The 220,452-nt window shown below is 39.2% G+C and overlaps 3 protein-coding genes and 1 pseudogene across 3 annotated transcripts; 3 read left to right on the top strand and 1 right to left on the bottom strand.

Annotated features, from left to right (window-relative positions):
• Positions 1–21,089: 21,089 nt before the first annotated feature.
• NPTN (neuroplastin) lies at positions 21,090–85,199 on the top strand. The gene is made up of 8 exons (XM_065941980.1): positions 21,090–21,399; positions 57,615–57,786; positions 61,052–61,146; positions 72,209–72,342; positions 75,522–75,795; positions 82,738–82,759; positions 83,582–83,656; positions 84,175–85,199. Exons 1-7 carry the CDS (start codon positions 21,090–21,092, stop codon positions 83,640–83,642), a joined length of 1,068 nt encoding a protein of 355 aa, XP_065798052.1. The 3' UTR covers positions 83,643–83,656; positions 84,175–85,199.
• LOC136172044 (neuroplastin-like) lies at positions 24,894–52,743 on the top strand. The gene is made up of 2 exons (XM_065941165.1): positions 24,894–24,969; positions 52,373–52,743. The coding sequence occupies exon 2, from the start codon at positions 52,393–52,395 to the stop codon at positions 52,741–52,743; it is 351 nt and encodes a 116-aa protein (XP_065797237.1). The 5' UTR covers positions 24,894–24,969; positions 52,373–52,392.
• Positions 85,200–85,272: 73 nt separating the features above from the next.
• On the bottom strand, positions 85,273–200,573 carry REC114 (REC114 meiotic recombination protein). The gene is made up of 6 exons (XM_065941702.1): positions 200,415–200,573; positions 171,048–171,137; positions 102,814–102,897; positions 95,565–95,756; positions 88,006–88,083; positions 85,273–85,437 (listed from the first exon to the last, which is right to left on the bottom strand). Exons 1-6 carry the CDS (start codon positions 200,571–200,573, stop codon positions 85,273–85,275), a joined length of 768 nt encoding a protein of 255 aa, XP_065797774.1.
• LOC136172263 (small ubiquitin-related modifier 1-like) lies at positions 179,376–179,680 on the top strand (annotated as a pseudogene).
• Positions 200,574–220,452: the final 19,879 nt, after the last annotated feature.

Genomic DNA, 220,452 nt, shown 5'->3' with positions numbered 1-220,452 from the left:
GTCCCTTGTTTTGATGTGGGTCTCTTGTAGATAACATATATAGGGGTCTTGTTTTTGTATCCATTCAGCCAGTCTTTGTTTTTTGGCTGGAATAATAACAAAATTTTAAAGTCAGTACCATTCCTCTATATCATTTGTTAACAATCTGACTATGTAATACAAACTTAGATAACATTCACAGTAGCAATAAAAACTATATAATATTTATAGAAATTAATCTATCAAAGAATGTACAAGAAAAGCTTTAAATCTCTAATGAAAGACATAAATAAAGACCAGGATGTTTGGAAAGATATACCATGTTAAAGAGGGGGATATTTTAACACCACAAAGATGTAAATTATCCTTCAAATTAGTCAATACTTTGAGTAGAATTTCTATCAGAAATAATCTAGAAACTTAACAAATTGACTCTGAAATGTATAGGAAAGACTAGAAGATCATAACTAAAAAAACTTTGAGGAAAAGCACGGATTCTCCCTAATGTATATTTATGTATTATACAAAACTGTAGTACCATTGTAGAACTGGAGTGGAGGCAAATAAATAGGTCAATGGAACAGAAACAGATGTCAATAAATTTTAAGTATGACAAAGATGGAATCAGAAATCAGTGAAAAAGTAATGAATTTTGAGAATATTGACTCATTTTGAGGATTATGATAAAAGATCTCTATACCTCTAAAGATGAATTATTTAGATATATATAAAATCTAAGTGTGGAAAGTATAATATATATATCACATGTTGTGACCTTGGACGGGAAACTTAAACAAGATCCCCAATGTAGAAAATTTAATCTGGAAAAAATTGATGACTTATCTACATCAGCATAAAGGATTTCTGCTCAGTGAAGGATACCATCAACAAAGTTAACAGCTGAGTCGTGGAGAGAAGATCATTTCAACATTTAAAACTGATGAGGCAGCAATATCTTCTAGACCCTACCAGGACCTCCAACAAGTAAGAAGAAAATAATAGGAACCAGAATAAAAATGGACAAAGTATGTGATATTTGTAGTCATTAGTTCCATTCACCAAATATTTTTCTTTTTTTGTTGTTTATTTTTTATTAATTTTTATTGGAGTATAGTTGATTTACATTGTTGTGTTAGTTTCTGCTATACAGCAAAGTGAATCAGTTATACATATATCCACTCTATCTAGACACCTTTCCCATGTAGGTCATTACAGAGTATTGAGTTCCCTGTGCTATACAGTAGGCTCTTATTCAGTTCAGTCAGTCCAGTCACTCAGTCGTGTCTGACTCTTTGAGACCCCATGGACTGCAGCACTCCAGGCTTCCCTGTCCATCGTAACTCCCAGAGCTTGCTCAAACTCATGTCCATCGAGTTGGTGATGCCATCCAACCATCTCATCCTCTGCTGTCCCCTTCTCCTGCCTTCAATCTTTCCCAGCATCCGGGTCTTTTCCAATGTTAGTTCTTTGCATCAGGTGGCCAAGGTATTTTTATTAATTATCTATTTTATATACAGTAGTGTGTGTATGTAAGTGCCAATACATTTCTGTCAACTTTTACAAAAAGTTTCATTTCTACCTGAACCAATGGGCCCTTAAAAAAAAAAGTTCTAATTATTGAAGCAATAGTTTTGTGAGAAAAATTGGAGGGTGAAGAACAGATGCAAAGGAGGAAATGACTTGTTAGAGATAAGTCTGGTGAACAGTTTTTCACCAAATGTTTCTCATTTTCCTCCTGGGTTTGTGGTATGATTACACTTTCCTGTCTCCATGAAGTTAGGTGTGACATGTAACTTGCTTAGTTTCGGTAAAATTTCTTTGAAAGTGACTAGTGTCACTTAGCAGAAACTTAAAGTCCTTAAATGGTTCTGCAGAAGCAGAGCTGTTGTGCAGTTTACCACATTTTTTCCCCCTTTGGTGTCATGACAGGCAATATTAGTGATGGTGGTGATTCTACTAGCCTGGGTTTCTGAGTGGCTCTGATAAGTGGAGACTCCTGCTGACTCGCAGTGACCCAGAAATACTGCTTTGTAGCTTGGAACTGTTAAGATTTCATGATTGTCTGTCATATCAGTGTAATTTAGTTTATCCTGACTGATACAGAAGTGGGGTCCTACCAAACAATATTAGCTAAAATTTGTGCAAAAACTTAGAAACTGGTCAACAGATGGTGAGGACACTGTGAGACATGTTTGAAGATAGCAGTTCGTGTTGTTTTGTGGCAAACTATTGGGTAAAATTGCCACCTGCAATAACTTGGAAGGTAGGTCCTTACACCTAATATACTTTTAACCTGAGGGGAAAAGAAGATAGTAGCAAGCATTAGTTTCTGTTGACTGCGTTTGAAATAATCTCAGAAAATAATTGACATATTTCTAAGCAGGAATGGAAGGAAATTGAGGGGCATCAGAAAATTGGGCTCTTGTGCAGCTGGAAGGCTTCTCAATCCTAACAAGTAAAAGGAAAATGAGAAGGACTTGAAAGGTCAAAAGCCAATTAACAACCCACTATTGGGACTTTCCTGGTGGTCCAGTGGCTAAAAGTCTGAGCTTCCAATGCAGGGGGCCCAGGTTTGATCCCTGGTCAGGAAACTAGATCCTAAATACTGCACAACCAGATAAACAATTAAAAAAAAAAAAAAGCTCATCTTTTGGTCAAGGATCAAGTCAAGTTTATAGCCATTTCATCCAGTGATAAAAACTTTTGAATGGATGAAGATGTATCAATTTGAGGGTCTAACTAAAGGTGAGGTATCCAGTAATTCCTTCTGATTGGACAAAAGAGCTCTCAGGAAAGAGTCTAAATGTGCAGCTCTTCCACAAAAGCTGAATACCTTATTTGCAATTAAGTGAAAGGGAAGGGATGGGGAACTGGATGAGAAAGAAATAATGTAGCAAAACCAAGTTCATTTAGAAAATAACTATGGATGAGCTCTGTCATATGGAACTGACTGGAATCAAATAAATATTAAGGCTACTAAGTTTTACAGAGCATTGTATTGCGAAAAAAATTTAAGTGTAAACTTTAAAAGTCTGTGACCCTTTGAACCTTAAAATGACTCTAGGGCCTGCAACCATCAATGGAAATGTGTTGATGCCTACATCAGATAAGGCCAAAGAAGATGATGGAGAGGGAAGAATCTTCCAGAAGGTAGAACCAGGGGTTGCAAAGAATAAAGGACAAGGTAGCTACCCCCATGGAAGGAAACCAGGGTCAAAGCAAGGAACATATGCATCCCCGCAATAGAAGGTGGGTATGACTGTATGGAATATACAGAAAACCAAAATATGTTACCCCAAAACATGCCACTTTGGCAAAAGGACTGAATTGAGCTGAAGTCAGTGGAGAAGAATCAAATACAAAAATAGTTCCCTGCCCTCTTCCTACTTGCCTTAAAGCAGGATATAAATTTTCAACGGTGTCCCCTCTCCTTCTTTATGAATAAGAACAAAAATTAATCACCAGAGGAATCTACATAATAAATTTACTAACTGGCTTCTGCCTACCATTAATTCCCTGTATATTTACCTTCCTGCAGTTTTCCCTGGGAAGCCTAAGAAATTATTTCCTTTGTTCTGTCATTTTTCTATGAATTTATTGTTCTTTGCTGAAGATGCTATATAAGCTGAAGTTCTAAGCCCCCTCCCTGAGCTACTCTGAGTTTCTCCCATGTATATGTATGAAATATTCATGGGAATAACCTTCTGTTTGTTTTTCTTTTGTTAATCCGTCTTTTGTTACAGGGGCCCCAGCGAGAACCTAAAAGAGTAGAAGGAAAAAATTTTCCTACTTAACAATATTTAGACAATTCCCTTAGGTTGAGAGCGGTGTATCTTATGAAGAGAAAAACAAACAAACAAACAAACAAAAAAAAACCCACTGAATATTTGTTGACTAGAAGGACAGATGATGCTTGGTTACAAAATATTTTCAGTTCTCCTTCTGGACAGTAGGATTGTACTTTCCCATATTCTTGAAGTTAAATGTGGTCATGTAACTAGTTATGACCAAGAAATGTGAGTGGAAATGATTTGTATCATTTCTGGGTGGACGCTCCAAAGCCAATGCATGATTCATCATGTTCTCTTTTCCTCTGGGATAATGACTGGCAGTGTCCAAGATTATGACTGCTTCAACACCCCTGGTCCCCGAGTGGCTAAGGACTAGAGCTCCTCTGACAACCACTATGGACAGGTAGCAAAGACAGAAAATAAACATTTCTTTTTTTAAGCCAACAAAACTTTTTGAGTATCATAATCTAGGATATCCTGACGAACAGGCGATTTGCAGATGGGAAAATCCAAGTGGTTAACCTGTAGATGGGAAGAGATGCTCAATAAACATAAAACAGCAATGAAATACTACTTCATGTCTCTCAGATGGGCAAAAATTAGAAAAAATAAAAATAGCAAATATTGAAATATATGGGGAAATAAGAATCCCTATGAGGTTATTTGTGGAAGTAGAGAGTTGGAGGGAACCTAGGTATTCAACATCAAAGAATAAATAAACAAATGGAGTGGAGGATTTGCTGGACTACCAGATTGCATTCTAAAGAATTAATTGTATATAGAATAGGGTGGGTATATATTTAGAACAGTGTTGACTGAAAAAAGAAACAAATCTTTTTAGTACCATTTATGTAAGTTAAAAATACATAAGTGCTTAGTCGTTCATTTCTGTCTGACTCTTTGAGACCCTTTGGATTGTAGCCTGCCAGGCTCCCCTGTCTATGGAATTTTTCAGGTAAGAATTCTGGAATGGGTTGCCACTTTCCTCCTCCAGGGGATCTTCCTGACCCAGGGATCAAACTGATGTCTTCTATGTCTCCTGCATTGCAGGTGGTTTCTTTACCCCCTGAGCCATCAGGGAAGCCCTAAAAATACATGAAGTAAAAATACATTCTTCCTGTAAAGAAGAATAGGCGTTGATGGGACTTCCCTGGTGTTCTAGTGGTTAAACTCTATTCTTCCACTGCAGGGGGTATGGGTTTGACCCCTGGTGGAGGAACTAAGGTCCTGCATGCTCCCTGGCATGACCAAAAAATTAAAAAAGAAAAAAAGTTGGAATATTGCATGAAGACCAAAATAAATAATAGTAATAGTAGTACCAATAGATGATGATGATGCAATATTGCAGACTGATGATAACTGGTTACTGTGAACTGAGGATTAATTCAGTCTGATGCACCAAAGGCCCACAAAAGCAAAGCTCAGTTAATGAAGATGGCATACAATTGATGGAGAAAGCACAGCAGAGCAAATCACATGCTAAGCAAACACAGCAGTGATTTAAGACATAAGTTAGAGATGTGTTTTTCTCAAAGAGCTTCAAGGAGTTAACAAGAGCAGAGAGCATGAGTGGACCATGGATAACTAATTAAAGGTCTGCCCTGGAAAACTCAGCCAGTCATCATCTCCTCTATATATAGAGCAGCCGGCTGCAGTGTTTGGCCTCAGGATAAAGCCATGATTACCACTCTCTAATCAAATTGGAAAATCTGCCTGAAGGGGACTCCCAGACCGGTCTTGGGATCAGAGAATCAGATTACATGGAAGACAATTCTTTAAATTCACAACATAAATGGAAGAAAGAAGAAAATTTTAAATCCAGTCCACTCATGATTAAAATAAAGCACTCACCTTGAGTAAAGTGTTTCCTTTTTTAGCCACTTTATGAACTTTTCTGACTGTTTCTTACCTAGAGCCTTTCATCAGTGAAGCAGTGAAGCAGAGACAGCAGTTGTGGAAATATAGCTTCAATTATTAAGAGAATGACTATAAGCTATATATTAACCTAGTCTTGCATTAAAAATATAAATAGATAATTAAGAATCATTAGACATTAGGAAGACCAACAGCATGGAAGAGAAGAACCAAAATGAACAAATAGGACATTCAACCCTAGAAGAAACAAAGTTAATTTAGGAAACAGAACTTAAAAAAATTTTTAAGTAAATTACTGTTTTCGAAGATAGTCAAGCAAACTGCATCTATAAAGTAAGAATATGTGGCTATGAAAAGGTGGCAATAGAAGAACAAAACAGTATTACTGACATGCATTAAAAAACAGAAAAAAAATATCAGGCAGGCATCCAATGTTGTTTTCCATATAAAACATTATTTCATTTCTAAAAAACAGAAATGGGCTTAAGCAATAGGGAAACAGAAAGTCCAGATATAGGGGTTCCAGAATTAGTTGATTTATTAACTCCATGACACCATCTAGAGCCCAGGTTCTTTCCATATCTGTGTTCTTCCGGAAGATCTCTTTGTCTCAAACTGATAGCAAGATGACTGCCACAATTTTAGATGTTTTCCTGTGTTTCTTTCCTCTTAGGAATAAGAAAATCTTTACCAGAAACCTTTCATTAATTTATCCTTATGTCTCATTTCCCAAAACTGAGTCACATTTCTGAGCCAATCACTAGCAAAATGAAAGAGATTATTATTTTTTCACCTGCTAATACTTAACTAACCAACATTTCTTTTTTTAATAGAGGAAAATTGCTTTACAGCGTTGTGTTGGTTTCACCATACAACAATGTGAAACAGTCATAATTATATATATGCCCTCCTTGAAGCCTCTCTCACCACCCCACCATCCCACCCCTCTAGGATGTCACAGAGCACGAAGGTGGGCTCTCTGTGTTACATAGCAGCTTCCTACTAGCTCTCTATTTTACACATGATAGTGTATATATGTCAATGCTACTTTCTCAGTTTGTCCCATCCTCTCCTTCCCCTGCTGTGTACACAAGTCCATTCTCTATATCTGTGTCTCCATTCCATGCCTGCAAATACATTCATCAGTCCTATTTTTCTAGATTCCCTATATATACGTTAATATGCAATATTTGTTTTTCTCTTTCTGACTTACTTCACTCTGTATAACAGGTTCTAAGTTCATCCACCTCACTACAACTGACTCAAATTCGTTCTTTTTTATGGATGAGTAATATTCCATTGTATACATGTACTACAACTTCTTTATCCATTCATCTGTCAGTGGACATCTGGGTTGCTTCCACATTCTGGCTATTGTATATAATGCTGCAATGAACATTTGGGGTACATGTATGTTTTTGAATTGTGGTTTTCTCAGGGTATATGCTCAACAGTGGGATTGCTGGGTCATTGTTATTCACTAGCTAAGTTATGTCTGACTCTTTGTGACCCCATGGACTGCAGCATGCCAGTCTTCCTTGTCCTTTGCTATCTCCAGGAGTTTGCTCAAATTCATGCCCATTGAGTTGGTGATGCTGTCTACTGCCCTCTTCTCCTTTTGCCTTCAATCTTTCCTGGCATCAGGGTCTTTACCAATGAGTCAGCTCTTTGTATCAGGTGGCCAAAGTATTGGAGCTTCAACTTCAGCATCAGTCCTTTCAATGAATATTCAGGTTTGATTTCCTTTAGAATTGACTTGTTTGATCTCCTTGCAGTCCAAGGGACTCTCAAGAGTCTTCTCTGGCACCACAATTTGAAAGCATCAGTTCTTCAGTGCTCAACCTTCTTTATGGTTTGTATCACTGATCTTGTAAAGAAGGAAATATAAGTTGAACACACAGCACAGGACTGAGAGAAGGGAAACAAACATTGTGAGTCCTAAAATTTCCCCAGCTTACTGCCCTGATGAAGTTTTCTGAGTGCAGGAAGGGAGAACTCAACCAGAATTGGTATTGCCCAGTTGAAGAGACAGAGATTTGAATTTAGAAAGGCCGTCATGGTTAGAATTTGTGGGGTACTATGCTGGACAAGGAGGAAGTCATGCAAACAGAAAGCTCTAGAGCAGGGAGCCCTAAACTTCAGTCTGCAGACCAGTACTGGTCTGAGGCCTGTTAGGAACTGGGCTGCATAGCAGAAGGTGAGTGGTAGGTGAGGGGGTGAAGCTTCATATGCTGCTCCCCATTGCTCCCCATCATTCGCATTACCACCTGAACACTGGTCCCCAGCTGTCTTCCATAAAACCTGTCCCTGGTACCAAAAAAGTTGGGGACTGCTGCTCTAGGATCAGAAGAAGGATAGTTGAGACTAGTCTCTGGCTGAGTCTAAGCTGTACATGACTGGGGTGAAATCAGAAGGTTGGTAAAAGAACCACTGGAAAACAATATGCTGAATAGTTCCTGGAGCTCGCAGACAGCTGGGACTAGTTTTTGTTCTCACCAGCCAGAATGAAAAGACTGTAAAATGAGAGGCGTCCTCAGAAGAAGAAGAACACCTTAACAGAGGGTTTTAATAAACCTGGGGAATAAACATCAGCCTGCTCTGATGCTATGACAACTCAGAAAAGCAAGCCTCAGAATGATCAAATTGATCCACAATAATTAAAATAAATTTTTTTTGGATTACAGTTGCTTCACTATGTTGTGAAGTTTCTCCTGTACAGAAAAGTGAGTCAGCTATACATACACAATCCTCTTTTTCAGATTTCTTTCCCATTTAGGTTATTATGGAGCACTGAGTAGGGTTCCTTGTACTATACAGTAGGTTGTCATTAGTTACCAATTTAAACTGAGCCCAGCATGCTTTAAAAAAATACAACAAAATGCAACATAAAACAAGTCATCATGTAGCGCATGTAAGGAAAGTGAACAGGTATGCAAATTAGCAGGAAAACAATGACACAAAGCCAGGAGGAAAAATGTTCGATAGAAACAAACTCAGAAAAGACAGAGATGATGGAATTAGTAGACAAGGACATTAAAATAGCTATTGTAAATCTTATAAATATGTTCAATATGGAAAGTAAAATACAAAAATAACGAGGAGACAAATGAAAAATATATAACGACCCAAGTGGAGCTTCTGCAGATGAAAAACACAATGATCTGAAGTGAAATCTGTCTAGGATTGGATTAAGAGCAAATTTAATACTGAAGGAAAAAAGAGATCAGCAAATGCGAAGACAAAAGAACAAAAGCTATCCAGAATTAAGCACAAAAAGACTGGGAAAAAATGAACAGAGCCTAGTAATCCTATAAGATGCTATTAAGTGATCTAAAGTAGGTATAATCTGAGTTGCAGAGGGAAGGGAGAAAGAAATTTATTAGAAGAAATAATGGCTTATTTTCCAAATTTGAGGAAAGCTATAAACCTACAAAGCTAAGAAGCTCAATGAACTCCAAGTATAAAGAAACAAACCCACAAACAGCAAGGCACAATATAATTGAATTGCTGAAGAAACAGTGATAAAGAGAAAATTTTAAGAGCATCCAGAAACAAAAAGACACATATGTTTAGAGGAACAATAGCAAGAATTACAGATTTCTCAACAGAAACTTTGCAAACTAGAACATATGCAATGACATCTTTCATGGATTGAAAAAAAACCTGTCAATTTGGAATTTTGTACCTGACAAAAATACTTTCCAAAAGAGACAAACAAAAGCCTGGAAAATTCATCACCAGCAAATCACCACTGTAACAAATGTTAAAGTTTATTAGGCAGGAAAAAAAATGATATCATATGGAAATTTGGATTTTTACATAAGAATGGAGAGTTCTAGAAATGGTAAATATGTCAGTATAAATATAATAAATACTTTTTCTTATTTTTAAGCCTTTTAAAAATGTAATAGACCACTCAAACATATTTTAAATTTCCATTATAATTTCTTCCTGTGTTATTTTAGAAGTATATTGTTCAATTTCCAACTATTTGGAGAATTTTCCAGATATCTTTGTCTCATCCACTTGTAATATATTCCTTTATGGCTTGGTGGCTCAGTTTCTAAAGAATCCACCTGCAATGTAGGAGATACAGGTTTGATCCCTGGGTTGGAAAGATCCCCTGGAGAAGGAAATGGCAACCAACTCCAGTATTTTTGCCTGGAAAATCCCATGTACAGAAGAGCCTAGTGGGCTACAGGCCATGGGGTCGCAAAGAGTCGAGCACAAGTTAGTGACTAAACCACCACCACCACCATAGTTTGTGTGATTTCAATACTTTTAAAATTTGTTGAGATGTGTTTTATAGCCTCAAACATAGGCCATCTTAGTGATGTGTACTTGGAAAGAATGCATATTCTGCTCTTTTAGGTAAAGTGTCGTATGAAAACCATTAGGTCCAGTAGATGGATAGTGTTATACAAGTTTTCTATATGCTTATAGATTTTTCTATCTACTTGTTCTATCAATCACTGAAAGAGAAGTGTTGAAATCTCTAACTATAATCTTGGACTTGTCTTTCATCCTTCAGTTTTATCAGATTTTATTTCATGTATTACAAAGCTCTATTTTCATGTACATACCATCTCAGATTATGTGCTCTGGGTGACGACTCCATTATTATTATGCAATGTTTCTATTACTCCTTAGTATCATTTATCCTTCTGAAGTCTATTTTGTCTGATATTAATATAACCATTCTAATTTTCCTTTAATTCTTGTCTGCATAGGATACTTTTTAAATTCTTTTACTTTAAACTTACCTGTGTCTTTACATTTGAAGTGGCTTTCTTATAGGTAGCATATAGTTGAGTCTTGTTTTTTGTTTTATTTAATCTTACAATCTCTGTCTTCTAACTGGAGTATATACCTTTAATATAACTGTTAATTTGAATGGATTTTAATCTATCATATTACTATTTGTTTTTTCTTTGACCCATTTTTTCTTTGTTAATTTTCCTTCTTTCCTGTCTTCTTTTGAATCAATTGAGTATATTTTAAGATTCTATTTTATTCTCACTATTGTTTGTTAACTCTCTCTCTTTTATTTTTTAGTAGTTGCTCCACAAAATTTTTAGGTGATAACAGATTTCCTCCAAACAATATTATATCACTTCATATTTAAAGTGTGAAAACCTTAAATCAGTATACTCCTTTTTCCCCACCCAAGCCCTTTATATTATTGTTGTCATAAATTTCACTTCTACATAAGTAATAAACCCCATAATACATTATTATTTCTGCTTTAAATAGTCAATTATATTTTAAAGAAAATAGATTATATTTATTTAAAAATGAGAAAAAACCTTTTAATATTTACTTATTTATTATTTCCAAAGGATTTTCTCTATCTAATTTTAAGGCTTGGAATAAATTTATAGGAACTGAGACATGGTTTGGTAGAAGGCTACACACACAGATCAGTGTAACACAGTAGAAACCAGAAATAGCCAACACATACATGGACGACTGATTCACAACAAAGATGCCGAGGTAATTCAATGGGGATAGGACAGTATTTTCAACAACTGCCTTAAAAAAAAGAAATCTTGACCTTTACCTCCTACTATATACAAAAATTAATTCTGAATGGATCATAGACATAAATGTAAGAGCTAAAACTTAAGCCTTCCAGAACAAAACACAGGAGAAAATCTTTATGTCTTTGGGTTGGGCAAAGATTTCTTAGATAGGGCATGAAAAAATAAACATTAAAAGAATAAGTTGATAAATGGGTTTGATCAAAATTAAAAACTTTTGCTCTTCAAAAGGCACTATTATGAAAATGAAAAGCAGGGTACAAAAGGGAGGATACAAAATGTAAAATGTACATCTGATTTATGTTTAGAATATATAGAGAATTCTTAGCACTAAATAATAAGAAAACTCAATTAAAAATGGGCAAAAGATGTTAGTAAACATTTCATCAAAGAAGATAAATGAGTTGTCAATAAGTACATTAAAAGATGTTCAATGTCATTAATAATGAGGGAAATGCAAACTAAAGCCATAGGGTTTACCACATACCCATTAGAATGACTAAAATGTAAGAGACTGACCTTGTGAAGTGTTAGTATAAAAGAACCAGAAGTCTCAAATGCCACTGGGAACACAGTGGTATAACCAACTTTGGACAGCAGTTGGGCAGTTTCTTAAAAGTTAATCATACACCTACCATATGATCCAATCATTCCACACCTAGGCATTTACCCAAGAGAAATGAAAGCATATGTCCAAACAGAGCCTTGCATAAATGTTCATGCAGCTTTATTTGTAATAGGCATTACCTGGTAACAACCCAATAGTTCATCAACAGGTGACTGGATAAACCAATTGTGATTTATCTATACAGTGAAATACTACTCACAATAAAGAAGGAAGTATTGGGCTTCCCTGGTGGCTCAGTGCTAAAGAATCCACTTGCCAATGCAGGAGACATAGATCCAATCCTTGGTCAGAGAAGATCCCACATGCTGCAGAGCAACTAAGCCTGTGTGCCACAACTACTGAGCCTGTGCTCTAGAGTTCATGCACCGCGACTACTGAAGCCAGGGCCCTAGAGCCTACGCTCTGCAAAAGGAGAAGCCCCTGGAATGAGAAGCCCGTGCACTGCAACTGGAGAGCAGCCCCCACTCGCTGCAACTAGAGAGGAGTCTGCACATCAACGAAAACCCAGTGCAGACAAAAATAAAAAGAAAGAAAACTACTGACACATAACAATATGGGTGAATCTTTAAATAATTATGCAGCTGTCAAAAAATAATACATATCATATGGTTCCATTTATATAAACTCTAAAAGAAGCCAACTTACAGTGACAGAGAGATCAGTTGTTATCTGGGTAGGTGGGGAGAGATGGGAGGAGGGACTGTAAAGAGGCACATGGAAACTTCTGGGGGTGACAAATGATAATGATTTCACTGGTGTATAAATATGCCAAAACTTATCAAATGGTATACTTTAAATATATGCAATTTGCCTGTTAATTATGCCTTAATAAAACTGTTCATAACATTTAATGACATGATTTTTTGTGCCATTTACTATGCTGGTATACTGGTCGGTTAGTTGTTCAGTCCTGTCTGACTCTTTGTGACCTCGTGGACTGTAGCCCGCCAGGCTACTCTGTTCATAGAATTCTCCAGGCAAGAATACTGGAGTTGGGTAGCCATTGCCTTCTTCTGGGGAACTTCCCAAGCCAGGGATCCAACTTGGGTCTCCTACATTGCAGGCAGATTCTTTACCATCTGAGCCACCAGGGAAGCCTATTTTTACTATTCTAGATACTGGGGAATAAAATAGTAAATAATGCCCCTCCATGAACTCACAGTGAAAAGGGAACATCCTTATTTCTTGTTTGTCAGCTTGATCCTCTTTCTGCAGACTTACACGTGACAGGACTTCTAGCCACTGACACCTCAAGTCTCACATCTCATTGTTCATATCACTGAGGATATAAGTGAGATACTGTCCTTCCTAAATTTTAATCCAAAAATTTCCCAGGACTTCTGAGTCTTCTCACTGGAGTCTGGAGAGCTCCCTTGAACAAAACAGGGGGAAAGGGTCTTGTAAGGAAGAAGTGGTCTGATTAGAGCCACGTGGATCAGAGTATTTCTTCAGAGAAAGGGACAATACCAAGGAGACACACTGTTACCACTATAATTATTAACATGGAGACACTGGACATGTTTCCCAATCCATTCCCAACAGTGGGAAGAACAGGGACCTAGAAGCAACTTGGACATTCTGATACCAGCAACAGTGTTGCAGACTCTATCCCCTTTAAAACCAGAACCTAATAATCCTCCTTTAAAAAAATGTTTAAAAACTTTTTTATGTATTTATTTTTTGGCTGCACTGGGTCTTCCTTGCTGCGCATGGGCTTTCTCTAGTTGTGGCAAGTGGGGGCTACTCTCTAGTTGCGGTGCATGGGCTTGTCATTGTCGTGGCTTCTAGTTGCAGAGCATGGGCTCTCAGTGCTCTGGCTCAATACTTGTGGCCCATGGGCTCTAGCATGGCATGGGCTTAGCTGTTCCATAGGATGTGGGATCTTCCGGGAGCAGGGATCAAATCTGTGTCCCCTGCATTGCAAGGCAAATTCTTAACCACTGGACCACCAAGGAAGTCCACTTTGTCTTGTGGAGGCCAATCTCAACGTGTGGTCTCCAAACCTAGAGCACCATCATCACCTGAGAGTTTGTTAGAAAAGCAAATTGTCAGCACCCCATGCCCCCAGGCCTACTGACTCTGATCCTCTGAGGGTGTGATGAGAAAACAGCTACTGTGAACTGTTATCCAAGTGTTTTACAGTATAACAACTGTTCTCACACTTAGACTCTGAACATTAAGATAAGGACTTGAGTTTAGGATCCCCACCACGAATTCCCACTTTACTTTTCCTGGGGCACCTTTTAAAATAACCACTTAGAGTTGGGCCAAGAAAAGTTAGTGATCTCTGCCCCAACCACCTTGTACGGAGTAAGTGCTTGCTACCCTGCTGTCTCCTGCTCCCTCATGTCCTGAGATGGAGAAGTGTCCTTCCTCCCACTCATCATTTCCCCCATCCCTGTTTCTGGAACTTGTTAAGTACTAAATCTTGTAACTTGACTTCCTTTGTGTGAATATATTGAAACTGTGCTTTCAATCAAAACTATCCAGGATTTTCACTTCCTCAAAGTGGAGCTCAGATACTGAGGGAGCTGCCTGCTGCTCCTGTGTGGGTGATTTTTGCCTCCTCAGTCACAGGTCATAATCTGCATTTCTTAATTTAATAAGCCAGCTATGACCCCCTCAAGACAGTGGGGCCCAGAAATCTGTGTTCTAAGTCTTCTTTGTCATTCTGCTATATACTTTTTTTTTTTTCAGGATTGCATTTGAACACTTGTTCTTAATTTTAGCTGCATATTGGCATCATCTGTGGATTCTTAAAACTGACGCTTGGATCACCCCTCCAGAGATTCTGAATTAATTGGTGCAGTCTAAGCACTGGGATTTTCTTAGAGTTCCCAGGTGACCTAATGCATATCAAAGTTTGCAAAGCAGGCATTATAGCACATTAAAGCCCATTGAGAGGTTACATATGCTGGGCCTCACTCCACATCAATTAAGTTGAAATCTCTGAAGATGGGAACCGGATATTTATCTATTTGCATATATGTATGTATAATATATAATATAGTATTATACAGTCCAGAGATTTTAACTACATATACATAATTATATATACATATATGTGCATGTGTGTGCTCCATCGTGTCTCACTCATTTATATATATAAAATAAAGGGGGACACAGACTCCTACGTCTGCTTTAGTTGTGTCCATACTTGAGCAGGAGCTAAAAGGGGCTTATATATTGACCCCTAAAGCACATCTTTAACACAAGCTGTTAAGTTGCCCTGTCCTGTCTTAGCACTGGTCATCACAGTAGAGGTGGTACCCGAAGTGCCTTCTGAAGAAATGATGAGCAGCCCAGATTCCAGGCCAGGAGATGAGTCAATCTTATGCCAACCTCAGCAGACCTTGCCCAAGGATATTACTTCATCCTCAGACAAGATTCATGAATCTGAAGAGGGTCATCTTAGGAGACTGACTTCTTGATGATAGCCACCCTCAGCATTTTCCCTTTGGAGTCAATCCAAAAGATCTGGGTTCAAATTCCATTTGGTTTTATTACCTGCCAACTGAGGATATTGAATAAGTTGTTCTCCTTTCTGAGCCTAGTCATCTTGCTTATGAAATGGAGTTTTGGTGACCAAGTAAAATTATGGGATATCCAATGTGGAAATGCCTTGTAAGCTGTGAAAAACTTTAGAAGGGTTTTAAATGAGCTCATGTTCTAGATGGGGAGATTGGATATGGAGATATGTTAAATTAACTTATCACACAAGGTTTGGTAACAGTTTTTAACGACACAAAGAAAGGAAGCACTGAGAGCTGGTCATCCTTGGTAATTGCTGGAGTCTCTTTGGAATGGCAGAGTGGAAGGAGCGCTGGACTGAGATAGAAGAGTCTCAGATTCTGGGTCCAGCTATGTGACTCATCTATTCACTCATGAGCTAGTCACTAAATACCCTCTGAATGGCAAATACCATGTTAGGAACTGGAGAGTCAGCGGTGAATAAGTTGGTCATGGTTTGCTCCTCCTGGAAGTGTAGAAACTGAGCCGGGTGTGAGTCTAATGACCACACAAATAAATGTAAAATTCTAACTGTGATAAGTGATATCAAAAAGAGGCAAATGGAGCAATGGGTGTATATTATACCAAGGCTTAATTGAGTTATGGAGCCCAGAAAAGTCTTCCTTAACAATGGACAGTTTTGTTTTACACATTTTTGACTGAGGTATAATTTCAATGAATTTTGACAAATGCACACCCAGTGAAATCATCACCCACTTCAAGACATAGAAAGTTTCCATCAATGGAAAATTCCCATATGATCCTTTCCAGTCAGTCACCCAGGAAAACACTGAAACTGATTCAATTTCTATTAATATACATTAGTTTTGCCTACTGCAGAATTTTATATAAGTAGAATTATACAGTATATACTTTTTTGGGTCTCATTTCTCTCAGTATTACACTTCTGAATTCATCCATATAATTGCATGTATCATTCCTTTTTATTCTTTTGTCGTTTTTATTATTATTCTTTTATTAATCTTTTTTATTATTTCATTTTTAAAATTCTTTTTATTGCATGAGGTTATTCTTTTTTAATTGGTGAATAGTACTCCATTGTATGAATATACCGTAGTTTGTTTATCCAGTCACCCTGTTGATGAATATTTGGATTGTTTCTTGTTTTGGGTACTATGAATGAAGCTGCTATGAACATTCCTGTTTAAATTATTTTGTGAGAATATATTTTCTTTTTTTTTAGGCAGTAGGGATACAAGAATAGAATTCCTGGTCATAGATTAGATATATATACTCCATGGGAAGCTGCCAAATAGTTCTCCAAAGTAGTTCTGCTATTTTTGTATGAATACCAGCAGTATACATATGGGAGTTCCAGTTGCTTTCTATCCCCACCAACATTTGGTACTGTCAGTTTTCAGAAAATTATTAAATTTGAATATGTTTGTGAAGTGGTATCTCATTACGGTTTTAATTTTTCATATTAAAGAGGGATGATTTGAAGCTGACATCTGAAGGATGAGAAGTAGACCAGGTAAACAGGATGGGGGTTGAGCATTCTAGGCAAAGAGAACAGGATGTACAAAGGCTCTAAGGGAGCAGAGCAATCATAAAGAACAGAAAAGGAGTGGGGTGTAGGGTGAGGCTGTTGAGGGGAGTGATGGGATGTATCAAACCATTCACTTTCAAGGGATCATGTGGGTCTGGGCCATGCAGACACCAGCAGTGAGTGACCAGAGTGAACTTTAAAAAAAAAAAGTCACAACAAAAAACTCAGTAATGTCCTGGACTGCATAAATCCTTAGGAATTTCCTATTATTCTGGGAAGTAGAGAGTGAGGCTCATTATGACCAAAATTGAATTTCTTGTCTTTTTGGCAGAAAGGTGCTCAGAATGGATTAAATTTCATTCAAAGGAGTGAAAGAAATGAGCATTTCTTGCATGTGACCATTGAAGTTGCAAATTCATTCTTACTTCAAAACAAAGAGTAGGATTTCTGGGTGGTGCTGAGTATGCATTTGAGGTTTGAGACCATGAATTTAAAATGATGTCATTCTCTATATGATTTTTTTTTTTTCAGGCAACATTCAGCTGCTCAAGCACATGGTGTGAAACCTCATCTCAGAGTGTAGTGCTTAGCCATGTTGTGGTTTTTCTAGGAAAGAATGTTGGAGATTAAGGTGAGTAAGGAAACAATTATAATGATGAATCTTGGGCTCTAAACTGGACCAGAAGGGAAGTGAAGAATGGACAACAAGAATTTGTGGGATTAATGGATTAGTGGTCTCAATGAGATTGAAGAATGACAGCAAATGAGGTCCTAGAACATGGAACTGAAAAGATAGGAGAGTAAATGGAAAGTGAGATCTATTATATTTTCATATTCCAAAGATAGAGCCTTTTATGGATGTTTAAAATGTTGAGGGTGTAACCTTGGAAGTGGTGGCTCAGTTGAGGTGGTTTTTGGAGATAAGAGACCAAGGTATTGACTAGATCATAAACATGAATACTGAACTCACCCGGAGTTCAATGATGATGCTAACAGTTGGAAGGAGCAGGGGAAAAATTACTTCGGTGGGTCAGAAGATGACAGCAATCAAGATGGGCAGGGTGGTATATCTGAATGGAAAGAGCAAATCTTTGCAGAGAAAGGAGTAGGGAAACCATAAAGAAGTTCAATGTCAAACTCTATTAACACTGGCATCCTTCCAAAGACAAAGAACCACACCAAAAACAAATCAACCAACCAACCAACCAACCAACCGAACCAGGAAAGCTTTTCAACTGGGAATGCTCTATATTGCCATTAAGAGGCACTATCAATACTGGAAAACCAGATCTCCAAGCAGTCCGTGGGTTGGGAAGATCCCCTGGAGAAGGGAAAGGCTAGCCACTCCAGTATTTTTGGCGTAGAGAATTCCATGGACTGTGGTCCATGGGGTCATGAAGAGTTGAACACGACTGAGCGACTTTCACTTCACTTCACTTCACTTCAAGCAGTCCCTGGAGGCTAGGAATATGTGTTTTAGCCTGAGCACTGAGGACCTCTAAGTCTCTTATGAGATACTACAAGGAGTTCAGCCATCCTCCCACACACCTGCACATACCTGTAAAGAGAATGCTTACGTGTAATACAAACGTTAAAAAAGAGGAAAAAGTTAAATTCCTTGTTGTTCAGTAGCTCAGCTGTATCCGATTCTTTGTAACCCCACAGACTTCAGCATGCCAGGTTTCCCTGTCCTTCACTATCTCTCGGAATTTGCTCAGACTCATGTCCATCGAATCGATGATGCCATCCAACATCTCATCCTCTCTCGCCCTCTTCTCCTCCTGTCCTCCATCTTTCCCCAAATCAGAGTCTTTTCTAAAGAGTCAGCTCTTTGTATCAGGTACCCAAAGTATTGGAGCTTCAGCTTCAGCATCAGTCCTAGCTTCCTTTAAAAAAGGTACTGAGTTATAAGATTTTTTTTTCCTGTAAAAGGAGGTCTGAAAGTACAGCTACTATCATGGGATTTGATGACATTTTCTTCTAGGTAAAAAGATTCCTCATAACTGCCGGTTTTTAGAGTTGATGGTAACACTGTACTTAAAAATTTTCTTCCTAAATCACTTTTTGTAAGAAGCATGACATAGTAGGAAGAGCACAGGGCTGGAGTTAAAATTGTAGCAGCAGCAGCAATAATATTTATCATTATCACCAACATTTGAGTGTTTACATGAACCAGAAACCGATCTAAACATTGTACATAAATTTAGTCATTTACTGCTCTTAAATCATATGAATTAAGTATGTATCAATACTATTGTTAACATCATTTGACAGAAAAATAGGATCCAGAGGGACAGGTCACTTGTCCAAGCCACAGTTAGTAGATGGTGGTGGTAGTAGGGGGGTGGACTTGTTTTCCCTAACCAGCATAATCCAAGTTATGCAAGAGAAAACACCTCTGAATCTCAGTAGCTTAAGTCAATAGGAACTACCAGTTTGGCAGAAGGTCTGGGTTTTTCATGCTAACTTAGGAACCCAGGCTGACATAAGCTTCATTTTTGACACATGCCAGTGATCATGATCACTGATCTCCATGCAGGGAAGAGAGTATGCTCTGGTGCCTTCAACTGAAAAGAAAACCTTCTGCTTAAAAATGATGCATGTCACTTTCACTGGCATGGTGGAAGCAAGTCACATGCCATTCCCCGCTTCAAGAGGGAAAGGAAAGGCACCCCTGCTGTGTCCCTAGAAGGAGACAAACCAGATTTTTTTGGCAGTAATGATCACCAAAACCATTCCGATCCTGGGTAATTTATGCCTCTCTCAGCCTCAATGTCCCAACCCACTAAAGGAGCACCATTATTTCGTAAGGATTCCTTGTTGTAAGTCTCCCCATCAGATGCAGATTTTGATGATGAAGCAGGATGGTTGCATACCATGAAAACTCCCATCAGTTGAAAATCCTGGTCTCACCAGGAGCCCTGTAGCCCTCCATCCAAAGCTGTCTGCACAATGGCCTTTGTCCAAAGACACATGCCAAGCTATTTATCACTCACTCACCTGAGGTCTTGAAGGATAATGCTTCATTTCAGTCAACAATATGCCGTAGTTGTAGCTTGCTAGAAAGCTCAGGCTGGAACCACCAGGTGTCTGGTTCACACTGAAAGCTTGAAACCACTTTGGCTTGAGTGAAGGTCATGGTGAATGCTCCTTCTTCCAGATTTTTCAAGTTTTCACTTCAAATTGAGTCAGGTCACCAGGACTGCTTACTTGGCCCCTCTTAGTTTCATTCCACAGACATTCCCTCGGATGTCTACTCTGAGTCAGGGATGAGCTAAGACCCAGAAACTCCTTTAGCAACCAAGGACTGATGATGCTCTGGTTGTACCAAAAATACCCTTAAAAAGGGCATTCCCCAAACTTCCATGCAAACAGTAGTGGCACTGCCAGAGCACCCAGCTGGCTCCTTTCCAATGGGTGTGCAATCATTTGTCCTCTTCCTCGCTCTTCTAATAAGCTAGGTTGTGAACTTCGTGATAGTAGGGACCACTTTTTCAGGTAGGTTTCACATCGAATGTGAAAAGCCGGCACACAGTAAGTACTCAACAAATGTTTGCTGCACAAAAATACTTCCGAAGATTTTTCGTATAGTTAATACATGTTGACTTCCTTGTAGAATTTAGTGTCCAAACTGTCTAACGAGCAATTAGTTTAGTTGATTTTCAGGCCTGAGATTCTAGGTAGTTAAAATAAGGCCAAAATGGGGGCGGGGGAATAGAAGGGCGAGGAAAAGGAGGACATTTCATACAGAGGGAGATGTAGAAGCAGTAAAGCACAAAGTAATACCAGGCACGGGGAGTGCGCCATTTAGCCTAGAAGGTTAATACAGGGGGTTAAAGGGGGAGGTTGAAGCCAGATGCCAGGAATGGGTCTAAGGTTAAAGTCCAGAAGGAAGAAATAACAGAAGTTTGATAGGGAACAATAAGAGTAAGGCTTAAAAGAGTCGGTGGTGCATTAAATTTTGCAGCCAAGAGCTCCAACTAATGAAAGGCAGGATGGGCGGAGGAAATATACTCTCAAAGCTTCCTCTTATTTATGGGAGCTCCGACTTCACAGAGGAATCAGCAAAACACAGAACTCTCGGTTCCCCAGGGCCAAGAGAGCCGGAGGAGCCCCGCCTCGAACCGTCACGTGGCCAGAAGCGCCCTTGGCACGTGACCCACCTCGCGCTAGGCCAATCAGCCTCTGCAGGGGCGGGGACGCGGAGTCCGAGGGGCGGGAGGATCGAGTGAACCTGCCTCTTCTCGCGAGCCTTGATGCTGTCGCTCCTCAGCCGCCCACGGCCCGGAGCGAAGGTCTCGCGAGGCTTGGGCGCTGCGGCGGTAGGAGGAGGACGGGGAAGGACGGAGCCCTGCCACGGCTGCCTCCCTCGCTCTCTCCCTCGCGCACTCGCCCGCCCCCTCCCTCCCTCCCCTCCCTTCCCCGGCCCCGGCTCCGGCCCCGGCCCATTCGCTGTTCCGTCTTCTGCAGGGAGGATGTCGGGCTCGTCGCTCCCCAGTGCCCTGGCCCTCTCGCTGTTGCTGGTTTCTGGCTCCCTCCTCCCAGGGCCAGGCGCCGCTCAGAACGGTAAGCGGGGCGCCGGGGGCCGGCCGGGCGGGGGCTGAGGGACGGTGGCGGCCGGAGAGGGCATTTCGGGGCCGGAGGAGGTGGCGGAGTCCGGGGAAGGGGGCTCGTCGGAGTCTGAGGTGCTGCGGGCCCGACAGGACCAAATGCCGGTCGCGAGTTCGAAGAGACGCGCGGGTGTGAGAACCGGAGGCGCCTGTCCGAGAGGTGGGGGCGTCCGATAAGAGCTTGAGGTGTTGCTGATTTAGAGGCTCCATATCTTGGGGCTCGTCGCTCCGAGTCGGGGAGGGGTCCCTGAAGAAGCCGACCTGAGGAGCTGGAGTAGCGGGGGCGGATAAGGAAGGGGTACAGCGTTTATAGGCTACACGAGACAAACATTTGTGTTTAAGGTGACAGAGAGTGGTATTAGGCTCCACAGATGAACGGGGGTCCCGGGCGCTGGGATCGTCCAAGGTTCTTCTGGGGCCCTGTAAGACTGGTGACATCCTTAAAAAAAAATTAAGAGACGTTGGGGGAAGGGAGTCCTGAAGAACACTGAGGAGAGAGTACTAGAGCCCTAAGGAGGGGGTAAGAAATCCGGGAGTCTTGGCTGTGGAGGTGGAGGGAAGGTGGGTGGCAAGCCGAGGTAGTGGGTTGACTGCAGTAGGGGATCTGGAAAGAGGAGCAGCAGAAGCTCTAAACGAAGTGGGGGAAGAGGGCTGGGTTTGCTGAGGAGGGTGGAGTGTTGGGCATTCTAGGGTAGTGGTTGGGAGAGCAAAAAGGAGTTTCTAAATAAGGAGAGGAGAGACGAGCAGAGGATGGGGAGAAAGGGTTGAAACTGGGGTAAGGGGAATTATTTGTTAGAGAAATAAGGGTGCCTGACTATAGAAATGGAAGTGGGGGAAGACAGAAAATAAGGGAAGGGAGTAAAATGCAGGAAGCCGGGGGTGTAATGTTGGTTTGCAGTGTAGAGGATATATTAGGGAAGGGAGGAGCTGAGTTTTGGCAAGTGCTGTATGATATTCGTTGGGCCTTTCACACAGCTGAAACTGCAGTGGTGGGATTGAGGGCCGGCACTGGAGAGAGGGAGATGGAGGGAAATGTGTTTTTAAGATCGAAAAGTTTCAAAAACTGAAGAGACATTATTTCTGAGGAGCATAAAAGTAGTCCCTGGGATGTGTTCAGGGTACGATGGAAAGGAGATAATTGAACTGGGTTTTGAATTGAAATTCTTTAGAGAAGATGGAGACGTGGTGGGGAAGCATGGTGATGAAGGATCTAGACAAAAAAGATTCTGATTGTTAAAGGTATGTGTTAAAATTCAGCTGCTGAATCGATCTTTTAGAGATGAGATTAGAAGTATTGTGAACAGTTTCTGCCCTTGTGGAGAGAGCCTTTAAGAGATTTCAAAAATATTTTTCTAGGAAAAAAAATTATGAGGTTGAACTCACTCATGACTTTACTGGAGAGTGAACTGTAAATTCTTTTTGCTAATTCTTTGGTGTTTCTTTGTTGTTATGCTAGAACAGTTTACTCTTGTTGGAAGAGCTTAAATTAAAATGACTTTCATTAAAAAATAAAATCAATGATAAAGCTAATGGAGTTAACCATTCTAAGGAGAATGAAGGCTTAAAATGCTGAAGGTTACAATAAAATATATTACTAAAGATCAAAAAAGCATCAGTTAAATGTAAGTGTTTGTTGCACCAAATCATACAAATAAAATCTTATGTATGCTTCATGGCTTCCAATGATCACTGCAGGGGTCAGGAAGGAAACATTTTTTCTATTTCTAGCATTGAATATGTGAAGCATATTGGGTATTTTCCCTGTTTTCCTTCAAAGCATGAGGCCACTGTGGAAGGCAAGGTAGAGTTATTCTGATTTGTCTTATCAGTTTTTAGTCTGTGTTAACAATAATTTCAGCTATTCAATTTGTGGGAAAAGCAAGGTTTCATTAGGCACAATAGCTGAGAGATTTTTGATCTTAACATGTTTAATCTCTGTACTGGCACACAGCTTCTTAGAAAATTTATAATACAGTGAAATTGTAGTTTCTTAGCAACTAAAGCAAGGCTTTTGCATAGGCCTACAAAGACTCATCTGGTTATTCTCAGTGATATGTGTTCTAAATACAGCATAGTGCAGCCTTTTCTGTGAAATGAGCTTGAATTCAGTCACGTGACTGGTGAAGTGAAGCTGAGCTTGTAGTTGACCCAAATGAATGTAAATGTAATTCAAGAAAAGAAAGGCTGTATTTTGAGTTTGAGTCCATATAGGTGAGGATGCCATTTTATAGCTTTTTATGACATGTCTGTAAGATTAAAGTTTTCTGTTGGTAATAGCTCTTCAGTAGTCTGACCTCATGTCTTGGGGTTTGTATTTTCTTAGAGTGTTTCAGAAGTGGATACTGTATTCTAGATGATCTTGAAAAGTTGGATTATCCATTCAAAGTGATGACTTTAAAAAAGAACCTCCCCAAACCAAAGTATTTCTGGTTTAAGTATGTGGTAGTTTAGATTGAGTATAGATGTTTTCCAGAAGGTCTGTTTCATTATTCCTAAAGTGAAGACTTTTAATTAGATGACCCTTAAGGTCTCCCCTAGCTGTGATCCATTACCAGAGAGATTCAGGGCTTTTCATTCAGATAGAATTTGTTTCCCATCCAGATATTTAGACTTGTAGGATCATAGTTAGTTTCAAGTAAAATGCTTATTTAAGGTGTCATTTTAAAGGAAGAAACCTGTCCTAAAAAATAAACTTCCTGTTAAGACTTTGAAAGCTTTGGACTGAAATTAAAATTGAGTTTAGTGTAAACCAGGCAGTATTATATGATGGTCAAGAAGAGAACAGACTTTGGATCCTGATAGACCTGCGTTTGAGCCCCATCTCTTGGACTGACTGACCTTGAGTAATATGCTTAATACTTCTAAGTCTCAGTTTTATCATCTGTAAAATGGGATTTATAATAATCCACTCCCCTAGGGATGATATGAGAATTAAATGAAACAGTCTTAAAGCACTTAGATTTCTGCCTGGCATATAATTAGTTTTGGGGAGTAAAGTTTTACTATATGTAACACTTGTTACTATATGTAACATATGTTACTATATGTAACATATGCTACATTACTATATGTAGCATAACAGTACTATATGTACTAAGTGTAGCATAACAGTGCTATATGTACTGTTTGCTTACTATAGTGAGTAAACGTTAGCTATTTACTATTATTATCCTTTAGAAATGCTATTTTTAATTACTTACTTTACTTTGTGTATATATTGAGCTTTGTTAATGCTGCTCACTGTCATCTTGAGTAAAGTTAAATAGGGCATTTGAAGGCCCCAGATTTGTGCTTTTTGCTTATGTAACTTTTTTTAGAAAAGTGACCAGCTGTGTTGCGTCTGCATTTGTAGATTCTGGTGAGGAAGTTCATATTTCCATTTCATTGTCTGGGAGATTTCATGTTTTTGTTTTGTTTCAGTGAACTGAATATCTTGCTGTGAATAAGAGAAATAAGAATGTAGTGCCTGGACCACAGTGAAGTGTTGGATTGTGTTAGCTGATGAGTGCATGTGAAGTGTAAAAATGTAATATATTTATATTGAAAATATAAAAATAGATAATTAACACTGTTTAGTGGGAGAAAATGAATCTAATGAATTTTATTATTAATGATCTAAATTTTAAGAAACGGTTTTGCTTGGATGCTACTACATAGTTGTGAACATTGTGCTTTGTAAAAATGCCAGTATTTGCATGAGATGATTCATGACTCTTTTTCTTTTCTGTCGAGTGCTGTTTGCTTCAGTGGTTTGGCAGTTTTCTCTCCTTGAGTATGTTTTTAGACATTTGCTGTTGATTGTGCATCTCTCCTTTGCGTGAACTAAAATGAGCAATGGAAGACATGGTATCTATGGCAGCTGTGGCACAAATGACATACCAAATATCAAGCAACAAATCTTAATGTAATTAGTCCAAAAAAAGATTTTAAATGACCAGAAGAAATTGTTTGCCTTGAAATTCATTAGCATTTCCTAAGGAGATCATAAGCCTCCAGACTCTCATGCAACTGACAACAGTGTCACTACTGATGTAATGAAGCACCCAGGCACGAGAAACTGGTCAGGGGACCAGGGTGGAAAGGCCATGTTACAACATCAGGATCTGTTTCTGGGCTGTTAGTCTTTGCTTTTCAGGGTTCCTGGATTCAAATTAGAAAAGAGATGCAGGTAGGTTTTTGTGTTGCCTGACATAACAGAGCTTATCCTGTTAGTATACAAAAGACAATAAAAGCCTTTACATGTAAATGCTCCCCACAGTCCAAACATTTGGCATAAATTAAGATTGAAGTTCATTACAGGTCTGATTTTGTGTTAGTCATACAGATCCTCATGAAAAATTAGACTGTTTTGTCTTAAAGTAATTCCTTGATTTTTCTCATTAATACAATTTTGATGGGAAACATTTTCTCCTGTGGAGTATACATTTAGACATTAATAAAAGGCAAAATGTCATTGTGTTGTCTTTATTCATATTTTTAAAATAAATATCTAACGGGGCTGCAAAGATAACCAGATATGAGTAGAAAAGTGCTCTGGCAGTTTGAACATTGTTTTTCATTTATTTAGTTTGAGCTGTTTTTTCAGAGTTAAGATATTTCATACTTAAAATCTGAAATTTTTGCTGGGTCTATGTAAAGGTGTTTTTACAAGACAATTTGGGAAGAAGATAAGGTGTTCATGTTTGTACAAATGAAGCATGTAGAAAAATGATTGTTTGGGGTATCACACAGGATATGTTCAATGAAAGTTTGAATAAAATTTTGCGAAGAAATTTTGGAAAAGAGAATTCTGTGAAAAAGTGTCTGAGGCAGTCTCTTACACTGTTTACAGTGAGTACATTCTGGACAGGATCAGAGGTAGAGAATGAAGTTCTGAGAGAAAAAGAAGAAAGGCTATAGTTCTAGTACAAGGAAGAAGCAGGAAGCAAGAATGAGAAATGAATCTTCCTTTGATGAGCATCTGGATAAATAGAATCTGTCAGAAAAGACCAAGGTCCTCTGGAGTAAATCCGTACATCAAAATTAAAATATGTAATGATGAAAAATCATCTCCTGAGAACAGTTGGCCTTGCTTTCAGTGTGCCTCTTTAAACAAAACACTGTCATTTTACACGAATTTTTATAAATGCCATTGATGATATGGAGCTAAATTTTAAGCACCTTAGATAATGCATTTTTAAATTGTGAGGTTTTGATGGATTTTTTTCCCCCTGAATTCCTAATTTTAGTTGGTAAGGATTAGCTTTGTAAAGGCAGGAAACCTCTCCAGTAAAACTAGTTGAAAATAAACTATTACATTCTATAAGCTTATATATAGAAAAGTAAACTTCTCACTGAATTTAAAGTAAAATATTGTAGTGATCCTATGTAAAAGCATTATTCCAGAGGTATTGATGTGTACATTAAAAAAGTTGAATACACAAGTAAATTTTATGTTTTTCAAGAGTTTATTCAAGAGTCAAGATTTGTACAATTCAGGTTTACTGTGTAATCTAAAATTGAAAGTAGGCCTAAGTTTTTATTGTTTTTGTATATATGCAAAGACATATGTTTATTAGTCAAACCTAATTAACGTGAGGTTATTTTTTTCCTTATCATTGAGAACTTTTAATTGGTCTGTGTGGAAACGGGGTTTACTAAATATTTAAAGAGTTCCCCTAAGTATCTAGCTTATTTGCATACAGTAAGTTAGTAGTAGATTTATTTGATGTCCCTCAGACATCTACTGGTTTTTTGTTTTGTTTTTTGTTTCTGTTGTGTTTCCCAGTCTTACCTTTTCATTAAAGCTGTATTAAGTTCCTTGTACTAAAAAGTACTGAATGATGTTCTTTTGCCTTTCTGAAAACAATTATGGAATGTTTTAACACTAACCTTCTTTCCACATACTGAAACCTTACAGTATGGTAATGGTTTTTTGCAGAAATATGTCAGTTTGGATGTGCTTTGCTTCCTTTTGCTTTGTCTTGATTTGTATCATTGTTACACCCAAGTATTGCTTCAAATTAACTAGACAGCGAAACATAATGAAATGATTTGAAGTCACTCTGAAGGTGTCAGGATTCTATATGTGAGACTATTATTAGAAAGCATTAAGTTCTAATCTGTACCAATAGTTTCAATCAATTTCGAATGTATACTCATATTCTAGAAGTGATTAAATATAAAATACAAGACAGTGTCAAGTCCTTTCTGATAGAATACTAACAAGGCAAAATGTTTCATATGCAGTAGAGAGTGTGCTTGCATATATAAATTATGTCACTGATTGTTCTTTTGCTAATGACAGTATTTGTAAACCACTAGACTAGGTGATGTCTAAATTCCCTTCTGGTTCTAAAATCACACAGTTCTATTAACCTTACAGTTTAGAAGGCCTAGAGAGAGAATGCTTTGTTTTAATGAAGTTTAGAAACTTAACTTTTTTGATATTAAGGAAAACTGACTTTGAGGCATCCACTGTTTTGAAATTCAACTGCCTGTAAACCTATTTCAGATGACACTTGTAGTTCGTGTTTCAGTGAAGGCAGAGTGAGTGGTGTCTGTTATAGAGATCTCATATTAAACTTGCTGGGAAAATTGCCAGTCTGAATGAAACAATTAAGAAATGAAAATCACTCCCTGGTAGGTAGATATTTTGTGTTTTTTCTGTTTGTTGAAAAGTAGTTGACTATTGAAGAGGCAATGAAAAGACAGTGAAGCACACTTAACTAATTGTATTTTTATGTTATCATTTGAGGAGCTTTGCTTTCTGTTTTTGAATTAATTTCTCCTGTCCCTTATGCATTTTTTAAAGGCCTTTAAATCTGTTCATTATAGTTGAATGGGGAAACCCAAACATTACTTGAATTAAGTCTGAGGAAGTTTTTAGATTGATATTCCTTAGAATCAGAGTGTCAAAGTCTCAGATTACAAATTTATTCATTATTTTACTATAAATTGGTTAGGTCCGTTTCCTATTTTTTCTTTTTCACATTTTTGTCAGAATTTCAAACTTCAAAAAGTAGGATGAATAATGTAGTAAACTTCCATATAATCATCATCTAGTGTCAGTAGTTATCAGCCACATCCTTGCTGCTTAATAATTTAGAAATAACCTGAAAAATTAACATTACAAATTAAAATTTCCTAGGTGTTGAATTGTAGTTAGGGATTAGCTTATATTAATAACATAGAAATAATTTGGTTCATATACAATCATGTTGTAATGACTTTAAAAATATAAAAGCTCATTGGAAGAAGACTTTCCAACTTTTGACCCAGATAAATGGGTCTTATTTGTGACTAAGTATATGCAGAAATATGTGATGTTTTGTGAAACAGTATCTTTCCTTACTCTGTAATGTATTTAAAGGAAATTATTGTTACGTTCTAAATTGATTTCATAATTTATTAACAGGCTCTGAGATTCATGTTTGAAAGACAGAGCATTGTCATGTATGGAGTAGTTTTGTTTTATTTACATATACCATGTACTGTGGAGCAATAGGATTTTTATAAATATAATAAGGATTTTCACAAGGCATTTATTTATTTGTAATATCAACATGTACTGTTACTAGTCATTATTAGTAAAGAGAATACAGCATTGTTTAACAATACATTATCCATTACTTATATAATATTGATTCTTCCATCCCATTTGAATTTCCGAAAAAGGGAAGGCTATAATAATTTAAATATCCTAATCAAAGCACAAATTTTCCAGTATGTTTAGTTGTCCTTTCTTTTAAATTAGAGCTTATAGTCATTATTCCCTAGCCTACCTTTGAGTTATTGGTTGAGTACAAGACTGGAACGCTGCTGTTTATTCCAAGCTGAATGCTTACTCTGATGCTGTTGTTTGAGGCACATTTCTGGTGAGTACAGAATACCTTGAACACTGGCCAAGGGAAGGAAGGGAGAGGGAAAGCAGAACCATCACTGAAGAATTATTTGCCTTTCATGTGTAAGATACTAGAGGAGCAAGTTTATTTTCTTGTTTTTAGATATCACTGCTGCTTGAAGGAAAAAAAGGCAAGATGTCTTGTCCTTTGTTGGCAACTACTTGTGAAATAATTTTCAATCCATATTGAAAATGTTAAATGAAAATGTTAAATTTAATTTAGGATTTTTCGATTTTATAAGTTTAACAGGTTGGAAGCCATTGTGGACCAAGTGGAAAGAAATAGCTGAGCAGCTCCAGCACTGAAATTATATCATTAATCCTGACTCTCAAATAACTCATCAAGAAAGATGAACTAAGTGGCTTTAATGCAAACCAGAAAGGGCTGCTACCTGGAAAAGAGCAAGTATAAAGAGGTTTCAAGTAACATGCAGTGAAATGTCATTGAATTACTCTTAGACAAATAAGATAGTGATCACATATCAAAATTATGGTTTCTATTTTCTTACTAGGATTGAAGTCCAAATAATTTTCAACCCTTTCCAACCACATTTAGGAAAAGATGCAGATAGTTCTATGCTGATGGTAGCATAAGGCTTAGGAGAAAAACCTGAAGGAGCTAAATTTAGGAAAAGGGAGCACCAAGGGGATGTGATTATCTATTAATACCTTCAAGGTAGCAGTGTAAATGAAGTAAGGGAATTAGGTAGTCTCCAAAGATGGATGGGCTGTATCAAAGAGCAGTGTCCTAGACCATTGGGAAGAAAAAGCACAGGTTTAGTATTAAGGTGATTTAAATGCAACTAGCAGAATAGAGTTATTTGCACTCACTCATAATCAGAGCCATTATAAGTAGGGCAGAGAACGGGTTGATAGGGACCTCATAAAATAGAATATCTCTTTTTGTTATATCTAGTACTTGTTTAGGAGCCCAGTAGGAGAAAAAAAGTCTCTGGGAATGAAAAGGCAATGAGATGGATTTTGCAGAAAGGTTTTTGTTTTTTGGGGTTTTTTTGACCATGCCCTTTGGCTTGGGAATGTCTCCTCCACCTGGAATTGAACCCAGGCCTTCTGTGGTGACAATGCAAAGTCCTAACTCCTGGCATGCCAGGGAATTCCCTTTCCAGAAGTTTTTAAGGATCAGAAATTCGTTTTTAGCTTTAAGTTTCTGTGGTTATGATTCAAGAAAAACAGTAGATTAATTTTGGAACCCATTAAAGTAGCTTTTAAGACCCGCCTGTAATACTTTAAACAGAATTCTGTTTATTATAACCTTCATAAGCAACTTCTTTTTGTTTAGTTATAAAAAATGGACACTAAAATTTTCCCAATGTCTGTTTAACACATAGAAGCATAAGCTTCGTAAGAGTTCATTCATTAGACTGGATGGAGCCTAGTAAAAGTTTAACCTTTGGCTCTTAGAATTTAGGTCCATTTTAGGTGTTAAGAAACGCTTATCAGGAAATGAGCACTTCAGATTAATTCTTAAGGCTTCATCAGTCAAAATACTGCTGTGACAGAAACCCCAGCCTGTTTTATGAGTGGAGATGGTGCTGCAATACTTTGGTGGAGATGGGAGCTCATTTTAATTATCTTGAAGAGTGTAGGGTTGCCAGATCAAAATGCGGGATGCCCAGTTGTATTTGAATTTCAGAAAAATAATGAGGAATTTTTATTTGGCACATCTGGTGATCCTAGAAGAATGTCTTTTTTGCTATTTTTACCTTCTATTTAGAACTTAAACAATAGAAAAAAAGTAAAGTCGCTCAGTCATGTCCGATTCATAGCGACCCCATGGACTGCAGCCTACCAGGCTTCTCCGTCCATGGGATTTTCCAGGCAAGAGTACTGGAATGGGTTGCCATTTCCTTCTCCAGGGGATCTTCCATCTTGTAATTTGATAAGTTTTTGTGTATTAAAGTAGTGTTAGAGTAACTCAATTGTGTCCAACTCTTTGCAGTTCCACAGACCAGAGATCCCCAGGCTCTTCTGTCGATGGAATTTTCCAGGCAAGAATCCTAGAGTAGATTGCTATTCTCTTCTCCAGGGGATCTTCCCGACCCAGAGATTGAAACTGGGTCTCCTGCATTGCAGGCTTTGAGCTACAGGAAAGACCTGTACTGTGTATTCAAAGAAACCTTTAAAAAGTAGATTTAATATGAGCAAAATCATGTTACATTGCAAATTCTGTATGCGTAAATGTAGTTTAGGATAGTATTGTTTTATTCTGTTACATCACATTTCTATATATATATATATTTTCAATTCTGCTATCTTATATTTGACAGTTTTTCATTTATTCTTTTAAAAATTAAAGCTATTTTAAGGTGAAGTTAGGGTCTCAGGCTGTTGTTTTTTTTTTTTTCCTGCAGTTCCCCATTTCTCTCCTTACCTAAGTGAAAAGTGAAAGTCACTCAGTAGTGTCTGTCCCTTGTGACCCCATGGACTATACATGTAGTCCATGAAATTCTCCAGGCAGAGTGGGTAGCCTTTCCCTTCTCCAGGGGAACTTCCCAACCCAGGGATCAAACCCAGGTCTCCCACATTGCAGGTGGATTCTTTACCAGCTGAGCCACCAGAGAAGCCCAAGAATACTGGAGTGGGTAGTCTATCCCTTCTCCCGCAGATCTTCCTGACCCAGGAATGGAACCGGGGTCTCCTGCATTGCAGGCAGATTCTTGACTAGCTGAGCTACCAGGGAAGCCCCTCTTTAGCTAGAGTATTTTATAAAATTTAGGACACTATTGTTTGAGGGTATATGATAAAGATGGGGCTCTTGGTTCAAGGATTGTCCTTTACAGTTTTTCCTTAGGGTCTTGGAACATATTTGCTTTCTTGTCTTGGAAGAAGAAAAGAAATGAATGAAGATATGACTGCCCACACCCTTTTTTTCTTAGTGGGTTCAGAATAATTTTAACTTGCTTAATTATAACCACCTGATTTAGAGAATCAGGGAACGTGTATGTGGGATGTAATTTCTTTATAGTTAAATTTCAGTACTAAGAAAAAATCATGGTTTCATGAGCTTTATTATAAAGTCTTTTGATTGGAGGTGTGTTGCTGTGTATTAGTCATTCAGTATAAGAGATCTACTTCCTGTCCTTTTGGTGTGGACTGGGGTGAGGTGGCTGTAAGAATGATAAGAATTGAACTGTGTACTAGCCTCCAGGGTTAATGATATTAAGTATTAAGTAGTATAAAGATCATCATAACTATTCTTACACATTTATTTGAAATATATTTAAGGCAGTTTAATAAAGTATTAAAAATAATCCATGGTTTTTATGAAACTAGAACATTAGTATATTTTAAATTTGATACCTAAACTGAGTTGGAGACCGTAGTACTGGGTACGTAAATTGATAATCTGTCACTGTTGTAAACATGAAATGTAAATAAAACCTATTAGGTCGTCTTCTGGGACAGTGTAGTTGAATGGAAAAGGGTTCTCATTTTGGCAGTAGCTCTGGATTCTACTTCTGTTTAAGTTCCTGTGGTTTCTCTTTTTAAAATTAGTGTAATACTTAATCTGTAGGGGTTTTATGAGATAAGATAGTAACATATGGAAAATGCTTTATACACTGCTTTACTGTAGAGAGTCATGTAGGGATAGCTTTGAATTATAAGGGTGGTACTTTTATGTTTACTTTTAATATGCTAACTTCAACTCTTGTAGTTCATAGGAAAGTGAAGAGGAAAATAAAGTTCTAGTGAGAAGGGCCAGATTATTTCAGGTTTGGTTATGACTCTATCATATCATAAAATATTTGTTTTTAGATGATTGTTACCAGACTAGCCTTTTCACTGAAGTATCCCCCTCTGCTAGGGAAGGTCAATATTGAATTTCTTATAATCCTTGATAGACTTTCCAGGGGGCGCAGTGGTAAAGAATCCTGCCATTGCAGTAGAGGCAAGAGACACAGGTTCAATCTTTGAGTCAGAAAGATAGCCTGGAGTAGGAAATGGCAACTCACTCTTGTATTCTGGCCTGGAAATTTTCCATGGACAGAGGAGCCTGGCAGCTACAGTCCTTGTGGTTGCAAAGAGTTGGACATGACTGAGTGACTAAGCATAGAGCAGCCATCCTCACTTTACACAGTAACTTCATTCCTGGAAAATTGATGATGAAAACCGTGCAAGAATACTTTGTGGTGTATTTAGAAAAGAGTTAGATTCTAGGCTCAGACTAAGTGTTCATCTTGAATGTCGTTTGAAAGTTGTGTAGAAAAAGGGATAGTTCTTTGTTGTGTAAGACACTTTGTGGGATATTGAAGATCCCTGGTCCTGCTAAGTCACTTCAGTCGTGTCCGACCCTGTGTGACCCCATAGACAGCAGCCCACGAGGCTCCCCCGTCCCTGGTATTCTGAAGGCAAGAACACTGGAGTGGGTTGCCATTTCCATCTCCATCCCTGGTCCTAGCCCAGGCTATTAATGATATCCAAATTATTGTGTTAACCAAAAATACACCTACAACTTTACATGCTTTATAAAAGTCAGAGCAGCTTCAGTTGAGAACATCTCCATTTTGTGCCTGCACTTAAGTATCCTCTGATGATGGGTTATAGTGCTAGTTCCTGAGACAACCTCTGGTCAAAACCACACCTCTTCTAGGAATGGAAAGGCAAGGAGAGCAGCTCTTCACTTGTTTTTATTGTCTTTGTTGACATGTATTAAAGCAGGGATGCAAACTTGTTTACCATAGGAGCTAGGCAAGTACTATTTGCTAAAGTAGAGAATATGATACATGCTTTGACTGAATACTGGATGTTTGAAAGTACTGTGCGGGTCCTATAGTGTAGAACATGGAACTCTGCTCAATGTTATGTGGCAGCCTGGATGGGAAGGGAGTTTGGGAGAGAGTGGATACATATATATGTATGAACATGAACTCTGGTAAAGTCTGGGAGATAGTGAGGAACAGGGACACCTGGCTTGCTCCAGTCCATGGTGTTGCAGACAGTTGGGCATAACTTAGTGACTGAACAACATCATATGTATGGCTTAGTGGCTTTGCAGTTCACCTGAAACTATCACAACATTGTTAATTGGCTATACCCCAATACAAAATAAGTTTCTTTAAAAAAAAAAAATTCCATGGTTTTAAAAAATTTAAAAAAAATACTGTGCTGGTCAAGTAAAACTGTCAGTGGCCCCCTGTTTTGTGTCCTCTTCACCAAAGAATTATGTTAACAGATTTTGGAGCCTAAGAGATTGGATTGGAGTCTTGATTTTTGCTAAGTCTCTTACTCTGTTTCCTCATCTGTTTATTTGGAATAATACACACCTCACAGGTTAGAATGAAAGGCTTGCATAAATCAGCTAGCATGATAGCTGACACAGGAATGTGCTTGATAAGATTTCCTGTCACTAATAGCCTTCAGTTATCTTGGTTTACTTTTAAAATTTTTATTTTTAATTGAAAGATAATTGCTTTACATTGTTGGTTTCTGCCATACAATAGGGTGAATCAGCCATAGTATACGTATGTCCCTTCCCTCTTGAGCCTCCCTCCTACCCCCCACCCCATCTCCCGTCTAGGTTGTCACAGAGTATCAGGTTGAGCTCCCTGTGTTATACAACAGCTTCCCCTTAGCTATCTATTTTATATATGATTGGGCTTCCCTGGTGGCTCAGCTGGTAAAGAATCTACCTGCAATGCAGGAGACCTGGGTTTGATCCCTGGGTTGGGAAGGTCTCCTGGAGAAGGGAAAGGCTCTTCCAGTATTCTGGCATACTGGAATATTCCAGTATTCTGGCCTGGAGAATTCCATGGACTCTATAGTCCATGGGGACACAAAGAGTTGGACACAACTGAGCAGACTTTCACTTTACTTATATATGATAGTGTATATGTTTCAATGGCACACTCTTGATTTGTCCCACCCTTTCCTTCCTCTGCTGTGTCCACTAAGACATCCACTAGATGTCCATTGACAAATGAATGGATAAAGAAGTTGTAGTACATATATACAATGGAATATTACTCAGCCATAAAAAGGAACACATTTGAGTCAGTTCTAGTGAGTTGGATGTTATAGAGCCTGTTACATAGAGTGAACTAAGTCAGAAAGAGAAAAACATATTAATGCATATATATGGAATCTTGCTTTACTTTTTAATCTTTTTGAAAGCTAGCTATACTTATAGTGAAATGGTTAAGAAATTTGAAATCTCTGATAATGTGAGATATTAGACTTCTTACTTTCAACAGAAACAGGGAAGTAATTAAAATGAAATTTTTAGGTTAATAACACAGCTTACCTACCACTTAAGGTATTTGAAGCCTGATTATTTAAAGCTGTTTGGAGCCTGATGCTTATAACACTAAATGTGCAGATTCCAAACTATTTCAGTAGATTAGCGTCCTTAGTGTTTCAAGTTAGCTTTCAGTCTTAGCAGAGCAATGATCTTTATTTAGCATGATATTTATTTTTGAAGTAATACTGGAGCAAGTAATTTTGCTAGTATTGCAGTACCTTATTGTGCCTTCAAAATTAATTATGCCATAGAAGTGACATACTTTTATATTTATTGCTTGAACTAGAAATTTAGCAACATGATTTTTACTAGGAAACTGATTTATGATTTTCTTTCATTTGCCCAGTAAATGTCTTGAAAGCTTTACATTTTCTTGGTTCGTGTAAAAACCTTTAGAGGCATATACATCTTGTTGTATATCTTGTTTTCATACTTTAGCAGCAGAAATTTTTTAAACTTTTATTTTTCTTTTGTAATTAACACAGTAACCTAAATGGTTAAAGCAATACTTGTGCTTTATTTCCTTGTTCCTGTTCTTCATACTTGTATTGTTCATCTTTGTTTTCCTTCACAATATTATTTTGAGCCTTATGTTATAGTGATAAGTATATATTATTTTTTATAAGTCCCCCTCTCCCCTCTGGCAACCCATTGCAGTATTCTGACCTGGAGAATTTCATGGACAGAGGAGCCTGGCAGGCTACAGTCCATGGGGCTGCAAAGAGTCAGATATGACTGAGCGACTGGCACACACGTCTGTCTTTAGTGTTTTTTACCCATCTCTACTTGGTCCTGTCCTTTCTGGTATTTTCAGTTGTTTCTAGATAAACATTTGTCACTTTTAAACTCTTTGTCCTGTCTTATTTGAATCTCTTTTGAGACAGAAGGGTAGCAAATTCTATTATACTTCTAATACACAAAAGTTTGTTTAGTTTACTGATATTTTGAGCTGATATGTTTGCATACTGACTTTGGGGTATTTTTGCTTTTCCTAGTAGATGTTTACTGAGATTTTTCTAACATGCTTTTTTAATCCCCACAGGGTTGTATAAAGTCCATATTTTTCAGAAACAGCTTAGGTAGTCTTTGAGGCCAGTTACAAAGGAAATTAATTCCTGAAGGAACTGGGGACATCAAGGCAGAAGGAACTTCAGGCAGGCAGCTGGTAATGAATATTGATTGTAACCTGTGAGGTACTTGCTGTGGGCTGGTAAATTTTAGTGCTTCCCTGCAAGACTGCCTCTTAACTGTGGAGTACACATGAAACATTCTGAAATGTTTGCCCATGGAGCATATAATTTACTACTCAGTGGCAGGTAGACATTAAAATTCAATTATGGGGGGGTAGTGTTAGGGGTAATCGGATTTTACAGCTGTAGGATGAAAAGGCAAATTTTGATGTGCATTAAAGGAAAAAAAAAATAGAGTATACAGAGTAGTAAGTGAAAACTGCTCAGAAATAGCCAAAAGTATGAGCTTGCTGGCATTTGTATTTCAGTAACAGGTATGTATATTTTACTGGCTGTTTAAAGTCAGAATGGGAAAGAATTTGAGTGGAACATGTTTTTAGTAATGTTTTAAGGGTGTCACTTTACCATTCTGTAACACTATCCATTTGTCACTGGAAAAGCTCAAGAAGTGTATCATCTTAAACTCTCAAAATACACCATTGGAAAAACCTGAAAAAGCCCAGTAGTACCAGGTGAGCCTGCAGTAACCAGATATATAAGCTTGTGAGCTATCCCTGCCTAAAAGGTAATGAAGGTTTCATCAGGTTGAAGTTTCAAAGAATAAATATAGCTAACCATAGGAGGTAGTATTAGAGGCAGAGAGGCTTACTCTTCCTACCTTGAATAGTGATTAAACAACATTTTGACATGAAATTATTTAACTTAAAATTTTGAAAAAGGAAAGTTATTGGAAAATTAGGAAAGGATTTGCTTAACATAATTTCAAATAATACTTAGGTATTACAGGTAAAATATTAAAGTTCTTCCTTTCACCCCTCGATTCCCATTCCTCAGGATAAGCGCTGTTAGTAGTTGTGTTTCTTTTAAAAGCTTGTTCTTTAAAAACATGAGCATTTACAGGCTGTAATGCTTTGTTGTCATTGTTTAGTCACTAAATTGTGTCCATCTCTTTGCGACCCCATGCACTGTAGCCCAGGCTTTTCTGTCCATGGGATTTCTCAGGGAAGAATACCAGAGTGGATTGCCATGCACTCTTCCAGGGGATCTTTCCGACCCAGGGATCCAGCCTGGGTCTCCTACATTGCAGGCGAATTCTTTACCACTGAGCCACCTGGGAAGCCCCTGTATTAATTATGTTATAATTCATTTTGATATTTATAGCCTTCATTTTTTAAGTATAGTAATTGGAGTGACAGATCCTTTCATTCATATTAATGTATGGAGCCTCTAGGTTGCATCTGTTATTGTCACTGAAGGGAATTATGTTGATGATGACTGAATTCTTGATAAGAAATTGGCTCACTGAGCAGACCTTTCTCATTCCAAACAAGAAAAAGCTTCATTAAATGAAAAAAGAACAATATATTGCTGTACTTTTATACTCAGTCATATTTTTTTGGTGAAAATATTAAATGTTTATACATTTACTATTTGGCATGTAAATAATTCCTGGGACCACTCTGCTAATTTTTAATGGAAGTGTACTGTATCCAGTTTTGCTATCCCTTTTCAAGAGAAGCATACTGCCTATGTTTGGGGCAGTAGGTAAGTAATATAACCTGATCCTTCCCCTCATTGTGGAGTTGTAGGTAACTGTGGAGTTATGAGATAATGAAGACCTGAAACAAAATGATTAAGAGTATAATTGAGAAGTAATTATGAAAGAATAGTTTTGGATTGTTGACTAAATATTGGGATTTCCTGAGGAATTGAGGAGGGAGGAGATTTTAGTAGTGAACAGGAATCAGAAATTTTGGATTCTAGTAAGGGTTTTCAGTTACATTCTAAGTCTCTTTGGACTATGATATTTAAGTGTTAGATTGGGGTGAGAATCAGATTTAGGAATTTTCAACCTGTAGCAAGTTTTTTCTTATTTAAAAAAATAAAATCTTAATATTTAATTAGATAAATGTAGAACTATTTGGGGGAGAAGAAATTCGCTAACTTGTTCCAAAGAATCCTTTGGGCCCGAGGAGCTGGGTTTTAAAATTATTGAAATGGATCACCCCTTTTTAGACCTACTTCTGAAGTTTTTGCACGAGGATGTTTCTTACCTTTGGTTTATAGTCTGCTTGGACCGTCTTGGTATCTGTGGATACTTTGCAAAGTAGACGATTGAAATATTTTTACTATTCCATGTGTCCACAGTTGAAATAAGACCAAAAGAAAAGATGATCCTTTTAATACAGTCTTATCAGACAGCACAACGATAATCATCCTATGCAAAGTGTACTTGGTAAAATAATTTTTATTGCAAGGTTTGTAAGCTTCTTATGATAAGAAGCTACCTGTCATTTGTCCTGAAATCCAAATTCAAATAGGAGAATACAGAGGTGTGCTGTTGAGACTCTGCTTGGGAAAGGATGGAAAGTGCTCCTCCTTTTCATCCCTTAGTGGGAAGAAAATCTTAGGCGTAGCAACCACCTTGAAGATCTGCCAGTAAGAACTGGAGATCTACCACTGAGTTCCAGTTTACTATTTAGGAGTGCCAGCCTAAAACAGTCAGTCACAGTAATGTCAAATACTTTTTAAGCTAATAGGCCCACACAGTTTCCCCAGAGATAATAGATAATTGGAGATGGCTGTGTAGTGATAAAAGCCTGAAATGGTAATATCGATGAGAAAGAAGTAGAAAATACTGTGATAGTCATTCTAAGATAAAATGTTTTTTAATTAAATAATGTATGTAGGATGTTAGTTCTAATTGTTCGTAATAAATGAAACATTTTTATTAATTTGTAACTGCCAGAGCATGCATCCTGCCTCTGCACATTTGTAGAATGACAGTACAATCTTAAGGGGTAGTGAATTAAATTATATGATATACTTTGCCCTGTGCCTGACATATATGAACATCAGTAAAGCTTAGCTCCTGTTATAATAATTTGGTTTCAGAGATGTTCAGTTATGTGTTCAGTAATCTTTTTAGAGTGTTCTTAAAACAGAAAAAAGAAGTTAGAAAACGTCCTACTCCCTGACTCTTCCCCACAGATGTTTTTCTTAAAGGTTATCATTTCAAAGAAGGAGCTTTCTAGGCTGTTTTTGATTCTAGAAGAACTTCCTTCTTTTTTAGAATTGATGATAGGCAGCATCATCACCCTAATTTGAAAAAGAATACAAAAGTTGCAGTCTAACTGTAAAGTAAAATCTCAAATCAGAAATCTTTTACACTCAATTTTTATTTCCTTGCCTACTAGGATTAATAGATCTTTGATTGTAACTGACTATATTACCTAACATCTTGGGATGTAACTCAGAGATTGACTCAATGGACATGAGTTTGAGCAAACTCAGGGAGATAGTGAAGGACAGAGAAGCCTGGTGTGCTGTAGTTAATGGGGTCATAAAGAGTCAGACATGACTTAGCAACTGAACAACAACAAAAATTGAGGATTAATGGATGTACAGCAACAAAACAAACTGACATTAGGGATTTTTTTTTCTAATTAACTTCTAGGGACTCTCTGATAAATTCAAATATGCCATAGCCTAATCTCCTAGAATTTATGATTCTGTTGATACTCAGAAAAATGGCTTTGATATGAAAAACTCTGCTAATCAAAGAAAGACGGTTTTATTTATTTTACTGTTGATTAACATAATTACTGGTACATTTTAAGTTGTTAATAGGTTGAAATTTAATGAAAGAATTTTAAGGTTAATTCCTGGTGAGTGAGAATTGTGATTCTCACCATTCATTTAACAAATATTATTGAGTGTAGTATGTACAGCAAGGTATTGTGGGGATACAAAATTAGAGACATTGTGTGCCATTGTTGAAGTAGAGCATCTCTTGGTCGCTTGCCTGTGTTGTTGTCTTTATTTTCTAAAATCATATCTGGTTAATAGGTGCAGAAATATTGAAGCTGACCAGATGGCAGGAAAAAGAACATAAACATCGCTTGGACTTGTATAAATTTTGCCACCGTCACAGTTTAAGTAATGGGAAAGTTGCAGTTTCAACATATTGTTAATACGGTCCATAGTTAAAGCAGTAAAATTTGTCTGTTTTCATAAATCCTTGTAAAAAAAAGTGAAAATAAAACTCCGTGTAGTTTATTCAGTATCCTCAAAATTTTAAATTTAGGGACCATTGGGGCCCAGAGTGGGGGAGAAAATTTCCCATTCGGTGCCATTGTTGAAGTGAAGAAACTCTTTTGCTTGTGTGTGACAGTCCTTATTTTCCAAAGTCATATCTGGTTAATATTTAAAGAAACATTGAGGAGGACTAGAAGGCAGGAAAAAGGACATAGACATCACAAACTTAATGAATTTTTATCACAACGTTAAATAGGAGCTATAATTCTCATTGGTTTTTTCTTTTCCTCTGGAATCACTTGGTCTGTAGCATATTGGCTTTGTTTCATTTCAGTCTCTATTGCAGAGTGCAGGGTGAGAGTTTGTTTAGCCTTGGGCTTTAGGCTGAGATTCTGTACATTTTCTTTTTTTAAAAGTTGAGAAAATTTGGTTGTGATTAAGTGGTAGCTTTTTCAGAGAAAATGCATTTCCCAGGATAATCTTTGGAACCAGATAGGTGCTATTTTTATGAAAGTTTAAGGATTCTTTGTTAAGGCTAAGAGCATTACATAGTCTACTCAAGTAAAGTCTAATGCTGCTGTGAGAGCTTCTGGCGTGGATACTGTGTCAGTCTGAGTCCCTGACAGCAGAACCATGAAAAGACCTTTCTTCTTAATTTTTCAAAGCAGAATAATAAATTATTTACCTGAGGTTACGAAGTATTGTCCAGAAAACAGGATGGGATTAATTCCTATTTTGGTGTATTTTATCCTAGTAAAAGTTCATTACATTCAGTGGTGAATCATTTGGAAAGAACTGTTAATTATGTAGAAAGTTCCATCCTCAGTTCCTTTTTCATCCTCTGAGTGATCTCATCTCTTCACATGGCTTCAACTTCCAGCTAAGCTGATAATTCCCAACTCTGTATTTCTAGTCTCTGATTCTCTCCTAAATACCAGATCCATGTATATGTTTTTTATTATAATATCTGAACATCTCACCAGCATAGCCCATCCTGTATGTGCCTCCAAAGCCAATTCTCAGCTTGCCTTCCTTTATTCCATTTATAGTATCACTCTCCACTCCATAGTCAGTTTCAGTTAATTCTATCCTGTAAACATGTCTTACATCCGTCATCTTCTCACCATTTCTACAGCTTCTCTAAACTAGTTCAGACTCATTTTTCATTTGGATTAGTGAATGAGTTTCCTAACTCCTTTCCCCGTTTGGATCCATCCTTCATACAACCACTAGTCAGATCTGTCATATCACTTATTCTGTTGAAAGAAGTCCAAGCTCTTAGCCTGTAGGATGCTTGTCATTTTCCCTAAATTGTGAGGTCTTGAGGCTATAGATGTCTTATTTTTATGAGTAGCATGAACATTTGACAAGTGCTTGGCATGTAAAATGACTCAAAAAATGTTGAATTTTTTTAGCTTTGTTTAGAACTAATTATTTCTGCCACTTCACAGTACAGTATTCAAAACTGTTTCCTCTTGCCTAGAGCAAGGCCTTGTCCTCGAGCTGACAAGTCTCCTTTCAGATTTTATGCCCGAGGTTTCTATGCATATGTCGGCCCTCTCCGCTCAGCAAAATTAATAACTTCTTTTATGTTTTTGTTGTCTTTCACATGTCTATTATAAAAGTGGCCGTCGCCAATTGTATTGTAATTGTTTTCCTGTCTCAAGTTATAAAAAATTGAGTCCCTTTAGGAGCAAGGTTTATTTTAATCGTCCCTATGCACAGTCCTTGCTAAGTAAGCCCTCAGTAACTTTCTCTCAGCTTATAGATAAGTTGAACAAATATTAGATAAAAGTCATTATTATGAAGTCATAGTGAGTGACACTTTTTTAGAAACCATTTTGCCCACATTCCTTCTTTTGGTTATGAATCAGACTCATTACTAGGAGAGTCTTTATATGGTTTCAGAAACATCTGTGTGGTTCCTTTGCCCCTATTTTCTTCTATTTGAAAAAGCTAAAAATTTAGCAGTTTCAGACTCTCTAAGACAGTAGTTGTTGATGTGTGGTCTGTGAACCAGCAATACCAGCAGCATCTGAGAACTTGTTACAAATGCCTATTCCTAAGCCCCATTCCAGATCTACTGAATCAGAATTTCCAGGGACGGGGCCCAACAATCTGTGTTTTAATAGGTGATTCTGATGCATGATAGTTTAAAAATCACTGCTCTAGGATTTTCCCATCTAAAGAAAGTGTTGCCTTTATATATAATAACAAAGTTCCCAGTGTGATTTCCACTATAAACTGTTTATACCTTGGAAATAATTCATCAGCTGGGAAGACTGTAACTGACTATATTACCTAACATCTTGGGATGTGATTCAAAGATTGAATTTTCCTGTGTGCAAAATGTTTGATTCTGACTTCTGGGATTGGCTGTTTAAAAGAAGGTGGGAGAGGGACTTTTTACCTCTTCAGTTAAAATATCTTCTAGATTAAATTCACACTATCAGCTCCAACTACTTGTATTTCCTGTCATTCTCATGGGATATATGAGAATGAAAGAATGAGATAAACCATATTATCCTCTGAAAGAATGTGCTGAATTGCGTTATTTTTAATATTTAAATCCTGGTTGTTGGTATGTTGTCTAGGGACAAGAAAGTGAGCTCGTTATCAGAAGTTATATTGAATCTGTGATGGTGATATACATGCTCAGTCGTGACTCACTCTTGAGACCTCCTGGACTGTAACCCACCAGACTTCTCTGTCCATGGGGTTTCCTAGGCAAGAGTACTGGCGCGGCATTTTCTTCTCCAAGAGATCTTCCCCACCCAGGGATTGAACCCATGTCTCCTGCATTGACAGGCAGATACTTTACCACTGTGCCATTTGGGAAGGAAAAACTGGTAAAACTAAAAGAAAAATAAATTATGTAATCTTTACTTAATTACTTTTTCTGCGAATTTCACTTGTCTAATACAGAAATTTGCAAAGAAAGTAATTAGTGGAGATTACTAATTGCCCATGGCTTTTGAGTGGTGTAAGGTTTACATAATCTATTTTTCTCTTAGTTTTACTAGTTTGTTTTTGTTTTTGGCTGTGGCTGCAAGTCTTGTGGGATCTTAGTTCCCTGACTAGATATTGAAATCTTAGCAGTGAAAGCACGGAGTCCTAACCACTAGAATGTCAGGGAATTCCCCTCCACTCCCTCTTTGCTTTTGAGAATGGTTTATTTAACTGGAATATTCAACCTTTCCAGAATATTGTTTTCATTTTGTCTTTAATAAATCTTAAATGAAGGGTCAGTTGAGGTATACTCTTCAAATACTCTGTTACTGTGTCTCTTCTCCAAAAAAATTGTTTCTGGCTTCAAAGTTCCATTTGGGTGTGTTTCTGTTGGCCCATAGCTAGTTTTGACAGTCTCCTGGGATAAGAGCTTTTGTTAGTGTTTGCTTAAATATGTAAGGGTTTCATTGTTTGAAACCAGACCTTTCATTAAGAATGTTCTTTGAGATACTGCTGGTTTGTATGCATTGTCTGTTTCCTTTGGTTGAAACATCTGTGGTTTTTAATGGCTAGCATAACTAGCTTTTTTCCTTTGTGTATTAACAGTTTGAGTACTGTTTGTAGAGTTAAAAAGTAGATTTTCTAAAGTTCCTGAAAAGACTAGCTTGACAGCAGTTTGTGGCTACTGCATTTTCCCCCTTGGACACATCCTTAGTTGAAAACTAAGGTTATGGTCATTTTGATGTCACAGTCAGATGGGTTATCTATATTTCACTTCACTTTCTTTGCTCAAGATTAATTTAAAATGCCTCTTTCCTCCCTGATGTGAGGAAGAAGTGTTGTTAGTCTCACGGAATGTCTATAATAATGAAGCTGTTTACTGAATTATTAGTAAAAGCATAGACTCAGTGGCTAGAATATTACGATAGATAGCCTATAAGCAGAGTTTTCAATCTCTTATTGCCCATTTGAGAATATTCTGGGACATAGGTGAGTGTTACTGAGCCCCTTCCTGGAGCATGCTAGATAAGCATGAAGAAATGCAGGAGGGGTGAGTTCTGAGCTGATTGTTCGCTCTGCTGTTAAAAATTTCCAGTCCTTCTTATTCCTTAGATTTGGTGTCAAGTTCTGTTTTTATAATACCCTCTTTTTTCTTAAACTAGTATTCTAATGTTTAAAAATTTAATTCTGGCAGTCTTACTTTATTTAATGTCCCTTTCTATTTAAAACATGTTGAAATTCTCTGGGTTATTGGTTTTCATACTTCTTTCATCTGGAAAATTGAAAAATTCAGAAAAAGTGTAATGAACAGCTCCCATTCATCCTGGGTGAGTCTTTGAGTTCTGTCTCCCCAACTTTCTCAACCCACGGTGTTTTTGAGGTACTTTAGTAGAATACCCAGAAATGATTTAGGTCATCCTTTAAATTACAAAGTAGATTGCGTGCATAAAATGGCCATCTTATATTATTATATTTTTAGCTCTATAGGTTACAAAGTAACTTTACTTACATTGTTCATACGAACCTCACCATGACCTTATGAAGAAGGTAGGAATTATTATCCCCATTTTTCAGATGAGGAGGATGAGTTTGAAGAAGTTGAAGAAGCCAACCCAGATGTTGTAAACCATGGCTCATATCCTTATAAGGTGAGCTCTCAATTTAAATAGAGAGACCCTTATCTGTCCACACATCCAGTAGCAATACAGTCAAAACTCAGTGTTTAACATGGTGTCTGGGACATCTCTCCCTATATCGTATGCAAATTTTTGTGTGTATTTTCTGGTAAGAGACAAGCCTGTGACTTTTTTTTTTTTTTAAATCATTGTTGTTTAGTTGCTAGGTAGTGTTTGACTCTCTGTGACCTCATGGACTGTGGCCCTCCAGACTCCTTTGTCCATGGTATTTCCCAGGCAAGAATACTGGAATAGGTAGTCATTTCCTTCTCTAGGAGGTCTTTCTGACCAAGGGATGGAACCCACGTCCCCTGCACTGCAGGCAGATTCTTTACTGCTGAGCCCCCAGGAAAGCCCCTTTCAGTCATACTTATGCCTTTGTGTGTGTGTGTGACTGTTTTAGTTCCATGGGTCTTGGTAGGTCATGCTTGTTTAGCCTATGAAAGGGAATTGACAGCAGGACTGAACGAAAATTTGTGTTGAATGAAGATCACTCATATTGAATGCCTATTTCTTGTCTATCCTAAAGTAACTTAACATTTGTAGAACTTACAGAACTCTTCCATATATGTCACATGACTTCTCCAACTACCTTAAGTGGCATCATTCCCACTTGAAGAAACTCCTCAAAGTTAAGAGAATTTAAGTTGTGGAGGTACTGACTCAAAAACTGACTCTTCTTAAAAAATAACCTGATATGATCAAAATCCTGTAACTACCATTTTATTTGACATTTTTGTGAATTTACAGTTTGCATGATATCCAATATCTTCCCATATATCATTGCCAAGCAGCTTAATTTATAATTAGTAGGCTAATTACTTTTTGTTTTTTTAAAGGAGACTCTTGTACTGCCTCTCTTTATTCTCATTACTTTTGGGCTTTCCATATTGTTCACATTATTTTAGATTGAATGACTTGTAACTCTGTAATAACATTTGCTAATACCTTGAGTCCATACTGCTGTTACCACTCACTTTATTTTTAGTTTGCTTCAAGGATAGGAAGGAATGAAGAATTCCCAACTTTTTCATTGCCTTCTGCAATTAATATTTCCATTCTGGTTCTTATTTTTAATTAAAATTATTTTTTTGCTGTTTATTGATGAAGTTGGATTCTAAGTTGGAGCTCCTTTAAGACAAAGTTTCTACTTCCCAGACTGTCCTTGGAACAGTGCTGAAGGCTGCTGCATCTGGCTTGTTCAGCATAATTTCTGTGAAGACGTAGAATAATGGCTAACATTATTGAGTGCTTACTAGGTGCCAGGTACTGTTTTAAGCTGTATGTCAATTTCATGTAATCCTCACAATAACTCTTTGAGGTTGCTACTATTATTAGCCCAGCCTACAGATTAGGGAGAAGCTCAGAGGTTAGGTCACTTGCCTAAGGTCATACAATTAGACAGCACTTCCAAGTAATCCAGATTTAGAGTTTGCTACTTTTATCCACTAAAGTATGTAGTCTCCTATTTCTCAAAACAAGGCTGACTAAAATATGCCAAAACAGATTGTTTTAGCCATTTGAATGCTATAATTTCAGAATAAAGGATGGCCCTGAATTAGAAGCTGGTTAATGGAGAAGATCTTAATTTCTAAGCCTTTGTCGTGACTCCCTGATAGAGGTAGCTGTGAAAGGAATAGATGTGACTTTGGAAAATGCTTTGTAATTGCTGCTGTCTCTTACCTGCAGATCAGACTGGTCCATGAGATGAGACCCATATACCTCCTTTCTCCTGTGGAGAATGAGGTTACCCCATTTTCATCCACTATCAGGGCGTCAGGCCTGCCTTACACTTGGTTTTAACACACAGAATGAGTGCTTGTGGACTTAGGACCTATCTTTGGTGTTGAGGGATAGTGTTAAGGATTAAAATAAGCAGTAAGAATAGGCAGGCTTATTGCAGTTAAGAGTCACTTAGATTTGAAATACCATACCTATGATAGGAGTTAGATATCAGTTTGTCTTGCTCAGAGTCTGTCTTCTTTTTGAGGTGCATGATACGAGTGAATGGGGGAGGGGGAGAGAAGTTCTCCTGTGTCCTTGGCTGTCATTTCCTCTTTATTATGAGGCACGAAGGAAAGAACAGCATGAGCCACCCACAGGGAATTAGTAGTGGAGAGGGGCTTGAAGGGAACAGCTGTGTTTTTTTTTTTTTAAAAGGTGACAAAAACAGGCTAAATTTAAAGGCCTGGCCTTGGCAGTAGTCAGCTGAGAGAGGAATATAAGTGAGTCTTATCTGTTCACTGATAGCCCTGGAGAAAAATGAGAATATTGACTGTAAAAAAAATCACTGATGGTTCCTCATGTATGGGGCTGGGATAGCATTTTTGCTTCCTTAGGGCATATGTAAAAGCAGTTTTCTTGGGATTGGGCTCAACTTGTTCCTGTGTTCCCTTTTTCTTCTCACCCTCTGCTACATATCTACACATTCAGTTTTCCCTGCCAGAGAGCTCCTCCTTTTCTCCGGCTGCTAGCCCCAGCTGTCATCTTCTCATCCCATCCCCAGTTACACAGTTTTACTTTAGGCTTTTCCTGGTTTTACTGTCTTCATTTTTTAATACTATGCCTGCCACCCTCCTCCACCCTCAGCTTCTAGTTCCTCCCTCCCACAAAGCTAGTGACCACTCTTTGGCTTCCCTCTTTATCATTGTTGAACTGGAGGAACTGATATTAGTACTTTGTCAAACCTGTTTGAGTTCTGAGCCCAGTTACCTATTACAGTGGATGGAGATGATGGTGGAGAGGGGGCCGGAGGTATTTTTCTGAAATTAGGGGTTTTCCAAAATATTGGATGAGCTTTGACCTGGAAATCAAACAGATGCTTTTCCTGGTCTCCTGACTTTCAGCAGTGTGTGCTCTCTTGTTGAGGGCATGTATTTGTTTGAAAGCCCTTGATAATGAAAGGCAGGGCAGTGAGTCAGACTGTGAACTGCCTTGCCGCCTGCTGTTGCTGAGAGCTGGTTCTTTTCTCCTGAATTGGAGCTAAATTTGGACGGATAATGAGGTAGATGGTTGCTAATAACTTTGCCTTGCTGTGATTCCACAGTACTGTGTAGAGAGAGTGGTTTTTTTTTGTTTTGTTTTTGTTTTTTCTTTTCCCTACTGCTGGGAGGAGAAGTAGATCTGTTTTCATTATTTTTGATGAGTGTTCAGCTATCAAGGAATTCCCTACTTGTTTTATTTAGAGGCAGTGTGTTTTTTGGGGAAAGAAATGTACACTAAAAGCTGAAGACCCCTGTTTTGATCCCTGCTCCACTAAGAATTAGCTACCTAAGTGATCTTGATCAAATCATGAACCTATCTCTGCGCTTGATCTATGAACCTTGTGAATTTATGTGAACAAAAGGACATGTGATATGTGAAAGCACTTTGTGAACTGTTGTTTATATAAAAATTTCAGGTGCTTGCCCTTTAGTAATTTGGCCACTGACTACAACACTAGAGAAATGCCTTTAATGTCTTTTAATCTCCTTCCTACGAAGCTAGGCTTCTCAAGAGCAGAGTGGTAGAATCATCAGAACTATGGGGAAAGTCTTGCTCCTGAACCATCTTTTATTTTCTCACTCTTCTCTCCTGCTTCCCACCATCCACCCTCCACCCCCCACTCACTCAACATTCGCATAATTGCTTTAAGACTTTGATCCTTGTGCTATTCTGTCTCCATTCTTCAATAGGATTATAATTTTAAGGAGTTAGTCATCATAGTGTGCTGCACGTTCCAGTGGAGGAGTCTTGACTTTTCATAGCCAGAATTAATTAATTGTATTTAAGTGGTGACCAAAATATCTATAACTTTTCTGGCCCAGGGAGACACATTGACTGCAGTTGTGGTGTTAAGAGACCGTACTTTGGCTTTGGACACACCTGAATTCCAGTCTAGACCCTTTCACTATTAGCTTGTAACTGTGGGAGAAGTACTCAACTTTTTTGGACCTTAGTTTCCACATCTTTTAAGGGGATTATAATTGCATCTATGTTATGTTGTGAAGATTAAATGAGGTAGTATAAAAGTGCTTAGCACATTGTCTAACACATAACATATACTTAGAAAATGTTATCTATTGATATACATGTCTAATAATAATAAAAAATAATAGCAGCCCTCAGAGCACAGATAGATGTCTGTTGTCATTGTTGTAGGGATTTTTACCCTTTTTTTTTTTTTAGATAAGTTTGCTTAAATATGTATCATTGTTGTTTTTGTTTAGCCGACTCTCTTGCAACCTCATGTACTGTAGCCCTTCAGGCTCCTCTGTCCATGGGATTTCCCAGTACTGAAGTGGGTTGCCACTTTCTTCTCCAGGGGATCTTTTGATCCAGGGATCGAACCCGTGTCTCCTGCATTGCAGGCAGATTCTCTCTCACTGAGCCACAGGGGAAGCCCTAAATGTATATCATATAATTTACTAATTCAAGGAACATTATCGACTTGTTCCCCTTCCCTGTGTATGAGTAGAAAACTAAACTAAATCAGATCAGCACTTCCTTAGAAGTAAGTCTTGTCCAGAAGTCGCAGTGTTGGTTTGAGTGACTTTCTTTGTTCTGGGCGGTGGAGAATTGTGTTCAGACTGTTTCTCCACTGTCTTTGAATTGTGGTGTCTTGGGATTTGTGATTATTTTGAAATTGGATGGGTTCTTGGTGGTTCTGGACATACTTGCAGGCATTCCTTCTACATAGCATGGTCAGTAGATTGAATAGGCTTAGATCTAAGCTTGTTTTGAAGCGCAGTTCAGAAGAAGGGAGAAAAAAGACAGACATCCACTAACAACATATTTCTAGAGCATAATTAGGCACATTATCACATCATTCAAGTGGACATAAACTCCCCGTTCACGGAGAATGTGAGAATAAGAGCATTTGTGAATTCCACTTAATGATCAAGAGTATGATTAAAGGGGGATAATACTTTTTTCCTTGCTTTCTAGGGATTTACTGATAAGCAGTTTTCTTCAGTGATTGAGCCAGTAGTAAAATGAAAGAAAAGATAGTGTGAAAGCTAAAACATAAGCTCCTTGGGTACCCTTTTATCTGGAAGTGAGCTCAGCTTTTCATGCCATGGCTTGGTGTCTTCTTTCTGGAATTCTGAAACTTTCCCTGCACCTGAGAATGATATATTTTTGGCTTCTTGGGGCCTCTCATAACTAGTTCCTTGCAAGGAACAGATACCCGGTCTCAAAAGGTAGTTTAGGCGTGTCATTTTGAAGGCGGAACAGTTCATCTGAGGCTATTAATGACTGCTTTCCTATCCTTCCCAGATTCTGAATCTTTTATCATTTGAAAGACTAGTATGAATTTGGAGTTCTTGACCTCTACTTGAGTAAGTGTAGTATTTCCCATAGGGTTCTGAGGTCCATGGTGTAGAGTTTATCTACAAAGACAAATATGCTGTGGATATAAACAGAAAAATTTCCACTTAGCAACTTCCATTTTCAGCAATCCCATTATATCCTTGGCTTTTGGTCTATAGGGAAACTGTTCCATTTAATTCATACTTCTCTGAAATGTTCTTTACCTGATGTTGGTAGATGCTGGCCTTACTCTGCTCATTGCAGAGGATCTGGCTTGGGCCCAAGAGAAATTGCCCAGTGACTCCGAGTACCCTCTTAGTTTCTTGCCTGTACTTTAGATACTGAATTATTAGTACCTTTTAGCCTGAATTGATAGAAATGCCGAATAGACCCTTGGTGGAGTAAATGGGTGAGAGAGAGTATGCTTACACTGTGATATGGACTCCATTCCAAGTTCTTCCAATAAGTCTGGATTTTATTTATTTTTTTTCTCTCTCTTTGCCATTGCCACCTTGTCTTATGCTAGTGTAACCTCAAACAAATTATGGGCACGTGAAAGTAGACATCGATTTTTAGTTCCTGTGCAATGCCTGGCAATGTTGGTGAGGTCTAGCCTTTACCATAGAGTTTAGTTTAATACATCATTGTACAGTTTTCATTCTTTTTGAGCTGGCCTCTGGGAACCAGGCAACTAAAGAATGTGAAGAGAGCCTGTCAGACACCATGGGGTTTTTTTGTTGTTGTTGTTCTGGTTTGATTTTTGTTTTTGTGTCATGGTTATTTTTAAGACTGACTTTTCAGGAGATTTTTCTGGTTTATAAATTTATGGGATTGTGGAGGAAATAGTCCCTCCAGACACTGGCAATAAGTTGAGTTACTGTTGTTTCCACTACTGAGCTGACCCCCATAGTGATTCTCACTCTGAAGTACAGACTGTCTTGCTCTCCTGTACCAGAGGGTTTGCTTTCAGATAGAGGCTGCTTCACAAACAACGGGGTTATTTGTTTGCCATGGGTCCACGGAAGAAGAGGAGGTGGGGAAAGTCTAGCCTGAATTCAGGATAGGATCCTGCATGAATGAGAAGTTTGCTAGCCTTTCAGGTGAGATGTGGACTCTGACTCCCAAAAGAAGATGTCATAGGTCATTAATGCTTCTTGTTGTGACCCATAAAAGACATTGCATTTCTAACCAAGTGTTCACCCATCCAAAAGAGAGATCCTGACTTGGCATGTAAACCTATTGCCACTTCGGTTATCTTTCATCACTTGCCCGAGTTTGAAAAGGTAATGGTTTGTGTTCTATGGAAAGAGACTTCCCTGAAACCTGAGGCTTTCTCATTCCTACCGGCTGGGCCCATTGCTAAAATGCTTTCCAGTGGGCTTGCTTCTGCCTGGCCAGCACCTGGGCTGCCCCAGCTTGTAATTAGCCTGCCTTTGCTTCATAAGCTTCCCAGGGTGGTTCTTCTTCTGAAAGCTTGTATGAAATGCTATTTACTGTCTCTTTATAGTTTAAAAATGAATCCTTTTTGTTCTTTGCAACTCATTTGCTTTTTTTCTTTTCTTTTCTTTAAATTACTATTAACACCTGTTGATTCTTCTTTTTTTCTGATTGGCCTGTCACTGCATTCCTGCTCCCCCTCCCTCTAGCTGGGTTTGTCAAGTCGCCCATGTCAGAAACTAAGCTCACTGGGGACGCCTTTGAGCTGTACTGTGACGTGGTCGGGAGCCCCACGCCAGAGATCCAGTGGTGGTACGCAGAAGTCAACCGGGCAGAGTCTTTCAGACAGCTGTGGGACGGTGCTCGGAAGCGCCGTGTCACCGTAAACACCGCCTACGGGTCAAACGGCGTGAGTGTGCTGAGAATAACCCGGCTCACCTTGGAGGACTCTGGGACTTACGAGTGCAGGGCCAGCAACGACCCCAAGAGGAATGACTTGAGGCAAAACCCTTCCATAACATGGATTCGAGCCCAGGCTACCATAAGCGTCCTTCAGAGTGAGTCCAGCACCCTACAGTAGTAGTACTGTAGTCGTTAGAGGTGGCCCGATGACCCTCCCTTCTGCTTCCTTTCCCTCTTCCCCAGTATGATCACTCACCCCACCCCTTGTCTTCGTTTTTTCAAACCCACGACCCTCTGGTTGTAGTGTATGAAAATACCTGTGGCAACTTTTTTTTTTGTATCTTCTTTGCTGTCCTCTTTACCTTCCTTATCCCCCAACCCTTCTCTGTGTCTCTCTCCTCAGGAACAAAGAACTTGGGGAAATCTGTGATTGTCCAAAATCATCTGCATTGGGAAGAGGTGGGAAGGGAGAACTGGGGAGGCTAACAACAATAACAACAAAAAACTCTAAAAACTCACAAAACCAGACAGTCAAACCAGGGTAGTGTTGAATTGTTTCTTTCCCTCCCCTTTAATTTTGTAGTAGGTTTCCTGCTATCCTTTTGCTGATTTATTATCTGGTGCCTTTCTATTTTTATTTCTCTCCCCAATCTAACTATTTTTTTTATTTCTCTATTCATCTGTTTGAAGCTCTCTGAGTAGCTGCCTTCACCTCTATGGTTTTAAGTTTGTGTCTGCCCAGCCTCTTCCCTCACTGTGACTTGGTGTCATCCTGTCTATGATGGGAATGTTGCCATGGGTGTGGTGTGGTGATGTGTTTTGGTTGTTGGGTGGCATGTAAGCTTGGATATTTCCATAGTTCTAGCTCTTTTTCTTTTCTAAAGCAGTGGCATGTGCTTCTCTGATAACAGCCCTCCACTGCAGCAGTGTATTCCTCATGGTCCTGCTCATCTAGTCTCCTATTCTCTAAAGAGCAGCAGCCTTAGATTTTCTCCATATATCTTGCTGTTAGGAACCAGGTGACACTAAGCTGCAAAGTATTTTTCTTTTAAATCCCATCATACTGTTTCAAGGTCAGAGTTGGATCTGTTGACAGATAGTTTGATGACTGACTGTTGGCACAATAGTCAGTGCCACACTATCATCCCAGAGACTGGCAACCCCAGAAGTAATTTGGAAGCCATTCATACTGGCCTTTTCTTGTCTCTTGAAAAAAGAAAAAGAGGAAACTAAATTCTAACCCTGTTCCTCTGAATGGTAAGAGTGAGGGGAGCAGTTTACTCAGAACCCTTCTCTTCATCTGTAGTAGCAGGTACAAGTGAGACATCAGACACAGGAGCTTTTGTGGCCTTCTCTTTCTGAATAGTGTTTCCTGCTTTAATGGTGGGAAGGAGAGGGAGGGAGAAGCTACCACAGAACCAGTGCTTCTGGCCAGGAGTTCTAGCCCACATCTGTCCCAATTGTAATTGAGGAAGCATTCTCCATTTAATGGAAAGATCCTCTGGGCTTTTCACCTTCTTTTCAGGGATTCAATAAGAGCCCCTAGAGCCAATTCTGGTTTAAAGAACTGATTGATTTAGAGAGATTAAATAAAAACAGTAAAATGCATTTATAAGGATATTGGTAATAACACAGGAGGTCATCTGAAATGGGCCTTGGATCTATATACTTCTGTGGAAAATAGCAAGTTAGTTGTCCTTTATAGCAACTCAGGAGATGCCTGTGAAGAGGACTTTGAGGAGAGGTAGCAGAGACTGCTGCAGTTGGCACTGTTGCATCAGAGAACCTGCTTCTGGAAAGGGAAAAAGAAAACTTTGTCAATGTGAAAATGGGGAACATTAACCCAGTGCTTTTTCTTTTATTTAATGATTTTTTTTTTTCCCCTTGCACGCCTCCTTCTCCTGCCCCCATGCTCCTTTCCTTGTAAAAGCAGAGTTACCCAAATGGCCACAAAGGTCTGCAGAAGTTTGTAGGCATGGACTGGGCTGGGCATTTGGTTCTTGTACTTGTAGGAGCCTGACTCAAGTAGACTCATAGTTAAAAGGTCATGCCTTGGGGCTGAAAGAAGATGAGTCTTTGGGGTACCTGCCTCTCATTCTCGAGAGTATATAGCAGTCTCCCAGTTTACTTAGAAATAAGTTTCCTAACTTAAGGGTGTCTGCATGTGGTTGAACCAAACCTTGGCTAGTTTAGATTCTCCCCAGACTTCCCTATCAATCAGTTAATCCTAGTTAATTGATTTAGAGCACCAATCTTCTTCATTTTTTAAACACCCTGAATTTCACTCTAATTGGACTGTTTTATGATTTCAGCATCCTCAATGATATTTGTCTCCAAGGGGAAGTTGAAATTTTCTAAGGATGACCTCCTGGCAGTAGGAGAAGTATGCCCAGTTTGTAGGTTCTCTCTCTGTCCATAGCATGTTCTACATATGAATGGTGACTAGGATAAGGGTCTCTGAACCAGTGCTTCTAAATAGGAATAAGTGACAGGTAAGAATTTTGAGCCTCTCCTAAATGTTCATCTGTCTTGGACTGTCATGAGTAATGCTTGACCACCAATATTTGGTCAGAAATAAAAGCCCCACCTTCATCCTGGTGCAGAATGCAGTTGTGGCACCGTGAGCAAAGAACTTGGTCTAGTACCGGTTTCCATATATAGTGATTATAGGAGGGAGGTTATGCCACCCTACAACCCTCCTATGGTGCAGAATCATACTTAAACCTGTTAAAATTATCGACTTGCTCCCTGCTGACTCTCTCCTGGATCTTTAACACCTAAGGGAAAATGTGCTTTCCTTTGCCTTCTGAGAATTCATGGCAGAAAGTTCACCAGGTTGCTTTCATCAGCTTCTTAATCTCCCTGAGCTGCAGTGGTCATTTGCATCACCACAGGTAAGAGTAGCATTTACTTTGGCCTCCTTATAATTGAACCATCTTGAAGTTCTTGGCCTCAAAGTTTACCCTTTCTCAGTGCAGTCTGAGAGGAAGAACCAGAAGACGAGTCCCAAATGGGACAGAAAATAAAATTGAATAATAAAAATTCAGTAAAAAACTAAAAGTGTGTTTGGGTTTTAATGTTGCCTTTATATTTTTTAATTTCTGTGGAGTACTGGTTCTCTTTTTTATCTCTTTTGTTTTTGCTTGGTTTTGATTTTCCTGGAATTGTGATGCTTTCTGCTGATGGTGTATGTGCGCCTTCCATTGCAGGGTTTGCAGCTGTTCTGCTCGACTTAAGGCCCAGGGATTTGGCTTCTGTCCAGTGTGTTTTGGAAACCATGGGACACCACTGCGCTAATGTGTTTACATGCATCTGCTTCTGTCTTAGTGGCTGCTATGCCTCCATTATCTGTACATAGAGACCCTGTTTGGTGTTACCGATAAGGACCAGTGCTGATTGGAAGATAACCACTATCCTTTTGCCAAAGTTGGAAAATAATAAGAACCGATTTACTTGAGCAGACTTGAGGATTTGCTTTATTTATCACAAGTTTCTTTGACAGTATGAGCTCTACAGTCAGAAATGTTACATTGATTAGGAGGTGCTTGGGCATTACACTTTTTAAGTGTCCCATGACTTCTCCATCCTTTCCCCCTTCCTGCAAAATGAACAGAGCTTGGTTCAAGTGAAGAGAGAGAGTTTTGTCTTTAAGAATTATAGAGTCAGCACTATACGTGTATAAAATGGTGTCAGGGAGCTGCTAGAGAGTTGTAGACAGGAAGTAGCCAGGCGCAGGAAAATGGAAAGTTAGTCAAGGATTTCTAGGAAATAATTGGGAAAAAAGTTAAAGAGCAAATACCTCTGATTGTGGATTGGAAAAGATTTTAACTTTACTGGAGAAGGATTGACCTAAAGTAGAAAAAGAACTAACCTTGGGAAATGATTAAAAATAAGAACAAGAAAAGACAACAAACAGACTTCTTGACTTTAATATAGTGATGGAATTCAAAGTGCTTTAAAGATGAACCTTTTAGGAATGGTATTGATACAGTGTGCCTTAAAATATTTCTGCTCAATGTATTATAACATTTGACACAGGTTATTTTTGTAGATACTAGATGAGTGATCCCAGGTTATGTAAGCCCAGGTAGAACCCAAAGATGAAGTATATAACTTTCTCTAGGGTGGAAAGTGTTATGGGGGTACTTTTGGCTTGGAGTGGGAGGGATAAAGAATTTGGTCAGATTTGTTTTCTAGGCCCAGCTTTGTCACTAATAATAATTATGGCCTTCTACAAGTCATTTTACCTTTCTAGCTCTTAAAGACTGGGATTCATTGAATCCTAAAAGCCTTTCAGCTCTAAAATTCTAGGAGCCCATAATACCAGCATATACTACATTCTAGTTATGATTATCTTAGATTGAAAAATATTTTAAAGTGCAATTCTGAAAATATTTTGTCTTTGAAGTAAAATATGAGCTGGAGAGAAGAACTGATGGTTCCTTAGGAATTTTCTCTCGGCAAAATTTGGAAAATGCAATAGACTTTGAGTAGGAAATTTGCCTTTAAGATATATATTGTCTTTTTCTGCATAGTTAATGGCCATGGCTGGTTTGCCATAGATTTATCAGATTTAAATGTGGGAAAAGCCATACATGTATTACCTAATTACAACTATTACTGTTTCAAGGCCTAGTGACTCCATAGGAAGTTCATTAGTTATCTAAATGATACTGCCTTTGTCTTCAGAATTGCAAGGTGGAGCCTGATTTTCTAATTGAAGCCGAATTGGTTGGTGGTTCTTATCTCAAAAAATGATGGTATTCAAACGCGTAAGTGAATTGTTGCCAGTACAAGCATCCATAATACTCCCATTCTTTTCACGTCTAGGCCAGCTGGTCTTCAGGCTGTTGTCTGCGCTAGTGATCATTTGCTTATAATCATTGTTTTTCCTTTATTGACTTCCTCCAAAGTGGTAAAGTGAAATTCCTCATGTGGTCCTGTCTGCCCTCCCTCTTCTAGTCTCCCCAACCTACCCCATCCTACTCTCAGGCCAGGGCTACGGAGAATGGAACTATGGCTTCCTATCATTGTGCACTCTTATTACAGAACCAAGGATTGTCACCAGTGAAGAAGTCATTATTCGAGAAAGCCCTCCGCCCTCTGTTACCCTGCAGTGTAACCTCACCTCCAACTCTCACACCCTTACATACAGCTACTGGACAAAGAATGGGGTAGAACTGACTGCCACTCGTAAGAATGCCAGCAACATGGAATACAGGTGAGAGGGGCTAGCAGCTCCTGGGAAGATGAGAGGGTACATGGTTGAATTTACTTCACATTCATAACCTGTAATTAAGCTATGTGGGAGAGCCATGAGAGAGATATATACATATATATATACATACATATATATATATATGTGGTCCTCCTCAAGAGAGTCTAATCCAGAGTATATCTGGGGTGAGGCTAGAATTTCCAAGGATTTCCAAGTAATTTCTAATGAGCAACCAGGTTTGAGAGCCATAAAAGATCTCCTCATTATGATAACAGCAACTGAGGGCATCAGGAGTGATTTGCTTGAGGTAGTAATGCTAGTCAATAAAAAAGCCACAATTAGAATGCAGGTCTCTTGACTTAATCCAGTGGTTTGAGGAATCAGATTGAAATCTGATCTTGGATTCTTAGAGCTAGATCACCATAAGTATTCTTCCCACTGAGTAGATTTCCTAGTGAGCTAGCTCTTAGGAGTGTTTTATTATGACCATAACCTGATCAGGCCCAGTGTATATAGGGCTCATTAGTGATCTGGAAAAGGATGGTACCCTGTAATTACCCTTTGGTGAAAGGGGAATATTTGCTGGCTGAAGTTATCCAGCACCCAAAGATTTGGTATATTTTGAAATATCTAGAACACATTGCACCTCACCTTTGAGGATAGTTTGTTCCTAGTTGAAAAGGATCAGCTAATCCTATTTGGCAGGATGATGCAGTGCGACTAAAGAGTGCACTGGAGTGAGACCAGGAAAACCTTTGTACCCAGTGATAGCAAGGACATTCTGCAGTATTTTGCAGAATTGAGATCATTTCCTATCCCTTATTTAATTGACTCACATTAATTTGTGGATCCTCTTCCTCTTTTTTCAGGTAAGAAAATTGAGACTCAAAGAGTAATAACGCTTGACTCCTTTCAAGGCCACATACTGTGTCTAATAAGTTGCAGAACCAAGCCTAGGTTCCAGGTCTTCTGATTCTTTAGAATCTAGATCATTGGGGATTTCTGTTTGTTTTTCTATTGTACTATACCATTTTGTGGCAAGGTAGTTAATCTGTTTCCACTGTAGTTTCTTCTGATACAAAATTTGAAATATAGCCTGAGATATGTCCTAATAGTTTGGAAAAGGTTAATTGAATAGTGATATTGGGTGGAATAAAAGGCATCTATTCTTGGTCTGTCGATTAGTTTTGCAAGTTTTCTTTTTTTAATAATACCTCTTTAAAGATACCAGGTATCCAATCGTATTTCTCTTGTCTTGCACTATGTTACCCCTAAAGCTTTGAGCTGTAACTTTATATAAAGTTTGAACCTGATTTTATAGAATGCCTCTTCTCTTTTCCTCAGCCTGTTTGAGGCTTTCCAGGGTGTTCTGCATTGTTCCAAGTGTTTTGGGAAATCTGTAGAGTAACATCTCACATTTTGTAGAGTAACAGCTGAGGAGACCCTTGGGCCCCCTCGTAAGTCAGCCATGGAGCCCGTCACAAACTGTGCTTGTGCTTAGCCTGCAGGGGACATTTTTGATTTGCTTCAGTTGCTTCCCAGTAGCTAGTTGAAGGAAATGTTGTGGGGAGATTTTGAGCCCACTGGCATGGCCCCTAGTTTGGGAGTCGTCTTCTCAAGTTACTACAGTAAATCTAAACCCTGAAGATGTTGCTGCTGCTTCTCCTCCTCCCCTTCCTAACTCTGGAACATTACTAAGAGCAACTGACTTGCCTCTGTTTTCTTGTTGGGAGCGTGTTGATGTAAGAAGAGTCATTTGTGTCAATTTGAGTAGACTGTTGACTGCTCCTCTTAGAATCTTATGCTGCCATGGGTATGCTGAGACAGTCTTGTGAGTGGGCTGTGTCTTTCCTCATCCATAGTATCTTAACTTGTTTCTTTTTTGAGATGAACAGTAAGATGGATAAATGCGTTTAGCCAGTGTTTTGAGGTTAGGAGTTTTTCTCCGAGAGATTTGGTCATCACAAGTATCATGTTTTAACTGTTCAGCAGAAGAGTAGGAGTGAAACAATATTTAATCTGGAAGCTGATGTTTCTCTGTTTTCTGTAATTACACGCTAGCCTTTCTGCACATGTTTGAGCCGGTGGTGTATGTAGGCCAGTGTGCAGTTAGCTGATAAGAAACTGACCTTCAGGTCCAAGAAAGCTTGTTTAGGATCACCCTTTAGAATTCAGAAGTACTATTCTCATCACACACACTTTTCACAGTCCTTCCTTTCACTTAGCTTAACTTGGTCTGGATCTGTGTGTAGTTGTTCACTCTTGTTTGTGTTCACTCATTTTTCTACTATATTCCAGGCATTGGGGTATGTGCTGGGTATAGAATTGTGCACCAAATTAACAATGCCTGTCCAAATAGAACTTGGTCTATTGAGAAAACAGACATTCATCAAGCAATCACATAAATAATTAGACATTGTGATAAGTGCTGTGAAGGGTTATAGTGTAGTATGAGAGAATGTCAGGGAGAGGGATGTCATTTAGATTGGGGGTGGGAGGAAATGACATGTAAGCCAAGACTGATGGAAAACGAGTTAGGGAGATGAAGAATAATGGTATGAGCATTCTATAGAACAGAACATCTTTTGTCAGAGTTTTGAGCTAGGAACAAGTTTAGCAGGTGGATGGGGAAAAACTGAAAAGAGACCTGCAGGGCTAGAAAGTGGCTGAGATGACACTCGGGAAGGGCCGGATCATGCACGGCCCTGGAGTTCTAGCTGTACCTAAGAGCTGAGCTGCATCTCTGTGGCTGATGCTCTGATGGCAGATTTCCCCCACCCCCAACTGATCCTATTCTGTTATTAGACTTACAGAAAAGCATGCTACTAAAATACAGGGTAGGCAGAACAGTACCACTAAAACAAACTCTTCAGCAGAGTGCAGAAAAAGATGCTTTCTTTCTGCTCTTATTTATTTGACTGGAACCACAAGGTGAGCAAGAACTTTTTGGTGATGGGCCCATCCTTTGTATCTAAGTGTAGATTTTAGTATTTTGTACAACTCTTTTGATTACTTTTTTTGTAATGTATTTCTCCAATAGACTGAAATATCTTAAGGTTAGGGACCATCCCTGTATTCCTGGCACCTAGTAAGGAGTAAATCATTAATACACAGAGGGAGGTTTTTGCTTATAGTTAGAAGGAAGTGAGTTGCATGCAGGGGCACAATTCAGAGAGCAGGGTCCCTGGTTGCCCCTTTGATTCTCCTTTTGTTGTGTATTTTGACTGTTCCCAGCTTCCTCACTTGATTTTTCTTCTCATCTCTGCAGGATCAATAAGCCGAGAGCTGAGGATTCAGGCGAATACCACTGTGTATATCAGTTTCTCAGTGCTCCTAAAGCAAATGCCACCATTGAAGTAAAAGGTACAACCCAACAGAGGCTGCGGCGTAAGCCTCTCACTCTCCTTCTGAGACACTATCTTGGCTTGGGCTTCCAGTCTTCAAGCTTTTCTTGTTTTCATTATGGGAGGCAGTATATAATGTTATGGTTAGGACTGAAGGCTCAGGAGCTCAACTGCCTGGGTTTAAATCCAAACCCCATCATCTAGCTGTATGACTGTGGCAAGTTATTTAACTTCGCTAAGCTTCTGTTTTCATCTTTTGTAAAACCTACCACATGGCACATGGGTTGGTTAGAGGGAATAAATAAGTTGAAGTTGCTGTTTTTGTAGTTCAAAAAATACTTCAGTGTTGGCAGCTTCATATGGTTCATCCTTAGGTAAAGTTCTTAGAATAGTGCCTTTTAAGTATTATTGTGTAGTTATCTCCAATGTGCCAGTTAAGTTCTCCAATGAACTTAAACTATTTGTAGGTAATTCATTAGAATTTTAATAGAACCTCTGGGTGCATGGCATCTTAAAGATGAGATTGTAGTTGGAAGTTTCAAGGAAGGCCAATAGAACTGTAAGAGTTAGAGCTAACTAACATTTAACCCAACTTGCCTGTATTATTTCAAAGAAGCAACTGAGACCCAGAAAAGTGAAAACCATTGGCTTTCTTGTCATACCATCAGTTTGTGACAACGCTATGATAGCATGGAACTTAAGTCTTGACTCCCCATCACCACGTTTTTCCATTTTATAAAATGACCATGGAGAGGCAGGGCTACTGTTTGAGGTCAGACTGACGAGATGAGGGTGTTTTCCAGGCCTTTTCATTTTTGCTTAGAAAGGATACAAACTTGTTGTCTAAATCTATAGGGTGATCTCTAGAAACTGTAAGGATAAATTTAGGAAACGGGAATGGCCTATATATAGCAGGTGTTAAAACTTTCCTTAATTTATAGCAGGTATTCAGATTTTCCTTAAAATATTTGGAAGACTAAAAATTTGGACTCAAAAAAAAAAAAGCTTGGACATAGTCAAAGTTTCTATTACATGGTGTTACTAAATGAAAGTAGTGTCTTGGTGACACTTGCCCTGACTTGCGTCCTTGTTGACGTAAGGATGGGCAGTGCCTCTAGCAGCGAAGATTGAATTCTAAATGCCTGCAGGGATTGAGTCACAGTGGCTTGGTTACAGCTCACGCAAACCAGAGAATCTAGGATTTGATTAACTCTGTGGCTTTTCTTCCAGAGATCTGGGTTTATCTCTGTTTTTAAAGAATGCCATATTTGTTCAACATAGGATGAAGGTATGAGAAAACATTTTCTCTAAACCAGCCAAGGGCCCTTCCCCACCCAGATGAGCTGAGCTACATGAGTAGATGTTTGACTCCTCCGTATGAGAGTTAAAGCCCTGCAACATTCCAGACTGAGCCTTTGGCACAAAGTTCAAGTGCAGAGGAAACAGATTAGGACAGGTGAGGGAGGGAAAGTGGTGTGTCTAGTTAATCAAGCTCTCCAAGCCTAAAGAATAAATTACATACAATTGCAAGTCCTGACTAACTCTGATCATATTGATTAGGAGTTAATGATTTCTGTGCAGCATTTTCAAGAGTGGAGAGGGGTTATTTTTCCATTGGTTGGCTGCTTGAGAAGGTGGGGTTCAGGTGCCCCAGAGGCATCTTTCCTCACATTCTCTTTGGCAGGGAAATGGTCTGGAAGCTTCAGGCAGGAGTGTCTTCTGAGGAAGTTACAGCATACACAGTATCTCACCATAGCGAAGGCATGTACTGTGCTCTGTTGCATTTGTACTGTACAGTAGTCCTGTGAGGAAGATTGGGCAGGTGGTATTAACATCCTAATTTTAAAGAAGTAGACCTTAAGAGAATTCTGTTTTTGTATAATGCTAAAACATATTCTGTAACTGACTTGGGCAGGTATGTTAATCTGTCAAGAAAATTCATATGGAATTCTAGTTATCCTCTCTTCCTTCTCTCCCCTGACACCTGGACAGAAAACAGCTGAACACTTAATGTCTTTCGGGTTAGGGATAGCTTGGTCTGATAAAGCCTGAACATTTGACTTTTCTTGTGTAAATTTAAAAAGGTTTTCCATAGACCCAGGACCATATTCGAAACTAGCTCCTGATTGTGGTTGGGGTAGAAAATTGCCTTGAATTTAGACCACCGTGTGTGTTATTCCCAAAGCATTTTCATGTAAACTCTTATTTTTTTTTTTCTCAGCTCCACTAGGGTGGGATAAGAGACAAGTAATCTTTTTATAGCTATAATGATTTATAAAAACTCTACTAAGTAATAGGCAAGAGGTGGTGGCACTCAAGAACAGAGAAGTTCAGGGGATTTTCAGGAAACATAAGTGACCTCTGCCGAAAGGAGACTCATAATCTTCATTTGTGGTTTTAACTAAATTGGCACTTAAGGGCAATATAATTCAGCCCATTACTCTATACTCAGACCCCTTCTTCCCCATCTGGCTTTCCCTGCAGTTGAGAACTTCGCAAGGTGTTTGTTTGGCCTCAGCCCTGTGGGGAGTTAAGGACTTAGACTAGCCAGGGACAAGGCATTGTGTGTCACATGACCAAATCTTGAGTTACTTGTTATGTACAAAAGAAAAGGCTGAAGGAACCACAGGGAGGGACACATATTTGGAAACAGACCTGAGGTGGCAGTGCTTTTCCACCCTAATCTGTAGATCCCTGTTGAGAAAGGAATTTTGGGGATGATTGTATATACATGTAGTAGGGAAGGCCTTGGAGAAGGCAATGGCACCCCACTCCAGTGCTCTTGCCCGGAAAATCCCATGGACGGAGGAGCCTGGTAGGCTGCAGTCCATGGGGTCGCAAAGAGTCAGACATGACAAAGCGACTTTACTTTCACATTTCACTTTTATGCATTGGAGAAGGAAATGGCAACCCACTCCAGTGTTCTTGCCTGGAGAATCCCAGGGATGGGGTCGCACAGAGTCGGACACGACTGAAGTGACTTAGCAGCAGCAGCAGCAGGGAAGGCCTTGCACCTGAAGTAGGGTTTGCTCTTTCTTTCTCTTTTTTCAAAGGACAAGCATGAGGCACAGTGTAAACAAGAAGATACTATTACTGTTGAGGATTACATTTCTTAGGTATTTGGCAGGTGACCCGAGCAGATGCTGGGGGAGGAAGATGGAGCAGGGCTGGCCAGGGGGAGAGGGAACAGTGATGACTAGACCTTGTAGGACCTCTGTCCCATAAACAGCCTCTCTTGGGATCGTCTTCCTTTTTGAGCCTTTTGACTCCTCAGAGTCTTGTGTCTTCCAGAGACTCCACGCCTTACCCATACAGCATTTGTGAATGAATAAATGTTGAATTTTCTGTCCCTGTAAAATTTCAGCTTTTCTAGCCCTTACTCCCTCTCTTTTCATCTTACTTGCTTTTCTAAAATTAAAAAATGTGCTCACAAAAGCAAGTTAAAATTTTCTATGTAGTTTACAAAGTTGAAAAAACACTTCTCATGACTCCCAGACCCTATCCTCACCCTTTAATCATTTTTATTAATCCAACAAACAAGGAGTTTGAGTTTTATTGCTGTTTTTGGAAAAGGATTTTGGTGGTCTTCAAATCCTCTGCAACAGACATGCCATCAGCTCTTGTGAAAGGTCCATCCCAGCACTGAGAAGGTTTGGGTCTGGTATCTTATTAAGCCCATCATTATGTCTTGCTGCTCGTTCGGCATTTTAAATGAGTTCAGTCTTTTGGTGACAATGAGAGCCAAGATTGATCTTGTTTTACTTGTCCCTACTCGTTAGCTTTCTTTCTGTTTGAATATTATGACTAAATGTTAGGGCTTCTGTGAGTGACCTTGTCCTGACTCCCTGCTTCTTACTCCGTTGCATGGACTTATCACTGATACATCAACATTGAAATTGGTTGAGGCAGACTGTATGGTGATGGTGACAAATATCATTATTAAGAGTAATAATACATCTCTTACATTTGTACAGCACTTTCAGCATGCAGAGTGTTTTTGTGCTCATTTATTTGTTGGATGGGCAGCTAGTTTGACAGCTGAAGATGCTTTGAGGGTGTGTCATGGTTAAGTTAAAGCTGATGTCAAAGCCGGTTGTCTCAGGATTGCCCTGACTTGAAAAGTCTGAAAGCAGAACTGCTTGAACATTTTGGACATCAACCATAGCCATACCTGTTCCTTCTTTTCCTCTCTTCAGGGTGCTACCCTCACCTACTTTATTGTTACAAGAATAAGAACAGCTAACATTACTGCTTGCTTACTGTGTGTTAGGCACTGTGCCAAGTACATTACTTGTGTGGCTCCTCTCTTGTAGTCTTCACAGCACTCTGAGGTAAATGCCATTATTCTCTCTACTTTCCAGGTGAGAAAATTGAGGCTCAAGGGCATTGAATGACGTGCTCAGTGTGACAGAGTCCACCAGTGGAGCCAGCGTCCTCACTCAAGCACTCTTGTGCCACAGCACATATTCCTAAGCACTACGCCACACTGCTGTGTTCAGAACATATTAAATAACGATGTAAAGGTGTTGACTGAGAGAAGAAATGGGTTCTAATCCTGACCCTGCTGTTAAAAACTTGCCATGATCCTGATTAGTCACATTCCTTTGTTGGGCCTCAGACTCTCCAAGTATACGATGAAGTAGGCTGAGATAGATGATCTTGAAGGTTCTATAAGGCTCTAAAGATCTGTGGTTTCCTTATATGGACACAGATGAGAGGCTGGGTTAGTGAAGGAAGTGATTTTTAAGCTTCTTTTCCTAATAGTAGTGACTGTCAAATTCTTAACCTTGAGACTGTCACCTCAGTGCCCCCTGTACTTTGAAACATTCATCTCCCTGTCTCAGACACTCCCTCTAATCCCCTCAGACACTGATGCCAGGAAAGGTGTCAGAGCAGCGGTTCTCAAAGTTGATTTTAAGGTATATGAAATGTGCCCTAGGCATCAGGCTTATTAAAAGCACTCCAGATGAGTATAGTGTCTTAGTGGAGACTTCAGTGCCCCCTGCCCAGTGGTTTCACCTGCAGGAAAAGAAAAGGCCTCGTCCGCGGAAGGCAGCACTAGTCCCAGACTGCTCTTGTCCTCACAATCAGTGGTGAATCTACTCTGTTTAATTACTGAGCCAAAAAGCCAACATCTTTCTTGCTTCTTTCTTGGCCATCTTGTATTGCTTCTTGGGCTTGGCCCTTGGCTAGCAGTATATCTTAACTCTCCGTCTACCTTCAGCCAAACTTATATTTTTGCCTATAGAAAATTTGTCTCTGGGATTTGATAGGTTGCCTGAAGGAAGCAGAGAGACCATCTCTACATTATCAGTGTGTTGTATGATGAGACACTGTACAGTATCTTTTAAGGGTGGAGTTTCTTTGAAAATTAGTTGCAAGATTATGCATTTGCATTGAAAAATGAGCAGTGCAGGTAAGGGGCCCCGTACCTTGATCCGTATCTCAGCTCTGTTGTGTTAACTTTATTTAACCTTCAGTTCAGTTCAGATCAGTCGCTCAGTCGTGTCCAACTCTTTGCGACCCTGTGGATTGCAGCACGCCAGGCTTCCCTGTTCATCACCAACTCCTGGAGCTTACTCAAACTCAGGTCCATTAAGTTGGTGATGCCATCCATCCATCTCATCCTCTGTCGTTCCCTTCTCCTGCTGCCTTCAGTCTTTCCCAGCCTCAGGGTCTTTTCCGACGAGTCAGTTCTTCGCTTCAACTAAAAATATCTGCATTGCCTAAGTTGACACTCTGTACATCCACCAGCCTAGCAGAGAAGCTGGATGTTTTTCTCTAAGTGCCTGCAGCTTAGGCAGCAGAAGGTCCTGAGGAACATGCCTTTGTCCTCAGCCAAAGGCCCAGATAATGAGATCGGGTCAGGTATCGGTGGGCAACCTAAGACTTGGAGAGGGCCACATAGTGGGCCCAATGTTGCATTCATCAGGACCCTAGAAGGGTCCATCCAGTAATTCATGGGGGTTTAGAGTATGTAGCTAATAAGGCCAGATCATGAGTTAATTTCCAGGTGGGTCTGTGATCTCTTTTAAAGATCTTTACTACTACTTTGCTACCTAATTTGTGCCTTCCTGAGAAGGTAAAGGGAAGTAAGCAGTATTTACTCTGTTCAACTCCTCAGACCTACCTGCAGACCAACAGGACCTGTTTAAGTAGTTCCTTATTAAATGGCAAGCCCATATAAGGCAAGGCACCATAATCAATATAAATAGGCCATTATTCAATATAATTTGTCAGCATCTGACATAAGTAAACTTTATTAGAGCTATAAACAAGAGTCCTGTTTGTATCAGCAAACAGGGAGAAGACGTAATATTCAGCATCTCTTTGATTTCTTAGAACTCAAACACCTGCCTTAGCCTAAACTTTCCCTGACTGAAAATGAAATTTAAATATTTATTTTTGACACTGGACTCCAGTAGTGTGCTAGATTAATAGATGTAAATTAATCCTCATAAGACCTCTGTGAATTGTGAGTATTTTATTCCCATTTTACAGAAGTAAATACTGAAACTCAAAGGATTTTAAATGACCCACCTTGGGTTACTCAGTGAGGATTAGAGTCTCAGGAGAGCCAAATTTCTCTGCTTGAAGTCCAAGACACTTTACATTATAATATATGAAGTACAGTAGTTAAATTATAGCAGATAGATCAGTCCCTCCTCTGGTCTAGAGTGTTCTAATACATCTGCAAGCAAAGATAACATTTGGGCAGTTTGCTTTGCAGTTACCAGTAATGCATGTTGTATATTTTTATTGTTTGTGGACTCTGTTCTAGTTTGGTTTATTTCTCTTTCTGTTTGGTAAAGAACAAAGAACATGGCCTCTGGAATCAGAAATTCCTGAACTTGGATTTTGGCTTTACCTTTTATTAGCAGTATAATTTTAGTTCTTAAAAACTTTACCAAACTTGAGTTTTCTAATCTATAAAAATGGGGTAATATCTGCATCATTGGGTGATTATATTAATCTGTGGCTGCATAATAAGTTATCCCCCAAATCAGTGGCTTAAAACAACAAATACTTACTACCTCACTGTTTCTGTGGGTCAGGAATTCTGGAGTAGGTTAGTGGGGTGCTTCTGACTCAGGGTCTCTCAGGTTCTTGGCTGGGGCTGGAGGATCTGTTTCCTAGATAACTGCCTCAGTGACTGCAGAAGGCCTAAATTCCTCACTTTGTGGGCCTCTCCATGGCCTGTTGGAGTGTCTTCCTAGTATGGCAGCTAACCTCCCCCAGAGTGTGTGATCGGGAGAAAGAGAGGAACAGCATATGCAAGCACAGAAAGCCACTTTGTATTTTGTAAACTAGTTTCCAAAGTTGTACACCTTTTTATATATATACATACATACAGAAAAAACATTTTATAAATATATGTATGTATAACATATGCTATATTTATTCTTTAGAATCAGGTCACTAAGTCCAGCCCACACTCAAGGGGAGGGAAATTAGGCTCCGCCTCTTGAAGGGAAGAATATCAAATAATTTGTGGATTATTTAAGAGGTAGCCTCTGTGCCCTAAGAGTCTCTTTCTTTGACCACTGCTGATGTGTTCTGAGAGTTCAGTTACCTTTCTTGCTGTTAGTCTGTCATCTAGCTCAGCTGGTGGGGCAAGAACAGGCTTTCTGATTGAGCAGCTCCCCTAAAGAACAGAGAGAAGTGACCTACTTCATTGACCCAAAGGCTGAAGTGATAGTTGTTATAATCATTCCTTATAAGGGTAAAGTGATGTAACCTGCGTTAATTTCCTGTCTGCCTAGTATACTAGTGATACTTCCACCAATCCAAGGGTGAATAATCAGGGCATTTTCTTTTGAGTACATTAGGAAGAGGGGATATTATTCCTAAGCTTCACTCAGTATTCTTTGCCGAGTTGAGAAAGCAGCAGTAGATCTAACTGTGAAAACTTGTAGGCTTTACTGTATAAACAGGGCCAACAAAGGGTGAGGGTGGGGGTGGGGTGGGGGGCACAATAAGTTCCTGTTGTCTCTGCATCTAATAGCCTTTTAGGCACCTTCCTGTCTATAAATAGAAGCCTCCATAGAAACTGGAGTAGATGAATGAAAGGAGGGTGTGGTGTTTTCAACCTGAGCACCGAGGTAGGACTGAAAGACCAAAACCCAGGTCTTGGTCTTCAAGAGTAGTAGCTTTTTAGAGACTGTATAGCCATAAGCCAACTCAGGTTTTAGTCTTCTATGTGGTTCTTATGTATAATCTTGGGGATGAGTCTCCAAGGCAAAATCTGATGTTGCCGAATTCACAGCACTATTGGAATTAGTCAAGTAACTGAAAGTGAAAGTCACTCAATCATGACCGACTCTTTGTGACCCCATGGACTATTGAGTCCATGGAATTGTCCAGGCCAAACTACGGAGTGGGTAGCCTATCCTTTCTCCAGTGACTCTTCCTGACCCAGGAATCGAATTGGGGTCTGCTGCATTGCAGGCGGATTGTTTATCAACTGACCTAACAGGGAAGCACTTAACTGGACCAGAGTAAATAGAGTTGAGTATTCTCTGTGGGGCAAAGGAGAATGAAAGTGGGAAAAAAACATCACATGTAAGCCGATTTCTGAAAGTTATATCTCAACCATTTCCCTGAGCTCTGGACTTGATATTCAGCTGTCTACTTGACAACTTCACTTGGATGTTAAATAAGTCCTAAACTTAACATTTCCTAAACTTTGAACTCCTGGTTTTTTATTACCATCATTGCTGTATCCCTAAGCAAAACAAAATAAAACAAACCAACAGCAAAAAAATAGCCATGCTAATTCTTCTGCAGTCTTCCTCATCTTAGTAACTGGCAATTCCATTCTTGAAGTTACTCAGACCAGAAACCTTGGGGTCATGCTTGGCTCCTTTTTCTCTCATGTTCTACCTTCAGTCCATTAACAAATATACTAACCTATAAAATATCCAGAATTCCTCACTTTTACTGCTGCTGCCCTCATCCAAACGTACCCCTCCCCCTTTCTGGACTGTTCTCAGAACCTCCTAATTGATCTTACTTCCACTATTCTCTCTCTACAATTGTTGTCCACATAGTAGCCAGAGGGAGCCTGTTAAAACATACAGATAATTTCATACCTACGCTTAGTATTCACCAGTGGCTTCCCAGCTGACTTACAGTAAATGCCAAAGCAATTGTCGGACAATGTATGTCCTACAAAGTCCTATCATGTTTAGGCTCCATTCTCTGATTTAATCTCTTACCATCATCCCCTTGGTTACTGTTTCAGTCAAATTCCTCCATGCTGTTCGTTACACATAACAAGCACATTTCTGCCCCAAAGCTTTTGCCTTTCCCTCTACTTGGAGTGTTCCTCCTGCAGATACATGTGGCTTACTCCTTTATTTTCTTCATGACTGTGCTAAAATTCACTTTATCAGAAGGCCTTCTCCTGCCACTCTGTGATGAATTTGGCATGTGATGAGTGCTCAACAAATGTTTGTCCAGTGAATGAAACATACTAGAGGTACAGTGTGGTAGCTCTTCTGCTTGTTGTGTCTCCCTGCTGCCCCATGATGGTGTGTTAGTGTGCTGTGGGGCTTGCTCCTTGGAGTGCTTAAGTGGTTCTTAATATTTACTGACTGCAGAAAGCTCTGAGGAAGAGTGACCAGGTTAAACATTAGGCCTGAGAGGTGACTGATGCACTGTGGGAGAAATTTGGCATGTGGAGAACTTGAGCCAGCCTGACTCGTTCCCTTCTGTAGTGAGGAGTTGTGGCTGGGAAAACAAAAAGATATTTCCTTTATAATATCCTATCTGGAAAACACCTCACACTGAGTGGTAATGACCAGGCTTTCATTTGGCAGGTTGTAGAGGTGGCTTGGGGCCTTGATCATTCTTTTCCTATCCAGATGCCTCAGGAGGTGGTCTTAGGAAGCACAGTGTGAGAGGAGCAGGACATGGGATTATTTTTAAGCCAAGAAAAACCAAGCCAATCAGAAGGAAAACATGGGATTCAGCCCATGGTATAATTATACAGGCTTTTACAGTCTCAAAATGACATCTATCTGTCTATGTAAGACTCTGCATATAGGCAGGGGCTAGAAATAACTCCATCTGATGATGGGTATAAAATTCAAGCATAGAATAATTAAATAACTCGCAAAACTGGAATTTGGACCAGGCCTGTTGATTCTCTTTCCCATTTTGGCCAACAAAGCAATGTCTGGCCTACTTTGAGTTTTATTGCTTTCAGATTAGTAGAACTGATGTGGTAAGGTGGAAATTTATAGTTAAGATAAAAGAAGGCCAAATTCAAAGAATTAGCTCTCATCTCAGGCTTCTTGGGTCCTTGAACTTTATCTAATATTTAAACCACATATGCTGTTTATTTCTTCCTAAATGATCATGAAAAGCAGAGACCAACAGCTTCCAGCATGTCTAGAAATTTCCCGAAGATTTGGTTCATTGAGATAACTGCAAATCAGGTGTATAAATCAGATTAAGTCATTAAAACAACCGTGTGAGACACTGGTTGAATTTCCTGTTCATTTCATTCTTCTCTTGTGAAGACTGGTTTGCTGGATTCCCTATTTTCTGGGAGAACCTTGGCTATTGATATTCCTTGGGTAGCTTCTCCAAGCATTTATCATTCATTGTTTTTATATACCTTACAATAGGACTTGATTTTAGGTGTTTGATCTCAGGGCTCTCTCATTTCCTTAACATAATATATGGCATTTGATATAATACATCATTACTGCTAATGCAGGTGTTGTGAGAAAAAAACCATGACTGGCAGAGAAGATAATAGCTTCTGTTTACGTTTCTTTAAAGGATGGCTTAATTTATACAGTTGCACCTCTGTTGTCTTCCAATAGGTTGTAGAACCACCCATATTATTAGTAGAGCTTCACATATAGTAATCCTGGTGCCTGCTTTGGTGGGTGGGAGGTTAGGGCATGGGATTGGTTCCATTGCTCTGTTCTGACCTGAAATGCATGTTATTGAAGCTGAATATGAGGGTGGGTCTAAAGACTGACTAAGAAGCAGGGCTCTGAGCCAGTAACTGGGGCCTGTGTTCAGCATAGGCTCCCATGGTAACTGTATTCAACACTTTCTCACAGCTGCTCCTGACATCACTGGCCATAAACGGAGTGAGAACAAGAATGAAGGGCAGGATGCCATGATGTACTGCAAGTCAGTTGGCTACCCCCACCCAGAGTGGACATGGCACAAGAAGGAGAATGGTATGCTCGTGGTGAGTAGGAGGCAGCCCTGGCCCTCTATGTGTGGGTGTCTGTGGTTGCTGGAGTTCTCCTGGAGCGCTCCAGACATCGGGACAAGTCTCTGCAACCTGCCATCCTAACTGCCATGGCTTGGGTCACCCTTTCTGGGGTCATGGTTATACCATGAATTTGAAGGGCACTGATAGTCTCTGCTCAGCATGGAATCCCTACATACGAATTTATTAAAACTGTCTGGTAAAGGCTTGGCTGTTTGCCTTCAAGATAAGACACCCAAGAAGAGCTAACCCCAGTCTTAAAATTTTACTATTATTCTAGTCCATTTATCCTAGAGAAAATATTGTTCTTGAAGTGGTCTTCATGTATTTTTCTCGTTTTTTAGGGAAGGCAAGGCAGTAAGAGCAGTTAATAGTATTATATATTCCTGAAACATATTAAATTACTGATTAGGAATTGAGACAATCTAAGGAGGCCCACTGGCAGCCTTAGGCATTGGAAATCTGGCAGTATCTGCTCCAGAAAAGGTCAAAGAAAACATCTTTTCCAGTCTGTGGGATGACTCCTGATGGTATTGGGAGAGTCAAAACTTTTAGACTCTTGATTAATGCTTGACCAATCTCCTATTCTCTCAGATGGGATGTCATACATTACTCTCCAGGCTTTGTATGCCTAGAACTATACTTTTCAGGCATACTCTTTGATTGTCAGTCTTTAGAATCAGAAGGGACCCTAGAGATCATGTAATCCAGGTTCTTTAGAAAGGTTATAAATATTAACCAAGGTAAATTGGTGGCGGACCACAAATGTTTCTTGCATATGATAGTACTTTAAAAATACCCTTTGAAACTATAAGCAAGGTGAAAAGACAGCCCTCAGAATGGGAGAAAATAGGAAATGAAACAACTAATAAAGGATTAATCTCCAAAATACACATGGCAGCTTATGCAGCTCAGTATCAGAAAAACAACCCAATCAAAAAGTGGGAGGAAGAACTAAACAGACATTTCTCCAAAGAAGACATAAAGATGGCTAAAGAACACATGAAAAAGTGCTCAACCTTGCTTATTACTAGAGAAATGCAAATCAAAGCTACACTGAGGTATCATCTCACACTGGTCAGAATGGCCATCATCAAAAAAGTCTACAGGCAGTAAATGCTGGAGAGGGTATGGACAAAAGAGAACCCTCTTGCAATGTTCATGGGGATGCAAATTGATACAGCCACTATGGAAAACAGCATGGAGATTCCTTAAAAAACTAGGAATAAAACTGTCATCTCACCTAGCAATCCCACTACTGGGCATGTACCCTCAGGAAACAGTAATTGAAAAAGACACATGTACCCCAGTGTTCATTGCATTGGAAGTTGCATTGGAAGTTGCATTGCATTGGAAGTTGCATTGGAAGCAACTTAGATGTCCATCAACAAATGAATGGATAAAGAAACTGTGGTACATATACACAATGGAATATTACTCAGCTATAAAAAGGAATACACTTGAATCAGTTCTAATGAGGTGGATGAACCTAGAGCCTATTATACAGAGTGAAGTCAGTCAGAAAGAGAAAGACAGATATCATATATTAACATGTATATATGGAATCTAGAAAGATGATACTGATGATCCTATTGCAGGACAGCAGTGGAGACACAGACATAAAGAACAGACTTACGGTCACAGAGGGGGAGGGAGAGAGTGGAATGACTTGAGAGAGTAGTATTGAAATATATACATTATGTAAAATAGATAGCCAGTGGGAATTTGCTGTATGATGCAGGAAATCCAAAGGCTGGTGCTCTGTGACAGCCTAGAGGGGGTAGGATGCAGAGGGACGTGGAAGGATGGCTCTTTAAGAAGGAGGGGACATGTGAACACCAGTGACTGATTCATGTTGATGTATGGCAGAAACCATCACAATATTGTAAAGTAACTATCCTCCAATTGAGAATAAAATAAAATTTTAAAAACCCTTTGAAGGCTTGTGGACCAAAGATCATAAGTGAGAAATGTGGAATTAGTGAATGAGTAGAGCAGGAGTTAGAGGAGTTGGCAGCTTCTCAAATCCTAGGGTTGAAATTTTCACAGAATAACTCTAATTTTGAAGGCTATGAATATCTCATTTTAGCCAAACCCGTACTTAAATGCAGACATGATTTATGCTATAGCTAGACATCATTCTGGAAATTATATTTACCTTTCTTCTCTACTGTTTCTGAGTATCCTTTAGTTGCTGCATGTGAACTGACACAGAGTCAGATTTTTCCCCTGCTAGTATCCCATGAGATCAGAGCTGCAAACCTGTTCCAGCTCCACCCAAACCCCTGGCCATACTCTCACCCCTGTCTTCCCACACATGCCTGGGGCATTCCTGTCTTGCTTGGTCAGCTCTCCTCTCCCACAGTCTAGCTCAAATGTTAGCTCTTCTCCAAGTTTCCGTGACTCTCTCTAGCAGTGTCCACTCAGTGCACCGTGGCTCTATACATGCCCTCTGTTGGCGCTTCTTGCACATTCCTGGAGCCATCTCTTTGGAGGTCTGGTTCCCTCTGGAGGTCAGTTCTGTGTCATGCTCTCCCTTTCTCACCTTCCTCTTAGGTTGGATATAAAACATGTAGCATGTATTAGTAAATATCTCTTAACTAAACTTTCCTTTAACCTTGTAATTCTGAAAGGAAGTGCAAGTTAGGAATTTCCTCCATTCTGACTAGGAGCAAGTTCTTAGCATTGTTTCTAGGGGAAGTTTAGGGAAACTTTCCAGAATTCACGAAGTGTGAGGTAAATGTGCTGAATCTGAAGTCATCAAATAGGCCTGATGTTACCAGATACATACCTGACTACGGAGCTCACACCCTTTCTCCATCCTCTTTCTGGTTACGGAGTTCTTTCCTGGTGTTTGGAGCAACATCTTCTAGATTAAGTCGTCTTTTCTGGGTCTGCAGGGAAGGATGTCCCTTCACTTCATTAAAATTGGAGAAGTCCTTATTCTGCTAGAAGCTTATTGATTGATGGTTGTTGAGATTGAAGGGAAGTCAGTGATTAACTGTTCAAAGTTGCTTGGACAAAAATGACACTAGACACTGCTTCCTGATCCAGTTCAGTGCTTTGCTGAGGATGGAGAAAAGTGTCACCCTGTATTGGGCACTAATTCACCTACTCTGATCTTTGTGTGTTCTCACTTTTTTGCTCCTGAGTAGGATATTGTCAATACCTCTGGCCGCTTCATCATCATCAACAGGGAAAATTACACTGAGCTGAGCATCACGAACCTGCAGATCACAGAAGACCCTGGCGAGTATGAATGTAATGCTACCAACTCCATTGGCTCTTCCTCCATGGTCACCATCCTCAGGGTACGGAGCCACCTGGCCCCACTCTGGCCTTTCTTGGGAATTCTGGCAGAAATCATCATCCTTGTGGTGATCATTGTTGTATATGAAAAGAGGAAGAGGCCAGATGAAGTTCCTGACGGTAAGAGCATCCCTACAAAATAGCTGTAATGTTGGGGCTGGTTCCTTGGGGGTGGTTTCCAAGCACCCAAAGAGGACTATAAGGATGTTGGGATTCAGTCCCAAAAGGAGAGAAGGAAAAATTCTTATACTGGTTCCTCATCCCCTACCCCTAAGATTAGCCACTTTGAGCTATAATTGTTAGCTCTGTTCTTCCATGTGGGTGTTCTCAAACCCCAGTCCCTTCTGCCCTTCAGGCCCCTTGTGGGGAATGGGCAGTTGTCAGTCTCTTTGTTCAGCTCTGTCCTCCTCCAATACAGATCATCAGGCAGATTGAGCTTGAGGAGAATCCAAGTCAAGCCTAGAAGCCACCCCAAGATCGCAGGCCACCTGGCCTTTTCAGGCAGATTTAAGGTATCTGATTGGTTGTCACATGGTTGCCTGGTGTAGCCCCTATAGGTAACTGCACCAGTCCAGTCAAACTGTTCTTGGGATAAGCCATGGGAACAGGCCACCCTTTGATTCCCTTGGTTGGCCTCTTCAGAAGGTTTTCAAGGTTCCTGGTGAAGCAGGCCCCTGCCATTTGGCTTTTTGTCTGTCTCACAAAGAATGGTGGAGAGCATCTGACGCATCACTAGCCTCAGTTAAAAGAAATAGCTAAGCAGTATTGCCTGGCGTCCCAGCCTGAGCAGGACTCTCAGACTGGCCCAGGGTCAGAGAAGGAAGTGAATAAGAGCAGCAGAACAACAGCCAATTGTTAGGCATTGGAAAGAACAAGAATCTTAGATTGATAGACATACCTAGAGTCAGAAAAGGTTCTGGAAGTTTCTGTGTTTTTGTTATGGATGTTTCATTTCTAACTCTCTGATTGTAATTGGCGGGGGAGACTGCTGATTGAGACTCGCACCCGTGGTACTTCAGATTCCTAACTAGCTCCGCAGCTCCATCCTCCAGCCCTATAATATCGTCAGCAAAAACAAATAATTGACCAGCCAGCCATGATCACTCTTTGCCTGTCACTGATTGGACTGGAAGAGTGTGCCCCTAGGCTCAGCGGGGGCCAGCTCTGGGTGACAGGGAGGATGTCAACTCCAGTCTGGCCGTTCTGGGCCCATGCTTGTGTACTGGAGTGCTGTGCCCTGCCCCAGAGAGCTGTCTGTGTTCTTGTGGCTGGCCAGCAGGATGCATTGCCTGCCATGTGTGTCAATGGAGAATGCTCATCTGGTGCTCCCTTAGAAGGAGTGCGGCCCTGAGGGCATGCCAGTGGCTTCAGATTCTCTGGAAGGATGTGTTTGAGGGCAGCAGCCACCTCCCCTTCTTCTCCTCTTTTCTCAGCAGCTCCTCAGTCTCTTTGCTTGCACTCGGTAGAGGGAGGATTGTAGTGAGGTTGGTGACAAGGTTTTTTGTTGAAACTGACAATGTATTTGGACGTCCATCCAAGGGTACGTTTAGCAGTGAACGAGATGGAGGAGCGGGATGGACTCAGCTGGAAGCAGATGGGCTCGTGCCAGTTCCTGGGCTTGTTCTGTGCGACTAAACGTTTCCTGGGATTTTTTACTTTCCTTCTCTTGGGTCCACAGAACTGCTATTCTATGCAGTAAAACTGCTTTCTTAGGCCTATCATGTATGAGTAATGCTTGTTTCTCAAAATTTCTCTTTCTTATTACAAATTAGGACTTCCAAAGCAGAGTACCTATGTTTAGATCTGAGAGTAAAGGGGAAGAGTTGCCTGCCAGTGTGTTTTCAGTGTTGGCTTACTAGGAGTGGTTTTCTCTCACTCCTGAAAAGAGCTTTTTCATTCCCTCTGAATGGTTTTGCTTTGTTAAATATCACCTTTCTTGGCTTCTGTTTTGGAAAGGTTGAGATGCAAAAAGTCAGTAGAAAAAGGTAAAAATGAGCTTCAAAACTTTATTTTTTAACTTTTAAGACAAGGCTGGCTGCTCCTCTGTTGGCAGAGTGACACACTGGCTTAGCCTGTCCCTGTCAGAGTTCTAGTGCTTTTTGCAGGAAGCCATTTCACTTACCAGGTTGCTGTCCCAGTATGTATGGAAGACCTCAGTGCTAACATGAGGAATGGTTAGCATTGATTCTGACAACTGCAAGCACCTGTCCAAGGTAGCAGCTATCTTTTTTTTAAGAGCTCTGTGGCTGTTGAACACAAATGGGGACGAGTTTCTAATAAGAGACATCTGTGGCCAGCAAAACTCATGAACAGCTTCCTAAGGGGAAAGTACTTCTTTTAAGATAAATTATTATGGAGAGTGAGTGAATCCTGTGTAAGAGGACTGCAGGGTAAGTGCAAAGTAAAACCGTCTTGCTCTAGTGTCTTAGAAAAATGCTGTAATGCAAGCAGCTTTTACTTTGTTGTTGTTGTTGTTGAACTGGTGTGAAAAATCTGGGATACTGGTATTATTGCAGAGTTTGCCTGCTCTCCATTCCCCTCCTGACAGCCAGCACGGTCCAGGCTCCATTCTCTGTCATCCCCTTGCCCTTGCTTGAGCATTTCCATCCCATAGTTTTCTCCTTTGTCTTCCTCCCTCTTTTTCTCAGACTCCTCCCTATTCCTGACCTCCCCTTTTTTCTTTTCTTCTGGAAGTAATTTTTTAAAAAAAGCTCCATGAGTTTTCCTTATGCTGTGTCTTTTTCTTTAGCCAGTTTCCCCTCAACTCCTGTGCCAATTCACAAGAGCAAACTCACCTCATGTGCTTTCCTCCCATCTGCCCTGCCTCAGATTTACATACAGATATATGCATACACTCCTTTTGGGAATGAATGAAGAGGTACATTATACCTGATACAGATTTGGAATTTTAGAGGTGATAAATTTTTTACCTATCAAATGACCGTTCATAGCTCTGTGTTGACTTATTTATACCATTGTGAAAATTGTTTCTTTTTTTTTTAAAGAGGCCTGACATGCTTTTTCTCTGCCAGTGGGTATACTATTATCAAAATACAGCAATAATGTATTTCTAACTCAACCTTTTTTATATGCAAAAAGTTTATATAAAAGTCATAGTATTCATATTTGGGCAGTTTGTGAGTTTTTGGTAACTCACCACTATATTAGAAAAGCACTAAGGGAATAATACAAAAGTATAAAAACACACAAATTTCAACTTACATAGCTCAGCCTGTGTTTCACTAGAAAAGCAAATACTGCTTTAGATTTCTCACGTAGAAAATAGTTAAGGTTTAGCTGCTTTCTAGGTAAAGAAAAAGGCCCATGACTTTTTGTTTACTAGAAAAAGTAGAGTATTTTTAGGACATTTTTTAAGTGAAACTTATATCTAAATCCCTTAGGTCCCTATTATGGTGTCTTTGAGGATTATCTGCTTGTCACCTTTTGCTGTCAATATTTTTAGTAACAGATGAATCATGGAGCCAAGTGGGGGCTTTGTTTTTTTTTTTCTCACCTCCTGACTACATTCTTTGAAAATGTTAAATGATATTTCTCTAAAAAGACTAGATACAACTAGCATCTCTCTAGTCTTCCATCCACCTTACTGCTGGACACATGTTTGGAGCACACCTTCTGTGTTGGTTCCCTGCTGACTGAACCCAGAGAGTGATTAGAGTATGCTTTCAGATCTCTCCCCAGTACCCTGAGGAGATGGGGAATGAGCCTGCTCAGTTGTTGGGGCCTTCCGTTCTATTGCACATTTTACTGACCTTGAATGAAAACAGAAGCTGATTTAAGAAAAGTGCTGGCATCAGAGAGTTTTCTACATTCACCATTAGGGAGATAACCTTTATAAGCAAGTATAGGCACTTTTCCTTTAAGTTACTGGTAGAAAAGATATTTGCAGTTTTGTGGGAACCATTTTTAGTGGCTGTGATGTATCCAAACTCTTTTTGACACTTCAGAATTAAGAGCTAGTCTAATGTGCCAAAATCAATTAGATGATCAAAACATTGGTAGCATATGAAGCTTTACAAAGGCCAGGAATGTTGAGAAAGAAATACGAATTTTAAAAATGATACGCGAAACACATGTGTTGTCTCTTAACCAGGGGTCATCTGAGCCAGTAACAAGCTACCTTATGAAGAAAATATAATAGAACTGAACAAGGAAGCAAATTGGAAGTAATTGTTAATCTTTCTTGGATTTTGTGCTACTCTGCCGAGATCTGGCAAAATTTAAGTGGTTTTAGAAACCATAAAAACTCATCCTCAGTGAGATGAGGCAGTGAAAAAGGAGCTTTGACCAATCAACTCATTTTGACATTAAAGCCATCTTTTTTGAGGTGGTGGTATATCAAGTAAGCTGCTATTTACTAGGCATGGCAGAGCACCCTTCCAGATTCTGGGTCAATGTAGGGGAAGGGGAGTGAGGGTTCTAGTGCATTCGATTGGGTAGACAACATTCAGCTGAATCAGCGTTTGCAACAGCCCCACCAGAAACTTCACTCAAAGATGGATTCCAGAAGCATCTTGTTTCCATTATTCCCCAGCCCTCCTCTTCTCATCTAGTCAGTGGCTGTGAGTAATACCCAGCTGGAGAGAATAGTCATTGTTTAAGTGGCTGTCTTTTGGCCTGAGGGTTTGGGGGTATGTTGATACTTGTCGGTTACTATGACTTCTTTTTTTTCCCCCCTCAATTGCATCAAACCCTTAAAACATGGTGGTAAGTGAGTGATATGCATGCTTTTGGAGTTTGTTTAATCTCCGCTTCAGTCTATACGATGCACAGTTCATAATGTTAACACTTTTCTTCAAGTTTACTTCATTCACTTTCACAACTAATTTGGATTTCAGTTTGCTGTTTAATCCTCATTTACTTTAATTTTTGTACCTTTTTTCTGTAGTTCTGTTCTTTCCCTCTCTCCTGATTTCCCTGTAAGGGGTCAAGTTGTTGTTTTGTTTGACCTGTAAAGAGAGTGGTGCTGCAGATAGTGGTTCAGGTTAGGGAAATGGGAGACCTGAGGCTCTTTGTTCCTTGTAAATGTGAAAGTGAATTTGGGGAGAGAGATGAAGGGGCTGTGAGATGTAGACACTGTTGTGTACAGCAGCTGCTCCCACTTGCAGGCATGGCAGCGACACCAGAGCCACTCTTGCTAAAACCCCTTCATGCAGCCCTTTGCACGTTAATCGGCTTGTTGGGCTTCGAAATGACGTTATTAGTCAGGCACCAGGGTGTACATACATCCGCATTACTGAAGAAAGAAAAGCTCATGGTGTGAAGTGCTTGGGTTGGTGCTGATAGTGTCATGCTTTGAAAAGATGAGCTTGGCGATCGCGATTCCCTCTCCCCTGCTTTTTTTTCTCTTAAAATTGGGAGTAGATTGGTGATATTCTTGAATCAGCTGTCTTGCTTTAGAATTTTGTATTTTCGGGTACACAGCCAGAGCACTAAAAATACTCTTAAGTTTGCTCCTGTCAGCCCCTGCAGTGCTGAGTTCCTAGCATGTAGCTGGGTTGGCTTGCTGAGCATGTTAGGTTGTTGCGGTGAGGGAGGATGTAGGCCAGGCGCGTGTGTCTCAGTGCCTGGTACATCTCTGTATCATTCCACTGTATGACAGCACCCAGGTGTCTTGGGTGTCTGAGTCTTAGTTCGTTCTCTGTACTGTTCAGTAGTGTACTATTTTCAGTAGTAGAATCCTGTGGACACTGGTGTGTGGCTAGCCTATTGTTTTGGCTGATAAGTCATTGGTTTGTGGTTAGTTTTGTTTCCGTTTTTGTTTTGTTTTTGTTTTTGTTTTGAAATCTTTTTTGCTCCAGTCACTGTGTGTGCTGGCGGTGGCTTTGCCTCTCCGTTGCCTCGAAGGAACAGGTGGAGCAATGTCTCCCTCTGACAGACATTACTCCTGACGTGTGCTCCTGCAGATGCCTACACTGAGACTGTAATCTCCATAACTGCTTCATGTGCACCAAGCCCCCTTGTGGAATCCTGCTGAGAGGTTTTCTAGAAGCCTTCAGTTCTGAATCATTTAGTCTACCTGACTTTTGTAAAATAAAAAGAAACTAAGAGCACTTAACTTGTTCCCCCACCTTTATGGGCCTTTAAAAAATTCTTGTGTGTCTGTGTATATATGTATACACGCACACACACATATATACACACATACATATAACCCTGATTAAAGGGGACCAAGTTGCCCTTAGTTGAAACAGGAAAGAAAAACTTTGTAAATCAGAATCAGAAAATACCAATTTAAGAAGGCACCTAAACTCAGATAATGTAAGTGTTTGATTAAAAAAAAAAAGAGATAACTCACGGCTCATCTGGGTTCAGGTTCTGGTTTTGGCCAGGGCACAAGAATGAGCCTGTTTTTCTGTCTGAAGTCTTTTCTAGAGGGATGTCAGCACTACTCAGCTTTCTCTGGTCTGTCACAGAACATCCTCTGGTCTGCATACACTTGCTGCTGGCACAGCCCAGCCTGACTGGCCCACTATTAGGTTGAACTATTGTGGCTTCCTCTATCTTATTCTCCAGACTACAGACTCTCGTAAAGATTACAGAACAGCAGGAACAGTGTCCTGTGGGGAAGAGAGGATGTGTGGCTAAACGTATGGCACATACACATCCATCTTACATTGCAGGATTGAGTCAAAACTATGCATGCGTTCACCACAAGAAAACAAACAGCAGGATTTTACAACTGAAATGTTGGTCTGTCTTCTCATCTATTTAAGAGTGAACCACTGGAACTTGGGGACAAGATGAGTATAATAATATTGCAGCCTATCTGTCCGCTACAGTTGCAGTTTTTCATGACAAGCATTCAAAGTGTTAACTAAAACCATTGAAACGACATACCTGCCATTAAAAACCTGAATCTAGAAATAACAACTCCATGAGTGTTTTGCACCTCCAGATGGAATGGCCTTGAATAAATGCTATGAATAGCCATGTTTGCCACTTGCCATTTGCTGTTCTATTAACCCTGATGCAGAGTCTCACAGTTTTCTCCCTTCTTCTCCTGTCCCTCAATGGATTATTAAAACCTGAATACCTGTGTAGACGATGAACCAGCTGGGCCAATGTAAGTACTTTGTTGGACTTTGGTTCAGTAGTTTCTGGTTGGGTTATTTTGTATTTGCGGTTTAATTAAAGGGCATAGCTAAGATTGTAGGGGAAGACAGTGAATGGAAAGCAGTGTTGCAGTGTAGACTTCTTAGCTGGACGTGGAGCTGACTGATAGCCCTTTGATTCCCAGGACAGGCGGTACAGTTTTGTCCTTAGTAGCAATATAAAGTGGAATACCATGCAAAAAAAAAAGTTAAAATTCTGCACACCCCATATGTTTAAATTGATACTGTGGGGGAAATGACCAGTGTATCTGAGGCTTCAGGTTTTGTTCATTTCAAGCTAGACTATAGCATGGATAAACTGCCTGGCTCCATTAAATTGTGGGTATTCAAGAGAGACAAAACTACAAATTTCGAATCAGTCGAAGATTTGCACTCTTTCCTAGAGCTGGGGACTAAGAAGTCAGAGGCAGAAGTGTGCTCAAATTAGTTCAGTGCCAGAGAGCACAGCCCTGCCTGAATATAATTAAGAAGAGACGAGACAGTGGTGTTGAGTAGAGAAAAAACTACTAACTCACTTTTGTCGTAATTATAGTTTATAAATCAAAGCCCATGTTACCTGGGTATTATCTGCCTTGGGAGTCAAAAGGATCGATTAAGGTTGTAGGCGCTTTACACAGGGTGTATTAATTGTGTATTAATATCATGCAGTAAAATTTCTTACTATACCGGGGATGGCAGTAAGTGAAAGAGTCCCTGTATTTCCATGTGTTATACTTTGAAAAGTTGCTACTGACCTTGAGCTTAACTCTTGTAATGCAATTTTTCCTCCAAAGGAAAACCAACTCTACCAACAATCACAAAGATAAAAACTTGCGCCAGAGAAACACAAATTAAATACTACTTATAATGTAAGTATGGACTTCTTTAGAAGTTTTAAGTTATATTCAAATGAATGTGCCTCTTTTGACTTTTTCACAGTCTTCAATAGCTGATGTTACGTTGCAAGATCTTTCAGTTGATTTCAGAGCTTCCAATACTGATGGAACAAGTTGTCTGTCCAGTGAAGCAGCTGGAAAGGAGCATTTTCAGCTGAGTTGTAAAATATAGATGCTTTTCAGAGTGTGTATGATGTTTCAAAGCATCACCTTACCCCTTTACTTCTTTAAAAAGAGGTAAAAGTTAAATTATCACCTTCTTAGGTGAATTATTCCTGAGGCCAGTTGGTCCCACTTTGCTTCTGGGAGCAAGGCAAGAATGGTGGCCAGGCACAGCTGGGCCAGAGTGCCTACTGCTTAGGCACATGGAGATCAGAATTTCACACCACATCCCTGAGCATGCTGTTTGAACCAAAGCTTTATGTGGTGCTTGGTGTACTATTAAGTAACAGTGCATGTTCCCTTTTAATTTCTGAATACTTTCTTCACAGATCTTTAGGTTCCTGAAACTGGTGGCAACATGACCTGCTAAATTTTCTGCTTGGACCTCTTTGGTTCTTTCCCCTTTCAAGTGAGCAGCACCATGATGACTGTCTAAAGCATGCCTTATTTAGCCTCTCCTGTAAGGGTGATCTAGCCAGGTACATTTTAAACAATGCTTCAGTGTAGAAGGTGTAAACTATTTTGGGCTTGATGTGCTGTGAATGTTGCTTTTATTTTTTATTTTTTGTTAAAATATTTAAATAGAAGTGAAAAGGTGATCTCTGAGGGTCCGATCATGCATGCGCCATTTTTTACTTAATGCAGCTGTTAAATTGGCAAAGCTCTAAAATGCACTGCTGCCATCTAGTGATACATTTTTGTAAAGTACAGCAAAACATACAGATATATACAGTATATAAATATATATATATATTTATATTTTTTGGGGTGGGAGAAATCCAAAATAAATGCTTGTTTCATTTTTAAGCTGCTGATACTCATTCCTTATTGTATGTTGTCAGATGAGGAAATTGTTCAGTTCTGGTACATAAAGATGAGTAATATAAACTGAAATCTATAATTTTAAGGGCTTAACCTATGACTTTGATGAGAAGCTGGAACAAGTCACTGAATGGATATAATGAATTACAGTATATATGTATGATTGCTTTTAAAGTGATTATTTTTTCTTTGGTTAAATCATGTAAATTCCTAAATTCTTTTGCACTGATGTGTTAAAACCTAATTGTACATTCAGTTAAGGCAAACTTTTATAATTTACCTTTTGTTTTCAATGATCTTGAAATGTTATAGCATGGTATTCTATGCAACTAGTTATTCTTTGAGGTTGACACTGTATTTTTTCATTGATTCGAGTGTAGATTTTCACGCCCAGCAGGGTTCCCACGCGGTGCGTAATTGGTAGATGCATGTACTTGTGTTTTGTGTAATTGCTGAAGTGCAATGATGTAAAAAAAAAAAGTGGACTCACCTGTTTTTAAAAATAAAACTGATAAAAGGTGTTGGAATAATACTCTTTATTCTCTATAATATTAGGAGGAAGCATTTTTCCCCATTGCTCCCAATTTCTGTATGTACACAGACTGTTAATCACTCAGCCCTGTCAGCTTTTTTAGTTCCTTTTCCACTTCTTCCACAAATGCCGGGAAGTTCTGATCCATGAGGCACAAGCGTAGGAAGGGGCCTAACCCTTGTGCATTCCATGCAGATTGTTCATAGACAAGTGGCAGCTCCTCTGATGCCATGAGAGACTGTGGGGATTCCAAAAGAGTAGTTTATTAGAGAGTAGAGGGGAAAGCAACAGCCTGAAGACTGGACACAGGGAAACTGCCTTAAGGTAAGATTCGGGAAGTGTTCCTTTACATAATGTTTCTAAATATACATGCAGAGTGAGATAAACTGGTATCCTTAGTATTTCAAGTATACTAAAAGTGATTTGCAAAGATACTGACTGCTTTAATGAAGAGTACAGTGCTGATTAAGTTTGTGGATTGAGAAGTCTATCAATGAATGAACTCCACTTAGTTCATCCTTCCCACCTAATAGGTGGAAGAATGGATGTGAGCTGTTCATCATATGGAAATTGGGTTCTGAATGTAATAAAGGTTACAAACTGACTATCCCAAGGACACAGCTCGCTGTGTCTTTCTCTGGTTCTGTTCATGAGGCTTGACAAGTAGAGGCATGTGTCCATTGCTAAATGAAGGCAGAAAATTTCCATCACCCCCCAAAATTCCCTCATTGCTATCTGCTCTTATTGTCAAACCCTCAACTCTTAGCAACTGTGATCTGTCCTCCATACTGTATGTAGTTTTGCCTTTTCTGGAATGTCATACAAATGATGTCTCATAATACTGCACGTTTTTCACATGCTTATTTGTCATCTCTCTGTCGTCTTTGGTAACCTGTAGTATTTTAAAGTCAGTTGACTAAGCTGCCAATATTTAAACATGAGGAGAGTTTAAAAAAAAAGTCTGTGACTGTGCTTGGCAATTTGGATGATTACGCAAAAGATGCACCGACCCAAGCAACGAAGATGGCTTCAGCTCTGTGTGTGGTCCACCTACCTCTGAGCCTTGACTTAGCCTTCTTATTCACTCCTCATGTTAATTCTGCTAGATAGGTAGGTTTTCTACCCTTTCCATGGATTGCATGGTTTGGTGTATATGTATACAGTTGACATTTTTCAAGGAACTATCTATAATAGAAACTGACTTTTCTAAATTCAAACCAGCTTTTCAGACTATCTAAAGGTAGAAAGAAGAAAATAAAAGTCAAATGAAGCCCTCCCTGTTCTCCAGTGAGAGCCACTATTAACATGGTAGTATTATCTCCTTCCAAATTTATTTCGTGTGTGTGTCTGTACTACAAAAGTCAAATCATGTGTGCTGTTTTGTAGCCTTTAAAAAACAATGTACTATGAATATCTTCCAATGTCAACAGATTAAGACAGATGTCACTTTTTATTGACTACATTTTATCCCACTTATGGTTATGGCACTTTTTAACCACTCAGTATCCCATTAGTGAATAATTGTTCCTATTTTGTTACTATTAAAATTACTGAAAAACATCTTTGTATGTATATTTGTGTAGATGAAATGGTATTATAGGTAATAAGATATTAAATTTTATCTACATTGCTAAATGGCTTTCAAAGAATTTTACCAATTTATATTCAAAGAATGACTTGTCTAGAAGGTTATAGCAAACAAGTAACATATCTGAGCTAGGCTGATGCTTTTTCTTTATACGTGGCTCTTCTATATGCTGCAAATAAACTGGACCGAGGTTCATCTTTTATAGTAACTGATACTTCCTGAATAAGGATATCGCACCCTACTCTGCTCATGTTTTTCTGTGGCTTAGTCACTCTGATTCAGTTAACCTATAATCCTGGTGCAGATACAAGGCTACAAACTGGGAGTTATGAAGTCGGCCCTGCTGCTCGAAAAGAAGGTTTCTAAATTTTGTCATAGTTCTGACTTACTAAAAGAAATAGACATGAATTCTTATTTAATTTTCAGGTTTTAAAATCTGTGACTGCCCATTTATTTTGCGTGAGTGGTGTGCCAGGTGGAGAAACACCCATATCTTCTTTCTTACACCACTGTTAGCACAGGTTAATAGATAAAGGAAAAAGGAAACTTAGGAAAATTGGATATTGATGAATTCCATGCAGAATTTTAGGGAAAGCATAAACTGTTGGCTGAGAACCTGCTGTCAAGCACAGCAGGGAATACATTGAGGAGATGACCAGCCTCAGGAACCCTGAGCCTGAATGAACAGTTCTGCAAGAGTGTTTGGTAACAGCAAAATTCAAGTGGAGGGGCCACGTCCAAAAGCAGTTCTGTGGTAACAGAGCGGAGTCTTCCCGGGGCTCCATACATCCTTAACCTGAGATCCTCACACTGAAGATCTGCCCCTACAGAAACCATGGTTGATCTGATTTCAAATTCATATTGATATTTGTCTTAGAAGAGTTTGCAAATCTCATTTCCAAAGTTAAACTGAAATTCTTACCTTTATTCCTCTTTTAGGATGGTGGTGAATAAATTGTTTATCTCACGGATTTAAAGGCTAACATTATAGACCACTTTCTGTCTTTTATTTCCTCAGGAAGATAGTTCTTCAGTATGTGCCATCATGTCTAACCTCACAACAAGGATAGGTGGAAGTGGCCTGTCTCTGTCTTTACCATCTTCTACAGTAACACTTTAAGTTACTGTTCTAGAACAGAGGATTGAACAGAGGGATACAAAGTTCTTCGGGATCACTGTTTTCCTGACATGGAAACTGAATATGGAAATAGGCCCTACCTGAGCTAACCAGGCCACTGAGGTCCTTCCTCCTGGACTGCTTGTGTCAGCCGGCACCCTCTGCTGCTGCTCTGAGTTCTGCAGTGAGACAGCATGCAATTAGACTGACTGAACATAATCATAAATACCCTAGGCCATTAAAGAAGCGGAACACATGCATTAAAATGTTAAAGAAAATCAGTAAAGGTACTAAAGTCTTTGTTGGTGTAGTCTGTCCTGGTTTAAGCTTGGCTGTTACCTGATTTACCACAGCAGAGACACAGAGAGGAAATCTGAGGCACCGCCCTGTGCCTGCTGTCCGTATGTCTCACAGGCTGGTAGTGCCTTTTCCTGCCTGACACCGTGGCATACTTCTGTCTTAAGAGGCCCAACCCAGGACCATGTGCTGGTACTGGAGGGCAGTGGACATTGTCCAGCTTCTGATAATTTATAGAAGGTGACAAACCATGATTATTACTCGGGTAATATACATGTTCCTTGTAGAAAAGCAAAATGGGGGCGGGGGGAACACTATAGTTGCAAGATAACCATATGTTGTAACTTTTAAAAACTCATTTTAGACATTTTGAGGTTATGAATAAGTTCTTCTGTTAGTAAAACTCCTAGATATATTCATTCAACAATGTTTGTGTATACTGTGCACTAGACATTGGGAAGAAAAAAGGAAGAGAGCCACAGGAAACAAGGCAGAGGTCTGGCCTGCAAGAACCCACAACCCAGTAAGAAACTAACAAGTAAAACAGCTTGAATGAAACTGAGGAAGTGCTGGCATGGAGGGGAGTGTAAGACTTCAGGCTTGTAGTGGAGGGCAGTACAGGAAGGGTGTGTGTGCTAATAAGCATGAGGGGTAGGAATGCTCCAGAGCCTGAGCTACTTCTTACCGGAGGGGCTGTTCTTAAGCAGAACTGGGGATGTTTTCTAGGCATGTTTTCTAGGCAAACAGAATGAACAAGGTGTAGGAGGAAGCCTGGAGGCATTAGAGGCTGCTTCTACCGAAAAACAAAAACTTCTCCAAGAGCCCCACCACCCTTCCTTCCTCGCCACATGCCTGCAAGCTTAGTTGTGTTCTGGATAGCAGTGGCACTTAGAGTACTAATCATCTCCAAACACTTGTGAGCTGGTGGTATCACACAGGGAGAACCCAAGGCCCTGCCTGGAAGGTGTGTATCAGTATGTTCTGACTGCCAAACTAAATGTCCTGCTAATTTCAGTGGGTGTTGGCAGAAATGTGTATCTGAAGCATCAAAAATGGAGTGGTGGGACAGAGGAAGAAAAGAACAAAGGAAAGAAAACTAGGAATACTAAATAAAAGTGAGCTAAAATGTCTGGAATCCTTAGGCAAACCCCATTTTTCCTCATCCAGAAAAGTCAGACTCCACTGCTTAGTGTTTCTTCCAGCTCTGAGGTTTTCCTAGGAGACATCAGTTCAGCTCAGACCATGTTCTTCAAACAACTAGGAAAGACTAACCAAAACTCATATGCCACATACACTGATCTACAGCCAAGTGTGATGGAAGCAGCGGAAGTCAGTGGACAGTCCTCCATCTAAGTGCACGCAGAGGGCAGGTTCTGCGCATACAGTGACAAGCCCTTGGCTGCCACTTCCTGGACTCCTAGTGCTAGTGGAGGAAGAGTTCATCTAGGAACTGCCGTAGGCTGGGTTGCCTCAGAAGCCCTCAGGTTGAGAAACACCTGGTTAGGCCACAATTAGCAAAATTACAAGGCAGAGGAAAAGTAAAAATATAAGCCAGGAAGTGACTCAAGAACCTGAAAAAAAAAAAAAAAAAAAAACGGAATTACCTCTAATTTGCAAAAAAAAAAAAAAAAAAAAAAAAAAAAAACACTATTTTAGACAAAAGTAATACAGGGACTGGGAAAAAGATACCTGAATGAGGAGAGCTGCAAGATAACTAAAGCCTGGCCAGAGCTTGCACCTCTGGAGCTGGATTGTGAAAAAGGGAGCACAATACCAAATTTGAACAGCAGAAGCTAAGGGCAGGCCTTAGGAGTTTTTGTCTCCTGCTCTGCAGCCTCAGACACTCCATCTCACTATGGCCCTACTGACTGGTGCGTGCTGACTCTTGATAATAAATGACTGGTATGCTTATTTGTTCACCTGCAAAGCAAGGCAGATCTGAAAAGGTAACAGCACTGGCAGTAATAACGAATCATCTTATTTAGATATATGCCAGGTATTGTCCTAGGTGCTTTATAGACAGAATTGCAGTCTCACCACGTGGTAAGTGACTTGCTTGAGAACACATAGCTACTAACAGGCAAGGATTCCAACCTAGATCCATGTGGATTCCAAAGTCTATAGTCTTTTGCACAACACTGTACATCTCATCTACCCAGAACACCAAACTACAGATCCAAGAAGGCCTTGAATACAGAATCAAGAAAAGACATGAACATTTTCTAGCCACTTTGGGGATATTTCTACCTAGGTATTTGGGATGAGCTTAAATAGAGGGCCAGGGCCTTCATCTGCCACTGTAGTTAAAAGACCCACAGCCTCTTTAAGGTACTGTCTCAGTTTTTCTTTTTTTAGATAATTGTGTTTAGGTTCTACCCTGATGTGTGTATGTCTTTACTATATGTGTGTCCTCTATACCATTACCGTTATGAGGCATTCCAGACCTAGTTCCCAAATGCTGGGACCTTATTTGGTTCCTGTTGCACCCCATGCATGCACTGGGTACTATAATCTCAATCTAATAGCTGGTCAGTAACACCTACAAAGAAAGGCAATCTATTTAAGGGGTAAAGGATTGTAAGCATCAAAGTATCTTATAATAAGCTGTATCATTCCATTTTTAGAGAGGGGATTCTTAATAAAACAGAAGCTGATGAGGCAAAATGTTTTAAATTAGATCCAAGATTTGTAAGAAAACCAGCTTTAGTGTTAAGACATGTTCGCAAAAAGTCATGCAGAAACAAATGAATGGGAAGAATTCTAAAACATTAAAATATGATATGGCAAACTAAATGTAATCAAAGGGAAACCATACAGTACTTGTTTAAAGAAAAACATTTTATGATAAATAATATAAAATCTGTTCGCCCCAGATACACTATAAAAAGAAAGTTGGTGATAAAACAGTAAAAATGAATTGTCTTGGCCCAGTTAGTTTAAGGGGAATTTACAGGATGAAGTAATGGAAAGCCAGGTTTGGAAAGTCATTGCTCAAAATAAATAAAAAACCCAGCCTGAAACTGGAATTTCATCCTAAGAGCAGAGGTAACCTATGCTAGCAGCATGTGGGGCTATGCCGACGAAATGCTTGAAGATGTACCTGCAGGAGAAATTCTAGAATTGATTCTCAAAAGTTTTATCACAAGACTCCTTTACATTCCTACAAACTACTGAGGCCCTCAGACAGCTTTTGAATTACATCTATCTGATATTTATATGTTAGGAATTAAAACAAATTTTAACTATTCATTTAAAATTATAAATCCATTATATGTTAGTATTAAAAACATTTTAATGAAAATAACTTTACTAACACAAAAATACAATGATTTTTGCAATTCTCTTAATATCTAGCTGGACTCTCATATTTACTTCTGCACTCAATCTGACAACATATTGTTTTGGTTGAAGTACATAAAATCTGGCTTCATACAGATATATAGATGGAAAAAGTTATTTTTTAAAAATGTTTTTCAGGTAATTATGGATACTCTGATCTGACATCAAAATTCAACAAGTGATAGTTTCTTAAAGGCTAGTTTCAACACAATCTTAAATCATAGCAATGAACTTTTTAAATTATTATATTAAAATCCTTTGGTCTGAGGAATCTCTGGACTGTTCCATAGCAGCTGTGCCAGTTTACATTCCCATCAAGAGTGTACCAAGGGTTCCCTTTTCTCCATACCTTGACTTTTTGACAACAGCCATTCTGATAGGTGTAAGGATACCTCATTGTGGTTTTGATTTGCATTTCCCTGATACGTGACACTAAGCATCTTTTCATGTGTCTGTTAGCTATCTGTATGTCTTTAGAAAAATGTCTATTTAGGCCCTCCGCCCATTTTATAATTTTTTTTATGTTGATTTGTATGAGTTCTTTTCAGTATATTGAATAGTAACCCTTTATCAGATATACCATTTGCAAATATCTTCTCCTGTTCAGTAGGCAGCCTTTTTATTTTGTTAATAGATTCCCTTGTTGTGCAACAGTGATCACAAAAAACAGTGATTTTTTTTTTTTTAGTTTTGCTTGTATTTCCCTTGCTTGAGGAGATCCATAAAAATATTGCCAAGACCGATGTCAAAAAGTGTACTGCCTATGTTTTCTTCTAGGAGTTTTATGGTTTCAGGTCTTACATTTAAGTGTTTAATCCCTTTTGATTTTATTTTTGTATGATTTTATATGGTATGAGGAAGTCCACTTTTCCCAACACCATTTATTGAAGAGAAATTTTAAAAAACCCCACAGGACTAGCATATGATACAGTAATCCCACTTCTGGGTATTTTTCCAAAGAAAACAAAAACATTCAAAAAGATATTTGCACCCCTATGTTCACTGCAGCAATATTCACAGTAGCCAGGATACGGGAGCAAATTAACCCTAAGTGTTTGTTGATAGATGACTGGATAAAGAAAATATGATATTATTCAGCCATAAAAAAGATCTTGTCACTTGTGACAAAATGGATGGACTTAGAAGGTATTATGCTAAATGAGAAATATCAATAACCTCAGATGTGCAGATGACACCACCCTTATGGCAGAGAGTGAAGAGGAACTAAAAAAGCCTCTTGGTGAAAGTGAAAGAGGAGAGTGAAAAAGTTGACTTAAAGCTCAACATTCAAAAAACTAAGATCATGGCATCTGGTCCCATCACTTCATGGGAAATAGATGGGAAAACAGTGGAAATAGTGTCAGACTTTATTTTTGGGGGCTGCAAAATCACTGCGGATGATGACTGCAGCCATGAAATTAAAATACGCTTACTCCTTGGAAGGAAAGTTATGACCAACCTAGATTAGCATATTAAAAAGCAGAGACATTACTTTGCCAACAAAGGTCCATCTGGTTAAGGCTATGGTTTTTCCAGTGGTCATGTACGGATGTGAGACTTGGACTGTGAAGAAAGCTGAGCGCCGAAAAATTGATGCTTTTGAACTGTGGTGTTGGAGAAGACTCTTGAGAGTCCCTTGGACTGCAAGGAGATCCAACCAATCCATCCTGAAGGACATCAGTCCTGGGTGTTCATTGGAAGGACTGACGCTGAAGCTGAAACTCCAATACTTTGGCCACCTCATGTGAAGAGTTGACTCATTGGAAAAGACCCTGATGATTGGGGGCAGGAGAGAAGGGGATGACAGAGGATGAGATGGCTGGATGGCATCACCGACTCATTGGGCATGAGTTTGAGTAAACTCCAGGAGTTGGTGATGGACAGGAAGGCCTGGCGTGCTGCAATTCATGGGGTCACAAGGAGTCGGACACGACTGAGCAACTTAACTGACTGAACTGAATGCTAAATGAAGTAAATCAGAGAAAGACAAGTACTGTATGATTTCACTTATATGTGGAAATTAAAAGGCATGAATAAACAACTAGACTCATAGATACAGAGAATAAACAGATGGTTGCTAGAGGAGAGGGGAATGGGACAATAAAATAGAGAAATAGGTGAGGGAAGTTAACAGGTACAAAAACAAACAATCCATTGATCTAGTTCATACTTCAGATCTTTCATCCATGCATGGTTTTGTAGCACCATGTATTTGCTATCTGAAAAACACTGGTTCACTGGATTGTACAGATCTTCCACATGTTGAAACATTTTGTGATGTAGTTATTTTAAAAATCATGTTCATTACCAGTACCATCAAGAAAGTCTTCTGGGTTAGGAAACTGTGAAGCTCAAGTGGCAGATACAAGTTTTCCAAGATTCTAATTTTCACTTGGAAAGGTTATTTCATCATTGTCAAATACTATAAATTGTCTTCTTGAAGTAACAGGATTACTACATTCACTTGAGAAAATGGCCACCAGCCACCCAAATCTGAATAACTGTAGTTCGTCTGTTGTTAAGTGGTAATGGTGTTCCATGAAGAGAGGCTGGTTCAGCACCCAGTGCTGCCATGCAGGTGGTTTCCCAGGAGAAAGCCGTCGTGCTTCAGAACGCAGACGGTTTTGTTAGTTGGTTCTTACTGCAGTGACAGTGAAGAAAGAACACGACTACTGGAACGGCTAGATGCCCCCGCCTTGATCTATGCTACAGTGACAGGAGCTTTGCTCACAATGCTTTTGTCCCATTAAATAACAAGTATCAATACAGGAAAGGGACAAATAATCTGTTGATATTATTGCAGAAATAATATGGACTTTCTGGACTCCTGAAAAGGTCTCAGAGAAGGGTCCATGGATCATACTCTGAGAACCACTGTACTATTGTTAACACCCATGACACACCTGAAACTCCCAGCTAATCTAATTTCTAGCCTTATAGGTAACTATAGTGAGAATCAACCTTGAATTAAAAAAATAACTCAATGTTTTCTTTGGAATAATGTCTATTCAAGTCCTCTGCCCATTTTTTAATCAGATTGTTTTATATGATACTGAGTTATATCAGTTCTTGTTATTTTGGGTATTAACCCTTTACTGGATGTATCATTTGCAAATACCTCCTCCCACTCAATAGGTTGTCTTTTTGTTTTGTTGATCATTTTCTTTACTATGCAAAGCTTTTCAGTTGGATTTAGTCCATTTGTTTGTTTTTTGCTTTTGTTGCCCTTGCCTGAGGCACATGAAAAGATGCTCAACATCACTCATCATCAGAGAACTGCAAATCAAACCACAAGATGATACCTCACAACTGTCAGAATGGCTATCAAAAAGACAAGAAGTAAAGTGTTGGTGAGGATGTGGAGAAAAGGGAACGCTTATGCACTACTGGTGGGAATGTAAATTGGTAGCTACTATGGAAAACAGTACGGTGGTTTCTCTAAAAATTAAAAACAGAATTATCATATGATCTAGTAATTCCACTTCTGGGTATTTATCCAAAGAAAACAAAAACTAGTTCAAAAAGATATTTTCCCCCCTATGATTACTGAAGAATTGTTTACAGTGGCCATAGATGAGGTATGTGTGTGTATGTGTATACACACACACACTGGAATAGATACAAAAATTGTGTGTGTGTGTGTGTGTACACACACACACTGGAATAGATACAAAAATGGTGTGTGTGTGTGTGTGTGTGTGTGTGTGTGTGTGTGTGTGTGTGTGTGTGTGTGTGTGTGTGTGTGTGTGTGTGTGTGTGTGTGTGTGTGTGTGTAGGGTGGGTTCGGTCCCTGGATATGCGGTGGAGCAACTAAGCAAAGAGGCTGTGCTCTGCAACTGGAATAGATACAAAAATGGTGTGTGTGTGTGTGTGTACACTATGATTATATATATGTCAATAAAAGTAAGTCACTCAACATTAGATATCTTTTAGCTACAAATGTGGACGTGGCAAATTCCACTGTGATTTTGGCCCCCACAGCATTACCTTCTCAGGTTTCTCATCCACCTACTTGCCTACTTACGCCATACTGTGGTGGGATGCTTTGCACACAGCCCTTCCCCTGGCCAGGACTTGGCCTGAACTCCTGGCTGATTCCGTCGGGCACCTGGACGGTGATGTACTGGGCTAGGTTCTGCACGCAGCTGTAGCAGTGTTCCAGTGCCTGCTCTCTGGAGCCTCCACTGAACTGTACCCGGAACATACGACTCTTGTTCTGTATGACAAATCAAAAGTTATCCTCAGCAACCCTCATCATATCACTTTACTTCTACTGTGGGGTCTTCCCTTTGTTTGAAGGGGAAGGGGTGTCAATAAGGGAGCAGTTACCCTAGATTGTCAATGTGTGCATAGAAAAGCCAGTAATTAGTTTTCTTTTCCCTTTTGGGAGCTGTGCCTCATAATATATTCACTTCCTTCAGGGGACTGACATCAGCAAAAATGGAAAAGCCCATCATAAAGATTAGGGAGGTCACTATACTGACTGCAGTAAAAGATCCATGTTTCATCTTACTTTGGAACAAAGATTTCATACCGTCTAATTGCTTAGGTAGAGTATCAGTGAAGCTAACAGTCCTGGCTGAACAAAATTTTCCAAACCTGAGTATATAACAGAGCTAGCCAGATAGACACCACGTTAAACAAGCCAGTGAATCTGAAAAACAAAATGGGGGGTCTGGGGACAGGCAAATGCTGACAGCCAATGTATCTCATTAATTTGCAGTGCCCTTTTATCCTTAAAGAGGCCAGACTTACTTACAAATCACAGACAAATCAATCACGTGCTGCCTTTAATTAGCTGTATGATTTATATCCCCTGGCAAACCAGCAAATGTGGGAGAGATGCAATTAAAATTTTTAAGTGGCAACTACATCAAATTTATTTTACTGTAAGTTTAAAAATAGAACTAAATTGTAACAATAACAATAGGCCTATTATTTTAACAGAATTAGTTTCCTTTTTTGTAGTCCAATATCTTCTCTAGTTTTAGAAGACTCAGTTTACCCAAAAGCCACCCCAAATAGGTGATATGTATTGTGTACCTTTATTATTATTATTATTATTTTTGTATTGTGTACCTTTATTCAATTTCTCCTGTAAAGAAATTCAGATGCTAACATAGTAACAGTATTTTGTACTTTTTAAATACACAAATCACGTTGCTAACTGGAAAATGTTTATACAGTGGAAGTGAGAAATAGATTTAAGGGACCAGATCTGATAGACAGAGTGCCTGATGAACTATGGACGGAGGTTCATGACATTGTACAGGAGACAGGGATCAAGACCATCCCCAAGGAAAAGAAATGCAAAAAGGCAAAATGGTTGTCTGAGGAGGCCTTACAAATAGCTGTGAAAAGAAGAGAAGTGAAAAGCAAAGGAGAAAAGGAAAGTTATAGCCATCTGAATGCAGAGTTCCAAAGAACAGCAAGGAGAGATAAGAAAGCCTTCCTCAGTGATCAATGCAAAGAAATAGAGGAAAACAATAGAATGGGAAAGACTAGAGACCTCTTCAAGAAAATTAGAGATACCAAGGGAACATTCCATGCAAAAGTGGGTTAGATAAAGGACAGAAATGGTATGGACCTAACAGAAGCAGAAGAGGTGGCAAGAATACACAGAAGAACTGTACAAAAAAGATCTTCATGACCCAGATAATCACAATGGTGTGATCACTCACCTAGAGCCAGACATCCTGGAATGTGAAGTCAAGCGGGGCTTAGGAAGCATTATTACGAATAAAGCTAATGGAAGTGACAGAATTCCAGCTGAGCTATTTCCAATACTAAAAGATGATGCTGTGAAAGTGTTGCATTCAATATGCTAGCAAATTTGGAAAACTGAGCAATGGCCACAGGACTGGAAAAGGTCAATTTTCATTTCAATCATAAGAAGGACCGTGCCAAAGAATGTTCAAACTACTGCACAATTGTGCTCATTTCCCATGCTAGCAAGGTAATGCTCAAAATTCTTCAAGTCAGGCTTCGGCAGTACGTGAACCAAGAACTCCCAGATGTACAAGCTGGATTTAGAAAAGGCAGAGGAACCGGAGATCAAATTGCCAACATCCACTGAGTCATAGAAAAAGCAAGCTAATTCCAGAAAAACATCTACTTCTGCTTCATTGACTACACTAAAGCCTTTGACTGTGGGAATCAAAACAAACTGTGGAAAATTCTGAAAGAATTGGGAATACCAGAGTACGTTACCTACCTCCTGAGAAACCTGTACACAGGTCAAGAGGCAACAGTTAGAACCAGACATGGAACAGCTGGTTCAAAATTGGGAAAGGAGTATGCCAGGGCTGTGTATTGTCACCCTGCTTATTTAATTTATATGCAGAGTACATCATGTGAAATGCTGGGCTGGATGAATCACAAGCTGGAATCAAGACTGCCAGGAGAAATATCAATAATCTCAGATATGCAGATGACACCATCTTAATGGCAGAAAGCAAAGAGGAACTGAAGAGCCACTTGATGAAGATGAAAGAGGAGAGCAAAAAAGCTGGCTTGAAACTCAACATTCAAAAAATGAGGATCATGGCATCCAATGCCATCACTTCATAGCAAACAGGTGCAGAAAAAATGGAAACAGTGATAAGACTTTATTTTCTTGGGTTCCAAAATAACTGCAGATGGTGACTGCAGCCATGAAATTAAAAGACACTTTTTCCTCGGAAGAAAAGCTATGACAGAACTAGACAGTGTATTAAAAAGTAGAGACATCAGACATCACTTTGCCGACACAGGCCTACATAGTTGAAACTATGATTTTTCCAGCAGTCATGTACAGATGTGAGAGTTGGACCATAAAGAATGCTGAGCACCAAAAAATTGATGCTTTCAAACTGCAGTACTGGAGAAGACTCTTGAGAGTCCCTTGGACAGCAAGGAGATCAAACCGTCAATCCTAGAGGAAATCAACCCTGAATATTCATTTGAAGGGCTGATGCTGAAGCCGAATCTCAATACTCTGGCCACCTGATGAAAAGAGCCAACTCACTGGAAAAGACCCTGATGCTGGGAAAGATTGAGGGCATGAGGAAAAGGGTGCGACAGAGGATGAGACAGTTGGATGGCTCGATGGACATGAGTTTGGGGAAACTCCAGGAGATAGTGAAGGAGAGGGAAGCCTGACATGCTGCAGTCCGTGGGGTCGCAAAGAGTCGGACACAACTTAGTGATGACGAACAATGACAAAAGTGGTGACTTATATGTTAAAGTGTTCCCACCCTCCTTCAAAATACTTAATTTCAAGTTCTTACAACTAATAGAAAACTCCTTGAAGAAACGAACGTTAAGGATAAGTGCCAGTCTCTTTATACTTATCTTTATGTACACACAAGAAAATGAGGTTTCACCTTCAGGGAAGTGTTGGGTCCATTAAATACTGACTCACAAGTGTGAATGGCATCTCCATGCAGAGATCTTAAGCTGCAGGTTCTGTAGCTAATGTTACAGGGTATCTGCAACGCGAAGACATGGGCCCAGTCAGCACCACGCGGGAAGACAGCCGAGGAGATGTGAGAATCTCCCCACCACTAGCAGTGAATTCCTCTAAGCAGAAATTGGGGGTGGGGGAGTATGGACAAAGGACTTCGACACTGCTTTGAAACCAAGAGGTGATACTCAAGGCTGAGGCCAGAGAAAACCATGAAAATATTCTTCAGTGAGTTACGGGAGGTGAGTCAAGACAGTGGGTTTAGGATTATTCCTTTGAATCAGTTTTTTCACATAGGGAATTACATGTTGACTGTTAGCCAATCAGCCAAGATCATTTTGATTACAATTACTGAAAAAAAAGAGAAGCCCATATTACAAGTAGGCACATCTTTTACAATCTACTTATTTCAGCCAAAGAGAAAAGAAACATAATCTTTATAAAATAAGCCCCTTGAATTTAAGTTATGTTAAATTTCTGTTAAAGGAACAAACATTTTATTTCTAAATACTTTTATTTATCAATTTACAGAAAAAAATGTTTGTTTTGCAATACTTGTCTAACTACAAGTTATCCAAGTCAAGAAGCAAAAATGTTGTGTACCCTTTGCCAAGTAAGGCAAAAATAACAATCTGTTGGCTCAGTATTAATATATCGAAGGATTAAAAAAAGTAAAACAAATAATGATCTTGATAGGAGTTAAAATTTAATATGTAATCCTGATAAAAGTTTTAGTAAATAAACTATAGTTGAAAGAGTATCTCCCTAACATGGTAAAGAATATCCAATCAACAACCAGAAACATTCTTAATGTCTACACACTTGTTCCCATTCAAATCAGCAAGATGTCAAGGATGACTGTATAACTGTCAAATTACAGTGTTCTGGAAGGTCTAGATAATCCAGTCAGGTGAGAAAAGTAGTAAGTATAAACTATGGGAAGAAAATTATCATTGTTTGCAGATTATAAAATTGCTTTCCTAGAAATTAAATTATCAGAGCTAACAATAGTTTAGTAAGGAGGCTAAATTTTAAATACTTCAGAAAAAATCTAGTAATAGGCAGCTATCTTTGGATAAAGAATACCATTCCAATAACAACAGGCAAAAGGATCCTAAACTTGAATATTTAAAAATCTACATATAAAGTATATGGTATATACACAAATAATCACCTTTAAAATTATATAACTACACAAAATACAAGCATTTAACATGCAATCTCTATACACAGAGAGTCTAAAGATTGTGAAGAGGGAAATTAGGCAAAAGCAATAGACGGTGATTCACAGAAGAAATACAGATGGCTGGCTAACAAATACACAAAAAAACATTCATTCTCACTAGTTACCAAAGAAATGCAAATTAAAGGAAGATGCTCATTTTTGCTTATCAAATTAGAAATTAGTTTTTAAATTACATCACCCTGTTGGAGAGGATGTGGACAAATAGGCATTTTTACAGATCGTTGGTGCTGTAGAAACAGGAACAACCTATCTGGAGGGCACATTTACGAAATAAACATTCATACTTCTAGTACTTTTATCTCAAGAACTCTGTAAATAAATCCTAATGAAAATCAAAACATTTTTACAATAGTGAAAAATCAGGAATTTGTTAACCAATTCACGGTGCATCGAAACAACAAAAATACTAGGTAGTCACAGAAAATCATGTTTCAAAGACTAAGAAATGCCTTGGTATATATAATGTTCCAGATATAATGTTAAGTGAGGAAGGCAGGATACAGAGCCCTCTGTATACCACAATCCCCAAATTATAAATTATCTATATGGCAGACACTGTTCACTGCATGAGGCAATCCATACCAGAGGCTGGAAAAGCCAAAACAGTCACTGGCTAATCTTGGCAGATCGGGATGACCACATTACACCGTTTTGGTCCCTGAGACAGGAGACATCTTTCGGGGACTGTGGGAGGTAGAGAGCCTTACAGGGAAGTTTATGCTTTCCTTACAAAAGGAATAAGTGAAGCTGGTTTCCCATGAATGGAAATATGACAGGGCTGCAGGAGCCATTTTGAAACTAAAGGAGAGGCCAACGGACCTGCAAAGGCACTGACTCTGGCACAGTGGAGCTGCGGAGCCAACTGCCAGCAGCCGCCTGCTTCTGGCTTGTCCACTTGGTGAGAACAGTAACCCTTTATTTTGCGGGGGGCCATTACACTGGATTTTCAGTCACATGCATCTGAACATTGTCCTGACTGATACAATATACATGCCTAGTAAAAACTTTAAAATGTTAATAATGATTACTTTTGAGCAGTCAAATTATTTCCCCTTTACAGTTATTTTTTTAAAAATTTAATAACAATCAGAAAAAAAAATTAAAACTCAAATATCAGACACATGGCACAGTATAACTTTTTAGAAGACACATACACTCATTCAATGTGACACCATCGATAGGAGTCAGGAGACCAATGGGTGGTCCAGTTTTCTGATAGCTATCTGGCTACTGGCTTATGTTGAATTCAGTCCCCTCACATGTAAAATGAAAACAGGGGCTCCTGAATGTTTTGAGTACATGCTCCAGACCCCTTTGGCAGTCAGATGAAGCCAGAGGATCCCTTCTCAGAACAATGGTTTTAATCACATAAAATATATGAGTTCAAAGGAAACCAATTATACTGAAGAAGTGAAGTGAAGTCGCTCAGTTCTGTCCGACTCTTTGCAACCCCATGGACTGTAGCCTATCAGGCTCCTCAGTCCATGGAATTTTTCAGGCAAGAGTACTGGAGTAGGTTGCCATTCCCTGCTCCAGGGGATCTTCCTGACCCAGGGATCGAACCCAGGTCTCCAGCATTGTAGGCAGATGCTTTACCGTCTGAGCCACCAGGGAAGCCCAATTATACTGGAGTATACTTAAATAATTTATCACACTATTAACACTAATTTATACTCTAGTAAGTATATGCTTCCTTATTAAGGTACTCAATAAAAAGATCCAGCAGCAGGACTAACCACCACCATAACATTGGGGTATGATGAGCGTAAATGACATTGAAGATATCTGAAACAGCTAAAAAGTGATATGAAGACATTTGATTTCTACTGGTGCAAATGTGGTCTGATGCCAACAGACACTGTTGAACAAAATTATAAATTTCAGTGACCTTTAGGTCAGTGAAAATCCATGCAGTTCATGGACCCTCTGAATTCTCTGGGGATCCTCTGGAGTAGCTGGTGCTCTGAAGACCTCTTTCAACTCTTAGTCTATGAGCCCGATAAAAATTAGGATCTTTTACCTGAACTTCAGTATTATCTAGTCAGTGAATGTTAACAGATTGGTTTTTACAGTTATTTCTGAAAGAAAATAATACAGGTGATTAGTTTTCGTGTTGCTTTCATGAGGATCATTCTTTATGTTTAATACAGCCAAGTAAGCAAATAAAAAGGAATTTTATTATTTAGTATTAAAGAGAGAAAAATGAAAAGACATTCAGTGGAGCATTTGAAAGCACACCCCTTTCAAAATCTAAATAGCAAGACAAACAATGATGTAACTCCACCTTCTCCCAATTTGTGCTGGGAGATGGAGACTGGTCGCAGAGCTCTGTCAGACAGGTATTAACAGATCAGTCAAAGCCCTGGTTCTTCAGCAGCATCCCCTTAGTAACTATGCTTCTGCCTCTCAACAGTCCTTGTTTCATGTTTTGGTCAGAATGCAAACCTTTCTTAAACAAATGTGTTCCTCCCAGTACCATTTCACCTGCAAAGAGAAGCTCCTGCAACCCACTCCCATACACACTTAGCAGATAAGAACTGTATGAACAGTTGCTTAAAAACAGTTGGCCACACAGAATCTTACCTTTATTGTTGTTCCAAACAACAGACAATCCATGCGTCTTACAATCTTCAACCAGTTCTTGCTACCAATGAGTGAAAACCCCTCCTGAAACAAAATAATTAAGCAAAATTAGCAACAGAAGCAAAAGAGACAGGAAGAATAGCTGTGATGCCACTCCTTCCTATTAGAAAGTTGTCTATTTAGTTATTCTAGAACTTAAGCACAATAGAAATGACTCAATATCACCAACTGCCAAGGACGACACTTCCAAGGAGTCCCAGTATCTCAGTTCTCTTCCTGAGTCATGATCAACATTAATAGTCTCAGCCTGTATTCCTTTTCTTAACTTTTTCATATAGAACATCAACAAACTATTTTAAAGATAGCAAATGCCTATAGTCATATTTGCTATAAGATACAATGTTACACCTCTAGGATTTGGCAAAATACAAGTTTATAATTCCTGGAAACCAAAGGTTTCCATTATACTAATTGAGTTATCTGCCACATCCCAACTATATAGTGAGATTTCTCTACATGAGAATCTTATTTTCGATTCCTATGAATGGAAGAATGAAAGCAATTTGGTTTTGGATGCTGAATGTCTAGTTCTTTATTTCAATCTGAAAAAACAAAAAAGGCAAAGAGAGCAGTAGAGGGAGGGCACATAAATCTCAAGGGAGGGACAACTGCTGGATCCCAAAGGTGTAAAGATAAACTTTTCTGTAAATAGAGGGGACTGCCTAATGATTATGGCCGCTCATGAGAGGTGCTTGCCATTTAGTACTAACTCCCTCAGGGAGCTGATAAGCTGACAGTATACAGAATCATGCAACTGCATTTGCCTTACAATGTTAGTCTACCACAGCCAGTGGGGGCGCTGGAGGGACATGAGACGTCTCCAGCTCTTTATAAAAACGTTTTCTGAACTCTCATCAACTTTCTCTTCCTAGATTTGAATATGATGAAAGCTACAATCTGCATGGAAATTTGTTGTTCAGGAAACTGTGGGTTCATTTCTTGAGTTTTTTTTTTTTAAAGGAGGTTAAAAAAAAAGAGACCATTCTAAAATGTTGATTCTAAGAATTCTATCATTAATAGGAGTCTTTTTTTTTTTTAATGAAAAAACAAATCAGGCAAACCATTTGTGATTTCTTCTTAAAACTCTCTCAGAATCAGCAAAAAGAAGCATATTCATTATTATCCCCAACATGTAGAAACTTGTTTAAAATGGAAGTATGTGGGAAACTGGCGCACACATACATTGCTAGGAGGAGGGCAAACTGGTACACTCTTATGGAGGGCAATATGGTGTTATCAGAACTATGAATGCTTTTACTCTTTAACCCAGCAACCTCTGCTGGACTGAGGATTCCCTTAATAGATCAACTTGCACATATGAAGTGATGCATGGATAGGGTTAAGCATCTCCATATTTTCAATGGTAAAAGATTGGAAACAACTCAAGTATACATCAACAGTGGACTGGTTAAATAAAGTATGATATGCTATGTAATGAACTACTATACAACTGTAAAAAAAAAACAACAAACCATGATGCTCTGTGTCAGTGCTGTCCAGTAGAAGTATGATTTGAACCACCTAGGTAATTTTAAACTGTCTACTAGCTACATTTTAAAGGCATAAATAAACTGGTAAACTTTTAGTATTTAATTTAATACATCAAAATGGAGTAGGAAATGGCAACCCACTCCAGTATTCTTGGCCTGGAGAATCCCATGGACAGAGGAGCCTAGTGGGCTAGTCTATGGGGTCATAAAGAGTCAGACATGACTGAGTGACTAATGTATCAAAACACGATCAACAGGCAAACACTGTAAAACATTATTAAGATAGTTTAAGTTCTCTTTTTTTTTGGTACTAAGTCTTTGAAACCCAGTGTGTGATTCACACTTACACTACATCTCAGTTGAGATGCTGTATTTTAAATGGTTAATGTGAAATGAAATTCTACCAAATCAACAGAGTTTAGTGGGAAAATATTTTACAGTGCTTTAATTTTTAAACCTAAATTTTAAATAAAAGTTAAAATTCTGTTTTTCAGTTGCACCAGTCACATTTCAAGTGCTCAGTAGCCATGGATGGCCTATAGCTCCCTTCCCGGACAGTGCAGGTCTTTATGTATTGATCTGTGAGGTACACTGTTCTGCTGAAAAGCAAGCTACAGAACAATGTCCAAGACAATGTTATCTTTGTATAACGAAAGGAGGGAACATACAAGGTATATTCTTATTATTTACTTGTATTTACATTTTAAAAGGGCTTCCCTGGTGACTCAGTGGTAAAGAATCTGCCTGCCAATGCAGGAGTCTGGATCTGATCCCTGAGTCAGGGAGAAGCAAATGGCAACCTACTGCGGTATTCTTACCTGGAAAATTCCAGGGACAGTGAAGGCTGGCGGGCTACCATCCATGGGATCGCAAGACAGTCAGTCACAACTTAGCGACTAAACAATAACAACATTTTAAAAATTGGAAGGATGAGTACATAAGAGACTAATAAAAGTCATTATCTGTCGGGAGTGAGAGTGAACAGTATGGATGGGGCAGAGGTTGAAGTCAGATATATCTTTTTATACTGCTTTGATTTTTAACCACATTAAGCCTCATATGCATGCACGTGGGAATATTTGGGTAAACAAGAATTCCTATTCCAACATGGCATAAACTCAAGGAAGAGATGAGAGCAGAACCTAAATAAATCCATCTACGGGAACTCTGTACTATCTTTACAACTATTCTGTAAATCCAAAGCTATTCTAGAATAAAAAGTTTATTAGAAAATAAATGAGCAGTTCTTGGCCCTGGCCTGACTTCCTCTGGTCCTCTGACTTCCCACCTCTAGTCCACTGTGGGTCCCCTGAGACTTCACTTGACTGGCTCACACATCCCTCCATGTCAGCTCGGCCAGATTGGGAGAGTTTTCTCCACAGACACTGCCATTCCCAGAGGCGGCTGCCTCCATGGATGGCATCACACATCCCAGTCAGTCACCACCCTGAGGGACCAACCTGAGGGATCAACCCTGAGGGATCCCCCAGGCTCCCCTCCTTACTCCTCCCTCAGCACCAGTCAACCCCCAGGTCTCAGAGAGTCAGTCCCTGAACCGAACGGCTTTCTCATCCCACCACCCTGCTGACTTACACTGTCACTGCTGCGTCAGGCGGCTCCTCACACATTGCTTTTGCTGCAGAGCTTGTTCCTGAAGTGGCCTTCCTTTTTCACTGGTCTTTTAAATCCCCACTTTATCCCAACCAAACCCCACAAGGCAAAGCTGGCTGACCTCCCAGACTTCCATGCTCTCTCAGGATCCGGTACTTAGCATGCTCTATTGTAATCAGCCACATTTCTGTCTCTGATAAGAATGAGGTGGAATCCCTAGGCAGTGCAAGGCAGATTCTAGAGTGTGTCTTATTACCCCTTGGATCCTTGGGAGCTATCACGATATTTAGCTCCTGCAGCCCCTCAGGTCAGGGCCCTGGCGTGGCTGTCCCGGAACAGGCATGGCCCTCTTCCCTGACATCACCTTTGAGATGAGCCATTTTACAGCTCTCACTCTTCAACTTAGCCAAACCACCCTTCCTGAGAACGTCACACATCTCTTCCCTCTGCCTCTTCTCCCCGACTTTTTACCTAGTGAACCTCTAACCACTGTTTGTTTCACCCTAACCCAAATCTCAACTGGGTAACCCTACTACACTTTCCAATAGCACCGTACTTTTTTCTTTCATAGCATTTATCAGTTTGTGTGTATGTGTCTGTGTGTTCATTGTTTAATGTCTTTTTTTTCACTACACTATTAGCCCAGACAGGCAGGGGCTACGTTTGTTTTGCTTACTATTATACATACAATGGGCAATCTTGGTGGCTCAGTGGAAAGAATATGCCTGCGAAGGCAGGAGACTTGGGTTCAATCCCTGGGTCGGGAAGATCCCCTGGAGAAGAAAATGGCAACCCACTCTGGTATTCTTGCCTGGAGAATCCTGTGGACAGAGGAGCCTGGAGGGTTACAGTCCATGGGGTTGCAAAGAATTGGACATGGTTTAATAACTAAACAATGAAAACAACAATACATACAACATATAATCTTTGATACTTAAAGATGCTTCAGCAAGGTTTAGTGGATGAAAGAATGAAATTTCATGAAAATCAACAAAATATTTCATGCCAATGTAATTTCTTGGGAATAAGATCCACAAATTTATTACCTGTCCAATGATGTAGAACATTGTGCTTTTTTTTTTTTTACACTTCATCTTATTCAAGATTTAGAAACAGCTTTTTCATTCTAATGTTTTGGGATTTAGTAAAAAGAAGTCTGTATACCTAACCACTTGTCATTCATACATTCCTACATTTTAATAGTTGATCTCCTTATCTTTGAAAGTCCACCTCTTGGAGTCTCCTTTAAGGAGATGGCTCCTCTGTGCCACCTTTTCTAACTTTCTCAGTTAAGTGACTTGCTCTGCGCTCCCACAGCACACTGTACCTGCTGCTACTGAAACACACACCGTCTCTGAGCTCCTGCCATGGCCAGCCACTGTGCTAAGGTTTAAAACAGACACAGAGACTGCCCAAAAGGAAGGGAGAATGCATCACACTCACCCAGGGAGCTTCCCTCCCTGGGGCCTGCGATGCTGTCCCCCCACCCAGCCAAACATCACCGGCTAAGGAACCCACTGTTAACTGAAGAGTCTGCCAAATGCCCTCAAAGTGCTGGGGTAGAAAAATGGTTTGGTGTGGATGATGGAAAGGAAGAGAAGAGGAATACTCCAGGAAATACCAAATTTACTATAAGACAGAAGAACAGAAGCCAATATTAAGAACTCGAGTCTAGGATAGAGGAGTGTGGAAGCTTAGAGGAGTGAGACTCTAGTGAAGAATGGTCAACAGTGTCAGGTGATGTCCAGGGATAGCATAAAAATAGGGCTAAAAATCTGCACTGAAATCAGCAGTCAGGAGGCGCTGTGCACTGTAATGTCTGTGTACCTGTCATTCTGTCCTTCCCTTCTAGTTCCTCCTTTATCAAAAACTCCAAAGAACATTCATCTTTGTATCTTGCATATCTGTTGAATAAAAAAAGAATGCCAATCGCTGACACCCCCTATTTCCTCCCATCACACTTTGACACCCCCTATTTCCTCCCATCATACTTTGACACCCCCTATTTCCTCCCATCATACTTTGACCCATCCCCTCATGCTGTCCAGCTCTGCAGTCTCCTTGAGGTACAGTGGCCAGAACCCCACACAACTCCAAGGTGGGGTCACACTGCACTTTTATATAAAGAGAGCCTCAGGCTTTGACTTTCAAGTATTATAAATTATGAACTTCATTTCCAGATTTTAGTTATCCATGTTTTCCTTGGTCCCTGTCATTATAAGTAAGAGTTACAAGTTACTATAAAGATAAACCAAAACGAAGCCAACAAAGTAAGAGAGAAAAGGACCTAAATAAACGGACGCAGAGGTTAGATGTAGACAATCTAATGTCCAAGGCTGGTGGAAAAACTACCTGCGTCCTCACCCTAACCAAGCCTGTTTCCCTTGGTATTGATACTGTCATTGAGCCAGTTTCTCGAGTCCTTTAGAAACCTCTCAGGTCTGACTTCACCTACTAGTTTGAGCAAGCAAGCCAAGAGGGTATCATAGTGGTCGCTGGCTTTTAGCTAGGTAAATTAGCTTTAAAACCATACTAGATATGATTATAAGGGCCCTAAAGAAAACACAGCATTTAACTTTTATGGAAATAACAAGAGAAAGTGCTCACATTTGCTACAAATACCCTGACTGAGAGGAAAAGAGCACAGGAGAATATGGTTACAAAAATAACTTGATGACTAACCATTTGACAATTCACAATATGAGTGACAGCCCAAGCCCAGGGTACCAAAAGGTACCATGAATGTGAAGCACTGACATGCCAGGTGACTTATTTGAAAAGTAGACTCTGACTTAACCATCATGATTGCTTTTCTAACTCACTTTCCTTGGCGCTCAGCGTTTGTGAGGTTCAAATTACACTGAAAACAGGAAAGAAAATATCCATGATAAAGGAGCTGCTACAGAATATGAAGGTAATGTGCAGAATGAAGAAAGAAAGCAAAAGAGTTGGATTTTTTAATCTTAAAATGTCAACAATCACAACCGATTGCCATTTATTAAGCAAATAAAGAACAAAAACTAAGTAACAAAAATAATTTATAGTTGGTACGAGGACAGATTTTGATCTTAGATTTGAATATGGACATTTTTCACTACATTTAGAAATACACAATATTGTACTTGAAGAATAATTGTCTTACTTGGAAAGAACTACACCACACTTACCATGCAGATAAACACCAAGCTATCTCAGTTCAAACTAACACACCCATTCAATAACCTGCCTCAATTTAGAGTTATATTTTCCTGATTTGTAAGAGGTATATAAACAATTTGGCTTCATGCTGAAATACAGGCTGTTTTGAAGGTGTAAGATAAATAAATACTAGTGAATAATGTCAACAAAACAAAGACTACATTTTAGAATGTTTAACATCTAGAAATCACAGTATGCCATGAAAAGTCACAATTTATTCCAAAAATATTTATTAAGGATCTAACATGTGCCAGTTCTGTACCAGATTCTATGATTCAAAGTCAAATAACACATGGCCCCCACCCCCAGGGACCAATAGTTTGAGGAAATCAATCAAATGAACCATTCAGCAGGAACAAACAAAACAAACATGGCAAGTTCATGTTTCTTCAGAAGCACAGCAAAGAGGCATTAGATTATCAGGTCCAGAGGAAATAACCCCAAAGTGGTTTTTAAGAAACTTTTATTTTGAAATAATTTATTTTTAGGTTTGCAAAATAGATTTTCAAACATCTATCTCAATACAGAAAACAGTGCAATGAACTACCATGCACCCATCTTCTGGTCACAATTTTCATAATGTGGTCAATCTTATTTCACAGCTCCATAATAGCATCACATGTCTTTATCACTGTTCATGTTTCTGATTTTATTTTACACTGCTTCATTTTTTTTGAATAGGGGTCCAAATATCATCTATATACTATGACAATTAATATCTCACATAAGTCTGGTAAACTACTGGTTCTTCTTTCATCTCTTTTTTCTCCTTACTTTTCTTTCTTTTTTTGAAGAAACTGGGTCATTAATCCTCTAAATGAGAGATTAGCTGGGTTGTTTTTTTTCTTCTAACTGTAAAGGGCCAGTGAGTAAATATTTTAGGTTTTGTGGAATCTGTAGTCTCTGTTACAAGTATTTAAGTCTATGGCTGCCCTCTGTAGCATGAGAACAGCCATAGCCGCTGAGCGTGATGGTGTTTCAACAAAACTTTATTTGTGGACATTGGGATTTGAATTTCATATAATTTTCACATCTTGCACAATATTGTTCTTTTGTTTTTTCCCAACCATTTAAGTAATGTAAAAACTGTTATCTCACAAGTCACACACACACACACACCCCCCACACACACACACCACACACACACACACACACCACACCCACACCCACCCACACACACTACCCACACACACCACACACACCCACACACAACACACACACACACACACCCACACCACACACACACACACACACCACACACACACCCACACACACACACACCCACACACCCACACCCACACACACAAAACCAGGCAGTGAGGCAGGTCTGTCCCATGGGCTATACTTTGCTGATCCCTACTCCAGAGTTATCCTTGCTAACCTTTGTAATTGTATCCTTATTGTTTTTTAATAGATACCTCTGTCTCAATTCTTATAGACTGGTAATCAGATCAAGAAGCTAGATCAGTTCAGGTTTGATTTTTTTCCCTTAGATTTTGTACCTACTTCCTAAGTGGTTATGAATGATTCCACAGAAATCTCTTTTAGGCCTTTTTTGGCGAAGCTAGCAGCCATTGATCATCTTTGCCAAGATCCATTGATTTCATCAGTGGTTGCAAAACAAGGTTTTAGTTTTTTCATTCTTTTTTTTTTCTTTTTAAAATATATTTATTTTTGGTTTTGGCTGTGCTGGGTCTTCATGACTACGTGCAGGCTTTCTCTAGTTGCAGCGAGCGGGGGTTACTGTCTGGTTGCCGTGAGCGGACGTCTCATTGCGGTGGCCTCTCCTGGTGCAGAGCACAGGCGCTAGGGTGCACGGGCCCAGGAGTTGTTGCACACAGGCTCAGTTGCCTCATGGAACCAGGGGTCAAACCGGTGTTCCCCTGCATTGCAAGGCAAATTCTTAACCACTGGACCACCAGGGAAGCCCCTCATTCATTCTTCATTTATGAGCTAAAATATATCTATTAAAGAGAAACGGTTTCATCAACTACTTTGTTACTCTAGGTAAAAATAGGAAACAGGATAAATGCTTGATTTTTTTCTTATATTTGCCAGCTTTCAAAATAATGAGGTGGTTCCCAATGATGACAATGAGGGTATTTTTTGAAGTATCATTTGAAACTCACAAATTAAAATGTATTTGCTGCTTCAATCCATTGCAGTTATTGATCCTCTTTGTTAGTGAGAACCTTCTCAAGTTGACTTCTGAAATCCGAAAAGCCTTTACTAATCTCAAGGCATCAGAAGCTTGGCTGATTCCTTGTTTCTTCCTGTACGGAAGATGAAATCACACAGGTCTTCAGCTGTCAGTGATTTAGCCTCATGTATTCTGAGGGTCAAAGAAATGCCTCGTCTTCTGGTTGTGCTGTAGATAGCATTCATGGGTAACTGGATTTGCCTTCCTATTTCATTTATTTTTATGGAGAGATCTGAGAAGATTCAGGGCTTCCATGGTGGTTCAGATGGTAAAGAATCTGCCTGCAACACAGGAGACCTAGGTTCGATCCCTGGGTCAGGAAGATTCCCCTGGAGAAGGGAATGGCAACCCACTCTAGTATTCTTGCCTGGAGAACGCCATCGACAGAGGAGCCTGGTGGGCTACACAGTCCATGGGGTCACAAAGAGTTGGATACAACTGACTAACACTTTGAGAAGATTCAAAAGCTATGATGCCTTTCTGGCCAAGAAGGAATATGAGAGTCAAAAATTACACTTCTGTCATAAACAACGAGAAACAACAACAAACTCCTGGCAACAACTGAGGTCAGACAATGGAAAGCAGGTAGTGCAGGACTGTGATACTTGATAAAAAGGTAACAAGTGAAGTGAGCCCTAAACAAAGGGAGGGATATACATGTTCACAGACTAGACTATGAGAGTGTTAAGACTGAACTCTCTCCAAGGTGACATAAGACTTGAGGAAATCCCAGTTAAAACCTTGTAGAAATTTATAGATCTGACTTTAAAATTCATATGAACACACAAAAGACCTAGAATAAGCTTGAAAATGGCAGAATTGAAAGAATTACACCACTAGTTTCAAGAGCACTATAAAATTAGGGTAATCAAGACAGTATGGTTTTGGCATGAGAATAGGCATGTCATGTCACAGAACAGACTCCAAAAACATACCCTCACATACATGGGCAATTAATTTCAATAAAAGTGCCACATTAGTTCAATGAAGAAAGTATAGTCTTTCAAACAAATGGTATTGGGACAACTAAATTATTAATATGGGAGGAAAAAACCCTTGACCCTTACCTCATACCATGTATAAAAATTAACCGAAAATAAATTCAGACCTAATAAATAAATTACAGGCAAAGATTTCTTTTATAGGACACAAAAAGTATGAACCATGAGGCAACATTTCATAAACTGAACTGAAAAATTTAAATCTTTAGCTCTTCCAAAGACAATAATAAGAAGATGAAAAAGTAAGCCAAAAAGCAAACCACAGTATGGGAGAAAATGTTCAGAGTGCACACATCAGATAAAGGTCTTAAAATTCAGAATATATATATTTTAAAAACCTCTGACAGAATATCCAGAGAAAAACCATAATTCAAAAAGACACATGCACCCCAATGTTCACAGCAGCACTCTTTACAATAGCCAGGACATGGAAGCAACCTGCATGTCCATCAGTAGAGGAACGGATAAAGAAAGTGTGGTACACACATACAGTGGAATATTACTCAGCCATAAAATGATATGAAACTGGGTTATTTGTAGAGACATGAATAAACCTGGGAAGTGTCATACAGGGTGAAGTAAGTCAGAAACAGAAAAACTAATATATGTTAACACATATATGTCAAATCTAGAAGAATGGTATAGATGATCTTATTTGCAAAGCAGAAACAGACACAGATGTAGAGAACGAATATACAGATATAAAGGGGGAGGAGGGCGGGTGGGAAGAATTGGGAGATTGAGACTTAACACATATACACTATGGATACTACGTATAAAATAACCAATGAGAACATACTGTATAGCACAGGGAACTCTACTCAATGTTCTGTGGGGACCTGAATGGGAAGGAAGTTCAAAAGGGAGGAGATATATGTATACCTACGGTTGATTCATGCTGCTCTACAGCAGAAACTAACACAACACTAAAGCAACTATACTCCAAAAAAACAATTAATTTAAAAAATAAAAACTTCTGACAAACAACTCAATAGGTAAAAGGTAAAATTGGTAAAAAGGTAACAAATGAAGTGTTACCTTTTGATCATTCTAATACAAAAGAGGAGCTATTAATGGCTAATAAACACCTTAAAGTATACTCAACATTCATTATCAGAGACACGTAAATTAAAATCACAATGAGATACCATTACAAACCCAACAGGTAAGCTAAAATTAAAAAGATTAACAATGAGGGGAGGAGCCAAGGTGGTGGAGGAGTAGGACGGGGAGACCACTTTCTCTCCTAGAAATTCATCAAAAGAATAACTGAACGCAAACTTCACAAAACAACTTCTGATCGCTAACTGAGGTCATCAGACGCCCAGAAAAGCAGCCTATTGTCTTCGAAAGGAGGTAGGACAAAATATAAAAGATAAAAAGTGAGTCAAAAGAGCTAAGGACGGAGATCCGTCCCGGGAAGGGTCTTAATAGAGGACGTTTCCAGACATCGGGAAACCCTCGCACTGGCGGTCCTGGGGGAAGTGTTTGAATCTCAGAGTTTGAATCTGACTAGGAGGGATACAATAAATAAAACCCACAGATTACGAGCCTAAAAGCAACTCCCAGCAGAAAAGTACCCCAGACGCCCGCATCGGCAACCAGCAAGTGGGGGCGGAACGGAGAGGAGCGGGCGGCATTACTTGGGGCAGGGTCCGGGCCTGAGTGCCCTGAGGACAATCGGAGGGAGCTTGTGTGAGTTCCCAGCTTGAACTGTGGGAGAGCAAAAGAGAGAGAGAAAATTAACCGGCCCGAACACACTGCCGGCCGTTCGCAGAACAAAGGGACCGAGAAAGTCCTGAGAAGAGCTCGCAGGCTGCGGACCGGCCCAGCCCCGCCGGAGGCAGGAGGCAGGGGGGAGGGGAAGGGGGCAGGCTCGGCCCCAAGGACCGCATCCCCTGCCACACTGCAAACGGGCCTCCGCCCTCTAACCAAAGACCTCCCGAGATTCTGGATGGTCGACATCCGCCGGGAAGGTCGTGGTTAGACACGGTACACGCGCCCGGCCAGTGCGGGCGGGATTGGGGCTGGGGACGCGGAGGGCAGAAGGCGCATGCACCCGACTGGCGCGGGCGGAAACTGAGGCTGGGATCGCGCAGGACAGAAGGCGCGCCGCACCCGGGGAGAGAGCGCCTGACAAGCGCCTGGCTGCCTGAGCCACTCTGGCGGCGTAGGGACAAACCGCAGGCGCAGCTTTGTGTACCGTGCTTTTGTGAATCACCCGAGGGCTGGAACCGCCTGGAGCCTGAGCAGCCCAGACAGAGAAAATAGCCCCAGCCCCTCCCTGCAGCGCCAGCTCCACCCCAGAGCGCAACGGAACTAGCTACCTGAATAAGAATCCACCTCCGCCCACCTGTGTCAGGGCGGAAATTAGGCGCGGAAGAAACCGGCAACAGAAGCCAAATAAACAAAGGGAACGGCTTCAGAAGGGACCGGTGCAACAGATTAAAATCCCTGAAGAAAACACCGACTTCACCGGAAGGGCCTGTTGATATGGAGAAGTGTAAACTGGATCGAGGAGATATCTGAAACTGAGCGGAACCCACACTGACTGAAACAGCTCCAGAGAAATTCCTAGATATATTTTTTCTTTTCTTTTTTTTTTTTTAAGTAGAAAAAAAAATTTTTTTTTCTTTTTTCTCTTTTATTTTCCTTTAAAATTCCCTATTACTCCCCCATTACTCCTTAACTTTCATTTTCATAGATTTTTACGATTTTTTTAATTAGGTAAAACAATTTTTTTTCTTTTTTTTCCTTTTTCTTCTTTTTTTGCTTTTCTTTTTTCTTCTTCTCTTCTATTTTCTATTTTTCTTTTTCTCTTATTTCTTTTAAAGTCATCTAGTACTCCTCTTACTACTCCTTAATTTTCATTTTCAATACACTATAACCTTACAGGGGAAAAAAAAAAAAAAGAGAAGAGAAGCCCTATTTTTAAACCAAACTTCATATATATTTCTAAAATTTTTTTTTTTATGTTTTGGTTTTTGTTTTTAATATAGTATTTTTAAGAGTCTAACCTCTACTCTAGATTTTTTTTTTTTTTTTTTTTTTTGGTTTGGTTGGTTTTGGTTTTTATTAACAGCTTTGTTGAGATACAATTCACATACCATTTTTTTTTTTTTTTTTGGTTTGGTTTACTCTAGATTTTTAATTTTTGTTTTTCAGTATATGATATAAATTGTGAACATTTAAGAATCCAATATTCAGCTCCCATTTTTATTCAGGAGTGTGTTGATTATTCTCTCACAATCTTGACTCTCTGTTTTCTACCTCAGAACACCTCTATTTCCTCCTTTCCCCTTCTCTTCCCAATCCAATTCTGTGAATCTTTGTGGGTGTCTGGGATACGGAGAACACTCTGGGAACAGACAACTGCATAGATCTGTCTCTCTCCTCTTGAGTCCCCCTTTTTCTCCTCCTGCTCATCTCTATCTCCCTCCTCCCTCTCCTCTTCCTCATGTAACTCTGTGAACCTCTCTGGGTGTCCCTAACGGGGGATAAACTTTTCACCATTAACCTAGAAGTTTTATTATCAGTGCTGTATGGTTGGAGAAGTCCTGAGACTACAGGAAGAATAAAACTGAAATCCAGAGGCAGGAGACTTAAGCCCAAAACCTGAGAACACCAGAAAACTCCTGACTACATGGACCTTTAAGTAATAAGAGACCGTCCAAAAGCCTCCAAACCTACACTGAAACCAACCACCACCCAAGAGCCAATAAGTTTTAGAGCAAGACATACCACACAAACTCTCCAGCAACGCAGGAACATAGCCCTGAACGTCAACATACAGACTGCCCAAGGTCACACCTAACACATAGACCCATCTCAAAACTCATTACTGGGCACTCCATTGCTCTCCAAAGAGAAGAAATCAAGATCCACGCACCAGAACACCGACGCAAGCTTCCCTAACCAGGAAACCTTGACAAGCCAATCGTCTAACCCCACCCACTGGGTAAAACCTCCACAATAAAAAGGAACCACAGACCTCCAGAATACAGAAAGCCCACTCCAGACACAGCAATCTAAACAAGATGAAAAGGCAGAGAAATATCCAATAGGTAAAGTAACATAAAAAAGCCCACCAAGTCAAACAAAAGAGGAGGAGATAGGGAATCTACCTGAAAAAGAATTTAGAATAATGATAATAAAAATGATCCAAAATCTTGAAAACAAAATGGAGTTACAGATAAATAGCCTGGAGACAAAGATTGAAAAGATGCAAGAAATGTTTAATAAAGACCTAGAAGAAATAAAAAAGAGTCAATTAAAAATGAATAATGCAATGAATGAGATCAAAAACACCCTGGAGGGAACCAAGAGTAGAATAACGGAGACAGAAGATAGGATAAGTGAGGTAGGAGATAGAATGGTGGAAATAAATGAAGTAGAGAGGAAAAAAGAAAAAAGGATCAAAAGAAATGAGGATAACCTCAGGGACCTCTGGGACAATGTGAAACGCCCCAACATTCGAATCATAGGAGTCCCAGAAGAAGAAGACAGAAAGAAAGGCCATGAGAAAATACTCGAGGAGATAATAGCTGAAAACTTCCCTAAAATGGGGAAGGAAATAGCCACCCAAGTCCAAGAAACCCAGAGAGTCCCAAACAGGATAAACCCAAGGCGAAACACCCCAAGACACATATTAATCAAATTAACAAAGATCAAACACAAAGAACAAATACTAAAAGCAGCAAGGGAGAAGCAACAAATAACACACAAGGGGATTCCCATAAGGATAACAGCTGATCTATCAATAGAAACCCTCCAGGCCAGAAGGGAATGGCAGGACATACTGAAAGTAATGAAAGAGAATAACCTACAACCTAGATTACTGTACCCAGCAAGGATCTCATTCAGATATGAAGGAGAATTCAAAAGCTTTACAGACAAGCAAAAGCTGAGAGAATTCAGCATCACCAAACCAGCTCTTCAACAAATGCTAAAGGATCTTCTCTAGACAGGAAATGCAGAAAGGTTGTATAAACGTGAACCCAAAACAACAAAGTAAATGGCAACGGGACCATACCTATCAATAATTACCTTAAATGTAAATGGGTTGAATGCCCCAACCAAAAGACAAAGATTGGCTGAATGGATACAAAAACAAGACCCCTATATATGCTGTCTACAAGAGACCCACCTCAAAACCAGAGACACATACAGACTAAAAGTGAAGGGCTGGAAAAAAATATTTCATGCAAACGGAGACCAAAAGAAAGCAGGAGTCGCAATACTCATATCAGATAAAATAGACTTTCAAATAAAGGATGTGAAAAGAGACAAAGAAGGACACTACATAATGATCAAAGGATCAATCCAAGAAGAAGATATAACAATTATAAATATATATGCACCCAACATAGGAGCACCGCAATATGTATGGCAAACACTAACGAGTATGAAAGAGGAAATTAATAGTAACACAATAATAGTGGGAGACTTTAATACCCCACTCACAACTATGGATAGATCAACTAAACAGAAAATCAATAAGGAAACACAAACCTTAAACGATACAATGGACCAGCTAGACCTAGTTGATATCTATAGGACACTTCACCCCAAAACAATCAACTTCACCTTTTTCTCAAGTGCACACAGAACCTTCTCCAGAATAGATCACATCCTGGGCCATAAATCTGGTCTTGGAAAATTCAAAAAAATTGAAATCATTCCAGTCATCTTTTCTGACCACAGTGCAGTAAGATTAGATCTCAATTACAGGAAAAAAATTGTTAAAAATTCAAACATATGGAGGCTAAATAACACGCTTCTGAATAACCAACAAATCATAGAAGAAATCAAAAAAGAAATCAAAATATGTATAGAAACGAATGAAAATGAAAACAACAACAACCCAAAACCTATGGGACACTGTAAAAGCAGGGCTAAGGGGAAGATTCATAGCATTACAGGCTTACATCAAGAAACAAGAAGAAAGCCAAATAAATAACCTAACTCTACACCTAAAGCAATTAGAGAAGGAAGAAATGAAGAACCCCAGGGTTAGCAGAAGGAAAGAAATCTTAAAAATTAGGGCAGAAATAAATGCAAAAGAAACTAAAGAGACCATAGCAAAAATCAACAAAGCTAAAAGCTGGTTTTTTGAAAAAATAAACAAAATTGACAAACCATTAGCAAGACTCATTAAGAAACAAAGAGAGAAGAACCAAATTAACAAAATAAGAAATGAAAAGGGTGAGATCACAACAGACAACACTGAAATACAAAGGATCATAAGAGACTACTACCAGGAGCTCTATGCCAATAAAATGGACAACTTGGATGAAATGGACAAATTCTTAGAAAAGTATAACTTTCCAAAACTGAACCAGGAAGAAATAGAAGATCTTAACAGAACCATCACAAGCAAGGAAATCGAAACTGTAATCAAAAATCTTCCAGCAAACAAAAGCCCAGGACCAGATGGCTTCACAGCTGAATTCTACCAAGAATTTAGAGAAGAGCTAACACCTATCTTACTCAAACTCTTCCAGAAAATTGCAGATGAAGGTAAACTTCCAAACTCATTCTATGAGGCCACCATCACCCTAATTCCAAAACCAGACAAAGATGCCACAAAAAAAGAAAACTACAGGCCAATATCACTGATGAACATAGATGCAAAAATCCTTAACAAAATTCTAGCAAACAGAATCCAACAACATATTAAAAAAATCATACACCATGACCAAGTGGGCTTTATCCCAGGAATGCAAGGATTCTTTAATATCTGCAAATCAATCAACGTAATACACCACATTAACAAATTGGAAGATAAAAACCATATGATTATCTCAATAGATGCGGAGAAAGCCTTTGACAAAATTCAACACTCATTTATGATTAAAACTCTCCAGAAAGCAGGAATAGAAGGAACATACCTCAACATAATAAAAGCTATATATGACAAACCTACAGCAAGCATCACCCTCAATGGTGAAAAATTGAAAGCATTTCCTCTGAAATCAGGAACAAGACAAGGATGCCCACTCTCACCACTACTATTCAACATAGTGTTGGAAGTTTTGGCCACAGCAATCAGAGCAGAAAAAGACGTAAAAGGAATCCAGATAGGAAAAGAAGAAGTGAAACTCTCACTGTTTGCAGATGACATGATCCTCTACATAGAAAACCCTAAAGACTCTTCCAGAAAATTACTAGAGCTAATCAATGAATATAGTAAAGTTGCAGGATATAAAATTAACACACAGAAATCCCTTGCATTCCTATATACTAACAATGAAAAAACAGAAAGAGAAATTAAGGAGACAATACCATTCACCATTGCAACAAAAAGAATAAAACACTTAGGAGTATATCTACCTAAAGAAACAAAAGACCTATACACAGAAAACTATAAAACATTGATGAAAGAAATCAAAGAGGACACAAACAGATGGAGAAACATACCGTGCTCATGGATTGGAAGAATCAATATTGTCAAAATGGCTATTCTACCCAAAGCTATCTATAGATTCAATGCAATCCCTATCAAGCTACCAATGGTATTTTTCACAGAACTAGAACAAATAATTTCACAATTTGTATGGAAATACAAAAAACCTCGAATAGCCAAAGTAATCTTGAGAAAGAAGAACGGAACTGGAGAAATCAACCTGCCTGACTTCAGACTCTACTACAAAGCCACAGTCATCAAGACAGTATGGTACTGGCACAAAGACAGAAATATAGATCAATGGAACAGAATAGAAAGCCCAGAGATAAATCCACGAACCTATGGACACCTTATCTTTGATAAAGGAGGCAAGGATATACAATGGAAAAAAGACAATCTCTTTAACAAGTGGTGCTGGGAAAACTGGTCAACCACTTGTAAAAGAATGAAACTAGAACACTTTCTAACACCATACAAAAAATAAACTCAAAATGGATTAAAGACCTAAATGTAAGACCAGAAACTATAAAACTCCTAGAGGAGAACATAGGCAAAACACTCTCCGACATAAATCACAGCAAGATCTTCTATGACCCACCTCCCAGAATATTGGAAATAAAAGCAAAAATAAACAAATGGGACCTAATGAAAATTAAAAGCTTTTGCACTACAAAGGAAACTATAAGTAAGGTGAAAAGACAGCCCTCAGATTGGGAGAAAATAATAGCAAATGAGCAAACAGACAAAGGATTAATCTCAAAAATATACAAGCAACTCCTGAAGCTCAATTCCAGAAAAATAAATGACCCAATCAAAAAATGGGCCAAAGAACTAAACAGACATTTCTCCAAAGAAGACATACAGATGGCTAACAAACACATGAAAAGATGCTCCACATCACTCATTATCAGAGATATGCAAATCAAAACCACAATGAGGTACCATTACACGCCAGTCAGGATGGCCTCTATCCAAAAGTCTACAAGCAATAAATGCTGGAGAGGGTGTGGAGAAAAGGGAACCCTCTTACACTCTTGGTGGGAATGCAAACTAGTACAGCCACTATGGAAAACAGTGTGGAGATTTCTTAAAAAACTGGAAATAGAACTACCATATGACCCAGCAATACCACTTCTGGGCATACACACTGAGGAATCCAGATCTGAGAGAGACACGTGCACCCCAATGTTCATCACAGCACTGTTTATAATAGCCAGGACATGGAAGCAACCTAGATGCCCATCAGCAGATGAATGGATAAGGAAGCTGTGGTACATATACACCATGGAATATTACGCAGCCATTAAAAAGAATTCATTTGAATCAGTTCTAATGAGATGGATGAAACTGGAGCCCATTATACAGAGTGAAGTAAGCCAGAAAGATAAAGAACATTACAGTATACTAACACATATATACGGAATTTAGAAAGATGGTAACGATGGCCCTATATGCAGGGCAGAAGAAGAGACGCAGAAGTACAGAACAGACTTTTGAACTCTGTGGGAGAAGGTGAGGGTGGGATGTTTCGAAAGAACAGCATGTATATTATCTGTGGTGAAACAGACCACCAGCCCAGGTGGGAAGCATGAGTCAAGTGCTCGGGCCTGGTGGGCTGGGAAGACCCAGAGGAATCGGGTTGAGAGGGAGGTGGGAGGGGGGACCAGGATGGGGAATTCGTGTAACTCTATGGCTGATTCATATCAATGTATGACAAAATCCACTGAAAAATAAAAAATTAAAAAAATAAATTAAAAAAAAAAAAAGATTAACAATACCAAGTGTTGCCTAGGATAAGAAGCAGCTGGAATACTCATGCATTGCTGGTCAGTTTATAATGGTACACAACTACTTTGGAAAACAATTTGGCAGTTTCTTATAAAGTATAAAACATACTTAACATACTATCCAGCAATTTCACTCTTAGGAATTTTCCCAGGGAAAAAGAAAATACATATCTACACAAAACCTTATACACTAAAAAAAAAAAAAAGGGAAATTTGTACAGTAATGTTCATGATAGTTTTATTCATAAAAACCTCAAATCAGAATCAACTCAATGTCCAGGAACATGTAATTGGATAATCTATTGAATATTCATAAGATGAAATACAGCTATGCAGGAGGAGAGAATGAGCTACAATGACATGGGTGAATCTCAAAAACATGCTAAGTGAAAAAAGTCATACATATAAGAGTTCATATTATACGATTCTGATTATGTGAAAGTCTAGAAAATACAAATTTAATCTGTATTTTCTACAGAAAGCAGATAGGTCAGTAATTATCTAGGATATTTACAGAAAAGTTTTCTCCCTTTAAGGGTCATAAAAATGTTCTACATATTGACTGTGGAGGTAGAAGTTATCCAAAGGCCTTTCACTGTATATAAGGGGAGGGGAGACTGTGCCACCAACATCTTCCCAGGATCCTGGGCTGACTTCTGAAGGACAAGTCTAAATTACTGGATTAAGAAGAGGTAGTACAACACGAGCAAAGATAGAGGCAAAAAATAACTTAGGATTCAGGAAGTACAAACTGCTCCACATATGGCTAAAGGAATGTGTACATAGATAAGAAGACTAGGATAGGAGGCTGGGAAGACAGGTAGAGTCTTTGAAAGGGCCCTTTTCTGCTGAGTCAAAAAGTTTATATCTATCAAAATGTTCACGTAATTCTTCTAGTTCCTGTCAATGTGGTTAAATACATTGATTTTTTAAAATATTAAGCTATCCTTGCATACTTGAAAAAACCTACTTTTGGTTGGTGCACTGGGATGACCCTGGAGGATGGGATGGGGAGGGAGGTGGGAGGGGGCTTCTGGATGGGGAACACATGTGGGAATGTGGCTGATTCATGTCAATGTTTGGCAAAAACCACTACAATATTGTAAAGTAATTAGCCTCCAATTAAAATAAATTAATTAATTTAAAAAAGAAAAAACCTACTTTGTTGTAACATATTATCCTTTTTCTGTATTTAATTTGCTAATGTTACATTAAAGACTTTTACATTAATAAAAAGATCAGTAAGAGCTCCTTCTATATTATTCTTTTGGTATCTTTCTTATAAGAAAAATTAGGAACGTCCTTCTTTTGTTGTCTGCAAGAGTTTGTGCAAGACTAGTATTGGTTCTTCCTTAAATGTCTGAAAAAATTCGCCAGACAAATTATGGGCCTTGTTTTCTTCATGGGAAGGTCTTAATAATGGAATTTCTTTTCTTAATAAATATTGTATTACTTAGATTTTCTATTCTGGTAAGTTGTATTTTTCAAGAAATTTGTACATTTCATCCAAACAACTAAATTGCATGATATAAAGATGTTAAAAGTATCTTCTTTTAATTTCTTTAATGTTTAATGCTCTTCAAGTGGTATCTCCCTTTTCATTCTTAATATTACATCTTCTCTATTTGTTGAAAAATCAATCTTTGTTAGGGTTCATCAATTTTGTTAATCTTTTCAAAGCACTTATTTTTGGTTTTGTTGGTTATTTTTCTATATTTGCTAATTCATTGATTTCTTCTCTGTTTCTTCTCTTCTGTCTTCTTTACACTTGATGTGCTATTTTTCCATCAATTTAAGTTCTAAGTTTAAATCTGATTTTCAGTCTTCAATCTTTTCTTATCATGGAGATTAGATCTGCTAAACAAAGTACCTGAAGAACTATGGACAGAGGTTCGTGACATTGTACAGGAAGCAGTGATCAAGACCATCCCCAAGAAAAGAAAATGCAAAAAGGCAAAATGGTTGTCTGAGGAGGCCTTACAAATAGCTGAGAAGAGAAGAAAAGTGAAAGGCAAAGGAGAAAAGGAAAGATATACCAAAATGAATGCAGAAAGTCCAAAGAATAGCAAGGAGAGATAAGAGAATGATCCTCAGTGATCCTCAGCGATCAATGCAAAGAAATAGAGGAAAACAATAGAATGGGAAAGACTATAGATCTCTTCAAGAAAATCAGAGATACCAAGGGAACATTTCATGCAAAGATGGGCTCAATAAAGGACAGAAATGGCATGGACCTAACAGAAGCAGAAGATATTAAAAAGAGGTGGCAAGCATATACAGAAGAACTATACTAAAAAGATCTTCATGACCCAGATAACCATGATGGTGTGATCACTCACTTACAGCCAGACATCCTGGAATCCAAAGTCAAGTGGGCCTTAGGAAGCATCACTATGACCAAAGGTACTGGAGGTGATGGAATTCCAGTTGAGCTATTTCAAATCCTAAAAGATCATGCTGTGAAAGTGCTGCAGTCAATATGCCAGCAAATTTGGAAAGCTCAGCAATGGCCACAGGACGGGAAAAGGTCAGTTTTCATTCCAATCCCAAAGAAAGGCAATGCCAAAGAATGCTCAAACTACCGCCCAATTGCATTCATCTCATACGTTAGTAAAGTAATGCTCAAAATTCTTCAAGCCAGGCTTCAACAGTACGTGAACCATGAACTTGCAGATGTTCAAGCTGGATTTAGAAAAGGCAGAGGAACCAGAGATCAAATTGCTAATATCCACTGGATAATAGAAAAAGCAAGAAAGTTTCAGAAAAACATCTACTTCTGATACATCATCTACGCTAAAGCTCTTGACTCTGTGGATCACAGCAAACTATGGAAAATTCTTCAAGAGATGGGAATACCAGACCACCTGACCTGCCTCTTGAGAAATCTGTATGCAGGTCAAGAACCAACAGTTAGAACCAGACATGGAACAATGGACTGGTTCCAAATCAGGAAGGGAGTACATCAAGGTTGTATATTGTCACCCTGCTTATTTAACTTATATGCAGAGTACATCATGCAAAATGCTGGGCTGGATGAAGCACAAGCTGGAATCAAGATTGCTGGGAGAAATATCAATAACCTCATATATGCAGATTACACCACCCTTATGGCAGAAAACGATGAAGAACTAAATAGGCTCTTGATGAAAGTGAAAGAGGAGAGTGAAAAAGCTGGCTTAAAGCTCAACACTCAAGAAACAAAGATCACGGCATCTGGTCCCATCACTTCATGGCAAATAGATGAGGAAACAATGGAAACAGTAACAGACTATTTTCTTGGGCTCCAAAATGACTGCAGACGGTGACTGCAGCCATGAAATTAAAAGACGCTTGCTCTTTGGAAGAAAAGCTATGACCAACCTAGACAGCATAATAAAAAAGGCATTACCTTGCCAACAAAGGTCCTTACAGTCAAAGCTATGGCTTTTCCAGTTGTCATGTTTGGATGTGAGAATTAGACTATAAAGAAAGCTGAGCGTCAAAGAATTGATCCTTTTGAACTGTGGTGTTGGAGAAGACTCTTGAGAGTCCCTTGGACAAAAAGGAGATGCTGAAGCTGTAGCTCAAATACTTTCGTCACCTAATGTGAAGAACTGACTCATTAGAAAAGACCCTGAAGCTGGGAAAGACTGAAGGCAGGAGGAGAAGGTGGTGACAGAGGATAAGATGGTTGAATGGCATCACTGAATCGACAGACATGAGTCTGAGCAAGCTCCAGGTGTTGGTGATGGACAGGGAAGCCTGGCGTGCTGCAGTCCACAGGGTCGCAGGACTGAGCAACTGGACTGACTAACTGACTAATCACAGAGAGCTGGGCCATAAAGAAGGCTGAGAGCCAAAGAACTGATGCTTTCAAACTGTGGTGCTGGAGAAGACTCTTGAGAGTCCCTTGGACTGCAAGAAGATCAAACCAGTCAATCCTAAAGGAAATCAATCCTGAATAGTCATTAGAAGGACTGATGCTGAAGCTCCAATACTTTGGCCACCTGATATGAAAAGCTGACTCATTGGAAAAGACCCTGATGCTGGGAAAGATTAAAGGCAGGAGGAGATGGGGATGACAGAGGGTGAGATGGTTGGATGGCATCATTGACTCAATGGACATGAGTTTGAGCAAGCTCCAGGAGATAGTGAAGGACAGGGAAGCGTGACATGCTGCATTCTATGGTGTTACAGAGTCAGACATAACTGAGTGACTGAACAACAATATACTTTTATAATGACTACAAAATGTCCTCTAAGCACTCCTTAGACTAACAAATACTTGACTTTGGCACTTATACATACTTTAAAATGTGCATTCAATCATTTTGGGTACAGTGTTGTATGTATGTTGACAAGGTCAAGACTGTTCATTGTTTTATCCTCTAGTGCTTACTGACTTATATCTGCTCTACTATTTGCTATTAAGAGAGGTGTATTACATGTAAATCCATGGCCGGTTCATGTCAATGTATGACAAAAAGCACTACAGTATTGTAAAGTAATTAGCCTCCAACTAATAAAAATAAAAAATAAATAAATAAATAAGGAAAAGAAAAAGAGAGAGGTGTATTAAAATTTTCACCAAGACTGGATTTGTCTACTTTCTCTTATGTATTTTTTTGTATGTTAAAACAATTTTTAAGTTTATCCCAGTCATTTAGCTCTGCTAAGGAGACTTTCTTTATACCTTGGCCCATCCCCAAGGTGCCTATACCTTGAGCACGCTATCGTTGCAGCACACACCACTCTGTCCGATGTAGCTTTCTGGTCTGTGAGTCCCTTGAGAGCAAGGGCCATATGCACACTTCTATCTCTTAGCTCAAGAATAACATTCAAATGCTGAAGACGGTCAAAAGGCACAAATTTCTAGCTATAAAACAAGTCATGAAGATGTACTATATACCATGGTAACTATAGTTAATAATATTCTATAGTGTAGTATGTTTGAAAGTTGCTAGGATAGTAGATCTTGAAAGTTCGCATCAGAAGAAAAAATAATTTAACTGTGTAAGATGACAGATGCTAACCAGATTATTGTGGTGATCATTTCTCAGTGTATACAAACATCAGATCAGTACGTCATATACCTGAAACTAATAAAATGTTAATGCTATTTACACCTCAATAAAAGTAAAATTTTAAAAAGAGTGATATTCAGTAGGCATTTATTGCTGAATGAATAAAAATGTCCAATGACATAAAAGAAGTCATGGACTGACTTCTTATAAACAAATATAATGATGACTACAAACTCCTGGGAACTAGATTAGAAGTACTCTTTTTAAAAAAGGTAGTTACAGATAACATAACACAACTGAACTATGTAAGGCTAGGAAAACGAGGGCAAGTGGATCACACAAACCTATCAAAGCCATTGCAAAGTAAAGCTACCGTTTGGTTCAGACGTACACACAGCACAGAAGGGAACGAGGTGGTAGCGGTGGTGTGCTACATGCAGCTTCTGGTAAATTGAACCCCTAACATTTCCGTGGCTTTGGCTACAGGCACCCATCCTTAGTGCAAAGTGTAATAAACTAGTCCTTAAGGAAATCTGTATAATTGGCTGAATTAGTCAGTATGTCTTTAGAATTTTTTTTAATTGTGATTAAAAGATACATAAAACTTAACCATCACAATCATTTTTAAGTGTATGGTCAAGTGGTACCAAGTACATTCACACTGTTGTACAACATATCCCCAGAAACTTCTCATCTTACAAAACTGAAATTCTGCACCCTTTAAACAATAGATCCTCATCTCCCCCTCCCCCGGGAAACCACCATTTTCCTTTCTGTCTCCATAAATTTGACTACCCTGAGGACCTCACAGAAGTGGAATCATACAGTGTTTGTCTTACTGGGACAGGCGTGTTTCACTTAGCATAATGTTTGAGGTTCATTTCTGTTGTAGCATGAGTCAGACTTCCCTTCCTTTCTAAGGATGAATATTATTCCATTGTTTTCATTATCCATTCATTTGTTGATGGGTACATGGGTTGCTTCCACCTTCTGCCTATCTACTGTGAATAATGCTGATAAAACATGGGTGCACAAACATCTCTGAGACCCCCTGCTTTCAATTCTTTCAGACGTATACACAGAAGTGGAGCTGCTGGGTCACAGGCTGCTGCTGCTGCTGCTCAATCATTCAGTCGTGTCCGACTCTTTGCGACCCCATGACTGCAGCACTCCAGGCTTCCCTGTCCTTCACCATCTCCCAGAGCTTGCTCAAACTCAAGTCCATCAAGTCAGTAATATCATCCAACCATCTCATCCTCTGTCGTCCCCTTCTCCTCCTGCCTTCAATCTTTCCCAGCATCAGGGTCTTTTCTAATGAGTCAGCTCTTCGAGTTAGGTGGCCAAAGTATCGGAGGTTCAGCTTCAGCATCAGTCCTTCTAATGACTATTCAGGATTGATTTCCTTTAGGATTGACTGGTTTGATCTCCTTGCAGTCCAAGGGACTCTCAGGAGTCTTCTCCAACACCACAGTTCAAAGGCATGAATTCTTTGGTGTTCAACCTTCTTTATGGTCCAACTCTCACATTCAGACACAACTACCGGAAAGACCATAGCTTTGAGTATACATACAGACCTTTGTCAGCAAAGTAGTGTCTCTGCTTTTTAATATGCAGTCTAGGTTTGTCATAGCTTTTCTTCAAGGAGCAAGCATCTTTTAATTTCATGGCTGCAGTCACCATTTTACAACCCCACCAACAGTGCACCAGGGTTCCAATTTCTCCAAATCCTCATAAACATTATCATTCTCTGTTTGTTGTTTTATAGTGGTCATCCTGACTTATGTGAGGTGATTGTCCTCATGGTTTTGATCTGCATTTCTCTAATGACTGGTGATATTAAGCATCTACTCAAATACCTGCTGAAGATTAGTTACTATTTAGCATCCCAAATGGGTAGCAGTACATGGAACAAAAATAATTACCTTTCTCTAGCCATAACAATCAGACCCAGAGGCTCTTTCTATAAGTTATAATAACAGAGAGATCTAGTCATCCTTTATGCTGAAAAGTTGCCTACAAAATACATTGCAGAAGAGGGTATTCTAATATATTGAGCCAAAGGCTTATTTTACAGTTGAAATAGATGTCTCTTGTTTCCATCTGCCCAGCATACCTTCTTCCTTCTTCAGGGAACCCATCTTGATCTTCCTTTGGAAAATCACCTTATTTATAACCCATGTGATTCAGACAAGACTGACTTTCTTATCTGGCCCAGATCCAGGGGTGAGCAGGTGACTCAGGCCTCACCTGTCAGCATATCTATTTGCTTCTGACCAAGGTGATTAGTTTATGGATAAGCCTGTGATATAAATGAGAAAAAAAAAATCCAAGTAAACCCTGAGGTTGTTGCCAAAAATGGGAAGGAGGGACACTCTTCCCACTAGAATTGTAAGGATTAAAAAAAGGCCTTAAGTTGCTAGGGACCACCAGGAGAAATCCTCCCTTACAGGAAAGCAGAGTTGAGAGAGAAAGATAGAGACACAGAGGCACTCAGCTACACAACTAATGATACTGTTGGAGCCCCTAGATTCAAGGTCCCAGGGGCCACTCCTATCCTTGGACATGAGAGTTCCACAGGGCAATAAGTCATTTTGTTTAAAGGAAATTGAGTTGGGTTTCTGTTATTTGCAACCCAAAGAATTTAATTAATACATGGATTAAAGCAAACATAATTCTCTTTTTAAGAGTTCAATTATCTATCCAGATTTCCCTGTCCAATTGTCATACCATTTTCAAAACTCCACATCTTATTTAACACCACACCGACTAACTCATTTTTAAAAATCTTGCTCCTCCTCAATGTCTTAGCAGTATTCACCATAGCTGACCCCCTTTTCCTTTTTGAAACATGACTTCCTTGGCTTCTATGACCCCACACTCTCCCAGCTTTCCTCCTATCCTTGACAGATCCTTCTCTGCCACCTCCTTTGCTATCTTAATCTCCTCAACCTCCTCTTTCCATTGTTCACTTTTTTTTTTTAATCCCCTCCCCAGGATATTCTCACCACATCCACAGCCTCAATTACTATTTAAATGCCTGTGATTCCTAAATCTTATCTCTAGTGCAGACCTCTCTCTGACCTTCAAAGAACCCGTTTAACTGTTAAACAGTAAAGAGAACGTGTGGAACTGACATCTCTGCTTGAGTGTCTCAAAGACACCTCAAATTCCAACTGTCCAGAGCCAGAGCTGCAGTAATCCCACACACTCGCTGCCAGGCTGGCTCTCCTCTGGAGTCCCCTAACCAGAACGAAGGATGCCACCTTCAACTGAGCCAGAAGCCTAGATGTTCCCCACCACTCTTCTCTCTACCACTGCCATTTCCAATCTGCCACTAGTTACTGATTCTACCTTTAATATCTCCTCAATCAACCCACTGAATCAACTCCAAGCATCTGAGCCATCGCTTTCTTGATTTAGTAACTAGCTTCCTGAAGCATCTTCTTGCCCATCCAGCCTTTTTGCTGCACAACTGTGAGAAGATCGTTTTCATTTAAAAAAAACACAACTGTCACTCCCCTGCGTAGAATCCTTCAAAAAAGTCCTAGTGTAACAGAGCAGGACAAGCACAGCCCTCAGTAGGCAGCCACCGCCGTGCCTCGTGACTGCACCCTGTTACTAGGGAACACGTCTTGCTAAGCCATTGCTCCTGCCTCAGAGGGCCCCACCCGCGAGCAACCAACTGTCAGTCAGCGACTGCTGGTGTCCTGCTCAGCTACTGGTCAGCCACAGTGGCCCTGCCCACTGGCAACTGTCAAGGAGGGGCCACTGGGGAAGGGATTCAGTCAAGGCTTAGTGGCGTGGTGGTCATTAGTGAGGTAAGAGGCGGATTCAGGTCTTTTCCTGGAGGCCCCTCCTGCTCACGCAGCCTTGGGCCAGTGGGTGAGTTGGAAGGCCCAGGAAACAAACTGGGGACTATATCCTGCAGAGCTCCAGAGCCCTCACTAAGGCCCTCCATTAGCCATGACCCAGGCCTTGAGGACCAGTGAACGTCTCATTCCTGTCTCTGCGACCTACGAGCAGTGGCCTGGGCTGCAGTCTATGATACCTGGGGTCTCCCATTTGCGCAGCCTGAGCAGATTGAGGGCCAGTTTGGGTTGGGTGCCTGGCTCCCTCAGGGACAACAGCTGGGCAGGATGTGGGAACCTGGCCCTGAAGGAGCTGCCAACTGAGCTCTGCCTCCTCTTAGTCAGGACCAGGACCTTGGAGGGTGAAAGCCGGGGACTTTGCCCTTTCTGGTCAGAACAGAGAACAACATTCATCTGGTAGAGATTTACAGGAACATCGGTACCTGACCATGACCTGACCTCAAGAAGTCTGCAACAGCCAACCACGCCCCTCCCTCACCTTTTACTGAAAGCTTTCAGTAACTTTAGGGTTCTTAGGGCATGAGCCACTCATCTCCTTAGAGTAATCGTTCTCCGTTCCAAACTCTAGTGTTTAGTATTGATGGGCCTCACAGTGAGTCAGGCATACAGGCTTGAGAATTTGGTAACACTATTTATCCCAGGATAAAAACCAGTTCTTTTATATGGTGTGCAAAGGAATAAGTGGGGAGGGTGAAGTATATGAACACCTACATATCTAGTTTATAAACAGAAGACTTTTGAAGGTCATAAACTACCAAGAAATCCTAAGGACTATTAAGGATCTGAAATCTCTTAAGACAAAGGTCAAAAGACATAGAAAACACCTCTGCTCTGGTGAAGTTCTCTCAACCCCCGCCCCCAAAAAACTGTTGGGAACAGTGGAATCCATAGGTGTGGTCTCAGAAAACTATAACACCTTGGGGGCTTATACAAATCCTTCACAACATTTCTTTGAGTAAGGCTTGGTCCAGAATGCTGTCTCATTTCCAGGGCATGGGGTACTTCATTCATCAATATATTCTCCAAAGTTTTGTTGGTCTACCTGAATTTACTTTTTCTTAGGACTCAGCCTGGAAGCAATCTTGTCTCCCTGGGAAATGTTTCTCTATTTTAACATAAAAAATACACATATGCATATGTATACATACAGTTAAGAGTAATATATAATGGAAAAAAGTCAAAATGTTAAAAAGCATTTCAAATAAAGAGTAGATCCTCTTTGAAATGCAGATGGCCAACTGGCACGTGAGAAGAGGCTCAACATTACTAATCATCAGGGAAACACAAAACCACTATGAGATATCACCTCACACCTGTCAGAATAGGTATCATCAAAAAGAAGATACGTAACAAATACTGGTGAGATGTGGAGAAAAAGGAACCCTCATACACTTGGTGGGAATGTAAATTGGTGCAGCAACTGTAAAAAACAGTATGGAGGTTTCACGAAATACCAAGAGAACTATTGTAAGACCCAGCAATTCTACTCCTGGGTGTACATCTCAAAAAAAAAAAAAAAAAAAACAACAACAACAAAACCCAAAACACTAATTCGAAAAGATATATGTTCCCCAATGTTCACAGCAGCATTATGTACAATCACTAAGATATAGAAGCAATCTAAGTATCCATCAAAAGACAAATGGATAAAGAGAATGTGGTGTATATATACAACACAGTACTACTCAGCCATAAAAAAAGAATGAAATTCTGTCATCTGCAGCAAGGAAAGGATGGACATGGATGGTATTATGCTAAGTGGAATAAAGTCAGAAAAAGACAAATACTGCATATCACTTACATGTGTAATCTAAAAAGTACAAGAAATGGGTGAACATAACAATAAACATGCAGACTCTAAGATAGAGAGAACAAACTAACAGTTACCAATAGGGGAGGAGGGGGTTACACATGGCTTAGGGTGGGAGGTACGAACTATCAAGTTTAAGTAAGCTACAAGGATATATTGTACAACACAGAACACAGTCAATATTTTACAATAACTAAAAATGGAGTATAACCTTTAAAAATTGTGAACCACTATATTGTATACCTTTTTTATAATATAGTAGTAACTCTAAAGGAAAAGGAAAGTGAAGTCACTCAGTTGTGTCTGACCCTTAGCGACCCCATGGACTACAGTCTACCAGGCTCCTCCATCTATGGGATTTTTCAGGCAAGAGTACTGGAGTGGGCTGCCATTTCCTTCTCCAGGGGATCTTCCTGACCCAGGGATCGAACCCTGGTGTCCTGCATTGCAAGCAAACGCTTTACCCTCTAAGCCACCAGGGAAGCCTCTAAAGTATAGTAACTATACTTCAATTAAAAATAATAAATTTAATGAGATTAAAAACTCAGCTCCTCAGTTAAACTAACCACATTCCAAAAGCTGATTCCAAAGGCACATGTGGCTATTATCATACTGGACAGTAAGAATTTTCATCATCAGAAGTATTTCTATTGGACTGTGCTTATCTGTGGTAATACTCATTTAAAACCAATTTTAAAAAATGGGAAATTAAAAATCAGTTAAGTCCTCTTCTCTTCTCTGTCCTCAGCCACCCAGTTCACCTCCCTGAGCAACCACTGAGGCCAAGTTTTTATAAAACCTCTAGATAAATAAGTAGATATACATACATGATACATTTTATCTAAAGTGTACACATACATAATCTCCATTTCTGTGGATAATCTTTTTATATCCTTTGCCCATTTCAAATGGGGTTATAATTTATTATTAACTGAACTGCAGACATTCTTTATATAATCCAAGGAATGAACGCTTGGTCTTAACTTGAAAAAAAATTTTTTTTTTAGTTTGTCATTTTTCTTCTTCTTCTTTTTTAAAAACTTTATGGCCATTTTATCCATGCAGAAAATTTTTATTTTTTTTAATACAACATAACTATATCAATCTTTTATAGATTCTGGGTTTCTATATCTGATTTAGAGTGGCCTTCCTTACACCACTTTAAATTTTTTTTGGTTTGGTTATGGATTATATCCCCTTCATGGATCATTGCCTTGTTGCGGCAAAGGGGCTTGTGTAACTCAGTGAAGCTATGGCCCTATAGGGCCACCCCAAGACGGACAGGGCACAGTAGAGAGGTCTGACAAAACGTGATCCACTAGAGAAGGGAATGGCAAACCACTACAGTATACTTGCTGTGAGAACAAGGAGACCAAACCAGTCCATCTTAAAGGAAATCAGCCCTGAATACTCATTGGAAGGATTGAGGCTGAAGCTGAAGCTCCCAATATTTTGGTCACCTGATGTGAAGAGGCGACTCAGTGGAAAAGACCCTGATGCTGGGGAAGATTAGGAGCAGAAGGAGAGGAGGGTGTCAGAGACTGAGATGACTGGATGACATCACTGATGCAACGGCATGAACTTGGGCAAACTCTGGCAGACGGTGAGGGACAGGAAGGCCTGGCGTGCTGCAGTCCATGAGGTCGCACAGAGCGGACACGACTAGGGAATTGAGCAACAACAATGGATTTTACTGGACATACCAAAGTTTTCCACATTTATACAGTCAGTATCTCTTGAATCTTTTCCTTGGTAATTTAGAAAACCCTTTCTAAGTTTCTAATTTATGAAGTCAGCACAGAAATTTATATAAGTACCTTCTCTTAGGCCTGTATTGCTTTTGATCTCCTAAGGGGCACCTAAGTTTGACACGGTCATCGGTTTCTCAGGTATATAAGTAAGACAGGATTTACAAAACCCCTTCATTTATTCCCTGGGTCGGGAACTTCCCCTGGAGAAGGAAATGGCAACCCACTCCAGCACTCTTGCCTGGAAAACCCCATGGACAGAGGATCCTGGTAGGCTACAGTCCATGGGGTCGCAAAGAGTTCAGACATAACTGAGCGACTTCACTTTCTTTCACTTTCATTCATTTACATTTATATCCTCAAAGATTTACTGCTGTAACAATGATTCTACAAATGAATGGATTTAGTTTTGATATAGAAATAAATATGGCTGAATTAAATTATAACCAAGTATATCCACATTATTCACTGCTGATATTAATATCTGATCTAGTTCCTAAAGAATTACATACAGCACTTCCATTGAAATCATTCCTAGTGGCACTTCAGCTATGTTATATCATCACCATGGCATCTTTTTAAACTTTTGAGTTTTAGATTTCACAAGTAGTAGTAATTATAACAGGGCAGTGAACCAGCTGAGCTAGGTATAATGCCACCTCTTGCTATTTCAGTACAGCTTAGACAATACTAAGTGACATTAAAAACAGAACAAGACAATGTGGCAAAGCTTTTTCAAAAAGAGAAGGGTCACAATTCAGAGTCCTATTTCTCAGTTCTCTATCTTCCATTATTAGAAAATGTGTGTGACAAAAGACCAAATGCATAAAGGAAAGCTTTTAGTTTCTAAGAAATAACAAAGCTTTCCTTAACTTTAATTTATGGGCCTACTATAAGTTTTCTGCATAAAAAGACTAAATCAATATAAAAACATTTATTTATGAAAAGAAAAAAAAAACAGCAGTGGGGCATTAATTCTTTGCAGTTTTGAAAGGATGTTCTCTATACAAACCACATTTCTCAGGCATGCCCTCCTCAAATGCTCCGTCAGTAGGAATAAAAATAAAAAGAAACCCTTTTCAAATTAAGGAGTACAATGTTAAAGAGCTACAGTAAGCAAGATATAATCAGAATTTTTCTATGAACTATAACCAGGTTAAGACAGAGAACCAGAGCTGAACATTGGATAAGAAATGGCTCTATTTAGGGAAAAGGGCATTGGTTAAAAAAAAATAATTGTAAAAGGATCCCAACCAGCTTGCACCAAAGAGATGGTCAGAAAATTTATATACACAGCATCAGGAAGCAAAAAACTATTTCCATAAGAATCTCGGTGGGTCTACCAAATTTGAGATAAATAGGTTAAGTATAAACAGTAGGACCTGACTAATAATACATACATATTTAACTGGTAAACAAACTGACCAAATGCCAAATCAAATTATAGAGAAATTTAAAAGTTTGATACATGAAGAATACCACAAACAGTGAATGTAGGATCATTCACTCAGGGGTTCCTACTACACTGTAGGAACAGTGCTGGTGAGTGCAATTAAAAGATAAATATGACAATGAGAACTCACATACTAGTGAGCAAGGTAACATGAAGCAGAGAAGGGGGCAAAAAGTCACCGGAGAAAATGAGGACAGCAGATACAGATGTACAGAGGAGTAAAGGAATATGGCATGACCAAAGAATACAATGTAATTTAGATTGGTTACAGAAAAGAATGAAATTTTGTTGTAGAAATTTAGACAGCCCAAGGTCCAGGGGTTCTTAATCCAAATTAAAATAGAATACAATAAAAGGTTTATAGTCTCTAGCAAAATCCATATTTTTTATGCAGTGTATATGTATAATTAATGCTTTAATAAATAACAAAAAACAATGTAAACAGATCATTCCAGGTCAGCCCAATGTGTAAAATCAGCAGTAATCTGCTCCTCTCCCTGCCTTCCTCCAAAAACATATTTCTGAGGAAGAATTTTAAATGACCGATTTCCAAACTTTGAGGGGAAACAAAGCTAAAGAGCATAAATCTCAAGCTATCTAAAGAAACTCAAGGGAAGGGGAAACAACTGCTGGTTGTGAGTGGGAGGGTAAGGCTAGGATTCTTCCTGCCAAGCAGGACCATAGCCCAGCAAGGTAACCAACGTCAGTGGGCAGCCCAGGGATGAACAGTAAGAAAAGGACAGTATAAGGACAACTGGTCATCCATTTAAGAAAAAAACAACAACTCTGTGTTCCTACAACACACTGTACACAAAGAGAAATTCCAGAAAGACTGAAAAACAAATGGATATGAAAATATTTCTCCAAAAGCATTTATGAAGCAAGATATAATAGCACAAAACACAAATACACTGATAAATCCACCTATGTAAAAACTAGAAACTTAACGTGCAGGTAAAGCCACCATAAACTAATCAGAACGCACCAGTGACACACTTTTCTTGGGGATGGTCTTGATCACTGCCTCCTGTACAATGTCATGAATCTCCGTCTGTAGTTTTTCAGGCACTCTGTAATCAGATCTAATCCCTTGAATGTATTTGTCACTTTCACTGTATAATCGTAAGGGATTTGATTTAGGTCATACACATTTAACTGGTAAACAAACTGACCAAATTCCAAATCAAATTATAGAGAAATTTAAAACTTTGATACATGAAGCATACCACAAACAGTGAATATAGGATCATTCACTCAGGGGCTCCTACTACACTGTAGGAGACCTGAATGGTTTAGTGGTTTTCCCTACTTTCTTCAATTTAAGTCTGAATTTGGCAATAAGGAGTTCGTGATCTGAGTGATAGTTAGCTCCCAGTCTTGTCTTTGCTGATTGTATAGAGCTTCTCCATCTTTGGCTACAAAGAAAAACTTCTACTTCTGTTTTATTGATCATGCAAAAGCCTTTGACTGTGTGGATCACAATAAACTGTGGAAATTCTTAAAGAGATGGGAATACCAGACCATCTGATCTGCCTTCTGAGAAGTCTGCATGCAGGTCAAGATGCAACAGTTAGAACCGGACATGGAACAATGGACTGGTTCCAAATCGGGAAAGGAGTACATCAAGGCTGTATATTGTCACCCTGTTTATTTAACTTATATGCAGAATACATCATGCAATGCCGGGCTGGATGAAGCACAAGCTGGAATCAAGATTGCTGGGCGAAATAACAATAACCTCAGATATGCAGATGAGACCACCCTTATGGCAGAAAATGAAGAACTAAACAGGTTCTTGATGAAAGTGAAAGAGGAGACTAAAAAAGTTGGCTTAAAATTCAACATTCAAAAAACTAAGTTCATAGCATCCGGTCCCATCAATTCATGGCAAATAGATGAGGAAACAATGGAAACAGTGACAGACTTTATTTTCTTGGGCTCCAAAATGACTGCAGATGGTGACTGCAGCCATGAAACTAAAAGACGCTTGGTCCTTGGAAGAAAAGCTATGACCAACCTAGACAGCATATTAAAAAGCAGAGACATTACCTTGCTGACAAAGGTCATCTAGTCAAAGTTATGGTTTTTCCAGTAGTCATGTATGGATGTGAGAGTTGAACTATAAAGAAAGCTGAGTGCCAAAGAATTGATGCTTTTGAACTGTGGTGTTGGAGAAGACTCTTGAGAGTCCCTTGGACTGCAAGGAGATCAAACCAGTGAATCTTAAAGGAAGTCAGTCCTGAATACTCATTGTAAGGACTGATGCTGAAGCTGAAACTCCAATATTTTGGCCACCTGATGTGAAGAACTGACTCCTTAGAAAAGACCCTGATGCTGGGAAAGATTGAAGGCAGGAGGAGAAGGGGATGACAGAAGATGAGATGGTTAGATGGCATCACTGACTCAATGGATATGAGTTTGGAGCAAGCTCTGGGAGTTGGTGATGAACAGGGAAGCCTAGTGTGCTGCAGTCCAAAGGGTCGCAAACAGTTGGACACGGCTGAGAGACTGAACTGAACTGAATGACACATTGGGAAAAGCAGTCTGCAACCCATATACTAGCCCATGTCAGAGGACTAATATCCAGAATACGGACAAGTCTAACACTGACAAGTAAAAGACAAGCAAGCTAATGTGAAAATGGACACGGCACCAAAAAAAGGCAACTCACAGATGAGGAATCCTGAATTGCTAATCTAAAAAAATGCTAAAGCTCACTATAATTAGGAAAATAAAAATTTTACACATGAGATCCCATTCCACATCTATCAGAGAAGCAACACTAAAAAATTTTATTACAGGGCATTTCAAGCACATATAAAAGTAGAGAGAACAGTAAAACTAACAATTCATGCACTCATCCTCCAATCCAACAACAACTCATTCACAGACAATTTTATTTAATCTATAGTTCAACTGCCAAATCTGAAGTGAATTCCAGGCATTATAGCACTTTTTTCTATAAATGCTTTTGTTATACCCTTAAAAGATGGGAGAAAATTAAGTCATATCTATTAAGTTGTAATTCACATACAGAAAAATCTACATTTTAAAATTTACAGTTCTTTGAGCATGACAAACAACCACAGCAAATGTCAGGTGGGAGAATGACACAGTAGGCCCTCTCCTCTGCTGGCTTCTTTCACTTGCAGAATGCACTCAAGGTCACCTATGTTGCTGTGTCCATCAGCTGAGAGGACTACCTGAATAGACCACAGTTTTGTTTATACATTCAGTGATTGAGAGACTGTGTTCTTTCCAGTTTAGGGTGATAAATAAAGATGCTGTAAGCATTTGTGAACCAATTTTCATGTGAAAATAGGTTTTCATTTCACTTGAGTAAATATCTAAGAGCCTTCAGTTAGGTCATACAGTAAGCATATATTTAACTTTACAAGAAACTGCCAGACTCTGCCTAAGCGCCTGCATGATTTTGAATTCCCAACAGCAAAGTGTTGGGAATTCTTACAAATAGTAAGAATCTGCATCCTTACAAATAGTTCCTATTGTAGTTTTTGTTTGATCTTGGCCATTCTAATAGACATATAGTGGTGTGTCACTGGTGTTTAAGTTTGCATTTCTCTAGTCAATGTAATCAATTTCAGTAAGAATTGATGGAAATGTAGAAAAATATTACACTGGTTGAAGCTGGGTGCAAAGTGTTTTATTTTTTCCCTACATTTTTCTATTTGAACTATTTTCATACCAAAGTATCTTTAAATAACCGTTAAATCTTCTGTAATTCCTTGTAAATGAAAAAAGCAAAATTACTTAATTTCACTACCCACACATGCCTTGAAGAGATCATCCTTTTTCAAATATTAGTCTGCAAATAGTTTTAGGAGGGAGGTAATGGTAATCTAAAGAACAGGCCAGAATTTCACAAAATCAACACAAAATTAACACAAAATTTTCAATATTTTTAATTTTCTGACAGATTTTTAGTACTAAAACTTTAAGTGGAATCTAACCTTAATTAGTGGGATAAAATGTTACTGTGAAAACTGAGTCTTCAGCTTGCTATTTTATTTTCATTTTTTCCATAATATTTGTTTATTAATAATGACATGGAGTCCACAAAGTATATAGAATGTCACAGTCTGTATGGGTTTCCCAGGTGGCTCAGTGAGTAAAGAACCCACCTGCAATGCAGGAGACACAGGAGATGTGGGTTCAATCCCTGGGTGGGGGAGATCCCCTGGAGGAGGGCATGGCAACCCACTTCAGTATTCTGGCCTGGAGAATCCCATGCACAGAGGAGCCCACAGCGTTGCAAAGAGTCAGACCCGACTGAAGAGACTGAGCATATAAGCACGCAGCCTGTGTAAATCAGAATCACCTTCTCTCCCCACTAATACCGCTCTTAGTGTCATACTTTTCACAACAGAACTCTCTCAAATCCTGAGTGCATTTACAGAATATGATCTTAATAAAACTCATTTCACAAGAAAATAAACTCTATCCTGAACTGTATATATTTAAGTATTTACTGCTTTGATGATTACGCTGCATCTTTGCTCTCCATTAAATGAAACATTTATTTTGAAAAATAAACCATGAAATCAGTTTTCTTAAAAGTGAATCAATGCTGTCCTTCCTCAATAAGACTGGAAAGATCCATAGGATAAACTTTCATCATTTACTTTGGACCTTCCTATAAATTTTTATGCTTTTCACATTTTCAGCCATAGCCTGGAAATACAAGGGGTTTCTGCAATGTAGGAGACACAGGTTCAGTCCCTGGGTTGGGAAGATGCCCCGGAGAAGGGAATGGCAACCCATTCCAGAATTCTTGACTGGAGAATCCCACAGAGAGAGGAGCCTGGTGGGCTACAGTCCATGGGGCTGCAGAGAGACGAACACGACTCAGGGACTCAGCATGGCATGGCACGATTACACCAACTTAGAAGGCGTCTAAGAGCAGAAGGGCCTTGGTGCCAAGGAGAACGCAGGACAGGGGTAGTTCTGCTGCCTAGGGAGGTCATGGTAGGCTTCAATAAAGATTGAGTTGGAAAAACAAAGTTGAAAGATTTGCTGTTAATAATCTGCAGCTCGGTGATGGATGCATGGGTGTTCATTACACTATCCTCTTTACTTTTGTGTATGTTTGACAATATCTAGAATAAAAAGTTTAACTTGTATCTTGAAGCATGAATAAGAGCTAATCAGTGAGACAATTAAACAAGAGCACGTCAGGCAGAGAAATTTAAAAGGCAAAGGTGACAAGTAAAACTACAGTTTCTATGGAATCAAAAGTCATTTGAGGAAATGCAAGAGTTAAAGACAGAAAATTCAGGTAGGGTACAGACCATTAAAGTCCTTGCATTCTACCCAAAGAAGTTTTATCTAAGGCAACTGCAAGCCACTGAAGCAACCATAAGGAAGAGAAAGATCTGATCAGACTTGGGTTGTAGAATGATAACTCAGATAACAGTACAGACACTAAATAAGAGATGAAAAGTGATCAGTGGAAGGTTACTGAAATAACCCTGGCAGGAGATAAGTAAGGCCTAAAATCTATAATTATTTCAAAATAAACTTTTAATTAAAAAAGAAGAGCAATAATGAGGGCCTAAACTTGAATTAGTGGTAGTAAAGATAAGGGGAACACAAGTGTTAAAGATATTTTGTTTTTAAATATAATTTGTTAAAAAGTATCCAGTGATTCTTTGTCAACCAAGCCAATGATTCAGCATGAAGGGCTGAATTTCACAGCAACAAACTGAATTTTTGTTTGAATATTTAATATTTCTATTTAAAATTTTTCCACATGGCCTTACAGCAATTAAAAAATATTTTCCCACAGTACTTCCTCCTCATAAAAGGTCTCAGTTCCACTCAATGAAAAGAATCGGAATAAACCGACTTAGGAGTGTCAACACCCTAGCAGGTGTTCCATGAGACAGCCTGACGTCCTCACTGTGTAGACCAGGTTAGAATGGCGGTGACGTGGGGAGAGCTCAGCTGCGTGCCACCAGGCAAACACATAAACAGCCAAAAACCAATTTTTTAAAAAATAAAGCTGAAACTCCAAGCTAAAGCCCAAAGCTAAGCTAAATCACAAAGTTTGAAGTTCACAGCACTTATTGTTCATTTTGAGGTCTCTGTGGATTTTATAAAACATCCATCCTACAAATAAATGGCAGAAAACAGCAACCTTTGATAGCTTCTGTACTTCTTTCCAGCCCTCATAAACATACACCTACAACACGGTGGCAAGTCTAGGCTACTGCACAAGAACACAGAAGATGGCAACCGAAATAGCCAGCGCCCACTAATGTAATCATTTGCTGTGATCTCTTTATTTCATTCTGGTGCCATGTCTTTATTTGGCCATGTTTGTTAACATGAAATAGAAAAAAAAAAAAAAAACACACCATGGTGTGAAATCTTCTGTTTCCTCAGTTACAAATGTTGAACAAAGTGGAAACTCATTTATTCTTCCTTGATGATTTGCAGTCCAAATATTGCTATTTCTTCTCTCTGTTCCCAGCACTAGTAACTGCGGAAGTCAGGAAATCTCATTAGAATTTGCCACCTCACCAAGCTCAGGCAAGTCGACCTACTTAGTATCTTTGTCTACTATTTTTTGCCTGATTGTTGTGACAGGAGGAAATAAAACCTTCATCTCCAAAGACAAAAAAAATAAAATCTTAAACCACAAATTTAGCATTCAATAGATCCTCCAAACACCTAGAGCAAACAGGATGGAGGAATGAATGATCCTGGGCATCGGACATATGTATTGATTCAGAAACTAAATAACAGAAAGTCACATCAAGGACTTCTGCACACAGTATTGTCATCACTATCTAAAAAGACTCACAGAACAAATTGGGGGGAAAAAAAGTCAAAAGCAGTAACATGCACAATACCTTACGGCTCTGTGTGCCTCATACATCCATTAATAAAGTACATGAGAGATAACTTCTCCAAACCAAACGATAGTTTGAAGTACAGGAAAAATTAAGTTAATGTTGTTTTTATAAGCCACGTTTAAGTTGGTGATCTATTCTGTTATATGAAACAAGGGAGTTTTCAAAACTAAAAGTCAAAGAAATACACTTACTATTGCACAATATTCTAGGGAATGAGAAGGCATTTACTGTATAGCAGAATGTGAGAATACATGCTGCTCTGTATTTCTATGATTTATTTTTGGCTTTCTTCTGGTCACCTTCATTCTTGGTCCTCCCTCTAGAAATAAGTGAACAGTCTAAAAGAATTAACTCTCAAGTCTGCCCCTGAAAACAGCCTTTGATCTCTAAATAACCACAGGCATTTAAAATAATTGACACTATTACCATTTGTATCACATTTCATAGTTTGGAAAACTATTTTGTATACAGCAGAGCAGAGAGTATTTCCATTTTATGACTCAAGGTACTGAGGGTAAGAATAGTTGAATATTTTGCCTAAAGTTGAATTTTATGGTACATGAGGAAATTTAAAAATCCTGATACTCTAACTCATAAAATGATGTTACTGACAAAATAAACAGCAATCTATGGAATAAGGTGAATATTTACGAGTCCATACTGATATAATCAAACAAATGAATAAATAAATAAGGGAAAACCTTTTTTAAATATAAGAGAATTTCAACTATTAAGTGTAGAAAAAAATCATAAAGTTACCATTTGACAAACACCAGAGAAATAACCGCTGCAAGCAAGAATCATCGAAGGATACTAAAATAAGTGGACAGAAGTACGATGAGAAACAGGAAACTTGGGTACCTCAGAATGTCTCTCCAAAAGACATTTATTAATTCTAGAGGAAGAAGCAATAATGTTACAATTACATTACAATGGAGAAAGCTGGTATACCACCTTAACCAAGTAATCAAGGTTACCATCACTGGTAATGAGACATATCAACATCATGTACTGTCCAGGATGATGAACTGATAGAGGTCAAACATCTCTGTCTTTCAGAGACATTCTACAAAATAATTGTCCAGTAGAAGTCATAAACGACAAAGACTGAAGAACTGCCCCAGACTAGAGGAGCTCAAGAAGACATGACAACTAAATGTACTGTGGGATCTTGGGTTAGATCCTGGGCCAAGGACAGGACGGTGGGACAGCTGGCGAAATAAGGAGGAGGTCTGTTAATTAACGGTATTCTGTGTCAAACTCAACTTCCTGCTTTTGGTCCCTGTCCTATGTTAAATGTGGGCTTCCCAGGTGGCTCACTGGTAAAGAAACTGCCTGCCAATGCAGGAGATGCAAAAATTTTTCTGGGTCAGAAAAATCACCTGGAGAAGGAAATGGCAACCCACTCCAGTATACCTACCTAGCAAGTCCCATGGACAGAGGGCTACAGTTCATGTGGTCGAAAAAGAGTTGGACACGACTTAGTGACTAAACAACAAATGTTAAATGTTAAGGGGAAGCTGGGTGAAAAGTATATGGGAATTCCATGTAGTATTTCTGCAACTTTTCTGTAAGTCTGAAATTATTTTCAAATAAAAAGATTTTTTTTTTAAGATTATGGTGCTGGTGCTTATAATCTAAACCTCATCATCTGGAACCGACTGCATTTTCTTGGCTTCAAGTATATAAATTTGCACCTCCTTAACAAGCTCCACCAAAGTATTAAACATTCACAAGTATTTAACTGCTTTAAGTAGCAACAGTAACAGTCAAAGTAAAATCTGCTCATTGTTTCTTTGCTAATATTGCTGTGTTTAGTCACTCAGTTGTGTCCAACTCTCTGTGACCCCATGGACTGCAGCCCACCAGCCTCCTCTGTCCATAGGATTTTCCAGGCAAGAATACTGGAGTGGGCTGCCATGCCCTCCTCCAGGGGATCTTCCCAACCCAGGAATCAAACCAGGGTCTCCTGCATTGCAGGCAGATTCTTTACCAGCTGAGCTATCAGGAAAACCCAGCTACCAGGGAAGCTAATATTAGTGATCTAAAAAATTACAAACTGGTCTCCAATAATAATAATAATAAAAGATTTGCTATTTTAAAGGAATCCAACTAGAGTTGGTTCCACTGAAACTAGTGTAGACTTGAGAATGTGGGAAAAAAATTTATATCAAAGATGTGTTTTCAGAAAGACTAGATTCTATAATGTTTTAACAAGATAAGGAAATCCAAAAGCCTAGCTGAGAACTATGACCAAACTTATGCCACATAATTTGATAAGAGGGCAGTGGGGACATACAAGAATTATTTTGTTGCATTCAAAAATGATAAGAAGGAAACTTTTTAAAGACTTTTGTACTGTAAAAGAAAATTTAAGACCATGGTATTTATGGTTCTGATTGAAGTTATATTCTGATTGAAGTTATGACATTGATAGTAAAACATATCACAGATATCTGGAGAGCTACACACTGATGCACTTTCAACATTACACAATAAGAATCAACCAGAATTTAGCCCTCAAGAGGCACTTTTCCTTCCAAACTACAAATCTTGTAAACTAAATGGGAGCTCTAAAAATAAAGACACAATCTATGAAATCTGGCAGATTTGACTCTGAGATATTAGGAAATGAAAAAAGGAGGAGGGGAAGGCACTTGGGTTTTAAGTGCCAAAATAACTCTCTGTGAGTAGCTAATGTTTTTCAAAAGTATTATTCCCAACTTATGACTCACTTTAGAGAAAAGATGAGAAAAAGAAGAAATGGTCAGTATTAGTGGCTTCATATGCTTAGGATTTTCATACTAAATATAAAATAGAAGCACTTTTTAAAATTGTCAATAATTAGTCTCTGAAGAAAGGATAAAAAATAGAAAGACCACAACGATGTGCTACAGAACAAAAGTATAATTATAGTTTTAAAAGCAAAGCAGGCTAGATAAGGCCCTAAATTCCCTATCAGAGCCATTACCGTATCAGTGAAGCTAGAGACACACACTTTCCACAAAACACTTAGTATAACAAAGTAGCTCGGGCTTAGGTCAAAGCTCACCAATTAGAGAGCCTCATTTGTCAGATCCACTATAACGAGCGAATTACTTTTATCTACATAAATGTTCTTGATTTGTACTTGGATATTCTAGCCCACTGACAATAGATCACCCAACTACTAAGATATAACCTCATCTGAAATACCATGAACAACCAAATCTCACAGGAAAATGCAAGAGAGAAAAGGTGTACTTTGGCAGAATACTAACTGTTTTAGTGGGAAGAAATTAGAAAAATAATCTAAAAGGTTTTATACTTCTAGGGATGAGAACCTCTTGAATATAGGCACTGAACTCACACTTTCACCCCAGCACATTTAAAATGCCAAAACAAGTCTAAAATAGGAGAGAACTACATCCACACTGGAAGCTAGGAATGGATGCCACTCACATGATGAAACTGTTGAAGAATTTCTGTAAGACATGTTAGATAGATTTGGATGGAAGAACAAACAATGTCAAGAGTCAACTAGTGACTTATCTTCCTGAAAAGAAGTGCGGTGATTCAGAGGGAAAGCAGAAGCAATACTGGCAAAAACACCATTAAGAAGGACAAGAGCTAGGGAAAAGGTGGTCCTAGGGAAAAATAAGGATCCCTCCAGCTGGAATCCATTTTACCACTACCAGCCAAGGGCACTGAAAACAACTGCCCCAGGACGTGTACTGCAGTACACCAAATGATGATCTAGGAAATTCAAGAATTTCTCCCATAAACAGCACGCAGGAATAGTAGGAAGGTGGATGAGTAACTATAGCATACCACCGGCCTGGGACTAGCAAAACACCCATTGGGAAAAAAATAAAATTAAAAAAAAAATCAAGAAACAGAAGTAAATTTTAATTAAAACTGCCTGTGTGAAATTTAACAAAATTCTTAAAAACGGATTTTCTTTTTGAGACAAGAGTTGAAAGATCCGATACTGGAATAACAAGCTGAGGTTTAGCTAAGACTAAGACAAAAATCAGTGAGAGTTGAAAGAAATAAGTCATAATAAGAATAAAAATGTGATAACAGAATACTAAAATGCATAAAAGGGGAATAAAACCGTAGTAACAGAAGCAAGAACTGTATCAATGATAACCAAATAGAAAAGTGAGAGGATTTGAACAGATATTTGACAAAAGATAATATTCAGATGACCAATAAACGTAAGAAAAAACATATAATTTCATTTGTCATAAGAAAAATACAAATTCAATCCAAAATGAGATATCACTACACACCCACTCAAATTGCCAAAATAAAAAAAAAAATACCAAGTTTTGCCAAGAACGTGGAGTCCAGGCAAGAGTACTGGAGTGGGGTGCCATTGCCTTCTCCTTCATACATTATTAGTGGGAGTGTAAACTGGCATAATCACCTTGGGAAGCTCTTTGGCAGTATCTACCAAGGCTGAATATAGGCATACTCTCTGAACTTTCCCTCTGAGGATGTCCATGGACTAGTAAACAACACATCACGTAGGACTTTGTTAGAAATACCAAAATCTCAGACCACACCCCAAACCCGCTGATTCATATTCAGCATTTTACTAAGAGTTCAGGTAATTATTATGAACATTAAAGTTTGAGAAGTGTTCTGTAACTCATCCATTTTGCTCCTGGTCATATATGCCCAACAAAAATACGTACAGTCAGTCAGTTCAGTTGCTCAGTCGAGTCCGACTCTTTACAACCCCATGAACCGCAGCACGCCAGGCCTCCCTGTCCATCACCAACTCCCGGAGTTTACCCAGACTCACATTCATTGAGTCCGTGATGCCATCTAACCATCTCATCCTTTGTCATCCCCTTCTCGTCCTGCCCTCAATCTTTCCCAACATCAGGGTCTTTTCAAATGAGTCAGCTCTTTGCATCACGTGGCCAAAATATTGGAGTTTCAACATCAGTCCTTCCAATGAACACCCAGGACTGATTTCCTTTAGGATGGACTGGTTGGATCTCCTTGCAGTCCAAGGGACTCTCAAGAGTCTTCTCCAACAAGTGTTCACCAAAACAGATATACTAAGATGTTCACAGCTATACTTCTAATAGCTAAAAATTGGAAGTAACTCAAACATCATCAACAATACAACTTATAAGCAAATTGTGATATATTCCAAAATGAGAATGGACAATCTATAAATGAAAACAATAATAAGAACAAGTCTCATATATATAACAAACAGTGAAAGAACTCAGACAGAGGAGAGTCCTGTATTATTCACTTTATACAAAGTCCAAAAACAGGCAAAAGTAGTCTGTTATGTTAGAGGTCAGAATGGTGGTTAGCCTTTGGGAAAGTGGTGGTCTATAATAGTGACTGGAAGGGAACACAAGAGAGGTTTTGGGGCTTCTCAAAATGTTCTGTTTCTTAGGTACAAATTTCCAGTTATAGAAGAAATAACTGATGGGGATGTAACATACAGCAAGATGACTACAGTTGAACAATACTGTATTGAGAATGTGAAAGTTGCTAAGAGTTGCTATCTTAAAAGTTCTTATCATAAGGAAAAAATTTTATAACCATGTAGAGTTAGAGATGTTAACTAGACTTACTGTGGTGATTATTAGACAATACATACAAGTATCAAAACATTATGTTGCATATCTGAAACGGATATCATGCTACAATGTCAACTATACCTCACTAAAATGTTTTGTTTCTTAATCTGGCAAACAAGCATATGAAAGATGTGCTTCATTAGTCATCCAGAAAATGAGAATTAAACCGCAATGACATACCATTACCCAGACAGTAGAATACCTAAAGCTATAAAAATTGGTAACACAAAGTGCTTGTTAGCAAAAGTACAGAGTAATCCATCAACAGGTGAATGGATAAACAAGGGTGATACCACTCATAAAATGACATTCTAATCAGCAACAAGAGAGAACATGCTACACACAACAGCATGGACAAGACTCAGAAACGCTGTGTTGTATAAAAGAAGCCAGACACAAAAGAGTATGCACTATATAGTTCTGTTTATATCAATTGTTAGCAAAGGCAAAACTAATCTGTAGTGACAAAAAGCAAGGAAAAAGACAAAACAGTTGCCTGGATCTAGGGATGAGAGGATATGAAAAAGTTTTTGGCGATGAAAGAAATGTTTCATATCAAGATTGTGATGGTGGTTTCTGTTGTTGTATACATTGATCGATACTCAATGAATTCAATTAGTACATTTAATGTGTATAAGTTATGTTCCAACAAAACTCATTTTTAAAAAAGCCAATGACAAATCAAGAAAAAAACATTCCAACATACATTTAAAGATAGAATATTCTTACTCTAGAGAGATAATGCCAATAATACCAACGACAAAACCCTAGTAACTCAATAAATAATGTGAAGGACACTGGATTTCCAGGATGCTGAAAAACTTGAAGAAACACCTGAGGACTGACAGCTTTCAACTTTAGAAAATGATTTAGATGTGAACCCAATGCTTGCAAACATCCCTTTAGTCAGAAGCTAATGGATACATTTTTCTGGAATGGTAACAGGAATTCCTACTTTCTTCAATTTAAGCCTGAATTTTGCAATAAGGAGTTCATGAGGTGAGCCATAGTCAGCTCCACGTCTTTTTACTGAATAACTATGGACAGAGGTTTGTAACATTGTACAGAAGGCAGTGACCAAAACCATCCCCTGAAAAAAGAAATGCAAGAAGGTAAAGTGACTGTCTGAGGGGGCTTTACAAACAGCTGAGGCAGAAAAGTGAAAGGCAAAGGAGAAAGGGAAAGACATACCCAACTGGATGCAGAGTTTCAGAGAAAAGCAAGGGGAGAGAAGAAGGCCTTCTTAAATGAACACTGCAAAGAAACAGCAGAAAACAACAGACTGGGAAAGACTAGTGGTCTCTCCAAAAAAACGGGATATCAAGTGAACAATTCATGTAAGAATGGCTACAATAAAGAACAGAAATGGTAAGGACCTAACAGAAGCAGAAGAGATTAAGAAGAGGTGGCAAGAATACAGAGAAGAACTATATAAAAAGGTCCTAATGATCCAGATAACCATGATGGTGTGGTCACTCAGCTAGAGTAAGATATCATGGAGTGTAAAGTCAAGTAGGCCTTAGGAAGCATTACCATGAATAAAACTACTGGAGGTGATGGAATTCCAGTTGAACTATTTAAAATCCTAAAAGATGACACTATTAAAGTGCTACACCATACTGTTTATGATAGCCAGGACATGGAAGCAACCTCGATGCCCATCAGCAGACGAATAGATAAGGAAGCTATGGAACATGTACACCACGGAATATTACTCAGCCATTAAAAAGAATTCAACTGAATCAGTTCTAATGAGATGGATGAAACTGGAGCCCATTATACAGAGTGAAGTAAGCCAGAAAGATAAAGATCAATACAGTATACTAATGCATATATATGGAATTTAGAAAGATGGTAACGATAACACTATATGTAAAACAGAAAAAGAGACACAGATGTACAGAACAGACTTTTAGACTCTGTGGGAGAAGGCGAGGGTGGGATGTTTTGAGAGAACAGCATCGAAACATGTATATTATCAAGGGTGAAACAGACCACCAGCCCAGGTTGGATGCATGAGACAAGTGCTTGGGGCTGGTGCACTGGGAAGACCCAGAGGGATCAGGTAGAGAGGGAGGCGGGAGGGGGGATCGGGATGGGGAACACATGTAAATCCATGGCTGATTCATGTCAATGTATGGCAAAAACCACTATAATACTGTAAAGTAATTAGCCTCCAACTAATAAAAATAAATGGAAAAAATAAATAAAGTGCTGCACTCAATATACCAGCAAATTTGGAAAATTCAGCAGTGGCCACATGACTGGAAAAGGTCAGTTTTCATTTCAATTCCAAAGAAAGGCAATGCTAAAGAATATTTGAACTACCATACAACTGTTCTCATTTCACATGCTAGCAAGGTTATGCTCAAAGTCCTTCAAGTTAGGCTTCAGCAGTATGTGAACTGAGAACTTTTAGATGTACAAGCTGGGTTTCCAAGAGGCAGAGAAATTAAAACTGCCCACATTCACTGGATCACGGAGAAAGCAAGAGTTCCAGATAAACATCTACCTCTGCTTCATTGACTGCACTAAGGCCTTTGACTTTGTGGGTCAAACAGTGGAAAATTTTTAAACAGACGGGAGTACTAGACAGACCACCTTTCCAGTCTTCCTGAGAAACCTATACACAGGTCAAGAAACAACAGTTAGAACTGGACATGAAACAACTGATTGGTTCCAAATCAGGAAAGGAGTACGTCAAAGCTGTATAATGTCACCCTGCTTATTGAACTTATATGCAGAGTACACCATGTGAAATGCTGGGCTGGATGAATCACAAGCTGGAATCAAGACTGCCGGGAGAAATATTAACAATCTCAGATATGCAGATGATATCTCTTTAATGGCAGAAAGTAAAGAGGAACTAAAGAAGTCTTTTGGTAAGGGTGAAAGAGAAGAGTGAAAAAGCTGGCTTAAAACTCAACATTCAAAAAACTAAGATCATGGCATCTGGTCCCATCACTTCATGGCAAATAGAAGGGGAAAAAATAGAAGTGACAGGATTTATTTTCTTGGGCTCCAAAATTACTGCAGATGGTGACTGCAGCCACGAAATTAAAAGACACTTGCTCACTGGAAGGAAAGCTATGATGAACTTAGATAGGGTATTAAAAATCAGAGACATCACTTTGCTAACAAAGGTCCATATAGTCAAAGCTATGGTTTTTCCAGTAGTCATGTATGGATGTGAGAACTGGAGCATAAAGAAGGCTGAGTGCCAAAGAATTGATGCTTTCAAACTGCGGTGTTAAAGAAGACTCCTGAGAGTCCGTTGGACTGCAGGAAGATCGAATCAGTCAGTCCTAAAGAAAATCAATCCTGAATATTCACTGGAAGGACTGTTGCTGAAGCTGAAGCTCCAATACTTTGGCCACCTAATGGTTAGATAGCATCACTGACTCAATGAACATGAATGTGAACAAAATCCAATAGTGGAGGACAGAGAAGCCTGGAATGCTACAGTCCATGGGGTTGCAAAGAGTTGATCATTACTTAGTGACTGAACATCAACAACATGAATCCCAAGTATAAAGAGGCTATGGCTTAGGAAAGAGGTTTTCTCAAAGCCTGGCAAAAATGGTGTCATCAGACAACAGGGTCAAGGAAAGCTCTGCTGAGATTCACTGTATCTATTGCTGCCATGAGTGGTCACCTTGCTTTTAATAAGATTCTACTGACTTTGCCAATTAATTAAGGAAATTAATGTAACTCCACTGTGTATGGATGTGCTTCTCCCTCCATTCATCTGAAATACATCAGTTGGCATCAGAAGTGTGACTGGACTGGCACAGACATACCACCACCCTCATTAAAAGTTTGGAAGGAATACTGGGAAGACAAGTGAAGAAAATATGGGTGGAGACAAGAGAGATGAGAGCACTTACGTTTTTCCCTGGAGTAGTCACAAAGTGGAGTTCAGAGACTGTTCTCTCTACCTCTGAAGAGTTGAGCCCAACGGATAATTGAAAAGAGGAAAGACAAGATAGTCTAAGGCCTAATTCACCTGGCACCTCACTAAGGTGGGGAGGATGATCACATATCCCCAGAGGAAGCTGAAAAGTCAGGTGAGGTGGAGGAAATTTGATAGAGGATGCTCTCACATGTCTCTGGGATGGGTAGTCAGCAACTCTTCAGACCAGGAATGCATAAGAGCTGAAATTTATTTAATGTGGGAAAGTATAAAAACAGAGCAACAAAATGCTTTATTAACTCTTGCTATCCCAACTCTTTCTGTAGGAGAAATAACAAAACACAAAAAAACTGGTACTAATTGATGCCAGTAGTTTTAAATATGAGAAGTGAGTAATAATAAAGTTATGAAGGACTTAGTCTTCCTTGATCCTTCCTGAAAAAGTGACCAAAGACTGGTTCTAATTTAAAGAATTTACTTGATTTTAAAAGTTTGTGCCAAATTTTTCCTCTCAGAAAATTTTGAAATTGAGACTGTGATTTGGACAAATATTTTTAAAATTAATTTATCTTAATTGGAGGCTAATTACTTTACAGTATTATAGTGGTATTTGCCATACATTGACATGAATCAGCCATGGGTGTACATGTGTTCCCCATCCTGACCCTCCCTCCCTCCTCCCTCCCCATCCCATCCCTCAGGGTCATCCCAGTGCACCAGCCCTGAGCACCCTGTCTCATGCATTCAACCTGGACTGGTGATCTATTTCCATATGGTAACATGCACGTTTCAATGCTATTCTCTCAAATCATCCCAACCTCGCCTTCTTCCACAGAGTCTAAAAGTCTGCTCTTTACATCTGTGTCTCTTTTGCCATCTTGCATACAGGGTCATCGTTACCATCTTTCTGAATTCCATACATATGTGTTAATATACTGTTTTGGTGTTTTTCTTTCTGACTTACTTCACTCTGTATAATAGGCTCCAGTTTTATCCATCTCATTAGAACTGATTCAAATGCATTCTTTTAAATAGCTGAGTAATACTCCATTGTGTATATGTACCACAGCTTTCCTATCCATTTGTCTGTTGATGGACATCTAGGTTGCTTCCATGTCCTAGCTATTGTAAACAGCGCTGCAATGAACACAGGGGTACACATGTCTCTTTCAATTCTGGTTTCCTTGGTGTGTATGCCCAGTAGTGGGATTGCTGGGTCATATGGCAGTTCTATTTCCAGTTTTTTAAGGATCTCCACACTGTTCTCCATAGTGGCTGTACTAGTTTGTATTCCCACCAACAGTGTAAGAGAGTTCCCTTTTCTCTACACCCTATCTAGCATTTATTGTTTGTAGGCTTTTTGATAGCAGCCATTCTGACTGGCGTGAGATGGTACCTCATTTTGGTTTTGATTTGCATTTCTCTGCTAATGAGTGATGTTGAGCATCTTTTCATGTTTTAGTCAGTCATCTGTATGTCTTCTTTGGAGAAATGTCTGTTTAGTTCTTTGGCCCATTTTTTTATTGGGTGATTTATTTTTCTGGAATTGAGCTGCATGAGTTGCTTGTATATTTTTGAGATTAATTCTTTGTCAGTTCCTTTGTTTGCTATTATTTTCTCCCAATCTGAAGGCTGTCTTATCACCTTGCTTGTAGTTTCTCTCATTGTGCAAAAGCTTTCAAGTTTAATTAGGTCCCATTTGCTTATTTTTGCTTTTATTTCCATTGCTCTGGGAGGTGGGTCATAGAGGTTCCTGTTGTGATTTATGTTAGAGTGTTTTGCCTATGTTTTCCTCTAGGAGCTTTATAGTTTCTGGTCTTACATTTAGATCTCTAATTCATTTTGAGTTCATTTTTGTGTATGGTGTTAGAAAGTGTTCTAGTTTCATTCTTTTACAAGTCATTGACCAATTTTCCCAGCACCACTTGTTAAAGAGATTGGACAAATATTCTGTAAAATTAACTGAGTTAAAACTAATGTTTGACAGTTCCAGAGCTCACTTAAATAGGAATATAACATTTTCACTGGTAAACAATCTATTCCTTTGGGAAGAATATTTGAGCTGAATGTGAAAAGTAAGACAAACCAAAAATTATGAACCCCATTTCCATGATGACCCGTATTTCCCAAGAAAATAGAATTAAAATTGTCTCAAGGCCATTTAACTTCTTGTTACAGACATAATTTTGCTTAGGTGAAGACACTTGGGCTGGCTCAGAACCAACTGAGATAAAAAGGAATGCCTGGAAACAGAGGCTGAAGTATTAGAGAATAATTTCCCCCATTTGGCTCTCTTTGCTTCCCTGATAGCTCAGTTGGTAAAGAATCAGCCTGCAATGCAGGAGACCCCAGTTCAATTCTTTGGTCAGGAAGATCCCTTGGAGAAGGGACAGGCTACCCATTCCAGTATTCTTGGGCTTCCCTTGTGTCTCAGCTGGTAAAGAAACCGCCTGCAATGTGGGAGACCTGGATTCGATACCTGGATTGGGAAGGTCCCCTGGAGAAGGGAAAGGCGACCCACTCCAGTATTCTGGCCTGGAGAATTCCATGGGCTGGAGAGTCCATGGGCTCACAAAGAGTTGGACACGATTGAGTGACTTTCTCTTTGGCTATCTTTAAGAACTTTAGCTTAAGACTCTGGGTTCTGCAACTTCTGAATTGAGAAGGGAGATGCTGATAGAAGGCAGATCTTTAAAGATTTATAATTATAAACAGAATAGGTTTTTTAGAATTTTATTTATTTATTATTTATCTGTTTAGCTGTGCTGGATCTTCGGGGCTGCACATGGGCTTTCTCTAGTTGTGGTGAGTGGAAACTACTCTCTAGTTGTGGCACAGATTTTTCACTGGAGCAGCTTCTCCTGCTGTGGGGCATGGGCAACAGGGTGTACAGGCCTCAGCAGTTGTGGCACATGGGCTTAGCTGCCCCATGGTACCTGGGATCTTCCTGGACCAGGGCTCGAACCCATGTCCCCTCCATTGGCAGGTAAATTCTTTGCCACTGGACCATCAGTGAAGTCCAGAATATGTTTTTTAACTTAGAGATCTAGTCCAAAAGAAGTTATGAAGTCCACATTTTTAAAAAGTGGTTTGAGAAAAAGGAAACAGATGGCAGCTCACTGAAGGGTAAGTTCACCATGATCAGTAACTCCAGCACCTGGACAGGAGGAGCCAAGCAGGACTGAGAGGGTAGCAAAGAAGCAGGTGGCAAGAGCAATCTTAAGTTAAGGGCGGCTGCCTGAGCACGGCACAGAACCCTGTGCCCCAGAAAAGCCACACCTCCATGTCCCTAGCCTTAAAAAGACTCACAGGCCTCATCCTGCCCTCAATGCAAGCTGAAAGAAGAAGAAAATCATGTGAAACCTAGCAAAAAACAAAAATAAAAAAACACCTGCATTCACAAGCTTAACTGTATGTGTGTATGTGTGTATGTTTGGAGACCTATCATAGTTTTAAGAACTTAATCCCACAGTTAGTTCAACAATAACAAAAACCCAATCAGAAAACACGCAAAGACCAGAATAAGCATTTCTCCCAAGAAGATAAACAAATTGCAAGCTAGCAAATGAAAATATATTCAATATCACCAATTATTAAGGAAATGCAATGAGGTATGACCTTACACCCATTATAATGGCTACTATTAAAAATAACTGAAAAAGGAGAGACTAAAAAGACAACAGGAAAAATATCAATGAAACTAAGAGCTGATTCTTTGAAAAGATACACAAAATCAACAAACCTGTAGCTGGACTCAACACTCAACAAGAAAAAGAGGAATCAAAGAAAATGAGAAATGTAAGAAGAGACAACTGAAATACAGAATATTTATACAAAATACAGAATACAAATACTCCACAGAAATACAAAGGATCATAAGAACTACATTTGAACAATGTAGTGAACAAACAACAAACTGGACAACCTAGAGGAGAACTCCTAGACAATCTATCAATACTGAGTCATGAAAAAATAGAAAATCTGAACAAATCAGCTACTAGTGAGATCAAATCAGTAATTAAAAACTTCTTTAAAAATAATCCATCAGGATCACATGGCTTCACTGGTGAATTCTATCAAACATTTAAAGAAGTAATATCAAACCTTCCCAAACTCTTCCAGAAAATAGAAGAGTTTCCAAAAATCAAAAAGGCAACGTTTGCAAACTCATTTTATGAGGCTAGCATTATCCTGCTACCAAAACCAGACAAGGATGCCACAAGAAAAGAAAATCACAGGGTAATAACCCCGATGAATGGAGACGTAAACATTGTCAACAAAATATTAGCAAGCCTAATTCAATAATACATTAAAAGGAACATACATCGCAATCAAGAGGGATTTATTTTAGGGATGCCAGGATGGTTCAACATCTGCAAAGCAATGTGATACACCACATTAAAATGAAGGATAAAAATCAACAGATCATCTCAATACATCCGGAAAAAGCATTTGACCAAATTCGACATCCATTTATGACTTTAAAAAAAACTCTCAACAAAGTGGGTATAGAAAGAATATTCTTCAACGTAATAAAGGGCAAATATGAAAAACCCACAGCTAACATCATACTCAATGATAAAAGCTGAAAACTTTTCAGCTAAGGTTAGAAACAACACAAGGGTGCCCGCTCTATAGCCACTTTTATTCAACATAGTATGGTAAGTTCCCTCCTTATGAACAAATTCTGTTCTGAGAGTACCTTTATAAGTCCAATTTGTTTGTAAGTCCAACAAAGTTAGCCTAGATACCCAACTAACACAATCAGCTATATTGTATTGCACTGTAATAGGTTCATAATACTTTTCACAGAAATAATACATAAAAAAACAAACACAAAAATTAAAAAAAATTTTTTTTTTTTTTTTTAAAATATTATTTTATTAGTTGGAGGCCAATCACTTTACAACATTTCAGTGGGTTTTGTCATACATTGACATGAATCAGCCATATAGTTACACGTATTCCCCATCCCGATCCCCCCTCCCACCTCCCTCCCCACCCGACTCCTCAGGGTCCTCCCAGTGCACCAGGCCCGAGCACCTGACTCATGTATCCCACCTGGGCTGGTGGTCCGTTTCACCATAGATAATATACATGCTGTTCTTTCAAAACATCCCACCCTCACGTTCTCCCCCAGAGTTCAAAAGTCTGTTCTGTACTTCTGTGTCTCTTTTTCTGTTTTGCATATAGGGTTATCGCCACCATCTATCTAAATTCCGTATATATGTGTTAGTATACTGTAATGATCTTTATCTTTCTGGCTTACTTCACTCTGTATAATGGGCTCCAGTTTCATCCATCTCATTAGAACTGATTCAAATGAATTCTTTTTAACGGCTGAGTAATATTCCATGGTGTATATGTACCACAGCTTCCTTATCCATTCATCTGCTGATAGGCATCTGGGTTGCTTCCATGTCCTGGCTATTATAAACAGTGCTGCAATGAACATTGGGGTGCATGTGTCTCTTTCAGATCTGGATTCCTCAGTGTGTATGCCTAGAAGTGGTATTGCTGGGTCATATGGCAGTTCTATTTCCAGTTTTTTAAGAAATCTCCACACCGTTTTCCATAGTGGCTGTACTAGTTTGCATTCCCACCAACAGTGTAAGAGGGTTCCCTTTTCTCCACACCCTCTCCAGCATTTATTGCTTGTAGACTTTTGGATAGCAGCCATCCTGACTGGCGTGTAATGGTACCTCATTGTGGTTTTGATTTGCATTTCTCTGATGATGAGTGATGTTGAGCATCTTTTCATGTGTTTGTTAGCCATCTGTATGTCTTCTTTGGAGAAATGTCTGTTTAGTTCTTTGGCCCATTTTTTGATTGGGTCGTTTATTTTTCTGGAATTGAGCTTCAGGAGTTGCTTGTATATTTTTGAGATTAATCCTTTGTCTGTTTCCTCATTTGTTATTATTTTCTCCCAATCTGAGGGCTGTCTTTTCACCTTACTTATAGTTTCCTTTGTTGTGCAAAAGCTTTTAATTTTCATTAGGTCCCATTTGTTTATTTTTGCTTTTATTTCCAATATTCTGGGAGGTGGGTCATAGAAGATCTTGCTGTGATTTATGTCGGAGAGTGTTTTGCCTATGTTCTCCTCTAGGAGTTTTATAGTTTCTGGTCTTACATTTAGATCTTTAATCCATTTTGAGTTTATTTTTGTGTATGGTGTTAGAAAGTGTTCTAGTTTCATTCTTTTACAAGTGGTTGACCAGTTTTCCCAGCACCACTTGTTAAAGAGATTGTCTTTTTTCCATTGTATATCCTTGCCTCCTTTGTCAAAGATGAGGTGTCCATAGGTTAAAGATTAAAAAAAAATTTTAATCTTACAGTACATTGAAAAGCACAGCAGTGCAGTACCACAGCTGGCACAGAGGGGCTGGCATCACGTAAACAGGCAAGAAGAGTCACTGACTGGAGGAATGAGACAAGGTGGGAGATGGCAGAGCTGAAGGATCCTCAGCACTTAGGAGCTGGGGGGGGGGGGGCGGCGAGCTGTGATTTCACTCATACCTGATGTTGATGCAACACACATGTGCATCTTTGGAAGCTCACAACTTGAAGGTTCATATGTAGCGGACTTATTGTAGTGGAAGTCCTAGCCTGATCAGTTAGGCAACAAAAAGAAAAAGGCATCCATCTTGGAAAGGAAGAAGTAAAATTATCTCTGTTGGCAGATGACATGATATTGTATAGAAAACCCTCAAGACTCCACCAAAAAACTAGTAAATTAATCCAATAAAGCTGGAGGATACAAAATCAGCATATAAAAATCTGCTGCATTTCTATATGCTAATAATAAACTACCAGGAAAAAAAATTATAAAACTCATTTACAATTGCATAAAAAAGAATAAAATACCTAGGAATAAACTGAACCAAGGAGGTTCAAGACATGTATACTGAAAACTGTAAGATATTAATGAAAAAGAAGACATAAATAATGCAAAGAGTCCATGCTCATGGACTGAAGAAACCAAAAGTGTTAAAATGTCCACAGTACCCAAAGCAATCTACATATTCAATGCAATCCCTATCAAAATTCTAGTGGCATTTTTTATGTAAGTAGAACAAACAATCTCCAAATTTTAATGGAACCACAAAATACCCTGAATAGCCAAAGCAATCTTGAGAAAGAATGTCAAAGCTAGAGGCACCATGCACCCTGATTTTGAACTATATTACAAAGCTATAATAATTAAACAGTATGATATTGGCATAAAAAAAGATAAACAGATCAATGGAACAGAATAGTAAGCTCAGAAACAAACTCAGCATATATGATCAGCTAATTTACCACAAATGAGCCAAGAATACACAATGGGAAAAGGACAGTCCCCTTAATAAATGGTGTTGGAAAAACTGGACAGCCACATGCAAAAGAACGAAACTGGACCACTATTTTACACCATAAATGAAAAACAACTTAAAATGGATTAAAGACTTGAATATAAGGCCTGATACCATAAAACTCTAAGGAGAAAACAGATGTTTATAGTAAGCTCCTTGACAAAAGTCTTGGTGATAATTTTTTGAATCTGACATCAAAAGCAAAAGCAACAAAAGTAAAAATAAACAAGTATGGCTACATCATCAAACTAAAAAGCTTCTTCACAACAAAGGAAACCATCAACAAAATGAAAAGGTAACACACTAATAGGAGAAAATATTTGCAAATCATATATCTGATAAAGGTTAATACCCAAACATACAAAGAACTCCTACAACTCAATAGCAAAAAACCCCAAACAATCTCATTAAGAAATAAGCAGAGATCTGAACAGAAATATTTCCCAACAGGACACACAGATGGCCAACAGGTATATTAAAAGACACTCAACATCACTAATCATTAGGAAAATGCAAATCAAAACCACACTGAGGTATCAATTCATACCTGTTAGAATGTCTATAATGAAAAAGCCAAGAAATAACAAGTGTTAGCAATGATGTGGAGAAAAGGAAACCTTTGTGCAGTGTTGGTGGAAGTGTGAATTGATGAGGAAAACACTATGTAGGTTCCTCAAAAATCTAAAAATAGAACTTTTAAATGAAAAATACAACCATATGCTTCAGCAGTCCCACAGAGTACTGATTTGAAGAAAATTAAAATTCTATCTTGAAAAAGATATATGTACCCCATGTTTACTGCAGCATTATTTTTAACAGCCAAGATATGGAAACAACCTCAAGTGTCCATCAATGAATGAATAAAGAAGATGTGGTTTACATATACAAATGGACAGTCCATAAAAAAAATGAAATCTTGTCATCTGACAACGTGAAAGCACCTTGAGGGCATCATGCTAAGTGAATTAATTCAAACCAAGACAAATACTATATGATCTTACTTATGCGTGGAATCTAAAAATAAAAACAAAGGAACAAGCTTATAGATACAGAGACTAAATTAGCAATTGCCAGGGTTGGGGTCAGGAGTGGGAGAATGGTGAAAGCGATCAAAAGACACAAACTTCCAGTTATAAAATAAGTAAGTCCTGGGGATGCTGACTGATGTTGAAGCTGAAACTCTAATACTTTGGCCACCTGATGCAAAGAGCTAATTCATCTGAAAAGACTCTGATGCTGGGAAAGATTGAAGGCAGGAGGAGAAGGGGACAACAGAGGATCAGATAGTTGGATGGCATCACTGACTCAATGGATATGAGTTTGAGTAAACTCCGGGAGTTGGTGATGGACAGGGAGACCTGGCGTGCTGCAGTCCATGGGGTCACAAGGAGTTGGACATGACTGAGCAACTGAACTGAACTGAACCGAAGTCCTGGGGATGTAAGGTATACCAAGGTGACTATAGTTAATAATATAGACAGTTGCCAACTTATGATGGTTCAATTTAACAATTTGACGTTATGATGGTACAAAAGCAATATAAATCCAGCAAAACTGTACTTTGCATTTCAATCTTTCCCCCCGTGCTATCAATATGCTGTACAGTACTCTCTCGTGATGCCTGGCAGTGACAGTAAGCTGAGCTCCCCCAATTACTACTTGATCATGAGGATAAACAACCAATACACTTAAAATCATTCTGTTTTTCACTTTCAGGGCAGATTTCAATAAATTACATGGGATATTCAACACTTTACAAAATACACTTTGTGTTAGATGATTTTCCCCAGCTGTAGGCAAAGGTAAATGTTCTGAGCACATTTAAGACAGGCTAGGCTAAGCTACTGAAATTAAAAGATACTTGTTCCTTGGAAGACAGCTATGACTCCTTGGAAGAAAAACTATGACAAACCTAGACAGCATAATAAAAAGCAGAGACATTACTTTGCGGACAAAGGTCCATCTAGTCAAAACTCTGGTTTTTCCAGTAGTTGCATATGGATGTGAGAGTAGGACCATAAAGAAGGCTGAGCACCAAATAATTGATGCCTTTGAACTGTGGTGTTGGAGAAGACTCTTAAGAGTCCCTTGGACAGCAAGGAGATCAAACCAGTCAGTCCTAAACCCTGAATATTTATTGGAAGGACTGATGCTGAAGCTCCAATACTTTGGCCACATGATGTGAAGAGCTGACTCACTGAGTCAGATCAATGCTGGGAAAGACTGAAGGCAGGAGAAGGGGACAACACAGGATGAGATGGTTGGATGGTATCACTGACTCAATGGACATGAGTTTAAGCAAGTTCCAGGAGATGGTGAAGGACAGGGAAGCCTGGCGTGCTGCAGTCCATGGGTCACAAAGAGTTGGACATGACTGAGAGGCTGAACAACATAACAACAAGGCTAAGCCATGATGTTTAATAGGCCAGGTGACTGAATCAATTTTTGAATTAATATTTTAAATTTATGATGGGTTTATCAGGACATAATCACATATTAAGGAAGATCTGTGCTATATTGCATATTTGAAAGTTGCTATAAGAGAATAGATCTTAAAAGTTCTCATCATAAGAAAAAAAATTTTTTAACTATAGAAGGTTTGGATGTTAACTAGGTTACTGTGGGGATCATTTTGCAATGTACACAAATATTGAACCACTGTATGGCTGAAACTAATAATGGTATATGTCAATTATATACTACAATTTAAAAAAAAAAAAAACAAGAAAATAGCAACCATAAGTGAGGATGCAGAGATACTGGAATCTTTGTGCACTGTTGATAAGAGTGTAAAATAGGGTAGCCACTGTGGGTAAAAAGTATGGTAGTTCCTCAAAAAATAGAATTACCCTATGTTCTAGTAATCCTTCTGGGTATATACCCAAAAGAATTGAAATCAGAGTCTCAAAGAAATATTTATACACCCATGTTCATAGCAGCATTACTCACAATAGGCAAAAGGTGGAAACAAACCTAGTGTCCATCAATAGAAGAATGGATAAAAAACATGTGGTATATACATGCAATGGACATTATTCAGCCTTAAAAAAGAAGAAAATTCTGACACACCCTTTAACTAAATGAATCTTGAGGACACTGTACTCAGTGACATGAGCCAGTCACAAAAAGACAAACACTGTATGATTCTACTTGCATGAGGCAACTAGAGTAGTCACATTCAGAGACAGAAAGTGGACTGGTTGTTGCCAGGGGCTCAGCTGGGAGAGGGGCGATAAGGAGCTATTTAATGAGTGTGGAGTTTCACTTTTTCAAGATGAATTCTGGAGACAGACATAGGTGATGACTGCACAAAATGTGAAAGTACTTCATTTACACTTAAAAATGGTGAAGATGTTAAGTTTCATGTGTGTGTAATTTATCAGGATTAAAGACAAAGTTTTAAAGCCCACAATATGTAAGAGATAATCTGTTCAAAATCCCAGACTAGAAAGGGGTAGCCTAAAGACGGAGCCAAGGTCTCCCAGCCCTCTGGTTGTAGCAACCCTTTGAAATAAATAACAACAGAATGGCCTAGTGGTGGTTCTGCATGGAGCCTTTTGGCAATAATGCTCTTACATGGATGCAGTTGCTAATTTAACAGGCAAAAGGGAAACCTATGGTACTACTGTACCAAGCTACAGTTTAATCTGAAGCATTAAGTTCCCATGGACCTCACAGGAGGTGGCAAAGATCTATGAAGTTTAAGGGAAATCAAATCTAAATAGCTGTCCAGGTCCAAGCAGAGAGCCTAAAGCCTGTTTGGATTTCGATAAAATAACATCACAGAGGGAGCTGTTACTGAGCCTGAGCAATTAATCTTTCTGAAAAAAGTGACTTTGTACTTTCTCAGGATTGGGGGGGGGTGGTTGTGCAGCTTCTACAAAATTTGATAGTATAAATACAGCACATTTTAATCCATGCCAATAATTAGATTCTCATACTAAAATGGAAGTGGCTAAAACTTTCCATGGCTATCCTGTCCCTACCTTTTATGGGAAAAATGCTAAAAATATATCACAATCCAGATTAGTATGAAGGGAGAGGGCATGTAAATATAATACCAACACAAAATTGCAACTGAAATGTGCTATAATCTAAAAATGTTTCCTCTTCTATGTGTTGGTTCTTGTGGAATCCAGAAAATACTGACTACACTGCATAAACTGACAAAACTATCCTTTGATTTAGGGGCAAGATGTTTTTTAAGTGTTGTGGTTCAGTTGCTAAGTTCTGTCTGACTCTTTGTGACCCCCCCCCTCCAAGGACTGCAGCACACCAGGCTTCTCTGTCCTTCACTATCTCCCAGAGTTTGCTACAATTCATGTCCATTGAGTTGGTAATGCAGTTTAACCATCTCATCCTCTGCTGCCCTCTTCTCCTTGTGCCTTCAATCTTTCTTAGCATCAAGCTCTTTTCCAAAAAGATTTTTAAAATGTGTGTTATTATTTTATCACACACATACACATAATCTAAAAATAAAATTTCTATAATAAACATTGATCTGTAGGAGCTAAATATTTTTAAAGTTGTTAACATCAACAGAACTAAAAAAGGAAAAAAACGTCTCAATAGATAAAGAAACATCATTCAGCAAAATTCAACTCCTATTCATGACTGAAAACTCTCAACGACCCGAAATAGAAGGTAACCTCCCCAATCTCATAAAGGGTGATTGACAAAACCCTACAGCTAACACTATATTTGCTGGTGAAGACTGAATGCTTTTCTCCCAAGACCAGGACAAGACAAGGGTGCCAACTCTCACTATTTCTATTCAACGTCATAAAGGATACCCCAGTCAGTGCAATCCTGGGGGGAAACAGCAGGGAGGTGGGCAGAGTATGTAGACTGAAAGGAGGAATGTACAACTGTCTACTCAGACAACAGATCACCTATGTAGAAAAAACTACAAAACATCTACAAAAAAAGCTGAAGAATAAATGAATTCAGCAAGATCACAGGATATAAGGTCAACATGAAAAAATTCAAATATATTTTTACTCATTAGCAACAAATTATTAGACATTGAGATTTTTAAAATTCTATTTTAACCTAACTATAAAGTATTTGTGGACAAATTTAACTAAATATGTATAAGACCTATTGTGAAAACTACAAATTCACTGCTGAGAGAGTTTATGAATAAATGGAATAAATAAAAGATATAAATAAATGGAGAGTTATAACATGTTCATGGGTCAGAAGACTCTATTAAGATGTCAATTCTCCCCAAGATGATTTATAGATTCAAAGGAATTCCAATAAAAAACCCAGCAGGCTTTTTTGCAGGAAGGCCGACTCTAAAATTTAAACAGAAATGCAAATAACAGAACAACTTATAGAAAGAACATGGAGGAATTACATTACCAATTTCAAAAATTACAACAAAGCTAAAGTAATCAAGACAGTATGTTATTGGAGTAAGAATAGACATCTAGGTCAATAGAAGAGAAAAGAAAGTCTAGAAATAGACCCACATATACACAGCAAACCAATTTTTTAAAAAGGTGCCAAGGTAATTTCAATGACAAACAGACTTTGCAATAAATGATGCTGGGACAATTGTTACATATGTGTGAAAAAATTAACCCAGACCCTTATCCCTCACTATATATTAAAAATTAATTCAAAGGTTCCAGAAGTAGGTTCCCTAAGATCCATGATTATGTTCCATAACAGTAAAGTTTTCAATACAATATTGCCTTAATTGAAGAGAAGAAAGGATACTATACAAAATAATAATAAACATTAATGTTATGTTACAAAAAATAATGGACTATAGGTCTAAATGTAAGGGCTAAAATCATAAAATTTCCAGAAGAAAACATAGAAAAATATCATCACAATCTCAGAGTAGATGGAAATTTCTTACACAGCATACAAAGAAAAAAAAAACAGGACTTCATTAAAATTTTAGGCTTTGGCTCTTCAAAAGACACTGTTAAGAAATGAAAAGGTAAGTCACAGACTGGATGAAATATTTGCAGAACCCACTTCTGATAAAACAGCTATTATCAGAATAAGAACTGAGAAATGCAAATCAAAACTACCATGAGATATCATCTCATACCAGTCAGAATTGCCATTGTCAAAAAATCTACAAACAATAAATACTGGAGAGGAAGGGGAGAAAAGGGCACCCTCTGACACTGTTGGTGAGAACACAAATTGGTATAGCCACTATGGAAAGCAGTATGGAGGTTCCTTGGGAAACCAAAAATAGAGCTACCAAATGATCGAGCAATCGCACTCCTGAACATATATCCAGAGAACATGGTTTGAAAGGATACATGCACCATAATGTTCACTGCAGCACTGATTACAAATAGCCAAGACATGGAAGCAACCCATATGTCCACTGACAGATAAAGAGGATGTGGTACGTATGCACAATGGAATAAAAGAATGAAAAAAAAAAAAAAGAATGAAAATCAGCCACTGAAAGAAAAAATCACACTATTTGCAGCAACATAGATGGTGGACCTGGAGATAAGCATACTAAGTGAAGTCAGACAGAGAAAGACAAATACCATATGATATCACTTACATGCAGAATGTAAAAAAATAATGCATGTGAATTTGTTTACAAAACATAAACATATTCACAGACTTGGGAAAAACTTACGGTTACCAGGGGGGAACTGTGGCAGGAAGAGGCGGATTGGGAGTTTGGGAATTGGCATGTCCTCACCGCTACATTTAGAACAGATAACCAACAAGGACCTACAGTATAGCACAGGGGATGCTGCTCAATATTGTATAACAACCTAAAATGGGAAAAGAATCTGAAAAAAGAATAGATGATATTTATGTATAACTGAATAACTTTGCTGTACCCCTGAAACTAACACAACATTGTTAATCAACTATCTCCAATATAAAATTTTAAAAAAGAAATGCAAAAAAAGGAACAGATAAGAACTTATAATTCAGTATGAAGAGACAAACAGTTCAATTGAACATGGTAATAAGATAAAAACAAGACACTTCAATAAAATACACAAATGGTAAATACACACAAAAAGATGGTCAATATCATTAGCCTTTAAGGAAATTAAAATTAAAACCACCATGAGATACCACTACATATGTACAAGAACAGTTAAATAGTTTAACCTGACAATACCAAGTGTCGGTGAGGACATGGAACAATCAGAACCCTCATACAGTGCTTGTAGGAATGCAACTCTGAAAAACAGCTTTGCAGTTTCTCATAAAGTTAAACACAGATATACCAAATGATCCAGCAACAGTTCCTCTCTTGGGAATTTACTAAAGAAAAATGAAAAAATAAAGGCTGTATGCAAATGTTTATACCAGCATCATTCACAATAGTAAAAAAATGGAAACAACGCAATGTTTATCAAAAATCAAATGGATAAACAAATTAGGCTTATCCACATAACAGAATACTATTCAGTAATGAAAAGAATGAACGATATGGATGACTCTCAATAGTATTACACTAAGTGGAAGAAGCTGGACACAAAAGGACTACATATTGTATGATTTTATTTATATGAAATTCTAGAAAAGGCAAATCTATGGTGACAGAAAGCAGATCAGTGGTTTTGCTAGATGCCAATGGTGGGCAGAGAGAACGAATTACAAAAACGCACAAGGAAACTTTCTGTATTAACTGAAATGTCCTATATCATGATTGTGTGGTAGTTATACAAATATATATGCTTATCAAAACACATCAAACTGAACACTCAAAATTAGTGAATTTTATGTAAATTATAACTTAATAAAGGTATCTTTAAAAAAAGTGTTTAAAGAAGATTTTTAAAAATATTAACCAAGTTATACACATATGTGCAACATGTACCAAACTGTAGACATCTCAACAGTGATGTCTTAGAATTTTATAAGCTTGGTCTTGTTACTGCTGTGCAAAAATCATTCCATGTATGATATAAAGTTTGTAACAACTACTATTGGTGCAAAAGAATGGAGCAGAGATAAGAACAGGATGGGACCCTATGTCTGAGGAAATCAAATGGCATTAATGTCACCATTCAGCAAAGATCCAAGATACTGACAAGGAGAATTAGTTTGTGCTCGACATCCATCAGTTCATCATCTGGAATATCCTACTTTCGAAGTTAAACAAGAAATCTTGTCTCTTGGCAACTGATATAAGCCCTAACAGCGGCAGATAAAGCACAACTATCCAAGTAGTGCTACAATTTTAAAAGTAACAAGGAACACAAAGATGCCTTTGCAGGTCATCTCACATTCAATTAAAGCTATCTTCCACTAGAGTGGAGGGATGAATTGTCACAGTATACAACTGTGGGATGCTGCCATAACAGAACGTGTAAGGGATTCACTAAAATTTCATATCTTTTAAATATATTTGATCTATTTATTACTACTTGTCCCCACTAGAACGACGACACTCTATCATGACAGGGATTTTTGTTTTTGTTGTTCACTGCTGTATCCCTAGCACCTAGAACAATGCCCAGAATACAGTAATTGCTCAATAAACATTTGTTAAAATGAGTATATTATGCCTAAGTAGTCAGTCAATATCTATACAAATTTATTATGTCAATATAGATACCAATCACAGCTAATTGATGTAATAACCTTCTCTTACATTTCTTTTCTTGTACAATTTCTTTGACTGGAAATTAATAACTATCTTATTTCTCTACTCATTTTGTTTCTAAATACCAATTCAAACATAAACTTTCAATCTACAAATAATAAATACTGTAGAGGATGTGGGGAAAAGGGAACACTCCTGCACTGTTGGTGAGAATGTAAAGTGGTACAGCCACTATGGAAAACAGTATAGAGATTCCTTAAAAAAACTAAAAACAGTTATCATATGATCCAGCAATCACACTCGTGGGCATATATCCAGAAAAAATGAAAACTTTAATTTGAAAAGATGTATGTACACCAACGGTCATAGCAACATTATTTACAACAGCCAAGACATGAAAGCAACCTAAACGTCCGTTGACACATGAATGGATAAATATCTGGTACGCTCAAAGGATATTACCTGACCCATACAAAGAATGAATTTTTTTCCATTTACAGCAACATGAATAGATGTAAAAGTTATCATACCAAGTGAAGTAAGTCAGACAGAGAAAGACGATTAAGTGAATTTATTCACAAAACAGACACAGACTAACAGACACAGAAAACAAACTTTTGGTTACGAAAGGTGAAGGGGGAGAGAAGGATAAATTAGGAGTACGAGATTAGCATATACACACTACCATATTTAAAATAGAAAAGCAACAAGGATTTACTGCGTAGCACAGGGAACTATATTCAATATCTTGTCATAACCTGTAATGGGAAGATAATCTGAAATATATATATATAACTGAATCACTTTGTCATATACCTGAAACTAACATGATACTGTAAATCAAGTGTGCTTCAATTTAAAAAAAATGAACTTTCAAACAAGGAGATTTTTATTTCTCCATTATATATTTCTTTATTCCATAAGTTTTCTACAGTATATCTGTGTTTATGTGTATTCAGAATAAAAAACATTTTTAATGTTATGCATTTTTATAAAATTAGCACTTTTGGAAAACAATATTTTAAATGTTAATAAATACATATCTATCAATAGTTACTTTAAATTTCAATGAACTAAGTGTTCCAATAAAAGATACAGAGTGGCAGGCTGGATATAAAATAAGAGCTTACAATATGTTGCTTATTAGAGACCCATTATAGGGTAAAGGAAATCCATAGATTGAAAGTGAGGAAATAGAAAAAGATACATTTCATGCAAACGGAAATGACAGGAAAGCAGGGGTAGCAATATTCACATCAGACAAAACAGACTTTAAAACAAAGGCCGTTAAAAGACTTAAACATCAGATATGACACCATAAAACTCCTAGAAGAGAGCACAGGCAAAATATTCTCTGACATAAATCATAGCAATGTTTTCTTAGGTCAGTCTCCTAAGGCAATAAAAATAAACAAATGGGACTGAATCAGAGCATTAAAAAATGAAAACACAACCTATGGAGTGGGAGAAAATATTTTCAAATGATGCAACCAACAAGGGCTTAATCTCCAAAATCTACCAACAGATAATATAACTCAACAACAACAAAAAACCAAATGACCCAATTTAAAAACAGACATTTCTCCAAAGAAGACAGACAGATAGCCAGACACGTGAAAAAGATGTTCAGCATTGCTACTTATTAGAGAAATGCCAAAGCAAAACTACAGTGAGGTATCACTTCACACTGGTCAGAATGGCCATCATTAAAAAGTTAACAAATAACAAATGCAAGAGAGAGTATGGAGTAAAGGGAATCTTCCTACACTGTTGGTGAGAATGTAAGTTGGTGCAACTACTAAGGAAAACAGTATGGAGGTTCCTCAGAAAACTAAAGTATAGAACTACCATATGATCTAGCAATTTTATTAAAGGGTACTTGCACCCCTATGTTCATAGCAGCCAAGACATAACAGAATTATTACTCAGCCATAAGAATGAAATTATGCCATTTGCAGCAACATGGATGAATCTAGAGATTATTATACTAAGTGAAGTAAATCAAGTATCATAAATCACATGTTGAATCTAAAATATGATATAAACGAACTTACTTACAAAACAGACTCACAGATATAGAAAACAAACTCATGGTTACCAAATGGGAAAGATGAGAGGATAAATTAGGAGTTAGGGATTAGCAGATAAAACTACAATATATAAAAGAGATAAAGAACAAAGGTTTATTGTATAGCCCAGGGAATTATTAGGTTGGTGCAAAAGTAACTGCAGTTTTGCACTGCTGAACTTTGCCATTTGATATTGGAATACATTCTTAAGTAAATGTGGTTATGTTATACATCATTTTAATGTGCATTTCTTGCTTTAAGTTTTTTGCTAATGACTTACTGAAGTGGAAGTGAAAAGTGTTAGTCACTTGGTCATGTCTGACTCTTTGCAACTCCATAGCCTGCCAGGCTCCTCTGTTCAGTGAATTCTCCAGACAAGAATGCTGGCGTGGGTGGCTTTTCCCTTTTTCAGGGGATCTTCCTGATCAAGGGATTGAACCTGGGTCTCCTGCATTGTAGGCAGATTTCTTACTGTCTGAGCTACCAGGCAAGTATTCTTCTGTGCATGGTGTCATAGTCGGACATGACTGAGCAACTTTCACTTTCATTTCTCAGTGACTTGTTATTTGTTTTTTTTTTCCTATTTATTTTAGACTATAGAAATGATGTAAGACAAAAAGCAAATTTGAGCAAATTATTTGAGTTCAAAATGGGTTGTAAAGCAGCAGAGACAACTTGAAACATCAACAACGCATTTAGCCTGATGGCACTGGTGGTTCAAGAAGTTTGGCAAAGGAAATAAGAGCCTTGAAGATTAGAAGCACAGCAGCAGGCCATCAGAAGTTGACAACAACCAACTGAAAGCAAGTCAGTTACAAAACAACAATTCCTCTGCACATCTTCTTTATCTGGAAAACTCTCCATTCATTTCTCTGTAAGTCTAAACTGTCTTCATCTTAAAAATAAATAAATAAATAAATAAAATGAAGAGAATTAACATCTTAAAAAAAAATTAAAAAAAAATAAACTGTATTCAACCTAATCTCCCCAATGAAGAATCCTTTATAATACTGATTAATCTTAACCCTTTGATCCACTTTGACTCCCAAGAATACCCTAAAATCCCTTTAATGGCAGGAAATACTATGTCTTTTTATTTCTGTTATAGAACATTCAATAAATGCTTAATTTGTTGAACCTGATAAATTTCAATGAGACTGAAGAACCTTAAGGATACAAAATTAATGTTAAGCTTACAAAGAAATATATGCATATTATATGCATAAAACCTACCAACAGTGTCTGTCCTTGGGAAATGAAGAAATGCCCCGATATAACTATGGTGAGAACAAGATGCCCAGATTCTTCACTGGAGTCAAAAACCTTGAAAAAGAAAGAGAAAAATGTATTTAAGATGCTTCTGTTAGTTAGTTCTGATAGTTAAAACCAAACTATCTTCTCACATTGATCTTCCAATCTAAATATTCCCTTTCAACCTCATTTAATGTGTAATCATTCCCCTATAGTTTCAAGTTTCTCCTCATACAGGGGTTAATAACCAAGCTTTTTAAAAAATACAACTAAAACCAATATTTTGAAACAACAATACTAAATCAGGAATTGAGAGATATGGTGCCTGAGACAACCACTTTTGAGTTACATTTTAATAAATCATTATCTTTGAGCCTGAATTTCCTTTCTGTAACATGGGAATAATACCTTACAAGTTGTTGTCAGAATACAAGTTGTTGTCTGTTTTTTCAGCCATATACTCCATTTTCATAACCCCTCAAAATCTGGTGTTTTTCTTGAGATGAGATTTAATTTGTAATGTCACTCTTAAAAACAGACCCAAACTGACCATAATACTCTTGGTGCGATTTCATCACCTCCCATTACTTGCATAATGAAGCCTTATTTCACATTAATCTTGGGAGGGGTAATCCCACTGAAGAGTGATCCTATCAACAAAACCTCCTGAAACTTCATCATCTATGTTGGTAAATCACACTTTCACTTTCTTCATCTGAACCTAAACATAAGATCATGCATTTACTCTCATTATACTTTATATTATTACTAGTTATATTCTACAGTTGTGGTAGAGAGTTGAGACAATTAAAGCAAAATAACTCATAGATACTCAAGATTTCCTACTGACTTTTCTCTCAGTTCAGTTCAGTTCAGTTGCTCAGTTATGTCCGATTCTTTGTGACCCCATGGACTGCAGCACACCAGGCTTCCCTGTCCATCACCAACTCGTGGAGCTTACTCAAAATCATGCCCATTGAGTCAGTGATGCCATCCAATCATCTCATCCTCTGTCGTCCCCTTCTTCTCCTGCCTTCAATCTTTTCCAGCATCAGGGTCTTTTCTAGTGAGTCAGTTCTTCACATCAGTGGCCAAAGTATTGGAGTTTCAACTTCAGCATCAGTCCTTACAATGAATATTCAGGACTGATTTCCTTTAGGATAGACTGGTTGGATCTCCTTGCAGTCCAAGGAACTCAAAAGAGTCTTCTCTAACACCATAGTTCAAAAACATCAGTTCTTCACCATCAGCTTTCTTTATAGTCCAACTCACATCCATACATGACTACTGGAAAAACCATAGCTTTGACTAGACAGACCTTTGTTGGCAAAGTAATGTCTCTGCTTTTTAATATGTTGTCTAGGTTGGTGCCTTCCAAGAAGCAAGCATCTTTTAATTTCATGGCTGCAGTCACCATATGCAGTGATTTTGGAGCCCCAAAAAATAAAGTCTGTCACTGTTTCCTCATCTATTTGCCATGAAGTGATGGGACTGGAGCCATGATCTTCGCTTTCTGTATATTGAGTTTTAAGCCAATCTTTTCACTCTCTTCTTTCACTTTCATCAAGAGGCTCTTTAGTTCTTCTTTGTTTTCTGCCATAAGGGTGGTGTCATCTCCATATATGAGGTTGTTGCTATTTCTCCTGGCAATCTTGATTTCAGCTTGTACTTCATCCAGCCTGGCATTTTGCATGATATACACTGCATATAAGTTAAATAAGGAGGGGGAGAATATACAGCCTTGATGTACTCCTTTCCCGATTTGGAACCAGTCTGTTGCTCCAAATCCAGTTCTAACTGTTGCTTCTTAACCTGTATACAAATTTCTCAGGAGGCAGATCAGGTGGTCTGGTATTCCCACCTCTTCAAGAATTTCCCACAGTTTGTTGTGATCCACACAGTCAAAGACTTTGGCATAGTCAAGAAAGCAGAAGTAGATGTTTTTCTGGAACTCTCTTGTTTTTTCTATGATCCAGTGGATGTTGGCAATTTGATCTCTGGTTCCTCTGCCTGTTCTAAATCCGACTTGAACATGTGGAAGTTCACAGTTCATGTACTACTGAAGCCTGACTTCGAGAATTTTGAACATTACTTGCTAGCATGTGAGATGAGGGCAACTGTGCAGTAGTTTGAACATTCTTTGGGATTGCCTTTCTTTGGGATTGGAATGACGACTGATCTTTTCCAGTCCTGTGGCCACTGCTTTTCCAAATTTGCTGGCATATTGAGTACTGCATTTTCACAGCATCATCTTTTAGGATTTGAAATAGCTCAACTGGAATTCCATCATCTCCACTAGCTTTGTTCACAGTGATGTTTCTTAAGGCCCACTTGACTTCACATTCCAGGATGTCTGGCTCTAGGTGAGTGATCACACCATCGTGGTTATCTGGGTCATGAAGATCTTTTTTGTATAGTTCTTCTGTGTATTCTTGCCACCTCTTCTTAATAGCATCTGCTTCTGTTAAGTCCATACCATTTCTGTCCTTTATTGAGCCCATCTTTGCATGATATGTTCCCTTGGTATCTCTAATTTTCATGAAGAGCTCTCTAATCTTTCCCATTCTATTTTTTCCTGTATTTCTTTACTTTGATCACTGAGGAAGGCTTTCTTATCTCTCCTTGCGATTCTTTGGAACTCTGCACTCAAATGGGTATATATTTCCTTTTCTCCTTTGCCTTTTGCTCCTCTTCTTTTCATAGCTATTTGCAAGGCCTCCTGAGACAACCATCTTGCCTTTTTGCATTTCTTTTTCTTGGGGATGGTCTTCATCACTGCCTCCTGTACAATATCACGAACCTCCGTCCATAGTTCTTCAGGCACTCTGTCTATCAGATCTAATCCCTTGAATCCATTTGTCACTTCCACTGTATAATCGTAAGGGATTTGATTTAGGTCATTCCTGAATGATCCAGTGGTTTTCCCTACTTTCTTCAATTTAAGTCTGAATTTTGCAATCAGGAGTTCATGATCTGAGTCACAGTCAGCTCCCAGCCTTGTTTTTGTTAATTGTATAGAGCTTCCCCATCTTTGGCTGCAAAGAATATAATCAATCTGATTTCTGTATTGATCATCTGGTGGTGTCCATGTATAGAGTCTTCTCTTATGTTGCTGGAAGAGGGTGTTTGACCAGTGCATTCTCTTGGCAAACCGCTGTTAGCCTTTGCCCTGCTTTGTTTTGTATTCCAGGGCCAAATCTGCCCATTACTCCAGGTATCTCGTGACTTCCTACTTTTGCATTCCAGTCCCCAATAATGAAAAGGACATCTTTGGGTGTTAGTTCTAGAAGGTCTTGTAGGTCTTCACAGAACCATTCAACTTCAGCTTCTTCAGCATTACTGGTCGGGGCATAGACTTGGATTACTGTGATATTGAATGGTCTGCCTTGGAAATGAACAGAGATCATTTGTCGTTTTTGAGACTTCATCCAAGTAGTGCATTTTGGGCTCTTTTGCTTACTATGATGGCTACTCCATTTCTTCTAAGGGATTCCTGCCCACAGTAGTAGATATAATGATCATCTGAGTCAAATTCATCCATTCCAGTCCATTTTAATTCACTGATTCCTAAAACGTCGATGTTCACTCTTGCCATCTCCTGTTTCACCACTTCCAATCTGTCTTGATTCATGGATCTAACATTCCAGGTTCCTATGCAATGTTGCTCTTTACAGCATCGGACCTTGCTTCTATCACCAGTCACACCCACAACTGGGTATAGTTTTTGCTTTGGCTCCATCTCTTCATTCTTTCTGGAGTTATTTCTCTACCAATCTCCAGTAGTATATTGGGCACCTACCAGCCTGGGTAGTTCCTCTTTCAGTGTCCTATCTTTTTGCCTTTTCATGCTGTTCATGGGGTTCTCAAGGAGAATACTGAAGTGGTTTGCCATTCCCTTCTCCAGGGGACCATGTTTTGTCAGAACTCTCCACCATGACCCGTTCATCTTGAGTGGCCCTACCAGGTACGGCTCATAGTTGCATTGAATTAGACAAGGCTGTGATCCATGTGATCAGTTTGTTTAGTTTTCTATGATCGTGATTTTCATTCTGTCTGCTCTCTGATGGGTAAGGGTAAGAGGCTTATGGAAACTTCCTGATGGGAAAGACTGAGGGGGAAAATTAGACTTTTCTCTAATTCACTTTAAATTCCAAATTTAAAAATCGAGTAACATTCTGGATGTCAAAGGAGGTATGCTAAGCCCTGCACTATTTCCCTCAGTGGTTGTTATTTAGCCTTTTCCCAATATTAGGAGTTCAATTATTTGTACAATGCTTTTCTATCATAGTTTTAAACAGACTACCTTGTAATTTTCATGAACACTTAAAAGGGCAAGGATAGCTAGCAATCAAGCACAGCTATTGAAACTGGAGCCTGAAACAAATTCTTTGGGAGGCAATATTCTAACATGACAGTTAAACATTTTTTTTTAAATAACTATAATGTATGTCCCAAAAGGTGCTCAACACTTAAATGAACAGTTCAATGAGGGATGATAAAGCAAACACACAATCATTACTGAGATGGTGGCTCAGATGATAAAGAGTCTGCCTGCAATGCAGAAGATTCGGGTTCAACCCCTGGGTGGTGAAGATCCCCTGGAGCAGGAAATGGCAACTCACTCCAATATTCTTGCCTGGAAAATCCCATGGAAGGAGGAGCCTTGCAGGCTACACTCCATGGGATTGCAAAGAGTCAGACATGACTGAGCAACTAATACATACAAACATCTAGAAATTACTCTAGTGCTATCTCCCAATCACTACCTGCTCCCTCCTTCTCCTAAGATAATATTTATCCTGACTTCTAACACCATGGTTTAGTTTTATTTACATGAATGGAATCATAGAGAATTCTTTTATGTCTTCTGTTGATGAATATTGTTTTCTAGTGTAAATCTACTGCAAATAATGCTGTTTAGAATATTTTTATATACGTTTCTTGTTAGACAGAAATGCTCATTTATGGAGATGACAATTCTTTCCAAATAATTTTATCATATTTTCTCCCCTGACCTTCACACTTTTACATCTTTTTTATTTGGCTGTGCCACATGGCATGTAGGATCTTAGCTCCTCAAGCAGTAGGAATTACAGAGTCTTAACCACTGGATCACCAGGGAAATCCCCAAACTTTTACACCTAATTGGCCACTCAACATCTCTACTTAACAGTCCATCACCTCAAAATTAGCAGCCCTTAACTTGACATCCAAATCTTCCCATCATTCAATATTCACAAACTATCAAGCAAGTGGCATCTGTTGCCTGTCACCAGAAGTAGAAGTCCAAACACTTCTGCTCACTGTATCGTGGTACTGGAGTCACCATGGAAAACAACAGTCAATCTGTGGAGGAAACAGTACTTGATCAAGCTTAGTACCGGAGGTTGGTTCCCCCAGGGCCAGCAAATCCCTCTAGGCGGCCATGGAGGGCAGCTGGCCGGTACTCGCCCCTCAAGGCTGTAGCAAAACGACTCCTCCTTCTCTCCCCAGGGGACAGATACAGCAATGCAGCTGGCTAGGTGCCATATGATGCTTCAGCAGAACACAGAAGCACAGGCTGTGAGGACTCTATCTCTTGCTAAGTAAGTGTTCCAGGTCCAAGGCCCACTCTTCAGAGCCAAAACGGGAGGTTGCAAGGCTGCATGCACAAGACATCTACCATGGACCAGACTGCTGGAGGTTTCTGACTCCCACACTTTTCCCACCTCCTACCTCAGAATATAATTCTATACTTCCATTTTGTTAGGTCAAACTGTGGGATCATTCTTTTTTTTTTTTTTTGGAATCATTCTTGAATCCTCTACTTTTTGCATACCCACATCCAAGAACAAGTCCTTCAAAATATGCAGAGTCTAACCACTTCTCACAAGTCTGGTCTGAGTTAGCATCATCTCTAGCTGTATTATTATAATAACCTTATAACTGGCTTTCCAGTTTCTATTCTTGCTCTCCCTTTCCAACACATTTTATTCTCATTACAGTAGCCAGAGTGGTCCTTTTTATGGCAAGGAATAGAGACTTTATTCAGCAAGCCAGGGATCCAAGAAGATGGCGGACTAATGTCCTAAAGTACCATCTTCCAGAGTGATCCTTTTAAAACCTAAGTCAGGTCATGTCACTTCTAGCTCAAAACCCAATAGCAGCTTTCCATCTCTTTCAGAGACTCATGCAAGGTGCTCCACAATCTAGCCCTCCATGACCTCTCTGCTCTCAATGTCCCTTTGGCCATGCTGCTCTGGCTGCACTGGCCTCTTTGCTGCTTCTTGAACCTGCTAGGCACATTCACGATTATAAAGCTCAGGGATTTTACAATTGCTGTTCTATCTGAAATTGTCTCCTCCTAGATCCACATGACTCATTCCTTGATCTTTTTCATTCCTTTGCTTAAATATCATATTTCCAAGTAACACCTTTCTGGACCATCCTACCGAAAACTGCCAACTCCCTGCCCCATTATCCAAATCAGGTATTAGGTTGGTGCAAAAGTAATTGAGTTTTGCACAGTTGAACTTTACCATTTGATACTGCAATACATTCTTAAATGTGATTATATTATACATCATTTTAATGCACATTTATCACTATGTTTTTTGCTAAAGACTTATTACTTACTGTTCATTTTATATTTATTTTAAAACTAAGGAAATGAAGTTAGACAAAAAGTAAATTCAAGTGATTTTCTTATTTATGCTCAAAATTGGTCATAAAGCAGTGGGGACAACTTACAACATCAACAAAGCATTTGGCTCAGGAACTGTTAAAGAATGTACAGTGCAGTGGTAGTCCAAGAAGTTTTGCAAAGATGAGAGCCTTGAAGATCAGGAGTGCAGTGGCCAGCCATCAGAAGTTGACAGTGACCAATTGAGAGAATCATAGATGCTGATCCTCTTAGAACTACGCAAGAAGTTGTTGAAGAACTCAACGTCAACCATTCTCCAGTCATTAGACATTTGAAGCAAATAGGAAAGGTGAAAAAGCTTGGTAAGTGGGTGCCTCATGAGCTCACTGAAAATCAAAATAATCATCACTTTGAAGTGTCATCTTCTCTCATTCTACACAATAACAATGAACCATTTCTCAATTGGACTGAAATGTGCGACAAAAAGTAGATTTTAAACAACAACCAGCGATGACCAGCACAGTGGCTGGACTAAGAAGAAGTTCCAAAGTATTTCCCACAGCCAAACTTGCACCAAAAAGACTGTGGTCACCATGTGGTGCTCTGCTGCCAGTCTGACCTACTACAGACTGAATTCTGAATATTGGCGAAGCCATAACATCTGAGAGGTATGTTCAGCAAATTGATGAGATACATTGAAAACTGCAGTGCCTGCAACTGGCACTGGTCAACAGAATGGGTCCAATTCTCTTCTACGACTATGCCCAATCACACCAATTCTTACCAATTCTGTTTTTTTATATTTACTTATTTATCTGTCTGTGTATCTTCTTTAAAAGAAGATGGATATAAGGGACTAAAAACAATACTTAATGAATCCAAAATAATAAGAATATAAAGGAAGAACAGGTGGGACAAAGACAAAGAAAATACCAAGACTACTTACATCTAACCCTCTCAATGACCACATTAAATGTAAATGGTTCAGACATTTCAATAAAAGACAATCTGACAACAAGATGAGAAGACAAGGCACAACTATATATGAATATAAACATGCAAACAGGTAAAAAACAAAAGGGTGAGAAAAATACACACTGCTAACACTGTGGTGTTGGAGAAGACTCTTGAGAGTTCCTTGGACTGTAAGGAAATCCAACCAGTCTATCCTAAAGGAAATCAGTCCTGGATGTTCATTGGAAGGACTGATGTTGAAGCTGAAACTCCAATACTCTGGCCACCTGATGCGAAGAGCTGACTCACCGGAAAAGACCCTGATGCTGGGAAAGACTGAGGGCAGGAGGAGAAGGGGACAAGAGAGGATGAAATGGTTGGATGGCATCACCAACTCAATGGAAATGAGTTTGGGTAGGCTCCAAGAGTTGGTGATGGACAGGGAGGCCTGGCATGCTGCAGTCCATGGGGTCGCAGAGTCGGACACGACTGAGCAACTGAACTGAACTGAATACTAGTCAAAAGAAAGCTGGAATAGCTATATTAATTTAAGGCAAGACCATCAAAAGGTATAGAAAAGATCATCTCATAATGATAAGGAGTCAATTAGTCAAGAGACATAATTATCGTAAACATTTACATCACCAAGAAGAAGTTAAAAATACATGAAGCAGGCAAGGTTCTGCCTAGCCAGGCCACTGCTGTGCAGAGACAGCAAGGACGCCACCATCATCATGTCTGACCAGTAGGCAAGATCTTCAATCGAGGACTTGGGGGATAAGAAGAGAGAAGAACATATTAAACCCAAAGTTTCTGGACAGGATAGCAGTGAGATTCACTTCAAACTGAAAATGATGACATATCTCAAGAAACTCAAAGAAGCAACTGTTAAAGACAGGGAATTCACATGAATTCAATCAGGTTTCTCTTTGAAAGCCAGAGCACTGGTGACAGTCATGCTCCAAAAGACCTGGGATTGAAGGGAGAAGATGTGATTGAAGTTTATCAGGAACAAACAGGGGGTCATTCAATGGTTTAGGTTTTTTTTTCTTTTCCCTTAATTCTTTTTTAGTTTTTTTTTTAAAATAGTGCTTCTATAATGTGGTGTTTAAAACAGAATTGAAAACTGGCACCCCCTCTCTGTAAAATATCTAGTAATTTGAATTCTAGTGTCTATTATTTGTTATCGCTTGTTTTAATCGTGCTGGTTTGGTGATCAAACCTCATGCATGCATGCTCAGTCGTGTCTAACCACTCTTTGCAACTCCATGGACTACAGCCCCCCAGGCTCCTCTGTCCGTGGAAGTTTCCAGGCAAGAATACTGGAATGGCTTGCCATTTCCTACTTCAGCAGATATTCCCGACCCAAGGACAGAACCAGCATCTCCTGCACTGGCAGGCGGATTCTTTACCACAGCACCACCTGGGAAGCCCGATCAAATCTCAGCCCCCTTCATACTGCACTCTCCTTTTTAAAAACTACATGTGTGCACAGAGAGGCCACCTTTCCCAGAACCGTGGATTTGCAGGCTTGTGATAAATAAGATCACCCATTGCAAGTGCTATATAATGACTGTTATATAATGACTCTCCAATCAGCCCTGCAGCATGTGACTGCTTCACTCCCAGTCTATGACTTTCAGTTGGAGTCGGAAGTCTTTCAGAGAACTGAACTGTGGAAAAATGACCTTTCCTTAACTTGAAGCTACTTTTAACATCTGAAAAAGAAAGAAGGTGAAGTCGCTCAGTCATGTCCGACTCTTTGTGACCCCATGGACTGCAGCCTACTAGGCTCCTTTGTCCATGGAATTTTCCCGGCAAGAATGTGGGTTGCCATTTCCTTCTCCAGGGTAACATCTGAGGGTCTGGACCAAAAGAAGTGGAATACCCAGTTGGCAACAAGATGACAGAGGTGGTGAGAATAATGACCAAAGATGGTTTCACTGAAACAAAGCATTTTAAGATGAAAGAACAATCTTGTCAAAAGATTCCAGAAAAGTTCTAATTTTCATTAGCAGTTAACGTTATTCATGCAGAAGTATATATAACAGAATGCTTTATTTATACTTTTTGGCCTGGGATACATAGGTTTTAAATGGACATCATCTGTACCAGCTTCATTAAAATAAACATTTGTAAAAAAATCCATAAAAATACATTAAGCGATAATTGACAGAACTGTAAGGAAAAGTAAACAAATCCACAATTATAGTCAGACTTCAACACCCACTCTCAATAACTGACAAGTACACAGAAAATTAGCAAGCATACAGTAGACTTGAACAACACTACCAACCAACATGACCTGACTGACATTTACACAACACTCCTCTCAATATCAATGGGCTTCCCTGGTAGCTCGGCTGGTAAAGAATCCGCCTGCAATGCCGGAGACCCTGGTTCAATTCCTGGGTCAGGAAGATCCCGGGGAGAAGGGACAGGCTACCCACTCCAATATTTTTGTACTTCTTTGGTGGCTCAAATGGTAAAGAATCCGCCTGCAATGTGGGAGACCTGGGTTTGATTCCTGGGTTGGGACGATCCCCTGGAGGAGAGCATGGCAACCCACTCCAATATTCTTACCTGGAGAATCTCCATGGGCAGAGGAGCCTGGCGGGCCACAGTCCATGGGGTTACAGAGAGTCAGACATGACACTGACCAAGCACAGCAGGGCACCACTCAGTATCAGCAAAATATATATTCTGCTCAAGTGTACACAGAGCATTTACTGACACAGACCAAACTCTGGGCCATAAAACAAGTCTTAGTAAATTTTAAAGTATGTTCTCTGAGCACAAATTAAGTTAGAAATCAGAAACAGAAAGATCTCTGAAAAGGTTCCCAAATATTTTGGAACTAGACAATGTACTTCTAAATACTATAAACCTGGGCTATAAAGAAAGCTGAGCACTGAAGAATTGATGCTTTTGAACTGTGGTGTTGCTGAAGACTCTTGAGAATCTCCTGGACTGCAAGGAGATCCAACCAGTCCATCCTAAAGGAAATCAGTCCTGAATATTCACTGGAAGCGCTGATGTTGAAGCTGAAACTCCAATACTTTGGCCACTTGATGTGAAGAACCGACTCACTGGAAAAGACCCTGATACTGGGAAAGATTGAAGGCAGGAGGAGAAAGGGATGAGATGTTTGGATGGCATCACTGACTCGATGGACATGAGTTTGAGTAAGCTCCAGGAGTTGGTGATGGACAGGAAGCCTGGCATGCTACAGTCCACGGGGTTGCAAAGAGTGGGACACGACTGAGTGACTGAACTGAATTTCTAAATAACCCATGGGTAAATAAGAAATTAAGAGTAATTCACCATGTTAATAAACTAAAAAAGAAAAATCATAGGATCACTGCTCAATAAATGGAAGACTATACAAAAGACATTTGACTATATTCAGTATCCATTCCCGAGTTTAAAAGAAAAAAATCACCAAACCAGGAATAGAAGGAACTTCCTCAAGTTGATGAAGGGCATTTATAAAAAACTACAGTTAACATCATGCTTAACAGTGAAAGACTAAAAGCTTTCTCTCTAAGATAAGGGACAAGAATATCACCACTTCTATTCGACAGTGTACTGGAAGTTCTAACCACTGAAATTAGGCAAGAAAAAGAAACAAAAAGCACTCAGACTAGAAAGGAAGATGAAAAACTGTCTTAACTATCTTAATTCACAGATAACAAGATCATTTATATAGAAAATCAACTTTACTTCCCTAGAACTAACAAATGAATTTTACAACAACTGCAGGATACAAGATCAATAAATGAAAACTAAATATATACAAACTACTAAAGAACAACTAGAATCTGGGATTTTAAAAACATCAAAATTTACAACAGCATGAAAAATATGAACTAGTTAGGTATTAATATAAATATGACAAAAGGAGTAAAAGATCTGCAAACTGAAAACTGACAGAAATATACAGTAAATAAATGGAGAGAGACACTTTGTTCACAAGTAGGAAAATTTAATATTGTTAAATGCTGTCAAATGCTGACATTGTCAGAATAATAATCCCTACCCAAAGCTTCCTGACATTATCCCTGTAATCTGTAAATATCTTATCTTATGTGGCAAAGGGGACTCTGCAGATGTGATTAAGCTAAGGATCTAGAAACAAGAGAGTACTCTGGATTACCCAGACGGGCCCAATGGAACCCTGACGGTCCCTGCAAGGGAAAGGAGGAGGCAGAAGAGTCCGTCAGAGACGGAAACGTGACTGCTGGCTTTGAAGACGGAAGGGTAGGAGAAGGCAAGAAACTCAGGGAGCCTCTAGAAGCTGGAACAGGGAAGAAATAAGTCTCCCCTAAAGCCTCCAGAAGAAATGCAGCCCTGCTGACACCCTAATTTTAGCCTTTTAAGACCTGTTTTAGACTTCTGACCTCCAGAACTGTAAGCAAAGTGTAAGCAAACTAAGTTTGTGTGTGTTTTTTTTTAAGTCACTAAGTCTGTAGCAATTTGTTACAGCAATAATAAAACTTTAAATTCTTTTGAAGAAATTAACAAGCTGATTCTAGAATTCATGTGGAAACTCAAGGGTCCAAAGAAGAGGCCATAACCCAGTTGTTTAGGTCAGTCAGTTAAGATTAACAACGTACCCACTATGTATTGCTCTCTCTTATAAGTGTTTGGGAAAGGAAAAAAAAACATAGAAAGGAATGTCCTTGACCGCTTCATTGATTCATTTGCTCATTCAACAAATATTTACCGAGCACCTAACTGACACTCAGAAGCATTTTTTAGATGGGATACATCACTGCACAAAACATTAGCTGCCCTCATGGATCTAATGCGGAATAAGATGCAAGACAAGGTATAGGCAACAGTAAACAATAAATATAATTAGTGGCACACCAAGAGTGGGATGGTGAGAGCAGTCAGCCCTGGTGCAGGCAATAAGTGAATGCTTTGCTGAGAATTTATAAACAATAGCTGAACTCACTAAAAAGCAGCTGCTCTTTATTACCACCAAGTGCTAGCAATTCTAATCAATGTCACCGATGAAATACCCCTCCCTGAAAAAAATCTTTTGTTGATCTAAGTTCTAAACAACTGCTGAGTTTAAATAATACATACTGCTGAGTTTAAACAATACATTACAAAAATAAATAAATAAATAAACAATACATTACCTAAGATTCAAATTTTCAGGTTTTTATTATTTATTCTTTAATAAACTTTGTTTCCTACATAGACATTCATCTGGAAAACTCCCAATTATAAAGTTGGCACACATATATGCAGACTTAACCACCTATATCTGCTTCAAGAGAAGTTCACAAGGCTTTGATATACTTCAAGCTTGCTGCAAAGTTCTTGTCTCAAACCCTTTCTTAGGATGCACTTCATTTGAACCATGTGGTACAACATTCTTCTACATTTAAACCATAGATTCAAAATAAACAATGACAGCACAGGAATTATAAAGACTAGGAAACAGAACCTGAGTTACTACAAAGCTGTCATTTCATGGAACCTTCTCTTTGGCATTTATATTTGTGTTAAAAATTTTAAAACAACCAAAGTGCAAGCAACAAGATGGAATGCTTTTGTTTGGCAAGTGCAAATTTTAGTTCACACTCAAAATATTTTACTAAATTTGAATAATACTTTTAATATTAAAATATTATTCTTTTAAAACTGTTAAATGTTTCCAAACTAAATAACAAAAAGAGAACAAAACATATCAGCAATTTTATCATCAGTTGCCTAAATTGTACCTGTGGTGATTTTCAGTTTTACTTTTTAAAATCACTTCTCAAAGAAATTAATTACATAAAGTATCAGCCTCTAACCAAAGAAGCAAAGTTCAAACATTTAGCTGTTCAATAGATATAAAAACAACTGGCTAAGCATTTGTGCTTTTATTTCCTGCCTTACACTATTGTGTGCATTTCCTTTTCCTTAATTATCTTACTGCCATGCTTATAATAATGAATCTCAATAAAATAACTTTTGCTGTTTGCATAATAAATAATTTTATGAAATTTTTGTGAAAATAATTTCATCATTTAGGAGGGGAAAGTGTTAAAAATTATCCATTTGGGGCTTCAGATGTTCTAGACACACCACTGAACATAATAAATAAGTAAATTATCCGGTATATAAGAAAGTGCTAGGCACTAGAGAAAACAAAAGCAAGGTAGGAGGTGTGGGAGCTGCAAAGACAGGGCATGGATGTTACGGTATAAACAGGGTAGTCAACGTGGGCGTCACTGAGGTGAGGCTTGAGCGAAGACTTGAAGGTTTCTGGGGATTCCACAGCTACTATTTTTCATGCATTTCTGCCATATTTCATCTAAAAGATATTTAGAGTATGCTGAGCTTGAAAACGTCTAATCTAAGACTTCTAAGAGGTTCAAGAAAAAATATAATTTGATTGCATTCCTGCAGTCTTCCCTTCCCAAACCCAACCCAAACACCAATTAACTTCCCTTGAGCAGATATTAAAATCAGTATCCAAGTGGGCTAGAACGGTGGGCTGAGGTCTCAAAATCTAGGTGAAAAGAGCTGGTATGTTTTCCCCCTCGTTGAGAGTGGAGACCCAACCCTAAGCAAACAGCCAGAGGGCAAAGGCAGGAATGCCCCAGTTCTTGGGAGAGAGCTTAACCCATAGAAATTGGTCGACTATGCCAGGAAGATTAGCCTGTGTATTCTGAAATTCTGAATGCTCTCCCAGCCTTTAAGGAGTCATAGTGGAGCTGGGCAACTTACTCAGCTGAGTCCTTTGTACTCCTCTACAGAAGACCTAGAAGGTGAGACTCACGCACATTCCAACACTTAACATTTAAGGTATACTGGGCTTGAGCCCCAAAGGTAAGAAGAGGCATAAGTTAAAGGAAAATAACAACATATCAAATAGGCTAAAGAGACAAAGAACAAACGAAAACACAGAACACGTAGCTCTGAGCAGTAAAAACACTGCAGGAGGAGATCAACAGCAACTTGAGCCAAAAAATAATAACTATTATTATAAATAACATTTAATAAGCCTTGGAGCTAAAAACATGCTTTACAAATATAAAAATTCAGTAGCTTAACTGAAGAACTGGATGGACACTGGTGAGACCAAATTAATGGTCTCAATGATCAAGTAGGAGAAATATTCAGAAACACAGAACAAAGCATGACTACAAAGAGGAAGAAATCACATGTACAAGATAATGTGAAACAAATACTCAGCCACAGGAGAACAAATCTTAAAAACAGGAGCAAAAGTGGAAGAAGAGAAACAGACAGAGTAAAGTAAACAAATAGCAGAACAATTACCTACTTCTACCTCATTGACTATGCTACAGTCTTTGACTGTGTGGATCACAACAAACTGTGAAAAATTCTTCAAGAGATGGGAATACCAGACCACCTGACCTGCCTCCTGAGAAATGTGTATGCAGGTCAAGAAGCAAAAGAACTGGACATGGAACAACAGACTGGTTCCAAATTGAGAAAGCAGTACATCAAGGCTGTATACTGTCACCCTGCTTGTTTAACTTATATGCAGAGTACATCAAACGAAATGTTGGACTGGACGAAGCATAAGCTGGAAACAAGATTGCAGGGAGAAATATCAATAACCTTAGATACACAGATGACACCACCCTTACAGCAGAAAGCGAAGAGGAACTAAACAGCCTCTTGATAAAAGTGAAAGAGGAGAGTGAAAAAGCTGGCTTAAAACTCAACATTCAAAAAATGAAGATCATGGCATCTGGTTCCATCATTTCATAGCAAATAGATGGGGAAACAATGGAAACAGTAGCAGAGTATTTTCTTTGGCTCCAAAATGACTGCAGATGGTAACTGCAGCCATGAAATTAAAAGACACTTGCTCCTTGGAAGAAAAGCCGTGACCAACCTAGATAGCATATTAAAAAGCAGAAACAAACAAACAAAAAAAAAGCAGAAACATTACTTTGTCAACAAAGGTCCGTCTAGTCAAAGCTATGGTTTTTCCAGTAGTCATGTATGGATGTGACCTTTGGATCATAAAGAAGGTTGAACGCCCAAGAATTCATGCCTTTGAACTGTGGTGTTGGAGAAGACTCTTGAGAGGCCCTTGGACAGTAAGGAGATCAAACCAATCATACCTAAAGAAAATCAACCCTGAATATTCATTGGAAAGACTGATGCTGAAGCTCCAATACTCTGGCCACCTGATGTGAAGAACCAACTCTTTATAAAAGACCCTGATGCTGGGAAAGGTTGAAGGCAGGAGGAGAGGGGACGACAGAGGACGAGATGGTTGGATGGTCTCACCGACTCAATGGACATGAGTTTGAGCAGGCTCCAGGAGATGGTGAAGGACAGGGAAGCCTGGTGTGCTGCAGTCCATGGGGTCGCAAAGAGAGGACATGACAGAGAATGAACAACAAAAAAGACATTGTGCTGCAACAGCTGCAACTCCAGAGACATGAACAGGCACTACACACTTCCCATAGGTAGTGCCTACCAGGCAGTCTAGCCATAACCCCCAAAACAAAAAAACTGAATCTGAATTTTATCAAGCCTCTGGATTCAGCTATCAATTCACAAGAAATACAGAGGACTAAGGATCGCATTAATTGCACTCCAGAGATGCAGTCACAAATCATATAGTCAGAAACTCTTCAGAACTCAAGTTTCTTCAACAAATAAATTGCAAAGAAGGAAGAGGGGTAGATCAGGGAAACATATGGAAGAAACTTTAAAGATTAAAACAAATACTAATCAACCACCATGTATGGTCCTGTTTAAAAGAATTATTAAACTTATGAAACTATTAGAAATTTGAGCACTAACTATTTGATAATATCAAGGAACTGTTATTTTTGGGGGGGTAAAAAATGGTTTTATGATTGTGGGGTTTTTTAAGTTTCTATCTTTTAGAGATACAAACTAAAATACTGATAAAATGCTAAGACGGCTGAGATGTGCTTCAAAATAACATAGTGGGGACTTCCCTGGTGGTCCAGTGGCTAAGACTCCGTGCTCCCAGTGCAGAGGGCCCAGGTTCCATCTCTGGTCAGGGAACTAGATCCCATATGCTGCAACTAAGACCAGGTACAGTCAAATAAATAAGTAAATATTAAAAAAAAAAACATGATGGACATGTAAAGAGTATCAATGAAGCTAGGTTGACCATGAGTTGGTAACTGTTGAAGCTGTTAATATGGATGTGTGAGTCTACTATACTCTTCTATCTACCTTTATTAAAGAAATTCAAGCACAATCAAAAGTTTTACTAAAGATTTTTTGTTGATTAAGGGTAAAGAAAAGCATTCAGCTTACATGTAGCAGAGTACTACATGAAATATCCTAACCCATCCAAGAAATTCCAAATATCATAATGCCTAATACAATCTAGGAATCTGAGAAAAAAAATTATTTATTTATGGCTCTTGGGAAATATTTTTAATGGGTGAAAATTTAGCATTTTGCTGGAATGTTCACATTAGCACAATAGAAAATTTTTTAAAAAACTATTTTTAATGACAAAGTTTTCACAGAAAAAGATCATTTTAATGTGTCAGAACATCACATTCATATCTTCTCTTTCTAGTGGCTTAAGATTTAGGTCATCAAAACAGTATTATGGTATAGGCAAAAAAAAAAAAAAAAAAACAGACACATAAGCCAATGGAACACAATAGAGAATCCAGGAAAAAACCCATGTATATACAGATCAACAAATATTTGACAAGGGAGTCAAGAATACTCAATGGAGAAAAGACAGTCTCTTCAATAAATGATACTGGGAAAATCAGATACTCACATGTAAAATAATGAAACTAGATCCCTATCTTACATCACTCACAAATTTAACTCAAAATGAGTTAAAGACTTAAATGTAAGACCTGATACCATAAAACTTCTCAAAGAAAACAGTGGGAAAAAGCTCCTTGACACTGGTCTCAGCAATGATTTTTTTTGGATATTGTACTGGGAAGACCCAGAGGAATGGGATGGAGAGGGAGGCAGGAGAGGGGATTGGGATGGGGAACACATGTAAATCCATGGCTGATTCATGTCAATGTATGGCAAAAACCACTACAATACTGTAAAGTAATTAGCCTCCAACTAATAAAAATAAATGGGGAAAAAAAAAAAGCACAAGCAACAAAAGCAAAAATAAACAACTGGAACTACATCAAACCAACAAACTTCTGTACATCAAAAAATGACCAACAAAATGAAAAGACAAGCTCTGGATGAAAATATTTGCTCACCACCTATCTTACATGGGGTTGATATTAAAAAAATATACAAGGAGTTCATACCAATCAATAGCATAAAACAAATTAATCCAATTTTAAAATGGGAAAGGGATCTGAAAAGACATTTTTCTAAAGAACTAGTTCAAGTCCAACAGATACAAGTGCTCAACATCACTAACCATCAGAGAAATAAAATCTAAACCACAATAAGATACACCTCACATTTGTCAGAATGGCTATTAATATTATCAAAAAGACAAGCGGTAATGAGTGCTGGTAGGATGTAGAGAAAGGGAACCCTTGTGCACTGCTGGTGGGAATGTAAACTGGGACAGCTGCCATGGAAAACTGTATTGAGGTTCCTATTAAAAAAAAAGTTAAAAGTAGAACTACCACGTGGTCTAGCAATTCCATTTCTGTGTGGAATACATCATAAGGAAACAAAATCACTATTTCAAAGAGGTATCTGTACCCCATGTTCACTGCAGCATTATTTAATTGTTTAAGGGTCCATCAACAGATGAATGGATAAAAAATAATATGGTGCGTGGATACACATATACACAATAGAACACTACTGGGCCATTAAAAAAAAAGAAACAAATCCTGCCATTTGTGACAACATGAATGAACCCTGAGAATATTATGGAAAGTGAAATAAGTCAGAGAAAGACAAATACTGGATGATATCACAGTGGAATTAAAAAAGAAAAAAACAAATTCATAGCAACAGGACAGGACAGACTGGTGGAAAAAAAAGAGGGTGGTGACCAACATGGGTAGGGGTGGTCAAAATGTACAAACTTCCAGTTATATGATAAATTAGTTCTGGAGATGTACAACATCATAACTACAACTAGCAATACTGTATTGTGTATTTGAAAGTTGCTGACAGATTTAAAAGTTCTCATCACAAGGGAAAAACGTGTGACTATGTGAGGTGATGGAGGTTAACTAAACTTACTGTGGCAATCATTTCACTATATATATATATATATATATCAAATCATTATTTTGTACATCTTAAGTTTATACACTGTTAAATGTCAATTATATTGCAATAAAACTGGGGAAAGAAAGATCTACATCAACCTGACCCCTGGCTATGCAGTATTTTGTCATCAACACAGTAGCACACACTGAGATACAGAGCGTGCCTATCACAAGCAGGCTTTTCAGGCACAGCTTCTATTAATATATTGGTGAAATGATCAGAGAGTCTTCTATTTTAAATTCATGCATTTGTGCAAGAATGTACTATAAGACTAATCTAAAACTAGCAAAAAGATTAAAAGAAATATATGAAAATATAGAAAAGTACTTCAAATGTACTTAAATTATATTTACATGAAAGGCTAGTACTACCTGTGAGATGGGACAAACTAAATTATGTACTTGAGTTTCTTCCTGCTTTTAAGACCCCTTAGAAAGTATCACAGCTCTATATGCTGGCCCAAACTGCTGATTTACGCATCATAAAATATGGAAATGTGTGAAATTGTTAAGTAGACTATTAGTTGCCTCCTTACTCACTCTTGGTAGCTAAAGACACTCAAATTATTTCAAGAAACTTGTAGGGTATATTATGCTAATAAAAGTGGTCCTGCTATACAACCATTACCAAACTGTAAAATTCAGTATTTTGCTTTTGATGTTTCACAGAAATGTAAAGTGTTAACAATAACAAAAACACATACAATTATTAAGAGCATAACACCCAAACCAAAAAAAACTACCTGGGCAATTTGTTTTTTCTTTAGAATCTAAAAATATGATCTCATGCATCAGAGCAAGAGATGTGATTCCCCTTCTTTTTACCACATATATCCAATAAAATTAACGATTGTAAAATTTTAAAGTGCTTTTAAACCTAGCTATTGAAGTTAACTTGTTCACCTTGATTACTAGCCATAAGAGGAATATATTTACTCAAAATACCTACCTTCCAACAGAGGAATAAGATCTTTATGGCTTTACAGCCGGATTACCAATCAAGGTCCCTCTGGTTATTGATCTTTCTATAAAACACAGTTATAGGACATTTCTCCAATACATTTAGAAATCCTCGAAAATCTCCCAAGCTAATAAATACTATAAAAATCACCAATTATACTAGAAAGAAGGGTTTCCCAGGTGGTGCTAGTGGTAAAGAACCTGCCTGCCAATGCAGGAAACATAAGAGACGCAGGTTCCATCCTTGGGTTGGGAAGATCCTCTGGAGGAGGGAATGGCAATCCATTCCAGTATTCTTGTCTGGAGAATCCCACGGACAGGTGGGCTATGGTCCATAGGGTTGCCAAGAACTGGAAACGACTGAAGCGACTTTAGCAGCAGCATACTAGAAAGTAGTACCTCCCACTGGCACACCTATCCTAGGTCTCTGCACCTGCCTTGCTATCTTCATAGTCACTATCTTCTATTTATTCATTAACAAGGTTCATTCACAACTATAACAGTTCCAATATCCAAACTGTATTTCTAAATCTGAGTTAAAGAAACACTCTAATTTATTTCTCAGGTGCCATATTGTCATTTTTAGGTGAAAAGCACCCTATATTCCAAATAAGCAGGTACTTGAGCTTAACTGGCTGTATTTCCCAATGGTGATGCCTTAATCATCTCTAAACAGAGCCCTGAACAGTGTCCAGCACAAAGCAGGCAGGGAACAAATCCTAAACATAAATGAATTTTTATTTTCTCAGGCCTCATTTTAAACTATAACTTCTGAGACTTCTTCAACCACTAAACTGAAAAAAATTCTTCAAAATATTTGTCTAGATAAACTCTACCTTAAACCATGTTTGCAAACAAGCCATAGCCTCTATGAAAACTATGCCTGTTACACAATCAAATTAACTTTTTGTTTTTTAAGGAGAATAGAGTTGGAAATATGTATTTATAATCTGGTACTTTGGAACAAGTGATGATTTTGTCAAAAGAAAAAAAAATGTTAGAACATCTGTTAGAAGATCCTTCCACAAAAGCCTAAGCAATCTACAATGTACACTGTATGTGACATACAATTCAATTAAACAACCACAATTATAAAAATTATCTCTGTATCAGTCAGATGTAGGCTCGAATGTGCTGTAGAAATTAACAACTCCCCAAAGCAAAGGTTTTATTTCTCAGTCACACTACCCGTGCATCCTTCTACCTGTCGTCCCACCCTACCTCACACTGCCTATCATTCTCACTATAGGACTCAGGGCAGCCAATATTTGCCATACTGAAGCAAAGAGAAAGAAGATGATGAATCATCCACGGGCTCTTAAAGCTCCTGCATATTCCATAGGCACCTTCTGCTAATCTGCTCACCTTTCACTGGTCAAAACCAGTCACATGACATACAACTTCAAAGAGACCAGGGATATGCAATCTTAGTAAAATCTGGTGAACAACACTAATGACTACTACTTTTTAAAAAGACATTATCTGGAATAGAAAGATTTAGGATCAAATCCTTGTTTTGCAACTTACAAGTACACTTACTTCCTCATCTATAAAATACAAACAGTAATAACTACTGTTATTGATTAAATGATATAATGTAAGATCAGATATTTATATTAAATGATATAATGTAAGATCAGATATTTACCAGAATACCTGACCTTGATTCACTGATTCAATAAATATTTGGGGGGTGTCTGCCAATCACCTTTCTAGGTACTGACATATAGTAATTATGTACTAAATAAGTTTTTTTGCTTATTGCTGTTGTTATTAGAAATGCTTTTTGAGTTCCAACCAGGAATGAGTTGTCACTTCTTAGCGGAGACTTCCGGTTGTTTTCCAATAGCCATTTTCTTCCTTATACGGTAAGAGAGCCCCTGATTCTCACTGGACACATGATCTGATGGAATTCAGACTACATATGCCAGCTGTTCATACAGTTAAGACGACCATAGGTCTAAATTTTGGCTACAGCAGAAAGTGTCATGTGGCAACTAACCAGAAACTTCCTTACGGGACAGCAGGTATGAACCCTTTGTCTACTTCCTCATCCCTTCCTCCACCAGGCCATCCAGAATATCAGTTCTATTGCGGACTATGAGACCACAGCCATACATGGCAGAGAACAAAATAGAAGGATTCTCATTTCCTGACACTGTGGAGTATCATACCAGCCCTGTGCTGTTATGTAAATAATAAACTTTCATTTTATTTAATCCATTGTTATTTTGCATTTTCTGTTGTTCACAGCCAATCTTAATACTAATTAATAAAGCAACATAATCTGTCAACTTTTTAAAAAAGCAACCTACATGAAAGAATAACAACTCTTGATGACCACCCCCGCTACATCTTCATAAAAGGAAGTACCACTGAAGGAAGCAGCAGTAAACAGCAGAATGGCTTGAAGAAGACAAGAGTCTTAGAATCAGTTCTTCCATTTCTTTGTAAACCTCTGGCAAGCTATTTAACCTAGCCCAGCTCAGCTTCTTGTGTATAAAAGGGTAATAAGACTTAAATAGAGATATTAAATGTGAGAATTAGTGGGAAGAGGTTTATGAAATTACTACATAAATTATAAATAATTAAACAATATCAGTATTACTTTATCAATTGTTTCCTCTCCCTCACCTTTCCTTCAGAATTAGGGCATGAAGACAGATTGCAGTACATAAGAATCACTTGGAGAGCCATCCTCAGAGATTCTGATTCATTAGGCCTAGTGCAGGAACCATGAATCTGCATCTTCAACCAGCACCTCAAGGGACTGGTGAAAATAGTCTGCCTATGACACCTTGAGAAACACCACTTCAGTGATCAGACCCTACATGTAATCCTGTACTCAAGTGCCCCAATATTTGAAGACTGTGATAAAATACAAGGATAATTCCATAGCCTCTCTAGTGCCTAAGTAAATGACAAGTACCTGGTAGATAAATCAGTAATTTTTGTTGAACTGATGAACTGAATTGAAAAATGACAAAATGGGGCTGAATCAAATGACCCACTATGGACGTCCACTTCTGGTCAAACTAATGTATATAACAGGCCTTCCTGCCTGAAACCACTAAAAAGCTGCACAAATTAGAGGCAACAACAGTTTTGAAGATACCGGCTATCAAGTAATAAAGGACATGATTCCTGAGAAATAACAGAAAAAAGGAAGTGAGTCTTACCACTGACCTAGAATACTTCTTGGAGAAAGTTTCCAGGCCAAACTACAAGAAGGAGCACAGGCAGGACCTGGCTAGCTGTCCCTAAGTGGAGGGGACGCAGCCTCAAGTCCAAGAAGGTCAGGGTGAGTCTGCAAGCTGGAATACCAGAGAGTAGAGTGCCACGCCAAGAGAGACCCCTCCTCAAATCTTCAGCACATACACGTGTGGGAGCAAAGGCCCAGAGTCTGGGCAAAGAACCACCGGGAAGGACGTCAGGAACAATCCCGAGTGCTCACACAGAGCAGGGAACAGGGTCTGTTCTTATCAGCCTGAGAGAGAAACCTCACAGTGTAAAAGCATTGGGTAGAGCATGTATGTTCAAGAGTTTCACCTCGGGAGGGGAAAAAAAAAAATCTCCAGATCAAATGCTGCTCTGGTCACACCTGACAAACCTCAAAAGCAAGACTTGAAAGGATCACACTGCTTCCAAATAACTTATCCCAGCAAAAAGCTCAAGAGTATTTATAGGAATCCAAAAATATCCTGCACCCAATAGGGCAAAATTCACATCAGGCATCCAATCAAAAATTACCAGGTAGGCAAAGAAGAACTACTACTTCACTATTGTAAAAAATAATTTTCTTGGGGTTTTATTGAATCTTAAATTTTCCTTAAAAAAAAAAAAAGCTACAATCATTTTTTATCATTTTTCACCCTGTGTGTTAATCTCAAAATTCCTCATCTATATTACTGAACAGCTAGTCCTCATGTGAAATATTAACAGTTCTAAGACAAACGGCATAGTGGTTAAAGGGACAAGTTTTAGAGGCATGAAAACCAGGGTGTGAATTCTCTCTTTAAGTTCTCTGTGTTCTTGGGCAAGTCACTGAACCTCTCTGAGTTTTAGTTCCCTTATCTATACAATGGTATAATAATATTTGCTTCATAGGACTGCTGTAAGAAACATACCAAAATAAACAATAAATAGTAGAAATATCTTCCCGGGTGGATCAGTCAGTAAAGAAACTGCCTGCCACGCAGGAGACCACCAGCAGTGTAGGAGATCCAGGTTTGATCCTGGGTCAGGAAGATTCTGGAAAAGGAAATCACAACCCACTCCAGTATTCTTGCCTAAAAAACCCCACAGATAGAGGAACCAGGCAGGCTACAGTCCACGGGGTCACAAGAGTCAGCGCAACTGAGCAACTAAATCATCACATCATAATTATCACACTATCTTAAGAAAAGTAAGCTACCACACAGTCAAATATTTACTGAGCACCTATCATATGCTAGGTAATATGCAGGCACATGAAATACAAAGGATGCTGTTAAGAGGACCCAAAGTATATCTTATGTTGAATCTGCATTTAAAATTTCATTTTAAGTACAAACTTCATTTTCTATTTCTTAATTTCTAAGTAGGGCAATTATTTTAAGTTCCTTCTATAAAAACTAAAGGATTTTTCCCCCTTTTGAAAGGAAAAAAATAAGACAGTGTCAGGTTCAACCAATTAGGGGATGTCTGAGAAATCCTTGGAGTGTGGAAAATGTGGTATAACTTTAATTTAAAAGCAACTTGCAATTAACATCACCTTTCAAAATTATTCTCAAATTAGTAGACTAAATTACATTCAAGCATAAAATACATAAAATGGACCAATCTGTTATTATTTATGATAATTCTTTCAGAAAGGCTGGGCTAACAGATGTAAGGAATTAAAATCAAGTTCAAGATGTTTTTCATTTTCTTATTCCACTTAAATGACAGATGGTTTAAATATTAACCCTACTAATAAAACATTTGCATATTCATTATTAATCTGATTGCCTTACCTCATAACCCCACAAATCCATTTTTATTAATTTTACTATAGGGTTGCCATTTCATTCAAGGTCTTCTAAACTCTTGCTCTGCAAAGTATGGTCCTTGAACCAACAGTCTGTATCACCTGGAAGTTTGTTAGAACTACAGAATTTCACTGCTCACATCAGATCTACTAAGTCAGGATTTTCAAAATGACGGATATACACATTGACATCTGAGTAGCACAGTCCCAAACTGTTGATTTTTTAAATATTTATTTATTTAACTGCACTGGGTCTTAGTTGTGGCATGCAGAATCTTCAGTCTTTGGCATGTGAACTCCTAGTTGCGGCATGTGAGAGCCAGTTCCCTGACCATGGATTGAACCTCGGTTCCCTGCATTGGGAGTGTGGAGACTTAGACTGGTCCACCAAGTAAGTCTCTAAATTGTTGATTTTTTTCACACTTTTTTTTTTTTGCAGTATTACAAAAAGTTTATTTGCCCTCTTGCACTGTTGGTGGGAACGTAAATTGATACAGCCACTATGGAAGACGGTATAGAGATTCCTTAAAAAGCTAGGAATAAAACCACCATATGATCCAGCAATCCCACTCCTAGGCATATACCCTGAGGAAACCAGGATTGAAAAAGACACATGTATACCATTGTTCACTGCACCACTATTTATAACTAGAACATGGAAGCAACCTAGATGCCGATCAATAGATGAATGGATAAAGAAGTTGCGGTACATATACACAATGGAATATTACTTAGCCAGAAAAAGGAACTCATTTAAGTCAGTTCTGATGAGGTGAATGAACCTAGAACCTATTATACAGAGTGAAATGAATCAGAAAGAGAAAGATAAACATCATATTCTAATGCACATATATGGAATATAGAAAAATGGTACTGAAGAATTTATTTACAGGGCAGCGATGGAGAAACAGACATAGAGAATAGACTTATGGACATGGGGAGAGGGGAGGAAAGGGTGAGATATATGCAAAGAATAACATGGAAACTTACATTACCATATGTAAAGTAGATAGCCAAAGGGAATTTGCCGTATGGCTCAGGAAACTCAAATAGGGGCTCTGAATCAACCTAGAGGGGTGGGATGGGGAGGGAGATAGGAGGGGGTTCAAAAGGGAGGGGGTATATGTATACCTATGGCTGATTCATGTTGAGGTTTGACAGAAAACAACACAATTCTGTAAAACAATTATCCTTCAATTAAAAAAAGTTTATCTGCTTCCAAACTGTAGTTAACTTATCTACAGATAGTAACTTCTCATAAGAATAATTCAATTCAGACAAATCAATCAATATACATATACATTCCATAGTCTCTATATAAGATGTCTCAGACTTGACCTTACCTCTCAGCCAGGACTCCAAGTCTTAGAAGTACTACACTTGTTGTACTATTCATTTTTTTCCTGTTAATCAACATTTTTGCCTTAGCATTGCGGCCATTGTGATGAAAGTCTTCTTTGTCATTAAACAACTATATAGAACAGGAGCAGGAAATCAGATTCTCCCCACAATTTTAGGGAAAAATGAAAAAACTCAAAATAGATTCAACCAAGGTTGAACTTAAAAAGTCCCCTAGAGAAAAAAAGACCAGAATGACTCTATTCTCCAAAATAATATATTTTTATGCTTTACTTAACACACATTTTTTTTCTTATTGCAGAGGTACCACATTTTTAAAATAAGAAATTCACATGGGACTTAGTGCAGTTCTTTAGATGGCTCATCTTTTATCATTACTATTGCACAATAGTTACAGAACACATAAAATAGAACAAATCTTGTTTTCTCTTTCGTTTTTCCCTCCCAAAATGACAGACCTAGGTTGAAACTGATCACAGCAGGTAGGATGGTTCGGCACAGATTCAAAGAAAAGTACAAATGTTCAGTTTTCAAAAGCACTGCAAAAGCAAACCTCATCTCTTGTCACTGTAGCTGTGGCTTTATGCCAAACATTTGAAAACTGTTGAAAAGTGCTGCTCCTTATAAGCAATTATGAAGAGCCTTGCAAAGAAGAGGAAAGAAATGTAATAACTCCTTAGAATGGTCTAATGTCCCTGACCTCCAGGTTGCAAGATAGGAGTCTAAAAGTTACCCAGTTGCATCTGAGGCTGTGCACCCAACAAAGATGCTTGAGGAGAAAGAATTATAAGGGTGTGAAGAGATGGTATCAAGGAACCTGCTGGGCAATTTCAATAATTAATTGTCCTCAAACATTTCCATTCTTTCAAGATCCTATGATAGATTAGTGATTCTTCAATTCAATGCTATTCATTCAATTTTGCATTTGCAAGCTATACTACAACTTCCCCTTCATGGATCACAGCTTTGTTATGGAGAAGTGGCTTCCATAACTCAATGAGGCTATGAGCCATACCCTGAAGGACCACCCAAGATGAACAGGTCATAATGAGTTCTGACAAAACATGGTCCACTGGAGAAGGAAAAGGCAACCCATTCCAGTATTCTTTCCTGGAGAACCCCATAGACAGTATCAAAGGCAAAAAGATATGCTGGAAGAAAAGACCCTGATGCTGGGAGAGACTGAAGGTAAAAGGTAAAGGGTGGTGGGGGTGGGGCAGAGGATGAGATGGTTAGATAGCATCACCAACTCAGTGGACATGAATCTGAGCAAGCTCCAGGAGAAAGTGGAGGACAAAGGAGACTGCAGTGCCACAGTCCATGGGGTTGTGAAGAGTCAGACACGACTTAGCGACTGAACAATAACTATTACAATTTCTCAGGATGTGCTCTACAGAATACAACTAAGTAGTTAATACCTTTTTTGATGGTCTTAGCTCTAATAGTCTAGAAATTGGTGAACAATTCGTTATGCCCCATCTCTACTCACATTTTCAGTCAAATCTCTCAGAAGAATTGTCCACACACATTGGTCACACTTTCTCACTTACTAGTTACTCTTCAGCCCACCCCTATCTGGCTTCCACCCCCTTCATTCTACTGTAACTTCTCTTGATAAAAACCATTAAGGATCTTCATGCTGCTAAATCCAAAGGACACCTTAGTCATCATTATTCTTCACTCTGCAGCATCATTCAACAAAGTTAATTATTCTCTCCCTCTTGTAATAATCTTTTGTAGCTTTGATGGATTTGCCTTCTCCTGGTATCTCCCAACTCTCTGACCCTTGGCAATCTGCTTTAGGGACTCGGTCCCCTCTACCTGTCCTGACCTACCTTGAAGCTTGGTCCTGAAATCTTGTATCATCTCTTAACTATGAATGTCACCTTCATGTTGATGACACATTTACATCTCCAGCCCAGATGTTTTTCCATTCAACATCTCCACTTGGATGCTGCATAAATGCATTTAAACCCAATACATCTGAAACTGAAGTCTTAGATCTTTCCTTCACTGTTCTTCCTCCAATGTTTCCCAATCCAGTTGCTCCTGCCAGAAACCCAGGAGTTCTTTATTCTCACCACTCATATCCAGTCAATCTCCAAGTCCGGTCATTTTGGCCTCCAAAACATAGCTGTAACATGCCTGGTCTCCCCATCTCTACTGCCATTCTCCCTGCCTATCCTCCCACCCTTGCCCTCCTAAGTCATTATCAGCTATCGCCCACCACACTGCAAAAGCATTTTAAGTGATCTTCCTGACTCTACCTGTTGCTGTTATTTAGTTGCTAAATCATGTCCGCCACTTTCGGGATCCCATGGACTGTAGCCCACCAGGCTCCTCTGTTCATGGGGATTCTCCAGGCAAGAATTCTGGAGAGGGTGGCCGTGTCCTCCTCCAGGTGATCTTCCCAACCAAGGGATCAAACCCAGGTCTCCTGTACTGCAGGCAGATTCTTTACCATCTGAGCCACCAGGGAAGCCCAAGAACACTGGAGTGGGTAACCTAGCCCTTCTCCAGGGAATCTTCTGAACTCTACTTGTATTCCTCTCCAATTCTATCTCCACTCTTCAACCAGAGTGATCTTTCAAAGATGAAAATGCTCCAACTTAAAACCCTTTAGTGGCTTCCTATTGGTTTTAGGACATTGTTCATAAGGTACCTGCCTACCTCTCTAGACAACCTCATCCCATGGTATCTGACCCCTTGTTGTCTAAGCACCAGACTCACTCTTTTTGTCTGCACATTACACTCTCTGAGGTTGTGCAGTACAGGTGCAGGGCCTTTGTACATGTTGTATCCTTTACCTGAAATTTGCATTCTCTTTTACTTTTTTCCTACCCACTGCTGCCCAAATCATACCAACATACATACACAGGCACAATCCAAAACCCCAGGGTCCACATCCAGCAGTGAAACCAGACCAAAAGGAAGTGAATGATCAGCAAGCCGTGGCATTAAAACATATCACCAGGACAAAATAAACACTTACATAACTTTATCAGTAATAACTTTATACGAGGCACTGTTTGAGTGATTTATATATATTAACTTAGAGCTCACAACCATACCACCCAGTGGGTACCATTATTATCTCTAATTTAAGATAAGGTAACAAGGTAGGGGTTTCCTAGGTGGCTCAATGGTTAAGAATCCCAGTCCCTCAGGAACCAGGCTGCAGTCGTCCCTCCTTCCCTTCGCCGGGTGAGAGCCTCCCAACCCTTTCCGCCCTCAGGCCTCACCTTCCATGTCGGGGAAGAAGCCATCCCAGCTTCCTGGCCAGGCCCAGGCGGTTCCCCAGTGCCGGAGGGCATGAAGCGGCCATACCGCTGCAAAGGCCACTGTGCCGCGTCTCCTGCTCGTAACCCAAGACCCGCGTGCTCTTTTCCCGCCTCCGCCATTTTTCTGTTCCCGGCTTGGGCAGCTGCAGCACGCCTGTCAATCGGTGCAGCTAGCCAATCAGAAAGCGAAGTGACCCAAGGCCCACCCTCCCCCAGAGTGGAAGCCAATGGACAAGCCCCAGAGACTCGCGTGAGGGTGGGGCGAGTAGGGAGTTGCGGTTGTCCTCTGGTTAAGGGCGTAGTTCTGGACCTTGGGCATCTCACCTTGGTGGGCAAAGTGGTGTTGGTAACTTCCACCTTCAAGTGGGACTGTGACGCTTATAAATGGTAGTTGGCCTTTCAATAGTTCCGGCCCTCAACTTCCGTCAGGAAGCCCAGGACATCTGCCGCTCTGAGACCTTTCTGGTAACTGGCCTTGAGATTTCTACACATTGGGACTAGGCTAGGTCTCTGCGCTATGTGGACAAGTGTGGTTTCCGTTTTCACAGCAGCCTTTCAGATGACAACAGCCCTGCCCACCTCAATCCCACCAAAACACAGCCCCAATTCTACCCACCATTCAGGAAACCCATCTTCCTGCGGCCCTTGGACATATTCCCTCCAGACGGTCCAGTTCTCTTTAAAAGAGAGGAGCAAATGGGTGGGATGTTGCCAACGATGAAAGGGGAGGCTCAAACAGCAGGTGCAACTCAGTAACAGGTCTGAATGATTTATAATCAACAAAGCACTTCTACATCTGTTATTTGTTCTCTCAACAACCTTGTGGTAAATTAAAGCAAAACAGAGATTATTGCCCTCATTGAATAGATGGAGGTGCAAAATAGTGTCCTGAGAGTAGAAGCAATTTGTGCTGCCGGTGTAGGACTGTGGACTCGGCAATCTCTCCTTGAGTCTACCCCACTTGCAAAGAATTTGGGTATCTGTGCAGGCTGGGTCAAATTGGAAGCATTGTGTATGGAAGATGGAAGCTGTGTTAATCCAACACATAAAGTTAAAATGCAAACAATTTTTAAAACCATGCATTTCAAAAGGTATTAAATGCATAGGCCATGGTTGGAGAAGGGGTCATTTATTCACTCAACAAAACACCTTTAAATGTCTACAGTATATAGCTATGATAGTAACTACAGGGATTATGGAAATATGTTAGGCATGAATATAGCCTTCTAGGACCTTAGGATCTAATAAAGAAGACAAAGAGAGGTACCCATGATATCTGACGTTAATGCCAAGTGAAAGGTGCTTTAAGGATTCAGGTAATGTAAAACTCTACAATCTGGAATGGCAGTGGCATTTCAGTCCCAACTTGAAAGGTCAGTAAAAGCATCCCAAGGGAAGATGGATGAAACTGGTATTCCAGGTGGAGGGCAAGTTGAAGAGTAAAGTTGCAGAAATGAGGATAGTGACATAACCAGCCAGAATGCAAGGAGTTTTAAGGAAGATGAGGCCACAAAGATGAGTTAGGCAGAAGAGTACTGAACAGTAGCTAAGGAGAGTGAATTTTACTTGGTAGATGGTGAAGAGTATGGAAAATTGGCATAGAGAAGTGACACTATCACAGTGGTGGTCCAGGCAGGCTCATCTTTGAGGGGCATGTAGAATAACTTGTATTCAAGATAAGGGGTATTTGTTAGTTATCTTTCCATTAGTCCAGTAGAGCTTGAAGGGGTCAGATTTGAGAAATGGCTTCCGAAGGTCCTTAAATGACACAGCAGTACTGCATTTAATATAGTAGTAAATGGCTACAAACTTGGTTTGAATCCCAATTCCACCACTTGCCAGCTATGTGACCTTGGGATGTCACTTAACCTCTCTGTGAAACAGAGTTAGCCAATACCAAATCTTCCAGGGTCTTAGGGAATATAAAGTAAGATCATCTGTGGGAAAATTCTTGGTAAATTACAAAGCAGCACATGTGTGGGTACTTTCTGTTTGTGGGGTTAAAGTGACTTTCCATGCACCCCCATAGGCAGGAGGATGGGGATGGGAGCCTGATATTCAGTCTCAGAGGCGCTCAGCTTCCAGGTCCCTGGCTGTGGATGCTGTCAGACACCCTTCACAGGAGCAGATGGTGCTCACAGTTGGGACCCTGTCAGTGCCCAAGGACACCCAGGGCCCTGCTGGGCTCCCACCTGCAAGCTCCCTTCCTAGACAATGCACCTGTGCTCGAGTTTCTGGAGCCACCAGCGTCTGCCAAGAATGGATCATGTCTGCAGAGAGAGATACAAAGCCACAGCTCGATACAAAGCCACAGCTCAACGCACAGAGGCTCTTAAAAACCTCTGATATTAACAAATGTGACTTGAGCATCCAAGAGATCCCAGACACTGTAGTAGGTGCTGGGAATACAGAAGATAAAACAGATGTTCTGTCCACCTGAAGCTTACGACCGGGTGGCTGACGGGGTGGGGTAGACAGAACACAAATTAATCCATGTTTTTAATGGCCATTGTGTTTTCTATTTTAAAGATATGTCTGTAATATTTATTCAGGTATAAAAATTTTATACAATAAAAAACACAGATCTTATATATTCAATTAGGCAAGTTTTAACACCTGTATACATTCATGTAAGCACCATCCAGAAAAGATATGGAACATTTCCAAACTTGGAACACCAAGTTCCCTTAGGAGTGCCTCCCTCCAGTCAGTCTCCAACTCCCAGGGGCAACCATTGGTCTGAATTTTTCCACTGATCTGACTTTAATCACTGTAGATAAGCTTTTTTGTTTCTGGACTTTATACATATATATATATATATATGTGTGTGTGTGTGTGTGCTCAGTCACTCTATTGTGTCCAACTCTTTGCAACCCCATGGACTACAGTCCACCAGATTCCTCTGTCCATGGGATTTTCCAGGGATGAATACTGGAGTGGGTTGCCATTTCCTCCTCCAAGGGATCTTCCCAACCCAGGGACTGAACCTGCATCTCCTGGATCTCCTGTATTGACAGCCAGATTCTTTACCACTGAGCTACCTGGGAAGCCACAAATATATATATATATATATTTATATAGAGAGCTATATATAAAACCACAGGATATATTCTTTTATATCTTCTTTTGTTCAGTGTAATTTTGTCTTTTAGCTTCATCCATGTTGTATAAACCAGTAGTTCATTTCTTTTTAGTGATGAATAGCATTCTGTTGCATGATTATATCACGATTTGTTCCTCACTTGTTGATAGGCATTTGAATTGTTTTCTGTTTGCTTGGCTTTTTAAGCTGTTGTAAACATTTTTTTTGTATTAGTCTTTTTGTAGAGATGTGCTGTCATTTATCTTCATTAAATACCAAGAGAGTGGAATTGCTGGTTTCTAGAGATAGATATGTTTAACCCCATAAAAAACTGCCGAAGAGTTCTCCACAGTGGTTGTACCATTTTGTACTCCTACCAGCAAAATATGAGAGTTCCAGTTATCCATGCTGACATTTGCATGTCAAGTCCTTTCAGTTTTAGCAACTCTAGTGGATCTATAGTAACATCTCACTGTGGTTTTAATTTGCTTTCCCAGATACCGAATGATGTTGAGCCCCATTTGAAACAGCTTACTGGCCATTTGTATATTTTATTTCATGAAGTATGTGTTCAAATCTTTATCATTACTGATTTGTAGGGGGTTCTTTATATGTTCTGGATAAAAGTTTGTTGTTAAATAAATGTATTGAAAATACTCTTCCCATTCTATTACTTGCCTTTTTGTTTTCTTAACAATGTTTTCCAAAGAGCAGAAGCATTTAATTCTGAATGAAGTCAACTTTATTAATTTTTCAGGTTTTTTTTTTTTTAGTGCTTTTTGTGTCCTGCCTAAGAAATCTCTGACTACTCTGAGGTTGTACATATATTTTCCTATGTTTTCATCTGAAAACTTTATAGTTCTGTCTTTTACATCTAGACATATGATCCTCCTTGCATTAAATCATTTGCATGAAGTGAAGTAAGAATTAAGGTTCTTTTTTTTGCATTGATATACAATTACTATTATACAGGAACTGCCCTCAACCAATGACTGATGGAAACTGGGATATAAATACCCCAGTTTCCTCACTCCTCAGGTAGGACAACTCTGAGATTTGTATAATATCCCATTCCCCAGGCTTCACCCGTGGGATCAGGCTCCAGTTACCCCTGATATAACTTCTTGGTAATGATTCTTTTTTTGGCTTCCCTGCCTCCCGTTCCTACCAGTGTTTCCTGTAATCTCCTCTCAAATAAATTGCTTGCACTTAAATTTTTGTCCCAGCATCTGTTTCTCGGGGAAGCCAAACTAAGAGAGTGACAAACAAGGCAGACAGTTCCCTGCCTTCATATATTTAGCTATAATTTAGGCACACGAAAGAAGATGGTACAACAGGCATTGAGAGGAGAGAGAAATCACATCCAAAGAAGACCCTTCAATACCTTGCTGACCAACAGCAGTAGAACAACAGTATTTGTGGTCAGGATTCATGAATGACAGGTGACTATGAGCTACTCTGACCCCCTCTTAGGAGACTGTTACCAGCTTTTTTAAACATTTTTTTTTAAATCCCAAATTTTTTTATTGTGTAACTCTATTTTGTAGGTGGCACAATGACAGAGATGCTTGTCTCATGAGTAGTTAGCATCATACTGGAGGCAAGCTGCAGGGCTAGTTTCAGAATCCTAGCCTGTCTTTTTCAAAGCAGGCTAGGGACCCCATGTATCCCTTCTTGCTAGGTGGATGAGACAGCAGAGAAAATGATGGCTTCAGTCTCCTAGATGACAGAGAAATACACATCTTTACTCTGCCTGCTGTGTCTCTCAGCCACAGCTCCAGGAACCACACAGGGATTGGAAACTGCAGAGCACTGCTGGTGTCTGTGGGGTTTCCCAGAAGAGCCCTGTTTGCATAAGTCAAGCCAGGGGAGGTGTCTCCGTGATGTCAGACCTGGGGATGATGTGTAAGAAGGGGATGTTTCCATGGAACTCTACACTCACTGGTAAAAAGCAATTATTTTCAGGTTTCTGCTCTGTTTCTTTCACAAGCAAAAACTAACTGCTCCATTTCAGGTAATTGAAGGGATTTCAATGTAACTGGGCACAGACAATCCCAACCTGTCCACAGGTTGCTGATCATTGGCACAACATGAAGAGAGATTAACACAGACTCTTTCCATTTATTAAACACACAGAGAATAATAATAAGCTAGTAAAATGTTTGCCTGCTGGTAGATTTAGGGGCACATTTTAGCAAGTTGGATTAGAGTCAGAAAGAGGAACTTCAAGCAAACCCTAAAGAAAGACTGAATTTCCACTTTGAAGGGCGGGTTTATATTTTACTTAGGTTGGAATCCAGAGTTCCTGGCACATGGTAGGTCCCCAATTATTTTTAACAAAAAGATTGCACATTTTAATATGGAAGAGTGAAAGGGATAATTTAAAAGTCATTTGAGGATATAAAGCACTGACGTGGGGGAGGTGGTTAATAACCCTTTCTTATCTTCGTTTCCACACAAGTTGGAACAAGAAGAAACATCTTCAGCCATATCATAAAGAACTGAAGCTAAAGTTGAGGAAGAAATTTTTGTACCTCAAAATTTCAGTCTCAGAGCTGTGTATTCAGGAAATTTATAACCCTACAGCCTACAAATATGTAATCATATATAGGAGCATAGACAGGAAGACCCCCTTGAAGTCTTTCCCAATTTGATGCATCACTTATTTCATCATTTGTTGCCTGACCCAGGAGAAGTCATTTAACGCACCTCTGAAGAGTGAGGCTGCGATATTTGCAATTTACGCCTCAGAGGACAGATGAGAGCCTCATAAAGAAAACGCTTTGTGCTGGAGAATGACTCAGCAGAAGCATTTCTGAGCTTTGTTATTGAGAATATTTTGAATATTTGAGTCTGCAGCCATTGCAGTTGCACCTCCAGCAGATGATAGGTTAGGGCTGGCAGAAGCTAGGAGGTCAACATTTTCTGGGGACCCCAGGGAATGGTCAGGCCCTTTGCACTGTTTTCTCACACCGAAGGCTTCAGCCATGAGAGTGTCACAATATGTTTCCGAATGAAAATCCTTTCCCCAGGGGAGCATTCTAACAATAAATTGACAGACCCCGAGGAAGGGCGATTTTTTTTTTTTTGAGTGGTTGTGTTTGAGTTCAGCTAATTTGTTCATTCACTGATTCAGCAAGCATTTATTGGGCTTTCTCTGTGTCAGACACTAAGCAAGGTAACAGAGAAACAAATCTGAACTGGACACAGCTCTTCTAATGAAAAAGCTTATAGTCTGACAGAAGGACAGACACAGGTAATTTGCAATGTAATGTGGAAGATATGCACTAAAGGGACAGACCAGGTATCGTGCTGGTGCAATTAAGGAGTGATGCATTCAAATGGGAGCAGTAGGAAAGTTGTGCAGAAGAATAGAGACTCTTTTTTTGTCTTGTGGTAAAAGTCACATAACACAAAATTCATTATTTTAGCCATTATAAAGTGTGCGATTCAGTGGCCTTTAGTCCATTTACAATGTTGTGAACCCATCACTACTATCTAGTCTCATCACCCCAAAACAAAACACCATACCTCCTAGCAGTCATTCCCCCTTTTCTGTTCCCCCAGTTCCTGGAAGCCATCAGTCTGCTTTCTGTCTCTATGGATTTGCCTGTTCTGGATATTTCATATAAATAGCATTATACAATAGACAGTCTTTCATGTTTGGCTTCTTTTACTTAGTATATTTCCAAGGTCTGTCCATGTAATTGCATGTATCATTGGTACTTCATTCTCTTTAATGGTTGACTAATACTCCGTTATATAAGTATACCACATTTTGTTTACTGTTCATCAGTTGATGGGCATTTGGGGTGTTTCCACCTAGGTGGAGACTCTTGAACAGTGCTTTATTGATCTGAATAAAAATGGCTTTGCTATCCTTGTAAAGCAAAGCAACACAGACTTCTAGGCACCATAGTATATAGTTGTTTATTGCTCTACAACTTCTTCCATTTCCAGAAATATAGCAAGGACAGGTCCAATATTAAAAGATAACCAAAAAGAGATAACTGGGATCAAAGACAAGGGAAGCATCTCTGGGACCAGGAATTTGCAATAGCAAGCGAGGGTGAAAGCCAGGGGCATGCTGGGCTCCGAGTCTGGATCCAGACAATGGTGGCAGGAGACCCATTCCAAAAGAGAAACAAGAGCCAAACAGCTCCACACAAGGCCGGAAGAGAGTCAGGCTCCCCGCATGAAGCCAGGAGTAGGAGTCAGTGCCCCTTCTTTGAGGGGGGCTTAGCAAGGCCTTCCCTGGTGGCTTAGACGGTAAAGCGTCTGCCTACAATGCAGGAGACCCGGGTTCAGTCCCTGGGTTGGGAAGATCTTCTGGAGAGGGAAATGGCAACCCACTCCAGTATTCTTGCCTGGAAAATCCCATGGACGGAGAAGCCTGGTAGGCTACAGTCCATGGGGTCGCAAAGAGTCGGACACGACTGAGCGACTTCACTTTTCACTAGCAAGGCTGCCACCCTGCCTCTCGGTGTAACTGTTTCCAGGTCAATAGGAACCTAAGGAGACAGCAGAACAGATACACCACCACAACAAGGACCTGAGCCAAGTCTCCTGCAGGCTCTGAGGCTGAATAGCCCCAAGTTGCAGCAGGAGAGGGGTGTTGAAACATGCCTCTATCTGTTCTGCACTGGGACTTGGGGAGTTAGAGGAAGGCAGGAGCACACCTCTTCCACTACTAGAAAGTAAAGGAAAGAGTCATGTATAACTGATTCACTTTGTATGGCAGAAAGTAACACAACACTGTAAATCAACTATGCTCCAATAAATTTTTTTTTAATTTAAAAAAAAGGAAAGGTGAAGAAGCAGAGAATTTCCCTGCTTTAAGGTCACTTACAATGACCTTAAAAATCAAAAGTGTAAAACACATGAGGAAATCTAGTTCTAAGAAAGACAACAGAAGCAACAATAAGAATATAAACTCACTTCTGAAAAAAATTAATTGAATAACAAAGACTGACAAAGATGTTTTAAAATGATAAATACAACATGGATGAATATAATTTATAGATTATATTATATATCATATATAACAATTAAAGTTGTATTGAAAGTGAAAGTCGCTCAGTTGTGTCTGACTCTTTGCGACCCCATGGTCTATACAGTCTGTGGAATTCTCCAGGCCAGAATACTGGAATGAGTAGCCTTTCCCATCTCCAGGGGATCTTCCCAACCCAGGGATCAAACCAATGCAGGGAACTCCTACTCCTGCATTGCAGGCAGATTCTTTACCAGCTGAGCCACCAGGGAAGCCTTATTTAACAATACAGATAATATAACACTGAAAAAAGCTGGACACAAGAGTACACAATACATGCTTACACTGACATAATGTGAAAGAAAAAACAAACCATACTACAAACTATGATGTTAGAAGTCAGGAGAGTGGTTATCCTTGAAAGAGAGCCCAAAGAGGGGCTAGAAATGTTTCGTTTCTTAACTTGGGTGCTTGTTACATGAATGTCTTCATTTCATGAAAAGCCATTGTTACATATATAGTCAATCCTCTTTATTTGAAGATTTTATATTTGCAAATTTGGCTACTCATTAAACTTTCCTTGTAACTTCCCCAATCAATATATACCTCCCCTTATGATCCTTCATAGACTTACACATTGAGGGGAAAATTCTGAGTCATCAGATCCTTGTAGTCCCACCAAAGATGGAACAAGGCAACACTCGGCCTTCTTGTTTCAACTCTCATATCAGAAATTAGAGTACTTTTCATGGTCTACCTGCTGTGACGTTTTTCACATTTACATGCCCTTTGTTGGTGATTTCACTGTTTAAAATGACTCCCAAGCATAATGCTGAAGTGCTGGCTGGTGTTCCTGAGCTCAGGAAGAGATGTGCCTTATGAAGAAAGTGTGTTTGGGCTTTCCTGGTGGCTTAGACAGTAAAGAACCTGCCTGCAATGCGGGAGACCTGGGTTGGGAAGATCCCCTGGAGGAGGGCATGGCAACCCATTCCGGTATTCTTACCTAGAAAATCTCCACGGACCTAGGAGCCGGCGGGCTACAGTCTGTGGGGTTGCAAAGAGTTGGATGCAGCTGAGTGACTAAGCACAGATAAGCATCCTTCAGACATGAGTTACAGTGTTGTGAGCTTTGAGTTCTAAGTTAATGAATCAACAAATAAAAAAACCTGCAAGCAAGACATTTTCCTGGTCTCTGCTCTGCGGGTCAGTCTACACTATGACGGGCTTCCCTGGTGACTCAGATGGTAAGGAATCCGCCTGCAATTCGGAGACCGAGGTTTGATCCCTGGGTTGGGAAGAACCCCTGGAGAACGGAATGGCTATCCACTCCAGTATTGTGGCCTGGAGAATTCCATGGATGATATAGTCTATGGGATCACAAAAAGTGGGACACAACTGAGCGACTTTCACAGAGAGCTACACTGTTACACCAAAGGTTCCCAAATTTATCAAGATTACCAAAAAAAATCCTTTATTCTTTTATGCGTTTCCATGTAACCATGTGTAATTTATTCTCTAGGGTGTAAACCTAAAAATATTATTGCTCAATCACATGTGTGCATTTCCAATTTTATTAGCAATTGTCAAGTTATTTTCTCACATAGTTGTACTATGTGAAATCTCACGTAGTTGTAGTACGTGAACATTCACATTTCCCCACATCTTCTTCAATATTGATGTTGTCTGATTTTAATTTTTGCAAATAGTCATTATTGTTTAGATATCCATTTCCTTGATCACTAGTGAAATTAAGCAGCTGTTTATAAGCTCACTGCCCATTTTGTTTTCTTTTTATGTGAATTCCTTGTTCAGCTCCTTTGCCTATTTTATATTGAGTGTGTCTTATTGTTATTAATTTCTAGCAGTTCTTCATATATTCTAGATACTCTTCCTTTGTCTGTTAAATATGTTGCACGTATTTTTACTGGTGTTTTAGTTGTGTTCTAACTTTGTCTATGATAATTAATTGTTATTTTTAATGGATTCAAATCTATTTTTTCTTTTATTGTTCATAATTTTTGTGCCTTATTTAAGAAATCCTCTTTTTCTTAGAAACTCATAATGATATTAACTTATTTTCTCTTCTCACAGTTTTACAGTTTGATTTCACATTTAGGTCTAATACATCTGAAATTTATTTTCATGCATGGTATGAGGAATTTTTGAGGTGTTTTTGAGCTAATAGGCATTGAGAAGAAGCTCTTTTTTTTTTTTTTTTGCAAAAGCATCTTGGCATTTTGCATAATGCACATGTGTCAGACTAGAAATGGCAGAGAGTTTGCAAAGGAGGGAGGAAGCAGGAAGAAACTAGGGATAGTAGAGGAATTCCACATATTGTTCAATTGTGAGTCCTGTGACTTTGTGTAGGCAAAGCAATCATACAAAAACCACTTTGAAGAGGTTTACAGTGGATTTCAGTTGTTTACAGTGGAACACTGATGATATTTTTCCATCCCTTCACCTCCTCTAGTCAGTTGAAATATGTTCTGGGACATTGTGAAAACTATGAGAAAAGAAAATAAGGAGTTTTACTCTGAACCAAACACAATGAAAAAAGGAGGTCTGCAGCAAGAAGATCACATTGCAAAGACTAAGCTAATGGGTTGGGAATTTTCTGCTATTTTGGAACAGCTTTGAAGCCTATATTCATTCATGCATTCAAAACACATGTATTGATCACCTGCTCTATTTCAAGAAGTATCTTGGGTACACAAGATACTCCTGTGTATCTTGAGTACACAGGAGCTTTAGAGATGAATAAGTCCCACTTCTTGCCCTCAGTGAGCTCCCTTCTAGGCAAAAAGACAAATATATAAGGAAATAAGTCTCCATCCTAGGTGATAAATGTGAAAAAACAAACAGACAAACTACAGGGTACCACACAAACTTAACACAGAGCACAGAGCAATGCTGTTTTCAGGTCCGGGAAGGCAGGAGATCAAAGACATGTTCCTGGAGAAGCTAACACATGACCAACAACACATGAAGCAAACAGAACAAACATGGGCTGAAATTTACCTTCTTTTGCATGAATACCTAAATTTCTTTTTCACTAATAAAGTTTTTAGTTAAGCACCTACTGTGTGCCAGGTAGTAGAGACACAGGAGGAATTCTTGTGAAAAGATGGTCATGCATACCTAAAGCTAATCCAATGTTACATATGAATTGTATCTGAGGAAAAAAGCGCAGAAAGGAGTACAGAGGTTGATAAGACAGATCCTCCAATGGAGAGTTGTACCCAGGTCCAGCATGTATAAAAACAGCACCCAGTACTGTCTGGGAGAATCAGACAAGAGGGGCCCAAGAAATATGTGGTCCTTGGGTTCAAACTTGATAGGTGAATGCAAAGTTTGCCAGGCAGAAAGGTGGAAAGGCGTCCGTTCTGTGGAGGTTGTAGGATATAATGTGGGAAGCCTGATCACAGCCTCCCTTCCAGCTGTACTGCCTCATCCATAGATCTGCCTCAGAGAAGAAAAGCAAAGTCATTCTCTGAAGTGCTGTGGCCACTGATTGCACAAGAGAAGACCTCCTGACAAGTAGATAATGTCGAATGTCTAATGAAGTAACTGGGCACAAAGGACTTTGCACAATTAGCAGGCACTGGAAACTGAATTCAGTCAATCAGACTGAATTCCCTAAGAATTTAGAGAATACAGAGTGGGCTGTCCAGTCAGAGTAGAAGCCTGTGCTCAGAGAGAAGAGGGCACCTGGTTAAAGCCTCTGGTGGCTGGAGTCCCCTCAAGTCTTGGAGAGCTTTTTGATGCTAGATCAGTCCACGAGTAGCCTCATGACTCTAGGTCTTATAGTCAAGCCCCGCACAACTGCTCACACTCATATACAGTGTATAAAGTAATAGAGTGGGTAGCAAGACATTTTAGGGAACTTGTGAAAAATGAAAGTGTTAGTCACTCAGTCGTGTCCAACTGTTTGGGACCCCGTGGACCATATAGCCCACCAGGCTCCTCTGTCCATAGAATTCTCCAGGCAAGAATACTGGAGTGGGTAGTCATTTCCTTCTGATCCAGGAATCAAACCCTGGTCTCCCCATTGCGGGCAGGTTCTTTACTGTCTGAGCCCCCAGGGAATTTGGAATCTAGGGTAATTCCGGGTAAGATATAAGAAAGGTCAGAGAAGTCCCTGGTGGGCCAGTAGCTAAGGCTCCATGCTCCCAATGCAGAGGCCTTGGGTTTAATCCATGGTCAGGGAACTAGGTTCCACATGCCACAACTAAGAGTCTTCATGCTGCAACTAAAATTCCCCACGTGCCACAACTAAAAGGTCCTAAATGCCAGCAAATAAGACCCAACACACCTAATAAATGAATGAAATTTTTTAAAAATTAAAAGAAGAAAGTCATAAGAGTTCACGTTTACTGAGTATTCACTATGTGCCAGGTTTGTTTCCAGTGATTCACAAATATAAACTCTTCTAATTCTTAAAAGAGCTCCATGAAGTGCTATTAGCCCATTTACCAGTAAGGAAATGCAGGGAGAGAGATGTAAAACAATACATCCAAATTTGCACAACTATTAAGTGGCAAAGAATTTGAATGTAGGCAGTTTGACTTAGCCACCAAACCACACCCATTCTAGAGAATTAAGAGATGTTGCTGTAGAGGTATGCAGGGGACAGATCATGAAAGACCCTATGTGCCTTGCTAAAGTGAAAGTGAAGTCGCCAGGAGTCTACATAATTCAACAGAGCAGTCCTGCATTTATCTGTTTTATATATTGCACTTCTGTTTGAAGATTTCATTTAGATACAGGGTCTGCTTCTAAAACTGCAAAGGCAGTGGCAGTGACTGAGGAATTTTGAGTTAGAGTGTGATGTGGTCTTTTGATTTGCTTTTTAGAAAGATCAAGCTGGCAGCAGTATGAAGAGTGAACGGGTGGTATCTACAACTAGAGGGAAGGCCATTGCAATGTTCCAGATGAGAGATGATCAGACTTGATGAAGAGTAGGGTAGCAGGAATGTGCATGCACTGTATTTAGGAGGGGGACTCAACAGTACAGAAGAGACTGACTGAATGTGGAGGAAGAGAGTAGGGGGCCTGGGAGGCTAGGACTTGACACTCCATAGTCAAGGGCATGCTTCATGCGTGTGCACACTGGTTTGCATGCACACACTATACCCAGAGGAGCATTACTGGCTCCAGGTAGGAAGACACACACTCAGATTCACAAATGTATTTCCACACAAGTTGTGGGAGTCTGCAACTGTCCTCCCTCTTCTGACTCTGTCAGGATTCCATTCTGAAATCTGATGCTGTTTTACTACAGATAAATTCCCCATAGATCTATCTATATGCGTGGTTCTCAGCCTGGGGCATCCCACCCCTCAACAAAGGGAGGTTTGAAAATGTGTGAAGGCAATTTTAATTGTTACAATGACCTGGTCATGCTGGTGACCTTTAATGCCCAGGGGCCAGAGGTGCTAGACAATGTGCAAAACAAAATTGTACCCATAGCACAACCTCTGAGAAATACTGGAAGAACTTTGTACCCCAAAAGTCCCCGACTTGAAACTTATCACCTCCCTTTACCAGATGGGGCAAATTATCATTTTTGAGCCTCAGTTTCCTGACCTGTAAGATAGGAATCTATTACCTGCCTCCCAGAATTCTTATGAGGATTCTGCAAGGTAACATAATGCTTCACATATATGGAGTTCCTGATGAGAATAGTTTCCTTTTCTTGTTTAGCATCACAGTCCTTTTCTCAACTTCCTTTTATGGGTCATGAACTAGTGTTCTAATTTCCAAGAAACAAATGTTGCTCCCGCCCCTCTTATGATCCTGGATGCAGAGCAGGCTGTGCAGTCCACTTTAGGGGTAAGTGATTGACAGCAAAATGTCCCTTGAAATAACTCATGAACAGCTTGTGGAAGTTAGCTGTCAGAAATTCCAGTTCAGGAAGAGTTGTTTCCAGCACTAGTGGCTGTCAGCCCATTATATTTATAGAGACAGGGCAGCGTGGATGAGTGGATGGTTCAAGCCCAAAATGGGGGTGAAATGATGGAGAGGTCTGTGCCTGAGTTTCCTTTACTTTAGAAATCAGAGGACTAATCCTACAATTAATCCCTGAGTTGTTTGAAGTTTTCCAACCAGTCTCTTCGAGATGGTAGTAACAGATACTTATGTTTGATTAACTCAATGATTAACTAAAATGTCTAGCACTTAGCTAAACACTTTATTTGTGCGTGTGTGTTTAGTTACTGATTCTTTTGTCACCCCATGGAGCCTGCCAGGCTCCTCTGTCCATGGGATTTCCCCAGCAAGAGTACTGGAGTGGATTGCCATTTCCTTCTCCAGAAGATCATTTTTATTTACATTACCTCTAAATGTTCATTAGACCATCACCAACTCGATGGACATGAGTTTGAGCAAGCTCCAGGAGTTGGTGATGGACAGGGAAGCCTGGCAGGCTGTAGTCCATGAGGTTGCAAAGAGTTAGACACGACTGAGTGACTGAACTGAACTGAAATGTTCATAACCAATTTTCAAGGCAATTCTGTATTACTTATAGATGTGAACACTGAAGCTTGGCAAGGTGGAGTAGCTTACCCAAGATGACACTGCTGCAAATGATCAGGTTCATTTTGACATTGGCTTTTCTTGACTGTGATGCTGTCTTTCTTCACTAAATCCAACAGAGGACCAGGAAGGCTTTTGCTGAGTTTTATTTTCATTCTCTTTAGCTCATACTTCCCTTCCTGTTTGACAGTAACAATCTGATCTCTCTTGAAGTATGTGTCTGGCTGTGGGGATCCTCTGTCCAAGTATGGTGAAAGGCTGGGTGTCAGTAAGGATCCCTGGGCTACAATGAGGTGTCCAGCACCAGTGACTGAAGGTAGACCAGATGGTTAGATGTGGTACTCTGTTGACAGTAACTGCTAAGTGATAATGACTATAGTTGTTGCTGAGGTCACTGATGCAATATTAAGAGCCAATGATCCCTGATTGATTGGGTGACCACTCAGACTGATTTATAATTGTGCCATGCTGTTCATTAAATATTTTGAACATCACCCTTAATTGTATTATTAAGTGAAGTCTGACTTTAGAATGCTGGCCTCATTCTGTACATTACTATGAAGATGGCTAGTAAAAGGAGTTTGATATTTTTTGTTGCATATAGAACAGTATTATTATGAATATCAAAGAGCATTTTTACATTTATGTTTTCTTCAGTTCCCAAAGAAATACAACTTCTTTGTAAAACTTTGGAATACACTTAACTATCTTTATCTGTTAGCTGCCTAGCCAGCAACTCTAGCAATACCCAAGATTATTTTTTAGACATCTCCCCCTCCTGATGGTAGCCCATCTCCTTTGGGTGGGTCCTGATTATTTGGGGATAATCAGGATAATGACTCAGAAATGGAGATGTGACACAATATGACCAACGAGATTCAAGTGTCAACTGTTTGGGCCATATGAGAAAGAAACTTCCTCTTTTTTTTTGAAAGCGCTACCTGCAGAGGGGTCTTCTCCTTGGGACATTATGGTTCAGTTCAGTTCAGTTCAGTCACTCAGTCATGTCCAACTCTTTGTGACCCCATGAACTACAGCACGCCAGGCCTCCCTGTCCATTACCAACTCCTGGAGACCACCCAAACCCATGTCCATTGAGTTGGTGATGCCATCCAACCATCTCATCCTCTGTCGTCCTCTTCTCCCCCTGCCCCCAATCCTTCCCAACATTAGGGTCTTTTCCAATGAGTCAACTCTTCGCATCAGGTGGCCAAAGTGTTGGAGTTTCAGCTTCAACATCAGTCCTTCCAATGAACACCCAGGACTGATCTCCTTTAGGATGGACTGGTTGGATCTTCTTGCAGCCCAGGGGACTCTCAAGCATTTTCTCCAACACTACATTATGGTAAGCAGATGCAAACCCCAGAACTTCTGCAGCCACTTTGGCACCATGAAGGGAGTCAGTCTTGGGATAAAGCTGGAGCCTTGGAAGGCAGAGCAGAAAGAGGGAGGGAAACCAGACTCTGAAGGAGAACAGCATCACTGAACCCCTGAACCAAATAAGCCCTGAAGCTCCACTCACCTCTGTCCTTTTCATCTATGTGAACCCATAAGTGAAAGTGAAAGTGAAGTTGCTCAGTAGTGTCCAACTCTTTGTGACCCCATGGATGGTAGCCTACCAGGCTCCACCATCCATGGGATTTTCCAGGCAAGAATACTGGAGTGAGCTGCCATTTCCTTCTCCAGGGGATGTTCCCAACCCAGGCATCAAACCCAGGTCTCCTGCATTGCAGACAGATGATTTACCCTCTGAGCCACCAGGGAAGCCATAGATCCCCTTTATTTTTCAAGCCAGTTCAATTTGGGTTTTCCATTTCTTGCAACTAAAAGCAGAGGTGGTTGGTAAACTGCCATAGAAATCTAGAAGGAACATAAATAACAAGCTCATGACAGCCTACTCTCAAATCAAGACACATTGTGAAGTCCATCAAGTCTGCATGGCAATATTTAAAGTGATTCTCATTACCTTTAGCTAGAGGACAGATTGTGCTAAAAATCATACCAAGATCTGATTGTGAAGGAAGATGAATTCATAGCCCTAACAAATCTATGCTAAAATCACGGCCCTGGTAAGATAAAATCAGGATCCTGACACACAGGATAGGCATATTTGGATAGATGCCTTTGAGAACCTGGAATCCTCTGGACCAGCAGAGGTACCCCACACTTCTAGGAGAGTAGCTTTCCATTACCAACCCTAGATTGATAAGTGGGGTTGGGTTTCAGCATGGCTTTAGGGGGCAAATATTGTCTTTTTTGTGTGTAATAAGAGATTATTCCCCAAAAGAGCTTCAGATTGTGACAAATATATGACAAAATATATATATGGAGATGGATCTCAAGATTACTGGACAGAAAGATTTGATATAAGGCTGGTAACAGAAGATTTAATGATATGGAGACGCTTCCATTGTGCCATGCTGTGCTAATTTGCTTTATTTGTGTCTGGCTCTGTGTGACCCTGTGGACTGTAGCCTGCCAGGCTCCTCTGTCCATGGGATTTTCCAGGCAAGAACACTGGAGTCGGTTGCCATGCCCTCCTCCAGGGGATCTTCCTGATCCAGGGATCAGACCCACATCATTTATGCCTCTTGTATTGGCAGGTGGGTTCTTTACCACTAGTGCTACCTGGGAAGCCCTGACACTTCAATTACTTTGTCTTTGATATCTTGGGCCCAAAGACAAGAATTACTTGTCTTTGATGGCAAGGATGCCTGGAGCTGGCACTAAATAAGCTGTTGGAATGGCTCCTTGAAGTTTGGAATCAATGATGGTCTACAGGAAATAAGGTAGAGATGTCTTGGCAGAGTGTGAAGGAGGAGGTCAAAACCCTCAGAGGTAAGCATTTGAATGGACTTCTTTTGTAATGCCAGAGACCTCTCCAGTTGACTGTGTTCCCTGGGAAGGCCCAGAAGACACTCTTCATTAAGGCAATGAGGAATATGCTAGAGAGAGGGCTCAGTGCTGTCTGTCTTCTATAGGCCAGGGCTGATGGTAAGAAATGCTGCTGCAGAACTGGCGTCCCTAGTGTCAGTGAGATGATAGAATTCTGGAATACGGACGGAGGTCAGGAGGCAACACTTAACTTCAGAGACAATGCGGGTGTAATTACCATAATGAACATCAAAGTCAGTTGGAATCAAGGGCTTTGATCCTTGGGGATCAGGGCAATGGCTAACAGACAATGATGTTTCTAAGGGCAGGAAGTGGAGAGCCAATGATGTTGCTTAACTACTGTAATCAAAATAGATCAGTAGAGGGTGAGCAGCAGGTTGATTGTAATGAAAAAAAGTCATGATTTCTCACCTGTTTTCCAAATCTGAGCCAGATTTTAGAGCACATGATCAAAGGGGCTGAGCTGTGTTGAAGAACCCTGCAATGCTACATCAAGAGTATATAGCAGATACTCTCCCAATCCTTCCCTCCAAAGGGACCTACAGTCACTAGTGTAATTGCACACTGATGCAGTGAGAATATCTGGATATTTGTAGGCTGCTGGACATAGGATTTTAGTTGACACTGCTACCATGGGGACCCCCAAAATGCCATATGGTCCCCATGCCTAGGGATGGGGTATGTGGAGGCCAGGCATTACGTGGAGGCCTGGCCCAAGTCCATTTTCTCAGTCTCTGATTGCATAATTAAGATGGATATACTTAGCAACTGGTTCCCTGGCCTGCGGGGCAAGAGTCATTATAGTAAGGAAGGTTTAAACCACTGCCTCCTGGGCATGATAGTAAATCAGAAATAATACTGCATCCAGCATGGAAGAGCAGAGATTGGTGCCACCCTGAAAGACCTAAAAATCAAATGAATCAGGGCAAAGATGATTCATTGCTTTTACCATAAATCTAAACAAATTATAATCCCAATCCCAGCTGTTATGCCAGATACAGTATCTTTACTGAGAAGATCAATACAGCCTGTGGTACTTGAAATGCATCTACTGAAATGGTGAAGGTGTTATTTTTAATCTCCATCAGAAAAGCAAATCAACAGCAGTTTGCATTAACCTCCAACAGAGAGAAGAACACATTGATAGTCTTGCCCTAGAGCTAGATTAGTTCTCCTACCGTCTGTCTCACTGTAATCCAGAGGCACCTTGATAATCTCCACATTCCACAGAACCTCATGGTGGTTGGTCCACTCTATTGATGAAATCAAATTACTTAGAGCTGGTAAGTGGGAATGATAAGTATTCCAGAAGCCTTAGTAAGGCATCCGAGTGCCAGAAGGTAGGAGATAAATCCTACAAACATTCAGGAGGCCTACCACACTGTGAAGTATTTGGGGGTCCAATAGTCTGGGGTGTGCTGGAATGCCCCCCTCCAAAATAAAGGAGAGATTTTTTTGCACCTCATACCCCCAGCATTGAAAAGGGGCCACAGTGCTTGATAGGTCTCTTTGGATTTTAGAGATAACATATACCATGGTTGGGAATATCATTCAGTCCCATTTATCAGATGAATCAGAAAACTGTGGGTTTTGAGTGGAGCCTAGAGGCAGACAGGGTGCTTCAGTAGGTCCAGGCTGTCACAAAAGGCTCTGGGCTCATGTAACCCAGTAGAGGTCAATGGAGCTAGAAATATCTGTGGTAGATAAATGTGCTGCATGGAATCTCTGGCAAGTTCTATTGGGAGACAGTAGCAGTACAAATTCTTGAGTTCTGGAATACTCAAAGCTATGCTGAGAGGAGACTGAAAAAGTTGGCTTAAAGCTCAATATTCAGAAAACTAAGATGGCATCCAGTCCTATCACTTCATGGCAAATAGATGGGGAAAGAGTGGAAACAGTGGCTGATTTTATTTTGGGGGGCTCCAAAATCACTGCAGATGGTGATTACAGCCATGATATTAAAAGACACTTACTCCTTGGAAGGAAAGTTATGACCAACCTAGACAGCATATTAAAAAGCAGAGACATTGTCAACAAAGGTCCATCTAGTCAAGGCTGTGGTTTTTCCAGTAGCCATGTATGGTTGTGAGAGTTCGACTATAAAGAAAGCTGAGTGCAGAGGGATTGATGCTTTTGAATTGTGGTGTTGGAGAAGAGTCTTGAGAGTCCCTTGGACTGCAAGGAGATCCAACTAGTCCATCCTAAAGGAGATCGGTCCTGGGTGTTCATTGTAAGGATTGATGTTGAAGCTGAAACTCCAACACTTTGGCCACCTGATGCGAAGAGCTGACTCATTGGAAAAGACCCTGATGCTGGGAAAGATTGAGGGAAGGAGGAGAAGGGGACAAGAGAGGATGAGATGGTTGGATGGCATCACCGACTCAATGGACATGAGTTTGGGTAAACTCCGGGAGTTGGTGATAGACATAGAGGCCTGGAGTGCTGCAGTTCATGGGGTCGCAAAGAGTTGGACACGACTGAGCCATTGAACTGAACTG

The sequence above is a fragment of the Muntiacus reevesi genome, chromosome 7 (genome assembly GCF_963930625.1).
Source record: "Muntiacus reevesi chromosome 7, mMunRee1.1, whole genome shotgun sequence".
Classification (NCBI taxonomy): Eukaryota; Metazoa; Chordata; class Mammalia; order Artiodactyla; family Cervidae; genus Muntiacus; species Muntiacus reevesi.
This window is presented reverse-complemented; position numbering and strand designations above follow the sequence as displayed.

Coding starts and splice junctions, on each gene's coding strand:
- NPTN (XM_065941980.1), top strand. CDS start 21,090: ATGCTGTCGCTCCTCAGCCGCCCACGGCCCGGAGCGAAGGTCTCGCGA. Junction 57,787..61,051: donor GCCAGCAACATGGAATACAG/GTGAGAGGGGCT, acceptor TCATCTCTGCAG/GATCAATAAGCCGAGAGCTG. Junction 72,343..75,521: donor AGGAGAATGGTATGCTCGTG/GTGAGTAGGAGG, acceptor GCTCCTGAGTAG/GATATTGTCAATACCTCTGG.
- LOC136172044 (XM_065941165.1), top strand. CDS start 52,393: ATGTCAGAAACTAAGCTCACTGGGGACGCCTTTGAGCTGTACTGTGAC.
- REC114 (XM_065941702.1), bottom strand. CDS start 200,573: ATGGCGGAGGCGGGAAAAGAGCACGCGGGTCTTGGGTTACGAGCAGGA. Junction 102,898..171,047: donor CCCAAGGACAGACACTGTTG/GTAGGTTTTATG, acceptor ATTTTGTTTCAG/GAGGGGTTTTCACTCATTGG. Junction 95,757..102,813: donor TGTTTGGAACAACAATAAAG/GTAAGATTCTGT, acceptor TTTGTCATACAG/AACAAGAGTCGTATGTTCCG.